Source organism: Ammodytes marinus, assembly GCF_949987685.1.
Source record: "Ammodytes marinus genome assembly, chromosome: 22".
In the NCBI taxonomy this organism is placed as follows: Eukaryota; Metazoa; Chordata; class Actinopteri; order Uranoscopiformes; family Ammodytidae; genus Ammodytes; species Ammodytes marinus.
This window is the reverse complement of record NC_137226.1, coordinates 16,173,017-16,456,323: the sequence shown is the minus strand read 5'-3', so window position 1 is coordinate 16,456,323 and position 283,307 is coordinate 16,173,017. Positions and strand designations below refer to the sequence as shown.

The 283,307-nt window shown below is 41.1% G+C and overlaps 8 protein-coding genes and 1 long non-coding RNA gene across 11 annotated transcripts; 4 read left to right on the top strand and 5 right to left on the bottom strand.

Annotated features, from left to right (window-relative positions):
- The first annotated feature begins 450 nt into the window (after nt 1-450).
- On the top strand, nt 451-10,605 carry hcfc2 (host cell factor C2). Its single transcript, XM_080050826.1, has 17 exons — nt 451-633; nt 1,366-1,514; nt 1,606-1,766; nt 1,986-2,188; nt 2,360-2,444; nt 2,531-2,634; nt 3,070-3,300; nt 6,308-6,517; nt 6,623-6,678; nt 7,010-7,112; nt 7,594-7,644; nt 7,730-7,785; nt 7,876-8,010; nt 8,137-8,322; nt 8,929-9,229; nt 9,593-9,665; nt 9,760-10,605. Exons 1-17 carry the CDS (start codon nt 468-470, stop codon nt 9,767-9,769), a joined length of 2,280 nt encoding a protein of 759 aa, XP_079906952.1. The 5' UTR covers nt 451-467; the 3' UTR covers nt 9,770-10,605.
- Nucleotides 10,606-10,972: 367 nt separating this feature from the next.
- On the top strand, nt 10,973-19,228 carry cep83 (centrosomal protein 83). The gene is made up of 16 exons (XM_080051213.1): nt 10,973-11,019; nt 12,010-12,216; nt 12,707-12,857; nt 13,010-13,102; nt 13,631-13,762; nt 13,865-14,116; nt 14,289-14,420; nt 14,606-14,720; nt 14,830-14,974; nt 15,059-15,208; nt 16,625-16,700; nt 16,821-16,978; nt 17,087-17,216; nt 17,476-17,579; nt 17,862-18,051; nt 18,373-19,228. Exons 2-16 carry the CDS (start codon nt 12,017-12,019, stop codon nt 18,511-18,513), a joined length of 2,169 nt encoding a protein of 722 aa, XP_079907339.1. The 5' UTR covers nt 10,973-11,019; nt 12,010-12,016; the 3' UTR covers nt 18,514-19,228.
- Nucleotides 19,229-19,264: 36 nt separating this feature from the next.
- On the bottom strand, nt 19,265-46,599 carry plxnc1 (plexin C1; the record flags this gene model as incomplete). Its single annotated transcript, XM_080051214.1, has 31 exons — nt 19,265-19,392; nt 20,795-20,869; nt 20,952-21,092; nt 21,773-21,920; nt 22,029-22,192; nt 22,992-23,087; nt 23,219-23,253; nt 23,590-23,665; nt 24,927-25,027; nt 27,803-27,971; nt 30,816-30,962; nt 32,352-32,550; nt 33,726-33,850; nt 33,938-33,979; nt 34,079-34,182; nt 36,646-36,747; nt 36,831-36,930; nt 37,057-37,224; nt 37,318-37,488; nt 37,979-38,084; nt 39,083-39,262; nt 39,813-39,946; nt 40,074-40,118; nt 41,012-41,087; nt 41,435-41,537; nt 41,674-41,839; nt 41,929-42,034; nt 42,108-42,205; nt 42,599-42,733; nt 44,552-44,674; nt 45,580-46,599. 31 exons carry the CDS (start codon nt 46,597-46,599, stop codon nt 19,288-19,290), a joined length of 4,560 nt encoding a protein of 1,519 aa, XP_079907340.1. The 3' UTR covers nt 19,265-19,287.
- Nucleotides 46,600-65,430: 18,831 nt separating this feature from the next.
- LOC307268539 (plexin-C1-like) lies at nt 65,431-84,457 on the bottom strand. The gene is made up of 18 exons (XM_080051212.1): nt 84,440-84,457; nt 83,179-84,310; nt 82,566-82,688; nt 80,539-80,673; nt 80,067-80,164; nt 79,888-79,993; nt 79,633-79,798; nt 79,390-79,492; nt 77,776-77,851; nt 75,677-75,721; nt 75,418-75,551; nt 74,725-74,904; nt 68,503-68,611; nt 66,565-66,735; nt 66,216-66,383; nt 65,997-66,096; nt 65,812-65,913; nt 65,431-65,552 (listed from the first exon to the last, which is right to left on the bottom strand). The coding sequence occupies exons 2-18, from the start codon at nt 84,202-84,204 to the stop codon at nt 65,494-65,496; spliced, it is 2,901 nt and encodes a 966-aa protein (XP_079907338.1). The 5' UTR covers nt 84,205-84,310; nt 84,440-84,457; the 3' UTR covers nt 65,431-65,493.
- Nucleotides 84,458-87,627: 3,170 nt separating this feature from the next.
- Nucleotides 87,628-132,089, top strand: rerg (RAS-like, estrogen-regulated, growth inhibitor). Of its 2 annotated transcripts, none has more exons than XM_080051400.1 (5): nt 87,628-88,498; nt 97,079-97,232; nt 121,340-121,396; nt 126,700-126,773; nt 130,613-132,089. In XM_080051400.1, the coding sequence occupies exons 2-5, from the start codon at nt 97,172-97,174 to the stop codon at nt 131,021-131,023; spliced, it is 603 nt and encodes a 200-aa protein (XP_079907526.1). In that variant the 5' UTR covers nt 87,628-88,498; nt 97,079-97,171; the 3' UTR covers nt 131,024-132,089. The 2 variants fall into 2 exon arrangements, with proteins under 2 accessions (XP_079907526.1, XP_079907525.1); XM_080051399.1 differs by having other exon boundaries at nt 87,628-88,613.
- Nucleotides 132,090-135,055: 2,966 nt separating this feature from the next.
- LOC307268669 lies at nt 135,056-137,289 on the bottom strand. Its single transcript, XR_013845470.1, has 3 exons — nt 137,254-137,289; nt 135,274-135,356; nt 135,056-135,166 (listed from the first exon to the last, which is right to left on the bottom strand). It is a non-coding gene; the product is annotated as an uncharacterized lncRNA (long non-coding RNA).
- Nucleotides 137,290-148,120: 10,831 nt separating this feature from the next.
- Nucleotides 148,121-243,056, bottom strand: syn3 (synapsin III; the record flags this gene model as incomplete). Its single annotated transcript, XM_080051261.1, has 13 exons — nt 148,121-148,258; nt 148,923-149,082; nt 149,194-149,212; nt 150,082-150,213; nt 155,689-155,791; nt 155,906-155,980; nt 156,884-157,026; nt 162,405-162,467; nt 201,896-201,985; nt 202,707-202,863; nt 214,665-214,756; nt 228,047-228,104; nt 242,590-243,056. The coding sequence occupies 13 exons, from the start codon at nt 243,054-243,056 to the stop codon at nt 148,135-148,137; spliced, it is 1,683 nt and encodes a 560-aa protein (XP_079907387.1). The 3' UTR covers nt 148,121-148,134.
- On the top strand, nt 183,604-201,092 carry LOC307268573 (metalloproteinase inhibitor 3). Its single transcript, XM_080051262.1, has 5 exons — nt 183,604-183,921; nt 192,758-192,840; nt 194,894-195,005; nt 197,190-197,311; nt 199,054-201,092. Exons 1-5 carry the CDS (start codon nt 183,792-183,794, stop codon nt 199,249-199,251), a joined length of 645 nt encoding a protein of 214 aa, XP_079907388.1. The 5' UTR covers nt 183,604-183,791; the 3' UTR covers nt 199,252-201,092.
- A 16,040-nt stretch (nt 243,057-259,096) lies between the features above and the next one.
- On the bottom strand, nt 259,097-278,340 carry LOC307268425 (protein mono-ADP-ribosyltransferase PARP12). 2 transcript variants are annotated; one of them, XM_080051054.1, is made up of 12 exons: nt 278,027-278,340; nt 275,880-276,015; nt 274,913-275,651; nt 274,767-274,817; nt 274,523-274,649; nt 270,930-271,095; nt 269,052-269,172; nt 268,860-268,956; nt 268,679-268,757; nt 266,728-266,858; nt 266,143-266,294; nt 259,097-260,994 (listed from the first exon to the last, which is right to left on the bottom strand). In XM_080051054.1, exons 1-12 carry the CDS (start codon nt 278,296-278,298, stop codon nt 260,414-260,416), a joined length of 2,652 nt encoding a protein of 883 aa, XP_079907180.1. In that variant the 5' UTR covers nt 278,299-278,340; the 3' UTR covers nt 259,097-260,413. The 2 variants fall into 2 exon arrangements, with proteins under 2 accessions (XP_079907180.1, XP_079907179.1); XM_080051053.1 differs by having other exon boundaries at nt 260,929-264,092.
- Between the last annotated feature and the right edge of the window lie 4,967 nt (nt 278,341-283,307).

Here is a 283,307-nt window from a genome sequence, read left to right as displayed (position 1 = left end):
TTTGTAAATGTCCTCTTGGCCTGTTTTTAACACAGCCTTACATTTGTAGGCTATTTCCAAATCTCAAACTGAGATAACCCTTGTTACATCATCAGAGATAATCCTTCAGAGCTGAGAGCCACATAAGACAGTAGACCTAAGTGTTTGAATGTAACCTATGTAAATTGATGTTCATGTGTGCCCCGTTGCTCTCTGACTGGTTTTATATATTTTCAAATGAATCATCAATAAAACAAAATCATACTAGTGGAACGACAATATCGTTTTCTCTTTTTCCTCTTTATTTATATAATGGCACACTATTATATCCTTAACTGTCCCGTAAATGTGATACCCGACAAACTAGGCGGAGTGAGACATCTTTTTTATTTCAACCTCTCTGGTTGAACTTCCGGCTGCTTCCTTAGCCCCGCCCCCTTCTTTGAAACGTCAACAGCGGCAATCTGGAGTCTCCCTGACGGGGGAAAATGACCACCAGCGCCGAAGAGCCGCAATGGAAGAAAGTCCATTCTCCTGCCGGAGTGATACCGCGGTCCAGACACGGACACCGAGCGGCTGCCATACGGGAGCTGGTTGTCGTGTTCGGTGGTGGAAACGAAGGCATAGCGGAGCACCTCCATGTTTACAACACGGGTAAGCTAAGGTTAGCTCGGCGCTAACTAGCAGGTTAGCGGCTAATGTTTTTAGCATCGAATAGTCAACTTCAGTCAGCTGCCCTTGTGTCATGGCCTTTTGTTTGTTTATTTTGATAGTCCTTGACGCTGTTAGCACTGTTTTGTCGCGGTATACTGCGTTTGTTATTGTAAGCTATCCTCTAAGTTTAGCTAGCTTCAGTTACTATTGTTTTCTGAATCCAACTAAGCGGTGCCGCTAATTGTTATCTCAACTGGTTCAATAGAAAGACAAGCTGCACGCGCATTATTTACAGGAACTGATTGGTAAGTGTAAGGTGAAAAAAAAAAAGTTTAATTATTTTATTTACTTTTACAGGACAACACAGTGTATGTAAGCTAGCTTTAATCATATGGTCTGTGTAGGGGTCAGGTTTTCAGAGCTATTGATGTTTGTATTCAGACATGATGAATGTGTAAATACGTTGCACTGATATAGCACTTAACACATTTTGGATGTGAAGTTATTGCTATTTATACTGTTTAAATGAAATGTCATGGATGGCATTGTGCTAAAAATGTTTTATGGTTTTTGTAATACAATTTAGTTTATTGGGTTAGGTAATATGTATCCAGCTACTGGAGGAAAGGAACTCTGTAAGAGTTGTTTTCTCATTTAAAATGTTTAAAAGGTCGCACTCACCAGGATGTTATGTCTAATGCAATGGCTGACCCCCTTGCACGTTGCTCCCAGTCTCAAAGCAGTGGTTTCTGCCCGCGGTGAGGGGCGACATCCCTCCCGGCTGCGCTGCCCATGGCTTCGTCTGTGAAGGCACCAGAATACTGGTGTTTGGAGGAATGGTTGAGTTTGGGAAATACACCAACAGCATCTATGAACTTCAGGTAACGCAGCTGTCCTGTTTCTCCTGTGGGGATTTTCTTTTTTTAACTCTGTTGCTGTGATGATAAATTATTCCCGTGCTGTGTCTCTCAGGCTAGTCGCTGGCTGTGGAAGAAGCTGAAGCCCAGACCACCGAGGAACGGCCCGCCTCCCTGTCCTCGGATTGGACACAGCTTCACTCTGGTGGGGAACAAGTGTTTCCTGTTTGGAGGGCTGGCCAATGATAGTGAAGACCCCAACGGCAATGTACCGAGGTGCTTTGCAAAAATACACGCAACGAACATAAGATTTGGTTAATGCACAGATGCATACAAACAACGCCGACTGGTTATTTTTGTGTCTATGTCTTGTGTTAATTGATGTGGAGTGCGAGCAATGTGAGGGCTTCTTACTGGCATATTTTGTATTTGTCATTTGTAACCTCTTATCTATGAGACGCATAGATAAATGAGTCTGACTTGTTCCCCTCTCAGATACATGGGTGACCTCTATGAGCTGGAGCTGCAGTCTCTGTCGGGGGCAAGAGGCTGGAGCATACCAGAGACAAAGGGTGGGGGTCCCTGTCCAAGGGAGTCCCACACCTCGGTTGCTTACAGCGGCCTCGGCTCCCCAAAGCTCTACATCTATGGAGGGATGGAAGGAAGACGACTAGACGACCTGTGGCAGCTCAACATCGGTAGGACGTCTGTTCTTGTCAGATCACATTGCCGATTTGATTTTAATTTGGAAAAGGAAAACTTTTTGCATGCAGACTTATTTGCATGTTTGTACTTCTTCTTAATAGTAATGTGAAAGAATTCTCCGGAATGTGTAAGCTTCCCCATCATATTCCTTTTCCTTTCTCCAGACACAATGGTTTGGTCCAAGCCTGAAACCAGGGGTTCCAGACCACTTCCCAGAAGCCTTCACTCTTCCACTCTCATTGGAAACAAGTAAGGAGGCCCTTCATAGTCTCTTAAAGGAGATGTCTGTACCAGAGCAGCCTTTGACAAACTACAGTGTGTCCCTCTGTCTGCAGGATGTATGTTTTCGGCGGCTGGATTCCTGTTCCTGAGTCAGAAAAACACAATGCTTCAGGAACTGAATGGATCTGCACTAACTCCTTAAATGTACTCAACCTAGGTCAGTGCATTCCTCTCTACACATATACCACATTCATAGCACAGTTTCCACACAGCCCTACAGAGTGTATTTTGTAGTTTTACAGCACTCCCGCGGATACTGTTAAAAGTATTCGAAGACATTGAATTAGTTAATCAAAAGATAAGACTTAAATTGGTATTAAAATGTACTTAATCAATCATTCTAAAGTCATAAAAATGCTGAGAAAGTGTAAGATCGAAGAAGACTTGAAGAAATATTTTTGTCTGATTTCATTCTAAGTGGCTTTAAAAAACGAAAGAATTGAAAAGTCTTAAATCTAACTTGCAGGAACCCACTGGTTTTAACACCCTGCTGTATTGGAAAACTTAAAGCTATGGTGCATCTTTTTTGAGCGTCTGCATTATTTTAGAGGCCAGCTATTTGACTGCTGCTCTGCCTGTTTCCATGTTCCAGACAGCATGACGTGGCAGAAGCTGGGCCCGGAGCAGCAGGAGGACATGGTGTCCCAGCAGCAGAGTGCGGGGCCTCCCAGTGAGGACCAGTACGCCTGCAGACCCAGAGCCAGGGCCGGACACTGTGCCGCTGCTGTGGGCTCCAGGCTTTACATCTGGAGCGGCCGAGACGCATACCGCAAGAACCGCAACTACCAGGTGTGCTGCAAGGACCTGTGGTACCTGGAGACAGGTGAGCACTGAGTCTGCAGGTGGATAGGTTAGAAATGGAGCATATTATAGATATCGTCATGACATCTTGCCAGTTGGTTGCTTACATTAAATCAACAATTTTTAGTTGGACAATTTTTTTTCAGAAATGTTTTAATAAATATGAACATGGCAATATAACGTATTACGTGTAAATTTGCACATCATTAACAACCAAAGTCTAGGATTTGGATAAAGCCAGACTGTTAAAATCTTTATTTAATTTTTTACAATATATTGGTGTCCAAAGTTCTTACAGAACATATTTGGGATACAGCCTATTTTCAAGTTATAAATCAAAAAATACTGTGTACAGCCCTTTTAAAATGCATTTTCTTTATGTTTTTAAGAACATGTATCATAAATGATATAATGAACAACATATGAACAAATACCTCTTCATAATGGTGCTCAGAGTGATTATTGTGGTGGCTGTGGTGAGGGTCAGAGGTTCGATCCCCCGTCTCCCCGCCACATGTCGAAGTGTCCCTGGACAAGACACTGAACCCCAGATCGCTCCAAACGGTTTAGCCAGCGTCTTGCATGGCAGCTACTGCCATCAGTGTATAACTGTGTTTGTGAATTGGTGAATGTGGCAAAACAATGTAAAGCGCTTAAGTAAAATAAACACCTTTTATGTACATTTTGGACACTTTTTATTTATACTAGTATGAAAGAAGACATGTTATGGAAGCATTATAGCCAAAACTCTGTCTCGCCATAACATGAATTTGAAGAGTCTGTTAGAGAAACATGTCCTTGCTAAAAAAAAAAAAAAAAAAAAAAAGCAAACCAATTAGTTACTCTAACCCTCGTAATGTACTCCCTACTGACTTACACCCACGGTCCTCTGGGGTCATTTTGACCCCAAACGGTTTGGTGTTTTTTTTAAAGGCTTAAAGATCTCCTATTATACTACTTTTCTGGTCTTAATTTCTTGTTAAAAACTGCTATAGAGCATCCTGACACGAATCACATCACAAAAAACCATGTAGATTTTCGGGACACTCTTCCTCTCACCCTAGCGCGCCCAGCAGTAACTCTCCACACTCTGCTTTGTGCTTCTCCGCCCCCCCCCCCTCCTGCAAACCCCACTCCGTTGTGATTGGTTACCTTCCTTCCGGAACAATTTCAGCAGCGTGCGGGCAGATTTGAGAGCAGGAAGGTGGGGGCATGGCCGGAGCTGGCCTGAGCAGCACGTTACCATATATGGAAAAATCTGGAATCGTGACGACACAATGGCAGAAAATTTGAACCGATTTGAACACGTGATTTCTCGACCGGCTGCCCTAGTGTTTAGTGCTCTGCACAGCCACCCCCAGACGGTCAGCAGGGAATACGTCTAAATGCATGTACGTCATTATTTGATACGCTAGTATGGTTAAACATGACTATAAATCATTATAACAACGTTTATAGGTCATAAAAATCGAAAAGTATAATAGGTCCACTTTAAGTATTAATTGTCAATACATTTTGTGTTACACCTTTAGTCTGACTTGAGTCCAATCCATTATCACAAATATTTCCCTTAGTTTTTGAATTCCAGGCCAACGGACCTTGTTTACATAAAAATATTAAAAAAAATCAATAACAAAAAAAAACAAACGTACATGATTTTGACTATATGACTTATTAGAGATTCACTTATGTCAAAGTTTAGTGAAGAAACAGTTTTTGAATCACTTTGATTTTTTTAATAGGAGCAAATACAAACGCCCTTGATCCTCTGGGGTCAAAATGACCCCGCCCGGTTCGGCTGTTTTTTAAAGCCTATAAAGTATAAAATATCAATTAATTTTGTGTTACACCTTTAGTCTGACTTGAGTCCAACCCATTACCACAAACATTTCCCTTAGTTTTTTAATTTAGGCCCAACAGACCTTGTTTATATAAAAGTATGCATTTTTTGATTTAGAAAGTCAAACCAGGCGGGGTCAGTTCTCGCCTGGTTTGACTGTATCTAAGGCAAAATGTATAAATAATCACTAACCTCAGTTTTTTACTCAACTTTATCCTAACTCTTTACCTGACATAATAAACATTACATTACAACACAACATTACAACACGTAAAACTTTACAAAAATGAACTTTTTAGAAGTGAGTCCCTCGATTTGTCCCTCATTTGCATGCGAGGCCGGTAGTTATGGAGTGATCTTTGCAGATTCACTTCATTGCATTTTGTTGAACTTGGTTCAAAATGAGCTCACAAGCCTCTAAGGTAAAGCCTGCTGCCTACTGATCATGCTGCCTGTCTCAGACTAAGGTTTGAAATGGTGCAGTCTGCGAGAAACGATCTGTTTATGTGTTTTGTTTTCTAAACCATTGCTTGACCCCACACATCAAAGGCACAGGGTTGTGTCTGTGTGTGTGTGTGTGTGTGTGTGTTTTTGGGGGGGAGTGCTCATGTGTGCGTGTGTGTGTGTTTTTGGGGGGGAGTGCGTGTGTGTGTGTGTGTGTGTGTGTGTCATTGTGTGTGGGTACCGTTAGAAGAAGGGGGGGCGGGTATTTCCACTGTTAGAAGCAGTATAGTGTGACATTTTGCCCCATTGTACCATTGTGTGCTGCGGGGTCATTTTGACCCCAGAGGACAACAGGTGTTATTAAATAAAATAAAAAGGGGGGCGCCTTTAGCTCAGTTGGTAAGGCGTCCCCCTCCCGGGCCGGGCCCAGCAGCAGACCCGGGTTCGATTCCCACCCGCGGTCGTTCTCTGCATGTCACTCCCCTCTCTGCCCCATTTCACCTCTGTCTCTCTGCCCTATCAATAAAGCATAAAAATGCCTAAATTAAATAAAAAACCCATAATTTGATCAAAACACTTCAAAGTTATATTAATCATCAAAAGCATAGTATTGAACAACCCCTATAATTTTCAGACCATTTGTTGGATGAAAAACATGTTTTCACGCAAAAAGAAATGTCTTGTGGGGTCAAATTGACCCCAGTACAATAGGAGTGCTAAATCCTGTCCTGTATTGTGTCCTCAGATCGCCCTGCCCCTCCAGAGGCAGTGCTGCTAATCAAGTCCACAGTGAGCCTTCTTCATGTGGCGTGGCGCCCCCTGGCTGCAGCAGACTGCTACATCCTTCAGATCCAGCCCGCGCTGCCTTCCAGCTCTGAAGCCAGTGATCCAACCGCCACACCACTCCATCCAACTACAACAGATGGACCGACAGGGAAGGACAAAGACTCTGCAGGTAAGGAGAGAGTGCACACATATCCACTTATCTCTAGCATGTTTAGAATTAGTTGGTGACATTTCTGGCTCTACAGTGACATTATGCTTAACTCTCTTCTCTCAGGTTTCCAGTCCCAAACCGAAGGAACTAGTAATAAAGAGGCTAAAGCATCAGTTCAGGTAGATCTCTCTTACTTAACCTGTTTAAATCTGTTTATATTAAATGATTACATGTTATAAGACACCTCTTCAAATATTTGAGTTACATACACTTCAGGCATTTATCTTCTCTAGAATGACACAAGAAAAGAAAAACCTGCTACTAAGCTGAAGAGATGTTGTGTAAAAAAATTCTTCAGCAAAGTTTCTAATATAGCCTTAGTGATACAGCATTGTTAAGAGCCCTGCCAAATGAGTATCTATTTACACACTGTTCGTCCTTACTCTAGAACTGCTTCCTTATGAGAACAAATGTATTTTAAGTTTACATTTTTCCCCCTCTGAATTTCAGGATGCTTCAGCGCAGCAGGACACAACAGTCAAATCATCCACCAGCTCAGCAGAGGGAGGGAGGAGTAGTGGGAGAGGGGAGGACTCTGACATAAAACGCTGCAGTAAGTAATTTTGTTTTTACCTTTATTTATACAGGTAAATCCCATTGAGACCGAAGACTCTTTTGCAAGGGAGACCTGTTTCCCTTTCCCACGTTACCATTCACACACACATTCATACACCGATAACAGGCTAACTATCGACATTCACACGAGGCAAGTTGGGTGAAGTGTCTTGCCCAAGGACACAACAACTATGACACAGGTGGCAGGGCGGGGATCAAACCTCCAACCCTTTGATCATCGGCCGACCAGCTCTACCAACTGAGCCACAGTCGCCCCAAAAGTGATCAAATGCAGAATTACACAAGAGACTTTTGTGCGTTTATATAAATGAAATGGATTGGAACAGTAGAAGATGCAGTAGGTATTGTTGAAGTAACAATGCCGTCAGTAAATGTGTTGTACATTCATCAGATAACATTTCAACAGTCTAGTTTCTCAGCTTTAAACCACTGACTCTCTAACTGTGTGCTGGTTGTAGGTGTTGGACAGGAGACATCAGCACCAGAGGTCAGCAGCTCAACTCAGCCAGGTAATGATGACGTGCTAGTAGTCAGTCATGAAGCAGACTGCAGCAGGTTGAAGCTCACTGTGGACATTTCCTTTTGCTTCCACAGAGAAACAGCCGGGGTCAGGTGACAAGACCACAGACTTTTACGCCGACACGGATCAGGTCAGAGACACTTCTGAACAGTATGTTTTAGCTCTTTCACTCAGCCAGGGCGTAACTAAAACTATACACTCTGACCTATGTGTCCAGCAGAATCCAGAGGAAAACGTGTGGTTTGACGTTGGTGTGTTTAAAACTCTCTTCTCGGAGGTCAACCACTACTATCTACCTGTCGACGGTGACCAGGCCACTGCAGCCATAAGCAGCCGGCCTGCATATGCAAAAGAGGTAACAAAAAAAACAAAACAAAAAAAAACATCATTCACCATCACACGCTATGATCACGGTTCTAGCTCATGCACACATTCACACACTTTGTTAATCCTTTGCTTCTCTTATCAAATCTTCCTGTAGAAAAAGCTGCCTGGGCCGAAGGACTATCAGGGCAGAGAGAAGCAGGAGCTGACTCCAGGTCAGTCCTACAGGTTCAGAGTGGCAGGCATCAACAGCTTCGGCCAGGGAGGCTTCAGCCCAGTCAGCGAGTTCAAGACCTGCCAGCCCGGCTTCCCTGGAGCGCCCTCTGCTGTCAAAATTACCAAGGTGACGCACCATGGATACCCAGACATAGAAACCGAAGAAGACATGACATTCATTCAATTCTGCTTTATTTCAAACAGAATAAAACATATCAAACCAAGTCTGGAACAGCATACAAAACAAAGCAAAACACTTAATATTTATAAGTTGCCATAATCAATATTTATAAAGAAATTAATCGTATGTGTACCAAAAGGAGCAGGAGGAATCCAAAACTTATTCATTCCCACCCCTTATTCAACTGCTGACAATTATCTATTCAAATTCAGCAGCTATAAACACCTATTTCCATATGTACAGTATACCGATTATTTACATTTATACACTAATCAAATATTTACAAAGCCATTCAAAAAAGCCTCAAATATTATACATTATCAACCTATAATCACCCTTCCCAATACAATCGGTATAATAACTATCCCAATCAAAAAGTTCCCCTCTCAATTTATACGCACCCTGTGTTCCCATAAACAGTTTTTGTATATTTCCCGGAAGTAGATTATGTGATGAATTGTCTGGAAAGTATGGGGGGAGAAATGAATTAGATTTCATTGTTTTTTCTGATTGAAAATGAACGAAGGTGGCTGCTGTGTTCTTCATGTTCAGGGCAGCGATTCTGTCCACATCACATGGGAGGCGCCCCCCTCTCCGTCGGGGCGCATCCTGGAGTATTCTATGTACATGGCGGTGAGGAAGAGCCGCTCCAGCAGCAGCTCGGGGGGTCCGGGTCAGATGGCCTTCATCAGGATCTACAGAGGCACCAAGATGTCCTGCTCCGTTAGCTCCACCCACCTGGACAACGCCCACATCGACTGCTCCGCCTCCAACAGACCCGCCGTCGTCTTCCGCATCGCCGCTAAGAACGAGCAGGGCTACGGGCCAGCCACGCAGATCCGCTGGATACAAGGTGGAGTTCAAATGATTGGATTAAATCACTTTTTGTCTAAATCACTTATATCTTATACTTATATATCCTCACAATCTGCTACCTCTCCATACTATGTGTGCACTGAAGAAAAAAAATATAGTGTTATTAATACACAGACTAGGCTCTGTTAACCGAAATGTAAACAAAGGGGAACCAACCCCAGCTAGCAATATGCCTGTTTTACAGATCCTAGGCTGTGTATTAACAGTGTATTTTCAGTGCACACACACAGTACGTACAAGTAGGTGAGGAGATATTCACTTATTTTGACATTCACCAGGACCAGACCTTTGAAACTAGTTTTTGCCAACTTTATTCAACCTCTGGTCTCTATCTTTTCAGATCCCACTAAATTGCGAGGATCTGCATCCAAAGCTGACAGCAGTGCTCAGGCCGAGCAGGATGCTGCTGACAGGTAACCAAGGGGACCTTTCATGATTCTGCTCATTTTTCATTTTCTGAATTGGATTTTGTTTTAAATTGTTCCTTGCGCTTCCTGTTTCTTGCAGCTCCAGCTAAAAAAATGTTATGGACGAATAACATCATGTTTTCGGAAAAGACACACATGTGTACTCACTACTCAGGAACTTGGGGATGTAATCCGCTGCCATTGTAAATATCTTTGATAGTTTTGTTAATTTATTTTTTTATGTATTTAATTATTCCCTTGTAAAAAATATGTTTTCATTGGAGATGTGACCACTGGACTGTTTTAGTTAAAGAAATATCTTGTAGTAGTAATAGGTTATAGACCAAACTACGTGTACTGGATGTGCCTTAGAACTGATGCTTCATACGTAATGGTTTTGAATGAAACACAGGTGGAAAGATGTGTTCAAGGACAGTGTGAATCAAGAGAATTAAAAAAAAAAAAAAATTCTGTACCACTATAACAATCCTACTCACAATGATGTTATGTAATACCAATAATCTCTATCGCTGAATGTTATTATTTTTAAATAATCAAATTGTTCAGTATGATTGAGCTTTGCTTTCTGATTTTTTTGTGTGTTTTGTCAAAGCACACAGCCATATGTTACTACAAACTGTTTGTGTATCCGTTACATTTCTGCAGCACATTTGTTAGTGTTGCATTTCCTTTTTTTATTATCATCATATTCTTCACATTGTGTACAAGTTTAAGTAAAGACAATATTTCAGTCCTAAATCCAAAACTTGTATGCACTACTAACGTTTGTGATTTGAAAGGTGTAATGAAAGGTGTCAAAATTGCCACAGATGACTGGATTTGTATGCCAGGACTATATTGTCTCACTTTTGAACAGGTCATTGTTTAGTATTATTCTCTTCCCTCTTCTCAGACATTCATTGCTATACAAAACTCAAATCATTGAGCCCAGCACAGCTTCTGTTCATTTTTTTTGAGAAATTGAGGTTTCAAAAATGTTCACTTCTCAATAAAAACACATTTAAAATGTATATGCTCACTTTGCCTTTAATTTAATTAATTTGTAATAATGTGGATAAATATATGAAGTAGGCTACCAGTATGGCAAACATATTCTAGTATTAACTTTCCATATGTGATATATCAGGTACATTGGTAATATGGTTGATATAGTTATAAACAGTTTTAGCATTAATATTTAAACAGCTTTTTCTATCGATCCAGTATAAAGTGTTTGTAAAAGGAGAGAAATGCACTTTGGGAAAAATTCCCATGATCCCTCAGTTTGTAGTTTACAGATTAGCTAGCTAGCGCTGGCTAGCACAACAAATCGAAAGCAGGAAAGAAAGTTCAACAAAAGGTAAGTGGTTTTGGGCTGTCAACTGCATATGTGTGGAAAGTCACTGATAATATAGTTTAACAATGCTTTTCAGTGTCGTACCTTGTTTTTTGAAACTCAAATGTGCGCTTGGTCTCACACAACTGTAGCAATGTTATCAAGCTAATCAGTTGTGCTAACGTTAAATTATTGGCTTGTCAAGCTGCTGCTAGCTCGCCGCGGTAAGTTGTTTTGTTTGCATTTTGTTAGCTATCATGTTGCTGCACTTTCGTTGAGAAACCCCGAATCGAGCTGACGGCTGCTCGTTAAGTCTGCTGCTGTACTGACTTTGTGAGGAAATAGTGAAGCAGAGTGTCCGATAACGGACGCGCTTAAGTAGCTAGCTAGCATCCAGCTGGCTAGTTGGCATATGAAGTCGCGGGACAGAGACCGCGACATTTAAAAACAACAATGCTTTTGACAGCAAGTCATGAATTATGTTTACTGGACATTATGAACCGTATTCACCACACAGGTTAGACTCCAGTAGACTACTTGGGTATATTTGAAAGGAGCCTTCCTCATATCAACTAATGCACAATGAAAAAGTATATTTATGGATTCTCGAGTCGACACACGCAACACATTTCTGCTGTGATTAAAGTATTTCGAAGTTATTTTTTGTGTTGATTTACTATGACTGAATGACATTAGTTTGGTAGTGTATCTCCAATCAGACTCAGACAGGGAACAGAGCGAACTAATCACTTGAGATTGATACAGAGCCTTGACTGCTGAGAGGTTGTGATTTTAACAAGTAGCTGGGGGACTCTCCTCAAAGCCACCATGGTAACTAAACTGACAACAGAGCCAGGACTGAGTGTGTGTGCCCTTTATAAAGCAGCTTACCACACTTGTGAGACATTGCAGGCAGGTTTTCTCACTGTTAACTGACGAAGGGCTTACTGACAAAGCTCTATTCCTTCATTTGGATTGTGACAGCGGTTCTTTTTGTGTGGCTCTTCTCTGCAGAGGTGAGATGACCTCCTCCGCCCTGGGCCACTCTGTCCCTCTCATCCCAAACATGGAGCCTGGGATGGGGCACTCTGCGGCCCTGCTGGGGCTGTCTGCCGGGCTGGGGGGAGCAGAGCTGGAGCTGCAGAAGATGCTCATCGATGAGAGGATGAAGTGTGAACACCACAGGACCAACTACCAGACACTGAAGGCTGAACACAACTGGTAATGGGCCAAATCTGATTTTAATAGAAACTTTTTAATCAGCCAATAATGTAATAACAAGTGATACTTAAGTAACTTAACAACAGCGTTATACAATTCCTGAACCAATAATGTAATAATGATTTTGCCCATAATGTAGAGGGGTGTTTGTGTCTGTGGTCCGGTGTTTGCAGGTTTTTGAAAGTAGCAACACTTTAATAAATTAAACATGAATATAGTGAAATAAGTATATTATAACATTTACGGCTTCAGTTATTACATTTAAAGGAATTTTTAAAAACCTGGCCAAAATGTGGGCTAAACTTATTACATTATGAGAAAGGTTTTTACTTTTTACTACAACATAAAACTGAAATAAGGGTACGTTATCAGCTGTTTTTACATAATTGTCTCTGCTACAGTGTCATATTGTGTATGCCGTGAGTTGTTACTTGACTTTGCTCAATCTCACAGCCCCTGTCTTTTCCCGTTTATTTTTTTTTAATTGCAGCTTGCAGGACGAGTTCACGCGGGCGCAGTGTGAGCTGAAGCGCCTGCTGAGCGACAGACAGGCTCAGCAGGAGAAACTGCAGCTGCTGCTGGCCGAGCTGAGAGGAGAACTGATGGACAAAACCAGGGAGCTGGAGGAGCTACGGCTGCAGGTAAACCAAGACAGAGAAGGAGGGGAACGGCTAGTGGGAAAAGATGGTCTGCTATTTGATTGACCAAGAGGGACGGGGGTAAGGGATGAATGTATTTGTTTCAAGTGTGGCTGAGATCATTTTTTTTTATATATATATTTTTAATTTACCAGGTGATGACCCCCCAGCGGTTGGAGTTGCTCAGGGCTCAGGTGCAGCAGGAGATGGAGGCTCCAGTCAGAGAGAGGTTCAATAAACTGGAGGAGGTCAGTGAAAAACTTTTTCCAAAGAATTTGAGTTTAAAAATGAATTAAATGTGGTGTGAATGTTGATGCTGAAAAACACAAGATAGACTGGATTGCTGAATGAGTATGAAGACCTGGAAAGGTTTGAAAATGTCTTGTATGAACTAGCAATGTTGTTCAGCTCCAAGCCCAGTAAAGGACTATTTCTCAGTTTTAAAGCATTTTTTATGTTTTTCAGCTCAGTCAATATTTTAGCTAGAAACTCCAAATATTCCACATATTTCATTCATCGTGGGTTTTATTCAACTTTTCAACCCCTTTCTTCCAAATTAGACCTCACTTTTTTCACAAAATCAAAATCAAGCCTCGCTTACAGCTGTGCGGTTTAATTCTACATCAACAGTCAAGTGATTAGAGTTGATTGCCTTTTGAAAATCATTTGAAAGTCTGTTTCAAGTGGATGGCAGCTCATTTCCACTTTGTCTGCCTGATTGCTCCCCCCCGCCCTACTGATTCTGGACTAATGTGTGTACTCATGGTTCTTCTTAGGAGGCAGAGAAGTACAGGTCTGAGTACAACAAGCTGCGCTACGACTTCACCTTTGTAAAGTCCCAGTTTGACCACCAGAGAGAAGAACACGCTAGAAACATGGAGGAGAGGAGGATCCGCTACGAAGCAGAGGTTGGTTTGACGTAGCATTTTACTGTCATTCATGCTTTCAAATGGAATTCTAGCGCGACATCAGTAGAGGCCAATTTAACCGCTCCTGTTACCTGTGGTCAGATCTCTCGTCTGGATAAAGACAGGGAGGACATGGTGGCTGAGTACCAGGGCTCAGACACACTGCGTGATGGCAAACGAGTGGAGGCTCTGCTGAGGGAGAAAGCCCAGTTCCACCTGCGTCTGAAAGGCCTGGAGGCAGAGGTGGCCGAGCTCCGCGCACAGAAAGAAAACTCTGGCCAGCAGGCGGAGAACGTCCAACGCATCCAGATCAGACAGCTGACCGAGTCTCAGTCTGCAGTGAAGGCAATGGAGGTGAGACAAGAAGCAGGCCTGTTGCTACCAGGGTTATTACTGGGCTTGTGATCAGATTGAAATGTCAGGCCTGTTGCTACCAGGGTTATGACTGGGCTTGTGATCAGATTGAAGCGTCAATGTTTTTCTGTTTATCTTTGTGGTGAATGTTGGATGTGACTTGTTTTGATAGGCGGAGCGTCAGTCGTTGCGTCTGCAGCTGGAGAGGATGGAGAGCGAGCTTCATCTGGGCCATGAGCAGAACAGCCAGCTGACTGGACGCCTGCACAGAGCTGAGAGAGAGGTCAACTCCCTCACCTGCCAGGTACACTGCTCTCTGACCTCTGACACCTTTCAACCAACCGCCAGAGAGAGGCTCATGAGCCATGTCTTCAAGTCCAAACTGTTCTTTTCAAAGCAACCATCTTGTTTTTACACTACCTGCACATGTGCTTAGAAACTTGGAAAAAGAAATAATGTTAAATTTGAATACATTTTTTTTTTTGTCAGGTCGAAAGCCTGAAGCATTCACACAAACTGGAGGTGGCCAGTGTCAAACTGGAGTGTGCCCGCTCTAAAGGGGAGTTGGAGAGGGAGAGAGACACACTGCAGGGGCAGACAGACGGTGTGGATAAAACACAAACACACACACGCCTCTGTAGTTGAAGAGTAGAACACAGTATTGTTGTAACCTTTCCAGCGTGCATCAACCTGTTTCCCCTGGTGTGTTTCAGGTCTGCAGGCTGACGTGGAGGTGCTGAAGGCCGCCATGGAGCGACAGAAGGAAATGTTGGTGGAGAAGGAGAGGGAGATGGTCAGGAAGGTGCAGTCTGCCCGCGACGAAGAGTTCCGCAAAACTGCAACGCTGCACGAGGAGAAGTGAGAATCCCCTTTGTTTAGGATAACAGCTGCCTTCTCTGTACATGTGAGTTTGATCTAACAGGGTTTTCTATTGATTGTCAGGTTGGATGTGGAGAACCGTCTTGCTGCTCTGGAACAGCAGAGGGCGCTACAGGATGCTGCAGACCAGGCTCAGAAGGAGGACTGGGAGGAGCGGCTCAATGCTGTCCAACAAGGAGAGGAGTCAGCCCGCAGGGAACTACACAACCTCAGGTCAGCCTTTCACTGAATGTTCATCTACACAGCTGCCTCAGTCAGAGGGAAAAACAGCCTAAAGCCAGCAACATGCTATTTGATTAATATCCCCCATTGTTATCTGCACAAGCTAAGTAGTGGCATTCTAGCTACTCATGCATAGGTTCCATTATCTTTGAAAATAGATGACTGATGGCCAGCACTGTGTGTGTGTGTGTGTGTGTGTGTGTGTGTGTGTATGGGTGTGTGGAGCGGAGCATGGACATGGAGTGACCATAGTGACTAACTATGATTGACGATGTTAACTCCTATCATATGAGCTTTGACGGTCATTTGGCCAATCAGAAACAGTGTTTGTCATTGAGGGGCGGTGACATCAGTCAGTCAGAGCGTCTGCAGGGAAGTTAAAAAAAAATTCTCTCCGAGTCATCGGAGCATTCAAGTAGCCGCAGCCGCAGTACTATTATTTTACCGTGTTAATATGCCTACTAGTGTTGCCACCCGTCCCGTTTTTCCCAGAATTGTTCTCTTTTTTCACCAGCTGTCCCGGGAAAAAATAAATCTCTCCCGGGACACAATTTGTCCCGTTTTTTGGGGGAAATGCCAAAACCTCATTTGATTTCCTTCGTTCAGTAGTTAAGGCCGTTTCACACGGGCCGAGGCGTTTGTTGCGCCAACTAATGCATTCTCAATGGAGAGGCGAGCGGGGCCGGGCAGAGAGAAAGCGCAGCGGGCAGGGGCGGTCTCAACGATCTCGGGGCCCGTTTCAAGACCCAGTGTGGGGCCCCCACTTTTTTTTTTTTTTTTTTTAATAAATAATGCTTGTGCATGCTCCCCGCGAAAATAGAAAAAAAGATTGTGGAAACCATCATGGTCAGTCTGAACTGGTAGCCTAATAATGGCCGAGCCCTCCGCCCCAAACATCAAGTGTCCCTTTTTTTCCTAAATCCAAGGTGGCAACCCTAGTGCCTACTCGGTTTATGTGAATCACTTTTTAAATAAATTCACAGTGTTTGCCAACCGTTGTTTTACAGCCATTTGCATTGATTTATGCGCATGCTGGTTAACGGCCGCGGTTGGCGGATTGTCACTGCAGATTAACATCCAGACCCCCCTACCGGTGTTTGTTTTCGGACTTCTCACCTTTTTCATGGCTTATGAGTTTGCATGCCTGAAAGTGGCAAAGCCTCTTAGTTTCTCTGCCAGACTCTTTGCCCCAGTTTCTGTTCTCATACAAACATGTTGTGGTCAAATACTCTAAATGAATGGTGACCTGGGAGGCCCGGCTTGTGAGGATGTTTCTGCTGCTGTATACCATTATTAAGTGATTTTCATTAAGAGAAAATGACAACACAGTCATTTGAGGAGTACGATCCCCATTTGAGCAAGTGACAGAAGGGAGAAATAATACAATGACTGTTTTGTGTCTTACAGAAGTAAACTGCAGCAGCAAAGCTCACAGCTTGAGGATATGGAGAGACAGAAAGCAGAGCTGGCTGACCTACAGCAGGTAGCAACCACCAACAAGTCATTCTTTGTCCTGCAGTCAGTATGCAACAAACAAAATAACAGTGGAGTACTGTATATATTCCTGGTAATAAATGTGATATGTGTTTGTGTGACCCAACAGCAGAATCAGGAGATGGGTGTCCAGCTGGTGTCAGTGTCTCACTCTGAAAGTGACCTGATGGAGACAAGCAAGCACCTGAAGGAAACACTGGAGCGGGTCAGGGAGGAACTGAGGACAGCCAGGAGCCAGGCTGAGAGGAGCCAACATGAGGCAGAGAGGTAGCACCATAAAGCAAGCACACTGAAAGAGCACTGAACAATACTTTCAATAGTATTATATAATACTCCCCCCCCCCCCCCTCTCTCTCTGGGTGGTTGTTCCTCCAGGCTGGTGGAGGACCGGCGGGTGGAGTGGCTGGAGGAGAAGCACAAGCTGCAGGAGCGAGAGGCTGAGCTGCAGCAGAAATACTCCCAGGTCAAAGAGAAGCTGCAGAGGGCTGCCGTGGCCCAGAAGAAGGTACTGATGCTCCCTACACTTTCTCTCATTACAGAAGTTTGTCTAAATGCATCACAATACTTTCTAAGAGCTCGCAGTTCGCGAATGTATCTATATAATACATGTCTGAGTTCAGACTATATATTGGTGTTATTTTGCTCTTTCCCATTAGTCATTTGTGGCTTTGTAACCACAGTTATTGTCTCGAGACTTGATTTTTTCTTTCCACATCCTGCAGATAACACTTATTTGTGTGTGTGTGTGTGTGTGTGTATGTCAGAGGAAAACGCTTACAGAGAACAAAGAGAAGAGACAGCAAGATAAGATCCAGCTGCTGGAGGCCAAACTAGAAGAGCTGGAACTGGAAGCTGTTTCAGCCAAGAAGTAAACTTGTTCCCTCATGTTATGAATGAATAATACTGCTTGTTTAAGCTGCCAGGTCAAAGTTACCCGTGCTCTTGTATATAAATGAGGTACTGTGTGAAATTACTCATCAAACCTTTTTTGTCTTTAGGTCCATAATAATATCAGATATTAAACACTCGTGCAAGATACGTTAAAGTACAAACGAGCCAATCAGGCGGGCATGCTATCTGATATGCCTTACAGTTAGGTTCAATAACTGTTTAATTTTAAACACTAAACTGACTTTATTTTCTCCTCCAGGCGTTCATCTTTCTCAGAGGAACAGGCTCAGCTCAGCAGACGGTTAAAGGAGCTGCAGCGACGACACAACGAATTTCGCCGCCTCCTATTGGGCGGACAGGGTCCCTACAGTGCTGGCCCCGCCTTCATGGCCCCGTCACCCAACCCGTTCCTCCTCCTCGGGTCTGAGGGGCCACTGTCCAACATACCAGTAAGCATATCCAACACTGATCACTACTTTATGCCTCAGCCTGTAACGAGATGGACAGTAATACTGTGTTAGTAGTTAAGACTTTAAAGACACGGTTACAGGTAATAAACCACAATGCAATGCAGCAACAACACAGGCTGAGTCAGGAAATCACCCACTCTCTCACGCTCCCTGGTTGACTGCAACAAGCTCACACGTTTCTCTTCTCCGTTGGTTGTTGAAAGGCCTTACAATGTCAAATCACTAACTGAAGGAAGCTGGTGTGTGTGTGTGTGTGGCATTAGTGTAGGTAATAATACACATTTGGTTTGTGTGCTGTAGGAGGAGCAGCATCAGAGGGAGCTGTCTCTGCTCCGGAGGAGGCTGGAGGAGCTGGAGAACGCCCAGCAGCAGCAGCTGGAGGAACTGGGATCTCTAGTGCACAGACACGGGGACCACTACACTCCCCAGCCTGACCTCTGACACCAGCACTGGACTAGCATTTACAATAGAGTGAGGTGCTGTCCTATTCATCACATAAAAGCCACCGTTCGTTATAAAAATAGCATTATTTATTTGTGTATTTCCATTAAAAACGGAGAGATGAGAAAGGAGTTTGTCAGCGTTAGCATGTCTCTCTAATGTTGTGACCCCGGGTCATTTAAAATGCTGCAGCACCTTTTTTTTAATGTACCATGAATTCCCTCAGGGTTGGATTTTGTATTGAGATGTTTGTTTACACACGTTTGCTCTTAAGCAAAAAAAGGTTTTTACACATATGACATGATACAATGGTTCTAAACCAGGCTGTGAATTGCACAATGTTTATACAGACTGTTGATGCCATTTCTACCATGGTGTGCTACAATTGTACTGTAACAATAATGATTTACAAATGAATTTCTTTTCTGATATTTCTGTGGTTTTAACTTTGTGTGTGTGGACTCTTCAGTGGTAACCATAACTGTTAGTATTTATACACAAAACAAAACTGTGTTCAACAAGTGTCCTTTAAAATGAGCGACTGAAAGGTAACAGCCTCACTTCAGTATCTTCAAGGTTTGCCATTTTCATGCCAAGAACTGCCAGGATCCGCTGAGTCAGTTACTGGTTGTGGTAAGGAGCTCCTCTGAAACAGTCAAGTCAGTACCTCATCTCCAGTGAGTGATACACGCTGGACAAAAGTCCTGTGAGCTTTGTAATAGTCTGCCTCTCAATGTCATTCATAGTCACTCCATGAGGGGAAAGTATGGTGGCTCAGTTCCACGAGCAGGTTTTTAGTCCATCGAAAGAGTTTTTTACGTGATGCAGTTGCTCCGTCAGCTCCGTAGGGGCTCCATTTTGGTCCAGTTTCTCCTTTATCTGTTGGCAAAGGCAAACGTACCCAGAATATCTCTCATAAGAACTTAAGCAGGCATATTAAAACTCACATTTTTCCTAGTGTGGTATATTAAAAGCACATCTTTTAATCCGTCTGCTTGTCATGAAAATGCAAAATAATGATATTAAGAAGAGGCCGTACTATGAGGCAAACCAGGCAATGGCCTGGAGCCCCCAAAATGCCCTCTTTATATTTTTCCCCCACTTCTGTCTCATCCGGCCTATGCGCGTCTGTTTTATGTTGGCGAGCCTGAGTAGGTAGCCTATATTTTAGAGACGTTTCACATCAGGCCAGCCTATTCTGTAGCCTAGTGATGCACAGCGTATTTTTTATTTATTTTTTGCCTCGCACCCGGCTGAGAGTCAAGCTGCTCCGCCAGAACAGTTTGTAACAGTCAGCTAATAATCAGGTTGAGTGGAGCAAGAACTATTGCCACTAACCTCTTCATGAGCATTAATTACTCTCTTGAAGTAACGTTACTTTAATAACATCCAAGCGAAACGTCAGTCCGCATTGTAAGTATAGTTTGTATGGAGTATCATCTCATTATGCGTACATTAGAGCGGTAGATGCAAGGGCCCCCAAATGACTGTTCGCCTGGAGCCCCCAAATGGCTAAGTTTGCCACTGATGATATTCACATAGAACTCAGGTGTACACTCCAAAGATATGGAACTGTGATGCTGCACTTTAAAATGTTTTAAGTTATAGATAACTGTTAGGATTATTTTAGCTGGATAATGCAGCTTGTTTATAAAGCTGTTGATTTGAAAAGAGTGCTGCTCTGTCACCACAACAGGAAGTCATAAGGTTTTAAATCTCATTTCCTCTCCACACAGTCCCCTGTCGGTAAGCCACTCTTGGCTGGAGCTGTCCCCGTCTCAGTTGCATCTTTTACTATGTGGGTAAGCTGCTGTAGCAGAAACCTCCAGTATGAATTGATACATTTCTAATGTCTCATAATAACCATAGACGTGACCACAAGCAGCATCATATTTTAGATATGATCCCCATAGGCCTAGCCGCCTAGACAGGTTGCATCTCTCCTTAGCATAGGGCGTGCTCACACATCTATGACTTCTGCTTTAGATAATCGCCCACACGACAAAGACTTTAATGTTGAATCAGTGTGAAAAGAGAAGTGTCAACCTTTTTTTCACTATATTGTCTGAATTGTGACAACATCATGGAACATTTATTTGGTGGTCAAAGAGACATTTTTGTCTGTCTCAGAAAGTTGGCAGTTTTGGTGAGTGCTGTTAACATGGAACAGAAATGCATTCAAAACAAACCAGACGTGGCCTCCAGCATAGTCAGTTCATAAAGGGGTTTCATTATGCATTAAAAATCATCTTAAACATCCTAATTGAAACGTGACACTGACCTCTGTGAAGTAGCGCTGAATGTATTTGTAGAGCTCTCTGAGGGCTGCAGCTTCATTGAACTCGTTTTCATGTTTCTGAAATGAATGAAAAATAACAGTCATCCACTCACTGCCTTCCTCACTGTTTTTAGAGACGTTGTCCTGCAGTGGACGTTACCTTTGACTCCTCCAGCAGGAAGTCCTTGAATTGGGATTCTGTGATCTGTGACTGGTCTCTGATCTGCTTGTAGAAGGTCTTCACTTCCTGTTTGAACTTGGGAATGTCTTTGGCATAAAGGAGCTTGTTGGTTGGTGCATGCTGGAACACAACAATATTCAAAGTTTAGTGTGAAACTTGTTTTGTTTCATTCATACTGTAGGTGCAAAACTCCTGTAGGTAGAGGCATGGTTATACTTTCATATTAGTCATCTCCATTATTACTTACTGTCTCAATGAAGAAAGGAAAAATGCACTTTTCCTGCAATTATACATTTTGGGTGCACTCACGCAAGGCACTTGTACAGTGCGCAAACACCATTGACGGCTATAGTCTAGTTCGTTTGAGCATGGTGCACTTCCTTAGCCTGGTGTGCTTTGGCACAGTACGGATTGTAATGTCCAAGCAGAGCCGTCACCAGCATGCACATTTACGGGGGTCCTGACGTCAATTTATATGAGACTGTTCCCCGCGACCCAATGCGTCCGTGCTCTGTTGCAGAAGGGTTGGCCTTGGTCTGATGTGGAAGTGGAATATTTGCTGCAAATTTGGCTGGATGTAAATATTCAACAACAATCGGATACAAATACGCTCCAAAACCCAAACCCGTGCGTATTAAGTCGTGGTGACATATTGGTAAGGCGCAATCTAGCCAAGGCATGAGTCTTTTGAAGCATTGTGAGTGCAGTCCTGGCCTGGCCAGCGGGGGAGAAAGGAGCACTGCACAGATCAACCGGGCCGAGTGTGAGTGTACCCATTGAGACATTGCTCTGTGCTTTACCTTCCCTAGTTGGGTGTCACTAAGAGAAAAGGAGTCCATGAAGGCCTGAGCGATGACAGACAGGCAGCCATCCAAATTTGGAGTCTTCTCCATGTCAAAGACAAACTGCGGGTTCTTCAGGATGTTGATCCAAAAACGCAGGGGCAAGCTAGTAACGAGACAACAGAAAACTCAGGTCACACACACTGCACTGCCTCTCCATGTACACATCTTATTGTTCCTCCTGTCCGCAGAGCTGCTGTTGACCCAGACTTACCTGTTGGTCTTCCAGATGTGCAGGACATCTGGGTCAGTGATCTTCATGTTGTCTGCCTGAGTGTCCAGGAAGTCGAAGAAGTATTTGACGGCGTGCGGGGCTTTGCCCTGCGGCATCCCCCAGATAGATCGGAACAGGTTCTCCACAAACGAATGCACCGCCACCTTGAAGAGGACGATCAGAACGTATTGTTCACATCTATAATAACAGCATTATTAATGTTAAAGAAAGTGATTGTAGAGAACAGCTTATTGAATCTTTCTAGTTTTTGAATGAGATGTTGCGACCCTTCTTTAGTAAAGTGTAAGTGCTCCCCCACTCTCACCTCAGCTATTAATATCCTGTCTAAAAGAAATGGAAGTTCAAAGCGCCTTCTACACTTATCACAGTGGAAAATGAAAACCCCTCCAAATTCAGTAAAGCTGCGATCACAGTAACGGTGCTTCTGATACAGGTTTACTGTAAAGGACACATTATGCTTATTATGCTTATTTTCAGGATCAAAGTTGTAATTTGGGTTCATACTAGAATAAGTTTCCATGTTGTAGTGTCCAAAAAACCCTTTATATTTCTCACAGTGCCATTGCTGAATCTCCTCTTTTCAGCCTCTGTCATAAGGGCCGTGAAATCTGACTGGGGTTTTTGAACACATGTTTTCAGGAAGGTGGAGGTGGAGAAAAAAAGACTATGGGAGTCTCAAACCAGGGACCCATATAAATGCTGAAAAGAAACATGAAAAAGTGCATTTTGCATACTAGGTGACCTTTGAACAATGCATCTCTCTGCACAGGCTGTATAACGGCTTGTGACAATGTTCTTCTTTTACACACGGAACTAAAGAGATTTTGTCAAACCCCTGGTGGCATTAACACTGCTGCAGGTGTCAAAAATAACCGTGAGAGAGACTTTCTGGTATGGCTTCTCTTAGTGTTGGTGTCTGAGTAGAGGAGGTGTTACTCTTGCCTTGGTGGAGAGCAGCTTGGTGAGGTGCACTTCTTTCAGTTTTAACTTCTTCCTCTCTGGGTTCTTTCTTTGGTCCTCGTCGACATCAGGATCAATCTGCAGGAAACAAGCATCAAACCACCATGAAATGAGTCAACAATATTCAGTGATGTGTACAATATTTACAGGGATTAAAAACTGATTCAATGATTCACCTCTGAAAACAGAAAACACAAAGTGCCTCTTACCAGGTGGAAGTATTTTCTAGAGAAGTTCTCATCATCTAAAGGAAAAACAATTAGCAGACACGATGAGCTTCCTCCTCTGCCATTAAAACATTTGTTTTGGTGCGTATGGATTAGTTGTAACATTTTGTAGTTCTAGGATATTTCTGAACTTTGGACTGAGCCAGGCTAGACATTTCTCCCTGCGTCCAGTCTTAATCGTCCTTAATGCTAAAATAAACTAATCCCCTCCTGGCTATATCCCCATATTTAGGGGACAGACATGAATGGCCTTGATCTTCTCATCCACCTCTTGCTTAAAAAGCTAATAGTTAAAAAAAATGTTTTATCAAAACTATTCCTTTAAGTTGTAAATACATAGTTTTCCTTCTTACCCTTTACACTTCCCTGAGGACTCAGAGGGGGATGAGTTTTCTTAGAAAGTACTTTGATTGTTGCTCCTTCAGGAACCTACAGGAGTACCAACACAGCCACACAGACAGGTAAATAAATGATCTTTCCTTTAACCTTGCTAGAACAGCATGGTATGAGAACAAACAATTGCAGAGTCTTTACATTTCAGAAAGCTTAAATGTATAAAAAAGACTACAGATTGTGCAATAAAACCCGTCATTTACATCCGGCACGCTTTCATTTTTACCATTCAAGTTTGTGTTATTGTATAGGAAACCACAGCCAGCCACAGAAAATCCCCACAGACATTTAGGTTAATAGTTTCCTACGGTGTTGCTGTTGCAAGATGTTCATTAACAGCAGCTTTTCAGGAACTTCATAAAAACAACTTAACTTACCATATGCTTTATTCTACTAGCAATACATTACAAAGCATTTATACCACAGTCCAGGCCACCGGGCAATCACACAACTCAGCAAATGTGTTGTAACGCAAAAGAGTCCATATTGGTCACGCTCTGACAGTATTCTGATAGGTTGAAATGTATGTAGCACAAAAAAGTCAATTTTCCCATTAAGAAGCCATTACAAAGCACTCTTCCTCCAGTTTTTCTCCCTCTTTCTGTGAACATTCTCTCCTCTTTAATGACTAATGAGATTGTTAAGAGCTTCCCATCTCGTCACACCAAAGCCATCTCATTTCTTTCCCCACATTCAATTAAGTTGTCAAAATGATTCATCTAAATTGAAACAGCAACTTTCTCAGTAATAAAGGTAAAAGAGTATGCAGGCAGGACTGATGATTTGCCTTTTTCTTTTAGCGCGCGTGTGTGTGTGTGTGTGTGTGTGTGTGTGTGTGTGTGTGTGTGTGTGTGTGTGTGTGTGTGTGTGAGAGAGAGAGAGAGATTACTAACTGTTGTGTCACTTTTTTCATGTTCTTCCTTTTCTCTGCCTCTTCCTGTTAGATCTAATCTGACGATGTTCAAAATATTACAGGCAGCCTTCACCACGAGGGCCTTGTTATTAACATTTTGAATCCAGTCCTGTCAAGCCGTCATGCAAATGTGATATGAGAGCCACTGAAAGTACTCGTATGTTTGCTCTTTTCCTGTAGGGCGAATACGGCTACAATAATACTCAAAGTGAGAGAAGGGGAGTGGTCGTGTTTTCACATTGCACCCTAAGCAGCATCTTCTATCCAACACCCAGACACTCAATAACAAGACACACAGTTCCCTCAACAGAGTATGTAAGTATGACAGAAACTGATAGCCCCCCTTAAACCAACACTGCTGTTTTTAATACTCCCATTCCCCACCTTGTAGTGCTTCAGTGTGTTGAGCATTGTCACCTCCCCGATAACCTCAGAGCTCGCGTCCACTTCTTCAAGAGGGACAAACGAACTATCCCTCTCATACTCTGGTGGGAAAAGGGAGCAAATGATGGTTAAACAGTATTGAAGCTTTAAAAACAGGTTATATGTTGTATATAGTTTTATTAATACTAGAGGCACAGTAATTTCACTAAAACCGCTAGGCACTGTAGTTTGTAAGGAACATGCTAACAGTGTTTTGTTTAAGCAGTTTCTTCACATGTCGACATAGGAACAAATCCAGGAAAGGATTGCGCTGCTTTTGCAACTAAACCTGTGCAAATGAGAGAAACAGATACCGTCCAATTCACAAAGCACGTGCAAAGGGGGGAAATGCACGCAAACTGCACTGCCACAGTGAGCACGGGTGCTATTTCTACTTAAATCGTGGTGCTATTAATGCGCACAATAGACTATAACTAGGGGGCAAAGTGATTTTTTGGACATGGGCTGTTGTAAAAGGTTGTTCACCTGAAATGATATCTAGGACCTTCAAGGATCACAACCTGGGTGGACAACCTGGTCAACTACCTGCTGGAAAGCTACAGCGGGCCGAAATAGAAAATCAGAACCATGGTTTAATGCGAGGGTAAAATTTAATTTTTTTAACTTATAGATATCATCATGAAACTTTACCAGTTGATTACTGGCATTAAAACAATGATTTTTTGTATTAAAGTTTTTTTTTTAATTTTTGGAATATGTACGCAAATTTAGCATATTTCACAAATTATGTACACATTTGCCGTAATGCATTTTTAAGACCTGTACATAGTATTTTTTGATTTATAAAATTAAAAAAGGCTGTGTAAAAAATCCTTCTTTAATAACATTCAGAATTGTGCTGAGAATGATTATGGAAAGTTTAGTTGATGTCAGTGACTTAGAAGTTGAGATTTTTGGGTGAGAGTAATGAAAAAAACTATCAAATCATGTCAATCTAACCACTATCAATTCAGAATTATCACAACATTTCTCACAGAGGAAGTTTATGTAGAAACTTAACAGACTTATATAATGTCAAAATGCAATAAAGATTTTAACTCTGGCTTTATCCAATATCTAGATTTTTGTTTTTTAAAGATGTGCAAATTTGTGCATAATTTGTGAAATATGCCAAATTTGCATATAGGGGAGAGTGGCCTAAGTTGTGCATTTTGGAAGTTGTGCCACCCCTTGTTTCTAGAAAACCGTGGAAGAAATTGGAAATGTGACCACATATTTAAGAAGAGCCATCCATTAAAGAACTCATCCTGTAAAGAAGGGAGACACAAGGAATAAGATATAAGCACATTTAAGCTCAAAAAACTGTGTTTTGCCTTTCAAAGTAAAATTTCCATGATCAAGGTTTTTTGATTATTGTGTCTGAACAATTATAGACAAGTTTGAAAACATTTGACACATGTTTTAGTGCTTTGGTATGCTACATTTTGAGTCTATACAGTTAGCACGATGTCAGCCCTAAATTGCTGCATCATGCTTATTATCCAAATTTCTGGGAGTGGGGTTATTTGTGCCAAAGGGCCTGGGTGAGTTATAAGTAAGTAAGTAAGTAAAATGTATTTATAAAAGCACATTTATGACAGTTTGCACTGTCCAAAGTGCTGTACATAGTGCATTCAGTAGGTAAACAATGAAGGTAAAATAACAATAACCTAAATAAAAGACGTAAAGCCCATACATCCACATAAACACAGATAGTAGTGCAGAGGTAAGATAGTTAATGGGGAGGAAACACCAGGGTGTACATATGGGTTTTGAGCCTTGATTTAAAGGCAGAAACGTAGGGGAATCACATTTGTCAGGTGGCAGTTGGTTCCACAAGCACGGAGCAACTAGTGCAAAGTACATTTCTGAGAGTTGTGCCAGTGGCATGGCTGTATACGCTGGTCACCAAAAGAAAGTGATTGTCTACAGTAGCTCAGAAGAGAGTGACATCTCAATTCCACTTAACGACACCACTGATGAGAGTTCAGATGGCCAGAAAGATGATGATGGTGACTTTGTCATTGTGAGCTTTGCAGGTAAAACCATTAGATCTGCTAGGCCTTGTTTAAGACAATTGTCCTTCAATCTTTGTCAACTATTTACTTTATTTACTTTAAATACACCTTAAATAAGTAATTGTCTTATGGATTTGTCTTGCATTACAGTTTATGAGATATATATCAATGGCACAATTCACCCCATTCTGGCACTATTCTCTCCAACCGCACAACTTACACCACACCGGGGGCAAGTTGTGCATCAAGACAACTTTTTTTCCCGAAAGCTATATTTCTTCAACAGTTTATTCCAGATCCAAAGTTTTTATTGCCAGGGATGCACAACACCCTGAAATATATGTACATATTTGAGTTGGAGACTTTACTGTCAAGGCCTTACTTTAAAGTCACTTTGAGTGAAAAGTTGCACAACTTAGGCCACTCTCCCCTATATTAAATTTTTTTGAAAAAAACTTCGATACAAAAAATCATTGTTTTAATGCCAGTAATCAACTGGCAAAGTTTCAAGATGATATCTATAAGTTAAAAAAAAAAAGTTTTACCCTTGCATTAAACCATGGTTCTGATTTTCTATTTCGGCCCCCTGTAGCTTTCCAGCAGGTAGTTGACCAGGTTGTCCACCCAGGTTGTGATCCTTGAAGGTCCTAGATATCATTTCAGGTGAACAGCCTTTTACAAATGCCCATGTCTGTTTTCAGAAAAAAGAGGGTTTTGCCCCCTGGGTACTAGACCTGTCTGTCGGATCATGTCCTGTGTTGGGTGGTTATGATATCAAGTGTAACTTTAATATTTAAAAGGCACTGGTCTGTCTCTTACCAAGACACACTTCCCTCAGGGCAGTATTGTAGGGGAAACCAAACTTGGCCTTGAAGGTGGACAGGATTTTCTCTTTGACCTGCTCCACTGTGTCACAGCTGAGAGCATTGACTTCCAGCGGCTCGCTGACCTCTCCGTCGCTGCCCACTGCAAACAGCACCTTCAGTTTCTGTGAACAGTACACACACACATGCACACTTGCAGCCATACTCAACAAACACCACCTAAATAACCACTAATGCTAATCTCAGTTTTCCCATCATGCAAACAGTAACTGAATCAAAGCCTCATGGAAACAGCAGCTGTTTCTTAGTACATTACATTAGGGATCTTTGAGGGAGGGTGTGGCTAATGTGTGGCTAAACACAGCAGTGTTGCAAGAGTTAATGTATCATCAGCCTCCATCTTATTTCCTTCCTGTCGGTTTGCGGCTAATGCACACATGCGGTCTAATGGACGGAGAATGAGTAGTAAAGTATGTGACGACCAAAGATGTGTCGTGTCAGATAAGATAAATGGAGATGGAAAGTGTAAAAGAGGAGGGAACACATGTACTGAAGATGTAACACAGTAAAGTGTCACACTAGGGGAGCGTATTGCTTAATTCAACAGGTTTTCAAACATGTGCCTTTCTGTGCAGGGTGTTAATGTGTCCACTGCTGCCCCTGTACATTGGATGTTCAAGAAAATCTTAATAACATCCAAGTGTTTGCAGGTTTGAATACCAGCCAGTGTGTTTGTCAAACGCATGTAGTCAACTTATTGTCGGACATTTCATAACAAGACAGTTAGCGTGATTTGAACATCTTTACTTCATCTTCATTTCCATAGAGCTTTAGATATTTGTCTTTAATTTGTTAAATATAATGTTTTTTATAATAGTTCAAATCAACATATACCGTACATCACCTCATATCATAATATGAAATCAAAATGAACAAGACTGCATGTAGTGCATGAAGCTCTCTATCTAGCTCTGAAGAGTAGGGTGTGTTCAAAGAAAGCTTGTTCGTACGGTGCGTGGGTTCATTGATGTGTTTAGTCTAAGAAATGCTAAGATGTTATATTTCCTTGAACTGGGTGTTTTTCGTCAAGAATCTGGCTGTAAGTAGCTGCTTCCTCGTACAGGTTCTGTCAGCTTGAAATTGGATGTATTTGAGGGTTTCTCTTCATCAGGATCAGCACATTAAAGTAAATGAAAGCACGTACGCAGTGTCTTCCTACTTTTAAATATGTCCTCTTGTAAAATATGATTGACTTTGACATGTAGGGTTTTTTTTTTATTTGACAAAACAATTTTCTTTCTGTTTAGGATACTAACAGATGAGCTGCAGTGGTTGAGCAAATATTCAGGAGAAAAACTCCTGTACTAAGAATAGGTTTTTGATCGACCCAAGCTTCTCTCAATATTTAGTTTCCAGTCAACACACTGAAAGCTCTCTCTCTCTCTCTCTCTCTCTCTCACTCTCTCTTTCACAGCTGTAACCAAACATCAAAAACTCTCATTCTAAGTGTCAAAGTTTGACAGCAAGTTATTTCCTGCCAGTAGGATGATGAGCTGAAACTTTTTTTTTGGTTTCACTTATGTTAGCGAGGTCCACTAATTCACCTCAACAAACCTCTGTTTAGTAAGCAATGGGTTTAGTAATCTGAGCTATATTTTTGTATCAGTATGTCTCAGAAACAATTTTGGAACTTCTGTTCTGTGGAACGTCCAGGAAATGAGATTGCTGCATATATAAAGTCATGTCAAGCTTACTAAAGCTGTATTGCTCTGCATGTTCAAAAGGATTTTTAAATAAATGGAGGAAGTGTTCAGGATCAACTGCAACAAGCTGTCTCCATTCTCTCATTGTGGCAAACAACTTTAGTATGAAGATGTTTTCCTATAAAGTAAAGTCCAGACCGAAAAAGAATCCAGATGGGTGAGAATTTAAAATCTGACCTACAATTTGTAAATATAATATTATAGCGTCATTTCTTAGAACAAAATGTCTGTATTGGAAGATTGGGGTACTGTAAGTAAGTAAGTACAGTTTTGTGCCTTTTAACATTCTTTTACACTGACTGAAAAAGTCAGGTTTTTCATAATATGCCCCCTGTAACATCAACATCAACATGTGACAAGTACTATATTAAAAACAAATCTGAGTAATTCGCAACATAAATAAATAGCTGCATGTATGTTTGTTGAGGCTTAGTTAGCTGTAGATTTTAAATAGAATTGGTTTAACACAGGGTTAAGTCATTTATCAACTATACAGCTTCCAGAATGTGTCACTGCTAGTCATGCAGCTTTGTGAAGCTGAACTTAGGCACATAACATGCAACATTCTGATGTTTAAAAATAAATGAGCAGAACAAGATACATTGAGCGTTAATAAACCCACATTCAGTGCCTTCCTAATAAGATGACTGGAATCTGACATTTATTTTTGTCAGTGTGTTTCAGAAACTAATTTGGAACTTCTCTTCTCCACATCCAGTAAATGAGATTGCTGCATACAGTATATGAAGTCATGTCAAGCTTACTGAAGCTGTATTGCTCTGCACGTTCAAAAGGACCTTAAAATATATGGAGGCTTCTGAGGACTGACATTTTTGATAACAAAATGTGTGTATTGGAAGATTGGAGTACTGTTAGTAAGTAAGTACAGCTTTGTGCCTAACAAACTAACAAACCAAAAACAGAACTGAGAAATGGGAAGCGTTGATGATCTCTTCCACATGTAAGAGCACAGTGTGTCTAAACTTGTGATTGACTGACAAAGAACACGCAGGTACAAGCCAATGCAACATTGCATAGTGTAGTAGTAATGCTGTGCAAATAGTGTGAAGTAAAACCACCACGCAAGAAATGACCTCTTGCCTGGTAAGTAATCCACTTACGTGTGTAAAAAACCCTTATATGCAAAATGTGTGTGTGTGTGTGTGTGTGTGTGTGTGTGTGTGTGTGTGTGTGTGTGTGTGTGTGTGTGTGTGTGTGTGTGTGTGTGTGTTTTTGTGTTTGTACCAGGGAGCTGAAGTCTTGAGCCTGCCACAGCAGCCAGTCCTCGCTGAGTGTGTACAGAGCTTTCTCTGTCACACTGTCCACAGGTCCTTTAGCGGTCTGCTGTGTGAGAGCGCTCACCAACAGGAACAGGTGCTGGCCCACACTTTCCTGTAGAAAAATCAGAATCAGGAACAAGGCTCAGAAGCTGTAGTGAGTCACTGCAGAGCTTTCTGAGTGGCACAGTTCAGTATGGGGCATTTTTGTATTTAATTCCCTCTGCTTTACACTGCCCAGTTACAAAAAAGGCAAGGCTTGTAAAACAAAACTCTCATCTCAAGAATGTATTACTGACAAACAAGTGTATGAAAAAGAATGAAACATGTATGCATGATTTTAACAGAGCTGAGTCAAATGTTAAACTGTATGTAGGTAAGGTCAATAACTCCTCTGGGTGCATGATAGCTGTACAGAAGCTAATGTGCGTAACCATGGTAATGTTTCCTTTAGACGTTATTGGGACTATGGCCAGATGAGGTGTAAAGTGGATGTGGTTTGTCAAAAGGCAGAAGTGACAACTCAGGTTTGGAGGGTATGAGACTCTAACCACACACACATGAAGTCTCATTACAGAGACATGCCTTAACAAGATGTGAATAATCAAAGGTAATAAATGCATATCATATTTAAAGGGCTTGCTTGTGCTCTGCCTAAAATGTGTATATTCAGACACAGTCCTGCCAGAGTGAGGACTTTGGTGTAATCACTTGTATTATGATGCATGGTCTGTATGTTGTAATTGTATGGTCTGTTTTTAACTTCACACAACAGGTTATTGTTTACCTCACAGTGTGTCAGGTTAATTACATATTTCTCCAATATTTTCACACGTTGATGAGTCAAAAGTGAAAACAAGAATAAAAGTCTGCAGCCTTGCTGGCAGCAGAGTGATGCTTTGGGCTGAATGCAAACAGCAGCATGCTAACATGCTCATAGTGACGATGTTAATACGGTGATGTTGAGCAGATCTAATGTTTACCGTTGAAGATAAGCATCTTAGCTTTGTAACATTTGCTCATTATCAAACACAAAGAACAATTGAGGCTGATGGGTATAAGATTACAATTTTGGTTTATGATAAAATACCTACAAAACTAGAGAAGATACATTTTTGACCTTATGTTGGCACTACATGAAAAGCCATGTGGTCACTAGAGTCGCTAACGTGGCTAAAACTTGCTGTGTGAACTTTGAACCTTTAAAGAGATCCCATTATACTACTTTTCTGGTCTTAATTTCTTGTTAAAAACTGCTATAGAGCAACCTGACACGAATCACATCACAAAAAACTATGTAGATTTTCGGGACACTCTTCCTCTTACCCTAGCGAGCACAGCAGTCTCTCTCTACACACTGCTTTGAGCTTCTAGCTCTAGTATGGTTAAACATGACTATAAATCATTATAACAACGTTTATAGGTTATAAAAGTCTAAAAGTATCATAGGTCCACTTTAAGCTTTATAGAACAGGAAAGCCTAAGAAATGTGAGAGCAACTGACCCGCAGGTGTCCATACAGGCAGATGGACATCCAGTTGGTGAGCAGTTTCTCCACAATGGACTCTGTGCGGCGTAGCAGCAGCTTGGGCTGGGTGTTGCTGTTCTGTTGCATCAGAGCCCTCAGCAGCTCCTCCATCACCTCCGTCAGGTAAGACAAGTTTTTATGGAGTGATACGGTCAGTAACGACGCCAACGCACACCTAGAGGACAGAAAAGGTAAGGAGACAGCATTAGGCAAGAACAGGATGCAGGCAGGGAGTTCAAGCCCAATACATAGCAGAGAAAGTGGAGCATAAAAAATATGCAATATGATAACTGAATGGCTAGACAGGTAAGATTGATTTGATTTTGATTTAATTTTATTCCAGACAGAGAAAAACGGTCCATAATACAATACAAAAACAGTAAAAAGACAAACAACAATAAAAAAGACTAAAAAAGACTCCAGCTGTCAGTTCCACACTACACAAAGAGTGTTCAGATATTAGCATATAGGCTAAAGCGCCAATGGTTCCATAATGTGGAAGTGAACCTAACCGCACTCATTGTAGGGTTCACTAGAGTTGTGATTATGCCATTACATGACTCCGATAGTCTACACATACATCTGTACATAAGATTCCTGAGCACAGCAGGACAGGTGGGCACATTAACACTGACAAACATTTGGCTTGCACTGCTCCAACGTGGCATATGAAGCAGCAGCCTCATGCCATCTCTCATGTAAGAGAGAAGAGATAGATAGATAGATAGATAGATAGATAGATAGATAGATAGATAGATAGATAGATAGATAGATAGATAGATAGATAGATAGATAGATAGATAGATAGATAGATAGATAGATAGATAGATAGATAGATAGATAGATAGATAGATAGATAGATAGATAGATAGATAGATAGATAGATAGATAGATAGATAGATAGATAGATAGATACGGAGCCTAAGGAAAGCAGGATAGCATAGACTAAAACCGTTGAACAGACTCAACTATCGGCTCGATTTGAAAATTATTGCAACTGTTTTGACTATTAAATGATTGCTTCAGTTATTTTCAAGCATAAATGCCAAACACTATCCAATTTCACTGTCTCAATGAGAAGATTAGAGGCACTTCTTTGTCACATGACAGTAAACTCATTATCTCTGGGTGTTGGACTGTTAGTCAGACAAAACAAGCCTGATTAGAGCCATACAAATGATCCAAGGACGAAAAGTGAGTGAAATAGGATTCACTTTAAGGGACCATGACTGTCAAGAATGGAACACGATTAATAAAAAAGCCAAATAAAAATCTGAAACTGAAGATAATAAAAAAAGATTTACAACTGTATATAATAGACACACACACAGTAGAAAACCATTCACTGACTTGTCTTTGAGGGTGAAGCTCTTCTGCTCCTCCAGAGCGTGGACCATAGTTGTGAGGAAGAGCTGGTCGTGGAGCAGCGTGAACAAGCTCTGGCAGCCTTCGTCAAGCTGAACCTTCACCGCATCCTGATTCCAGGTCAGATACAACAACACATCACTTGACACAGTTACAGAGTTTCACCAACATCAACCATCGTTGGTGTCAAACCTTACCTGACCAATGTCTCTGACACAAGATGTCATTAAAGATCCACTCTGAAAAAAAGAAAAAAAGAAAGGGAACTTTGGTGATGATGTATTTGTTATATTTCACGGTTTACAGCAAACTTTGCTTTTATTTCAGCTCCCCTGTACCTCAGGAAAGAAGATTCTGGAGGCAAAGTGCTTGTAATCCAGGAAAGGAATCGCTCCGACATTTTCCATCAGGTCAGCTTTCTCTGTCTGCAGATCCACAAACCCTGTGGAGGACAGTTAAGTGTATTATTATTATTATTATTATTATTATTATTATTATTATTATTGTTATTATTGTTATTATTATTATTATTGTTATTATTATTATTATTATTATTATTATTATTATTATTATTATTATTATTATTATTATTATTATTATTATTATTATTATTATTATTATTATTATAGTGACAAAGGGTGACCAGGGGGGTATACTACAAAGCAAACTCAACAGAGCCCGGCTCTCTTTCTTTGATCTGGTTCAACATAACACATACCCTCGCTCAGAGCTAACCGGTATCACGAAGGCAGTTATCAACCTCTTATGTTGAACGAGGGTTTCAGCTTCAGGCTCTGTGCGCGTCTCCATGAGAGGGGGCGTTTGACCGTCATTTGACTCTGCTTCCGCACAGACTGGACTGATCTTGTGCCGCTAACTTTACACTAACGGACTGATTGCCAGCAGCTGACTTCGCTGACTTCACTCAAGAGGAAGAGTTTGTCAGTCTGAATTATCACAGAACAGCAGAAAACAAAGAGCCGAAAAAAACTCTTACTGCAAATAAGGAGAGAGTGGAATGTTGTCTACTGAATTGATTAATTTATTTTACAGATCGTTCTCGTGCGTAACGTGACATTATAAAGCAATTAAAGGTTGAACTCGGATTTAAACAGTACACCATTTAGCCTAGTTGATAATCCTACACTTAAGAATCTGATTTAAGTCTGACACTGTCCCCTAATGAATAGCATAGCCTATGTGGAAAATCACGTTAGTTTTGGGCCACATCAAAATTAATAAAATTTTGATTTTGATTTAAGCTATTAGCCCTTTATTTGCATCTTATAAATACCATTAAAATAAATAGCCTAGATACAAAACCTGTAGGCTAGTCTGTATTTTCCGGACAAATATGAATCTACTGTGAGAAGCTTAACCTGCGAGTCTGCAGCGATGTCCGAACTGTGACAGCTGTCACCTGTTACGTCCCAACTGTAATCGCAACTGATGAAAAGAAAGAAGCCTACAGTGAAATAATGTTGCAACCTGTGATTTTATAGAACGCTTCATTAAGAGCCAGTGTGTGTAGATCGCCAGGTAAAACCATTTGAGGTGAGAGCATAGAGTAGCGCTGCATACAGTAGGTCTAGACTATTTAACATTTTCTGCATCAATAACTGTATGCATGTGGCAAAAAGCCACAGCGCGATGTTACAGTTCACTCTGCTGTAAGCCTTATGTCACGGCTTCGTTTTGTTCATTAACTTACTGATCAATAAGTTTACTGATTTAACTAGTTTACTCAGTGAGAAGTATCGCTCAGACAATATAGTCAGGTCTGCGGGATTTCAAAATGTGTAGTTTCCTTAAAGGGCAGCGCTCTAAGAGCCGAATTTAAGCTCAAACTCTGAAACAAAAACTGCTCTGAGCAGGTTAGCCGTGCAGCCTCTGTTACCACGGTGATCTAGCCAGGTAAAAAGAGAGCCACCTTTCGTGATACTGAAAATGCTGGCTTTAGACCGCTTTAGACTCAACAGACATCGCTCAGCCCTTAATCTCGCTTCGTAGTATACCCCCCAGGTGTGGACTGGCAGTGCAATTCACAAACTATTCTGATACCATTGCAGGCCCAAAGCAGATTACTACAAATTAGGTGAGTGTATGTGTGTATAACATTTTTCTTTAACAAAAAAGATCTCGCCTTTAACATCAACCGTATTCATGTGACGTGTAAGATATCAGAAAGAAGAACCAGTTCAGGGTAATTCACAACATATGAAATACTGTAGCTGCATGTGTGTTTGTTGAGGCCACGTTAACGGATTGTAAAGAGAAGTGGTTTAACACAAGGATGGAGGGGTGGAGTCATTTATCAAGTATATACAAAGCTTCCATAATTTGTAACTGCCATTCTAGCTGTTCTAAGGCCAAACTTAGGCACAGTAGCACAGAACGACACCGCTAGCATGGCTTCAATCCACTGCATCTGTCACAACCCGAAATGATCAGTCTCATTTAACAGGCCTTGATGTAAGAATGTAATGGTTTTCTTGTGATGGTGGCTCTGTGGTGGCCTACTATGGCTACAAGCACGACCTCCGCCTCAACCCACATGCAAATCAAAAACCATCAGGTGACTGCGTTGGTTTATAGCAGGTTCACCTTCCGCTTGAAGCAGCCATATTTCTGAAAAAATATAATGGTTTACAAATATAGCAGAAGATTATGTTGCAGTGTGGCTTGGGAGGTTTACATGTAAGTGTTCCGAGTTGTCCAAATTGGAGCCTTTTCCCCACTGTTTAAACGTTTCAGTCAATTGTAACCAAGTAACCCACATAGCCACTGAGCTGAATTCTGAGCTGATCACAGACAATGTTTTCCAGGAAAGATACAACTGAAGAGTACCTCAATACTCAACATGGGCTTTTAACGTACAGATGCATAGTGAATATTTGGGACTTACCTTGCCTGATGTCATTCCTGATGTCCATCTCCAGGTCTTCCATATGCTTGTTCATTTGATCAGTGAGCTTCTTCTGTTTGCTTCGATAGACAATCACCACCACTGGAAAACAAGCGGACAAGTTTAATCTCAAACTACAATAGAACACTATTATACAATCGATAAACCTTATGTTACATACTCACCAACAATAATACAAGGTATCAGCAGAAAGACAAGCAGAGAAAAGAGGGCCACATTCAAAGAAGAAGTAAGTAGTTCTACTTTCTTGTCTCCATACTGTATCTGTAAAAGAGCAGTAATCACACCAGTTGAAAGGAATTCACAAGGCACGAATGTAACTATTATCACAATAACATTTATTTAGCTATAGCATTTTCTAGCTTGTTGCAGCTTCACTGAAAGATTTACCATTAACCGCTGAAATGTAGCGTCGCCTGGGTTTCGAATTTCACAGATAAAGAAGTCAGTCTTGTTATCGGTTTCTTTGGCCTCCATGATGCAGGGGTATTGTTTTTCTTTATGAATGCCCCACACTGACAACTCTGCCATGGTCATCTCCAGTTTGTCTGCCTCTTTCTTAAACGACAACAGAAACAAAATGCTGACCTTGCTTGTATTCACGATGTCATAGATTTGTGCATGCGCTCTAAAAAAATAATGATGCATCACCTGTATGGTGATCTGGAAATCGTTCCCTGTCCTCGTGGACGTGAAGCTGGTGAACACGGGGTCTGGATAGTAGGTTATTGTTGTGGAGCAGGCCAAGGTTTCATTGGCTACTTTCAAAAACACACTGCTTGTAAAAGTGGTTTCAGCTGCAGGTGTGTCATAGGTGAGATTCTGTGGTGAATGTGAAAAATAAAATGATGTGTTAAATAAAGAATAATATGATATAATCTGTGTATGGCATATCATGCCATGGTGACACAGTAAACAAGGCAAGGTGATGCAACATGTGGAATATATTGCATAATACAAGGGAACTATATGACACTGGTTGTTATATTATTACAACATATGCTAATACAACTACAACATAACTAGCAAAAATGTGGTGTCAAAGAAGAAAACGTAGAATTAGAAGTAGTATGTCATATTGCAGAATAAAAATATATTATTATATAACATTTAATCTTAACATGGTGGGACATAATAAATGACATGATTCACTATGAATGTTTGTACATGTGTTTAAAATGCAAGTAGGGTAAGTATAATGTAATCAACATATTAACCATTACACAAGATAATGCTAAAGGATTACATGGGATGATGATCCTGTATTTTGACATTTAATACAGTTGGACACTGTGCGTGTCGACGAACCCACCTGATGTTTGTTTCTGGTAGGTCTGACTTCCTGATGGGTGTGGTTATGTACAACCCCTTCCACAAACTCCAGGTGAGATCCAATGAGTGTGATGTTCCTCTTGCCACTACAGGACACAGGGCAGCATCCAATCAGAGGAGAAGAAATTGAATACAGATTGGAATCTAGGAAAAGCGTTTTCTTACCATGATATCCTAAAATGATAAAAAAGACACACCTATATGTCTACCACATTTCTATATGTTAAGGATTTTTAAGGATGACCAACATATAAATCTTGTTGTGTCCCTCCAAAGCTTCAATGTTCACTACATTATGACTGTCAAACAAAGACATCGAAGTACATTCAAATAAGTGTATCTAACAAAGACAAACGTTTGGGAAATCTATAAAACATTGAAATGAGCCATTTTGGCCTGGGGCAGCAGTAAAAGATCATCCATTTAGTAAAGCTAAGAAGGTCTTAAAAAGCATTAGGATCATGAATATCCATAACAAGGTCATCGGCTCAATAAAGACCGCACATGTCTGTCTGTTGGTTGATACATTGACAAACTGCCATGCCTTAATGTTATCACAGAAAAAAGGGCTGAGTTTCTGTGCAATGGCAGGGTGTGTGCTGGATAAAACTATCAATACTCTATCTTGCTTTATTATACATAATGGTGGGAAATGAATGCTTCTGTCCCTGGCATTATGTTTTTCTTTGTGTAAGCTATGCACATAACTTGTCACAGTCACACAACTCTTAAGTATTGCTTGTGAAGATGCAAAAGCAAAGGCAGAAGTGACTCCTTCAGTTGCTGCAACTAAAAAGGGAAGTGTTCATATGGTGAAAGACATTACTTTGGGGAAGTGGTTTTCTTTCCCCATAAAATGACCCTTAACCTGCAACTGTTCCTCACTTATAACATTGTCATGTTTCCTGCACTGGGGGCAGTTCCCAAAATAACCTACTTAAGTTTTCACTGCTCTTTTAGTTTGTTATGGTAATGATTTATCGATGGCAGCATTCTACCAAAACATAATGTGAACCAGTTTTAGTTTGTTGAAACATTATTTCAGTTTGGGCAGTATAAAAATGGCAACATATCATAGTCATACCTGATCCACGTGCTGCTGGGCTCAATGTTAGTGCAAATTGGTGATGACTGGTAGGCGATTTTAGCGCTGCCATGGCAACTACCATCTCGTAGGAGAACACATACTTTGACCACGCCTTTATTATCAGTCTTGTTTATATGAAACGTCAGATTGACACCAGTGTTGTTCCATACAGGAGACCTGAGCAGAGCACACAGAATGTCACAGTGGGAGACAGCAACCAGTTAGTCTCACTGAGATCAATACTCACTTTATAGTATGCAGAACCTGTTAACCTGGTAGCAGCAAATCAACATGGTTTTATATTCAACCAGTTTATAATTCTACTGCAAACAAAACAAAAAGAACACAACTTAAATCACAACTTTTTTTCAAAGTCAGTGAATATCTCCTCCTATCCCATCCGCTACCCATCTGTACTGTATGTGCACTGAAAAATTATCCAGTGTTAATCCGCAGCCTAGGCTCTGTAAACGGGCATGTTGCTAGCTACGGGGGGCCACCTTTGAACATATCCATTGTTTACATACCATTTGCAGAGCCTAGGCTGTGTATTAACACCAGAATATTTTTTCTCAACACACAAAGTATGGACACGTAGCAGATCATGATGAGATATTCATTGATTCCACCTTCAAAATATGGGTGGCATTTCCCTGTAAATAATTGCTATCTTTGAATCGTTATTCATAGCATAGGCAAAATCTTAGTTCCTTGTAAAGTGACTCACTCTTGTGGATTGCAGTCCATGTCAGCCTGAATCCTCACTCTGGTCACGTCCCTGAGGTTATGACCGGACAACACAGCATGGTTTCTGCCGTAGAAAGACACCACACTGGGGCTGATGGAGGAGATCTCTGGTCTCTGACAGAACAACACACACACACAAAGGTCATCAGGTTTAATGCATTAACTTCTACTGAAAGTCATAAGCTCTGCTGAGTGCAAATTGGCATTAGCGGGAAGACTTTGTGTTAGAATTAAGACTCACAGAAAAGTTCCCCCATGACTCCATCATTTGGCAAACACTGTCCTGCTAGAGGAAGTGAGAGGAAGAACATTAAGCAGGTTTACATTACTTTAAATGTAAAGGGATTTTGGCTAACGATAGTTTAGCTAATAAAAACTGGAAACATTTTTAGCAATACCAGTTCCAAATTCCAAAAGGCTCAAGAGGTTCACACACTTTCAAGTAGCACTGTATATTCCAACTACTTTTTTGTAATAAAAATATAATGAAATATTTTGCTCTAACAAACATAGGGTGTAATTATTACTGATCAGCAACATCTAGGCCCAATGAGCCCAGTAGATCTCAATAGTGAAGTTTCTCTCTTTGCAATTGTCAACTCAACCAACAAGACACATGAAATGGTTACATGGTAACAGGTGAATAAAATGGTTTTGGTGTTGCAGAAAGGTATCACTTTATGTAAATTTGTATTGAAGCTAAGTGTTATGTTTCCTCTTTTCCAGGCTTTCACCAGGTTGGCTAAAGCTAGGCATGCAAATAAGTAAGCAAGTGGATGAACTAAAATGTATGACAATTTCTTTTACATATAGATTAATATAATAATACTAAATAGAAATTATAACAATGTATTAAGTTCTGAGCGCAAGAGACATTCCTACAAGCAAACTCAACTGAAAAAATGTGCATGACTAGAGCAAAACATTTTATGAGTCTAAGTGAAAATACAATGTTTTAGTCATCAGTTTATCTTGCATTCTTTTTAACTAGTAGTTACAAATATCTGAATCTTAGAGCCCTAGTTCTGGTGTTATTATCAATGTTGAACATATCTCAAATTGAATGCGGTGCTGTTGCATCTCAGAATGCAGAACTTGGAAACCTAGCATGAATGTACAATATGTATGAAGTCTGGAATCATATGTGTTAAGAAAAACACATAGAGCATGTATAATTACATTCCCCACTCCTTGAGATGCCCATGAACAGCTGTTTTTGCTCCATTCACACCCAGCCTCGATACACTGCCGACACCTGAAGAGAAAAAAAGCTTCATCACTTTTTTTTGTGGATAACACTTGAATACGAACATAACTCCAAATTGTACTGGGCTGCAAACATCTGTTGCTTGTCCAACTTGCATGCATTTTCATTTGGAATACTTCATTTCTAGTTTGGAGTTCTATGAAGGCCACTGTGTGCAGTCCAGTGTCATTACCTACCATTTTGAGTGCACCACTTACTCCTGCGGTATGATCAGTGAAAACAATCTAATCATTGATTTATCTGGCTTTTTATTCGTTTCAATTTTTTAAACTTTTCAGCTCTATCTTATGTTAGAAATTATATATTTCAAGTTCTTGAAACGGTAGTGGATTTACAGGAGAGAGGTTGGTGGTCCCCTGATGTCAGCACAGTTGGATAGCTTCAGTTGTTCTAACCATTTCTTCGAACCGACCGTAATACTGACTGTGACAGGCAGGCCTGTTGAGTGAAATGAATAGAGTCAATGTCAGAGTCTTGTTCATAATGTATTGAGAATCACACATGTTGTTCTTCATTGTAAATGTCCATGATTGTCAGATTCACTGGATTATTATATAAGTCAAAAGTCACTGACCTTCAGCAGAAAGTGTGCTATTTGTAAGGATGCAGGTGCATTGTGGGAACTGTGCAGGACTGCTTTTCCTGCTACAGAGCTCACGGGAGCTTGCAGAGAATTGACAGGTGAAGTTGGATTGTGCCCTCTGGCCCACAGTCAGATGTGTCTGGATGTGAAGTTTGATCTGAGAAATGTTGTGATGAGAGTGTCAAAGAGAAACAACTGACAGCCACAACAACCGACTATTGGTAAAAACTTGAACGTATTCTTTACCTGGCCACTACTGTCCTTTACAACATTGAAGGAAACCATTTTCTGTTGAGAATCACCAGGAATGGACAACCAGTCCGAACTTTGGCAGTCATCTTCAAATGTGCAACTAGGAGGAGAACATGCTTTTTTAACCAGGTTTACAAATATAAGACGTCAACTGCAAATGTTGTTTCTCTGACCTTCCAGTGCTGCACCAGACACAGTATGGATCCTGTGCTGACCAACACTCCTCCAAAGTTGTGTGTGTGCCACAATTTGACACAGGTAAACGCTTCATCTAAAACAAAACAAAAACGCATATTAACACGCATTAATACACATTAAAGGTGCTACGAGAAACTTTAAAATATTTTTTAAACAGTCTCATTTTTCCTCTGATGATCATAAATGACATGTAACAGCAAATCAGACAATCAGTGCAAAGAATGCTCATTTATATATGATTTCTTAATGCCTTTGTCATTGGTATACCCAGGAACAACATATGGCATTGTAAAATCACTAGCACTTCTGTCCAAAGGGGTCGCAAGAATTAATACAAACTGAAAGTTCCTCAGAGCACCTTTGACATGACATTATGTTAACAAAGAAAATCTGTACAATTTTAAACATTCAACGTCTCCAAGTATTCGCCGAAGCTTTACAAAGAAAACATGCACAATGCACCTACCTGGTTTCTAAATGGCACATACACGTGTTTACCATCCACTTGGTCCAGATGTATTTTGGGGAACACTTGGCGGTCGTCATTGGCCCTGTAGAGCACCCTGGGACAGGTGGTGTGATAGTTCTTGTCCACAGCAAGCTGACAACAAGAGTGAAGCAGTGTTATGTTTGTCATAGCTGCTCTGCTGATAGATATCAATCTTAACCAACAAATTGTATTTTTATCCATTTGTTTTGGAAGGGCAGCAGGCTTAACTTAACTTAAGTTGGGAACTTGCGCTGCTAATTTGAATTTTGAAGTTGCCTTGGCTCACATGAACACAGCTTTTATGACTAGATGCTAGGCTTCATAATTAACGTCATTGTTCGCATGCGTTTCACAGTGAGCTGCACTTTAGTGTTACGTGGCCAGCAAAATAATTTAAAAAAATTCCTTTAAGGACATAATTGGCATATAACTAACCCTAACTCTTTAAAATATAATGTAAGAGTGTTATGTACCTGTATATTATGACCGGTAAGGACAATGTAATGGGAATTGTTTTTGCTGCAGCAATCAATGGCTGTGGGGATTCTGTAGAGGTAGGGTTGCATTTCCTGGTATGTCTGTGGCAAGGCATCTCTTATAGGTCAAGCCACTAGCTAATGACTCCTGGAAAACCTTGGTCCACTGCTGACTTTCAGTCGTAATGGGGATGTTGTCCTCTGCTACATGTTCACACCAGATTCATGCTGATGTTGAGTTTCTGTCACTATTTCCACATCATGACAATTCCACTTTGATGAACTAACTCAATTCACCATTTACCAGAATGCAGGATATGATGCAACTGTATATTTATGTTCAAGCAGGAATGACATGATGTATACAGTGTCCGCTTCTTCAACCTCCGAGTCTGTTCTGGAATTTCTCTCCTCTGAAGATAACCTGACCATACACCTGACTTCTCCCCTGTCTGCACTGTTGAACCCAATGTCTTAAATCAGCCCCAGTGTATATGGACTGGAGGACAGCCTTAAGTAAGCCTTATTACTGTTGTATAATTGCAGCTGTGTTTGCCTTCTTGAGTCTGTTGTCTTTTCTATGTGTGTTTTACTTGCATCTTTCCTCAGTGCCTTCCCTTCTGCTCAGACCCTCATGGAACAGTTTGCTTATTCTGAGTGCCAACCTATTTATCGACCACTCCCTTTATTTAAAGTAAAACTGCCTTTTACTCTACCAGCCCTCTCAGAGTGAATGCATTGTGCCATGCTTCTGTTGAACTATGACAAGACAGTGCTAAGGTGGGTATGTTATTGGGATCAATAATTAGCTTTCTGACAAGTACATTTAGACGGAATGGTTAGACCTGCTCCACTCACAAGTTCCTGGTCCTTTTTGCAACATATGTATTTTCTACGAGCTATTACCTGTTCATCTGCAATGTGTTACATTTGCCAGTGAGTTCAGAGAAAAGCATTTTTTTTTGTTCTGTGTTAAGACCTCAGCAGCAGAGCTGTAAGGAATACACTTGTGAGAGTAAACTGGGGATGAAGGAGCCTATTGTGTCTAGCGGAGGGATACTGTGGCTTTTTCCAAGACTTTGGTTAAATTATTTTATCATGTGAGGGAGTGTGAATAAAGAGTGTGTGTAGAATATTTGTATAATTGTATCAAGGAGACGATAAGAAGACAGTGATGGGCATGGCAGAGGAAATAAAGACGGAGGTGACAGGAAGCTGGTCGGTAATACAGACTGGACTGTAGATTCGCTGTTGCCTGCCCTTCTGCACTTGTGAAAGTAAAAAAAAATCACATCGTGGTTCTAATTCAAAATTGGAATGAAGGATTTTGGAGCAGGTTTCTGCCTCTAGAATGTCATGCTTCATCGTTGAATAAACACTTGTTCAGGAGAAAGAAATGCTATTATTCTTTGACATTCTATTTTACAAGGTATATATCACTTCTTATACACACCTTAATAAGCTGACCATCTCCTGTCCCAATGAAGAAAACCATCCAGGCCTTCTGTTTCACTGCCAGCACAGAGGTCATGTAGTTCTGCCTGAACAGCACCGTCTTTGGCTTCAGTGTCTTTGGCTGAGAGACACAAACACAATGAGCATCAGATTAGCTTTGAAGCATTGAGGCTGGGTGATCAAGTGCACTTAAAGTCAGGCACATGATCGTGAGGTGCTTATGTTGTAGATAGTATCAGCTACATAAATTATCATTCATGTGGGCACACATCAGATTCAATATTATTCATTGTTTGAATCAAGTCTGTATCATACCCAATGACTTAAGCTACAGTAGGCTACACTTTGCTAGTAACAACATGATGAATTGAAGATTAAACACACACAACTATACTTGCTAATTTAACCCACTGGGTCCAGTGAAACTGTTAGCCTAAACACTGACACAGCTAACATTTCATTAAGAAGCCTTTAAACAGTGTGGCTAACTAAAATACTGATAATGAATTAAAAATATATGTGTGTGAAGCTTTTCCACCAGTACAAAAATACAATATGATGAAAACTTGGTCTTGCTAATAAAAATATTACCATGGTTAGTACAAATTAGGAGATAGTCATAATTAGGAGATAAGAAGTTGAAATCTCAAAATGTTTAATTTTGTATTTCATAATTATTGTTAATTTATAATGCATGTTGCATATAGGCTAATGCATATGTATGCCTTAATTACCAAGGCAAAGTTTAATCAATTTTATTTTATTTTATCTAGGCTATTGGAAGAACAGACTTCCATCAAAATCCATGAATGATAAACTATTGACTATAGTTGTGCCTTTATTGTGCAATAGAAGCTTCAGCATTACCCAGTTCCTCCCTCGAATATGCTGTCACTAGCAAAGTCGAAATAACTTATTACTTTTGGTTTCAAAGGCTAATTGTATAAATGTTTGAGAACAGGTAGGCTATGCGATATCTTAAAAACTATCCATAATAGGCCTACGCGGCCAACCCACCACCGTTAGTTGTTCTTGGTTACAGTCACTACTACAGAAATCTGGGTCCTTCTTCTTATCGGCCTCTACGGTGAGATCAGGGCTGATGTCAAACACGGCCAGCACGGTGTTCGTCTGTCCTCCGTCCAGACTAAACACGCCGCTCCAGAGAACCGGCAGGCCGCCCGGGATCACCGAGGAGGCCAGGAGTCTGCTGCGCCTGTCTGTAGCATCATCAGAGATACGGAGAGTCGCGCCCCGCAGCGACTCCAGAGTCTCCGATTTGCCATTTTTCCCTTCAAACCAAAGGAGACGGACTTTGTTGCTGTTGTCCTTCGAGGGCAGGTTGGAGAAAAGATAAATGGTTAAATTGATCTGAAATCCATCCACAAACTCCCTAAAGTCACCATTGTTTCTCATGTTGATTTTAGGTGTTTTGAATTGGTCATTAATGGAAAATATGCCTCCTTCTTGATTATTATTCGTATTATGAAGTTGCACAGTATCTGTTTCAGCGCAGATGGACTTGGACTTTATGGAATCGTTGTTTTGCTGTAGGCCTATGGCTGCCATAATGTAAGTCTCGGTCTGGGTCGGACTATTCTTCTCTACATTTACCCGGAAGCCGATTGACGCTTTGCTGTGGTTTAAGGGTCCCACCTGGACGTGTTCATAGTACCGCACATTGGAAATGTTCTTCAGGTCCAGCACCTCGCAGTAACCGCACTTGATCACCCCGCAGCTGATAAGAGCGTCATCCTCAACCAACGGCACCAATATGTTGACTCTGAAAGTTGCGTTTCTCTCATTGGTCTCAGAAACCCGGCGAAACTGGTCGCTATCGATCAGGATTCCCCTCTGGCTCAGACTATGGACAAGAGTCAGGTCGTGGCTCAGCTGGTACAGTATTTCTTCTGTAGCGATGTAAACAGTGCCGTTGGCCACGGCGTAGTGGCGGATGTCTCCATTCAATTTAAAGTCTCCATCGCTCGCCATGCACCGAGCAGGTTCTCCCATAAGAAAGAACAACAGACCAGGCAACAGGACCATCTTCTTGCAGCGGTGGCAGTAAACCGCTCATATGGCGAGGTTCTTCATGGCACTGTGCGTTCCTCCAAAGTGTCACTGAAGTCGCGCGTAAAAGCGCAGCACGCTTCTGTGGAAAGGAGAAGTACAGAAGGTGGGCGGAGGGCGCCCTGCGAAACCGAAAACGAACAGACATTTAAATAAACTCCGAGATATGTTTTGCATCAACACTGTTTACAATGAGCTGTATTCGTCTTACTTTTACAACGTTTTCAAAGTAGTTCTAGACCCCAGAACCAATGAAACCATATAACCTGCTGATGTAGTGCGATCTCTGGCAAATTCCAGACGATTACAGCCTCCAGCTGACTAGAAAGCGTTTTATAATTCCATTGTGAAAAATGCACGTGATGATATTCATCTCAATAAAGCCGTTTTGATTGGCCTGCTATGTGGCCAATGCGCATGTAATAATTAATCCGTGGGCCTTATTGAGAGGAATGATGCCCTGCATGGCACATTTGATGCTAAAACGGGACATTGGCCTAGCCTATAGTGTAAAAGGGTTGGTGAGCTGCATCCAGTTGAGTTCCATGACATAATTCTGGCATAAAATAATATCTTTGGGTTGATTCGATGATTTTGGAGGGTCTTTAGTGGAATGCACTGTTTTCCATTTCTCAGATATGCAAAGGGAATGTCCACTGAAACCTACAAGCCATTATCAGGTGACCGGCATTTCAACCCGCAACATGCAACTTTCTGCAAGTTCAAACTGTAGTATCCAGCAAAGATACAATAATGACATCTAGTGTCAGTCTCGGGGAAATCTTAATTCTTCTTCTTTTTGGCGTGCATCATTGCATGTCGCCGACAAATCAGGTGAATGTTTTACTGTGAACATGAGAGCTCAATGCACTCCAGAGAACACACGTTAATAGTCAAAACACAAGCAAATCAATCTACACCAATTTGACAAGAGTCCTATGTCACAACATAAGACACAATTGACCCTAAAGTGATTTTTCTCATTGATAAACAAGCTATGCATACCCCCTCTCATGCACAACATGGGTCAAAAATGACCCACATTCATTTCCTATATTAAACTTAGCTGCAGTCTATTTCTTTGCTATCTATTTTTTTAATTAAAAAAAAACTTTATCTAAAGTTCCTTTAAAACAATAAAGACATGCACACAATACAGTAACACCAATTAAAACAACAAGACAAAGAGAAAACATATCTTGAGGGTGGATTGTCTAAACATCAGTATTAAGGATTAAACAGTCTATACAGCGTTAACAGCAGCAGAGCACATTAATCAATGAGTTAAATAGGCCTATAATCCAACAATGTCAAAAATGGTTTTCTAAACCTGTAAGGCTACATACAGAAAAGACTGAAAAAGTCCATTTATAATAATAATAAAAAAACGTTATAGCATCATTATTATAATTTAGCTATAGTAGACTATGTGTGCTAGGACAGGCTATTGTAGGCTATTATTTCCCATAACCACAAAAAAACATAAATAGTATAGCCTAAAACAACATTATGTAGGACATATTATTTGGAAAATAGATACAAAATATTCTAATAATATTTTCTATATATCAATTTTATTTAACATTGTGTAGGCCTACCTCATCTTAGAAAGCCTGTTGTAGGCCTATGCTACATACCTTTTGTGGTTAAACTGAGACATTACCTTTAAATAGTCTACCGGCGACAATATAGCGGATGAAAAGAGTTATATTACAGTATCACTTCCTCCAGTCTATGCGTTCGTGTGGATAGAGTTTCAGAATTTGCATGGTATAATATCGGTTCAGCTTTTTATATGAATTTGTTGGAGTGTTTTCCATTCAATCTAATACATTTAGCTACTTAGGCAGATGTTTGCTAGCTCCGTCCTGTCGGCATCCTTTGATATTTTGCCGAGTGATGTGACGCATTTTATATTTCTTCATCCCGCTCCTTCTTTGCCCGTTTCTATTGTTTGTATTCCTGCTATTGCTTCATTGTAGCATCGACGATTTAAGGCTATTCCACAGGCCTATATTTGTTCCAATTTAATTTCAATGTGTGAGCCATAAACCCAGGATAATTCCAGTAGCCTATTTGTAATTTCAATGGATTTGTTCTCACTCAGTTGGCCTATATATTTCACCTATCTGCCGACTGCTGGACTAATAGGCCTATCTGTCTGACTGTGGAGTATAAAGTTTGCAACAGTGAAAATAAGCTGCATTAAGTAAAATGAATATTAGCATTGGCAACATGAATAGGCTACTTATGCTTTCATGATAGTTTAATTATTGAACAAAGTGTTTAGCAGGGGATTTTCATCGAAATAAGTAATAGAAAAAGATAGATTATAAAAAATGCTATTAACAATTTACAAAAGGTACACACAATTGTAATAACTATACATAGGTATGCATTACATACTACATAGCTTTGTTAGTAACTACAACATAGTTATGCATTAACTGCTAGGCCTACATAATGTTTTTTGGAACTACCACATAGTTACTCATTCTATTTCCATTTAACCTTTATTCATACTGGAGAGATCAATTGAGGGGTGACCCTAATTTGCAATGATCTCGAACAATACAAACACAATATACAATGCAAATACATCAAACAAGTAGTCAGGGAATATTATCAGATTTTTGGTCATTCTGGGAATACATTCCTAACCACTAGCTTTCTTCACCAATGTGTTTGTAAAGGTGTCTATTAACACATCCTAAAAAGCTGAAATTCAACTCCCATAGGAAAAGCTGTGAGAGCTGCTGAAATTGGGGTAGGCCTAGGCCATTGGCCATACCAGATATCGGTAACGTCTGGGTTGGCAAATTCTAGTCGTGATTGTATATATCCATCCCTAAAAAGAGGTTTTGATTTAGAATGGGCAAAATGAGTAACATCGCTCTGCAAAAATGTTTAGTTATTGAACAAGAAAGTATTTAGCCTTTGTGAATTTAATGTCAGGGCATTTCGTCTAAAAAGGTCATAGGCTGACGTACTTCAAGTGTATTTATAATCAGGTCCTAATAATAAGGTATGACTGTTTAAATTGGATGGTTGTCCCCTTTATAGGCTACACCCGGAGCTTGCGTTGCCGCTTCCTGCCACTGGAGGTCGCTGTCCTCCCTCGGTGTGGAGAGCAGCGGCATGCAGCAGCAGCCCCCGCTCACTATGCAAAGTGTCGGGAACTCCAGCAGCTCGGCTCCGTATATTTCCACGGACCCTCTGCTCGAGAGATTCATTCATCCCAGTGAGAGACTCTGCTTGGTCTGTACGTACGGGAGCTGTCTATCCAAACACCCGCCTGTCCATCCAGCTGTAGCATACGCCTACACATCTCTCCTCGCATCCAGCGGTTCGCTGCGTCGGCGTCTGCACCTGGGAGGGTCAGACACATTATTTTTGATCAGCGAATCCAGCAACTTTTCTTCTTTTTCTTTTGCTCTTTTCCTGATCAGCGTTTCTTAACCGGGAGATTATTGCTGCATTCAGCTGTCGCTGGTGAGTTTTTTCGCCGGTGTTTTCATGTGAGGTGTATCCCCTCAGGAGACAACACTGAGGTGTGAAAATGATCAAACAGGAGGCTGTTATTCATGACTAACAGAATGAAAACTTAAGGGAAGGTAATGGAGGCTAAACATGACCTGGTAGACTTGCTGTCTCTCATGACATCTAATCATGTCATGGTCATCTGAAGTGTTTTGGTTCCATTTGATGAACATTATTCTTACTTGATGTTCACTTATGTTACATTCTACTACAGTAATAAATCATACTTTCTTTTTCTTTTTTAGGATTAACAGTTAGTATTGTTACATTTAAAAAGTTGTACTAATATTTCCTGCAGATTTGGTAACAAATTCAAGATAGAGTGCAAAGTGTCAAAATAACAGAGAGCTCTGTAATACAATCACAAGAGTGTATCTCCAGTTCAATCATCAGGAATATGTTCTACAATCTTTCTTTCCTGCTTGATCTCCCTCTCCCTCGATGCCTATTGGGATGGGAGGACATAATTGGCATTCATTCAATAGCTAGTGTATTTAGCAAAATGTCTTAAAATATTTTTTTTTCTTTGATAACATGTATTATTGACTTTCTCTGGGAAAGAATACATGGCATGTTTGCCTATATAATGAATATTAGGTAGCCTTTTATATTAGATAATGTTCTGATTCTGTTGTGAGTGTATAAGAATCTCTGTGGCATCCTTTCCAGACTTTCTTCAAAACCCCCCGCATTACAGTCCATGTTGCAAAATTAAGGTTTACAGGTTTTAAAAAATGTTTTCTTATTTATTTTTTTTACAAATGGCACAGTTTGTTTGGTGTTTGTCTGATTTAGGGACTTTAACATTTCCGTGTGGCGGATTATTTTCTTGATTGTAAAACCTTTAATGGAGTGTGAGTCACTGACCTTCCGGGATGTTGTTTTTGTAATTTGTGATGAAGGCTGTTGCCGTGAAGATAAGATAAGATAAGATAAGATATCCTTTATTCGTCCCACAGTGGGGAAATTTCGAAGAGCGGGCTAACTATCATGTAGAGAATCAGCTAATGATGAACTTTGGGAGCCGTTTCATCATGAAGGCAGCTTGAACTATATTTTCTATTGGCATTTAAATGAGAGGTGTAATAAAGTGGTTTGGTTCTAGTAGACATGCTATCGGTGGATGTGCATATTAGGACAGCAGTTACAATTCCCAAATATTCAGCATCATAATTTACTGATGTTATGAAATCCACATTAAGGCAGTATATGCAGTAAAGCAAAATCCTCTTATTTCACATACATTCCACAAAATATTTTGATATAATGATGACGTGCTAGTAGTCAGTCATGAAGCAGACTGTAGCAGCTTGAAGCTCACTGTGGACATTTGCTGCACATGTGCTTAGAAACTTGGAAAAATAAATAATGTAATATTTTATTAATACATTTTTCTTTTGTCAGGTTGAAAGCCTGAAGCATTCACACAAACTGGAGGTGGCCAGTGTCAAACTAGAGTGTGCCCGCTCTAAAGGGGAGTTGGAGAGGGAGAGAGACACACTGCAGGGGCAGACAGATGGTGTGGATAAAACACAAACACACACACGCCTCTGTAGTTGAAGAGTAGAACACAGTATTGTTGTAACCTTTCCAGCGTGCATCAACCTGTTTCCCCTGTGTGTTTCAGGTCTGCAGGCTGACGTGGAGGTGCTGAAGGCCGCCATGGAGCGACAGAAGGAAATGTTGGTGGAGAAGGAGAGGGAGATGGTCAGGAAGGTGCAGTCTGCCCGCGACGAAGAGTTCCGCAAAACTGCAACGCTGCACGAGGAGAAGTGAGAATCCCCTTTGTTTAGGATAACAGCTGCCTTCTCTGTACATGTGAGTTTGATCTAACAGGGTTTTCTATTGATTGTTGTCAGGTTGGATGTGGAGAACCGTCTTGCTGCTCTGGAACAGCAGAGGGCGCTACAGGATGCTGCAGACCAGGCTCAGAAGGAGGACTGGGAGGAGCGGCTCCATGCTGTCCAACAAGGAGAGGAGTCAGCCCGCAGGGAACTACACAACCTCAGGTCAGCCTTTCACTGAATGTTCATCTACACAGCTGCCTCAGTCAGAGGGAAAAACAGCCTAAAGCCAGCAACATGCTATTTGATTAATATCCCCCATTGTTAGCTACACAAGCTAAGTAGTGGCTACTCATGCATAGGTTCCAATCAACTGTGTGCAGTTTGTTTGCGAAAACAAATCTAGATGAAGGGGGCGCCCTTAGCTCAGTTGGTAGGGCGTCCCCCCATGGGCCTCGGCCAGCAGCGGACCCGGGTTCGATTCCAGCCCGCGGTCGTTCTCTGCATGACACTCCCCTCTCTGCCCCATTTCAACTCTGTCTCTACACTATCAATAAAGCATATAAATGCCAAAAAATATCTTTAAAAAAAAATATCCAGATGAAAGGAAACTGGAGTTTGTGCGATCATGCATTGCACAGTGTGTGTTTGTTTGGCCGTGTCACAAAGTGGCAAAGCCTCTTAGTTTCTCTGTCAGACTCTTTGCCCCAGTTTCTGTTCTCATACAAACATGTTGTGGTCAAATACTCTAAATGAATGGTGACCTGGGAGGCCCGGCTTGTGAGGATGTTTCTGCTGCTATACCATTATTAAGTGATTTTCATTAAGAGAAAATGACAACACAGTCATTTGAGGAGTACGATCCCCATTTGTGCCAGTGACAGAAGGGAGAAATAATACAATGACTGTTTTGTGTCTTACAGAAGTAAACTGCAGCAGCAAAGCTCACAGCTTGAGGATATGGAGAGACAGAAAGCAGAGCTGGCTGACCTCCAGCAGGTAGCAACCACCAACAAGTCATTCTTTGTCCTGCAGTCTAGGTTAATAGTTTCCTACGGTGTTGCTGTTGCAAGATGTTCATTAACAGCAGCTTTTCAGGAACTTCATAAAAACAACTTAATTTACCATATGCTTTATTCTACTAGCAATACATTACAAAGCATTTATACCACAGTCCAGGCCACCGGGCAATCACACAACTCAGCAAATGTGTTGTTACGCAAAAGAGTCCATATTGGTCACGCTCTGACATTATTCTGATAGATGGTAGAACTGTATGTAGCACAAAAAAGTCAATTTTCCCATTAAGAAGCCATTACAAAGCACTCTTCCTCCAGTTTTTCTCCCTCTTTCTGTGAACATTCTCTCCTCTTTAATGAGATTGTTAAGAGCTTCCCATCTCGTCACACCAAAGCTATCTCATTTCTTTCCCCACATTCAATTGTGTTGTCAAAATGATTCATCTAAATTGAAACAGCAACTTTCTCAGTAATAAAGGTATTTTAGTGTGTGTGTGTGTGTGTGTGTGTGTGTGTGTGTGTGTGTGTGTGTGTGTTTGTGAGAGATTACTAACTGTTGTCACTTTTTTTATGTTCTTCCTTTTCTCTGCCTCTTCCTGTTAGATCTAATCTGACGATGTTCAAAATATTACAGGCAGCCTTCACCACGAGGGCCTTGTTATTAACATTTTGAATCCAGTCCTGTCAAGCCGTCAAGCAAATGTGATATGAAAGCCACTGAAAGTACTCGTATGTTTGCTCTATTCCTGTAGGGCGAATACGGCTACAATAATACTCAAAGTGAGAGAAGGGGAGTGGTCGTGTTTTCACATTGCACCCTAAGCAGCATCTTCTATCCAACACCCAGACACTCAATAACAAGACACAGAGTTCCCTCAACAGAGTATGTAAGTATGACAGAAACTGATAGCCCCCCCCTTAAACCAACACTGCTGTTTTTAATACTCCCATTCCCCACCTTGTAGTGCTTCAGTGTGTTGAGCATTGTCACCTCCCCGAGAACCTCCGAGCTCGCGTCCACTTCTTCAAGAGGGACAAACGAACTATCCCTCTCATACTCTGGTGGGAAAAGGGAGCAAATGATGGTTAAACAGTATTGAAGTTTTAAAAACAGGTTGCTTTTGCAACCACTAAACCTGTGCAAATGAGAGAAACAGATACCGTCCAATTCACAAAGCACGTGCAAAGGGGGGATGCACGCAAACTGCACTGCCACGCTGTGCACAGGTGCTATTTCTACTTAAATCGTGGTGCTATTAATGCGCACAATAGACTATACCTAGGGGGCAAAGTGATTTTTTGGACATGGGCTGTTGTAAAAGGTTGTTCACCTGAAATGATATCTAGGACCTTCAAGGATCACAACCTGGGTGGACAACCTGGTCAACTACCTGCTGGAAAGCTACAGCGGGCGGAAATAGAAAATCAGAACCATGGTTTAATGCGAGGGTAAAATGGATTTTTTTTAACTTATAGATATCATCATGAAACTTTACCAGTTGATTACTGGCATTAAAACAATGATTTTTTGTATTGAAGTTTTTTTGGATTTTTTTGGAATATGTATGCAAATTTAGCATATTTCACAAATTATGTACACATTTGCCGTAATGCATTTTTAAGACCTGTACATAGTATTTTTTTTAAATTTTATAAAATTTTTATAAAATTAAAAAAGGCTGTGTAAAAAATCCTTCTTTAATAACATTCAGAATTGTGCTGAGAATGATTATGGAAAGTTTAGTTGATGTAAGTGACTTAGAAGTTGAGATTATTTGGTCAGAGTAATGAAAAAAACTATCAAATCATGTCAATCTAACCACTATCAAACCAGAATTATCACACCATTTCTCACAGAGGAAGTTTGTTTTGTAGAAACTTAACAGACTTATATAATGTCAAAATGCAATAAAGATTTTAACTCTTGCTTTAGCCAATATCTAGATTTTTAGTTTTTAAAGATGTGCAAATTTGTGCATAAACATTTTTGAAAAAAACTTCAATACAAGAAATCATTGTTCTAATGCCAGTAATCAACTGGCAAAGTTTCAAGATGATATCTATAAAATTATCAACTGCCAGTATCAACTGCAACAAGCTGTCTCCATTCTCTCATTGTGGCAAACAACTTTAGTATGAAGATGTTTTCCTATAAAGTAAAGTCCAGACCGAAAAAGAATCCAGATGGGTGAGAATTTAAAATCGGACCTACAATTTGTACATATAATATTATAGCGTCATTTCTTAGAACAAAATGTCTGTATTGGAAGATGGGGGTACTGTAAGTAAGTAAGTACAGTTTTGTGCCTTTTAACATTCTTTTACACTGACTGAAAAAGTCAGGTTTTTCATAATATGCCCCCTGTAACATCAACATCAACATGTGACAAGTACTATATTAAAAAAAAATCTGAGTAATTCACAACATAAATAAATAGCTGCATGTATGTTTGTTGAGGCTTAGTTAGCTGTAGATTTTAAATAGAATTGGTTTAACACAGGGTCCAGGATTGAGTCATTTATCAACTATACAGCTTCCAGAATGTGTCACTGCTAATCATGCAGCTTTGTGAAGCTGAACTTAGGCACATAACATGCAACATTCTGATGTTTAAAAATAAATGAGCAGAACAAGATACATTGAGCATTAATAAACCCACATTCAGTGCCTTCCTAATAAGATGACTGGAATCTGACATTTATTTTTGTCAGTGTGTTTCAGAAACTAATTTGGAACTTCTCTTCTCCACATCCAGTAAATGAGATTGCTGCATACAGTATATGAAGTCATGTCAAGCTTACTGAAGCTGTATTGCTCTGCACGTTCAAAAGGACCTTAAAATATATGGAGGCTTCTGAGGACTGCCATTTTTGATAACACAATGTGTGTATTGGAAGATTGGAGTACTGTTAGTAAGTAAGTACAGCTTTGTGCCTAACAAACTAACAAACCAAAAACAGAACTGAGAAATGGGAAGCGTTGATGATCTCTTCCACATGTACGAGCACAGCGTGTCTAAACTTGTGATTGACTGACAAAGAACACGCAGGTACAAGCCAATGCAACATTGCAAAGTGTAGTAGTAATGCTGTGCAAATAGTGTGAAGTAAAACCACCACGCAAGAAATGACCTCTTGCCTGGTAAGTAATCCACTTACGTGTGCAAAAAACCCTTATATGCAAAATGTGTGTGTGTGTGTGGGTGTGTGTTTTTGTGTTTGTACCAGGGAGCTGAAGTCTTGAGCCTGCCACAGCAGCCAGTCCTCGCTGAGTGTGTACAGAGCTTTCTCTGTCACACTGTCCACAGGTCCTTTAGCGGTCTGCTGTGTGAGAGCGCTCACCAACAGGAACAGGTGCTGGCCCACACTTTCCTGTAGAAAAATCAGAATCAGGAACACACAGTTGGTCAAACAAGGCTCAGAAGCTGTAGTGAGTCACTGCAGAGCTTTCTGAGTGGCACAGTTCAGTATGGGGCATTTTTGTATTTAATTCCCTCTGCTTTACACTGCCCAGTTACAAAAAAGGCAAGGCTTGTAAAACAAAACTGTCTCATCTCAAGAATGTATTACTGACAAACAAGTGTATGAAAAAGAATGAAACATGTATGCATGATTTTAACAGAGCTGAGTCAAATGTTAAACTGTATGTAGGTAACGTCAATAACTCCTCTGGGTGCATGATAGCTGTACAGAAGCTAATGTGCGTAACCATGGTAATGTTTCCTTTAGACGTTATTGGGACTATGGCCAGATGAGATGTGGTTTGTCAAAAGGCAGAAGTGACAACTCAGGTTTGGAGGGTATGAGACTCTAACCACACACACACACACACACATGAAGTCTCATTACAGAGACATGCCTTAACAAGATGTGAATAATCAAAGGTAATCAATGCATATCATATTTAAAGGGCTTGCTTGTGCTCTGCCTAAAATGTGTATATTCAGACACAGTCCTGCCAGAGTGAGGACTTTGGTGTAATCACTTGTATTATGATGCATGGTCTGTAATGTTGTAATTGTATGGTCTGTTTTTAACTTCACACAACAGGTTATTGTTTACCTCACAGTGTGTCAGGTTAATTACATATTTCTCCAATATTTTCACACGTTGATGAGTCAAAAGTAAAGACAAGAATAAAAGTCTGCAGCCTTGCTGGCTGCAGACTTTTGCTGCTGCTGCTTTGGGCTAAATGCGAACAGCAGCATGCTAACATGCTCATAGTGACGATGTTAATACGGTGATGTTGAGCAGATCTAATGTTTACCGTTGAAGATAAGCATCTTAGCTTTGTAACATTTGCTCATTATCAAACACAAAGAACAATTGAGGCTGATGGGTATAAGATTACAATTTTGGTTTATGATAAAATACCTGCAAAACTAGAGAAGATACATTTTTGACGTTATGGTGGCACTACATGAAAAGCCATGTGGTCACTAGAGTCGCTAACGTGGCTAAAACTTGCTGTGTGAACTTTGAACCTTTAAAGAGATCCCATTATACTACTTTTCTGGTCTTAATTTCTTGTTAAAAACTGCTATAGAGCATCCTGACACGAATCACATCACAAAAAACTATGTAGATTTTCGGGACACTCTTCCTCTTACCCTAGCGAGCACAGCAGTCTCTCTCTACACACTGCTTTGAGCTTCTCCGCCCCTCCCCCCCCCTGCTGCAAACCCCACTCCGTTCTGATTGGTTACCTTCCTTCCAGCAGCGGGAAATTTTCAGGAAGGTGGGGGCATGCAGCCGGAGCTTGCCTGAGCAGCATTACCATACATGGAAACATGACAGAAACTACCCGAGCGTGACAGAAACTACCCTGAAATTTGAACAAGTTCGGCTCGACCGGCTGCCATAGTTTTTAGTGCTCTGCACAGCCACCCCAGACGGTCAGCAGGGAATACGTCGAAATGCATGTACGTAATTATTTGATACGCTAGTATGGTTAAACATGACTATAAATCATTATAACAACGTTTATAGGTCATAAAAATCGAAAAGTATAATAGGTCCACTTTAAGTATTAATTGTCAATACATTTTGTGTTACACCTTTAGTCTGACTTGAGTCCAACCCATTAGGCCGAGGAGGGAGAGCAGGTCGAGGAGGGAGAGGAGCAGGCCGAGGAGGGAGAGCAGGTCGAGGAGGGAGAGGAGCAGGCCGAGGAGGGAGAGCAGGTCGAGGAGGGAGAGGAGCAGGTCAAGGAGGGAGAGGAGCAGGTCAAGGAGGGAGAGGAGCAGGCCGAGGAGGGAGAGCAGGTCGAGGAGGGAGAGGAGCAGGCCGAGGAGGGAGAGCAGGTCGAGGAGGGAGAGGAGCAGGCCGAGGAGGGAGAGCAGGTCGAGGAGGGAGAGGAGCAGGCCGAGGAGGGAGAGCAGGTCGAGGAGGGAGAGGAGCAGGCCGAGGAGGGAGAGCAGGTCAAGGAGGGAGAGGAGCAGGCCGAGGAGGGAGAGCAGGTCGAGGAGGGAGAGGAGCAGGCCGAGGAGGGAGAGCAGGTCGAGGAGGGAGAGGAGCAGGCCGAGGAGGGAGAGCAGGTCAAGGAGGGAGAGGAGCAGGCCGAGGAGGGAGAGCAGGTCGAGGAGGGAGAGGAGCAGGTCGAGGAGGGAGAGGAGCAGGTCGAGGAGGGAGAGGAGCAGGCCGAGGAGGGAGAGCAGGTCGAGGAGGGAGAGGAGCAGGCCGAGGAGGGAGAGCAGGTCAAGGAGGGAGAGGAGCAGGCCGAGGAGGGAGAGCAGGTCGAGGAGGGAGAGGAGCAGGCCGAGGAGGGAGAGCAGGTCAAGGAGGGAGAGGAGCAGGCCGAGGAGGGAGAGCAGGTCGAGGAGGGAGAGGAGCAGGCCGAGGAGGGAGAGCAGGTCGAGGAGGGAGAGGAGCAGGCCGAGGAGGGAGAGCAGGTCAAGGAGGGAGAGGAGCAGGCCGAGGAGGGAGAGCAGGTCGAGGAGGGAGAGGAGCAGGTCGAGGAGGGAGAGGAGCAGGTCGAGGAGGGAGAGGAGCAGGCCGAGGAGGGAGAGGAGCAGGCCGAGGAGGGAGAGGAGCAGGTCGAGGAGGGAGAGGAGCGGGTCAAGGAGGGAGAGGAGCGGGCCGAGGAGTGGGCCAAAGAGGGCGAGAAGCAGTCCAAAGAGGAGCAGGCCAAGGAGGGAGAGGAGAAGGAGGGCGAGCAAGACAACGCATTTTCATTACAGATGAAATGAGAGCAACTGTCATTGACCATGTCATTGTCCACGGCATGACAATGACCGAAGCGGGACAACGAGTCCAACCAAACCTTCTCAGGGCTATGGACCTGGCCTGTGATGATGTGGCTGTGGAGGCGTTCCAAGGCTGGGTGCGGCATGCCAGGGCATTCTTCCCACGTTGTTTGGCTATGGACAATATTGCCTGTGATGTTGATGAGGTCCTGTGGCCCGACCCAGCCCGACGACATGATGCCGCCCAATGATTTCAGTGTCAACATACTGTACAACATACTGTGTCAATTTATATGTACAACATACTGTAATAAGATAAATCACACCCTGAACATTGTGTTTTCAATTGTTACTGTACTGTAGTATCTATTGTGTGTAATGGATCCTCCATGGAGTTTACAGTACTCATTTTTGCATTGAGTTGTGATATAACTGCATTTTCTGCATTATGTAACTATTCCCATGAAACGCACAAATCTATAGTAAATGCCCAATACATATTTGAGAATAAATAAGGGTTGCTCAAATGCATCCTGGCAGTTGTGAAACTGTAAAAAGAACAGTCTCACACTCTGAAAATTGTGTTTTAATTTTTTTTGGTAATGTGGTTAATAGGGGTGTGCGGAGACGTCATTATCTGTATCTGTATCTGTTCAACCAACAAAATTATCTGTATCTGTATCCGGATACACAACAGGAAGTGGGCGTGGCGTATACCGGAGGTTTATTTTACATTAGACTGCATTAAAGGAAGTCACACCTAAATTGATTTTCTAAACTAATATTCATTGCAATTGTTTTCCCTTCAAAGCATCACATTGATGTAATATTGACATATAAGTCAAAAAGTCAGATATATTTTACCCTTTCATCTCTCTCTCTCTTATTTGTTCTCAGAATACGTAGAAATTCAGGGAATGAAAATATTGATGAATAACAACCCAAATCTGTGCATAGGCTACTCACTGTAAATGAGGGCCAGTGTTTTACTTTTAACTAAACTAAGATCCCCCTTTAACTGGGGGAAATTGAACAATCTGAAACTGGAAAAAACATGTAGGCTACTGCTATATATTTTTTTTTATCTCTATCTCTCCCTATCCCTCTTTTTTTACATTTGCTTTACTAAACTAAGATTTAGGAACAATCTGTATCAACGTACAAATCTCATAAACCCTAAATAATATCTTAGCCTTTCCACAAAGCCATATGTGATTTTAATGTGTCAAGTTTGCAGTTTCCGATTTTATTGTATGGGTCCTGAAGAAGGCCTAAGCATATGCATTGATTGACAGCTGAAAAAGTACAGGTCCTTAGCATCAGTTTGATGGAAACGTTGTGGTGTTTGAAAGAGTTTAAGCAGTAGGCCTAGATAATGTAAATACATCGGGGAAGGGCTGACGGTGACTCAGGATGCAGCATACTCCATCGGTTCGTCTCTTCTCCGCCATATCAGCGGTTTACGAGGAAGCACAGATAAAAACAGCAGCGAATGCGACCAGTAGAACCCTCTATTCAAGTGATAGGACGAACGCGCTGCATTTATCAGTGGATAAAAAGAGAGAGACCCCGGGTCACGGGACGCGCCCGGTCCTTCTCGTGTACACCGCAGAACAGCTGTTAGTGTCATTCTACCTGTTGTGTCATTGAGGCGGAACGCGCTCCGTCAATTAAGCACATAATGTAAAAAAATCCCCGAATAATATACGGGACTATTCGGAAATGATCTGTTTCCGTATCTAACTCATTATCCGTGCTTATCCGAATACATATTCGGATTCGGGCTCATCCCTAGTGGTTAATGATGCTCAGTAGTGTTTACATTTTTGCAGGCCTTGAGCGGTATTGTGGTGTCAGAGTTTGCTTTTGAGCATATGAGCAACTGTTTTGGTGTGAAGGGTTGGTTTTGAAAAGAGACTGTGAGGCTGTGTGTAGGCTACGTAGCTTTAGAAAAGTGTTATGTGTTTAGACTAGAGTTTTGTGAAAAGTGAGGGCAGTATCGTGAAATGTGTTTAAGCAATAGAGAAAAACTGTATTCACTGTGTCCTTTAGTTTTGGGAGAATCAGTGCAGGCAGACATGACATGGTTGAGCCGATCACCTGCTCTAATATGTAACTTAAAATGGAAGTCTGTAATCCTGTGCCATCCGCCTGCTAATTAAGTGTCTGCATACCCCCCAGAATGTGGGTAGTTGCGCCCCTGATTGTGGCTATTGTATGTAGGCCTAATAAAACTGTTCCGTTCGTACATTTCATGTGTAAAATTGTTTTATTGTGAAGTCCGGATTGAGTAAGGTTGGTTTCCGGGTTTATTGTGAAAAACCAAAGGAAGTGTTTGTTATTTTTGTATGTTACGATAGTAGTGACAGGTAAGGGTGTAGTTACGTAGGGGAACCGAGGGGGTGATAAGGGGACATTTTCATGTGTTTTCTTGGTAGGCTCCTCCCATGAGTTTTCTCGGGATAGAGACCATGATAGAGACGCCTCCTCTTGTATTAAAATTCAGGGACTACGGAGGGAGAGCGGAGTTGGTTTCACAACTCGGTGACATAGGCTACAGGCGGAATGCAATAAGCACAAGCCTCTCTCTCTCTCTGTCTCTCTCTCTCTAGCCCCTTTTACACAGAGATTGCGGCATATTGACGGAACAACATCACTCCAATATGCCGGCTTTGCTTGCTTCTGTGTTATTTACACAGAACCAAGCAACGCCGGCCTGCTGGCGCATCAGTAGTCCCTTTTACACAGCGCTCCGGAATGAAAGAGGTGCTTGTAAACAGCGTCAGGTGTGACGTAAACATTTAGCGCCGCGCCGGTCAGCTGCTTTACAACAACAACAATGGCCGGTGAATTGAGAGCAGAAGTGCTGGAGCTTGCAGTAAGAGGGCCGTATTTTACTGTCCCCACGATGTGCCAGTTGATCTCGCTACGCGCTGAGTCCAACATCACTGGGACAGTTAACCAAACTGACTAAATCAATCCGACCGCTTCACCTCTGTGTGTGTGTGTGTGTGTGTGTGTGTGTGTGTGTGTGTGTGTGTGTGTGAGACAGGTTGGTTGTGAGCGAGTCTCTTTGTGAGGGCAGCGATCTGCCAATCAGACATACACACAGTGTGTGAAGTCACGTTACTGTAGACAGAAATAAAGTGTGGATATACGCTCAGACTTAGGATAATAATAGCGGCGGCGGAATGTGTTAGCAAAACAGTAGCTCTGTGGCTAACAGCTGAGCCGGAGCCTTCAGTCAGCTGAAGCAGACAGTCTAGCGGGGCGAGCAGACTATTCCCCCGTTACTAGGTCGACCTTCAAGCTGAACAAGAGCCCTCCGCTGCGCGTCGGGCTCCTGCTTCAGCTTGTCGGTCTTTATTTCTAGCAAGTGACCCGTTCGCTATACTTTATCCCTTACTTAGCCTAGCCTAGCTTTCCATTGTACAACTTCTCCTGGGCAGAAATAGACTCATACACTCTGCAAAATGAAGCGCGGGGGTTTGGATTGAGCAACGGGCCTTATGATCAGCTAGATTATACACCGTTCCTTTTATTTGGTGATTTTTACGGGACATCAGGCCGCCGTGGTTAATGTTAAACACACGTCCTTCAACTGCTAACATGGTCGCATGTTTAGAACGTAGACTATGGAACGTCAAACGCCCCCCTGTTCCGCAACAACAAGCTGGAGCATTTAAACAGAGAGGCGGAACTGATCGTGTCGGGAATCTTACTACCCCCCGAGGTAGTAAAATTCCCGGAACGATCACTCGCACCTTTCTTCCCTCGTTCCGCAACTGTCGCATTTACACAGCTGGGGGGAGGGCCGAAAGGCCGGCATATTCCCGGCTTTCACTGGCTGTGTAAAAGGGGCTTTTGTCTCTCTCTCTCTCTCTCTCTCTCTCTCTCTCTCTCTCTCTCTCTCTCTCTCTCTCTCTCTCTCTCTCTCTCTCTCTCTCTCTCTCTCTCTCTCTCTCTCTCTCTCTCTCTCTCTCTCTCTCTCTCTCTCTCTCTCTCTCTCTCTCTCTCTCTCTCTCTCTCTCTCTCTCTCTCTCCAAACACAGATGACTTGGTCAAATGGTAAACGACTAGAGGGGGAAAAATAAGAATAGGAAATATGATAGAAGTAGTGGATTATTTGTGTTCTCAATATAGTCCTCATCATTCTTAAAGATTTCGGGGAATTTAGATCAGAATAGGCAGAAGGAAGTCTGGCGATCATGAAAATCCCTTTCTTTTTCGAGCTTAAATAACTATTTTGGGATGGGGTAAAGCTTTAGACCAGGGGTTCTCAACCTTCTGCAAGCTGGGCCCCCCCAAAGCTGGGTCATTGCAGTTGGGCCCCCCCACCGACCCTGACAACCCCCCCCCCCCCCACACCACCCTACACAGACAGATAGATAGATAGATAGATAGATAGATAGATAGATAGATAGATAGATAGATAGATAGATAGATAGATAGATAGATAGATAGATAGATAGATAGATAGATAGATAGATAGATAGATAGATAGATAGATAGATAGATAGATAGATAGATAGATAGATAGATAGATAGATAGATAGATAGATAGATAGATAATCTATTATTGTTATTATCACAAGGGCTAGGCCAGTGGCGCACCTTTGAGTTGAACATTGGGTTTAGGGTTGGGGTCCGGAAATTTCTTATATTTTATCGTTAAATTCTGGTGCACTTTAAAAGCTAATTATGAGATAGTGAGTCTTGGATTTGGAAAGTGGCCAGATTTAGCTCAAAATGCTACCTGCGATTAATGTGCTGTGCAGCCTGAACGCGGAGTTGTGTGTGTCTCAGTGGCGATTCCAGGAAATTTTGACTGGGGGTGGCCAAGGTGGGCCACAGAGCTAGAGTGGGGTGGCCATCACACCCCTGAATGAATAGCATGTGATATGCTGTACAACCAATTCAAAGATGATTTATAATCCCAAATGCCCAAATCATGTTAGTATCCATTGTAATGTTTGTCAGAAAACTAAACCCATGAAGGGGGGTCTGGGGGCATCCCCCCCACAAGATTTCTTTGTGTTTTTAACATGTAATCTAAGCATTCTGGTGCATTCTGGCGAAGATAATAAAAGAAAAAGTCAATATTTATTTCAGTTCAGATGAATAGTAAAATTAGCAAGACAACATAACTTGCTAGCAGCCAGATGCCTAACAACTGGACAGAGGGACGGATGACCACTAGCTTTTGACCAAATATCTTGCTAAAAAAATAAACCTTTATTTATGAAATTCTGCCCTAAGAACATGTTACACTTGCTAACTACAAACTTTAATCTTTTTATTCAGATTTCAAAAATCTGCTGGGACACGTGCCTATACACATGCATGGGTGGCACGCATGTCACAAGCACACTTATGCTGTTTTCAAGACCTTTGCTGACCAGAGACCAGTTCTAGTGGCCACAGTCCTACCATTAATTCAGTACTTGAAAATTGCAAACTGATCTCACATCAGTGGATTGGAGTGTTTGTGTGATGAACTTGGCAACTACCTATCAAAAAAAGTTAAGAAAGAAAAAAAATACATATCATCTCTGAACTAGGCTACATATCAGGAAAAAAATTTAAATTACAATTTATTTATTTTTTTTTCCCCCATCCCCCTCGCGGGGGCGCGCCCCACCGGTTGAGAACCACTGCTTTAGACGATACTTATTGGGCATGCATGCATATACTCTTTTATCGTTTCAAGATTTACAAAAATTTAGAAAAGAGATCAAGTCAACAGATATAATGGGAAATAGAAATACTTCACTTGAGGAGTATGTAAGCACATAACCTAACTTCTGCCTTTTCTGTCTTTCTGTTATATGATGGTGTAATATCATGTAATTTGAATAAAAACCAGTAAAACGTTCCGCAAGTCTCCGTCACCGTAGTTTATGTTGAGAATCCAAGGACCTAGATAGAGTTTCTTTCAGCAGGACGAGTGTCGCCCCGTTGAGAACACAGCGTAAGTTTGGTAACCCTTGCACAGCCTACATAGCTGACAACACTACAATTACATAATCTCATACACCTAATCTTTAAAAATAAAATAGGTTATAATACCTTCCCACATTTAACGTGATGTTTGAATTCTGAAAATAGTATATCTGTTCTATTTATTAGGAAGGGTGGTTTACAAAACTAAGTTGCGTACAACTTAATAGCAATAACTTGTGAATTATATCTTCCGTGAAAAATGAGGAGGATTTTCTGAAGCATCATCATAAGGATGAAGGGGTTCTGATGAAGTAAAACGCTGAACACGGTGGTATATTTGAAATATTGTACTTTATTTAGAAGTAATCTCAGGTAGTCTTGAGGGTAAATCCTGCGCTTTTAACCGCAGAGGCCGGAGTTCGCATCTCTTGCAGGAGCCGTGGTGAGAGGAGAGACTTCTTTAGGAATAAATAATGTACAATTAAAGCATCGTGTTACAAGTTGGTTAATACGGGTTTAATAGGACATAACTAATAAACTTTGGATACTAGCTTTTCATTATAGATCAGACTTTGGTAGTCGAGATCGCTTCACCACTGAGCTGAATTCTGAGCTGATCACAGCCAATGTTTTCCAGGAAAGATACTACTAAAGAGTACCTCAATACTCAATATGGGCTTTAGACTTACAGATGCATAGTGAATGTTTGGGACTGACCTTGTCTAATGTCATTCCTGATGTCCATCTCCAGGTCTTCCATATGGTTGTTCATTTGATCAGTGAGCTTCTTCTGTTTGCTTCGATAGACAATCACCACCACTGGAAAACAAGCGGACAAGTTTAATCTCAAACTACAATAGAAAACTATTATACAATCGATAAACCTTATGTTACGTACTCACCAACAATAATGCAAGTTATCAGCAGAAAGACACGCAGAGAAAAGAGGGCCACATTCAAAGAAGAAGTAGGTAGTTCTACTTTCTTGTCTCCATACAGTATCTGTAAAAGAGCAGTAATCACGCCATTTGAAAGGAATTTACAAGGCACAAATGTAACTATTATCACAATAACATTTATTTCACTATAGCATTGTCTAGCTTGTTGCAGCTTATATTTACCATTAACCGCTGAAATGTAGCGTCGCCTGGGTTTTGAATTTCACAGATAAAGAAGTCAGTCTTGTTATCGGTTTCTTTGGCCTCCATGATGCAGGGGTATTGTTTTTCTTTATGAATGCCCCACACTGACAACTCTGCCATGGTCATCTCCAGTTTGTCTGCCTCTTTCTTAAACGACAACAGAAACAAAATGCTGACCTTTGCTTGTATTCATGATGTTAAGTTAAGTTAGGTTAGGTCTTTATTTTGTCAATTACACACACATGCAAGGTGAGTCACACACATGGAAATCGAAATGACATTGTCCTAGATTTGTGCATGCATTCTAAAAATTAATTATATGCATCACCTCTATGATGATCTGGAAATCGTTCCCTGTCCTCGTGGACGTGAAGCTGGTGAACACGGGGTCTGGATAGTAGGTTATTGTTGTGGAGCAGGCCAAGGTTTCGTTGGCTACTTTCAAAAACACACTGCTTGTAAAAGTGGTTTCAGCTGCAGGTGTGTCATAGGTGAGATTCTGTGGTGAATGTGAAAAATAAAATGATGTGTTAAATAAAGAATAATATGATATAACCTGCGTATGGCATATCATGCCATGGTGACATAGTAAACAAGGCAAGGTGATGCAACATGTGGAATATATTGCATAATACAAGGGAACTATATGACACTGGTTGTTATATTATTACAACATATGCTAATACAACTACAACATAACTAGCAAAAATGTGGTGTCAAAGAAGAAAACGTAGAATTAGAAGTAGTAGGGGAGAGTGGCCTAAGTTGTGCCGGTGGGGAAGTTGTGCCACCCCTTGTTTCTAGAAAACCATAGAAGAAATTGGTAATGTGACCACATATTTAAGAAGAGCCATCCATTTAACTCATCCTGTAAAGAAGGGAGAAACATAGAATAAGATATAAGCACATTTAAGCTAAAAATACTGTTTTTTGCCTTTCAAAGTAAAATTTCCATGATAAAGGTTTTTTGATTACTGTGTCTGAACAATTATAGACAAGTTTGAAAACATTTGACACATGTTTTAGTGCTTTAGTATGCTACACTTTGAGTCTATACAGTTATCACGATGTCAGCCCTAAACTGCTGCATCATACTTATTATCCAAAATTCTGGGGATGGGATGATTTGTGCCAGAGGACCTAGGTGAGTTATAAGTAAGTAAGTAAGTAAAATGTATTTATAAAAGCACATTTATAACAGTTTGCACTGTCCAAAGTGATTTACATAGTGCATTCAGTAGGTAAAAAATGAAGGTTAAATAACAATAACCAAAATAAAAGACATAAAGCCCAGACGTCCACATATAAACAAAGATAGTAGTGCCTAGCTATTTCCTCCCCATTAACTATTAAGATAGTTAATGGGGAGGAAAAACCAGGGTGTACAGATGGGTTTTGAGCCTTGATTTAAAGGCAGAAATGGAGGGGGAATCGCATATGCCAGGTGGCAGTTGGTTCTACAAGGGCGGAGCAGCTAGTGCAAAGTACATTTCTGAGAGTTGTGCCATTGGAATGGCTGTATACGCTGGTCACCAAAATAAAGTGATTGTCTACAGTAGCTCAGAAGAGACTGACATCTCCATTTCACTTAACGACACTACTGATGAGAGTTCAGATGGCCAGAAAGATGATGATGGTGACTTTGTCATTGTGAGCTTTGCAGGTAAAACCATTAGATCTGCTAGGCCTTGTTTAAGAAAATTGTCCTTCAATCTTTGTAAAATATTTACTTTAAATAAACCTTAAATAAGTGATTGTCTAATGGATTTGTCTTGCATTACAGTTTATGAGATATATATCATTGGCACAATTTACCCCATGGTATTCTCTCTTGTGGCACAACTTACACCACAAGACAACTTTTTTTCCCGAAAGCTATATTTCTTCAACAGTTTATTCCAGATCCAAAGTTTTTATTGCCAGGGATGCACAACACCCTGAAATATATGTACACATTTGAGTTGGAGACTTTACTGTCAAAGCCTCACTTTAAAGTCACTTTGAGTAAAAAGTGGCACAACTTAGGCCACTCATATAATATTATTATATAACATTTAATCTTAACATGGTGGGACATAATAAATGACATGCTTCACTCTGAATGTTTGTACATGTGTTTAAAATGCAAGTAGGGTAAGTATAATGTAATATAATGTAATCAACATATTAACCATTACACAAGATAATGCTAAAGGATTACATGGGATGATGATACTATATTTTGGCATTTAATACAGTTGGACACTGTGCGTGTCGATGAACCCACCTGATAGTGTTTGTTTCTGGGAGGTCTGACTTCCTGATGGGCGTGGTTATGTACAACCCCTTCCACAAACTCCAGGTGAGATCCAATGAGTGTGATGTTCCTCTTCCCACTACAGGACACAGGGCAGCATCCAATCAGAGGAGAAGAAATGGAATACAGATTGGAATCTAGGAAAAGCGTTTTCTTACAATGATATCCTAAAATGATGAAAAAGACACACCTATATGTCTACCACATTTCTATATGTTAAGGATTTTTAAGGATGACCAACATATAAATCTTGTTGTGTCCCTCCAAAGCTTTAATGTTCACTACATTATGACTGGCAGTGGCGTGCACAGGTAGACCTGAAGTGGTGCTGAAGCACCTGCCCTTTTCCCCTGGCCCAATCAAGTGCCCTTTTGAAAAAAAATAAAAATATATTTTTTTTTACAGTGTATGTGGCCCATGCCGACATTATCATCTATAAGTGCTCAACGATTAAAAACGTTTGACAATAATGCCCCAATAAATATGCCCCCCCTCCTCCTCCTCCGCACACACTTCCTGTGGACACAAACGGAGGCGCGTTGGCATTGCCGCAGCAGTTCACAGCTGCTGCTGCACACACACACCTACTCCCCGGCCTGCCCTGCCCCACCAGCGAGGTAACACATACATGAATGGAGTCAAGAGTGTATTGTGTGCCCCCTAAGCCTCAGTTGCCAAGCTATAACTTGCATTTATTTGTCTCTGTTATAAAGTAGCCTCTATCATGCAGCGCCACACAGCTGAGCATAAATTAGCCGACTGTCCTGCTTAACAAGCTAGCCCAAAACAATAATAGATATGACGTGATGAACACAACTAATGTCGGCGGAGTTTGTCATTGGTACAGCATGTGAATCGATCAGTACGATGAATATTTAGTGTTGTTTAGGTTTACTTTAGGCTATATAATTAACACTTCACTTGCAGTAATTTATTTGCTAAATGACAAACAGGCAATTCCCAATTGCCTGCAGAAAAAGTAGCCTTGTGCCTTGTTGTAATGTAACCAAGCAGTCTTATTCATATTGTAGCGGCTCCCCATTAGCCACTAGGCTGCATGTCGTTAGGTGTGTGACGCGTGCCTATAGCCTACAGTTGAAACTTTGAATGTCCACTCGTTCTTCAGCGTTTAAAAGCTTACTTTATTTACTTAAACAAATGAAGGTGCGACTTGTAGGCTACATACAACTATTATTCTGTAAAACTGAGATCCATGAGCATGGTCGAAAACATTTGCCTTTCGGCATGCAAGCCCCTGGCTAGTGTGAGTGTGCCTGATTAAAGGGACTCTTACCGATCCTGCAATTGAGAATTACAGCACTATACCATCCCGCCTCCCTCCAATGCCCCCACACCCTCGTTCCATGCTTGTATCACTGGTTTCACTTCAGAGTTGTCGGCCAGAATACCACTTATGGCCAAAGGCGTCAGACTATAATAAGCATGAGACTAGGAGAGGAGTAGGGTTTTATCCGCTCTTTATTTTCCTTCTTTCACAGGCACAGTCGCATATAGATCGCGGGAAAAGAACAAAGGTTTAAACTCCGCTCGTGAGGAGACGTTACAACAGCTGTTGCGACCCGCGAATCGCATGCAAACTATATTATAACAGCGATCGGGACTGCATGTAGGCCTACATACTCACACACGGGTGATTCACATTTAAACTCAGATAAACACGTTTCCATGTGGAATGATCGCTTACTGCGGCAACGCTCACACATCTGACCGAGGGAGAAGAGAACGGAAACTAAACAGGCTCTCTGGCCGACTGACGTCACGGCCCTAACTGACTGCTATCCACACTGAACAAAACACATTTTAACACACTGTAAGAAATAACAACACTGTAATTTATGAACGTTGGGGCCTTTTCTACAATGGTCGCTACTCGCTACTGTCTGCCGTGGAATCAAAACAAACCCTCTAGTTGAGAATGCGCAATACAGTCATGTTAACTGTTCAGGGCCTTTTAAAGCTCAGATTTGAATGTTGAGCTGTTCCTCAAATGTTATTGAAATATCTTAAAAGCTGTCCACACATTTTATTTTAACTACGCAAAGTAAGTGGGTTGGTGGTACTAAATCAGTCATGAAGCTATATAAGCTAATTATATTATTTTGTCCCAACCATAAGTTATTTCTATGTTACAAGACTTGCAGTAATCTTGTATTTACCTTAATAGGATATTATTAGTACGGAGATCAGGGGCCTAACGAAGACTTCAAAAACAGAATTCGGGATAAGGGATTATTTAAAAAAATCCGAAACTGACTGTTTTTTTTTCAAACATAATTTTTTTCTTTCTGCTTTTTGGTAATTCTGTGTCTCCAAATTATTCCAGAAAATAGTACTAAATAGCCCACATTGACATTGGTGATTTAGCCTTAGCTTTCTTCTCAAAGTGCACCAGATTGATGAATTTTACTTTAAAAGGTTCAAATCTTTCTTCCGGGGGAGCATCCGGACACCCCTAGAAGGTCCAGGGTCCCAAACACAGTCTCCCAGATTCCTTTGAGAAACACTCTATGGCCCTCATTTATCAATCTTGCGTAGACCAGAAAAATGGGTGTACGTACATCTCAACGCAAATCTCGGCATTTATCAATATGGACGTGAGCGTAGGGTACGCTCAAATCCCACGCTAGCTCTCAGCTCGTGTACGCAAATTTGAAAACAGCTTAGACTCGCAGTGCAGGCTGTGCCGGGTAGCCGATGACTTTGTTGGACAATTATTAGAAGATAATACAAAGGCAGTGCAAATAAGACCGAAATAAAGATATTAATCACTTAAAAATGAGCAGCTTATGGTGTGCAACTGAGTAGGAGAGCTGATTCAATAGTGCGCACACGTAAGGGCAGTTGTCTCCGTTTTGGAGCAGCTGGGGGGACACTGAGGCACGGGGGCTGCATTCATTCAAAATGTTAGCCTAAGTATTAAATATGTAGTAGGCCTACACTGCTCTTTATGATACAAAAAAATACACGGCACAACAATCAGCTTAACATTTTATTTATTTGACGCACTTTGTAGATGTTAGTTCCTCTTTTAATGTGTCATTGATGCTAAAGCGAGCGATTTATTTCCACCTTAACCGGCACGTTTTTCCGATCTGCTGGTGGAGCAGCTCAGCAGGACAGTGGGCGCTCTCACAGCTGATCGTTGCCATGTCGGCTTGTGCAGCTGACGGCCGGGCTGACCACTCGTGCCAAGCGCATGCTGTCATACAGTAAAACGCTAAATGTGTTATTTTTAGTTTTTAAAACCCTTTTGAGTAGTGCTATCTAAAAGGGCCAATACATTCTAATCATTCAAATCTCTGCAGACCTGTATTTATTTTATGGGGACCATTATCGGACAGTTGGTGCGTCTTTTTCTCCTCCACCACTTATATTATGCCCGCAGCCCCGCACCCCCAGTTGGTTGCATTTCAGAACAGCAACACGCTTTTTTTAGTGGCGATTTTGAGTCAACACCAACGCTGTTGACCGCAGCAGTTATTTCCTTCCTAACTGCTGCCTTCTGTCGTTATTTGATGCTGCTTGTAGGCTAATGCTCCGAAATGAAACTCTTTTTTTTCTACTTTCGCTGTTATTCTGTCAATTTCTACTTCAGGGAAGTGCCGTATTGCGCATATCCATGTCGCAAAACCTTTGGGCGAGGCCTCTAAACTGAGAAAATATAGGGGCGTGGTACGATTGTTTTCAGCCGCTGCATTTATCAATAATTGCGTGGCGTACGCCGAGATTGGCGAGATACGACTGTTTGATAAATCCCACGCGATACCTGGCGTAGGGAGGTATTTGCGCCAGAATCTGCACCAGTTTCCACGCAAGTTTGATAAATGAGGGCCTATGTGTGGCCGGGTATTAAAAGTCATTAGGCCAGGGGGGGTTTTGTACAAGTACCCTTAAAATGATTTGGTCATTCATCGATAGAATATATTGTGCCCTTTTTTTGCACTGAGCACCTGCCCCCCAAAATGTCTGTGCACGCCACTGATGACTGTCAAACTAAAGACATCGAAGTACATTCAAATAAGTGTATCTAACAAAGACAAACGTTTGGGAAATCTATAAAACATTGAAATAAGCCATTTTGGCCTGGGGCAGCAGTAAAAGATCATCCATTTAGTAAAGCTAAGAAGGTCTTAAAAAGCATCAGGAATGATCCTTCAGTTGCTGCAACTAAAAAGGGAAGTGTTTAGGGATGGGAATTGATAAGAATTTAACGATTCTGATTCCGATTCTGCTTATCGATTCTCTTATCGATTCTCATTGTGTGAGAAAATAAGTACAAATGTGTTTATTTGTATTAACCTGCTTAAATATCTGATCAGAAGTGTGTCTAGTGTGTGCAAAAATTATCAAGAGTACTTTAGGATTAGGAAATTGTCAATTTTCACATTAATTGGTCCGGACAAAAAAAAAAGTTTGCCTTTTTAAGCCCAAATGCCATTATGTTCCCTAAAAACTAAAAACACAGACTGAATTTAACAGTTAAGGAAGAGCTTGTGCCTTTTGTAATATTAACTGTGCTCATTTGCATTCAACTTGAAACAAAATTCAACTGACATAAAAAATACAAAGAAGTCTTCTGTAAAGATAAGACCAACTATCAACTTTGGCAAATTAACCATTTGTTTGCAGAAAAAATATCATGTATGCCCTCTCAGGAAGGATACGAGATATTTTATGTACATGCTGTTCTAATGTGAAGCTCGCTGTTTATTATTAATATAACGGCCCGTCATCAGACACATTTGCACATCGGTCGCTCCTCAAGTAATCCAAGTCTTTTTTTGGTAACACTTTACAATAAGGTACACAAAATTGTAGTAGCTACTACATACCTACTACATAGATATGTGTTACCTACTACATAGGGTTTTTTTTTGTGCTACCTAACACATAGGTTTTTTTTTTGTGTTACCTACTACATAGGGTTTTTTTTTGTGTTACCTACTACATAGGTTTTTTTTGTGCTACCTAACACATAGGGTTTTTTTTTGTGCTACCTAACACATAGGGTTTTTTTTGTGTTACCTACTACATAGGGGTTTTTTTTGTGCTAGCTAACACAGGTTTTTTTTTGTGCTACCTAACACATAGGTTTTTTTTGGTGCTACCTAACACATAGGGTTTTTTTTTGTGTTACCTACTACATAGGTTTTTTTTTGTGCTACCTAACACATAGGTTTTTTTTTGTGCTACCTAACACATAGGGTTTTTTTTTGTGTTACCTACTACATTGGGTTTTTTTTGTGTTACCTACTACATAGGGTTTTTTTGTGCTACCTAACACATAGGTAGCACAAAAAAAAACCTATGTAGTAGGTAGCACAAAAAAAACCCCTATGTGTTAGGTAGCACAAAAAAAAACCCTATGTAGTAGGTAACACAAAAAAAACCCTATGTGTTAGGTAGCACAAAAAAAAAACCTATGTGTTAGGTAGCACAAAATAAAACCTATGTAGTAGGTAACACAAAAAAAACCCCTATGTAGTAGGTAACACAAAAAAAACCCTATGTGTTAGGTAGCACAAAAAAAAACCTATGTGTTAGGTAGCACAAAAAAAAAACCTGTGTTAGCTAGCACAAAAAAAAACCCTATGTGTTAGGTAGCACAAAAAAAAACCCTATGTAGTAGGTAACACAAAAAAAAACCTGTGTTCGGTAGTTCACTTTTCAAGTGAAAAACAACCAACATTTAGAGAGATTCTGTCTCAACGCCATGTTTGCTGCGTTCTGAACCAAAACAAAGCAGCGCGAGTGTCAAGTCATGACATATTTGCAACAAGCGGAACCGATAAGCGCAATCGTTAAGCAGGCATGTTAACGATTCCAGGGAATTGGTTGACTCGGCACCGGTTCTGAAGAGGAACCGGGTCTCGATTCCCATCCCTAGAAGTGTTCATATGGTGAAAGACATTACTTTGGGGAAGTGGTTTTCTTTCCCCATAAAATGACCCTCAACCTGCAACTGTTCCTCACTTATAACATTGTCATGTTTCCTGCACTGGGGGCAGTTCCCAAAATAACCTACTTAAGTTTTCACTGCTCTTTTAGTTTGTTATGGTAATGATTTATCGATGGCAGCATTCTACCAAAACATAATGTGAACCAGTTTTAGTTTGTTGAAACATTATTTTCAGTTTAGGCAGTATAAAAATGGCAACATATCAGTCATACCTGATCCAAGTGCTGCTGGGCTCAATGTTAGTGCAAATTGGTGATGACTGGTAGGCGATTTTAGCGCTGCCATGGCAACTACCATCTCGTAGGAGAACACATACTTTGACCACGCCTTTATTATCAGTCTTGTTTATATGAAACGTCAGATTGACACCAGTGTTGTTCCATACAGGAGACCTGAGCAGAGCACACAGAATGTCACAGTGGGAGACAGCAACCAGTTAGTCTCACTGAGATCAATACTCACGTTATAGTATGCAGAACCTGTTAACCTGGTAGCAGCAAATCAACATGGTTTTATATTCGACCAGTTTATAATTCTACTGCAGTACTTTTTTTTCAAAGTCAGTGAATATCTTCTCCTATCCCATCCGCTACCCATCTGTACTGTATGTGCACTGAAAAATAATCCAGTGTTAATCCGCAGCCTAGGCTCCGTAAACGGGCATGTTGCTAGCTACTGGGGGCCACCTTTGAACATATCCATTGTTTACATACCATTTGCAGAGCCTAGGCTGTGTATTAACACCAGATTCATTTTTCAACGCACAAAGTATGGACACGTAGCAGATGACGAGCAGATATTTAATGATTCCACCTTCAAAATATGGGTGGCATTTCCCTGTAAATAATTGCTATCTTTGAATCGTTATTCAAGGCAAAATCTTAGTTCCTTGTAAAGTGACTCACTCTTGTGGATTGCAGTCCATGTCAGCCTGAATCCTCACTCTGGTCACGTCCCTGAGGTTATAACCGGACAACACAGCATGGTTTCTGCCGTAGAAAGACACCACACTGGGGCTGATGGAGGAGATCTCTGGTCTCTGACAGTACAACACACACACAAAGGTCATCAGGTTTAATGCATTAACTTCTACTGAAAGTCATAAGCTCTGCTGAGTGCAAATTGGCATCAGTGGGAAGACTTTGTGTTAGAATTAAGACTCACAGAAAAGTTCCCCCATGACTCCATCATTTGGCAAACACTGCCCTGCTAGAGGAAGTGAGAGGAAGAACATTAAGCAGGTTTACATGACTTTCACTGTAAAGGGATTTTGGCTAACGATAGTTTAGCTAATAAAAACTGGAAACAGTCAAAAAAAAAATATATATATCCCGAGATACAGTGCTGCTTGAAAGTATGTGAACCTCTTGAAACTTTTGGAATTTTATTTAGTTTAACCATTATAAATTCATTTTTAGCAATACCAGTTCCAAATTCCAAAAGGCTCAAGAGGTTCACACACTTTCAAGTAGCACTGTATATTCCAACTACTTTTTTGTAATAAAAATATAATGAAATATTTTGCTCTAACAAACACAGGGTGTAATTATTACTGATCAGCAACATCTAGGCCCAATGAGCCCAGGAGATCCCAATAGTGAAGTTTCTCTCTTTGCAATTGTCAACTCAACCAACAAGACACATGAAATGGTTACATGGTAACAGGTGAATAAAATGGTTTTGGTGTTGCAGAAAGGTATCACTTTCTGTAAATTTGTATTGAAGCTAAGTGTTATGTTTCCTCTTTTCCAGGCTTTCACCAGGTTGGCTAAAGCTAGGCATGCAAATAAGTAAGTAAGTGGATTAACTAAAATGTATGACAATTTATTTGACATATAGATTAATATAATAATACTAAATAGAAATTAGAACAATTTATTAAGTTCTGAGCGCAAGAGACATTCCTACAAGCAAACTCAACTGAAAAAATGTGCATGACTAGAGCAAAACATTTTATGAGTCTAAGTGAAAATTAGTGGTGGGCCGATAACGGCGTTAACGTGCTGCGTTAACGCCAGACTCTTATCGGCGATAAAAAAAATATCGCCGTTAATCTCTTGTTCCTCTTATTTTAGCGCGGATATACCTGGCCGAATTGCACTGTAGTGCACGAGTCAGAACGAGTCCGACTTCGCACCTGTGTAGCCTACCACATCAAACGTAACGTGCTGACATGGATGCAGCTAGGAAGCCGCCGGGTTTGCTTCAGGGAAAATGTATTTTTAAGAAGCTTCCCAATGGAAACCTCGACAAGACCAAGGTTGTTTGCACCTTGTGCAATGCGGAATTGGTTTACTGTAGGAGTTCTAACAGTCTGTGCTCTCGGAAGCGGCCGGGGCATGCGTGTGTGCAATGGGAGAGCTTTGTGTGGAGAGAAAAAAAAGAGGCAAGGGAAATCGCCAAAGCCAATGCATAGCCTCGACTCATTAAAGGTTGAAAATCACTGAATTACACAACATGTAGGCTAGCCTATGGCTTAAGGCTATGGAAATCATTATGGAAACAATTTTTTTTTTTATCAGTGATAGCTCAGCTGATCTCGTTGCTATAGAGACCACGTCCGTCCGCTTTGTTTGACAACTGACAGAGCTGCCAAGTCTCACCCTTTTGGCCGTGAGACACACTCATATCAACCAGCTCACACTCTCACACGCTAGCCAACAACTCAAATTTCTCACGCGGAGAAGTTAATCCCCAAAATAACGATTGTTTTGCGGGACTTTTATTTTGACAGTCTTATATTGAAAAGCTAACGGACATGAGTTCCGTGACATCCTCTTTCTGCACGCAAGTTAACTTGATGCATTAGGTGTGCACCTGCACAGGAGATGAGCCCCTGGTCTGATGCGCCACCTGGCTTGAGAAACACATTCTCAAAGACTTACTTTGAGTCATTATTTAGGGAGCACACACATATTATGAATGAATTCAAATGAGCCATTTTAATCTAGATTAATCTAGATTAATTCCAAAATTAATCTAGATTAATCTAGATTAAAAAAATTAATCTATGCCCACCTCTAGTGAAAATACAATGTTTTAGTCATCAGTTTATCTTGCATTCTTTTTAACTAGTAGTTACAAATATCTGAATCTTAGAGCCCTAGTTCTGGTGTTATTATCAATGTTGAACATATCTCAAATTGAATGCAGTGCTGTTGCATCTCAGAATGCAGAACTTGGAAACCTAGCATGAATGTACAACATGTATGAAGTCTGGAATCGTATGTTGTAAGAAAAACACATAGAGCATGTATAATTACATTCCCCACTCCTTGAGATGCCCATGAACAGCTGTTTTTGCTCCATTCACACCCAGCCTCGATACACTGCCGACACCTGAAGAGAAAAAAAATAACTTTTTTTTGTGGATAACACTTGAATACGAACATAACTCCAAATTGTACTGGGCTGCAAACATCTGTTGCTTGTCCAACTTGCATGCATTTTCATTTGGAATACTTCATTTCTAGTTTGGAGTTCTATGAAGGCCACTGTGTGCAGTCCAGTGTCATTACCTACCATTTTGAGTGCACCACTTACTCCTGCCCAAGAAAAAACAAAAGGCTTTTGTAAGTATTCCCTCACAGCAGCTGCTCTCTGTTGTCGGATTGCAACCATTTTGTTTTTCAACTATTAAAACTGCATGGGAACGGGACCTAGGGGAGAACGGGGTAATTTGTCACACGGGTTGGTTGTCACAATCGTTATATCTCGGAACCAGAAGGCGCTGTCTGTGAAATGTTGGTATGTAAATATCCAGAATTGGGATCAGAGGTCACCTACATAGTCTTCCTTGGAGTTAGACTGCTGAATTTGAGGTGAGACAACTGTTTGTGTTTTTCATGTCAAATTGAAAATATTTAGCACCTCAGTATTTTTCTTCTAGGCTTTTACACAATGGGTTTATAACAAAACACTTGTTACCCATACAAAGTGTGAAGGGTAAACTATAGTTTAGATTGTGGTTAGCAAGCTAATTAGTTGTCAGATGGTTGTTGGCCTTGATGCTAGCAAGAAATTCAAGTTGGGGTTGGTCGTCACATTTTTTGGGGGGTTGGTTGTCACATGTTATCTCAAGGCTGCAGCCAGAAAAGGAACCCAATAACGAAAGAAATTGTCAAGCTGTATCCTCACTGACACCCCAGAGAAGGAAAGAATAGAGCAGGAAAAGGCAGCTAGCATGCAAAAGAAAAAAGGGCAACACAATCAAAACAACCCAGTGCATCCCAAACTAGACCAGCTGCCAAGGCTACAGTAAGTTATGTAGGCCTATTTGTCAACTTGACAATGCAATTAAACTTTCAAATTTAGTTCTACTTGCTTGCCTTCTTTTTAAGATTATTCCCATTAAGATAACATTGTGACAAACAACCCCATAGTGTTTGACAACCGACCCCTTGATGGGGTTGGTTGTCACAATGTGTAAGGGTGTCTTTGATGATTAATTTCTTCTTTATTACAATAAGATAGAAAAAGTGAGGGGTACACATTTCAAGCCAACACCTTAAGCTTCAATGTAATGTAGGAATGACTATTGAAAGATGTTTAGGTGATAAGCAATTCTCACTAGAGTAAAAAGTGTGCCTACTTACCCCGTTCTCCCCTACTTGGTTTACATTTTTGATGCCATTTGGGACTTGGCTCTTAGCGAGATACACCCCACTTCTATATGCACACGGCACACACTTGTTCATCATACTCATATTTCCAAAACAAATTTAACTATGATTAAACCTGCGGTATATTATATCAGTGAAAACAATCTAATCATTGATTCATCTGGCTTTTTGTTAGTTTCAATTTTTTAAACTTTTCAGCTCTATCTTATGTTAGAAATGATCTATTTTGAATTCTTGAAACGGTAGTGGATTTACAGGAGAGAGGTTGGTGGTCCCCTGATGTCAGCACAGTTGGATAGCTTCAGTTGTTCTAACCATTTCTTCGAACCGACCGTAATACTGACTGTGACAGGCAGGCCTGTTGAGTGAAATGAATAGAGTCAATGTCAGAGTCTTAAAGTTCATAATGTATTTAGAATAACACATGTTGTTCTGTCATTGTAAATGTCCATGATTGTCAGATTCACTGGATTATTATATAAGTCAAAAGTCACTGACCTTCAGCAGGAAGTGTGCTATTTGTAAGGATGCAGGTGCATTGTGGGAACTGTGCAGGACTGCTTTTCCTGCTACAGAGCTCACGGGACCTTGCAGAGAATTGACAGGTGAAGTTGGATTGTGCCCTCTGGCCCACAGTCAGATGTGTCTGGATGTGAAGTTTGATCTGAGAAATGTTGTGATGAGAGTGTCAAAGAGAAACAACTGACAGCCACAACAACCGACTATTGGTAAAAACTTGAACGTATTCTTTACCTGGCCACTACTGTCCTTTACAACATTGAAGGAAACCATTTTCTGTTGAGAATCACCAGGAATGGACAACCAGTCCGAACTTTGGCAGTCATCTTCAAATGTGCAACTAGTAGGAGAAAATGCTTTTTTAACCAGGTTTACAAATATAAGACGTCAACTGCAAATGTTGTTTCTCTGACCTTCCAGTGCTGCACCAGACACAGTATGGATCCTGTGCTGACCAACACTCCTCCAAAGTTGTGTGTGTGCCACAATTTGACACAGGTAAACGCTTCATCTAAAACAAAACAAAAACGCATATTAACACGCATTAATACACATTAAAGGTGCTAAGGGGAACAGTCTCATTTTTCCTCTGATGATCATAAATGACATGTAACAGCAAATCAGACAATCAGTGCAAAGAATGCTCATTTATATATGATTTCTTAATGCCTTTGTCATTGGTATACCCAGGAACAACATATGGCATTGTAAAATCACTAGCACTTCTGTCCAAAGGGGTCGCAAGAATTAATACAAACTGAAAGTTCCTCAGAGCACCTTTGACATGACATTATGTTAACAAAGAAAATCTGTACAATTTTAAACATTCAACGTCTCCAAGTATTCGCCAAAGCTTTACAAAGAAAACATGCACAATGCACCTACCTGGTTTCTAAGTGGCACATACACGTGTTTACCATCCACTTGGTCCAGATGTATTTTGGGGAACACTTGGCGGTCGTCATTGGCCCTGTAGAGCACCCTGGGACAGGTGGTGTGATAGTTCTTGTCCACAGCAAGCTGACAACAAGAGTGAAGCAGTGTTATGTTTGTCAGAGACATAGCTGCTCTGCTGATAGATATCAATCTTAACCAACAAATTGTTTTTTTATCCATTTGTTTTGGAAGGGCAGCAGGCTTAACTTAACTTAAGTTGGGAACTTGCGCTGCTAATTTGAATTTTGAAGTTGCCTTGGCTCACATGAACAAAGCTTTTATGACTAGATGCTAGGCTTCATAATTAACGTCATCGATCGCATGCGTTTCACAGTGACCTGCACTTAAGTGTTACGTGGCCAGCAAAATAATTTAAAAATTCCTTTAAGGACATAATTGGCATATAACTAACCCTAACTCTTTAAAATATAATGTAAGAGTGTTATGTACCTGTATATTAGACATGACCGGTAAGGACAATGTAATGGGAATTGTTTTTGCTGCAGCAATCAATGGCTGTGGGGATTCTGTAGAGGTAGGGTTGCATTTCCTGGTATGTCTGTGGCAAGGCATCTCTTATAGGTCAAGCCACTAGCTAATGACTCCTACCATTAAGGTTTTGGAGGAAAACCTTGGTCCACTGCTGACTTTCAGTCGTAATGGGGATGTCGTCCTCTGCTACATGTTCACACCAGATTCATGCTGATGTTTTCTGTTGAGTTTCTGTCACTATTTCCACATCATGACAATTCCACTTTGATGAATCAATTCACCATTTACCAGAATGCAGGATATGATGCAACTGTATTTTGTGCTTCTCAAAATACAGTAAATGTTCAAGCAGGAATGACATGATGTATACAGTGTCCGCTTCTTCACCCTCCGAGTCTGTTCTGGAACTTCTCTCCTCTGAAGATAACCTGACCATACACCTGACTTCTCCCCTGTCTGCACTGTTGAACCCAATGTCTTAAATCAGCCCCAATGTATATGGAGGACAGCCTTAAGTCAGCCTTATTACTGTTGTATAATTGCAGCTGTGTTTGCCTTCTTGAGTCTGTTGTCTTTTCTATGTGTGTTTTACTTGCATCTTTCCTCAGTGCCTTCCCTTCTGCTCAGACCCTCATGGAACAGTTTGCTTATTCTGAGTGCCAACCTATTTATCGACCACTCCCTTTATTTAAAGTAAAACTGCCTTTTACTCTGCCAGCCCTCTCAGAGTGAATGCATTGTGCCATGCTTCTGTTGAACTATGACAAGAAAGTGCTAAGGTGGGTATGTTATTGGGATCAATAATTAGCTTTCTGACAAGTACATTTAGATGGAATGGTTAGACCTGCTCCACTCACAAGTTGCTGGTCCTTTTTGGAACATATGTATTTTCTACGAGCTATTACCTGTTCATCCGCAATGTGTTGCCAGTGAGTTCAGAGAAAAGCATTTATTTTTTGTTCTGTGTTAAGACCTCAGCAGCAGAGCTGTAAGGAATACACTTGTGAGAGTAAACTGGGCATGAAGGAGCCTATTGTGTCTAGCGGAGGGATACTGTGGCTTTTTCCAAGACTTTGGTTAAATTATTTTATCATGTGAGGGAGTGTGTGTAGAATATTTGTATAATTGTATCAAGGAGACGATAAGAAGACAGTGATGGGCATGGCAGAGGAAATAAAGACGGAGGTGACAGGAAGCTGGTCGGTAATAAACAAAAGTAGTGCAAAGAATTTGACATTGTTTTTCACAAGGAAAGTCCAGACTGGACTGTAGATTCGCTGTTGCCTGCCCTTCTGCACTTATGAAAGTAAAAAACAAAATCACATCGTGGTTCTAATTCAAAATTGGAATGAAGGATTTTGGAGCAGGTTTCCGCCTCTAGAATGGCATGCTTCATCATTGAATAAACACTTGTTCAGGAGAAAGAAATACTATTATTCTTTGACATTCTATTTTACAAGGTGTATATCACTTCTTATACACACCTTAATGAGCTGACCATCTCTTGTCCCAATGAAGAAAACCATCCAGGCCTTCTGTCTCACTGCCAGCACAGAGGTCATGTAGTTCTGCCTGAACAGCACCGTCTTTGGCTTCAGTGTCTTTGGCTGAGAGACACAAACACAATGAGCATCAGATTAGCTTTGAAGCATTGAGGCTGGGTGATCAAGTGCACTTAAAGTCAGGCACATGATTGTGAGGTGCTTATGTTGTAGATAGTATCAGCTACATACATTATCATTCATGTGGGCACACATCAGATTCAATATTATTCATTGTTTGAATCAAGTCTGTATCATACCCAATGACTTAAGCTACAGTAGGCTACACTTTGCTAGTAACAACATGATGAACTGAACCAGTGGGTTAAATTAGCAAGTATAGTGCAATATAAACACTATATACACAATATATAATATTATTGTGCAATAGAAGCTTCAGCATTACCCAGTTCCTCCCTCGAATATGCTGTCACTAGCAAAGTCGAAATAACTTATTACTTTTGGTTTCAAAGGCTAATTGTATAAATGTCTGAGAACAGGTAGGCTATGCGATATCTTAAAAACTATCCATAATAGGCCTACGCGGCCAACCCACCACCGTTAGTTGTTTTTGGTCACAGACACTACCACTACTACAGAAGTCTGGATCCTTATCGGCCTCTACGGTGAGATCAGGGCTGATGTCAAACACGGCCAGCACGGTGTTCGTCTGTCCTCCGTCCAGACTAAACACGCCGCTCCAGAGAACCGGCAGGCCGCCCGGGATCACCGAGGAGGCCAGGAGTCTGCTGCGCCTGTCTGTAGCATCATCAGAGATACGGAGAGTCGCGCCCCGCAGCGACTCCAGAGTCTGCAATTTGCCATATTTCCCTTCAAACCAAAGGAGACGGACTTTGTTGCTGTTGTCCTTCGAGGGCAGGTTGGAGAAAAGATAAATGGTTAAATTGATCTGAAATCCATCCACAAACTCCCTAAAGTCCCCATAGTTTCTCATGTCGATTTGAGGTGTTTTGTATTGGTCAATAATGGAAAATATGCCTCCTTCTTGATTATTATTCGTATCATAAAGTTGCACAGTATTTATTTCAGGGCAGATGGACTTGGACTTTATGGAATCGTTGTTTTGCTGTATGGCTGCCATAATGTAAGTCTCGGTCTGGGTCGGACTATTCTTCTCTACATTTACCCGGAAGCCGATTGACGCTTTGCTGTGGTTTAAGGGTCCCACCTGGACGTGTTCATAGTACCGCACATTGGAAATGTTCTTCAGGTCCAGCACCTCGCAGTAACCGCACTTGATCACCCCGCAGCTGATAAGAGCGTCATCCTCAACCAACGGCACCAATATGTTGACTCTGAAAGTTGCGTTTATCTCATTGGTCTCAGAAACCCGGCGAAACTTCGGGTCGCTATCGATCAGGATTCCCCTCTGGCTCAGACTATGGACAAGAGTCAGGTCGTGGCTCAGCTGGTACAGCATTTCTTCTGTTGCGATGTAAACAGTGCCGTTGGCCACGGCGTAGTGGCGGATGTCTCCATTCAATTTAAAGTCTCCATCGCTCGCCATGCACCGAGCAGGTTCTCCCATAAGAAAAAACAACAGACCAGGCAACAGGACCATCTTCTTGCAGCGGTGGCAGTAAACCGCTCATATGGCGAGGTTCTTCATGGTACTGTGCGCTCCTCCAAGGTGTCACTGAAGTCGCGCGTAAAAGCGCAGCACGCCTCTGTGGAAAGGAGAAGTACAGAAGGTGGGCGGAGGGCGCCCTGCGAAACCGAAAACGAACAGACATTTAAATAATCTCCGAGATATGTTTTGCATCAACACTGTTTACAATGAGCTGTATTCGTCTTACTTTTACAACGTTTTCAAAGTAGTTCTAGACCCCAGAACCAATGAAACCATATAACCTGCTGATGTAGTGCGATCTCTGGCAAATTCCAGACGATTACAGCCTCCAGATGACAAGAAAGCGTTTTATAATTCCATTGTGAAAAATGCACGTGATGATATTCATCTCAATAAAGCCGTTTTGATTGGCCTGCTATGTGGCCAATGCGCATGTAATAATTAATCCATGGGCCTTATTGAGAGGAATGATGCCCTGCATGGCACATTTGATGCTAAAACGGGACATTGGCCTAGCCTATGGTGTAAAAGGGTTGGTGAGCTGCATCCAGTTGAGTTCCATGACATAATTCTGGCATAAAAGAATATCTTTGGGTTGATTTGATGATTTCGGAGGGTCTTTAGTGGAATGCACTGTTTTCCATTTCCCAGATATGCAAAGGGCATGTCCACTGAAACCTACAAGCCATTATCAGGTGACCGGCATTTCAACCCGCAACATGCAACTTTCTGCAAGTTCAAACTGTAGTATCCAGCAAATATACAATAATGACATCTAGTGTCAGTCTCGGGGAAATCTTCATTCTTCTTCTTTTTGGCGTGCATCATTGCATGTCGCCGACAAATCAGGTGAATGTTTTACTGTGAACATGAGAGCTCAATGCACTCCAAAGAACACACGTTAATAGTCAAAACACAAGCAAATCAATCTACCCCAATTTGACAAGAGTCCTATGTCACAACATAACCCTAAAGTGATTTTTCTCATTGATAAACAAGCTATGCATACCCCCTCTCATGCACAACATGGGTCAAAAATGACCCACATTCATTTCATATATTAAACTTAGCTGCAGTCTATTTCTTTGCTATTTATTTTTTTAATTAAAAAAAACTTTATCTAAAGTTCCTTTAAAAAAATAAAGACATGCACACAATACAGTAACACCAATTAAAACAACAAGACAAAGAGAAAACATATCTTGAGGGTGGATTGTCTAAACATCAGTATTAAGGATTAAACAGTCTATACAGCGTTAACAGCAGCAGAGCACATTAATCAATGAGTTAAGCCTATAATCCAACAATGTCAAAAATGGTTTTCTAAACCTGTAAGGCTACATACAGAAAAGACTGAAAAAGTCCATTTATAATAATAATAAAAAAACGTTATAGCATCATTATTATAATTTAGCTATAGTAGACTATGTGTGCTATGACAGGCTATTGTAGGCTATTATTTCCCATAACCACAAAAAAACATAAATAGTATAGCCTAAAACAACATTATGTAGGACATATTATTTGGAAAATAGATACAAAATATTCTAATAATATTTTCTATATATCAATTTTATTTAACATTGTGTAGGCCTACCTCATCTTAGAAAGCCTGTTGTAGGCCTATGCTACATACCTTTTGTGGTTAAACTGAGACATTACCTTTATCTACCGGCGACAATATAGCGGATGAAAAGAGTTATATTACAGTATCACTTCCTCCAGATATGCGTTCGTGTGGATAGAGTTTCAGAATTTGCATGTTATAATATCGGTTCAGCTTTTTATATTAATTTGTTGGAGTGTTTTCCATTCAATCTAATACATTTAACTACTTAGGCAGTTGTTTGCTAGCTCCGTCCTGTCGGCATCCTTTGATATTTTGCCGAGTGATGTGACGCATTTTATATTTCTTCATCCCGCTCCTTCTTTGCCCGTTTCTATTGTTTGTATTCCTGCGTATTGCTTCATTGTAGCATCGACGATTTAAGTCTATTCCACAGGCCTATATTTGTTCCAAATTAATTTAAATGTGAGCCATAAACCCAGGATAATTCCAGTATTTGTAATTTCAATAGATTTGTTCTCACTCAGTTGGCCTATATACACTCAACACAAATATAAACACAACACTTTTGTTTTTGCTCCCATTTTTCATGAGATGGACTTAAAGATCTAAAATTCATTCCAGATACACAATTGTACCATTTCTCTCAAACATTGTTAACAAATCTGTCTAAATGTGTGATAGTGAGCACTTCTGCTTTGCTGAGATAATTCATCCCACCTCACAGGTGTGCCACATCAAGATGCTGATCTGACATCATGATTAGTGCACAGGTGTGCCTTAGACTGTCCACAATAAAAGGCCACCCTGAAATGTGCAGTTTTGTCTCACAGCAAAATGCCACAGATGCCACAAGCATTGAGGGAGCGTGCAATTGGCATGCTGACAGCAGGAATGTCAACCAGATCTGTTGCTCGTGCATTGAATGTTCATTTCTCCACCATAAGCCGTCTCCAGCAACTTCGCATAGCCATTGAAGAGGAGTGGACCAACATTCCACAGGCCACAATTGACAATCTGATCAACTCTATGCGAAGAAGATGTGTTGCACTGCATGAGGCAAATGGTGGTCACACCAGATACTGACTGGTTCTGAGTCCCCAGACCCCCAATAAAGCAAAAAAAATGCACATTTCAGAGTGGCCTTTTATTGTGGACAGTCTAAGGCACACCTGTGCACTAATCATGATGTCAGATCAGCATCTTGATGTGGCACACCTGTGAGGTGGGATGGATTATCTCAGCAAAGCAGAAGTGCTCACTATCACACATTTAGACAGATTTGTGAACAATGTTTGAGAGAAATGGTACAATTTTGTATCTGGAATTAATTTTAGATCTTTAAGTCCATCTCATGAAAAATGGGAGCAAAAACAAAAGTGTTGCGTTTATATTTTTGTTGAGTGTATTTCACCTATCTGCTGACTGCTGGACTAATAGGCCTATCTGTCTGACTGTGGAGTATAAAGTTTGCAACAGTGAAAATAAGCTGCATTAAGTAAAATAAATATTAGCATTGGCAACATGAATAGGCTACTTATGCTTTCATGATAGTTTAATTATTGAACAAAGTGTTTAGCATCAGGGAATTAAATGCTGGCAGGGGATTTTCATCGAAATAAGTAATAGAAAAAGATAGATTATAAATGCTATTAACAATTTACAAAAGGTACACACAATTGTAATAACTACTACATAGGTATGCATTAAATACTACATAGTTTTGTATTTGTTTTGTTAGTAACTATACATAGTTATGCATTAACTGCTAGGCCTACATAATGTTTTTTGGAACTACCACATAGTTACTCATTCTATTTCCATTTAACCTTTATTCATACTCGAGAGATCAATTGAGGGGTGACCCTAATTTGCAATGATCTCGAACAATACAAACACAATATACAATGCAAATACATCAAACAAGTAGTCAGGGAATATTATCAAATTTTTGGTTATTCTGGGAATAAATTCCTAACCACTATATATACTAGCTTTCTTCACCAATGTGTTTGTAAAGGTGTCTATTAACACATCCTAAAAAGATGAAATTCAACTCCCATAGGAAAAGCTGTGAGAGCTGCTGAAATTGGGGTAGGCCTAGGCCAAGGCCATTGGCCATACCAGATATTGGTAACGTCTGGGTTGGCAAATTCTAGTCGTGATTGTATATATCCATCCCTAAAAAGAGGTTTTGATTTAGAATGGGCAAAATGAGTAACATCGCTCTGCAAAAATGTTTAGTTATTGAACAAGAAAGTATTTAGCCTTTGTGAATTTAATGTCAGGGCATTTCGTCTAAAAAGGTCATAGGCTGACGTACTTCATGTTTATTTATAATCAGGTCCTAATAATAAGGTAGGCCTATGACTGTTTAAATTGGATGGTTGTCCCCTTTATAGGCTACACCCGGAGCTTGCGTTGCCGCTTCCTGCCACTGGAGGTCGCTGTCCTCCCTCGGTGTGGAGAGCAGCGGCATGCAGCAGCAGCCCCCGCTCACACTATGCAAAGTGTCGGGAACTCCAGAAGCTCCGCTCCGTATATTTCCACGGACCCTCTGCTCGAGAGATTCATTCATCCCAGTGAGAGACTCTGCTTGGTCTGTACGTACGGGAGCTGTCTATCCAAACACCCGCCTGTCCATCCAGCTGTAGCATACGCCTACACATCTCTCCTCGCATCCAGCGGTTCGCTGCGTCGGCGTCTGCACCTGGGAGGGTCAGACACATTATTTTTGATCAGCGAATCCAGCAACTTTTCTTCTTTTTCTTTTGCTCTTTTCCTGATCAGCGTTTCTTAACCGGGAGATTATTGCTGCATTCAGCTGTCGCTGGTGAGTTTTTTCGCCGGTGTTTTCATGTGAGGTGTATCCCCTCAGGAGACAACACTGAGGTGTGGAAATGATCAAACAGGAGGCTTTTATTCATGACTAACAGAATGAAAACTTAAGGGAAGGTAATGTAGGCTAAACATGACCTGGTAGACTTGCTGTCTCTCATGACATCTAATCATGTCATGGTCATCTGAAGTGTTTTGGTTCCATTTGATGAACATTATTCTTACTTGATGTTCACTTATGTTACATTCTACTACAGTAATAAATCATATTTATTTTTTTATTTTTAGGATTAACAGTTAGTATTGTTACATTTAAAAAGTTGTACTAATATTTCCTGCAGATTTGGTAACAAATTCAAGATAGAGTGCAAAGTGTCAAAATAACAGAGAGCTCTGTAATACAATCACAAGAGTGTATCTCCAGTTCAATCATCAGGAATATGTTCTACAATCTTTCTTTCCTGCTTGATCTCCCTCTCCCTCGACGCCTATTGGGATGGGAGGACATAATTGGCATTCATGGGCAGCTCCGAGGGTTGCATAATAGCTCACATCTCAATGGGATTTAGGGTCAGTCAGCACATCCTACACCCGTGCTTGCCAAACCGGGGCCCGTGGGACTCCTATGGGTTCCCGAAGGAGGTTGCAGCGTGTGATGCCAGCAAAAATAAAAGTTGCAGGGAGTGAGGGCTCGATATGATCGCAGAAACCTCAACATTCTTAAAACAACAAGTTACAGCAACTCTCAGTTGACATGCACATATCAAGATAAAGGTTATTTTGAAACATGAGTTCTGATGAAGCACAGTGGTGGAATGTAACCAAGTACATTGACTCAAGTACTGTAATTAGGCACAGCAATGAACGTTTATTTTAATAGCACAACTCAGACATATGGACAATCTGAGTGCATCACAGCAAAAGTATATTAAAAAATAAGGCTTAAGAAAATATTGAAATTGTATTTGAGATGATAAAAAGAGAAACACTTAAAGAGGACCTATGATGCTTGACTTTTATGACCTATAAACGTTGTTATGATGATTCATAGTCATGCTTAACCATACTAAATTATCAAATAATGACTTACATGCATTTCGACGTATTCCCTGCTGACCGTCTGGGGTGTCTGTGCAGAGCACTAAACACTATTCTAGCCAGTCGAGAAGTCACGTCTTCAAAGCGGTCTACCCTTTCATAATTCGTGACGTCGCATAAAAATTTGTGACGTGACCACGCGGATGTTTCCATGTATGGTAATGCTGTCACTTCCCTGTTCGCGTCTGCCTCGCGCCATTATAGGTCCATGCTCGCGCTTCCCGCCACTGAAAGTGTTCCGGAAGGAAGGTAACCAATCACAACGGAGTGGGGTTTGCAAGAGGGGGGGGGAGGGTAGCGGAGATGGCCGATGCACAGGCGGAGGGAGCGGAGATTGCCGAAGCACACACACTCAAGTGTTGACAGGACGTGCTGGATCGCCAAAATAAGAGAAAGAGCTTCCCGAAAATCTACATAGTTTTTTGTGATGTGATTCGTGTCAGGTTGCTCTATAGCAGTGTAAAACAAGAAATTAAGACCAGAAAAGTAGTATAATAGGTCCTCTTTAAGGTACAACTCTGAGTGGCTTGTACTTCGCATTTTATCTTGTACCAAATAGCTTGATGGTGTTTTGTGCCCCCAACGGAGCCTTCCAGGCAGCGCTGACTGGGAGGCCCCTAACCTTAACCAGCGCTGCCTTGAAGTTGGGGGCACAAGACACCAAACACCTACCAAATACTTTAACTCCACTTACTGGTTGATATGTAAATTAAGATTTTTCATAAAAAACAGACTTAAAAAATATGATGCAATTTTATACACAATAAATATTAAAACGATTGTGGCCAACTACAATATTAAAATGCTGTTAACACATAAATGTATGTATGGCTATACAATATGATAATATACAATTTCTCAAAAGGCGATTCTGCATGATAAATACCTTAACTTGTGATACTTTAAAGGAACCCTGTGGAGTTGAGCACTAGCACTATGGAGCACAATGTTTTTATGAGTGGGTCCTCGTTTGTTTGTTGACGAAAACTCCAAGGACACCTTTAAAACTTGTGTTCTTTAACTGTAAGTACATTTTTGAATAGAGGTCCTTTTGTAACCAAGTACATTTCCCATTGTAGTACTCCTGCTGTTACCTAGGCTAAGGAAAAGGATTTGAATGATTCCGCGGGTGATGACTCATGAACATGGAATAACTTGTTTTCTTCATTTCTCGGTTGAGAGAGACAAAATCTTTTAAGATTGGAGAGCTTACATAAAAGGTATGAGGGCTGTCTGACTGAGATCCTTTGCCACTGGATGAAAACACCAGCAGCTACAAAATCTAATTAAACAGTAAAAGCACTCTTGTCATTTAACAACCTGTGCAATCACAATTTAAATCGTTGTTTAGTGTACTTTTTGAGATTTAGAGACTCATTTTACTTATTTTGTTTTACTTTTTGTAGGTCTTTTAGTCCAGTACCTTGTGACTAAAACATCTCTTGTTCTGTGTAAATAGGACATTGTAGCATTTCCCTCCCTCCCTTACTGGTTTCACTGGTTTCCCACCCGAGGCAGTGCTCCAGTTCACTGGATGTATTTTGATGACAGGCCTGTGGTTGGCAGTCTTTCTATAGCCTGTGGTACTGCAGGTCTCCTCCCATGGTTTGGAGCTCAGAGGTCTGTAATCTCCGTGAACCACAGCACCACCACCCAAATTCATTTCTCAGGGTAAAAATTACTTAAAACCCAGCTGGGCATACAGCAGGGAAATAAAGTAAAACTACACGTGCCCATTTTTCCATTTTAGATGGAGTTCCTGTAGAGAAGAAGTCCATCACTTTTTGTGCATCATCTGCAACACTGTATTTACTACTTTCTAATGTGTTTATTTTAGAAATGTGTCTGTTCTATTTCTTTAAGTAAAGCTATCTTTATTATCCCTATATGTATCATTTTGATGATGTGTGCAGGTGTTCATGTGCATCTAAGTTTCTTGGTGGTCTATTGTTCATATTTGAATGTGTAGAGAGAGATGCAGACCCAGTCTGGGATAATAACGAGTAATCTCACTTGGACAATTCATTTGTCTGAGTTCTCATTGAGGCTTTCTTGAAGCTGCTAGGATCAATATTTTTGCATAATGAATGTACCATTAGTCGACGATCAAATGAAGGTTGTGTATTTAGCATCTTTTAGCTCATTGTTTTAGTTTGTATGGCCCTACATTTTACTGTGTTGGTTTAGGCTCACCACAGAACACAGCTTTTTTCACAAACAAAAAAAGCTCTTAACAGCCCAATGCACACTCCCTGCTCAACACCAAACAGCAGGCAGACAGCGAAGGAAAAGTGAACATAGTAGAGCATTTAGCAGCTAAAGAGACATGTATTTCCTTCAGAAGTTGGTAGAGATAAAAAACAGAGCCAAAATAAAGTTCAAGTGTCTAAGCTAATCTGGGTTTGAACCGTCTTCATGGCGCGTCTTATATCTGTACTGGATGCAGTTGACTTTAAGTCGATAATGACCATCTTGTCTGACCATGCAAAGATGGCAAAAAGGCATATCAGTGTTTTTTACAACATGTTTCGTTGTTGCTTTGAATGCACAACCTGTCGCTACTAGTGTACAGTGATTTGTATTTTACATCTTTGTTGCAGCAACATGTCGTTAAATATTCTTTCAACAATAAAGTTATCCTTTGTTCTTTGGTTGATACTGTAGCACTGTGGACAGTTATTTTTGTCTTGGACCAGTAGAGACAATATCGTCACAATGTAGTCACTTGTTGTTCTGTGTGTGTGTGATTAAGTAGAGCATTCTCTCCGTCTTCAGATACACCGTTCCTGATGTGTTGAGTTAAGTAGCCGCTTCAGCTTCACTGAAGCTGTTTATCCTGTGACTCCATTACATGACTCAGGTGTGTGAGAGTCAGGATGGTGGATGGAGTAGGAGGACGCCATAAATGGCAACATGTGAAGAAGAATGGCCGTGTCGGTGGGGAGACACTGCTGTGGGTTCCTCTTTCTCCTCTCTCACTAGTGTGTCCCCTGCTGCTGAGTGGGAGAGCGAGGGAACACTGCTATGGTGCGTCTAGGGATAACGTGTGTGGTTTAAAACAAGGCCGGAGGACAGCTGATCAAAGTCTATCGTAGTAGAAAAGAGCCAAGAGAGCTGTCCATGTGGGTTGCTACATTTCCGCTCAATGTATTTCAAAGAATGACTGAAGGCATTCCTCTCACACTTCTCTATCCTACATGGTGATTGGGTTTTCATGCTAAACTAAGCTAACTGGCTGCCGGTGGATTGTGGCTTGGTTTGGGTTGAATAAAGTATTTTAAGGTTGGCGTCCCTATATTGGTTTCAATAATAACTGCAGAAGACAAAACCTAATTGTTGTATATACTGTATGAGCACCTGGGCAGGTGGCGTTAATTAGGCCGAGGTCTTAAATAGGAACTGATCTATGCCAAGTCAGGTGTTTTCCACCTGGAAGACAAAAGGTCTATTGAGAGCTCCCGTGGGAGTGTGAGCAGATGAAGCTTGAAACTTACAAGTTTTGTTTTCTTGTATTGTTAGAAGTTAATTTAACATGTTTTGATTTGTGTTTTGCCACACGAAAAAAAAAGAATGATGAATGAGTAAATGAATGAATGAGTGTTCAAACGTACAAGGGTCTCCGGCTGTGTATGGAACATCTTTTGCAATACCATTAGCGGGTCATTAAAACTTAGTGGCTTCAAGAGTAGGCTTAGGCTCTACAATAACCATGTGGTTCAGAGTAGGGAATGATCGTGGTAATGCTTAAAAAAAATCAAAAGAGAAACCCAAACAACATTGACTGACGAACGCACAGTTTTTTCCAGGGTCTGATATTTTTCTGTCTGGTGGAGGGTTTTGTCCGTCCAACTTAAACACATTGTTTTGCCAAAATGAAAACAAATGAGGCACAGATTTAGCTTCAAACCTTTTGGCAGCCCTAATAATGGCTAAGCGAGCTTAAGTTGTGGCCTACAATGCACGGACGATAATTGATTCACCTCAGGACGAAGAAGACTTGAGCACATGAGTGCCTCAAACTAAACAAGGAAAAAGTGATACAGTTATGATTAATATTACCATTACAGCATCACTAGTATTTTGACTGTGGAGTCCACATTTATAATGCTGAAAAGACAAATATTTAAAGAGGCTGACGGCTGCCATGATGACCGTCACCGAGAGTTAGAGACACACACATAGATGGATTATCGTCCCCTACTTGAGCCACACCAAAGCGGCACCATATATGGACATGTGTGTGTTGGTTGGTACTAAAAGGAAAAAGGTTGGCTTACAGTGTTTGTGTGCTGCATTGGACGGGGAAGCAAAGCACTGGACGTTTGCCATGTCATAACTTCAACCAGTGTTAGGCTGGCTAACATGTTTCTGGCAATGCCGCACAAACACATTTTTCAGCCTTTTATTTATCCAGACAGAGTGTACTGAACGTCTGTTTTCAGTTTTCTCTCATTTTTCTTGCTATATCCCATTACAGCCATTAACAGAACGACGAAAGAGGAGAATTTCTTATTGCTGCCACTGATGACAGAGCATCCCATAAACATGGCTAACATACTTCAGCAGGCCTTATAGTGGTTCTCAGAAAGTGACAGAAAATGTTTGGAAGCCATTTTCCTGTCACATTTGGTCATTCATACAATGGGCAATACTGGAATTACTGAAAGCTGTTAATAGGTGGGTTCCAATTTTTGCCTACAGCATGTCAACAATCAGCTCTAGTACACAAAAGAATAACAAAAAGGAAAGGAAGCTAAACATGGTCGTAACAGGTCTTAAAGTCTTATGTGAAGAGGCTCAGTGACATGGTGGTACTTGCGTGGCTAGTTGGTAAACTGCTGTGGCTGGCGATTGAACTACTAACACACTAGTACTCGGCACCTAAATCCCTGTAAAACCACAACTTGTTTTTTCCTTTTTATTTTGTGGATTAAACAAGCAAAGGTCAAAACCTTATTTGCACACATTTGGAGTCAACCAATGGCAACACCAGGAATTGAATGTGCCCGGCCAATAAAACAAACAATTAGATGTAACGTATATTAATCAGTGAGCATTAGGAGTGCTGGTAACCAGGCTGTGTTTCTAAAAGATCCAGACTAGCTGCTTTCCAGTATTTATGCTAAGCTAACCGGATGCTGGCGGTAGCTTCGTATTAAGCATACAGAAACTAGATTGGCATTAATCTGCTCATGTAACTGTGTGCTAGAAAATAAATCAGTGTTTAGCCAAATGTCCAAATATGTCTGTGAATGTATGTGATATTTGGCTTTAGTATGGACAGTGACTGGCTGTGCAGTCCAAAACTTCGACAGGGTAGTGTTTTCCATTCGCAAGCAGCCAAGTGTGCTTTTGTTGAACTTTGAATAATAGTCGCTGAAATTTGATGCTTTGACTTGTGGTTTTCACTTTGTTCCAGATGCATCATGGGTCAGGTCGGCAAAGGATATCACGTGCGTATGCTGGATTTTATGTTGTTAAGACTGCAGCCAAAGCAGTGTTTCAAATCCACGAAACCAAACCTCTATCAGGCTGCTTCCACCGCTGCACACATTTATCAAAAACACTAGCCTCGGCTTTACACATTTGTTGTTGCGTTGTCTCAGTCGGTGTTACAGCTACTTGGAAATGGGTCATTATTCAGCGAGGTTTTCCCAGGGTTCCACTGGAGTCATTAAGATATAGATTTCAATTAGAAAATAGTTGTTGGCACTTTGTTTTTGGTTAAACGTTGGAAGAGCAGCCCCCGAGAAAAAGCATAGTGAGTTTGGGGCAGAAGTTAAGAATCAAATACCGTGTTGGATAACTTCACAGTGGGTTGTTTTCTCAACAAACAGACCTTTGCTTGGTTGTTTTAACAGGCTGCAGTTGTGTTTTCCTTTTGAACAGATGACTCCACCACTATACATGCTTTATTCTATGCTCCCCCGCTCTCTCTGTCTCTCTTTCTCATCTGCTCTCTTTTCATATCTCTTTGGATCTCTCACACACCTGCAGGACGAGGTCAACACCTCCCGAGAAACTGACGGTCACCATTGTCTCTGTGTTCTGTGCTGCTCAATTTGTTTTTAAGGCCGAAACCTTTGTTTACTTGCGATATTTTATTTCTCCTCTCTTGTGGACGGACAGTCAAAGGTGTGTCACCTTTCTTGGCAGCCAGCAGAAAACGGTAGAGTGTGTGTTTCATCTGATAGTTACGCTGTGCATTTCAAAGTGCTGCACAATTGCACCTGAATAACAACGCATGGGTGTAGATAAGTAGATCTGTGGTATTTTCACACCAGAATGGTGTATTGTTTTGGCAACAAACAAAAGAAAAAAATCCTAACTTTACTTACGGCTGAAATCCATATCAAGAATTTCTTATGTTATCACGCAGTACGCTACACTACAATACTGAAACAATACACTCTTTGTGTTCCACCGTCTTTGTAGGATAACATTGGTGCTCTCTGATTACCAAAAGTGCCGAAAATAGATAGGTCACACCAAATGTGTGCTTCTGTTTTAGTTGAAAACCATAATGCCTTATATTGTTTTTGGAACATGTGCACATAACACATCTGCACTAGCCTGGCACCGCCCGCCTACATACTTCCGCTCAATTGTCATTTCCCTTAAGTAGTCAGTCTGGGCCTGCAGTATATTAGTGGGTTTTCGCCGACAGATTTTTGGCGGTCCAATCAGCGAACAGAGGGAGTGGCTGAGAACAATGACATGCGATTGGTTGACAGATCCAGAGTGGCACTGGGCAGATCCCATAGTTTTAAACTTCAACAGACACCCGCCTTCAAGTCATCAATCAAACTTTATTTATACAGCACTTTTCATGCAATCACATGTAACACAAAGTGAGTTAACGTTTGTCAGTTGAGCGATTCCAGACCCTGAACAAATGAACAAATGAAATGAAGAACGATGGTCTGGTAGGACCAGGCTACATCTGCACCATATCCACTGAGAATGCTGTATATTTGTTGCCCAACAATATCAGCTATTGCAAAATCATTAAGAAATCAAAATAAACACGGTAATCAAACAGCCACCGAGGCAACAGGAGAACAAATCTTAAGCACAGAAGAAAATAGTCCATTTTCCAGCCAGGTGTTTGTGTTTCTGAAGGTTTATTTTTCCATTAATTGCAAGCCAACAGACAAATAAGCAACAATGGAAATTTGTAAAATGTGCAATTTGGAAATGCAAACTCTCAAATCAACATGAACTGATTATACAAATGATGAAATAAATGAACACAATTATCTAATTTAATACTAAACAAACAAAATAAATAAATAAATGTTTTATAATAAAATCTTTTTACTTAATAGCTCCGTCATCAACACTTAAACTTGTTTCCCTCAGACTCTGTTTCATCCTGCATGGACGAGAGGATGCATGGCTGACCTTGGAGCTCACTGATTGGTTTGCTGATCTTCGCTGGCCACGGCTGCAGTCATGGCCAAGAGCCCGGAGGTGAAACTGGCCGTATTCGGCAGAGCGGGAGTGGGCAAGTCAGGTAAAATGCTGTGTGAGTGTGTGTGTGTGTGTGTGTGTGTGTGTGTGTGTGTGTGTGTGTGTGTGTGTGTGTGTGTGTGTGTGTGTGTGTGTTTGTTTGGCTTATACCACATGCAGGTTCTTACAAGGGCTTCTCTCTGTCTGAGGCTTGATTAAGATTGAGCCTGTCATAATTTACAGTTTATTTAAAGTGACTATGAGTAACTTTTAAATGTTCATGAAACAGTCTCATTTTCCATCTGATGATCATAAATTACCTGTAATAGCAAATGAGGCGATCAGTGAAAATGATGCAAATTTGTATAGTTATTATTAGGGCTGTCAAATTAACGCGTTAATTTCGATTAATTAATCACAGAAAAATTAACGCGATTAAAAAAATTAACGCAGATTAATCGCACTTCTATAATGCCCTTTGATCCGGTGCAAAAGTGGTGCGGAGCTGCACCTGTAGCTTTTATATGTCCATGTTGCCGGGCCGGGCGCGCGGGTAAAAGGGAGAAATGTAAAGAGTGAAGCAGGGGAAAGGGGCCGACTCGAGGGCTCTATGGACGGTTTATGGGATGCTTCGGCAAATAAACATGAAGGTAGGAAGACATCTTACTTATTTCTCCGCAGTGTCCGTGCATTATTGATTTAGTGGGTGCAACAATGTAGCCTATAGGTTCAAAACAGTAGGTCTATCTCTCAATCTTCCTCCAATTTTGTTTGCAAGCTGTCTCGCACTTAAACGAGTGTGTGTGTGTGTGTGTGTGTGTGTGTGTGTGTGTGTGTGTGTGTATGTGTCAATATTTTAAGTAGGCTACGAAATGGTGGCAGTGCAGCGCTGTCTGTTGTGGGAGATGGAAAGTCGTCATTTGTCTGCTTGTTTTTTTGAGAAAATTCGGCGCTAGTTCATGTATAAAGCTGGCTGAGGGGAGGAGACAGAAGTTACGAGAGACGGAGAGCGAGTGCGCGCGAGAGAGAGAGAGAGAGAGAGAAAAAGAGAGAGAGAAACAAACTGTAGTAGGCTATACAGCTGTTTACAAACAGGTATAAAAGTGTCATATAAGTATGCGATTAATTTAGATTAATTAATCACAGAGCCTGTAATTAATTAGATGAATTTTTTTAATCGCTTGACAGCCCTAGTTATTATTAATGCCTTTGCAGACCAAAATATCCTGTGTTTATGAACAGTTCTAAAACAAAGTTTACTTTCACCGTAATCATATTACAATTATTAAATTTACATAAATAGTCAATCACATATAAATAAATTATCTCATTGCGATGTATCATGCATTCTCTCTTTAACTTGCTTCCTAAACTAATGTCATAAAAACACTACCGCATTTGTCAAAAGGGGGCGCAAGAATAAAAAAAACTCACTTGGATTTGTCTATTTTCATTGATCAGTTTAAGGCTTGAACTTGGCTGCTATAGGTCTCTGCAGGTTTCATGGATTGTGTTTCATCTCTTTCTAAATCACTTATGACGCCAATCTGTGCCTCCCCACGACCTTTACTCTCTGATGTTTTGTTCCATTATCCTGTCAGTATTTTTATACCCGCCATCATTTCTCAGTCAACATTACAGTAGGAGGTTGTTTTAGGTCTGGCCTTATTACTCTCACTCCCAGAAGATAAATCATTTGAGTCATGATCATTTGGTCTCAACTCTCCTCTATAAGCTGCAGCAGCTCTGCCTCAGCTGGCGCCCTGTATGTTTTCCCCAGTAGCTAACACAATAACACGGTCCATATGTTTCCCGGCGGCCGCAAATCAAGACGGATAGCTCCTGCACAACAATCAGCTGTTAGAAAACATGCTTCAGGATCTCTTCCATGTCGAAGGAGGCCATTAAAATGCCTGAGGAGGTCAGCTCAAGTACTGTACTTAGAAGAAGAATGGCTGAGGAGTTCATAACCTTGAGCTGAAAACCGTGCGGTTGCATAACTGACAGTGTTCGACATGGACATCTGAAACAATGTTCAGGAATATGAGAAACTTGAAGCTCCAGACATCTTTCCTTGAGCTAAGAAAGAGTACTGTAGGGCACTGCTCCTCTCCTTATCATGTAATGAAGTTTATTTTCTCTTTATCCCCCAGTTTGTCCCGTGACGTTCTGCTCTGTGGCTACTAACCTTGTGTTCTCCATTTATTCTACTAGAAATGGTTGATTAGGTTACTGTTCAGGCTTCGGGCATAACTGTACATCTCATCTTCTATAAGCATGGCCCTTCAGTGATCGTTATTGAATTTGAAAACTTGCATGTTTTACTCCTGTTTAGTTTCACAGCAGAAGAAAAGTCACTCAAACAATCACTGCTCATAATTTCACTGAAAACAGCGGCATAAAACCATTTGAGAGTGCACACCATTTTGTCTTACTTTGGAGGCATAGAGCTAGGTCAAGTATAAAAAGTAAAGGGATCCAAGTTATTACAGTAAAACCTATGGATGACATAAATAGGTGCACCAACAAAAGTGGTTGTGACATTCCACTCAATACCACAGTTGTGACATGGTGGCAGTAGAGAAAAAAGTCAGGGGATCACCAAAGTTGGTAGGCTTCATACTTTGGGGACATTGAGTGTTTGTACAACATTTCAGGGCAACCTGTTAATAGTTGCTGAGATGTTTCCATCTCATCCTCTCAACCAACCAACCAACCAACCAACCAACCGATTGACATTACCATAGATAGAGCCATGCCACAGCTTGCATAGGGAACATTATCTGACTTGATGTCTGGGCTGAAAGCAACCGTATGGAAGGACATAGAAAATGAGACAAGCCTCGAATCAAGTGAGGATGTCAATATAATAGGTGTTAACCTTTGCACGTGGACACTTCTTTTTCATGTGTAAACATGCGTCATGCAGCTCTGCAGTTGCTCGATCCTCTACCGTCATCCCTTTGCTGTTTTAAATGCACAAGAACAGACAACGGACACACACACAGCAGGATAGTATTCATCGTTGTCTCATCTTAGGCTACGTGCAGCCAAGTAGATGTCTTGAACAATGAACAGCTCTCATCTAAACATAGCCATATAATGGAAGCCCACAGGTGCTAATGAATCAGCCTTCTCCTCAACGGGCAAACATCAGAACTTGGCCAGTAAATTAAACCTCCCCTTCATGCTTACAGTTTTTTCCAATTGCTAAAGCACAGTGGGCACAACTAAAACCACATGTGAAAAACTCTTAACAGAGTGTGCACTACAGAAGTCTATGGGTTCCAAACTGTGTTTAATTTTTCATTCATTTCACACAAAATGCATTCAGTAACCACATTTACCAAAACTCAAGAGCTCTTCTCCCATTCATAGACAACAACCTGCAAAACACTGTGTATTTCTGTCAAAATGTTTAATTGCTAAGACACTGTTTTCAAAACGCTTCGGAACTCATTCAAAACAAAATATTGAATTCTACATTTACCTTATTGAAATTGTGGAAGAATATTACCAAGAATATAACTAATATGTCAAATAAGTATTATTGAATTTCAGCTAAAAGCACAAAACCTGAAAATAAAATAGTACAGTAATTTATTTTACGTAATTGTTCCGCTAGGATAGAAATCGAAGGGCAAGAAACTCTCCTGTTTTTGTAGTTGTCAGGGATAATGTGGCATTCCACTGAATCTCAGACTGGTTTGCTGCACTAAACATACCTCCATACAGAGAAAAAGAAAATACACGTAAGATACGATGTTTATAACTGTAAAATGTGAGGCTCAATCCTGAAGATAAGGGAGGAACCTAACAGTTCTCACCCGCTCTGTATAAGAGATTATACTCCATTACATTTTGTTTTTTTGTTTTTCGTATGTATTACAGCCCTGGAAAAAACGAAACTCTTGAAACCAAACCTAACAATCCCTTTTCAAAACAGTTTTTAGCATCAAGATGATACACACATGCACCATTTGAATTACTCTTTCAAAGCAGCAACAGATGTTTTTAGAACTTTGTAAGGTTTTTGAATTTAAAAATATCATACAGATTTCTTGAAATATTGATATACTAGCTTACTGTAAAGTTCATCTACACATGAAAAAAATTAGAAAAGCTTCAAAAAAGCACATTGCCTTATCCACATCACATGCAATGCCATCCTCTGACTAGCAAGTTGAAAAATATTGCCTGTCCAAATGTCCTAGTTATGGAGCTACTGTGTAGTGTGGTAGCCACAGTAGCAAGTCAGGTTGGACTCACTCATTGTTAGGTTGTTTTACCTAAACAATATGGTACGATCAAATGAAAATATGTTACTCTCACAGTATTTTCTAATGAAAGTGTTTTATTTGAAATCACTCAGATAATTTATACTTCAAAGATTTTAAATATCAAAAGTTCATCTTGTATGTTTTGCTGCTTGTTGTTAGTGTTTTGTAGGTCTGTGTGTTGTGTGTGTCAATGTGTGTTGTTCATTGTAACATGTTGCCAGTGTTTGCACCAGTGAGCTTGTTTTGAGACATGTATGAAGAGTTTTGTTGCTGTGAGTGACTTTTGGAGGCAAAATGAACTGAATTGCACAGGTGCATTTTAGTGATGCACACTGTGTTAAGAGTTTTGCACATGCGGTTTCAGTTGTGCCCACTGTGCTTTAGCAATCGAAAAAAAACTGTAATATGACAGAGAGGACAAAGGACGCAACGATCTTCACAGATTTGATATGTTTTGAACCTCTAAAAGGTGGTGATAATTGATAAAGCAATTTAAAAAATACTGCTCCAGCAAAGTGAGAATGAACTGCTTTTCACTATTTTGCAAACGTTTCAAAGACCTCTCCTTGTACTGTGGAAACTTTTGATGGAAGTCTACAGCCATGCGCAACCTGCTGGTGGCACTAGCTGAAAGTAATGATCAGCAGGACTATATTCACTTGGTTCTTCATCCACAAGTCTTTATAACTTGACTTGGGGCAGCAGTAGATGTGAATGAGTTTATTTTTTTCTTTGTTTTTAAAGATATTTTTTGGGGCATTTTTAAGCTTTATCTGATAGTACAAAGTTGAAATGGGGAGACAGAGAGAGAGGGGGTATGACATGCAATAAAGGTCCACAGGTCGGATTTGAACCGGAGACCACTGCAACTAGGCATGAGCCAATATGGTATGCGCATGCGCTATATCCACTTCGCCAACGGAGCGCCCCCTAATAAAGTATTTCTGTTTAAGTAGCAATTGTCATCATTCCTAACGAGCGGGAGCAGACCAGCTGGGTGACTTGGCGTGGTTGGGTGATGATAGCTGGGCACTTTGTCACAGTATGACCTGGACTCCTACAGAGCCATCCAGCCCATTAAAGAGCAGAGTGCATTAACTCCAGTGTGGCTGTTCTGGCACTTTGCAGCCTTTTGGTTTATTGACTCAGCGGAGGGAAACTAGGGTTAGGAAACAAGATACATTTGTCCAATTACAGTTCTCACTGGCCCGCTTTTGAAGAGGAAGTTAAGTAAATAATGGCATGTGCTGTTCTACATATAATATTTGAGAAACCTTTTCCCTTCTTTTTTTTATTCATGTACCTTGAGTATTTGAAAGTATAAAATGGTTATGTACATATTTAGTATAACAGAGTTTGTTTAACAATATTATGATGGAATAATGGTGTTCTGACTTTCAAAAAATTTGGATAATAGTGATTGATTAAAGCAAAACCAAAAGAGAATTGCAAAGATGTTCAGTGTCTTTGTCAAAGCTAAGTTCATGAAAAGCCGAAACCAAAATATAGTGGTGACTCTTACTTTCAGTTAAAATTTAATAAAGTGCAAACTAATTACTACTAATAAAAACTAACAGACAACTTAAGTCATTAAACGGTCAAATAATATGAATAAAACCTGACTGTTTATCGCTGTGGAAACACTGGCACACATACACATTAAATGAATAGTGTGTTTTCAAAAGATGGTTGGATGCTCTTTTGGGAAATTAACCTCATGGAGTGCGAAGCAGCCAGCTCGTAAAATTTCCGTCGCTCCTTAAACATTCCACCCTCCCTTCCTCCCCTTGGACTGTCTGCCAGCAAGAAAGTAGAACAATAACAAAGATCCAGGCCAACACATGTGTCTGCCTCAGAAATACTAGTGCTTACCATCGCCAACGTCTGCAAGGAACCATGAATCAGCCTTATGTACACGCTGCATCTGGTGAATGATGTAAACAGCCATTCAGGGGGCAGGCAGGCGAGACAAAGCCACATAGACAAACACAACGCTAGGCAGAGTCAGCTACTGTGTTCGACTGAGACATGTTTTTTCCTTCCCTCTTAGGTGTCGACCATTACTGTTGTTCTTCTTCAGTCCATTTCCGACTGATAACAAAAAGAAAGATCATATTCCTTCAACTCGAAAGCACTAAGTGATAGCACCAGCTGGATCTGCCTTTCCTTCCCCCGTTTATCACGTAAAAGGTTTTAGTCATGTCATTGTCTAATCCTTTGCTGCAGGGAAAAGGCCTTACTTTCACTTCGCCCCTGCCCTACTTATTTGCATTTTCTTCTGTTGATGAGTCACTATTGTGTCACAGCTGTTAGAAAGGAACAAGACATATATTAATATGAAAATGGCTTGGATAATTAGCCATGAGCCTTTTTTGGCTGAGGAGGCCAGAGTATGTGAGGTGACATTCTACTGCAGTCGAGTTTTGAGCATTTGCACTTTAATCTCTTCAGCACCCTAACCCCAATCCTGTAACGTGAAAGCATATTGCACAAGTCGCCAATGCTCTTGAGAGGGGTATACAGTGCAACTAGGGATGTCCATGGTTAACTGGTTAACCGTTAAGAAGATCTTTAACCGGTTAATACTAAAGGTTAAACGGTTAAAAAAAAAAAAATCACCTTAATTTCTCTCAAATCCAGACTCTTATTTTGATATCGCTAAACCGGATGTAAGAATGCCAACTGTCGGTAAAGAATGAAAAGAGTTGTGTAGGCTACTCTCAACTTTATAATAGGTCCATGGTACGCTCCCAGAAAGATAGCCAGTCACAACTTATGGTCACAACACTCCCCTGCCATGTGTTTGTATAATTGAATTAACAGCGTGGGCTCCCGCTAGCTTAATTTAGCCTTCTTGATGTGGATGCTGTCCTGCATTTATCACCGTCTCAGTGAGTGTGAGAGAGTGACAGACAGGCAGTGAGTGCCCCTGCACAGACACAGAGAGGTCTGCCATGCTTGGGTGCGAGGACCAATAGCGAAAATCCGTCATAAACAAAAGCGTAAAGTACCGTTATGCTGTACTGATAACGTTGGAGCTTATCAATACTACGGCCTTTCAAAATGTTGCCCCGTGCTCAGCACTACTTAGCACCGGGTTTCAGTAGGCTACCCATCCCCTAAGCCTGTGTGTGTGTGTAAATGTCCCTTTTCAGTCACTTATTTCACTTTCTGCTCCTACATTCGCATACTAGACCTCTTCTCACAACAGACAATGTGCCGTGTGAATGTCATGTTAAATTAATATGCAGGTCTTTGGAACAAAAAAAGGTCGGGAGCCCTGCTATAATGTTTCATGTATTTCACTATAAATAGGCTACATTCAATCTTAATGGTTAACCGGTTAACCGGTTAATAACCGTTAATTCTTGTGGTTAAAGAAAAAATTCTAAATGGCCATCCCTAAGTGCAACAAAGTTAAAGTTGGATGAAATTATGAATGAAAAATGTAATTAATAAATAGACATACTTACAGTTACTTTTCACAGAGACACAGACACACACACATACACACACACACAACTCAACTCCGCTATCGGAAACAACATTCAAATGAGGAAATTTTATCTCACTTGGAGTATAGAAAAATCACATTACGGACTAATCGTAAAGCGTTATAGCTATAGTGTTTGCTTTAGGAGCAGGGGTTCTGTCCTCTGAAAGTGCCAAAAAAATAAAGGTATTTGGATTGGCTTTTATTGATGTAAAGGTTAAAAGGTACATGTGTGAAAAGGCCCCAAGAGTCGCCTCAGAGAACTGTTAAGTAATCAAATATGACCTAGGATGGCTGGGCTAAGAGGACATTTTGGTAATTCAGGACTAATGTCAGGGTAGCCAAGCTTGTCATTTAAATACGGTACGCATTGAATTATTTGAAATTGTCTAAAATTGTATTGAATTATGGACCTCTAGTGCCCTTTCATTTAATAGTCTTTTAAAGAAGACAATGTACAAGAACACAGCGTGTCTAAATAAATTTGGCAGTATTACATTGTGAGCTCATGATAATGACTTTAAAATAGGCTTCCTGCTGACAGGTGGCATAGCTAACTTATTACGCTCAAATTACTGTTGCAGTAATCACACTGCTTCCAAAATCAACTTCCTATGATGCCTCCTGGAGGAAATCAAACTCCTGAAAAGTAATCAAATTACATCTGTCGGGTCACCTGTGCAATCGCAATGGATGCAGAGGCACAGCGGTTTGGCTTTCCAGACACATCTTTGGCCTTTGACTTCTGGGACAGCCCTGTAGCTTGGTAAGTGGCTGGCTGCTACAAATGTGAATCTCCAGACCAGAGGACTTTCATGTAGTTCAGTTACATTAGGCTTTTTCAAACTTCATGGCGTTATTCTTTCAAATTGTTTGTTCAGTGAGCAGCACTAATTACATCTTAAGCAAAGATGTAATTAGCCATATTTGAGTTAAGTTTCTAGTGGCCATAAATGTAATTGCAGGAACACAGTATCTGCTACCCAGAGCATCTTTTTCTCCTCAGAAAGAAACAGGATGTCACTGCCATTCACCTTATCTGTTTGAAGGCCATCTGCCCATTACAGTCGACCAACCTCCTGCCAGTGTTTCTATTCACTCTACACACACACACACACACACACACACACACACACACACACACACACACACACACACACACACACACACACACACACACACACACACACACACACACACACACACACACACACACACACACACACACACACACACACACACACACACACACACACACACACACACACACACACACACACACACACACACACACGAGAAGATGAATACTTTCTAGAGTTCCTTGAATAGCCAATGTACTGTGCTTTATTATTTTTCAGCATGAATAGCAAACAAATAAGTGTTCCCTTGACACACACACAAACATGCAGTGGATCCATAAAGGGAACTATTTGTGTCACAGGAAGGTGGGCTTGTGGAGTGGTTGTGCATATTGCTCCTGTTGGATTATATTTAGAGCTAACCTCTGACTGTCCTCCGCATCCACACATTGTCCATTCTCCATCCGTGTACTCATTGCCACGTCAAGTCCTTGGCCGGCATGTGAGTCATTCCCCCTCCTAACTTTTAACAACCATGAAACTCTGGAGATTATCAGAGTTTTTATAATTTCATGACAGATCCATTAGGTATTTTCTTCTCTGCTTCTATCTGCGCGTTATCAGCCAGGGTTCAGGTACATTTTTAACATTCAGGGCCGCTTAGTCATTTGATTTGTCCCAACGCCGTTTCCCCACGTCGCCAACCATTTATTGTCTTTCTTCAGATCCGTTATGCAACACTAGTATCTCTCCTGTTAATAATCTCCAAATTTAAATGTAAAACTTGTACTCTGCAAACATTTATTATGTCTTCCGAAAGGCATGAGAAGATCAAGGAGTTTTCGGATTCCCTAAAGTAACCTTTAGGTAACCGTGCGAGATGGCACTTGTGTCACTTTTGTGAAACCGAGCTGAGAGAACATAATCCGTCAGTTCCACTGTGGGGGATATACTATAGCTACAACAGGGTTCATCCATCCACTGACATGGTGCTGCTTTCAACAGGGGAAATCTGATCTGAAATCTTTTAACATAGCTCATTTTCAACCATGAACACCTCCTCACACCTTTTTCTTTAAATTCAAACCTAAAGCAGTAGTGTTTATCTGAAGCAAATCTCAACCATAATGGTGGCTGACAAAATACCTATTGTGTAATTTAATTTGGGAGAGTACTGGGATACATCACAGGCACTGACATATCCTTGTCTTGCTTATCATTGAACACTAATTTGGACGTTATTTGAATTTCAATCATGGCCTTGTTTATCCTGCTTACCAAACTTATGACTCTTGAACCACATTTAAACAGTTGCTACTAGGTATCAAGGTACAAGTAACACAATCTCCACAGTGATGATGTCACCGTTTCCTTTTAAATTCTGCATTGCTAGCTGCAGTTTGGACAAAAAGCGAATATACCAAGGTTGACAGTCTGAAAGATGAAAATAGATATTTCCCTTTTTCTGTAGCTGCTCTTTGTATGAAGCAGCTCACCTTTGTGTTTGTAATCACAGTGATCACATCGCTCTGGCTCAAGGTGTGGCTGCCCTCATCTCCCTCACAAACGGCTCTTGATGAATAGTGCTGTGGTGCTTTTGTTAGGGCCTAAATTAAAGACGAATGAATAGGATGTTAGGATCCTCCGGGACTCCATGTTCTAACCCCTCAACTGCGAGCTCCTGTCCTTTTGCATCTTCAGAGAATTGAAATTAAAGCCTCTCTGGTGTCCCTTTTTAAAGAGCCGCAGGCCCCCCCCCCCTCTCTCTCTGCCATTGTGTGTTCACGGAGCTCATCCAAAGTGGAGCGGAGGGGAGTTCTTCTGACCTTTACTGTCATTCAAAATTAACTTAATACATCCAGCGGCTTGTAATGTTCAAACAAAGACACTTCTATCTTCAAGTGCATACAAACAGAGGTGAATTGAAAAGACAAAGCATTATTTATAATATGCTTCTCAATGGGTGGATAAAACTTTCTGTAAACAACGTTGAGCTTGGAGTTCCTCAGCAATCCCAAAACTGGCTGCATGACAACTATCTATATTAGCCAAGCTTTTTCCATGCAGTGCAGTCTGTCTATGTTTGGCATTCATAGTCACGATTTTCTGGATTGTTTCTCTAAACTAACAATTTATCAACTTTCTAATAATTATAAATTTGGAAAATGTATTTTGGTATTTTTGGAGCTAAGGATCACAGTATTTGAGTAATTTGATAATTAAATCTGTTTCCATGATGTGATTACATTGTTATCTTCTAGACTACGGTCAAATAGCAATTTCCCAGAGAAGGAGCAGCTCTGAAGACAGAGACAAAAGCATTAGTTGAGTCAAATCTCGGTGGAACTTAGTGTAGTTATTGAAGAGAGTAGTTATACGTGAAGGCTCAGGGCACCAGACTCTGATTAGTTGAAGACCTGTTCAATTGAGGTAAATCTTAAATTTCTGAAAACGGATGTGGTTAGATTTTTAAAACATTATTTTGCGAGAGGGCAAGAAAGCTAGCAAATTATTATTCCACACATTCTTGCACATATACATTGCCCTAGGCACATTGATACTGTTGAGCGAACTGCAATGTGATTACACTTTTCATCAAACCCAACCAACACCGATTCAAGTGACATCACTTCAGTATATTTCTCAAATTTCATGCAACTTAGTCTTGAGATACAAAATGCTTTATGCAACGTTCATCACATAGTAGTAGACCGGCTTCGATGTGTAAAACTAGTGAAGTTCCCTATGAAATGCCATCCATGAAATGCTACATTTCTGAATAGAGGCGGGCCATGTACATTTGTTAAAGCCCTCTATCTCAATCTCAACCGTATTACCTGTTACATCCCCACTGTCGGAAGTAAGGGCTTTAAGGCCAGGACACACCAGTCCGACAAGTTCCGACTACCCAAAAACTGGAGTCGCCGTTTCAAGAAGCTCCAGTCTTTCCGTCGCGGTCAAAAAACACACCGAAACGACTGCTTATTTTCCGTACGCTCTGCGCTTGCGCGGGACGTAATGTCTCCACAACAGCAGGCGGCGCTAATCTGTATTGTGGCCCGAAAAAATACGAAAGCCGGAAATGATGGGACAGCTCTCTAGAGCATAAACATAGATAGAAATACGTATTTATATTTATGGACCATAAGAGCACAATTTTTAGCAGAGAGTGTCGAGCATGGTGTCGAGCAGTCAACAAGGGTTGATGCATGTGAGTACTCGCAAAACGAAACGAACAAACACATTAAAACGATGGCTAGCTGTTGTTAGCTGTTTGTGCTACCCGCCTCACTTCCGGGCTTCACTGATTCGCTAGCCCTCCACCAATCAAATTGCTCCAAATGAAAGACGGTCGGCCGCCGATTGAACATGTTCAATCGGCGCAAAACAAGCCCGACTCCCTCTACGTCGGCCGACGTCACGGCACACACCAAACACATTCGTGTCCCGACCCCCTACCGACACTACGACGGCGATTATCTGGCCGGTGTGTCCTGGCCTTTAGAGTCCAAGAAAGTGAAAAGGGAGGAATGTTTTTTTTGTTGCATTATTGGGGTAGCAAATAACTGCCTCTTTACATATCCAGCAGATAGCTGGAGTAACCTTAGTATCCATTTCATTTCATGTTTCTGGTGATCTTACGGATTTCAAAGTCTTATCTCTACTTTTATTAGCTATTTTTTGGTCTCCACCAATTCCTTAGAAATGTTGGAAGCAAAATGCTCCACTTCCCAAGCTAGTTGCCAACATTGACTGTCGACTTGTGTACAGCTTGTTTATTAGCGCTTTTTATTGCTACAAAGAGCTGTCTGCTCTGGATGGAAACAAGGATCATGAGAGCAGTAAGAGTGAGCCAAAACATTAAAAGGTGTGGGCTATCAAATCTAAACAATGAACTGGAAGACATTAAAACATCCAAAGAGCTGAGAGGAAAAGCAGAGTTGGTTAATATTTAATTTCTGTGGGAGTACAAGTATTTTTTTTTTAAATAATTATTTATATTTAATATTGAATGTCTACATAGAAGGCAATCTGAATTCCTATAAGCGGGATTTGTGAATTGTCTCATGTAAACATAGATATATAAAAAGTGTCTCTCTCTCGGTCGGACCAAAATTACCAATGTAATTACACTCATCATTGCAGCAAATCCCTCTGCATCACAGATTTATAGGGAGAACGATGTAATGGCTCTGAAGGGTAAAACACTGTGCATGATGCTTTAATTGCTGTTTGATTTATTATGAGAACTTGGCTTGAGGCGGCTAAACCAATCTAGCTTCCAAAATGCCATCGCGGGGGAAAGTGACGCAGGCAAAGTGTTCCCTGCACAACACATTTAAATAGTAGGCTCTCTGCCAGTCAATAAAGGCTGCTCACACTGATATCAAGAGTGATGGATTACCGTAATCTAATATGTTGTCATCTAATACAGCTCAACTAGTAATTAATTTTATCTTCTGTGCAGCTTGGGATACCAGATGAAAATCTACAAGAGGGGGATTAAAAGGGGTTCATACATACCCCTCAGCACTCGAGGGTTGTAAATTGAAAAAAATTAATTTTAACTATTGTTTTATTTGTCCAATTGATAATGAATAATTAGGCATGGCAAAAAAAATGGTAAACTGCAGCCCATTATTCTCAGAAGAACAGTCGCACTGATCATGCCCCACATCTCATTCATTTTAATGATGTATGATAAACAGGAATGTCCAACTGAATGTAACTAATGAGTTAACAGGCAGGGAGTACAAGAGTGAAAGAGAGATAATGAGATTTCCTGAAGTATTACTACTGGATACATATTTTGGAAAAAATATTCTCTCTCGTGTTACTCATATCTTATTTTTCTGATCAGTTAAAAAGGGCAAAGAGCTGGATCACGTTTCAAACCTTCAAATCTGAAATCACATGTATTCCTGAGACGTAGCTGAGTAGAATGAAAGGCAATGACTCACAACAAAGGAGAGCAAAGCAGGTAGCTCAATAGAACATTTGCTAGATTGCCCTTTGCCCTTTTGTCACTGCTGCCACGGCTGTCAAGCTTTCCATTCTCACGTTGTGTACTTGATTGATTTCAGACAGAGGCACACAAAAAGGCAGGGGGTCTCTCACTATTGCAGGTGTATCCAGCTGAATTGCTAAGCAATACAGTTGCTAAACTATTACAGTTCTAGGGGTGTAACGGTACACTAAAGTCACGGTTCGGTACGTACCTCGGTTTTGAAGTCACGGTACGGTACAGTACGGTACGGTTCATAGTTAAGGGAGAATGAACAGCTTTAGCTGTCAGTAACTAGCTGACAGTATGTAACATACAAATAAAATGCATAACAAATATAAAAATACTGCTGCAATTCTCCAATAAATAAAATACTTATTAAATACTAGTGAAGGTTCAGTATAAACTAAAATTGCAATGAAAAAATATACAGTAGGCTATTAATGAGTCTTTTTGACTTTAAAAAAAAGAAAATATTGATGCAGCTCTCTTAACCCATTGATGACTATGGCAATCTAGGATGCATGTCCTTAATGCCTGAGGGTTTTCTGAAAAAATAGTATGAATTGTCAAGTCTACCAAAACCTTAATATCTAAGCCTGCGTAGCACATAGAAACATGAAATAAAATACATTTAAAAGTTAAGGTTCACAGGTTTTATTTAAACATGCTCCCTTAGCGCTTACAGACCAACACATTTTTCTAAAAATCGTCAAAATTAGATGGGGGAGAAAATAAATAAATAAATAATATAAAATATTTAAAAATAATGTGCTAAATGAGGTTATATAATCCTGCTTCCTTTTAGCATGGATAGTAGTGACTGAGTGTGCAGTGGAGGGATAAAGATAGACAGATATAGGAAGGAGAAGATCGCTTTATTTTATCATTTAGTTCAGTTATCACTGGCACCATAAATCTGACTTCCCAGTACAACTGGAACGCAGACTGACTCCTGCTGTCGGGAGCCGATCATCTGGTCCAAACGGCTGTATACCACGGAGATGAAAACGAAACTGAAACTTAACTATCGCCTGGCTGGGCTGAATTTGAGTTGGAGCAGCAAAATATAGCCTAAATTCATAAATATTGTTAATAAATAGATGCAATGTGTTGTGTGATTTTCGTCAGTAGTCTATAGTAGACCTAGATTCTGCGCTCCGAACGCCACTAACTGTTCTGTAGCCTAATACACTATCGCCCCGTATTTTTTTTTTTATTATTTATTTATTTATTTTGGTGCCTTCTAACATGCATGTTCGACGTGTTGCGGCATAGGCGATCGCAGTGAAACAACCGACATTGTTCCAAACGTCTATCACTGTTTTCATAATTCACCTGGAATCTTAAATTATCTCTCAAACGGGATTTGAATAACAGGGGGGCGCCTGCAAGCTCCGGTTTCCTGTTGACTTTCGTCATGCAGTTCGCTCTCTGTTCGATAGCACTGTATAACATCTTTATTTGCACTACTGATAGACTGTAAACGAGGGTTACTATAACTGCTAATAGTGATGCAAACGGAACACTAGAGTGGAGAGCTGTTTATCTCTTGCTCTGACTGCTGCGTGAGAACTCGGCCGCCTGTCAGTGCTCTGGGACGGGGGGAGTGGCCGCGGAGTCACCCGCTGCTCGTTTAGAAGTTAAGAGCGATACATGCTTTAGCGACAGCCAGGATCTCCAAAAGTCGCCAATAACACCAGAAGAAGCGGCTAGATTGGTCGCTCATTTTGAAAAAAGAGTCGCCAGAGGGGTCTGAAAAGTCGCTAAATATAGCGACAAAGTTGCTAAGTTAGCAACACTGCCTGACCCTCATGCTCACCATGGAGATAAGAGACTCTCATTCGCTGGCTGCTACTGCGCACGTGCGAGCCGAGCCGGAGGCTAAATGGTCCGGGGGGAACTCCGACGACAAGTTTTAAGTTCCACACAGCAAAACAAGCCTGTACATTCGCCATATAACGCTATGTACGCCACAAACGGACCGCGGTCCACATCTGTAACACCAAATACGTGCCTGTACCGTCACGGTACGGTACAAATACATGTACCGTTACACCCCTATACAGTTCGCACAAGAACAAGCTGCAATCAAAATGCTCCAAGTAATTTTTCAATTCTAGCCTTTTGGTTAGTTTGAAAGGGATCCTAAAAGGTTTGTTACATGTCTGTGCTGCATCTCACCGATTGAAACCACTGTTTGAATGAAAAGCTAAACTACCTTGAACTCTAGCTTACACAAAGTGGAATATTTGTTCTTGAATAGCCGAGACAGTGACGCCATCACTCTATGAGATGACATGTTTACCGTTTGCCTTGTGTGTTATTGTTTCTCTGCCCACTTTAACTTTCCACATTCTTCTTTAAGGGTTTTGGTAAAATGCTAGAGTAAATAAGAATGGAGCCTGATTGGCGAGCTGTAATCTAATCTGGAAAGGGGCCGAGTTGATGAGATGTCGGACTAATTTATATTTGGCAGTAGACAGAGATTGAATATTTCCCCTGGTACTGTGGGGGCTCCCAGAAGTCCCTGTTCCACAAACAGACGTACATTTCCTTATAGTTAAAAGCTGATTATGTCAATCCAACAACTTGGTGTTGGTGGTTTGGGATGCAGATGTGTCCCCAGAGAGCAACTGGTGATGAAAGGAACTCTGGGAAAGCTCTGAGAATGGGAACAGTGGCCTGACCTCCTGCTCAGGAAGTGGTTTATGTGCTATTGTAGCTAATTTGTCTGTCCTTAGCATCAGGATTTTTTATTTATTTATTTATTTATTATTCTTTCGGACAATTCCACACAATACACAATTTTCTCTTGCAAATATTCATACATCATACTTTGTGTTGTCCGAAGGGAGACGGAAGAAGCCAAAGGCTTATCAGGTCCAGCCCCCAACTTTTTCACTTCTCTGTGTATCTTATTTCACATCATGATTATTTTCATTTTTTTAGATGTATTCCTGCATCACCTTATATGAATACAAATATTAAAAAACATTAAAAAGGCTTTAAAGACGCTCAAAGCGGCAGAACTACCTAATGATTCTCTAATGTTCTCGGTTTGTGCTGAGACGATTTGCAGAAAATCACAAATCAATAATCGCTGCACAAAGTGGGACAATCTATATGCCCACTCAAAACATATCTGCTAATAAGTGGTGAGGATATTGATTAGAGTTGAGGTTAGCTTCAAACGAATTGCATAGTCATTGAAGCTAGTAAAGAGTCTTACAATCTCAAACTTCTTGCCATGATTGGAAGAACATGTGGGATTTGTAGTGTTAAGGACAATGGCCCTCATTTATCAATTTTGCGTGGAAACTGGTGCAGATTCTGGCGCAAATACCTCCCTACGCCAGGTATCGCGTGGGATTTATCAAACAGGCGTATCTCGCCAATCTCAGCGTACGCCAGGCCATTATTGATAAATGCGGCGGATGAAAACTAGCGTATCACGCCCCTATATTTTCTCAGTTTAGAGGCCTCGCCCAGAGGTTTTACGACATGGATATGCGCAATACGGCACTTCCCTGAAGTAGAAATTGACAGAATAACAGCGAAAGTAGAAAAAAAAAGAGTTTCATTTCGGAGCATTAGCCTACAAGCAGCATCAAAGAACGACAGAAGGCAGCAGTTAGGAAGGAAATAACTGCTGCGGTCAACAGCGTTGGTGACTCAAAATCGCCACTAAAAAAAGCGTGTTGCTGTTCTGAAATGCAACCAACTGGGGGTGCGGGGCTGCGGGCATAATATAAGTGGTGGAGGAGAAAAAGACGCACCAACTGTCCGATAATGGTCCCCATAAAATAAATACACGTCTGCAGAGATTTGAATGATTAGAATGTATTGGCCCTTTTAGATAGCACTATTCAAAAGGGTTTTAAAAACTAAAAATAACACATTTAGCGTTTTACTGTATGACAGCATGCGCTTGGCACGAGTGGTCAGCCCGGCCGTCAGCTGCACAAGCCGACCCGGCAGCGATCAGCTGTGAGAGCGCCCACCGTCCTGCTCCACCAGCAGATAGGAACAACGTGCCGGTTAACGGTGGAAATAAATCGCTCGCTTTAGCATTAATGACACATTAAAAGAGGAACTAACATCTAAAAAGTGCGTCAAATAAATAAAATGTTAAGCTGAATGTTGTGCCGTGTATTTTTTTGTATCATAAAGAGCAGTGTATGTCTACTACATATGTAATACTTAGGCTAACATTTTGAATGAATGCAGCCCCCGTGCCTCAGTGTCCCCCCAGCTGCTCCAAGACGGAGACAACTGCCCTTTCGCAGTCCCATGCAGCCCTCCTAAGTGGCCGGTGTGCGCACTATTGAATCAGCTCTCCTACTCAGTTGCACACCATAAGCTGCTCATTTTTAAGTGATTAATATCTTTATTTCGGTCATATTTGCACTGCATTTGTATTATCTTCTAATAATTGTCCAACAAAGTCATCGGCTACCCGGCACAGCCTGCACTGCGAGTCCAAGCTGTTTTCAAATTTGCGTACACGAGCTGAGAGCTGGCGTGGGATTTGAGCGTACCCTACGCTCACGTCCATATTGATAAATGCCGAGATTTGCGTGGAAATGTACGTACACCCATTTTTCTGGTCTACGCAAGATTGATAAATGAGGGCCAGTGTGTCTAGGTCATATTCATGGCATAATGGTAAAAGATTCCTGCTAGCATCATATTTCTCAGTTCAAGCTTTTGGGGCCACACTGTGTGTAAATAGTTTCTTCTTATCCGCCAACACAGCAGCAGGTCAGCGTTAGTCTTAAAAAACTCTGGAAACAGATTGGTTGTTGATTCACTTCTCTTCAATACACGTAAATTTAAACCATGACAAAAACGGCATTACCTACCAGCAGAGGAGCACTTTTACAACAAGTCTGATAAAAACACTCAGCACAAGCAAACACCAGAAATCAGACTGAATGCGATGTACACTATTTTTAAATATGTATGTTATTGTGGTTAAGCTATAGCCAAAACAAATTACACTTATTCCACTGTTGGCAAGTTACATCAGCTTTAGCAGAAGTCAGTTCATCAAGATTGGTATTTTTCAACTACTGATAACAATAAGGTAAAAATCAATAAAAAGAAACATTAATACATTTCCCTTGATATAGCAAGTGGTTTGCTTTGCTGTCCACAGTTAGATGAAAGACAAGTTGTACAGTCACAGATGTGGGCAGCAACAGTGAAGTTTTGCTTGATTTTTTGTTTAGTTTTGTAACAACATTTAAATAAGGTATGTTTACTCAATAATAATACTCAATAATTTGTTGTTACCAAATAATTGTTGGTACCATTTGGCTTTTGCTTTCAGATTTTTAAGTCAGACCCAGTCTAACCATTGCCCCTCCAGTCTTATCTACACAGCTGTCCTATATGACATGAACGGACATGACATGAACACAATAGGTACCCAACTTGACTGCAGCTGCACAGCACAGAGCGTTCTACTTGTCAGCCAGTAAAGCAGTGTTTTTGTGGCTGAAGGGAACCAAAGACCCATGGGTGTCCGTCTGATGTCTGTGGGGAATCAATAGAAACTGTTCAATGAGTAACACAGTGTCGGCTCAGAACAGGGCATGGGTGCCACTAATTGCCCTGTCTTTGTTTGCAATTAGTCCAACATTCTGCTTCCAATGTGATTGGGTCATTGTGGACAAAGGCGGCTTTTGGCTTACACCTTCTGTGGGTGTTGTGTTTGATGTAAATATATAAACTCCTTTATCCATCCACTTAGAGAGCACCTGTGGAGTTTGGGATTAGGGATTTGGTGAAATCGAATCAGTTTTTATAACGCTGACTACGGCTGCAGTGTTTGTTTGGAAATATCAGGTTGTTTAAACCAACTTGGAACTTGAGAATTTGAGAAACACAATGGCTCAACTCTGGAAGGTGACACGGTATTGATATTGTCAGCATGCCAGATACCAGATATTAAATAGCAACAGCTCCAGTAAGCATGGCAGGGAGTAAAACAGGGTATAAACACCAACAGTGGCTCCTCCTCCAACCTGAGTTTTGCCCTAACACTGGACTTTTTGTCAGGGTTTTTGCAATAAACATGTCATTGCCACTGGTTGTGATGACGAGGCGAAAGGAGGGGTTATTGCATTAAAAAGAAAAATTGTATGCCAGTTGTGAAGTTTCAAATCAGGGATCATTCAAGATGCTACCAACAGTTGTTTAGTGATCCGTACAGATTTTGTCTGTTTTTGGAAAGCCCTACTAAAGTCCTACTCATACTAATTTTGAGTCATTTGTCAATTTGAGTATGCTGTGGATGAGTACTTACTTCCGGGAAGATTATTTTGTGTATGGATCCAGGGCTCTAGACTGCGACCAAATGCTCGACCATTTTTGGAGACAGAGCGAGTAGTTTTTAAAACTAGGGGCACGCGTGCGAACGGAAAATTCGCCAAAATTTGTATCATTATTATAAGTAGAGAGAGAAAGAGAGAGAGAGAGAGAGAGAGAGAGAGAGAGAGAGAGAGAGAGGTCCGCGAGTGATCAGTTAAACGATCAACAGCGCGGATCATGTAACCTACTCTCATCTCAGTGTCCCGCTGTCGTCACGTCTTTAACATGTTGCCAACTGGTGACTTTTTCCGCTATACCTGCCGACTTTCCGCCATAGCGATAAGGCTGTTATATTTATTTTTTAACCGCGCGCTCAAGAGCAGAGTAGCAACGGAGCTGTCTACTCCTCACCGCTGACAGCACTCAGTCACACGGGCAGTCTGATAGAAACCCCCCGCCACCTGTAGCAGCCAGCAGACAGCACCGTGTGTCAGGGGACGTTTGTGAACACGAAAATCGTTTGATATGTCCACATTCAATAGGCCACTGCATATCTATAAAAAGCTAACCTTGTAGTAATATGGCAACAAAAAAAGTGTGTAAAGTGAGTTTGTAAATATGTAAATAGGCCTAGTTAATTTGTAAACTACCTGGTCAGCATTTTCTGTTCATTTTGCCTCTTTCAGAATAGCATAGGCTATAATGCAAATTAGTTGATAATGTCACCTAGCTCCTACTAGTTACTTTTGGGCCAATAACTAGGCTATTTTCCTGGAGTCAGCAGAGATAGAGTAGGACAAATCAGAGGGCTTGGATGTAGAGGTGGTTGTGGTGAAAATGGGCACAAAAAAAAAATCCTTTTCCTAAAGGAATGTCTGAAGAATTTCACATGGTGATGCAAAATCGAAAACACAATGAACTGTATCATCTGTTGTCAGTGTGGTCCAAAACATGCTGGCAATACAATATCAATAGGCCTAATATTGTTAAAATTGGGAAACATTTTAATAGATGCGTTGCAGGTCTATTTAATGTTTGCCCCTAAATTTTCTGCTTGCACCCCTAAAAATTCTGAGTTAGGGGCGCCAGTGCTCCTAGTAAAATAGGTTAGTCTGGAGCCCTGGGATCGATAGGTTACTTTTCCTACTAATTTTTTTTTAAATTCTTTATTGATTCTGTATACTTCAGTGTAAACGTCTGAATGTTAAATGCATCAATCTGGTGCACTTTGAGAGAAAAAAATAAAGAGGCTAAATCTGATGATTTTTGTGGTCTGTAAACAGCTGTCGGTGTGTTCTGTCTAGAAGCCTATAATAATAATAATAATAATAATAATAATAAAAAAAAGACCCTTTCAAAAGGGGCATGTCAAGTTAGAGGCCAAAGGGGCAGGTGCTTGAGCACCACCAGGAGTCTATCTGTGCACGTGCCTGAGTCCCATAGTAGCAACTTGTGTCACTAGTCAACTATATTGCACGTCCAAATTTGTTATGACACATCTTAATGCACCCTTTTGAAATAATGAATATGTGCCGAATATACATAAATATAACTGTTCAATTAAAAAAGACCATAACTAGTAATATGAGGTTTTCCACACAAAACATAATTATTTGTTTTTACCAGCACTGTTATCAGCTTTCACTTATTGGATGGCCTGTGTTTGTGATCCGGTCAGCTTATTGATACAGTGCACGTTATTCCCTCTGCAAACCTTCAGTAAAATTTGGGCCACAACATCCATATTGACGCTCGTTAACAAAGGCTTCTCTCTTCCATGTGCACATTTCTTCTAATGGCTGTGAAAAGCAGGAGATACAGTTACCTCTATTAGCAGGAAAAGGTCTTCACACCCCATTGGTTGTTCTGTCTATCTGGAATTCAGGCCACTCAGGCAAGAAACCCTGCAAAATAACCTCAGTGGGCAATTCAGCCCATAACAAGAGAAGTTAATGTGCCTGTCAGACTGCCTTCTAAGTGGCATGACAAATGATCTGCTGCTGTTCTACTTTCACTGCATTCAGGAAATAATTGAAAGTTGCCTGAAACACATTGTGTGTGTTAGGAAAGAAATGGAAATGTGGTTAGCTAAGGAGAAATATCAACAAAACAAGGTTAACTTACAACAGACCACTTCAAAGAGGGAAAAAAATTTATTGACCTGTGTCATAAGTGTCACATAAGACCCATCTCTCTCTCTAAAATTGTATTGAGTTTTTTCACTGGGATCATTCTAAAGAAAAAACAAACTGATGTAACAGTGTGAGGTAAAAGGAAACTTTTGTCTCTTAAAAAAAGGACTATATTTAAGTTTTCTATAGCTACTTTGTTTGTGCGAATGACAAATTGAAAAACTTAGGCGCAATACTAAACGCTGCCCTGAGCTTGAGTTCTTTAAGAGCGTAATGAAACGTGGCAGCAACACTCTGGCCAACATAATAGGCTTTCTTTCCGATCCCTGTCGTGGCTAATTATGAAGAGAAAACAGGCCTGGTCGAGATGGATGTTTTTCCCTCCCCTCGGTTTAAAGGGAAAGCATTTTCCCTTTTGTTTATTTTCTACACGCAGCAGCCCACTAAGTTGACATGAGGACATAGATACAAGCTCTGTCTTAAGTGGACCACTCAGGCCCATTTGGAGTCACTCAGGCAAACAGAGAGAAGAGTACTGAAATTGTGAACACTTGGTTGTTGGTGTGTTAGAAAAGAAAGAAAGAGAAAAAGTCACTATAAATGGTCTGCAAAAGTCTAATTATTGTATTTATTTCACACAAAGTTTGAAACATGTGGGCACAATGGTGCACAAGATAAAGAAAGGATGTAATGATCAATCGTTTTCTTATCTTTACGTGCTTTTTGGAAGTTAGTGAGACCCTGTATCCTTTGAAAAACCTATTAAGGAATGTTTCCTCCTTAACAATTTAAAGTTGAATTCATGAATAATAAAAAACACCCTTGCCCAACTCACTTAAAGATTTTGTATGTAAATATGTAACAGGAATTTGTATTCTCTTTGTTAACTGCTTTGCCATTTCTAACTTATTAGCCAATAGTTACCCATGTGTTTTTGTTGCTACAGCCTGACTTGGTCTGACCAGTAGCTTTAAGGGCAGGTATGCTTCTTTAGAAGTGCTTAAGGGATGGTTGAATAGCTTCAATAGCTAGTGTATTTACCAAAATGTCTTAAAATATATTTTTTTCTTTGATAACATGTATTATTGACTTTCTCTGGGAAAGAATGCATGGCATGTTTGCCTATATAATGAATATTAGGTAGCCTTTTATATTAGATAATGTTCTGATTCTGTTGTGAGTGTATAAGAATCTCTGTGGCATCCTTTCCAGACTTTCTTCAAAACCCCCCGCATTACAGTCCATGTTGCAAAATTAAGGTTTACAGGTTTAAAAAAAAAAATCTTATTTTTTATTTTTTTCTTATTTATTTTTACAAATGGCACACAGTTTGTTTGGTGTTTGGCTCAGGTAATGGACTCCTTATTCTGTCTGATTTAGGGACTTTAACATTTCCGTGTGGCGGATTATTTTCTTGATTGTAAAACCTTTAATGTCACTGACCTTCCGGGGATGTTGTTTTTGTAATTTGTGATGAAGGCTGTTGCCGTAAAGAGCGGGCTAACTATCATGTAGAGAATCAGCTAATGATGAACTTTGGGAGCCGTTTCATCATGAAGGCAGCTTGAACTATATTTTCTATTGGCATTTAAATGAGAGGTGTAATAAAGTGGTTTGGTTCTAGTAGACATGCTATCGGTGGATGTGGATATTAGGACAGCAGTTACAATTCCCAAAAAATCAGCATCATAATTTACCGATGTTATGAAATCCACATTAAGGCAGTATATGCAGTAAAGCAAAATCCTCCTATTTCACATACATTCCACAATTTTTTTTCTGCAAACCATTAAGACTAAAATGCTAAGTTTGTCTTTTGCCAATTTCATATTCTGAATATGTTATTTTCTGTTGTTCTATTCAGCTTTGGTGGTGAGATTTCTGACCAGACGCTTCATTTGGGAGTACGACCCGACACTTGGTAAGAAAAACATACATCTGTTTCGTGCTGTTATTACAACCACATGTCACATGTTCATTACAGCATATTCCAAAAATGTCAAACCTACCTTTATGGATTTATATACAAACAAATTCTCTGAAGTGTTTTTTTTGCTATACCAGCCGTGTGTGTAAAATATATGAGAAAATCAACCATGCATTGAATTAAATGTATTTTGGCTATTACAAAAGCATAACTCAAAATGATGCAATTAGATTTGATGCCTTCATCAGTGCATAATACAGAATTTGCCATTTGAATACTGATGCAGATTGAGCCAATTCCTGACACTCTAATCATGGCTCACAAATGTATCACATCTCGTCTGTAAGGTGCTTTTCCTATACTGGCTGTACACGGCAGGTCAGACTCTCTGACATACTCACATGGTGCCCTTAACAACCATGTCTGTTTTTAGCAATACGACGTGCGGCAGCTCAGAAGAGTGCAATTACCAGCAAAAACAAGCCACACATATTCTCTATTATTTAATCAATCACCTCTGCATGCAACTACGAGATGATCGCAATTTGGTAAGCTAATATGCATCACATCACAATATATAGCTGGGATATTTTTTAGATACTTTCTGTAGGAGCAAAACAGGAGAAGTTTTTCTTACAGTTTATGTTCAGCATAGACGGAAGTTTAGTTCATAGCATGGGTACCTAGTTACTCCCATGTTTTTAGAAATAGATTCAGTCCTATCCTGAAAATATAGCACATCAGCAATATCCTACTAACCCCTAGCATTTTTGCAATGTAGTGTATTGTTATTATGTATACCATATTCATACACCATGTGTACTGCATAAATTCCACGTGTGAATTGTTTTGCACAAAAAGGGGAAAAAAAGCAGAAAAGAGCGATATCTGCATTCTTGGTTACCACAAGAGTCTGCCTCACAACCAAGAAAGCACAGCTTGAGGTGCATAATCGGCACCGTTGGAGGGTGTCTGTGACCAATCAGACTGCCCCGCTGAAATTACCCATGAAGTGGTTGACACGTGATTAAAATCCTATTATGGGCAAATCCCAAAGGTGTGTGCGTGTGTTGGGAGGTGGGCTTAGAAAAGCAAGATTACTGCAAGAACTTGTGCTGCACTTAATATTTCTCAATATGCCTTACAGTATCTACAGCTCACCATTCATCTCCATTTAGCTAACTACTTCTTATTTTGATCAAGGGTCATAAATAAGCTCAGATGTTCTTTCCTACAATGAGAAATTATTGGTGATCCCAGACAGTCCTTTCAATGGAGGGACAGGCAATCACGTGCCATGAAGGTTTTTTTGTTTTTGTAGGAATCCATTCCAACCAAACACCATGTCAGATTTAACCGATTAGCACATATTCATCTGTTCTCTGTAAGAATGCTCCAGCATGTCCTGGGTCTGCCCTAACAGAGTTGTCTCGCATGCCTCTAAAGGCTGGCACCCAATGCACATCAACTGGCTTAATAAAACATGAAGTTTCCTTTTTGACTGGTGAGCCCACAATCAGAAAACACAGAAAATGGACACAGTTGCTTTCTGGAAAAAAGTTTTAACAATTCTCAATGAAATATAGACCTCAAAGGGAAATTACTATGACATTTTGTCAGAGAGCATAAAGGCTGAATTGAGAAATAAAAGACAATTCACATTTAAAATCGTAATGATAAAACAAAGTCAGGTTTATTTATATTGTCTTACTTCTACTACTTGTAAAAGATAGAGTAGACAGTACACTATCTGACATTTTATACTATGTATTGGCAGCTGGAGAGGCTGTTCTTTAGTGACCCATCCCTACCAAGCGCTGTGAAATTCACTGATTAAAGCTAAACCAAATCCAAAAACAAATCCAGCCATCAAACGTTCTTTCAGGCGCATGTGGGTGACTTCACTCACTCACACTACGTCAGCAAAGGAGGAAGTGAATGTGGTGAACTGCGTGAGTCAACTCACTTGTTGGACTCATTTAGGGACTCACTCAATGTCTAACCCATCATCAAACTGTGGCATCCTGTGTTCCTGCATGGTAACAAGTGATGCAAAAAGACTGAAATATGTACAAGTAATAATTACACTTGTACTAAATCATCTGCTGGCTTTTTTTTGGCGGTACTAGCAGATTCTGCAAGTGTGCACACACTCCCAAGAAATGACAAGTTGGATCCCATTCCCTGTACAGTAAACAGTAGCTGTACCGAATGCAGATAGCCACAATGCTCCAATGATTGTTTCTGTTCCTGCAGTTAGTTAATCGAGTCTGCTTTGGTGCACAGGCCTTGACATTGAGCCTTGGCACTTAGCAATACCTGTACATGTAGGCCTATTATTTGATGCTTTGGCAATCTAGTCTCATTACATTCATGGCAATACATTGTGTTGAATTGAAACTGAGAAAGAAGCTAAAGAGAGAGAGAGAGAGCTTTATTTTATAATGTTGCTTTTCAGAGTGATCATCACTTTATTATGCTGACTATATTTGACCTACCCCCTTCAGAGACCGCGAGTGCTGGGTTTTACTCGTGCATATCACCGACATAAACGCTCTTGGTTAAATCAGCTGTTGGCTCTGAGTGGGCATAACTTGATCTGAAGCGAAAATTATACCTTAACTAACCGTGCTGATGAAAAAAAGCACTATCGTGTGAAATTGTTGATAAAGGTTTTCTTGACGCCGCAGAAAGACACAGCAACTGTATTTAATCACTCAAGAGTCTGTTATAATGCCCTTCACTAGCTTTACGTGCGACGGCCGAGACATACTCAAAACACACAGCCGGCAAAAAGCAAACTTGTTAAACTAAAGACTCAATTAAAACAACTATCTATGCATTGACCAAACATCATACTTTGATTGCTTCACGGTTTCGATTGGTGTGTATTGTGTGGTCCTTTGTGTGCCCGTCCGATGATGGGCCGTTATGTGCATCTTAATAATAAACAGCACATTACCCCTGGAACACACATCCTACCTCTACTGCGCGTCTACGTCTGACTTTTTATTCGGCGACCGTGTTAACACACTACAACCTCGGACCCGCTGCCTACAGCCGTCGGAGGCGCTTCTGCAGCAACGCTTCACTTTACCTCAGGAGGCTTGCCTATTTTCTCGACTCTCTGCTTTAACTGAGAGAAATACTCTGTTGAGTCCAGTATGTTTATTTTAAAGTAAAACTCCCCACAAGCAAAAATGTAAAAAAAAATTTAAAAAAAGGCAACGAGGTCTGAACTACTTCTACGGTGGCATCACAACAGCAAGACATAGCACAAACAAACTGGCTTCTGTTTGCAGTTTCGGAACTTTGAGACTGATGTGACACTTTCTCTTTCTACCTTCTGACAAACAGCCTGTGGGCAGTGAGGGCTTTTGACTAATGAGGGATGAATTGCTCGCTGCCGAGAAAATTACTGCTTTTGTTTCTCTCCTGAGACCTTTCGATGGGGAACTGGGTTGGATAAATCATCCCGGCCATGCCTTGTGTCAGTGTATTTAGCAACAAATACACAGAAGGGGTGGACATGGACAGATTGGGTGCTGTCTGCAGTTGACAGAGTGATGACTCCCGAATTAGGCTGTCCCATGGGTCGCTGTGTGATACTCTGGTTTCCCCTCCTAACAGATGCTCCTCATGCCTCCAGCCAATCTGCTATAAATTGCATTTTACTCCCGCCTTTGGCTCCGTGTGACATTTCATTTACGTCACAGGATGCCGTTTATCCCCCCAGAGAGGTGAGCACACCTGGGATACAGCGGTGTGGACGTGCAGAGACTGGAGCACCAAGAAGCTTTGAATCTGCCATTTTAAACTCTCTTTCAATAAGAACCTGAACCTCTTTTTGACCGATTTTTAATGTCATTCATTGTTTGTGGGTTTAAATTCTTGAACTTCTTACTGTGGCTGCTACTAATGTAGCCATTTAGTCATGAAGGAAAAATTGTAATTTGACAATTTTAGAAGAAATTCAGAGTCCACTGTAAGATAATTAGATTGGAAGAACACTGTTTTTGACTAATAGAAGTTCAGTTCGTAGTTCAGCACTGGCAGAAAACTGCCATATGTTCACACTTTAAAGCCTGACACTTATGTTATAACACTAACTGCCAGTCACATAAATGGATGCATCACAAACCTTAACACTAGATTTTTTTTCAGCGTGTGCACACACACAGTACAGACAGGTAGTAGATCATAAGGAGATATTCACTGACTGAAAAAGCGATTCTGAAAACAAGCATTCTCTACCTTTAATGATCGATATAACATATAACTGCCTTAACCCCCCCCCCCCCCCCCACACACACAATTTTTTCTCTTCCTTTACTTAATATTCCATTCGCCCCTCACAAAAGAACCATGCAGTAAGAAATTGCAGAGCAAACAGGACCCACAAGCTGAAAGCAATTGTAAGACTGTATTCGCAAAGTCAAAAAGCTTTGAGAAAGTGATGAAAAATCCAGCAAAATCTCTGTATTTGCAAGGCGCATTTCAGGGGCTTCAGTGCTCTATATCAGGTATTTACACAGATGGGGATTTTCACGAGGGGGCAATCCAGGCAGATCACTCCTATGCTGTCCAATGTGGAATGAAAGGTCACGGTCACAGTTCACACCTGTGTTCTTGTGCCAGGAATAAGAAGCTCTTATCCTGCCTTTCAAAGGAGCTGGAGGCGAAGCTCAGGCCGTGTCAGGTCACTGCAGGAGTCACCACGTAGCAGGAAATACTAAAGCTTTTGGCTTCAAAATAAAAGATTTAATGGGAAAACAGCCAAGGTAAATTGAAACGTGATGTCCTTTTTAAATAACGGAGTGTCTGCCTGAGCCAGGCAGAAGCCAACTAACTCCTTCTTTTGACCTCTAATATGCTCCCTGCCTTGAGGAGGAAAATGTTACATATACTAGAAGATCTATTTCTTGAGGCTTTTCTCGGTTCAATCAATTTACGAGGAAAACAAGCCGACATGAAGCAATGAGATGCATTGTGCATAGACATTAACACAATATTTTCATTTATGTAGCAGAGATTAGAAGCACACGTAAGCAAAGTTCTAGTAATCCTCACCGCATGTGTGATCCTCAACATCACCATAAAAAAATGCAAGGCAGATTTCTATTCACTTCATCAAATTTACTTTTTGTGAAACATTTTAAAATAGTATAGTGATATGTAATTTAGTAACTTAAACAGGCATTGCAATTATTTTTTACTGAGTTGGGAATCAGATGTCCCAATCATTAAAGGATTCTTCATCGGCTTAAATTCTAAAACACCTTCTTCTTGTCTAACAGAGTCAACGTATCGTCATCAAGCCAACATTGACGATGAGGTGGTCACCATGGAGATTTTGGACACAGCAGGGCAGGTGAGTCAAATTATGCCCTAACCCGACCTGTTGGCAAACATTCATATTTGAGTAATAAGACTCGAGTTCCCTACAACCAATTTCAACTCATCCCTACGATACTGTACACAGGAAAGGAATGATTCTCACAGGAGTGTACTCAAAGCAATAGGTAACTTTTCTACCTTAATGAAACATTTCAAAGTCAGTCTAATAGTCAAACTTGTGTAAACAGGGAGAATGGTGTCTGAACCATTCCCGGAGCGCCCCGGTTGCCTGCTTTAGGCACTAGTTGGGCTGCGGTACTCTCACCAGAATGCACAGTGCTTTACGGCACTAGCAACGTTAATTCACACACCAGCCTTAAGCTGTGTTGATCCAGCGTAGATCGGGTACAATGGAGACAGAGGAGAACAGTAACAGAGGAAGCCAGGGACAAAAACAGAGAAAGTGACCGAGCAAGAAGCCGGACTACGGTAACTGTTGGACAGGCTTTCACACGTTGGAGAGAGCTCATTCAACAGTGGGCTGCAACACCAACCTACAGTCTATGGTCCGACGCCGAGCTAGTTAGCAGCTGCAGCAGGTGCCTAAAGTCGTGTAATCAAATTTATGTATCAGGCATGCATACAAATGAATAAATCGACTTTACACCAAAAGTATCTTCTTTCTGTTCGATCTTATAGTTTTATAAGTTTGGAGCCTTACACAGCTATATCAACTAACATTAGCATTGTAAGCATCAGCGTTAGCCACTCGGCCACAGCCTAAAGACATCAGGGCAATAGCTGAATAATGTAACACATATAAACACAAGTTACTCTACATGCAAACAAAGGGCTATAGACCCTCAAGTTATATTTGTGTGTAAGGAAACATTGTTGAGACTGGAATTTTTAACCGCCGTTCCTTAATACAACACTCCCTTAAACAATGACTGAATGGGTACGTGCCTATGTTCCCACAGTCCTATGATCCCACAGCCCTATATTCCTACAGCCCTATGTTCCCACATTTCTAAGAGTTTATTCAAAATTAGGCCTTATGTTCCCACAGGAGTGTATCTATCTTCCCACAGCCCGATGGTCCCACATTTCAAGTTATCTAACATATAATAGAGAAAAGTATATCTGTGTGTGTCGTAATCACTCCTATTCTAACCTCTCCCTGTCCTTGTCCCTGTCCCCTCACCCTAAAGGCCAGGACACACCGGCCCGATAATCGGCCATCAGACATGGTCGGAGAGTCTGGAGGGGGCGGGGACACAAATCTGTTTGGTGTGTTCGGTGACTTCGGCCGTCATAGATGTCGTCGGGCTTCTTTTCAGCCGATTGAACATTGGCGTCATGCAGTCTTTCAGTCGGAGCAATTTGATTGGTGGAGGGCTAGCGAATCAGTGAAGCCCGGAAGTGAGGCGGGTAGCACAACAGCTGACAACAGTATCACATCGCTAGCCATTGTTTTAATGCGTTTGTTTGTTTCGTTCAGCGAGTACTCGCATGCATCAACACTTCTTGACTGCTCGACACCATGCTCGACACTGATAAAAATGGCGCTCTTTATGGTCCATAGATATAAATACGTATTTATATCTATGTTTATGGTCTAGAGAGCTGTCCCATCATTTCCGGCTTCCGTATTTTTTTGGGCCACAATACAGATTAGCGCCGCCTGCTGTTATGGAGACATTACGTCCCGCGCAAGCGCAGAGCGTACGGAAAGTCAGTAGTCGGCTCGGTGTGTTCTTGGCACTTTTTTGGCCGCGACGGGCAGACTGGAGCTGCCTGAATCGGCAGAGTCCATTTTCGGTCGACGGTCGGTAGTCGGACCAGTGTGTCCTGGCCTTAACCCTAACCACTCAGCTGTGATGCCTCAACCTAATCTCCATTTTCAGGACCATAGGGCTGTGGGAAGGGCCTAATTCTGAGGGGTGGACAGTCTTAGAAATGGTGCAACATAGGGCTGTTGGAATGTAGGGCCTGCTTTTCACATTTTTCAGTGAAAAATAATCCTTAGGAAATGTGGGAACATAGGGCTGTGGTAACATAGGGCTGTGGGAACACAGGGCTGACCCAGACTGAATATAAGACTTCCCTGTGCTGTATATCTGCGGGACTCGGGAGCGAGCGGCGTTAATAACTTCAAAACAGTAAAAGTTAAGTATGATTACATGCTTTAAATGCTTTAATTATATGCCGAATGTATAAACATTTACATTAACAATACATTCATTTATGTCCATTCCAGAGTTATGTATCTGGATAAATTAGTAAGAAAGCATTTAATTGACACATTTCTGAAGGGAGTTTTGTTCACGACAGTTGTATTTTGGCCTTAAGATGTCACCAAACCAAAACTCCTTCCTAGTTCAGCTTTAATAAGGGGTTCTAGTTAGACTGTTAGTAAACAAAGTTTAGGAACAATGTAAAATATCTATTGACACAAATATTCTGTGTACTTTCACTAACATATGTGTACATTTTAAAATAGATGGGATAGCAATAACAAAAAAAAGATAATACATGAATCTATCCTGATGACAGGCTTTTTACAATAGAAAACGAAAATTAATCCATTTCTAATATAATAATGTATACATGATTAAAGAAAATCAGAAGGCACAATGGAGGAAGAGTTACCTGGTTCTACCAGACCATCGTACTTCATTTCATTTGACAGAAGGTCTGGAATCGCTCAATTGACAAACGTTAACTCACTTAAAGGCGGGTGTCTGTTGAAGTTAAAAACTATTGGATCTGCTCAGTGCCACTCTGGATCTGCCAACCAATCGCATAACGTTTGGTGCTCCGGCTTCTGATTACAACTGAAACTGGCACACGTCATTGTTCTCAGCCACTCCCTCTGTACACTGATTGGACAGCCAAAAAATCTGGCTGATAAAACACACGAATATACCGCGGACCCAAACTGACTACTGAAGGGAAATGGGAAACTCAAGGGAAAAGCGGAAGTATGTAGGCGGGCGGGGCCAGGCTAGAGGAAGAGCTGCAAAACACCTCAAAACCACGGATATTTTCAACGCTTCAGACGAGTATAAAGAGTTAAAAAGTGGGTTGGCTTCACTTTTTTCCAATGCAAATCTAGTTGAATTGTGTTGGCCTTGCCGCCGTTTGTAGAATATATTTGAGCCTTATTTTGGAAAGACATTTGTTTGAAGAATTGTAGGAGAAGATATGAAACTGAATGGAAACTTAACATGGTGATTTCCTGCAGTCTGACAGAAGCATTGCGTGGTCCTGGCCATGAGGGAGAGCTTGCCGAAGTCCTCTGGCTAAAGATAAATATGCTGCAGTGCTGCGTAGGTGTTTCAGCTGGCGCTGATTTCTCCTGCCACACTTCAGCCAAGTCATCTCTCGCATTACATTGTAATTTTATTTTCTGCTGGCATTAGGATGAGGTCTGGCAGTTTCCAGACATGACTGTGTTGGATGTAAGGCCTCTGAATCAGACTGTATCAAAGCATTGTGCCAACTCCATCATGATTTGTGGAGGTGGAGTCTACTTCCAAGGTCATAAATACCAAGTTCGAAAGTCTGTAAAGTATACAAATGCTGTCTCAGTCCTTGCTGAGTGGTCTCGGGTTCAAGTACGACCCGGGGACCTTAACTGCATGTCATCCCCCTCCCTCTTCCTATTTCAACGCTTTACTCTCTCCTCTCAACTGTCATACAAAGGTTAAAATACCAAAAATAAAAGAAATATGTCGTATTGATCTTCCCGCCTAATTATCAGCAAGTGAATATTTCCGAAAATGGAGGTATTCCTTTGAGAATCTTCCAAAGTGAAGTTAGACAATTGAGAGCTCATCACTGAATTATGTGTCTTCATCTCCATCTCAGGAGGATATACAGCAGAAGGAGAGTCATATGCGTTGGGGTGATGGATTTATCATCGTGTATGACATCACAGACCGGGGAAGCTTCGAGGAGGTGGGGCCACTGCGAAGTCTCCTAGAGGAAGTGAAGAGGCCAAAAAACGTCCCCCTGGTCCTCGTTGGCAACAAGTCAGATCTTGACCACGTCCGGCAAGTCGGCACAGAAGAAGGGGAGCGGTTGGCAGCTGAAATGGCGTGTGCCTTTTACGAATGTTCAGCATGTGCCAACGAGGGCGGCTCTGTGGCTGAGGCATTCCACGAGCTGTGCCGTGAGGTGAGGCGTCGGAAGGCCGTGCAGGGCAAGGCCAGACGCCGCAGCTCAACCACACATGTCAAACAGGCCATCAACAAGATGCTGACCAAGATCAGCAGCTAGGGAAGAGCCACGCTATTGTCCGATAACAATCTCTCATGTATGTTTCAAGCATAAGCATTGGCTTGAAATGGACAAAATGTGACTGATATCATGTGGAATGTGTTTTTGCTTATGTTCATATGATCGTTTTCCATCAAAAAGGTCACAAGTGCAATATCTCGTTCCTTTGGAGGAGGTAAATGAAGCTGTCACTTCAACCTTAATAATTGATTTCACCTGAACTTTTGAGCTCATATTGATGGAAATAATCCTGAATAGTAGTGGGATATGAGATGTTTCATGATGAATCAATGTGGTGATGTTCTTTTTCCTCTATTTAAATAAAGTAAATAAACCAGATGGCCTTAGGCCTCTGAAAATCAAGCAAAAAGCAAGCAGTCCTATTAGCATGCAAAAAATCAAAGCATCTATTGGTATTGAAGGAGAAGAGTCATAGTTTCCTCTTTGTATCTTATCTGTAGGGGGATATTGGGACATGCTCCGGCCCACGTATTTAACTGTTCTGTGTCAGCAGTGGTTAAAAAAAAAAAGAAAAAAGAAAAAAAAAAAAAAAAAAAAAAAAAAAAAAGATTAAAGGACTATTATAACAGTAGATCCACTGTCCCTTATCCAAGTCAACCATTAAACAAATCCCCAGAGTTGTCAATGCCTGTTCTTCAAACAAACCTTGTAATAAAAACCAAACTGCTCTGTTGACATTCAATGTTTTGCAGTGTCCCCCTGTGTTTGCCCAGGACGTGTGTACTTCAAGATCCTTTACTCAAGGAACCAAAGCAAAGGTTTAAAGAATGTTTATGCTCACAAGAGAACAGTTTTACCATTCTTCTCTAAACTGATGAAGGGCCATCCCAACATGTCACATTCCAGGAATGTTCTTTATTGCTGTACTTTAATACTCTAAAGTTTAAACATATGGTAAATTGCCTTAAGCACTGCTGTCTTAGGTGTGTACAGAACCCAAAAGCATCTAGAAGATACTGTAATTGTTATAGTTTTTTTTTCATTATTTATGTGACTTGTAAGATGAAAGAAACCAGTTGTGCACTTGTAATTAAAAACTGAGATATATCCCACATCTTTTCTAACTGAGTCCATGTGTTGACATCAATGCGAGCGTTATCATTGGGCGCGTAATGTTCCACAGAAGCACTTAGCTGTGTTCAAAGTTTCAAATAATAACCATGGGGATTGATACAGAGGCCTTCAGCCTGACTATCAAATGTCACATTTACATAGAGACAATCTCCAGGCCGCACAGCAACGTATAATTTATATCCAACTTCTGAAAATAATTTGCCACCTATGGTTCAATTGGCATTCTAAGGAATATGCCATTATTTTGTGCCCAGGGTTATGTTTGATGTCAACCTTATTCCTTATGCATGTAAATTAGTCTCAAAAACAATAAAAAGAACAGGCTCAAATATCCTGTCTGGTTTTCAAGACTGTTGTAGCTGTAATCGGAGAGAAGGCACACTACACTTATTACCCATTAGTGAAAACTGTAACAACATCATTTAAAACAGATAGGAAATTGAATGTCATCCTTATTGTTATTGTTAAGTGCTATCAATGGTTGATACTGCACATAAACGTTTTGCACTGCAGATGTAAAGAGGTTTTGGAAATGTATCTGAAGCTTCCTGACACAGCAGATCCACACTGAAACTCCTCTTCGTCCCCTGGTAATTGTTTAGGAATATATGCAAAAGAAAACTTGTGATGCAGGTTATTCTTTGTGAAAGTACAGTAGAACAACTCAGCTGTCAAAGATATTCAAATTACTCTACTATTTAAAAGTAGGCTTTCTGAAGACGTACTGTAGTATGCCTTGTGCAGCTGTATTATTTATATATATATTTAAATTACAATGAAATAAATATCTCATCTTGAGCTCAACTTTAAAAGAAGATCAGTTTTAAAAGACCAGGAGCCAAAAACATGATCGGTACATCCATGTTTCTGGTTGAGCTCGTTCTCACAATCACTAAGAGAAGTTTATACTTAATGTAAATACAACAAATGGCAATAACAACATACTGTATATGCTAATCCATAAATTATCAATAAGGGTGCTTGATTTCATAAACAAGGACACCCTAGTGGCCAATGAACCCCGAAGATCTTTCTACAGTATTTGTAATTCCTAATCAAATCGATCCTTTTATGATGAAACAACATATCTATGTTGCAAAAAATATCCTGCACACATGTTCTATTTCTGTCTCTCACCTCATGGCTAAGTTTCATTATCATGTTAAAATTCCCTTTAACCCAGTTCTGACAGTACTGGATTCTTGGCGCTGTCGCAGCTCACTATTTCAGCAGTCAAGCAGCATTTTCAGGCCCAATTTGAATGAAAAACTAAAAGTGCACCTTTCAAATGTTCCCCTTTACAGCCTGAAAAAGAAAATGTAAAACCATCACACAGTTCTGACACAGTACTAGATAAGGACACCTCACACCGAGTAAAACCTGATAATATAAATAGATTGCTAACTCAGGGAGAAGACACAAAAACAAGGTGCTTTCTTTAGTTGGGGTGAAGCAGAAAGGAGTGGCCCAGCTATCAGGCAGATAATTACTAGAGGCTAGAATCCCATAATGACCAGGAAAAGGAGCCACAGCGCTACTCCTTACCCTAACCATTGGGAGACTGAAGGACAATCCCTGTTTTCCCAACACTGCAGTATGAATTCTGTCTGTTTAAAAAAGTTTTACAAACAGTGGTTCTCCCATTCAGTTATAAACTGAACAGAAAAAACTCAACTCAAAATGATTTACAGAAGGTGATTCAGCATTGTCAAAGATAAGCTGACAGTCTTGCTGTGACGCACGCATGCAAACACAAACACAAACACAAACACAAACACACAATAAAGCTGAGAGGATGTGGAGATAAGATTGCCTCACTCTAGTCTACAGTGTTTATGAATGCTGCTGGGGCTTTGACCTTTAATTGTGCCTGCAAAAGGGCCATACTCGCAATTTGATGCACCAGTTGGTCAATAGTCTATCTAGCCTTAAGTGTTTGCTGTGCAACAAATTCAAAGCTTGATTTGTTTGTCCACTTGGGGGCAGCATAAGAAACAGCTACAACACTAGGGGTGGGAATCTCTTGGCACCTCACGATTCGATTCGATTCCGATTCGGAGGTCAACGATTCGATTCAAAATCGATTTTCAATGCATCTCAATGCAAAACATTTTTTATGTACATACCCATGTGTGAATTTCAAAAATATATTTATATGCACATCTGAGTTTGCTACTCAGAGTTTGCTAATCACTTCCTACTTATGTGATGACCATTAAATACAATCAACAGATGAATTACCTTCTCTAATATTATATTAGAGAAAAAGCTTTTTGTCACAAATATGACTTTCTATGACCAGTGCAATAATCAATGCAGCTTTCATTTCAACACAATATGGAAGTATGTAAAAACTAAACCGATTCAGTTTTATTTTATTTCTAATCTCGTAAATCATGTTTATATAGGATTTATATTCTATTATCTATTATTTTCTATGTCATTTCAACACATTGTACAAAAAGTATGGCTTGGAATTCAGCTCTCATACAAAAACGTAAACAGAGATAAAGCCGGTGCAGGTCATGGGTTAGCTGCTCTCAGCCCTTTTGAAGCCACTTTGGAAACAACTCGCACATGTGTGGTGTGCATGCGCAATGGCGCAGGAAGTATTAGTATTTAAAAAAAAAAAAAAAAAAAAAAATTATAAAAAAAAAAAAATTATATAAAAAAAAAAAATCGATTATTAACTTTTCTGAATCGATTTAGAATCGTTCGAGAGAGAATCGATATTAATCGGAAAATCGATTTTTTTTCCCACCCCTATACAACACTGACATACAGGATCGTACCCTTATAAAGTTGACATGGAGAACATAAAATGATTCGATTTTTATAGTTCTGGTATGCGTGGACCCCTCGCCGGTCGAGGGTATGCAGCCCAAGATTTAATTATTTATGGCTGTGTTGAAAAACAACAGAGAAAAACACTACCTACCTGTATGGTAGGTAGAGTATGTTTCAGGGGCACGTCCATTTAAAAAGGATCTTCTGCGTGCAGCAAGGTCCTCTCCTTCAAGTTTATTTCTTATGTAATTTTTTAAAAATCTGAAATAGAAATAAACTTGTATTACCATATATAAATACAGCACAAGAAACATCTACAGAAAATCAGCACACTGTGTTCCCTTGCATGATGGCTTAAAATCACTTACTGTGTTAATTGCTGAGAAGTCTCTCTCACAATGCACAGTAGAGAGACATGGATGAACAGGGCCAGAAGACTTAAGGGTAATGTCTGTTGGTACACAAAAGTGTTGGTCATTTAAAGCTCTTTAACTTTTCCTTAGCTGTTTTCAGGGTGCTGCCGAAATGATCTAGGACTCATTATGGTATATAACATCTATTTATCTACCTATTTATTAATTTTTAAATATCTTACAAACTTTAAACATTACATTTCAATGCTCTTTGAGCAGCTTTCTCATCAGCTTGTAACATGACAAAATGAGGCTGCTCTCTAAATATAAACAGTATATAACATCATTATTTCTCTCCTCCTGCTCACTGATGCAAGCACACGTCAGGCTGAAGTTTATTCAACACATTTTCAGATACGTAGCTAATTAGACTGAATCGTTACATACAGTGAATATCCATTTATAGCTCGTTCATCACACTTCCATTCATTCTGTCCACTCTGTATGTAGCTCTGCGCCCCAAGATGAAGTCAGTAGTTACCTAGGCTACGTTTGGATTTTAAACAGCGTTTCAAAACAGAACCTATCCATCTCCGTACACGCTTCCTACACACGTGTTTTAATAACAATCTCCGTACATACATGCCTGAAGGCGCAGATTTCATGACCATTTACAGGCGTAAATATGAAGCAACTTGTAATGATGAGGATTGAAACATATTTAGCACATGTGTTCGTTTCAAATCCTGGACGTTGTCTTCTTTCACAGCAACCGGATCCGATGAAAACACAGAGGAAAGCAGTTTCAGGTTAAGTGACAATGCTAGCTTGTTTGTCCTCTCCCCAATTTCCTGCCATATTGTGAAGCTCTGAAAAGTTGCTGCAAAGTGGTTTCAGGGCATAGTAAAGAGGGTACTGGGCAAAGAGGGCCCACTTGTCTATTTCCATCGTATCGTGGCTTTGTTGGAAAGGGAAACTGCATTAGGTGAGTTCAGCGACCAAAAAGGCAACTCTATTCAGACAGTGGGGATGGATAAAGAAATCACTGTTTGGTATATAACAGCACATATGTTTGATCCCATACAGTTCTCATTGCCAGCAGGGTCTTTGCTCCTGGGTAGATGTGACACATGCACTACCAGGCAAAAAGATGTGTGACTGCAACTTGCCACGTGCCGAGTGGCTCCAACAGTTCTCATCTCCCTCATCAATAGAATGTAGATGGGGCAGTCATTGACAAAACCAGAGGAGCAGGAGGTCCTCTTGTACAGCAATTACATTCAAGATGTGTCGACTCTTACATAACAACAAATTGACGTTAGGACTCATGAATGGCTAGAGTGCAGACAGCCTGGTAAGTCTTTTCTCAACTCCAATTAAATTACTGAGCAACTACTATAGCCCTGTTCTATAACAAACAAAACACAGTCAAAATAGAAATTCACATTATGACAATAAACTCATAACAATAAGAGTTTTTCTGTACATCTATGGTACATTGTTACGTAATTTGGAGATCATTTGAATCCTTATTTAGATATCCTGTTACTCAGTTACTTGGTTACTCAGAAAGTGTTCACGTGCAGGAGCTTGGCTTCACTCGCTTCTTGCCAAGTCCTGGCCTGGCGCCCTCTACAGTTTCGTGGCAAAACACTATCCAGACACACACAAATGCTAAAACAAATGATAATAGTAATAATTACAATTTAAAAAAAGCATAAATGTCCACATGATAGTGATAGTAGTAGGCCTATACCATGGACATATAAAGAAGCCTATACACTCAACAATTCGGAAAGGAATGTTTTCCCTGCCAGTCTTTCTGATTTAAGCTAGCAACAGCTCACCTTCTGCTAAATGACAAGACAGAAAACTACTCTGCAAAGCTCACGTTGCTGTTTTACAAAATTACGAACACACCCCTTCTGACTTAAGTAACATACAGTTATTTAACGTCCTTTACCAACTAAACCCCATTTTTTACTTTAGGCCTACCTTCTTTCTTTTTCTTTCTTTCTTTTTCTTTCTTTCTTTTAGAATGTTCATCTGCCTGTTTCCGGTTCTCTTTGATCCCGCCCATGATCATCTAAGCACGCGCTAGATCTCTGGGTCAACACCTCACTAACCATTAATCAATACAGACCTAGAACATTACAGATTCAAAGACTGCTCTGAACGAGGACCTTCTATTTAATGCTTTATGAAACTATTAAATAGGCTTTCAAAGTAGAATTTTATTAGTTTAATAGCAAAAAAGTTATTAAAAACATTGTCCATTGACCATATCTATAACTATAGGCTAACTTTGTCAAGCGAAATGCATTTTGAAAAAAACAAAACAATTACGCTATACAAACGAAATTTGTTAAAGACGACAATAAGATTTTAATAGCTGGAGGAGATTTATTGTCCAACAGTAGCATACGTTTTCTGTTCTGTTATTCTTTTTCTTTTTGATATCCTTTAATAACGTTTGTACAAGATATTTAGTGACTTTCAGTGTTAATTTTTAATAAACCTAATGTTCGGGTTACATGATTTTCATTATCATCTGGATTTGCTCAGTGTCATGTGTCTTTCCGCTGTGGGTGCTTGAATTGTCTTCTGGACTTCTTGTCCAAACTGGTTCATTCTTTACCTTGGAAACAGAAGATGACAAAACAATCTAACTTTATCTGGAGATGAAGATCATGTGATGTGGTCAAAAAACTCCAGAAGAACCTTAAATGGACCTTCTAAGAAAAATATGTTTTTTTTATTCCATCTCACTGCTTCACTAGTTTGAATTGCCAGTGCAACAAGTTGCCAGCTGCAGCTATAAATAACTCGACTGTCCTTGAACTGAGAAGTGGCGTGTGTGTTTATACCCCACTATTTGACTTCAAGTATTGTTTAGCACTGTGCTCAGCTGGATGAAAATGCAGCAAACAGTCTTGGAAAAAGCACGTGACTCCTAACATCTCTGGAGGGACACAAACCATCGTCTCCAGAGTGAAAATAATTCCCATATTCTTGCAGAGGCTGATACCGATACATCCTGTTTAGATGTGCAACCATGTGGAAAATGAACTCTACACTGATCTCGGCACACTCCTGTAAATAGCCATGGTAGAGTATTTTGACTGACAGGCTGATGAAAACACAGCAGATGACAGAGATGAGATATTAAAGATAAAAACAAGTGAATTAGGAGATGGAACTTATTTGGAAGCGCATGTCCTTGAGACCCCTTTGATGAAATGTATGAGGCAAAGCAGGAGGGGGGAGAGAAGAAAGGAAAGCATCAGAGTTCCATAGAGGAAATGAAAGGCCTTGCACAGAGGGGTAACGTTCCTCTGTAAACAGGCCCACTCTCCAAGGCTCTTCTGTCCTCCTCAGCCCAATCTCTACAAACAACACATACTTCTTGCCTGAGTGGCCTGGCGATATACGCTGACAAGCTGTGTGAGTTGAATTCCAGCAGTTTATTTATATGCGATACAGTGCATCCGTTTTAGAAGAGGAAAATATAATTATCTGTCAGTTATGAAGTGCGCAGTCTGAAAGTGTTTGTATTCATAAGCTTTGTTCTTTTTTACTAACAGTACTTGTCATATTTTACTGAATGATATTTAATATATGAAAAATAAATTTTTTCAAAGCTTTTATACACTAATCAATGGGCAGATGAGAGCTCCACTTGTTTGAAAAATGGCAATATTTGAATGAAAACATCTATATTGTACCTTTTAATAAACCTGAATGGTTATGAAGCGGATATCTAGAAGACACAAATTAAAAAAACATTATCCAGGGTTATTCATGATCCAAAGAGGATGATTAGATAACTGGTTCCTTTATACAGTAGCCTATATTTGAATGTTTCCAAGTACCTGGAGAGAAAAAATACTCTGAGATTGCTTAAATCCGAATTTTGTTTTAAGAAAAGCTGAAACCCATGCAAATATTCGCCTACTATGTATAACTCGCCTGTATGTTTCAAACTTTACTCTTCATATGTGTTGAATTGAATGCGTGTCTGTAGCCAACATGTCACCACAAAATAAACCATACACACTTCACACTGTATGACCTTTTTATTTAAGTGACATCCCCAGGACACAATCTCAACTTTCCACACAAGTATCTGATAAAGCCCTTGGATTTGAAAAGAAATAGCTTGACATTTTGGCCAAACGCTTTCACACAGAGAATCAGCGACCTAGAAACTTAATATGTCACGGCTGGAGTGAGCTGGTCTAACAGGAATACAACCCAAATGCACATGACAGAGGCAGAACTGATAGGTTAAATGATTTATTAGCAAAAATAAGATAAAAAGCTTGCATGACGATTAGGCGGCCAAGGGTCAAAACCAGACAAGCAGTCCAAACATAGGCAAAATAAACCAAACAAGGACTGATTTGAGTACAGGGCAGATGGGAGTGGCAGGTGAAACAGAATGAGGAGGAATCCACACAATTGATTTCCTTAAAATGTGGAAATAATTAATCTATGCCTTTAATGACATACTGTATTTTGTGTACTTGTCGTTAATAATATAAAACATTATGGCATGATGATGGACTTTCCCAATATGCTATGGAATATAGTCCAATGGAAGTGTGTAGTGTAGTATACAAACCATTTATGGTCAGATACTGCGTTACACAAGCCATTCATTTTATAGAGAAGCAGCAGCTTGGAAATACATTACTTGTAAGGTATGTTACATGATCAACAAAAAATATGGAAATCTCCTTCCAAAGAGCCATGCAATGTGCTGTTAAAGGTCGTGTTTTTACAACAAATTCAAAACTCATGGTGGCACCTGGCCATGCACAGTTTAGGATTTATGTATAGTGACCTTTTAAGGCATCCACCTTTTGTCGAGCAAGTGCCAAGGATATTAATGGAAATCATATAAATAAATGAAACCAAAGCTACATACGACTACACAGTGAAAGTGAGAAAAAAAGTTTAAGGTGTGAGTGTGTGTGTGTGTGTGTGTGTGTGTGTGTGAGCGAGTGTGCGTCAGTGTGTTTCTGTTTGTGTCGACTGACTCTGTGTGTGTGTTTTTGAATGGGTGAATGAAAGTCATATAGTGTATTTATGTAGTTTACAGTTTGCTAGTCTCCTAATCTCTTACATACTTTGTACATGGAAACATGACAGCAGCAGACATATGACAAACTGTGGAGCTGTTGATTTCCATCTCCCCAACTCTCTCTTCTCTTATCGTGCTCTATGAAGCATTGCAGTTGCCATGACGACCAATGTCTTTCCTTGTTTTAAAAACACTCACTATGGTGACCAAGACGTAGTTGTACTGAGAGACGGTTTGAGAGAGGTGGGTTATCACACATACACGCGTTCGCGCAAGTATGCTAATGCAGTACACTATAGCCTACATGCACACAAAGCCACCCACGCACTGCTTGAATGAATGATACGATGAAACCTCTGATGCATGCTGAGACCTTCAGGGTCTGGCAAATAAATTAGGATGAATGCAATTGAGAAATAAATAAATAAAGAGACAACACTCCACTTTAAAATCAATGCTCCCTTTACAGAGGACTTTATTACTCATTCCAGCAGCATGGCAATGAAACATCAGCTTTTTTTAAGAAAATTGAATTTGTCGTCATCAGATGGAACTCCAACACTGTAAAACAATTCAGTCTGATTCCATTCTCCTATTCTAAAACTTATGTTGGCCTACTACTACACTACCCATAATCCACACAATGGAATTGTTTTTTTCCCTAAACTATGTCACTCAGGTGGTGGCCTTGTGCCTACAGCAGTGTCAGTGTATCACAGTAAATTATAACCTTGAGTGTGTTCTATTTTTAATTTTTCTTTTTCCATTTGGAAAAACATATTTCCTTGTTGCTAAGCAACATCTTGTTTCATCTTTACTGTTCACATTCACCTGGGCAAGGACCTCAAGACCAACTCTGAAATGGAAATCCTGATGAGGAAAATAGTTCAAGACACATTAAAGCCTTGTTTGCTGAATACACCAACCTGTTATTCTGCAAGTCAATTTCCTGGTAAAACACCAAACAGCAGGATTCCAGACAGACTGGCTGTTGGATTGACTATTATAGCAATGACTTCCTTTCCATTAAGTGTAATATGTGTAATTGGTCCCATACTGTTAACTGAAAAACGTTTTGAAGCCAACACATTACAGATAATGTCCACAGTTAATAGGTGGAAAGAGGATGGATAGGAAGAAGGATGGGCTTTCTTTATAGGAGGACAACGCCCCCTTCTGGTTCAACTAATTCACCAGGAATGTGTAAGCACCCAATATATTTTGAACTTCTACTCCAAACAGCTTCAAGGTGTGACGTATAAAGTAAAGACACAAAATGAGGATAAATGATTTCCCTTTTTCAGAGCAAATACACAATTCAGAGTGTTGTGAAGATGGACTATCAGTGTGTTTACAGTCTCCAGGCAGGCAGGGGCCTGTGGCAGATGAGCGATTTGGACATTCCACCTTAAGAATGCAAGAAATCACACCGGCAGATTACAATCGGGCAGCCAGTGGCTTGGTATGCAACATGGGTCTTAGAGTGGGAAACAAACGTGAAGCAGAGGGGAAAGTGTGAGGCTGTTTGAGGGTATCACAGTGGGTTAGAAGTCGACTGAGCTGGGGGTTTCGAATGACAATAACAAAACCTGAATACCAAAAACAGAGTTGCATCGCTAATAAAGGATAGCTGTAGTGTAAATACACTTTATGAGATTAATTCTAAGTGAGCATGATCGTAAAAGCATAATCGGCGGGTGAATCAGCTGCTGTTGAATGTAGTCAGGGTGGTCCACTCTGCAGCCCAAGCCTCCCATACTGTAAAGGCTCTGGTGGCTTTAGTCTTAACACAGTCTTTTATTAAACCTGTCGTCGCTGCCGCAGAGGCCAGCTTTAATTCACTGACTTGTTTACAGTTAAAAGCACTTCACTTCAGATTAACCGGAATGGTTTACAAAAACATTACGAGCATATCTTGTCTTCCCTTTGTATAACACCCTCCAACAATATCAGAACATGATATTCATATTGGGTAAATGACTTAGTATTTGGGCTTATTCATTTATTATTTCAGGGAGGCTTTGACTGAAGATAAGAGGCAGAAATGTGCAGTTGCTTGCCAAATCAGAACAGTTGGCCTAGTGTGGAGTTTTTGCACTTTGATTTAAAGAAAGGGCCTTTCATTGATTAAGTGCTTTGTATTTATCAATCATAGAATGCAGCATACACCTGTTTGGCATCATTAGGGTTTGTTCATTTTCTTATTAACAGAGGAATACAATTTTCTTTCAAGTCAAGTTTGTGTGCACTCTTACCGAATTCCCACAGCCATTGCTAATCTTATCAGCTACTCTAGATAAAATATTCAAGCCCACACAACATAGAAGTTTAATTGGGTTATCCACATGTAAGGCACAGACTGCGAAAGGCTCAGCATTGTAATTAAATGCTGGTTCATGAAGACAGGCTGGTGTCTATGGGAACACAGTACATACTGTAGATACACAGTGTATGTATTGGTTGAAAAGTGCATACTGTTAATGTGCTGTATCTCTTAGTTTAAGAATTTTGTGCTGATGTCCTGAGAAATTCAGCTAAAATGTATGATTTCTCAATATAAGAGAAATATTATTCCCAATAGCACTTTAATCCTTTAAAAATATGAAATCGAATGACCTACAGTATCCAATAATCTTTTAAAATAACCATTTATGTAAACATTCAATGCCATCAAATATATTAGGTGTTTCTAAGAAGATAAAGATATTAATTGTCAACTTTGTTTACCACCGAAAAGTCAGATTATTTCGGTTTGAAAACTATTGACAAATGATGATGTTTAAAGTTAATGATACCTGGTAGAAATCATCTACAATCACGAATTTATTGAAACAAACGAAAACATTTTCCCATAATACGGTGTAAACTAATTCTGTTTTACAACATTTTCAGTTTCAGTTTCTCAGGCACATTCAGACATGAAAGAAATCTCAGAAATACCAAGTTGATAAAGACATTGTTTGAGGGGTAATCATTTGTGAGTGTGTGTGCATATTGAGTCATATTCATGACTTAATATGTTTCATATTACCTCTTCAACAATAGTGCTTCACACAATTAATATAAAAAGCTTGACTTAAAGTGGGCAGCTGATGAAAGGCAGCACTGGACCGGTCCAGCATGTTTCCCTTTCTTTGGCCTCATTCTGCAGCGTTTAACAGCCGCAAGATTCATGCCAAGACGAATAAAATACAGTAGTAATCCAAGATGAAGGGCTTCGGGATTATCACCGCATATTCTGAAAGTTGCGTGTTTCGAACAGCACTTTCTAAAAGTCGAGAACCAGCCAGGACTTCTGCTACAGTGACCATAAATGGAGAAAAACATTCAAATCCTCGCATGTGGAGCTCGGCGGATGACTGTTAGAAACTGGAATGCACAGCCATAGGTATAATAAAAGTTGTAACCTTTAATAACAGAAATCTTGATTTTCAGACAAAAGAACAAATATACAGAAAGCAAAAAATAATCTTCACACTAATAAATTACAGGAACACATGAGATGCATCGCACTTCTCACAGATAGGCAGCCAGACATTAAGATCACATTAACGACCAAATTTACACACCTGAGGCACACAGGAGGGGTTGGTTTTTCATGCCACATGTACACCAATATACAGAACATTAATACAGTTAAAGTACCATACAATACCATTCACCATTCAGCAGAGAGGAACGGACACAGTGGACTGAAAGATCGGCAAATAAACCAGTGCAATGACATTACATCTCTCGTTTACAAACGGCACATTTATAGTGGACTTGAATCTCCTCGCAGTATTAGCTGTACTTAAAGTCTTGGTGGCTGCATATTCAGTTCGGTGTGAGGTTATGCATCAGTTCAGCACACCTCAAATTGAGCCTTTGACTCAAAATATATGTTAAAAACAGTATTGCCTTTTCTTCAAATTATATGTCATGTTTAACTGAAATCCCACGATCAAAGGAAAGATGAGGGGTGAAGTGACGTGAATGTGTCTCACAACAGTTTGGGAAATGAGCAAGAAAAACCCTGACACACTGTTGAAGAACGTGTATGCAGCATCTGTGACATCAACAACAGATTTTCAAAGATACCCTTTGATAGGAGTTCATTTCGGCAATGAAACATATCTTTCTTTAAGCCACATTATGTTCTCAATGCTAAACATTCCTTTCAAATGTGTTCATCTAATGTCAACTACACGCTGGCAACAACGAAGATAGGAAAAAGGGCTACCAAGGCAGGATCAAGTAGCCAAAGATACCTGGGGCCAAAATGAGCTTTTGGACCCAATTAGCCTCCTGTATGTATTATTAACCAGACGGGCATAGGTATAACATTAGCTCAAACTAATTTAAAAGCTAAATGAGTAAAAGAAAATGTAGACTATAGCTCAAGAAAATAATTGAATCGAATTGAGTTGAATTGAACCAAATCACCACAATCCAGACCGTGTTGCCAGGGGCCCTTTGGAGGCAGTTCCCTCCAGAAACACAAAGTTAATTATATTATAGTTCCCTTAAAGTATAGTGGTTTTACATGCAAGGCACACCACGTCTCCACCCAGCTGCATACAGTATGCTTAGCTGAGGCAGGAAATTGAGACTATGACTTTCCTCAGGTTGATGATGTCACAGGCACTACTTTGTTGTTTTTCCACAGTTTCAAAGTAGTTTGTCTGACTGAGGGGAAACACTGCTCATTTCACAAGGTCTGTTTTCAGTACTACCATTCTGTAGTACTCTATATAGAAAACTGCTGAACGTGAGGTAGTAAACACAACAGCTCAATTCAAAGTAGGCTTAAATAACTGAATGAGAGACTTGATATGGCCCACATATAAGAAGCAAAAAGCAAATAAGTATATATAAATATACTTACGGCATTTACCACAACTTCGCATCTTTAAACACAGATTGTGATAAACTGCTAAATATGACATCTTAGTTAATCTTTCATCATTTGACAGAATTCCTAATAGCACATAATGAATGGATTTCTCTTGATTTAAACTGAAACAATTGAAACCAGTGACTGCTCTGTGCGTCTGCAGGGCAGAACAGGCCTCCTAATGCCTTTAAAGTTAAAGGACACAGTGATTTAAGTTAAAGTCTGTTCATCAGTAACGGCACAGCCATTATTGCATGGCACATAAGGGATTATACATCCTCATGGTTCAGTTATGGCTTATCACACTCTGTAGTACATACTGAGTTTTAGGCTTATTACAATAAAGACATAACAACATGACCTTAACCTTCGAGAGGCTGCGCAATGAAATGCTAATTTGGTCCATTTTGACACAGTGCCAAAGGTTATTAAAAACAAAACACTATGAATTAGCTAACGAGTTGGATCTGATTGAATATCTTAGTGAAAGTGAAAGTGGGTATTTCATTGAAAAGCTTCTTTCTCCTTGTGTCTACATACAGTATGTTATTTATTGAGCACCGGAGAGCCTTTTATGACAAGCTGACACATATTGAACTTTTTCAGCACATTGAACAAACAACGGTGGTTTTTCATGTTCATAAAAAACATAAGCTCCTTTTAAATTTTCTTGCTTCATAGTGGAGCTGCAACGATTAATCGACAAATCGATTATTAATCGATTATTAAAATAATCGCCAACTATTTTGATAATCGATTAATCGTTTGAGTATTTTTTTAATAAAACATTTCCAAATTCTCTGATTTCAGCTTCTCAAATGTGAATATTTTTTGGTTTCTTTAATCCTATTATGACAGTAAACTAAAATATCTGTGTGTTTAGGATTTATCAACATTTTTCACCATTTTCTGACATTTTACGGACCAAAACACTAATCGATTAATCGAGAAAATAATCGACAGATTAATCGATTATCAAAATAATCGTTAGTTGCAGCCATACTTCATAGTATACAATTAAAATGGCGTAACACTTATCATGAAAAAAATTATGCAAAAAAGGGCAGTTATTTTTAGTGGTACCATAGTATCCTTCAAATCAAATTGACTTCACACACACATCCACACACCACTATACATGTTATACAGCATCATGCATTTGAGTGAATCTTATCTTAAAATGGGGGTCTTTAAAATTATTCTCATTATTATTATAATAATAATTATTATAATGATGATGATAAGAAAATGACACACCTTGGTATCATGACATGTCCATTTAAACTACACTGCATACTGCTCAAATGTCCTATTTGTAAAAACACACTGCAGTGACAGAACACAGGATGGAATATGGATTAGGATTTTCTTTTTTGTCCAGGTCCTTTTTAATTAATAAGTATCAAAAAGAGACAACTACAAGACGGTTTGATAATTTGAGCGATTTACAAATCATTTGATCGTGATTGAGCAAACAAGCTGTTGTAGCATGGATGCACGAAGGAATTATTATTTGAAATAAAATGTTCTAGGGAATAAAAGAAAATCTGGATCTTAATGCAAAGTTATACAACCAACCCTTTTCTGTCTCAGTGGAAATTTAAGCACATTAGAAGTCTCAAATCTATTACGTCCTCACTGTTTGCCTTTACACACATAGGAGTAGCAGTTATGATACAAAACCTCAACAGAAAAAAACAACACAGTGCTATTCACAAAGCACAAGAACAACATTAAGAAACAGAAAATTACAAGGGAAGATCTGGGCTGTGATGGAAGACCATTGCTGTAAGCCAGTACAGCATTTGCACCTTGTGAAATCACAAGCTGAAAAGTTGGTTTGCTGTGTGATTGTTCCCTATACCCAGTGCAGGGGGGATTTTTTTCATGTATATATATATATTTGATTAAAAAGCACTTTGGTAATGTTAGGTTGAGGAGTCTACGTAAGCCAATATGTGTCTACAGCACACGGATGTCTGAGAAATGTTGCTGCTGGCAAGATGCTGAAAATCGCTGGTGAACCATAAGGATTAAGTACATTTCTCAAGAGTTAACAGGAACAGTTTTCGGATAAGAATATTGCGGTAGACATCTGCAAGCTGTTTTGAAGCTGTGTGTCAATTGAAATAATGAAAGGAAATTTTGTTTAATAAATAAATGCATACATAAACCAATCAGACGTGACCCTATAAAGAACAGTTTGACTGGTTGGACAAACAGAATGCAGAATAACGACTATATACCAAGCAGTATGAGTTAGATAAGGATTATGTACTGTGACTATTTACCACTAGAAAAGGCCATTTGCCATCAGTTTACTGAGGCATTCAGATACTTTTCAACCATTTTAAGCACACGATTACAGCATCAAGACGCCTGAAAAGGTGTCAGTCCTCTTAACATTATTACTGCAGCGCTGTCAAACCCAAAGGATTATGGGTACAATGAGACAGTTGCAGTTGCATGTAAGGAAATATTGAAGAAGCTCATGGCAGGACTTACGATTACATAGACCTGTTTCTGGCATTAACAGCAACAAAGAAACCGACAACAGCCTAAAGCTGAGTTAAAGTTCTAGATATTTGAATGGGATTTGGTTTGATTCTGCGCCTGCACTGACACACTACATTCCTACAAATCTACTCTGAGGACGAAGAATGTAGATCAGTCAGCTTTTAAAATTTGTCATCTTCAGTGGCCTCGATCTATGAAGCCTATACCTTTCTATTGGCCTTTTCTAGTGATGAATACATGGTTGCAACAGGTGTTCACAAACAGTGAGAAGGAAAGAGAAGGAACAGGAAGCTGAGGTTTTAAGGAGGAGGGAAGGAGGCTCCATAAAGGATTTACCAGTCATGATTTTTTTGGGGGTAACCTGACAACTGACAGATGGGGAGGGAGGAGTGGGCTTTTAGTCAGAGAAGAGGCTGGCGAAGGACTGTCGGAGGCTGCGGATGGTCTCGGCTTTGGCCTCGTCATCATTCTGGTTTCCCCGTAACGTCTCTGTGAAGGTGTTGGTCAGCGACTGGGATTTGCTGTGAATCAGAGAAAAATGGCAGGTTAGCTAGCTACTTTTTCAGGTGTAAGGTCATATGCAAAGAAAAGCCATTGCAAAGTGTGACCTTCACACAAAGTATGAAAAAATCCACTTGGCCATGTCTCCACCAAACAGCAGTATGCCTCATATAGCCACACATGCAGTTCTATTTAAAGGTGGTTGACACAGCGATTCTGGTGTTAATGCATAGCCTACGCTCTGTAAACTGGTATGTAAACAAAGATTATTTAAACATAGGGCGGGGCACCATAGCTAGCAACAGGCCAGTTTACAAAGCCTAGGCTGTGTACTACAAATGGATTTTTATCTCTGCGCACACACAGTACTTACAGCAGGCCAGGAGGATATATTTTCTGATTTTGACAAAAGGTTATTTTGACAACAAGCTTTCTCCAGAAGTGCTGACTCCCCCTTAAAGTAACGCCTTATTTGTATGATTAATGACTATTAGTGCAACTATTAGGATTGAAAAATACTTTAAGGTGACAGTCTTACACCCTGACAAAAGAAAAGAGAAAACATGTATAACCCGAAATAGTCAAAATGTTAAATTATTATTATTATTTGGCACATTAATCTAATACTGATAGTATCATGGAACATATTGGTATGCTATTAGTGGAACCCCAATGTCGACGCACTTTAGCTGTGGTGACTGTTTCTGAGCTCCAGGCCCGGACGTAGCAGGGATGGGTCCGGGCTGGAAGGCCTGGCTGGGGGAGGTGCTGGCTGAGCGGGCTCTCTGAGGTGAACCCTGGGCCGACTGGGACGGGGAGGCCGAGGCAGAGCGGTGTCCTCCTGCTGTGGGGGAACGCACACATCTCTCATTGGTTAGTGGTCTTTCCTTCTACCAGAACACTGCTACAGTCAGTAACAAACAAACAAACAATGAAACCAAAAAGTGTCTCCTACCTCGTCTGGGCTGTGTGGTCTGAGGATGAAGAGACACAGGAGTCATTATTGTCGTGCACATACAGTACAAGTGCCCAATACACATCAAGAACACAGGGATGAAATATATAGTTGTACCATGAACTCATTACATTACATTGCAAACAGATACCTTGTTTTCTGTCCTGCGCTCTACAAAGAAAAAATAGGTTCCCTTGCTAAAGCACAGCTCAGGGTTTCTTAAAGTCATTCATCCAGGAGAACTAATCAGATACAGTGTAGCACACACACACACACACACACACACACACACACACACACACACACACACACACACACACACACACACACACACACACACACACCTTAAGACACAAAGCCAACAAAGTATTTTCTCTTCACCTTCTTGTTTTTGTAGCAAATGGTCATGTACCTGAACGCAACTTGACACGCAGAGAGCGTTAGTTCAGGTAACTAGACAAAATGGTACACTTTCATTTCTCCTTCCTTTGTGATAAAGCACACATTAACTTAAATAGTTCAACTTTTGTGGGGAGGCTGTTGCTGCATGCTCGACATCTGAGACGTCAGCTGTACCAGTAATAAAAGCAGTGACAATATAAGTAAAAATAGTAGTAGCAAAAAAAATGGTAATATCAGTGATGTATTCATAATGGTAGAAATAGAGCCAAATACATTTTTTGTATAGCAGTATAATAATGATTACCTTTTTATAAATTATGATAGCAGTTTTATTAGTATTTAAAAATACTAGTAATCACAACAGTAGTGTATTATCAATAGATAAGATAAGCAGTAGTAACAGTAGTACTACTATAAGCAGTCCTATATTAATGAACCATTAAAAAAGCCATGCGTCTGCGTCAGACATAACATATAGTGACGTACCTTGACAGAGGAAGGCTGAGGGGTGGTAATTCCCAGCAGCACGTTGGCCATCTTGTTGATGACCAGCTCTGTGATCAGCTGTCTATCTTCCTCCACATGCTCACCGATCAGAGGCATGGAGCTGTCCATCACCTACACAGTCAACAAACAAACAAAACACACACACAACAGCCAATCAGGTTCCAGCCTAAAGCCCCAACACCACAGATGTGAACATGTACAATTCCCCCACTAGATGGCAGTGCTATATCTCTTATCATCTCATGGAGATGTTCAGCTCTCCGAATGATGTCAGCGATGTGGGCTTTTGCCAGCAATCATGAGTCATTTTTATAGAGATCTCAAACAACATAAGCTATACAACACTCCGCTGGCCTTACATGCAAGTTTATTGCCGGATGCACTGAGCATGACACTGACTTTTGTGTGTGTTCCCATGCCCTATCATACTCCTCAGAAAGCCCCCTGTTTCTGGAGGCTCTAATAGAGCTGCAACACACCATTGTGTAGGGCACTTACAGCAGCCTTATCAGGCGTCTGACACCCTGCAGAAAGGGGGCAAAGTATTCCAACAGACACAATTTATTTATGTCTGATGTTATTTCTCTTTTCGTTAAAAACCCACCCAAGTCGTCAGCCCCTCTGCCCTTTCAGACAATGAATTACAAAAAACCAAAGTAGAAGTAGAGACTTGGAATAGTTCCCTGTGTATGTGCAGCTTGCTTGAGATGATGTATAGCTTCATTTTAAGAGCTCGAGAGAGAGAAAAATGTTGAGAGCTGCTGACCTGCTCTCCCTTTTAAACAGTAGATAAACTGGATAGGTATATTGGAATGCATAAATCCCATCGTTCAAACAAACTTGCCCTTTTCTCTGTGCCACCCTCCTTTGGGCCAAAAATGAACCCGAAATTAGAATGTTGAGCAGCAGATCAAATGTGACTTCATCTGTAAATATTATGTTGCTGCCCTGGGTATGACGACCACATCCACATCCATTGCCACACGCAAAACAATGAACCCTCAAAGGAAATACAAAAAACAACATCTCTCCCACCACATGAGCTCACATGCACACACACGTGTATTGTGGAACCGCAGAGCACATGGGGTCCCCTCGCCGTCCTCCTCCCTGAAGACCAAAACAAACTGGAGCAGAGGAGGGTGTCTGCTGCTGGCAGGGAGGCAAAGTGACCCGGTGTGGTGAATAAGGTTACTGCACCGCGCCCCTGCCACGGGCTTTAAACACAGTGCTGGTTAATGCATGCATGTGTGCCAGTCCTCTTGTACACAGTGTACAACAAGGAGCAAAGGCCCAGGCCATGTGCTACAGAGAGCGTGCAGGGGGATCCAGTTCCAAACAAACACTGCAGCAGCTTATTTCACTGCACAGACCTCCCCCCCTTCACTCTGGTTAAAGCTGTTGTTTTTATTAGGGGCATAAGTTCAGTTAAATTTGAAATACTTTATCCGTCCCTCAAGAGCTATTAGAGGCAAGTTAGTTTGGAAACAGATGAAGTGGTGTAGTTCAGCTAGATTGAAATAGCATTATCTTTGATGGTGCAAGACTTCGTAGAATCAGTAAGCGGTTGTTACACTTTAAAAAAATACCAAAATAGAAACTAAAACATTGCTCTTTATTCATCTACCGAATAACTATTTCTATCTATACTATAGATCTTTAAAGAACCATGCAGATCCTCACATGGCAAAAACTATCAATCACTTCTTTTTAATGATGTATCTGTTGATTGTCCAATCATAGCCTAGCAACCGTAACTTCATTGCAGGCCTGTTGAGTTTTGGATTCTTCTACATGTTGGAGCAGTCTGCATGGGACTGCAGTTAGAGTGTTCATGTCTCTTTTTAGCCCCTAATAAACTGTAATATTAATTATTCATATATAGTATTAATAAGTATTCATGCTAAGCAGCCCAATAGGGTTGGAGTTAAACAGCAATCCTCATTATGCTTATGATACTGGGACTGTCTCTACACTGCAGTAAAAGAACAATGCTGTCTCTTTATGACTGATGTGAGATTGCAGCCTCTTTTACGAGCAGCTTTAGCCTCGGTTCTTCTCAGACAATATTGTGTATGTGGCCATCAAGTGCATATCCAAGGCCCTGTATTTTATATACTCTGCAGAGTATATAAAAGTTCTATCCAATAAAACAAGACATAGATTTTGCAAAGACCCAGCCAAGCCGCGCTAGATCAGGTCTCAATCAGGTCCCTCTAGTTAAGCCCAGCCTGACGTTTAATCCTCTCCCAACATCCTGCTTCATGTGGAAAACCGTCAAACCACAAAATCAAATCTGCATCGCCTTTTTTTCAAATGCATTCTCGAATGTAACGAATCCAGGGTTATTGAAAAAACATTTGACACCAAAACTTTGTTTTTATGTGCCAAGGATCCTCACTTTTTCTCCCTTTGCTTTTCAGATGAGATCTTACCATGTGGCTTCATAGTGTTCTGCACAGAACCACTCTGCCCTTACCAGAGAAACCCTTTAAAGCCCTTCCCTTTTTTTCTGCGTGTGTGCACCCAGATTTTTTGGCTAGGGTTTTGGCGGTGAGGTGGATGGGGCGTGGCACGGTGTCTTTGGCCAGTTGAGTCATTACCACAGGGGACCGAGCAAAGGCCCTGGCAAGCCACCGCCAAGGCCCCACTTCAAACAAGTGTGTGGTGGGCAAGCAGAGCCGGGGATCCACCCTGCTGATTTATTAGGATACAGAGTCATCTAGCAGGAGACTGGAGCTGCCTGCCACTGGCCCTTTTCCTTTCTCAGCGCTGGAACACAGAGGTGTTATTCCGCACTTTTATTGAGCTGCACAGTGTTCTGTCTGGACAATATAGCACGCTGCATGGGAAAGCTCACGAGAGCGTAACATGTGATATGTGCTCGTTTAAAATGATGTCGCAGTACAAGGGATGGGCAGAGGGTTCGAGGTCTTGCTTTGGCCTTAAGATAGCAGAGTTTTTATTCCTCTCTCTCAATAGCTTCATTCTTTTTTAGGATTCATTCACAATTTAAAAAAATTACATGGATAAAAAAGGCTCATGGATAGTTTATCTTTATGAGCAAGCTGAGTATCCTTAAACCTTAATTTTATTGTATCTCCTCTCACCTCAGTATCTCTCTGTATCATTCAGAAAGCTCAGGTAATAATATGTCATTTCACTGAATCCTGATTGTCATGTTATGTCAAGAAAATGCTTAATGTAATACAAGCCAATATGCTCACAGTGACAACAATAAACATGTCCAGTTTAGCGACTATAAGGTTTACCATGTTCATTGTCTTAGTTTAGTGTGTCCACATGCTAAATGTAGCTAGAGTAGATAAGCGCTAAACTCAGCTGCGGCTTAAGGAATTGCTTTGATTTTGCAGATGGGCTAATGTATAAGCATCGGAAATACTGGACACATCCTTTGTGGACATGAACGTACCATTTGATGGCAATCCAGCCAAAAGTTGGATGGAAAAAGTCAGGAATCACCAAAGTCTTTCGGGAACCATGACTGTCCATAAAAATTCTAAAGTTTGTCAATTATCTAGTATATGTTGAGATATTACATAGGATACTCATTTTGATTTCCTACGGTGCTGGATAAAAAGACTGGGGACCGTGCATTTCAGTACAAATGGTTTGACAAAATAGGGGGACCCACCGAGAGACATTGCCATCACTAAATTGTGTACTATTGTTAGGTTGCATCATGTCATTTGGATTTTCTGCTGTCATTTTACATGTTATATCGATGTTCTGAATATTAAATGTCATGTAATCAACATTGTGACATTTAGCTATGCTCTGTCATGGTGTTGTGGGATATAATAATAATAATAATAATAATAATAATAATAATAATAATAATAATGGATTGGATATATGTGGCGCTTTTTTCTAGGAATTCAAAGCGCTTTACATATCATATACTGTATCATGTCATGCCACAGCATTCTCCATTGTCTGAACGCTTTTTCATTGAATTGACCCAAAGCTGGAGTTTAATTGGAGCTGCAGTGACGTGTTAACGAAGTGCCTCTGAGGAGCTCATTACTTTGCATTAGGGAGAGGTGTCATGGCTGATGTCTTTGTCTGGAACAAACAACAGATTCCCACCGCGATGGACCCGACAGCTCTTCCCATGTCGCAGTTAATTAAATTCCATCACGCTGAAAGGGTTGGAGTGAAACGACTAGATAGAACAGCCGGGGAGGAGGAAGTGTTGCCCCGGTGACACTGACAACACTTTCTCTGTTTCAAGACTACACATCTTTAGGGAGCTGCTGGATATTTCCTGACATAGTTTAAGTCCCGAAAATAAAAAACGATTATTTTTTTTCTCCCAGCTGACCTCACCCAGCGCATAGATAGTGAGAAGTGTGATGTCATGGTCCCTCAACCTTACTATGGGCCTATCAGACCAGTCCCCGGACAGGCCTGTTTCCTCCGATTTGAACACAAAGGAGACCGTTCTAAAAACAAAACTGATTACAACTCTTTGTCTCCCGCTTCCCTCCTGGGTAGAACCATTAAAGGACAAATCTCCCCAATATCATTTGTCATAGCATATTGTATATTGTTACTATTCGCCTCTCTACTGTTCTCTCAATCTGCCTCGTCTACTCCAGCTACTCATTTCCTGTTTTTGTATACGCACAAGTGGAGAGAGTTGCAACAATACTGATAGCAGACTGAAATATCCTCCAATTGAGAGAAAGCAAGTGATGCCACTTATTCAAATCTCAACCACGCTGTTGCTAAATTACTTCCAAGTCTTTCATCATGTGTAGCGGTATGATTGGATATTTGTGACTCTGCCAGCTGCACAAATTATATATAAATAAAGGGACAATAGCTTCATAACCGAAGAGAGATTCATAGCAAATTTGATGGCCTTCTAGCTAACAATCTGGAAGTTTCAAATGGGCTGTGTCAGGAAGGTCACCCAACAGCCATAGTATTGGTCTTCAAATCAAAAGCTGCATGTAGAAAGCAAGACTTTACCCGAGGTCTCCAAACACCAGACTGTGTTGGTGGACGCACGTGAGTCAACATGTTGTTTTCATTCTCCTGCCTGTGTTTGGTCTACGGACTAATCATTCTTTCAAGGCGCTAGTGATCACATACCATCAAGTCTGGCAACACCCTTCCCTGTTGACTTTCACCATGATGACACGAATAAATATTGTCAGTGGGGAAGAATCCAAGGTAACGGTTTAGTCTGGGTTGGTTTTTATCATGCAATACTGAGAACTATTAAGAACCGTTACGTAGACAACAAGTTAAGGTTGAGTTCTGGTAAATTGTCAAACATTAAGTACATTTTTGGACTTGGGCATATTTTCCATAAATCCACCGAGCTCTAACTTTCTTAAAAAAAGAAGAAAAAATAAAAACTATTGATGAAGTTTCAAGGCAATATTCAAGTAAATATGTAAGGTAGAGTTGGATGTTTATAGTTCCAAAATACACTCAAGGTGCAAAATACGAAGGTTTATCTTCCTGATAGCAGGATCCTTGAGACTCTCGGATTTCATTTTCCACTTTACGATCTCAGACTAAAGTCGCGGGTTACTCTGAAAACAAACTGACCTCGATGATATAGTCATTGCCGTCTTTTCCGTGGACGGCCTTCACTGCACAGATGTCTAGGCCGCCAAACATCTTAGAGCACGAGTCCACCCACAGCCGATATCTGGAACACAGTGACACCAATGACGAAAACATTTGTACAAATACAAAAAACAAATGGTCGTCAATTGTCTAAAATACGTCAACCTTCTCCCACTGTGTCTCTGAGTCAGCTCACCTGTCAGTCATCGCGATCTGTTCCAACATGGCGGAGCCCGTGTTGGCCTTCCAGTTCCCGGAGATGGATGTTCTCCTGTAAAATGACAGACAACAACAAATGAATCAACTTTTACTCCAGAGACAATAGCTCCAACGCTCCACCAAGACTTAGTCACTCTCAACCCTTGCCCGTGTAGCTGAATTGAAAAAGCTCATGGGAGATGCTATCGCCAGTTCATCAGTGATGCTGATTGCCATCCACACCTACATTATGTTTGTGTCAGTGCCATTTAAAGACATGCTTTCATGTGGAGTCCCGGGGAAAAAACAAGATGAGATAAGGCTTGGCTACACTGTTGACCTGCTTTTGGTCAAGTCATTTTTTTAAGATTCAGAGAGGGTGTTGACTCATTTTCTTTGTCGCTATATGCTCGGCTGAATTTACAGAAAAAGGTTCTCCTGCTTCCAAATGGGTGTGTGAGTTGGAAGGAGGAATGAGAGTGCAGACATCTCAGAATCTAGGAAAACTGTTAGTTTTAGAAAATGTAATACAAAAATGTCAATGTCTAATATTGCCTACTGTTTTATACACACACATACTGTATATATAGAGTATGTACACAGTAGCCAATTTTATTGTCACTTTCAGTCATGTAAGTGTCAGCCATGGCTCTTTTAACTTTAAGTGTGTCAAAACACTGACCTCCTGTTTCAGTTTGTTATCAGTTATCTTCATGGTTCTTCAAATGCCATGGCGATAGATATAAACAAAAATGTGCAAAAGACTTCTTGTTTACTTCCTGTGTGGTTTCCTGTGTCTCCATGGTTCCTGGAACTATTTACAATTTACTGTCTAATGAGGATTCTCCACTATGAAAGTTGAGTTTGATTGAATCTGAAAGTGGACAAAACCTAAGACAGTGTGGCCCTCAATATTAGCTTCACATTCGGTATCAACCATCAAATACATAAGGCTGGTGGTGCAGAAGTATCTTACATGTAGGCCTTGTAGTTGTTGCCGATCTTTTGGATGCGGATATCGTACTTTGACTGTACGAATGGCTCGGTAGTGGCGTAGGTCCCCGTCAGCCCTACCACACTGGTGATGTCCTGGAAGTCCTGTTGGTTTTCGACCTTGATCTGTTGGAAGAGACGCCACTTCGTTAGCGAGCGACTGCTTTTTAAAATTGCGTCAACAGAAGCTGGCAGCGGCCCGTTAGAATCCCACAGGAATGTCACACTTGTACACTAGTGGGATAATGAAGGGTCCCTGGATGGAAACATTGGCAGCCAAGGCTTTGAACTACGTCACCTCACTCCCATCAAGTGATTAGACAGTAGACTGTACACACACACACACACACACACACACACACACACTGAGGGGTAATGACGTAATGGGAACACAAAACATGGCTTTTATGTGAAACTCAAAGGGTCTTTTTTAAATAACTTTTAGATAATTGGGTAACAATGAGGTGTGACATCATAACACAGGAAGAAAACAACTAGTTGCCCCTCAGTCGAAGTCTGCATGACTCATTCTTTCCTATCTACACTATTACTTGGGTACAAAACTCTCATTGGCTTCTTCCCTACAGTTCCCAGGGATCACCTGTCATTTAAAAGACCTCACTATAATGTCCTCTTTTGATTTTCTGTGGATGATGTATTTGAAAGTGGTTCACCTTTCTTTGTCTTAAAAGGTAGAAAATCCAGGTGTTAATACTCAGTATATGCTCTGTAAATGGGCATGCTGTTAGCACCGGTGGGGCCCCCTTTAACGTACCCATTTACAGAGCCTAGGCAGTGTATTAAAAACAGATTTATTTTAAACGCACACACGGTACAGACAGGTAGAAGATCATGATGAGATATGCACTGATTTTGACATAAAAAGTGATTTTGTCAACAGACGTTCTCCAGAATCCCTGACTCCACCTTTAATTCACAGAAGTCTGAGGTGTTCTATCAGGTCATGGGAAATGGGGCATCTCTGCAGACAAACTCATTAATCAGTATCTTCAACTAATGGCAAACTGTCAGGGATCAGTGTCTACGTTGAAAAATGATTCAGACCAGAGCTTTCACTCAATCGTCAGCATCCTCTCTCACTGGTGTCATCCCAGTTCATCACGGTGGAAGTGGTGGGAACAGTGAGGTGCCATCTTGAAAAAAGACAAACCAGATAGAGAAACCAGGTAGCCTTTATATCTGCTTATTTTCTTAAAGGTTTCCGCTTGTCACTTTGTTTTGCTCTTCTGAAAGCGAAAATGTATGTGAAAGGTCATCGAATCACTCTAAAATGGCATGAACTTATTATTGCCGTTTTCTGTCGCTCTAAACTAGGCAACATGTCCTTCCTAGGGGTTTACCGGATAAGTCGAATGTATCTTACGCTGACATAAATGGAATAGGACAGTTTGTGAGGTTTTAGGAAACAGTTTAATGCAGTGTTTATAAGGTTTTATTAGGTCAGTGCACTTTCACGCAAAATAAATATAAATTGCCCGGGTGGAACAAAGAAAGCCAGAGGAGCTTTTAAAAATGATGCAACCCTCACAGAAAAAAATATTAAGAAGAGAGCCGACGTGAGAGTGGGGAAAACAAATAAAGTGAGCAAGAGGGAGAACCAGTACCAACAAGTTGAAAGAAGGTTTAAATGTTTAAATGAAGGGCAGGCAACTTTGATGGTTAATGTGGTCCAATAAACAGTGCTGTTACTTTGACGGGTAATGAAATAAAAAACGTTTGTAGAAACCCACATCTAGTGAAACCAAATGCATTAGTTAATCAAATGAGCTAAGAAGGCAGTCTGGCAAATATGTGTGTGTTAAATTGCTCATGAGTGAAATGTTTCATCTGCAATAGGAAGGATGTGCTATTTTTTTCTCCTTTAAAAAGGTCCACTATGTCACTTTTGGTGTGTCTGAAAAGGGAACATTTTCTAAGATGTATTTTCACAACTGACTAAACAAACTTTCCTCACAGGAAAATTGGATCCCTGGAACACTGGTTGAAGTTAGAAAGCTACCTTTAAAGATACTGTTTGACTGTTGTTGTTGACAGCAGCAGGGCCCACGGTTTGGTTTTGTTCACAGTTTGTTTTGAGTTATGATGATATAATTATATAAACCAAAGAATTACATGTAAAGAAAATATGTTTTGTAAACTGACTGCAGGCTGTACAAATGTATACAAACCCCCCTCCCCTGAAACTGCATAGTGCACCTTTAAAAGCCACTTGGTGTCGCTTTAATGTTGGATTGCAATTGTACTTTGATAAGGTCACTCAGACTGTCCAGATGGCTTCTGCTGTCTTTGAGTCAATAATATATAGTGTTTGTTTGCAGCAACACAGCAATCTTTTGTGACATTTAATCGTTTTCAGGACTTATTTCATTATTTGAGTGTTGCTAACAGAGTGACTGAAGCACAGAGGCTGGGTACTGGACCTTGCCCGTACACAGTAAGGTGACAGAAGTTGAAGATACAAAAACAACAACCGAATGAAGGGAAGTGACTCACAGTTCACATCATGGTTCCAGGGGTACAACCTGATGAAGCTAGTGGCAGGTCCAGCTCTGAGCCGTAAGCAAAGCTAATCCATCCAGGGAACTACGCAATTCCTCTGAGAAACTAAACAAACTGTGCTGATGCAAACAGAGAGTCAAAAAGGTAAGCCAGAGAAGGTGAAACACTGCTGGCCCGTAGAGATGGAGAACAGCGCCCAGTGGAAAAAGTCATGTCATACTGGTCCCAGTGTCCAGACTGAATGACACATACAAGGTAAAATACAGAGCAGGACTGGTCTTAAAATGCGTAATAGGAAAACTCTGCTACTGTTTTGTCAACTATGTTTGTCAAATGGTCAAATGGTTGCCTTTGCTCTGCATGAAAAGTGCTCTATAAATAAAGTTTGATTTGATTTGATTTGAAATGAAAGAGGCCCAATAAGTAGTCGCCTTAAGATGTGAGTATACAAACATTACCAGTGTCCGGTTAACATTTAAACCTTGCTCCAGCGGTACTGTTTGCCCTGCCAGCCTCAGGATCCAAGAAAATCGAAAGTATTATTTTAATTAACAACTCAAACAGAGTGTGCCAGATTTTTCCAGTAAGATAACCACATATAGTACATGGCCATGGTGCTTTCTTGTTGTTCACTCGAAATATGTTAGTTGAATATTGTGACTGAATCACAGGTGATGGATGAAGTCCTGACCTGACAGAGGGGGCTATTCTTTTCGGTTAAATAATCACCACATTCCCCCAAACCAAGACTTAACTGTAACTTTTGCTCAACAGTGGTAAGTGGTAATTACAGGATAATGGCACATTGAATTTCCCTTTAATTCACATAATGTTCTTGAGTCACTCGCCTTAAGACATCAGTTAGTGAATTGACTGAGATCACAGACAAGAAACAACAAACATGTCTCGAGGGGATGTTCTGTTTTCTCTTTTTTTTTTTTTTTTTATACATGTACGTATGTTTACTTTTGGATCAACCCAATGAAATGTAGATGTGTTACATGAAAACATTTTATGTAACGGCAACCCAAGAACAGAAAAGTCACTAAGTTAATGAACTGACTGTCTCTTTAAAGCTTGCAACATTAGCTAACATTACATACACTACTGGTCATACCAGACCATATAAGGCTGTAGCAGCAAAAAGCCCTGAATGTATCAAATGAGGGAGGGTGTGTCTCATTGCTTCTGAACTCAACTTTTTATTTTTGAAAGGAGTATTATGTTATATGTTGCTTCTTTCGTTTCAGAATAACCTTGCTGAAAGCAACTTTGCTTTGACAGACCAGTGCCTCCTTCCTGTTTTGCGCTATCAAGAATTTTTGCACATTTTTCATCCAAATTAAACATAGCGGCTTATGGTGGACAATGCTGAGTGGTGTATCAGAGTTCTCTCATTTATATTTACAGTAATAAAAGCAATAGCCCATAAAGAATGTTGTGATTTACAATGAAGTGCTACGTGTAGCACCTTTAAATGTTCATTCAACTTCTTTGATCCACTCACAAAAGCATGACAGGTTTCCGTCAAAACCAACAAAACGGCAGTGACCTGAACCGTTCTCAAAGCTCTGTGAGGTCTCAGGGGGTTAAAGGAGGTCATGCTCTACGAGGGCCTTCCGAGTTCCCCTCTAGCCTTATGGGAAATTCTATAGCATGTCTGGCTCCTGAACAGGAAACCAAGCCCATCCAGACAGACCAGGGCAATAGACATATGGGAAATATCTCCCCCTGTGAATCCAAATGACTGGCGGGAGAGAGAAAGAGAGAGAGAGACTGAGATGGATACACATGTGTGGGAGGATACGTGTGTGAACTTTCTTATTGCTGCGCCAATTGTGCAACTCCATGTCTGAGAGATGAGAGATGATAGACATCAGTCTATCGTTAGATCCATGCAGCGATCATCTTAGATCGTCTGAAATTGTTAGTTGGCCAGACTTTTGTTCTGTACTCAGACTTTATCAGTGGTTTGTCTGTCTGGGTGCTATTGCCACTGCCGTGTCTACTGCCATTGTGACAATCAGATATCCGCTCAGTGAGAGTAATCCAGTACACAGCCTGATTGTAACTGTGATTTGGCCTCCATGACTGGTTTGAAAGATCATGGAGAGCCAGCACTCGTGTGTGCAAATCAAGAACAGACGGGTGGGGGGGCGGGAGGGGGGGTTAGGTTACTGATCTCCTGTTTGATTTTGAGACTAGTCAAAGCTGTGGTGATCATATCACATGTTTGATTTGCATGACTGGAATCTAGACACATCAGAATATGGGCCTGACATCTGAGCAGGTGAAAGTGGAAATGTTGACCTGTCTGTTAAAGTCTGTTGTAAGTGTGACACAGTGTCTTTTCCCAATGAGTGAGGAATAATTCTATATTTTGGTGGTCACACTTAATCACCTTCTTGCCAAATGAGCAGACTGATACCGCTATCATAATTGTCAGCTAAATTTGAAGCTACGAAAAGACAAGTAGATTAATATAAAGATGGAAGCAGGGAGTAACGGCTGCCCAAAGGTTAAATAACTGTTTCCAACATCCAAAGCTTAAGCATGCATATTTTTTTAACCTTTGGACGGAGCCACGGTAGTTGTTCCCCTTGTTTCAGGATGTATTTTTTTTTGTTGCCTTTATTTATACAGGTAAATCCCATTGAGACCGGAGACTCTTTTTCAAGGGAGACCTGTTCACATTTACACGTTACCATTCACACACCGATAGCAGGCTAACTATCGATATTCACACGAGGCAAGGTGGGTGAAGTGTCTTGCCCAAGGACACAACAACCATGACACAGGTGGCAGGGCGGGAATCGAACAGCCAACCCTTCGATCATTGGCCGACCCGCTCTACCACCTGAGCCACCGCCTCTATAACATCTAGGTCAGGGTTAGGCCTAAAAGTTAAGGGTTGAATTAGTTTGAAAACATTTGATTTGGACAAAGATATGAGAAACAAATGATGGTAGTGTAAAGGAACTCACCTTTCCCATGCCAGCGTAGGCGTGACCCATCTTGACCACCACAGGGAAGGAAGGGGTTGTAACCTGCAGACAAGAGAAACATTAGGTTATTAGCTTTTGTGTTAGCATTGATCTTTGCATTGCAGGGTGGGGGTGTGGAGTTTATTTTCTTTCTTGGCATCTAAACAGCTCTCCTATACACAGTGAGAACAGCGTGATACTAAGTGAGATTGACATGGTAAAAGGTCATCTTTTAAATTTGCTTTTTAATTCAGTGAAGGGTGTTAAGTTGATTTTTAGACCTGCTTTATTAGATAGTTTTTTGCCACTTGATGGCAGCAGAAAGCTAGCTGTAACACAACACTGGTGAAATATCACCATATCACATGGGCTCGCTTGGTATGTTAGCAAAAAAGCTAGCATCTCTTAAACATCCAGCAGATATGGAGTAAAATTGTCATTTTTCGGCTACTAAATAAATAAGTCCATTATTCAGTCTCCGTTAAGTTCTGTTTCTGTCTGCACCAAGTCCTGAGGGAAATATATTGCTCCTAAGCAGCTAATGCTTAATGCTAACTATTTGGCTGTTTGTGTGTTTGGTGCTGGGCAGCTAGTGTTGATCAGTATTTCCACTAAAACTACTTTTTCTGAAAATACTATGCTAATGAGAGTATTTAGAGTGAACCGACAACAGTAAATGTGGACTCGCAGACCATAAACCAACACAATGTATAGATAAGTGCTAAACAATGCGCACTTGTCCTGAGTGGAACTGCATAGTTCTGTGATAATGCTCTCTGGGTAAGCCCTATCAACACCTTTTAAATGACACAAAATCCTTTTAATGGGTTTTTGATTTAAACATATTGAGTATAACAGCTTTAAATAGATTGCCAAAGCCTTAAAAAAGGGATTAAAATATGCTTTAAGCCTGCTTTTACTACTAAGATTAGAACCCTATGAGAACCCTAAAAGTTGGAAGCTAAGGGTATGATGGTGTCAACCGTTTGGAAAAGAATATCAAACATGGAAGGAACATTCAGAACTGTACTTGGTGTTCTAAATATACAGTTAGACAGACATGTGGTAAACACCACATTGAGAGACAACCAAAAAGCTAAAATACTATTTCCTTTGCAACTGAGTTGGATGTGAACATGAAGTGTCCAGAACCGTGGCCTTGTAAAGAAATGCATTTGGCTCTCATGCCATACCGCTGAACCTAAAGCTGCCCAGTTTAGGAAGCATGAGGTGTAGTCGGAAGAATGTTGGTTTATTACACAAAAGAGTGAGGTTCTGGGAAGCTGGGTGGAAGACCACAACTCATTGGGATGGGTTTGGATAAACCAGACGGACTGCAAACATGCTATTTCTCATAGTTTGTACAATTGAAGTGGGTGAAACATAAACAGATTACTTCAAACCTCCCTGTGGTTTAAACGCCCCTTGATAAATCCACTGATATGATTGTAAATGGGATGTAATCTTAGAGGGACTTTTCCAGTTTTCAAAAGCACTTTCCCCACTCTTGTGTAATAGCTCAGCAAGGCAGCAATGCCAGGTTAAGATGATGATTTTTTTAAGGTTTAAAAACAGATATTGCACATGCACTATGCACAATGATCCAATATTTGAATGGAGCTTGGCACTCAGTATGGGGGTTTGGTATTATTTTAGATAGTTGTGATCATTCCTGAAGGTACATTTTCCCCCATGTTTATGAAATTCAGAATGCTTTGATGTATGTTGCACTTTCACAAAGGTATGTCTAAACTTTCACACAAAGTTTACACTGATTATTTGTGCGGGCACCTCCAAACGATAGCCTACATTTAAACAAACCTAGTAACACAACATGTTCAGGCCAGAGGAACACGACCAGATCATGCCTGGAGATCTAAGTTCAAACCTTCGAGGAGGAAGGGGAACGCCTAAACAGCTGCTATCACTTCATGCAAACCGTTGCAAACAGTTGACAGGACTGCACATCCTAATGTGGCTGTCAGCTAGTTTTATGCAGAGCCTTGAGCAGACATGGAGCTTCTAGAGGGTGTGAGCACCGCTTCTGTCGACAGCTTTTGACAGTACAGGCCTGGCCGACACGCTGCCAAGATAAAGTGTACTCTAATTGTATCCATTATCACTTCACAAGTGCCAGAATACAGAAGGGAGGTGAGGTTGTCTCAAGAAGTCCACTTCATTATCCACTGTCAAGTGATGTACTCTATGTGTGTTAAGCACAACATAAAAAAGGCCAAGTGGAATAATCAGTATGATACATGAATAAAAACCAAATCCTTATTAAGATATTTGTATTGTGTGTGTTTACTTATACTGTTTTTTTTGTCCGTATGTAAAAAACTGAAAAACCAAAAAAAAAAAAGTAAAAAAAAAAAAACACTAAAAAAAACAAAAAAAAAACAAAAAAAAAGTAAAAAAAAAAAAAAAAAAGATATGGGCTATATATATATTTGGAGTCAAAGTGTGACATTTACTCTAGTTATCACTCATTACTCTGGATTGAAATGAAACAAGGACAACAAGTTTAAAGTTATAATACTATTTGTTTAACTGTTAAGTGCTGACTTTCACTTAATGGATATACTACCGAACAGGCAAAGTTGGCAACTTCCCTGGGGCCCCAGATGTCCAAAAGCTCCAGAAAAGCTTCAGGGTTTAGGGCAAATTGGGTTTGATTTAAATTGGCAATGGTGTGTGATGTTAACATCCATACAGTTTTAACAGTGTAGAACTGATAACAGTTTTAATCTACACACAATTATTGATCAATTTAACATCAGGATTATGCTCATAGACACACACATGGGAAACCAATGAAGTTTTTGAGGACAAACAGGGAGATGTTCTAAACTGGCACAGTCTATTATCTGGCCTCAACCTAAGTGACCATGTTCATTACGGCAGAAGACCAGAATTCAGTCATATAGTCCATGAAGAAAGGACTTTTTGTTTGAGGTCATAAACTTCAAACAAATATTGACAAAGAAGGGTCTACAACTAAATAATAAAGTATTGAATAGTCTAAGCACGGACATTAAAGAGACCTTTTTTAAGGAATGAAGTTGGTTTGATGGCTAACAGCGACATTAGATCATAATCCATGCATGCATAATGTTTACAAACAGCAGGCCATATGGGAGAAGTCAGAAGTTCAAAACTTGTAGCAGTTGCGAGTGTGCATCACATGACGAATGATGACATGCCTGAGGTTTAGCGAGTATCTGCGAGGAGCACATAACAGTGTATGGACGTCTGTTTGTGTGCTGGAGTGCGTCGGCTGTTGGGCTGTAGCCTCCCACTCTGTCTGGACATGCTCTTTTCCCGTCATTCCCACCAGTGTGGCAAAGAAGGCAGACGCTGAACATGTTGGGGGGGGGGGGTTGAGGGGGGAGACAACCACTTCCTCTGCCCCTGGTGAAACCTGAGCGTCAGACGGAGACGTGCGCTCACTGCTGTTCTTCTGATGGACTCACAGACCACACAAAATGTGATATCGCTGATAGTACAATATCAGGGAATGAGCAGATAAACGCTAGATTTCCCTTATAGTTCAACAATATTTACATGACTTACATCACATTCAAGCCGTTATGTAATACTTGTTTTTTTCAGAGTCTGCATATTGCCTGCATGTTTATAAGCCTGGTCAGACAGTATTAAATTCATCATTCAGAAATGTATGGTTCTAGAAGCTCGGTGACATATAGAGTACTTGCAGGGGTAGCATGCTAACGGCTTACACCCTAGCAAGCCAGGAACGCGCTAGTAACAACATCTCTCTGAGCTTCTTTCTATTTTGTCTATACTGTCCCATTTACTCCTCAATTTTATGCTTATGGTAGCACATCATTTCACTTATTAAAGAGTCAATGTAGGGGTAAAAAATGCTAAGTGACAGCTAGCAGCAATAATCTATTTTGATTTATGTAAGCGTATGTGTTTCATCCATTCAGAAACTTTTATGTAGAATTTGCAATATGAATAATGTATACTTTAACAAACTTTGTATTCTTGTCTGTTGGCGCTTCCAAAATAAAGTAAGAAAAACGATCTGTGTTACTGGTGTGAACTGTGGCTGGAACCTTTGCCTCAGACATAAAGGGGGGGCTATTTTATGGGAATAGTCTTCATTTTGCAGTGAGGGAAATTTACGAGATTGTTTAACAAAACAAGTTTCCGTCTTTAAAAACAGTATTGGTGGCCATTAGTGTGACCTCTAATATGTGGAAATTCTCTTCAACTGTCTGTTTCAAGCACACCACTTGGTCTTTTGTTCCCGGCAGAAATCTGTAAAAGGCATCCACTGTGGTAAAGAAGTTTTAAAAGTCACATGCTGAATAAGCAAATTACATGGTGGGTGATTTCACCAGTCTAGGTTTTTATTTTGTTATACACAGGCTCCCTTCATTTACAGTAAAAGTGCCAGACGACCGGGCCTGGCACACCATGGAAATACTTCAGGGAAGCCCCATCAACCCCCACACACATCTCCTCCCTCTGTCTGTACATGCAATGCTTGACGTGTGAGTGAGTCATACGGTATTGTCGCTCAGGTCAGTGTCTGAAAGTGACTTCAAAACACCTCCATGTGACATTCCAATCCCAAACACTTTCCTCAGCACTCCACTGGAAGTTTCCAGATCCCACTTACCCCGTTTAAAACCATGATAAAATATGTGTAACCATTATTGATGTATTTGTAGCTCCAGACATTTGCGTTTCTTTCACACCAATTCAGACTGATCACAACTACAGCTGATATCCCTCAAGCTGAAAAAACAATTACCACAAGTTAAATTCAGAAGCCGTTCTTCCTCTGATGATCTTTCTCTGACCAACCATAGGAGTGGACCTTAAAGTACTCAGGAACATTTGAACATTTACGATTGCATGAAAACTTGGACGAAGTGCGTCTGCAGAGGAAGAATGTGTCTTATAATCAAAATCTCACAGCTACTAAATGGATATTGTAGTAAGATGTGTCTGTCACCTGCTAGGTGAAACCGTAGCTTTCCCTTATCAAATCTCTACTATTATAAATTGGGATCAAACTAGATCACATTTTGATTTAATAAGGGGTTTGGGATTATATTTAAAATGAGCTAAAACTCCCTAGATGATTTAAGATGCTAAAATGCCAAAACAAAGCACTATGGGAACATTCAGCATGTTTTGGCTTTAAGTGCTTAAAACGTCTCTAATCCCAACAACATTAGAAAAGATTAGGATTCAAATAACTATGCCTTTACAGCAACATTCATTTATTTTTTGGCTGCTTGGGTCCAGCAGAACGACCTCTGTCCACAGCTTTGGATAGTATCATGGTATGAAGTCGGCCACAAATTTGCCTATTTACACATCCAGCTGACATGGAGCATTATAAGTTTTCATTTGGAGTCATATTTCTGGCCAATCTTCAGTCTCCTTTAAGCTTTGTTTTGGTCTCTCCACACCAACTCCTGAGTTAAAGGTGCAGTGTGTAATATGACATCATCAAGAAAGTTCTACAAAGTTCTAGAATGCAACGCTCCCTGGGTAACCCCACCCCTTTAGAATAATAACAGAAGCTACAGTGGCCTTCAAGGACAAGAACAATTCTACATTTTAAACAATGCACCTGATGACATTCCAACTATGACACTTTCAAGATGGCGGCACTAGGCCTTGGTCCAAAATATGCAGAAATATGGACATATATGAGACCCTTTCTAAGGGGAAAAAATAATAATTAAAAAAAAAATTCAGCTATTATGCACTAAATTAAATGTACTTATGGATATTATAATTACTTTCTACAAAATCTGCTAGGAAATAAAACCCAAAATTCTACACACTGCAGGTTTAAATATCTGACTCTTTAGCAAATAAATAAAGATCTTTGTTCACCAGCTTTGTAACTATGCTAGCTAGCTGAGTAACTATGTTCATATAAAATATGTATAAGAGCATGTGTAAAAGAACAAGCGAAAAATGGATGTCACACACACAGACACACGCGCGTAGAGAGCAGTGCGGTGCTTCAGCTGCTGAGCAGAATCAATCCATGGGGGCACATGCATTATCCAACAAAACACATGGTGCATCCATCCTGCATTTATGATCCTTTAATTTTTATTATGGCCACTCAAACCTGCCACATCAAGGAGAAGACATGAAGCGCAATGGGCTTGGGCAGACGACGGGAGCAGGGGACCCCGACCCAGAATCCCTTTCAAGAGCCCGACCACAGCGGGACCAAAGACAGTCTGCCCACATCAAACCCTTCATGTGGATTAAGTGGGCCTCAAGAGACTAATAATCTTAATTGTGCGAGTCCCAACGAAGTCACCGACTGAATTCATACACCTGACAGGAGTGGATCCAGCTCTCTTGTATTGCATGTAAATGTGTCAGTCGTTCCACATGAAGGCAGAGGTGTAACCTTTCACTTTGAACCAATATAAATTTGATAGGTGGGCATTGGAATTAAACTTTTATTATACTGCAAATCCTTACTTTATACTGCGATGATGGGAAAAGCAGCTCAATATGAAGTGCAGATGAGCGCTTCAAACACATTAACCAGGAGTGGTGTAGCGTTTCAACTGTCTGAACGTATATAGAGCAATAAAACTGGAGAATCAAGGGGACGGTTGTTACCCGCACCAGTTATTGCCATCAGTAAGCTGTCATTGGAGGAACTTCGTTTTACTATTTCAAAGATTTTATCAATTTGTTAATGGCTCTTCCCAAAAACCTGGTTCTTCATGCTAAGCGATAGGCACCTTAATGTAATCAAATAGTTTACAGAATATTTGTACGTAGGTAGTATTCAAAAGGTACTTGCACATATGCATGTATTCAAACAATATCTACTGTAATAATAGTTCAACATTTTCTATTTGTACATATGACTAACTGAAATTAGTTTCAAGTGAACAAAACAGAAAGTAAAATAACCTCAGACTTCCAAAGACATTCTTCACATGTCGCCTACTATCAGTGACATAAGCATGACACATACAGTAGTTCCTGGATACGCAACCATATAACAGACATTTTCCATTTGCCATGGCAACCCCCCCTGTGCTAACATCCGCCCAAAATTGCAACAAACAGTAGACATCCATGGTGTTAAAGTGTACGCAGTAAAAGCCGCCTAATGGGGCATGGTAATTATTGTCGTGGAATGCAAAGCTCATCTGGCTTACATTAGGGTCCGTCGTGGTGTATTTCCATGAGGGAGACAGCTGTGTGGGAAACACAACTTATTCCCGAGGATGGAAGTTTCCAGGGTGGGCTCTTCCTAACAACACCGAGGTGCTGATGGAGAAGTGACGGAGACGGTTGCTGGTGTCTTCCGGCGGTCCAGCCACCTGCTTTGTCATCACAACTCGCTAAGTGACTGGGAGTGGCAGAAATGTACAGTTGACCATAACGCTTCATCTGCGAAACTTTATGAGTCAGTGTCAAATCAAAGCAACAGCTGTACCAAAAGTGTCAACATATTCTGGATGGAACTCGTTTGTTAAGCGGAAGTTGCAACGACTGTTTGTCTCATTCCTATGGAAGAGGGCCACAGGATAGGCCGTAATACAGGGCTATTATGCATTTCGGAAAATACTCTTTAGTTAAAAAAACTCATAAGTGAGACGCTATTAAAACACAAACAATGCATCATTGCCATAGTCGTATTTCTCAAATCTTTTTGTGTCCCGTGACCCTTATTCTTATCGCGTATTTTGGAGGTTCATCCCAGTGCAGACTGATAAAAAAAAAATACTGGCTGGAACCTACTTATTAGATAAAAAAACTAAATCAACAAATAGCAGCACCTTCTGCCAAGCACCTTAGTATACTGCATCATTACTGAATATCAGTTCAGTTCTGTGCCCACAAAGACTTCCTTAGCTATTGTCCCTCATCTCATCTGCATTTAATAAAGCCATTAATTAAGTCAGGCTAATAATGTGGCTCTAGGGATGGCGATGTAGGTCAGTAGGCTGGTCCAACACTTGACTCCAGACTGAAATATGTCGACTACCTTTAAAGGGATTGTCCTCAAAGAGTGTGCACACATTCATGGTCACGAGAGGTTACGTCTCACTCACTTCAGTCGTCCCTTTGACTTTTCCTCTCCCATAGTCCTAATTTGGAGTCCTCTGTGGCCTGTAGCCTAGCTATTGTAGCTATGTACTGTATGTAGACTCTGAGCTACACCATAATCCCTAAATGCACAACTAGAAATCCTCCTGTATGCAGAAAATGCTGACCAAATCTGCTCTTATTGGAGTTTCTTTTAATGTCTCAGTGATCTCACAGGTGGTTAATATTACAGATGGTGAACCGATATCATTTAATAACAGAACATAGCCACTACTTGGGTCCAGTCTATTCATTTTTAAATAAACTGATTTGTTTGAAAGTCGGTGTTAAGTAAATGTCCAGACTGTCCTCAAGCAGAGCTTTATTCAGTCCATCTTCTCTGCGGTCGTTCTGTAATCGGGACCTGGACAGGCCTTATTAGCACTAATCAATTCACTAACCTACATTCCTGCTTGAGAAGGAAAAGGACAGACGGGCCTCAGGCGAGCCAATCCTGCAAAAACCATCAACGCTGTGCCACATTCCTCCCAGTCTAAAGGAAAAGTGATGTTTCTTTCCCATTTTCCAGGGGCTCCTGCAGTATTAGGTCTCGGAAAAGCCTCGGGAGAAATGAAGTGACTGTTTGCAGTATTGGCTAACCCTGTCCCGTGATCCAAGGGGCGGAATGGAATCGTTCACTCAATCCCTCCAGCTCAGTGATGCTGGCGAAAACAATCGTGGTTGCACACGTGCATCCGTGAGCAACGTGACAGATAAAAAGGTGCGCAAACATGAGGAACTTTGACTTACTATGAGGTCAAATGTATTTTCTGCGACACTTCTCATTCTCATTTCCCCACACAGTGAGGTCAGAGGTCAGGGTCACACATTGCTGGCAGTTTTTGTCCTACACGACAGCCGCTCAGCTGCCGTACAACTATCCAGTCGACTCTCCGTCACCACCTGGTTTCCACGAAAAACTTCTATGAAGTATTTCCTTGAATGAGTCCTTCCTGCACCATGTCCTGCTCCAATATCCTGTTTCCACAGGAAACACATTAAATAAAGAAAGCCGGATGATCTAAATATGCAGCTTCATTGTAACAATCAGGATACAAATCAGATGTTGGAGTTGTGATGGAGCGTTGCTTTAACTACTATGACACGAGGCTTTATTCAGTGGTTTGCCTCATTCTCATGCAACATTATCAAGACATTTATAGCTCACCACAAACAGGAATTGAATCCGGCAAAGTTATCAAGTTACTTTCTTTCAGTGCACACACAGGACGTACAGGTAACGGATCGTGAGGAAATATTCACTGATTTTGACAAAGAGTGATTTTGACAACAAGCATTCTCCAAAATCGTCTACCTTTAATAATATATTTTTTTTCATGTTCCACTATAAATATTTTTGTATTCATTAGAGTGGAAAGAGCGTGTAGGGGGATGCTGTGTCAAGATTATGATTATACTCACTGCAATCTCACAACATGACAGGTACTTCAGGACATATCTGCTGCTGATAAGGCCATAGGGACACTTGAGGCGTCAGCAACTTTTTGACAGCGGAGGAAGGAAAGGCGGGCTTCTACAGAGTACATACCAGGGCTCAGCCCAAATGTCAGCACCGCCACTGTTTCCAATTAAGTCACGGTACATAGGGAGGAGAGAGGAGAAACATCAAGAAGGAAGATGTTTTGGAACAGCTGGATGTGGCAAACCTAGTCTGTATTTATACTAGCTGTGCAAGCAGCAGGAATGGGTGGTACTCTGTAATGAATACACTACAGCACTACTAAGGCGATGACTATGATACACTTAGATATCATAAATATCTAGATTGCAATCAGGCTGTTCAATTCTTTAAATGTGCAGTCATTTATAATCCTCATCTGGATTTGCATCAAAATACACAGTTTGATAATCACAGTGATTGGCTGATGGCACTGATACAAGGAAGAAGAGAAGCAGAATATTAATCACAGTGTTATGTTCATCTAAATGTAATATTTTGCAGTGGTGCAATACAATGCTAAAAGTTTATCAGAGTTTGCAGGGTTGCTTGTAAGTAAGTGCCCCAGTGGGACAATAAAATGTGGCACTTACAGAAAAATGCTAATGAGTTTCAAAAAACAAGATTGAGATTTGAGAGTGTTCATGTTTGTTTGATTTGCAAAAATGAGGCTTCTATTTGACAACCAAGAAATGTTCGTATATGGAAAGAATTTTCTCCAAACAAAGAACCTAGACCATTTCTGACACTTTGGGGTTTAGTTTCGAGCTGTAATGTAAGCACACACTTTTAAAGCTTTTTTTAAATACACTATAATTAGAAATAGATTATTGCTCCATGGCCTATCCCATGATCAATCAGATTTTTTCAGGAATATGTTAATTAGATTTACATAATAGGCTAATAATTCACTTCAAGTCACTTTCGGAATATCAATGCAGAGTGTAGACATAATTCAGGTAATAGCTTAGGGCAGTGCCCCCATACCTTTGCTGCTTATAATTCCTTTAATCAAAATATGTCACAGATTTGATGACAATGATTTTAACAAAAGAACATTTCTATCCAAAATGTTTTATTTGTAAAGTAAAAGTCTAGTTTCCTTAAGGAGTCATACAACGTGGGACCCCTCAGTGCTATCTTGTGAGTTATTCTGGGTGTCCTGACCCTCAAGTTGGGAACCATTGCTGATATAACCACTACATTACACAACTGATTTTGGGGGGCATTTTAATAAGTTCCACAAAGACACATAAGAAACCAACACAACAGAGGGTTGAGTGTTTGTGATATGACTCAGATCCCCACCACAAAGACACTGTTATTGAAAGCTATCTAAACACCATTATGAATTTCTTAACAGCTAGAAAAATAATTGCATCATTCGACTGTGTTCCCATGCTGGTTATAAATGTTTGTGTAGTGTCTCCTGTAATGGGGGGATTCCAGCATAAAAATAAGTGTGGGATGACTTACCTCCTGCTGTGGTTTCTTCAGCTAATCATGATCAACTATGGTCAAAGCCCACACCCTCTGGTCTCAACCAGTTCATCACTAGCCACAGAAACACTGAGCTGTCTCAACGATGAGGTATAAAAGTAAAAACTCCCAACAACACTTTATCATAAACTAAACATAACGTAGGCCTACATGGGATCTCTCCATTGAGATTATATTTTTCTTCTTACGGACAACTCAGACCTCGCAATATCATGCCCAGATATGTATTTGGCACAAGATGTTCCAGTGATCTTTAACATGGTTCCCAGCCAAGGGTCCCAAGACAAGGGACATGATAAATAAAATAATTGGAAGAAAAACAAGTCTATTTTTTATTTTTTTTAAGATATTTTTTTGGCATTTTTTATGCTTTATTGATAGTGTAGAGACAGAGCTGAAATGGGGCAGAGAGGGGAGTGACATGCAGAGAACGACCGCGGGCTGGAATCGAACCCGGGTCCGCTGCTGGCCCGAGGCCCATGGGGGGGACGCCCTACCAACTGAGCTAAGGGCACCCCCAAAACAAGTCTATTTCTAATGCAAAAAAATTAAAAATCTCCTCCAAGTTTTCTTGTTCGTTTCTTGCAAGTTAGAAAATGACTAACCCTCTCATTGCCGTTAAAAGTTAAGTCAGCAATTCTGGAGAAAGCTTTTTGTCAAAATCAGTGAACATCTCCTCTCGATCCACTACCTAAAAATATCCGGTTTTAATACACAGCCTAGGCTCTGTAAACTGGTATGTAAACAAAGGGGGCCCACCATAGCTAGCAACATGTCCATCCAGCAAGAAGGGTGTCTGTAACCATAACCTACGGCTGAATGAATATACTTTAGAGGACACATATTGTGCAAATGTTCAGGTTAAAAATTGTAATTTGGGTTACTACTAAAACAGTTTTCATGGTTTAATGTCTGTCTGAAACGCTCCGTTTTAGAGCTTGTCGCTCTAATACCTTGTTTCCACCGAGTAGAGCGGGTCGGATCAGAGCGGTTCGGTCCGGGTAGTTTGGCTTTTCATTTGCCAAAAATTGGGTAGGGTACGGTTTAAGCGCACCTAACCGCTCAAAGCTGCTCCTAATTTAGGTACTCCTCCGTTGGGGTACCAGCCGCCTGAAAGGGTGCCGAAAAGGCGGAGCTACACATGCCGTCCGTTTATTGGTCGAAAGAATCATTTCCGCCGTGTGTAGTCACCTCGGCAAGAGTAAAGAGACTCTTGTGTTTTGGCGAAAATGTGGGCGCAGCACTGTTTATTGTGTGGTGTTTTTCCTCGTCATTAAATTAATCAGTTGGCTACACTGTGTCCCACTGCTACAATGTCACGTAGCTGCTGCAGCCAGCGCTGTTCGCTCACTGTCTCTATAGGTGCCAACACACTGCACACCGCCGCGCGGCGAGTTAGAAAGTCAATGTATTTCGAGCGCCGCCGCGCGAATGGGCGGCCAGCGGCGAGCGGCGAGCGCGGCTAGGGCCGCAGAAGTTGAAAATATTGAACTTTTTGCCGCCGGCCGCGCCGCGATAGCCAATCAGCGTTGAGCTCCTTCCGACGTCACTCGCTTCGGGACGACTGACAGAGGAAATTAAGATGGATGAAAACATAATAGTCACAGTTTGCTCCCATAAGTTCTGTGAATAGCCTCTGTGTCTATTGCCTGCTGTGTACAGCTATCAGTCTTTCTTTATGAACCAAGTTAGCACCGGTTAGCTTGGGTAAAGCACCATCAGTACAGCAGACTGGTGCTCTCAGCACCGGTTAGCACCAGCGCCACATATCCGGGCGGCGGACACAATATAACCCAATATGATCACGCGGCGCGGAACCTGCGATTCGCGCGGCCAACCGCCGCGCCGCGGTGTGCAGTGTGTTGGCACCTTATCAGTTGCACCGAGCCGTCTCTGTGCGTTTACGCTCACAACAACACAGGAGGAATAAATAAAGAAGCGGCTGGTTTGACCAAGCAAAAACGAGAGACCGCTGGCTTGACCACAGTTGTTCCACAGCCCGATAGTTTGACCCATATTCTGGCGGCGGCTATCGCAGTCCAGCCTAAACCCCGCCCTACCAGTAAGGGTAGGCGGTGGAAACGCCACCACCGAGGTTCTTAAAAGTGAGCTGTCCCGCTCTGAGCCGCTCCGCTCCGACCCGCTCTACTCGGTGGAAACGAGGCATAAGACCCCCTTTCCAAAAGCCCAGTCTACTCTGATTGCCCCAGAATCTGACTGCTAGTTTGACACTGCCAGTTAGCTTCAGAGGTATTCCAGAGGTGTGCTTATCACAAGTGGAAGTAGTGATAATTTAGGTTGGAAACAAGGGAGCGAGGAAAAATCAGACTGGGGCTTTTGAACACAGGTTGTCAATAAGGGGGAGGTGTTTTTTCTCATACTTTGTGAGTCTTGTCACACTCATAATTATGTTGAAAAATAGCATTTGTGCATAATAGGTGACCTGTAAATAGTTTAATTAGAATATGGCTCACAAATACTGCTTGAAATAAGTGATAGTCCAAAGGTCTTGCAGGATCCTTTTGGTTTTTGTTGAAAAGTCCAATGATAAACCATAATGTCTGCTGCATTCTCCACTTCCCACAGAGACACTGAAATGAAACTATTCTTAAAATATTAGCTCTTCTCCGAGCAAAGGTCAGATGACGCATTCTTAAACTCATTAATTTCCTCAACTTCCTGCCAACCATCATGAGTAGATAACATAGCAATGAAACTCTACATCTGCTAAAACAAGAGGAAAAAAACTGACAGAGGGGAGTCCTGACAGTGTGATGTGATTTTCTAAATTTAAACCTGCTCCCTCCCACTCTGTGACGTCAGCACCCTGTGGACCCCGTTGACACCCTGGACCCCTGACCCAATGGTGACTCACTGGCTCTCCCTCGACCATCTTCCCTAAATTAACTTTCCCTCTCCGCCTCCCACATGGACCTTCTCTGCTCTGCTCAGGTTTCTGGTAAACGTTGGCTTTAAAAAAAAACGCTTCAGAGCAGAAGACACACCGGTATGATTTACTTGTGTCTCCCACATAAACTCTGCTCCAGGCAAATTAATTGGGCACACTGCGGTACTGAGAAGGAATAACACAGTGGTTTATGGAAGAGGGGAACGGGTAAACACACTTCTTAGTTTGTGTTCCTTTCTCAAAACATTTTAAGTGGTTATTTAAGAAACGGGTTTCGCCTTCAGCCTCAATCTCTCCCACAGCCCATCAGTGTGCTTCTACTGCATTCCCAGTATGAGCTGATGAGAAATTTCCCATAGTCATTAAACCCGATGTTTACAGATTCTGATCAGTCCAGCTTTAAGTCATTCAAATGATGTGTTCTAAATGTATCGTACTGAATTATGTACCTTACCTAAATATACTGTATATACCTTTTTCATGATTGTTGTACTTATTGACATGAAAAGGTCACATGTTATTGCTATGGTGACCTAGTTTGGAAATGCAGAATAGAATGATTCTGGGACTTAAGCGAACAGCCATCAATTGGTTTTCACCGTGCTCAGCATCAAACCCAGTTTAGGCATTCCCTCAACCTTAAGGAATTCCTCAAAGCTATTTCCATGCTGTCATGTGTTTATGGTTAGGCCTGGTGTCTCATGCCATATTACAACATAGTCATTTTGTGGGGTTTCCTGACCGCCTGCACACCAAATATGTACAGTAGAATGCAACAGGGGACCCTGCGTCTGAGCAGCGAGCGCCGTGGTTGCTTTTGGCCATCCTGAGCAGGAAGTCACTGAGCGTTCATCATATTTTATTGCAGGGGGAGTCCCATTGTGAACGGGATCATGGGTCAGGGCCATGTTTGTGTTTTTCCTTCTCTGATGTCTTAACTGCACATCACATGACAGACGTGCTGGAGTAGGAAACCCTGGGAGCATCTGTTGAAATGCTCAGTGACTGAACGTCTAACTAAAGCCACACCAGGCCTCTGTATCTCTTCCTAGTCCACTGGGAGGGTGGAGATGGCAAAGCAACTCAAACAACCGATATCTAACGGTCCTGACAGCTCTCAGATACTGAGCTTTGAGCTCATTCCAACAATCCAGCTCCTCCATTGTTCAGATACAAGCAACAATGATAGTTTAGTAATGATAGTAAATAACATCGCTTCACTCCGAAAACGAGGAAGTCTGACAGGTCTTGTGTCCGTTTTGTCCTAATTAGGTGTTTGTGGATGGAACCACCAACCCTGTGTAAGTGAACATTCACCATAATAACTATAAAAGGTGATAATGTGTCAGTGTTGTGTTTAGAGATTGTGGTGCTGCCCTCAAGTGGCTGAATTTCTTTTTTTATATATAACAATCAATGTTTTCACTTATAAAATGTTGAAGTATAAAGTAGTTTTTTTGGTTAATATACCAAAATGGAACCTTTATTGTACATACGCTGATAACTAAACTTCTTTAACAAGATTCAACCTCTTCCAATGATCTGGGAATACCATGTAATGGCCATATTATGTAATATTACCACTCTATCACAATCACATTAAATAGCACCTATTAATAGAAGTAATCAGTATTCAAGTGGGCTACAAGTGTTTCCTCTCTGTCAAAGCAGCCACCCAAGAAGTTGGAGAAGGATCCATCGCCCACACCCAACATCCCAAATCCTCCTTGCGACCTGAGAACTGAGGTCAACTCTCTCTGCAACTACCAAACATCCGCTCACTGTTTCCCTCCGGTGACACCACTTGTACCAGTGCTGCTCACAGCGCAGCGCTCCAGAGCAGGGGTCGTCTCTGGCCTGTCCCACTTAACTGGAATGGCATGTGGGCTGTGCAACAGTGCTGCGTGAGTCAGGCCTGGACTCTCTCCCTTGGCGACCGTCGCTCCCAGCGGTGCAATCTTTTCAAGTCTCTCCTCTTCCTGTGTCTCTTTAGCGGCTTGTCAGTCGGATGAAAGGTATTTCCTCTGAGTCATCGCTCTGTTTCTCTTTTGTCAGGCCATAACCGCGCAGGACTCAAAGACCTCCGGTACACAATACTGTTGTCTGCTCCCCCGGCGGCAGGACAGCCTCAAAACAGGCCTTTTTCTATAATTGGACTTATTCAGATGAAATGCACTTTGCTCTGCGTTATGCTTACAGTATGTTGGCCTAGTTTGGAGACATCATTTCCACAGGGTTCCACATTTTCTTTTTTCTTTGTTTGTTTTTCTCAGTTGCTTTGACCGAGTCATAGTCACAAGCTATGAGTCTATGACGGACACACATAACCAGAATATTCAGGACACTGTTTTTTTCTTTTTATCTTTTCATCCCATTTCTGACAGCAAAGTTAAAGTAGAGCATACAGAGTGGCGTGTAAGTAGCCCATGCTTTTATTGGTCTAGCTACAAAAGTCAAACATGGTGACCTTGTTATTGGGTTGAAGGCTTCACCTATCTTATTGTAACCTCAACAATGTGAGGACAGCTGTGTGGCAAGAAGACAAGCTGATTTAAGAACAAACAAGTAAGCAAGTGGGCCTTGAGTCTGTTCAGCTGATTACTGCTCCTGTACTCATTCGTAGCTCAGGTTTTTCTGACAAATCGACTCAGCTTTCACCTATTCAGGAAAGAATCCGATTATAATATATTCCATTAAAAAATATATAGAGTTTAATAAAGGTCTTTCTAAGAAGCGCTTGTTTTTTGCAGTTTTTTTTTCGAATGAGAAAGTTCATTTTTGTTTGTCTGTTTACACAAGGCTGTCCCTGATGCTAACATAACAGATAATGCTATAACCACAGGATAAAGTACGCAAAAAGGAAAGAAAACAAGTCACGGCAAGCCAAAGGAATTCCAGCAAAAGATCACAACTTTGCTGCAGTTGACTGTAACTGTTAATACATGGGATTTTAATATGTAATTGTCAAAACTAGCCAATCATTGAGTCACTAGTGTGAAACCATACAAAGTTGTTGAAATCCGGTGCAAAAGATGATCATTACTGGTGCAGGTCCCTCTTGGAAATCTTTTCCGTGTCAATGAGTTTGATACAGTTAGATCTTTGCATAGCCATAATTCTATAAGTTTGTGTTAAGGTAAAAAACAAATTATAATAATAGAGCTGCCCTAGATGCCCCTACTGTAGATAACACCTGATAAAGTGCCCTAAGGCTGCCACTCCAGCATTAATGTGATGAAGAGGCCTCTAGTGTTCCCTTCCATTGGAGAAAACGAGATGGATTATACCAATAGGTGTCCTTGAAATGTTGAAAACATGATGCAGGGCCCTCTCAGGTGGAGAAAACTCTAAAATGCTTTGCAATGCTATAAAGGCTGCCCTAAATCTTAGAAAATAAGTTGGACTCCTACGTGCATCTACGGTTAGATAGTTTTAGTTCTTTACTATTTGAATCTTAATCTTAACTATTACACATAATTAATATTTTTTTGATACTCGCTACATTCCAAGTGTTGCACTTTTATTTGGCTTAATTTAAAAGAAACTTTCTGTCAACCTGCCTCTCAAACTACCTACTTCATTTTGCGGCTCTCTACATTTTTACGAAGGCCCTTTATCAGGAACCTGAGGATGAGGTTGATCTTGTTTCTTTCTGTCCATATCATAGGGAGTAAAGACGGAGAGAATATCAAGAGGAATTTGGTGCAAGTTCAGGTCCATATATCACTCTTTGTCAGAGGCGAGTCTGCAGGACTTGAACACGTAACGAACAATCAATCACAAAACAATATGAGGTGATATCGTCTCCAAACACACAACTTACAATGATTTGTAGCTCCATTGGCTTATGGCCTATTTTCTACACTTTTGAATGTACATATCGGTCTATGTCATGATGGATTTCTCTCTGTATGATAAGTGACCATCTGTGAAAAATGGAGTCTCAAAACACCAGCCTTTGCGGTTTGAATGTTTTATATCGCTGATTCTATATGTGACTACAATACCCCACTGGATGTTTAAGCAGAATTTGCATAGTCTAAAATGTAGGCAATAACTAAATGGAAGAAACATGCCAGTGCACTAGACCAATACACTCACCCAATATAAAGCACCATTTTGACATTTTGGGAAATACGCATTCACACTCTTTCTATTCAGTTTGATACAAATTGTCGGTACGATAAATTTGAGGCTATCACTGGTAGGTTGTTTGCTTGAACTGGAAACGGTCAAAGTGATAACAAACTCCAGGAAATCAAACTAAATGAAAGAATTCTATAATGTTTTATTTTTGCTCCATCAGTTATTTTACATATTGAACAAATGCCAATGCCAAATAACACTTCATAATGTTTACATTTTGCAGTATTGAAATGATAAGAAGGTAGTACTGATATTCTCAACCAAATCTTGGCAAGAAATCTAACATGTGATTTTCCGAAAAGTCCATCTCTTTATCTTTAACTTTAACTTTAGTAGTGATGAGTGATCAAAGGGTGAGCTTCCCCCTTACGGCTTATGATGCTATAATGTAATTCCTTATAAGGTCGGTTTCCTTTTCTTGGCCTTATTCAGGATGTTATCTTTGGGATGTATGTTAGGAATGCAGAGGCTGGTCTGCCCTCTTAATGTACGAGTGAAGTCACATGTCATATTGCTTGAGTGAATCACTCCTTTCCTCAGCCTCCAAGTGACTTCCGTTGAGTCCAAACCTTCCTGTTTTTCATCTAGTCATTTGGGAGAACAAAATGTCAAATCGAAACTTTCACACATTCCGATCCAGTGTCTAACTAATGTGTTGGTTCAGACAACAGGTCAGAGGCTGAAATAATACCTGACCGGCCATTATCAATGGTTAACGGCAGCTGTCCTGTTTCCTCTTATGTCTGACGGAGCCGTTGGATCATTCCAACCTGCTCCGGAACCTGAAGTACCTCTGATAAAACATGACTTTCACGATGGTGATGTTGAATTTCCACACATGGGTAAATGTCTCGTTGTTCCTTTCTGCTATGTGTTGATGCACTGTACCTGAACGCACCGGCGAACAAACACATGGCTTATTTTCCGAGGTTATAGTGAAAGGACAAAAAACATAGTGGATGACGTATTCTTGATGTGAGACACGGGTGAAGGGTGAATGGGAACGGTTAAAGCATTCAGGGCAGTTCCTGTGTATTTTCGGAGTCTAAAATAAAATATCCTGTCGGTTTTATTATAAGCCTGTTCTTTCTGCGGAGCGAGGACAAAATAATGTCGCATTGAGCAGATAAATAAACAACTCCAGTCACCTTCTCCAAATTCATTTAAAAAATGTAACTCCCTTTAAAAAAAAAGAAGAACAGGCTCATTGGTGCAATGCTAAGTACAAATTAAAGGCTATATCTGGCCTTGCAGGTTCTTTGAACGTGAGATAACTGCTAATGAAGGCTCATTGAGGGTCAGAGTTCTCTGCCCTGATTATTTCTGGCTTGGTTATATAACGTCAACCCTTAACATAGCTCCCTCAGTCCGTGCAGATAAGCCTCAGCGGCGATAACGTAACTCAACTTAGGTCCATGAAAAACAGTCAGGAAAAGAGAGAAAAGAGGCTTTAATTGGCTCATTTGACTGATCGTGCCCTGCCACGAACTTGAGTGAATTCATTTCAGAATAATAATCAGACTTAATGAGGCCGTGAGTGCCACAGAAGCAGCTACAGGTAGCACATAAACGTCAAGAAATGTAAAAGTGAAACCGGTTCAAACGTGGTTATCCTCCACAGCTCCTGTTTTTTTTCCTATCTGTTTGTAGATAAACAGCCATCTGGTTACCTCCGATTGCTGCCACAGACTGAAGGAATCTGGCTGCACTCTGTATTCAATATACTGTGAGTATAACTAATTAAGGGGGCGTCCGGGGGTGGGCTGGATGACTAAGTGAGACGTGAGCGAAGACACAATGCTTTTAACAAAATGAAAGAATGGAGCAGCCAATCTGCTTGTGCCTACAGTACGAAGGACACATGTGTTTCCAGGGATCAAGGTATATTAGAACTGACACGATAAGTCAATTAACTACTTAGCACATTAACCAAATCAATTTATGCTAATAACAAGCTAAACATGACCCAATGACCACTTTGTGAATTGTGACAGTCCTTTTTTTGTTTAAATTGCATACCTTAGAGTTCTAGATCTATCTATCTATCTATCTATCTATCTATCTATCTATCTATCTATCTATCTATCTATCTATCTATCTATCTATCTATCTATCAGACCTTTTTTAATAATATACTGTAAGTTGAATGTCCATATTAATATCTGTCTAGTTGACAGGTTTATGTACTTTAAAATATTAAAGGTGCAGTGTGTAATATGACATCATCAAGAAAGTTCTAGAAAATTCTAGAAAGTTCTAGAATGCAACACTCCCTGGGTAACCCCACCCCTTTTGAATAATAACAGAAGCTACTGTGGCCTTCAAGGACAAAAACAATTCTAAATTATAAACAATGCACCTGATGACATTCCAACATGGCGGCGCCAAGGCCTTGGTCCAAGGTATGGAGAAATATGGACATATATGAGACCCTTTCTAAGGGGGAAACAATTATTCAAAAAAATGTTTTCAGCTATTATGCAATACATTAAACGTACTTATGGATATTATAATTATTTTCTACAAAGTCTGCTAGGAAATAAAACCCAAAATTATACACATTGCAGGTTTAAATAATGAAATATGTTATAATATCCTGCATGGGAAAAATAACAATCAACAGCAAACACATGCATTATTTCTCCAGACAACATTCTTCCATACATCTTTTACTATTGCTGTTATGCATCTCACATCACTCATAATTACCATATTTCAGTCTCACTGTCACTGCGTGGAAAAAAGGACCATGCATGGTGTGTATCCAAATGTGCCTAAAGCTTTTTCAGCCAGTCTGTTATTCTGAACACCTTTGAAACATGCTGTCTCGCTCTCTTCCCTTTCCTTTTTTTTTTACTTTGTATTTTTGTCAGTCTGGGAAAATAAGACGAAGCAGGGTAAAAGTTCCAATATGTCATCGTGTCTGTGATTCTTAATGGCATCACCGGCCGCTGATTGGCTGGCACCGCCCGCGCGCAGCAGAGGTGGAGGGGGGCGTGTACGCAGCTCCGGCGCGCTATATGTACGGGCTGTGCGCCTCTCCGGGATCAGGGAGAGACGCTCAAGCGAGGCGAGAGCACCAGCGAGAAAAAATAAAGCAGAGCATAGACTTGGACATTACGCACGCACGCACACACGCAGCCTACTACTACTACTACTCCTAATACTACAACATCAACAGCAGCGGATCCAGACGGACTCCATACAGTTTATTCCGGCAGTAGAGACGAGTGGGGAAAAGTTTGGAGCAATGCAGTCTGTGTACCAGCACCTGATCAGCCTGCTGTTTGTCTTCAGCAGCCTGCAGGTTCACCAGCTGACCGAGGGCTGCTCGTGCGCTGTGACGCACCCGCAAGACGCCTTCTGCAACTCCGACATAGGTAAGGATTATATTGAGCTGTGTAATGCTGTTAACCAGCGCTTTCATTTTATTTTTATTTTTAAACTGAGGGCTAATTTGTTTGATAGTGCTGCCTGTCAGTGAATACGGGAAAGAGGAGAGATCTGCAATCGGTTGGCTGTGCGCACGTCATTTACTGAAGCTTGTTTACAGCTGAATCTCTCCTTTTCGAGCATGTTCGAAACATAATAAGTTGAAATTCTGCTCTATTTCTATCAACCACGTTTAACTTTCAATACATGTTCACACCAGAACTAGGTTACTTCTTCTGTTTGTGCAATGTTCATAATAGTATCATATCTCAAGCTTAGAAAAATGTGTTTTTGTCACTTTTTATTTGAAGTATTTTGTAATATGAGACAATTTTGCAACATAAGACTTTCTGTCAGCAAAGGACAACAGAGATGCTATTAGGTGGTGGCTGTTACACTGAGGCATGGGTACCCAAAATGACACAAAGTTTGTATTTCTATCATATATTTACTTTTAAAATTTTGTTTAAACAGGGGTGTTTTTTTGTGTTGCTCAGAGTTAGTATAAGTGGTGTGAATTGGCATCCGTTGATAACAGGATCATCAGTCAGCTCACATGTTTCAAATGCTGCTTATTTATCTGCACAGTGTGGTATTTCTCTGTCAGACGGCCACCTAAGTCAGATATGCCCGGACTCTGGTTCACAAACAGAGGCGGGGTTTACACATAGCTTGTTTAACTGCCTGGTTATGCTTTCTCTGACTCCCCGGAATAATATGAATTGAGGAGCTGGCTTAACCTGGAATGCCATTCCAACCTGCCGTCTGTTTTTAGATAACACTGGGAAAGACTGGGATTATCTGATCTGCCTTGTAGTAGGATGAGAGGGTGTTGATAGTTCGAGGGGTGGCGGGAGGGCAGCTGATTTGTTGTGGGGAAGGAGCTGTGTGTGGAATTTCTTTGAATAATAACCTGTCACTTTAAGCCACAACCATGCTATCACATTCACATTTGAAGAAAGCTGACCGGCTTTCTGAGTGCAGCTGATAGTTTGCTTCAATATCATTTGATATATTGAGCACACACACACACACTCACACACACACACTCACACACACACACACACACACACACACACACACACACACACACACACACACACACACACACACACACACACACACACACACACACACACACACACACACACACACACACACACACACACACACACACACACACACACACACACACACACACACACACACACACACACACACACACACACACACACAGCAGCCATGTGTGTAGCCCATGTGTTTGCATATCGTCTAGGGTCGACTAACGCGCTACAAGGGAAGTCCTAGTTTCTGCAGTGACGCCCCTGTGCACACACATACGCACTGAGATGTCACTTTTAATTATGTTGCACTTACTACTGGTCACCAGTAGAGGCCGATACTGATCATTTGTAGGCTACATTTCTTATTGATGCTGTAACATCACAGTGAAAGGTAATAACCAATAGTCCCCCATTACTCTTCTCTTGAGATAAAACACCCTTGCTCTCCTTAACTGATCTCCTGCTGGGTTACACTGAATGAATCCACATCAGCATCAAGTGATACTTCATACTATGGATATAATGTGACTTTAATAAGCTATTTCATTAGCTGTGTCTTATTCACTCAATACATCATCACAGCACCACAAGGCTTTCCTTCTCCAAAGCCACCTCCAATGAGAGCCAAGAACATTAGGCTCCTTATCCCAAATCTGGAGGACACAACCAGTGAAATTCTTTTGGCGCTTCTCTCAGTTCTGACGTGGGCGATAACACAGGAAGATGCTTTAGTGAATCCTCTTTAGAGGATCACTCGATAGGAATAAGAGGAGGTGCTGGTTTAGCCTACTAGCTTTCTGAGGACCCTAACCCCTTTAATAAAGAAATAAAGAAGACTGAAATAGGACACAGATGTTGGTAACTCCAAAATTGTCACTCTGGGTCTCTTGCTCTTACGTAAAGCTTGACCACCAGGCCTCTGGGAGCGTCTTCAGTCAAGTGACCTGGATGTTGGAGTGAGTAAAAATGGCGCTTCCACAAACACTCATGCGATGCCTGTCACAGTCCTACAGACCTTCAGATTGCTCATGGTGTTGGCACCCGCTGAGACTTGCCAGTGTAGAATGTGGGACTGACTTCAATGGGTGCAGTGATCACTTGGGAGCCCCCTTGTGAAATCCAATTTCCAAGATCTTAGCTTAGCTCGAGGTGTGCTTTGAATGCTCACGGCCCTTCTTATACCTCAGTCCTCTGAAACACCAGCTGGATGCGGAGCACAAGGGTCACAGCTCGTAACATTCATTAATCAGGGTCAAATGTACTGATACTGTCAAGAGTCCAGACTTAAGAAGCTTGAATGGTTGAAGTGATCCTACCTTCGCTTTTAGAGCACATTTCCCTTATATTGCTTAAAATACAGGCTACATCATAAAGCAATCATGTCCAAATTTTCTGAAACTCACAACCCATTCAGCACCACATTATCAATTTTGAGGTATTATGTCAATGTGAACAGAACTGGTTCTCAAAAATCCAATGTGATCTTAATCCAATGTTCTTTAACATCTATTCCTATAACCTTAAAACAAAAGCTGCACTTCTGCTTGCTCCACCAAGCCTTTAGTTTAAACAAGGTGACTTGGAAAATAAAAAGAAGTATGGGGTTTAAACGCTAATGTGGCGAGGGAGAAACCCTGTAATTCTCACCGTCGGCATCAAAGGCAACGGGGCTTGAATCTTCCCACTTTAAGACCCGTGATTAAGTTCAAAGTGTTTTGCTCTGTTTTCTTGGCCCTGACCCATAATCACCCGCAGGCACTCCACTGGATGGATCACAATTAGGTCAAAAAGGGTTGGAAATTGGGTTATTGAAGCCTGTCCTTCTTGACAAATTCAAATCAAAATATTTAAGAGCTGGAAGGAGCTCTGAGAACCAACGTCTTTCGAGTTTACCTTTCAATTTGATGGTGATATGTTCAATGGATTTGGAATGCATTTGAGGTCACTTGCTTTGCTACAATTTGAGTTCTTGCTATTTTCTTGGAGGGGGGTGTATTTTAGAACTGTGTGGGGAATCCTCCACAGTGGGTTTGGCCAGCAAGGCTCTGTTCTGAGACAGCCTGTTAGTCTACCCCGACTAACATACCTGGGCACCAGGCAATGAATGACCTGGCTGCTTTCTTGTGCAGAGACCTATTTGGCTTCTATTGGGTTGCTGGGTTGAAGCAGCCCATTCAAAAGGGGAAATGAGCAGTGCTTGTTTATCCAAAGCCTCTTCGAAAGAAAGATTAGAGGCCCAGTAGTAAACTTTGACCCTCAGATTTAATATTGCCCTGGTTCCCAAACGCTTAGGGTGACAGGAGCAAACCTTTACATGCTCGCACCCTGAACCAGGTCAAATTTGCAGGATTATCGCAATGTGTGTGTATGCTGGATCTGGGATACAGGATCAGGCCATTGAGAGAAACGGATCCCCGCCCTGCCGTGTGTATTTAGTTGCCCATAAAGGAGCTTTGTCAAACAAGTGCAGCATAGCAGGTTTAGAGTGATGCGTGGCCTGAGGCTTTGTGATGGTGCTCTCCTGGTACCACTACGTACATCCTCCTTCTTTTACTAATGAGTTATGTAGCATTTAGTTAAATCACTACTCCCTATGTCAGCTGCACCCTCCCTCTTCATCATCTGCAGGTCAGCAGGTGACTGCTGATAACCTGAGCGAACCCAGTACTCCTGTTATGATAAGCATTATGTAAGCTTGGATCAGATATCTGCGGTTTTCCCAAAAGTGAGTTTAAATACGATGAGATGTCAAAGGTTCTGGATTCCTCACAAGCTTGGGATATTCGTCCCCTGAGCCAGGCGTATCGAATCTCATCCAGTCCCTCCCTGCACTAATGATCACACAGCCGTTCCATGGTTCACTGTTTTTAAACAGGAGGCCAGCATTGGGGGCAATGGACATCAACCCAGTGCACACGAATGAAGACTATTACACCACAGGCCAATTGAGTAATTTGAATCTTTAGAACTAAGGTGGCCAGTAATTGTTATTAGAACATTGAGTTAAATATACAAACCAAAGGGTGGAGGCACAAACAGGAATTTAATTAAATAGCTTTGACATTTAAACAACAGTTACGAAAACATCTGAACCAACAAGTCTAGAAAGAACAATGAGAGGCAACCAGCATGAAAGAGGCAAGGCAAGTGAGTGAACTACAAATAGAAAAAGAGAGATATGAAAAGCAGGCACTAAGGTAGGAGGGATACATGGTAACTCCAGGTCAACTGACAAGGCTTCAAGTGTTGTCTGCCTAGTGGAGGCTTTTTTTCTTTTTTTACAGAGCACTCAAATAATACTCACTAGTTTGGAGACGAAGCCTTGTTGTGAAGAAATTTATTTTAAATACTCTGGCAAAAATGACTAAAGACACCAATTTTAAGCATAAATGACTAGTGTTTTTGAGGTCAGCTACGACATTGTTTGAATTTATTGACTAGTTCCTTAAGGGTTCCCATGCTTCCAATCTAACTGAAACATCCATTTAAAAATACTGAAAAGTCCAGCTGCTCTGAAAGATTTAACACTCAAATAACTACTGAGCCCTCGATCAGTTTTGACCAATTTTTATGTGGTGTGGTATGACCAGTATCGTATGATTACGAGTACTTATACTGCGGCTAAACCTGCTAGATATTTTAATACTTTTTGCTTCTTGTGTTACACTACAATATGTTCATCAAAACCTGCAAAGTCACTTCAAATTTAAAGGCGATTTGTTAGCAGCGAAAAATCAGTTCATATGACATAGGCCGTGGTTGCATTTTGGCATCCAGTAAGAGGACGTTCCAGGCTTGATGCTCCAGCGTTTCGGCAGATTCAGTTTCAGTGTTTATTTTTGAGCGTGGCAGTGTGTCGTCCTGAGAATTCTTCTTCCTCCCACTCGCCTCCTCAAACTTGGACCACTTTCCGCATACTAAAAGCACTGTCACCCGCCCTGCGCCTGGCTTTCTTTCTATTTCTCGCATGCATGCACACACACACACACACACCAACGAGAAACCTTATTCTTGTCATGTCTTGCAGTGTGCCACATTCTACGTAGGCTGAAATACATTTTTAACTAAATTACACGCTCACCTTAAAATTTAGCATTTGCATAAAGGCTTGTGTAATCCCCTCCACTTTAGGAAAGAGATATTGAGTAAAAACTGGATTCACTTCTCTATTATATTTTGTCAGATCCTGGTTACCTCTCTTATCATGAAAATCCACCCACTCTTGAAAATGTATGTCAGATCCTCTGCAGAAGATGAATACTTTTGCGTCAAAGAACTAGCTGTAATTCTTCATATTTCGTGAGAAGGATTCTTGCGATATGAAGTAGTTCATAGATACTTCAGCTTGACTTTGACTACTGACCTTTAAGGTGCTTTCGGACAGAGAGCGGTTGGCGCCGCCACCTCTATTGTTTTCAATGCAAACACAATGTCAGCACCGAGGAAAGGAAGGACAGCTGTCATTCTAGTGAGCATGCACGGCTCTTTGCCGCTGCATTCAGAGTTTATGATGGCTCAACATGCTGCCACAGCTCGACGTGTCACCATTTCAACCACAGAAACCACACCAATAAAATTCAAAATAGAGAACATTGACACTGCTGGGTGTCAGCCATGGTGGCGGCTGTGGCAGCAACCCCTAATTGTCTGAGAGCACCCTAAGCCAGGTCATTTAAGTCTTTAAGTTGAACTCTATTAAATATTGTCTGCATTGGTATTGAAATTCATGCAGCAAGATGCCACACAATTTGATCAGATTATCATCTCTGTAGGGGGACAGTATGAGGTCGATAAAAGTAGAAATTGATGAATATATGCTGTGTTTACTGACATATGTACATATGCAGGTGGTTTAAGTACAAGTGGTCATAAAGACTTTTATCCACACAGTATTCCCATAGTTTCCAGTTGAACCAGATATGACATCACACTATGAAACTGGGTTAAATAAACCTTTTGACGTGAGAAGGCAGCCCTGCGCTTCTACGAAAATATAACTGCTGAACTGAGAGGAGGTCAAGGGGTCAATGTGGGGGAGTGACACAAACCTTCTGTCTCCGGAGCAGCTGAGGCCCTTGACACATTCCTTTTGGTGATGGCACAACCACCACTGGCCAATTAGTGGCTGCCGTCCAACAAGAGGGGTCCTATCTGGATGTACTTTAGGAAAATCAGCTGAACTGTGGCCCCTCCAAACAGGAACATTTGCTTATCCTGAGGGGTTGGTTTTTGAGGCAGGGGCAGTGGAGGAAACTAGGTTTTGGGGTCACACTTCAAATAACTACAGCAGGGTATTTTACAGGGGCAAAAGTATCCTGTTAAATCTGCACATTCCTCTGTAATTGTGCCCTGGTTCCTCTGTAATTGGAGCAGCAAACGTCTTGTCAAACAGCATTTGGGTACATTAAGCAGAGGTCCATCAGGCAATAATGCTCCTTGGTTCATATTCAATTGGTTGACAGATTAATGGATCAAAATGTTCTGCAGAATTTTGTTGTGAAAGGTCAAAAAGCAGAGGGAAGGCGTGGGATAGGTACAGTCATACCAAAAGGTCTGACATTACATGCATTTGCCTATTCAGGTGGTGAAAAAGTCAACTATGTGCTCGGCTGAAGAGGCAGTGTTACCTCACATGCAGTTTGAATTTTGCAGCATGTTTAATAGATGGATGACACTCTATAGCCCCATTTACCATAGGCTTAGTTCAAAGAATGAAACATACCACAGTATGTTTGAGTATATGCACACAAAACCCATGTTGCCCAATCCTGAACTACTTTGTGGCATTGATTCTCCCTTCACTGCCTTATTTGACAAGCTAACAGGTGGAGTCATGAGTTAACATAGGATTATTAGCCAAACTATTGATTTGTTTGGTCATCCGCTTTGCTACAGACTCATGTCTTGATAAGTAATGTATGGATTGCCATTGAATTTAGTACAGATATTCATGGTCCCCAGAGAATACATTTCAGTAACTTTGGTGACTTTAAGTTCAGCATAATCATAAGGTCAGAATTGTACTTTGTTCAATACTTGGCTATACGTTAATTTTAAGTGCTAATTAGCAATAATGTTTGCATCTAAATACGTCTAAACTAAGATGGTGACCATGGCCAACATTGATTTTAAACATTTTACAATTGTCATTGTAACTATGTTAGCATTGGCATGTTAGCATTGAGGTCAAAGCACCTCACTACAGCCTCACAGAGCCTTAATGTCCTATCTGTAATTTTGTTATAAATATATTGCAAAGGACTGTCCTTTTATATATGTCCCACTTTCATTAATGGTCAGAAACATTATTCAAATACACCAAGTTAAATTGAAATGAAGATGAATGGACAACGCTGTATTTCTATTGGTGAGCTGCTGGATGGCCAGATTTCTTTGATTTGTTCATACTGGCTAAGAATAAGATTCTGGGGTTGTTAAAATAAACGTTTGGTTCAAATCGGGGTCTTCATGTCCTGAATAAAATTGTGGTCGCCACTTTTTGGGTGGCCGTGCCGTAAATGCTTCCTGTTTGAGTTTTATTTTCATGCCCATTCCCAATGGCCTGGAAGTACAGCTGGACAAATACAGACCAAACAGAAAGATGCCACATGCCTCATTTCTTTCTCCAGTCAAGAAAGAACGAAAGGCTTCTAATTTCTTTCCATTCTGGGGAACGCGAGACCCTGAAAGAATGTGTGATGGAAATTCCACCGGGAGAAGATAACAAACATGGCTTGTGTTAGTTGTGTCTGCGGCTGGTCTGCTGTGGGCAGCAGGTGAACTCAGAGGATTGATTGACTTATGCAGGGCCCGCAGCTCTGCTTAGACTCTTTTCACCGGCTCAAATGATCACTCATTCCTACACTCCTGGCTCACTAGCCTTCCACAATAAGCCCCCTTACTCCAACATGAGTGAAAGCAAACAAATCAAAGTCGCCACGAGGGATTTTTTCACCTTGCCGACGTTTACATCGGGGTCCTGCACACAGATAGGATCTTTTTTAAGCCTTGATCCCAATATAGAAGGGAACCTGTTTAAACAGGAGACACAGCAGCACCTTTTGCATTCAGAGTACTTTGCTGTGGTGTTTTTAATCAGTTTAGGGCCGATTGGTGTAACATTTGGTCAAATCTGATCTGGATTACATATCTACAAAATGAACGTGGACAGTGCTTCCTTTCTTCTAATTTCTGTATCAAACTCAAATGTCCCTGTAGTGTTTTTCACAAATGCCTACCTTGGCAAACCGCAGCAATGCAGAAAATCGGATAAACGGATTAACTGTGGTGCCAACCCTAGTCATGAAAAGGTATTTATGATGGAGTTGCTAATGCCTCCTACTGGCCGAGGCAGTTTGTGACTTGGTGGGTTGGAGAGGAAAGCTCAAAGTTAAACAATAAAGCTGGGGTATATATATGATCTCTGATTGGTCAAAGTTAACATGAGCTGTACACTTTGACCAATCAGAGCGAGGCCCTCTTTGGCTGTTGGAACTTTCCATTCACTTTGGCAAGACATTGTTGGTGTAGAGCGTGTCAGTGAGGGACCATAGGGGAGGGACCAAAGAGAACAAGTGGAGCGGTTGAGGTATTTGAATTCGAATCTCTATTCGAACTGCCATTTTCTCCCCAAATCCTCCACCCCAGCTTTAAGGTGTGACAGTTTGTTGTGATCTTTTCAAAGTCGTTGACAAGTCCGTTCTCTCTCTTCTCTTCACAGTGATTCGAGCTAAAGTGGTGGGCAAGAAGCTCCTGAGAGATGGACCTTTTGGAACCATGCGCTACACGGTCAAGCAGATGAAGGTGAGAGCGTCAATCCTCTGGTTGAAGAGATTTAAAGCAATAGTGAGACATATTGGCTAACACGCTTACTCCCATTCTTGCCATGAGATTGATACAAAGAACTACAAAGATACAAGCTAAATGTGACGATGGATCAAGTATGATTCAGAATTGAAGAGGGGGAGGGGGAACATTTGGCCCTGGTCATGAATTGACCCAGGTAATTTAAGGTTGCCTTATTTTTTACTTTGGACAAAGCCACACTAGTGGTTTCTCTCCTGCTTTCAGTTAGTTGTAATTATAAACTTTATGATAACCTTAGCTAAGAGTTCCTTCTGTGACCTCGTATTTAGTTAAAAGAGCTTAGTCTAACGGCAGAGGAGCAAGGAAAACAGCTAGCCAAACGAGACCTCTAAATCTTAGTAATTAGCGGACTGAATCTCATAAAAAGGTGTCTCAGGCTAGGGTAAGGGTTGGGTTAAGGAGCCAGGCTAGCTGCTTCAAGTCTTTATCTAAGCTAAGCTAATCACCCTCTGTCTCTAGCTTCATACCCGGCACTCATACACATGCAGGTTTTTTTTAATCTTTTCATCAAGTTTTTAAAGATATATTTTTTTTGGCATTTTTATGCTTTATTGATGGTGTAGAGACAGAGTTGAAATGGGGCAGAGAGGGGAGTGACATGCAGAGAACGACCGCGGGCTGGAATCGAACCCGGGTCCGCTGCTGGCCTAGGCCCATGGGGGGGACGCCCTACCAACTGAGTTAAGGGCGCCCCCTTCATCAAGTTTTTGACTTTTACTTTTGCTATAATGCAAATAAGGGAGGAAGGTCAGAGAAGTTAGTGTGTTTTATTGGACGTACCACATCCTTCACATTCACAGCCTAGGTTTCATTGTCGTACTAGACACTCATTTGTTGATGAAATTAAGTTTGAACTTTTTGTGACAACTTTTTGCTATTCTGGGACGATGAATCAATGGGCCAACACCCCCACAACGAATTCTGTGCTTTTTGTGTAACCCGTGATTTTGATTGTAACCAAGAGGCTATTGCACATGAAATAAGTAACAAACCTGTTCACATTTCTTAGGTATACTCTTTCATCTCCTATTTAAAAAAGCTTAGGTAAACATGATTTCATTCACTGGATGTGGCAGGACTTCATTAGTAGTGGGACTGCCTCTCCGCCCACTCAGCTGCGTTCTTTACTTCCTCTTTATTCTTACATAACGCTGCATATTTCTGACAGATGCTGACACTGGCCTGCTGCTCAGACAGGAGCCAGGCAGGAGGATTAACAGGCTTACAGGCATTACGGCTCAACAAAACTCCTAGCTCAGAGTGTAAACATTTCAACAGAGTCATGTGCTGCATCTGTACAATCAGAGTGTGTACAAAAGCATCAAGTGACGTCTTGCAAGTGAAGCTCACCAATCGTCACTGTACGGATTATCCGCAGGAATTAGAAGTGACCCTTGCACCTCTTGGGTTATTTATTTGTGTTAGCGTCTGCTGGTTTGTACTGCAAACAGTGGTTTCCCTTGTGGGCTTTAATAAAATACATTTCCCTCCAAATTTCAACAAATCCTACGAGACAAATGCCTTTGGCTTTCCGAAACCTCGGCAGTTTGGGACCTAAGTAACAGTTTGTTCTGATTTTCTGGGAGTCTAAACAGGGATTTCCTGTTGTTCCCAGACAAACAAATTACACAGAGGAAAACACAACAGTTCTCAGGGCAACCACTGACCATTGGTTCTGCATACCTGAGATTAATAGAAGGAGCTGAGGTCCACGGTTTAGCAATGACCTTGCCCAAGCGGCATCAAAGTCGAACCACATTACACAACCTAATCATGTTATCTATGATTTAGTTAAGGGCAGGGCCTAATACTCCTTCTCCCGCGAGGCAGTCCTTTAGGAATGTCATCTGATAAAGCCGGCATACTGTTTTCATTCCTGATTATTTATGTGAGGAGGTAGAGGAGTCAGGGGTGTAGTGCCAGGGCGAGGGGTACAACATTGCACTTTCTATTCAAGTTTCTAACTAACTTGTTTTCTCATGTCTTGCAGATGTACAAAGGATTCGAAAAAGTCCAGCATGTGCAGTACATTTACACGGACGCCTCAGAGAGTTTGTGCGGCGTTAAGTTCGACATCAACAAATATCAGTACCTGATCACAGGTAAGCTGAGCGTCTGGCTCTGTTTCAAGTTAATTAACACATATCCTTAAGTGTTACTTTTTGCTAATAAGTGGCTTTTCGGTTCTTTATGAACTTCACAGGTTTAAAGTCACTCTACCAAGGACGGTATAACTCAGCCTGCAGAAACAGTTGTATACCACTATCAAGTCTTTCTAAAAGTATCTCTGTGAAAAATGGCTTCTTTGACCACAAGTAACAATAACAGGATAATGGGAACAGATAAATCGTAGTCACATCAGTTACTGTAGGTCAGTCTGTTACAGTACAAAGCCACATCTATCTAAACATAAGCTAAGATTGGTTGCCATAAACCTCTGGTCAGACCAGACCAAGTAGGCAGCAAAACCGCAGTGTATTGATTTCCACTTTTAGGGGAAAAGGTCACATGGTCTGGATTGAAGTATCATTACTTGAGCAAGGTTGGGTAAGGCTTGCTTTAAGCCCGCAAAACGAAAACTGTTTTAACCAGAGAGATGCGGAAACATTTCAGTTTACTGTTGCCAATAAACGCTTGTACCTCCTGAGAGGCCTTCCTGAGTTTGGCTAGCAGCAATGCAAGTTTGTTTGGCCTAATGTGCTCCCTCACTCCTTTCCTCTCCAAGGGCTTCTTCATTTGTCCTGTGACACAATCTTTCCCACTATTTATAACTTGCTATTTGCTGCTATGGAAGTAGACAAAACAGCCCCTCCTCCATTTTTATTTCATTTTTTACATTTTACTCTCATTTGCCTCTACTTCCAAGGCCAGAAACAGCAGTAGGCAAATTTCTCTCTCAAACAACTTGCAATTAACAGCTAGCAGGAAGCGACTGGCGTTTTTCAGCAGAAGCATTTTATGAGTTGCTATTTCCAAGAGAGGTGCAGTTTACTTTGGACCCTGCTGTGCTTGACGTATATAACGGTCGCTAAGTCCCGACCTGTAAATACTGTAACTACACCCTACGGTGCAAGTGAACGAGCCAGCGTTGCCAGGCGTTGGATGCTATGTTTACCCAGTCTTGGTGCGTGTGACATCACTGACGTCTTTCACTGCTCTCAGGGCGTCTATAATAAGTCCTGCATATGATCAAGACCGCATTACGGGCAATTTCAACGCACCATGGGCCCATGAGGCGGGCTGCTCAGCTTTCCTTTGATCAAGTCCTGAGTGCTCCTGCCCTGATTAGTATTTTAGGAGCATGTCACACACTCAACACCATGTAATAAGCCCGCAAGTGGCTCCACTAATCCAGTGCGGGGATGGAGGCAGAGCAGGCGGTTCACGGGGGTCGAAGAAGCACATATTTGTGAGCTGTCAAATTCCCACGTGGTGACAACACGCCGAAGGAGACATATGGTGTCATATATGACAAATCATGATGTTCCTGAGAGCTTGCAGACCGCCAAGGTGCACCTGTCTCAAGAGACGGTGAGCTGCAAATGGTCCAGCACTAAAAATAGACATCTACTGACCTTTAGGATATTCAGAAATAGGGGTTGGTTTAATATGGGCTTACTGTTTGAGCTTGTCTTACCATAGGTAAACAAGTTGGATTGATTGAGTAGTTTGTTTTTGTTATCCTATTTTACATGCGGAGGATTACGTAATTAGACAAATTACAGAATTGCATGAGTGCATTCATGGCCTCATGGTAAAAAAACAAGCAATGATTGTTTTCCCAAAATGAGGTACTAGCTAAATGATGCCGAAGAGATTAAGATTTGTCAAGTTATTGGCTTTCTTAAATCTTCTGAAAACACAACAGATCTGGTAGATTCTTACATGCTGCATAGAGAACGTAGATCTTTTCACCACTTTGGTGCAAATTTAAATATCTCAACAATTATTGTATGCATTTGGGTTTCATGATGAGTAATCCCAATGATTTTGGTGATCACCAGTTTTTGTTGTCCTCTCACATCAATATAAACAGAGATCATCAGATCTTTATCAAATCTAATTATTTTCAATTCTCAATGTCAAGAAAGGCTACACTTGTGTTGGCAAAAGAGAGAAGATTTCTATCCACACTAAGTTACAATCTGAAATCAGGTGTTGACACTTCATTTAAGAATGTAATCCCAAAAGTCTCCAAAACAGCAGAAAGCTGCCAAGTGGCACTTAAAACATTTATTTTTTCTGAATCATTGTGTTAACAATTTCCTTTTTTTCTCCTTCCCCAGGTCGTGTGTATGATGGAAAGGTCTACACAGGGCTGTGCAACTTCAACGAGCGGTGGGAGCGCCTGTCATTGGCCCAGAAGAAAGGCATCAACCATCGCTACCAGCTGGGCTGCAACTGCAGGGTGAGTGGAAACCAGCACTGTCCGCCCAGCAAGAACAAGAAAGTTGAGGGAATAGGGGGCACGGGGAACATCAAGAGAAGGAGGAGCTATGGCTTACCACTCTGGCATTTTACAACTAAAACTAAATGTAAAAATAGTTAACTGCTTATTAAAAGTCAACCAAAGGGCCTTTTAATGATTACAGTTGGACGGAAATACTTCTAAAAGGAAGTGACTTTGTATGTGAGGGGTCAAACCAAATCAGACTCATTAGTGCTACTGTTTGACTTCTATGTGACAAGTCAACAAATAGACAGAGAGCAAGTGAGCAATAATTTACTTACACTCAAAACGACCTTCATGCTAACATGGCTGTTGTGCTGTATTGTTATTGAAACTGAATTTATAGGCCAAATTTCCACTATTCTACACCATGGATGTTCAGCCAAAACAGAAAAATAGACAACAAGTTTCATTGGGAGTTATTAAATAACTATGGAATCCGCTCAAGTCTTCCTTCCCAGTTTTGTGACTCCAACACGTAGCCTGTCACAGTGCAGCTGCTGTAGCGCGTCGTAAACGTCCTACTGTACGGCAGTGTCCTGGACATCTGCTAACGCCATCAGCCCCTATCAGTATAAGTGGATTAGCAGAGAGACCTGTTTGTTCCTAGGGCTGGCCAGCGCCTGTAAACAGTGTTCGGCGTGTACATGGCAGCAGCCCAGAGGCATCCAGAGAAGGCCATCGATCAACTGAGGCCTCGGCCCGAGAGTCAGCGAGCGCTGGCAGGCGTAAACATCATCACACTTATTAAACGCACTCCGCCGCCATCCGCATTCTTCCACAAATGATGATTTACTGCACTGGAAAGCAGGAAGCTGCTCGTACCAGTTAGAAAATGATTTACCCCGCGTCATTAAATCCACTCGAACCAGGAAGTTATGGCTCGCGTCTCTGAACCGTTGAGGACAGACTCTTCAAGCCTGAAAAACAAAAACGACCAAAAATGGAAAGTGTGCGCTCGAACTTTGCTGATTGAATTTGTCGGCTCATTCAGATCTATGTAAGTGCAGCTCTATGCAGCGGATGACTCCGTTTTTGCTGTCACTAAACACGGCGTTTCCGTTCATCACCTCTCTAAATAGCTATGTGAATCTTTTATGTCAATTCATGCTGTATGCCTTATATCCATCTATGGAGCTGCTTTTTCTGTGCAAGCACCTGGATGTGTGACGCACCAGATGCTCAGTGATTTTGAATTGAGTCTTTAAGAAACTACAAACATATCACCGCTTCAGGATGATGGCTGATGTTAATTAAGCATTCCCCTGCACAAAGCACACAAATGACAGGGTGTGTTAACTGGTTTTGCGCAGTCATTTAAAGAGCTGCCTTTTAACACCTTGTCTATTATTGTGCTATAGTCAATGACTGAAAACAGAAGCTGGAAAGCAGTAGAGCGAAGATGGGATTGCATGCTCTGTATGTTTTCACCAAGCACATGTTCACCCATTTTCATTATACAAACCAATCACATACTCACTTCCTTTCTTTGGTGATACAAGCTTATTTCTGGTGTACATATGTGAGATTCTGTTTTCATATGCTTATGGTTCATTCAGCTAATTCTACTCTGGTCCTGGCACAAACGCCTATACTCTAGACTCACTGTTGTTGAAGTTGCATGGTTTTAACGATTAGCCCAAAACGTTGCTCAGCAATGTTAAAGAAATCAAGTCAATTTCCACTTTCTCTCTCTGTAGATTAAGCCGTGCCACTACCTGCCCTGCTTCGTGACCTCAAAGAACGAGTGCCTATGGACGGACATGCTGTCTCACTTTGGCTATCCGGGCTACCAGTCCCGGCACTACGCCTGCATCCAGCAGAAAGAAGGCTACTGCAGCTGGTACCGGGGCATGACCGCACGCGACAAAACCACCATCAATGCCACTGACCCCTGAACCCCAATGCACCCGGGCCCCAAAATCCACTGCCGCCTCCCTGACTCCGTCCCATCCCGATCACTTCTAGATTATTACAGGACTCTTTGAGCTCACTGGCCTGGATTGATAGCCTCTTTAAAAAGGGGGCGAAAAAAGATATCAAGAGAACAAATCCATTACAGTGCCTGTTTTGTAGCACTTCTGATAGAAAACAATACCTTTTTTTTGTTGTGCAGATCGCCCTGTTAAATTTATTATCATTTTCCGAAACCATAAACGAAACGGTCTTTGTACCAACTGCCTCTTAAGGCTTCAATGACATTAAGTCAGTGACAAAGGCAACAATAAAAAAATGCAAAGGCTTTGGTCAACCACTATTGAGACCTTCAAAACTGAAGAACTAATCTCCGAGATCACTTGTTTTAATAAGCGACCTGCAATTAGCCTACTGCTAGTTTAGCATATGGTCCTGGTGTGCATTGAGGCAGTTTATCTTGTGAAAAGACAAGGACTCTTTAAACTAAATGTAAAGAAGTATGTGATGAATTTCAGTAAAGGACTAAAGTACAAACGATGCAATATAAATTTGAGATGTAAAGGTGTTGCATTGTTGCTACCAAACTGAGCTTGCAAGCATCACACTCAGTTCTGCACATCAGCAATACAGCGGAGGCAAGATTATTTTTCTGATATCAATAAAAAAATCCAGTGCCAATGTAGGGGATTATCTCTGAGAGTTAGGCTTCAAAATAAATCTTTAAAAACGGTATTGTTTTACAGTGAAGTATACATCGATTATGTTCAGTATTTTGCTGTAACGTGTCTTTATGGATGGTAGTGTCTCTGCTTACCTGAATGTTTGCCATGTAACTCGTTGTGCAGTTATGTCACAAACAACGCTCTTCTGTTGAGCACTGACGAGTATACATTTCTCTTGTTACAGTGCCAATGCAGGGAAGAGCTCACTTCTTGCAGAGATGGTGATATTTTATTTTTTTGCTGTATATAACATAAGCTACAGAAATGAACTATCAAATCAGCTGAAACCTCTGTAATACATTTATTTATAATATTATTGGATTACACAGTAACCATGTTGTATTTCTGCAAAGAAAACAAAAAAACGTAGGTTATAACTACATTGCGACAACCATTGCAGCCTGTGCAACTGTACAGAATGAAGGACCAGCATCGCCAATGATATGGTACATATGGTACTTTTTATGTTAGCTCGATCATAGTTCCCCTGGTACTCTTCACAGAAGACAGTATAAGCAGAGGTTTCAGACAGCGAGATATTTTGTAAGTACAGTATATATTCAATCTTTTTGTATTTAACTATTGAAATGAACATATATATATATATATATATGAAAGTAACAATATTGTCACAAAATTCATTCTCCATCACCTGTTCCCGCCGGGGTTTTCTTTTTCAGTGCTGTACCTTCAGTCCATTCCATTACCAGACACAGATTTGCCTCAAAGAGGGTAAAAAGCCCCTTCATCACTGATGCTCAAATAATAGTGCATAGCTAACACTTTGTCTTTGACCAAGTTGGTTGTATTCAAAAGAATAGTTTGACATTTTGGGAAAACATTTATTTGGTTTCTTTCTTTGAGTTTGCTGAAAAGATTGATACCACTAGAATGTCTCTAGAGCTATCAGTCTGTTAACTTAGTTTGCAATAGCATAAAGACAGGACATATCTAACTATACTCAATGGTAATATCTGCCTAGCTGCTAAGGCTCACTAATTGTCACGCTGTAACTCCTTAGTTTAATCTGTACCCTTACTATAGTGTAAAGACAACTTGGTGGAGGTCTGACCTCCTAGAGTCGTTTGGTTTTAAAGTATTTCAAAGGATTGAACAAAACAAAATAACGTGTTAATAAATGTGCTCTTGGAGTTGCGGGTAGGCCAACTTTTTCAACCTTTAGACAGAGCCAAGCTAACAATCCATCCTTTAGTCTTTGTGCTGGGATAAGCTAAACATATCATTGCTGTAGCTTCATGTTCAACAGATGGACATGACAAGGGTACCAACAATTCCAATCCTTATCAAGAAATATATCAATCTAAATTCCCGAAATGTCAAACAATCCATCTCCAACAAAGACAACATAGTTATGCACCAATATGTTTAAATAATGACTTACCTTCGAGGGGGGCAAATCTTAATGTAAGGCAAACAGAGACATTACATCTCCTTATCTTTAGAAGTCATGAAGAGGCTCTTTGTCGTCCAGTTTAGGCATTTCTGTGTCACTATTTCTGTGGTTCATGTTCGTGTAAATATACTGTCTGCTTAACACAGAAACACTTGGTCAAGTCTGATCCTTAAAAATAAGAGAAATCCAATCAAGGAAGCTGTGTACAGTCTGTGTGTAAACAGGGATTCCTGAAGTTTGTGTGTGTGGGAGGGGGGGGGGGTTGTTTCCTTGTAGGGGTTATAGAAATGTTTGACTTAATTTCTGTGTTTTATATTTTTATAATAAAGATTTAATGAAAAACTGTCCACGAGATGTCCATGGAGATGTTTCTGTGTGTGTGTGTGTGCGTGCGTGTGTACGTGTTTGTGCGTGTGCATGTGTGTGTGCTTGCTTGCGTGTGTTTCTCTGGATTGTTTAAATGAAGAATAATATCTTGGAGGCACTCACCATCTGCGCGTGGTTGGGAAAGAAGGTTTGTTCATTCAGGGGGAATTTCTCAGCACCAAGGGAGTGGTAGAGCTTAATCATCTGGGAAAACTGCAAGTAGAAATAAACAAGACGGTCTGACGTTACAGTCATACAATCAGTGGAGGACAAGAGAGGCTGGATGGAAGCTTTTTACAAGTTCCACCTGTGTTGATAGCACAACATGCATAACCAGAGGACATTTCAAATGATTTGTCACCTAGGACTCAACAACATTGGATTGGGATGGCATGTAAGTGGCTTGCCCTACCAGATGCTCATAAAAAAACAGCCAGATATTGGAAATTCATAGGAAATAGTCTTGAAAAGAAACAACTTTTGATATAAGCTTCCCCAATATTGTTACTGGTTGATAACATATTGTGGGCTTCCAAACAGTAAAGTATCATTCAATAATGATGAACAGTGATGGACCATCTCTAAAATTTACTTTTGGGTCTGCCATTTGATTTTCACTATGCACCATAAAGAATGTTGGCTTTCAGAAATCTTACGGTATGCTGTTTAAAATAGGTAACAATGTAAATATGTGGTGGGGGCCTTTTTTCCCCAAATTATGGAAGTATGCCTGTTGCCCTTTCCCACTGCTGTTTTCTGTGAGTAATAATGTGTGGTGGTGGTGGAGGCCCCTCTGCCGACTCCAGAGACAGGTGTTACGGTTCCCTTTAATGGCCCAAATAAATCAGGCTGAGGCGGCCGCCCAGGGAGGCACTCATGCCTCCTTGGTGTGGGTTAAGGTAAGAGCAAGGAGAGCAGTTAACAGATCACTTACCACCCAAGGTTTGCTGCAGAAGTTGTAGATGGAGAAGAGAGAGTTCACGCTCGGGACGCCACCGAAATGAAGGCCGATCACAAGGTTCCTGAAGTCCTCACCGGGGATCATGCTGTAGGCGTGCTGGCGAATCAGGACAAAGTCTGGCTTGAAGGACCTGCAGCAGGACGGACATGGGAGTTAACACCATCAAATTGTGGAGTGGGGTGGAACCAGTGACCCCCACTCAAATGGTATACTTGCAATCCCAGAGGACAGCAGGAAGGAATTTACATGCAACACAATGTTCTTAACATCATTTTTAAGTATGTCTTAAAAGAATGGCCTCTCTGTTTAACACCTGTAACCTGACTGTTCTCAGGTCAGTCTCTCCACCACATTGGGTCCGACAGCTCTGTCAGCACGTTAACACACTGTATCTGGCCCTTATGTTTACGGTCAAGTGCTCCATTATTCAGCCGAGCGTGTCCTGCTGAAGGGGTGAAGCAACGCTCCCGGGTGCACCTAATCTTTTTGGACCATCTATCCAATTAACACAGCCTAATCCTTCCTTTACAAACTGTTCTGGGAGCACGGCCAAGCCACCCATCAGGCACCTGGAGGCCTCATTTACAGAGGCCCACAAGTCCTATTCAAACAGGAAATTCACTTTGAGTCCTGTGATGTCTGACCTATTAATGTTTTTCGGTTTTGATTGAGGTATTGTTATTCTTCTCTTTTTAAAGGTCACATATTATGCCAATTTCGAGGTTCAAAATGAGTCATTTGGGGTTCTAATAGAAACTGTTCTCATGGTGTAATGTCCAAAAAAACCTTTATATTTCTCACAGTGCTTTGCTAAATCTCTTTAATCCCCGCCTTCCAAAAAGAGTCTGCTCTTAATAGCTCTGGATCTAACTACTACCGGTGTGATTCTAACTGCCTGTTGGATTCAGGGGGATCTGGTGGTTTCCTTACCACAGGGTGAGGTAGTGCTAGGTTGGTTTAGTAATGAAGCGGTTGAAAGTTACAATGTATTTACGGGTGAACAGATACAGTATGTGACAGCAAGCTTCACAAAGTCCTACCTAGATTATCGCTGCTAACTCACGGACAGGTGCACAATAAAAATATGTGATCATGTTTGCACAGGTATACAAACACACGGAAGTTGAAGGGCTGCAGGTTTGCATGGTGAAATTACAGCCAGGCCCTCAGACAGGCTTTGGGTCCTCAAGTGTTGCTTACGTTACGCAGCATGGACAGGACTGGCAGGAGTGATCTGGTCTCGGCGACAGAGGGACTACAGCTGTTCCTCCCCGCTTGCTGCACTCAGCCGCAGTGGCAGCACACCAAAGGCTCTGCTATTTATACTGGATGGAGCTGTTTATTGAGGCTCCAGAACCAAACCAGACTCAACGGGCTGATTTGTGCAACGTGCTGTTTCTAGCAAACACCCGAAAGTTAAAGGGGACCGACGTTTTGCCTGAGGGAGTTTAACCCTGCACGAGCAAAGACATTGACCTACCATTCACCTGTCCTCGTGGCTTAAAACAAAATGCAGAAGGGAGCAATCCACCTTCCAATTGGAGAACCATGCAATTAGGATTAGCTGCTTTCAATGCAGGTAAGGAAGCAAGAAAATGACTATTATTTTCCTTCTTGATTCATTTGCCAATTATTTTATCAGTTAGTGAGTTGGTCCATAAAATTGTAGAAAGTAGCAAATAATTGCAAGGTGTTATCTTATAATTGGAAGAAACCAGCAAGTATTCAAATTTGAGATGCTGGAACCAGTGAATTTTTAGCTTTTATTTTAAACATAATTTTATGATTTTATGACTAACACATTGTTGCCTGGGCTTTCTGTTAGACTAGAGTTTTGAAAAGCTAACAATGTTATCCCTTCCTCACATCTCTCAACTGCCCACTATGAGATAAATCCAAAATGCAGCCCAAAAAACATTTGCAGATAGATTTACTTTCTAAACAATTTAGTAGACAACTCACACCAATATTAAATGTTTCCTCACAGGACACTAACAGTGACATTTTCCATGTGACTGACATATTCCAAATGCAGATTCACATTTGTAGAGCCCTTCTTTTTTACATATGTACACCTCTACAAGCTGTACTGTTGGACAGTACAGGAAATCTGTTTTCGCTACGCATTGCTAAGCGCATGCATGCACAAAACCTGATAGACTACACCTTTGTGCTACCTCATTAGCACAGAAAGGCCAGATGCAGAAGACATTCAGCTCCATGGTGGGATGGCTTTCAGCAGGGTTGCGGTTAATGGAGCCAGTGCCCTATAGCAGCAGAGCATTACTGAGGTTTGTCACCCATTAACTTTGTTTTTCTGTCTCTTCACTCGGACTCGTTCGGCCGAAGCAGGGCTCCCCGCGGGTCGTGGATTACACCAAAGCGGCCAATCTATGCTTTATGATCCGCATAGCTCGGGAACCACAGTCATCACTTCATGGGCGATATGCTAATGTGCCCTTTGAATGGGTTATCAGCGGTGCAATAAAGGCTGATATTAGGCAGTTATCTGGGGGGATAGCAGGGTTATAGTTTAGAACACCGGGAGGAGAATGGATCCACGTGGAATCATGAGCCCACTCAACATTGAATAGTGTATTAAGCAAGGTAGGTACAGACCACATTCGTCCTAAGAAGTCATTCATAAAGTCAAGTGAAATACACCCGCGTATAAGACAAAATCCTATAAATTAGTACATTTTACCTGAGGTGTTGTAATACTAGTAAATCTGTGAAATCTGACATGAATAGTGAAACTTTCCGAATAAAATGTTGAAATATTTAACACTAAATACTGATTTTTTTTTACTACAACTAACAATTCTTAAGTAATATTGAATGATGTATGCGTGAGTCATGGGCTGTTTATAGGGAACTGTAGCAAGCCTGAAAACATAATTATACCCGCTACGATCCAAATTGTTATATTAACAAAGGATTTCACATACATGTTTAAGAGACATGTACAGTCATATGAAAAAGTTTGGGAACCCCTCTCAGCCGGCATTATAATTGACTCTGCTTTCACAAAAAAAAGGTAAAAGTGGTATGTCTTTAATTTACCAGGAACAGCTAAGTACTGGGATGTTTTCCAAACAAAGATTTTTTGAAAAGCAGTATTTGGTTGTGTGAAATAAAATAAAATGTGAAAAACTGGCTGTGCAAAAATATGGGTACCCTTGTGGTTTTGTTGATTTTAATGCCTGTAACAGCATGTAAAACTGATGACTTTAAACACAAAGTTGGTTGGATTATGTTGTTAAGCCTTGAACCTCATAGAAATGTCTGTTTAATCATGAGAAAATGTATTTTAGGTGCCTAAATGCAAGTTGCACTTCTCTTTGACTCTCTGCTGAAGTGAGACAGAATGGGACCATCAAAACTGCTCCCAAAAGATCTTAAAAACAAAGATTATTCATTATCATGGTTTAGGGGAAGGCTACAAGAAGCTTTCCCAAAGGTTTCAATTGTCAATTTCTACTGTAAGGAACGTTGTCAGGGAATGGAAGGACACAGGCACAGTTGCAGTTAAACCCAGGTCTAGCAGACCAAGAAAAGTACAAGAGCGGCATATGCGGTGGATTGTGAGAATGGTTGCACACAACCCAAAGATCACCTCCAAAGACCTGCAAGAACATCTGGCTGCAGATTGTGTATCTGTACATGGTTCAACAAATCAGTGCAATGTTGCCGGCTGAGAGGGGTTCCCAAACTTTTTCATATGACTGTATGTGAAAGTGAATGCTTATAGTGATGAGCCCACAGAGAAATATGACCATACTCATGCAGTCCTCCTCAGTTCAACAGCACATTTTAGCATCTTTCAGCTCATTATTTTGGTTAAAATCTTTTGGTTGAGTCTCACAGCTCTCAAAGCGTCATTTCTCATGTAAACATCAAAAGGAGGGCAAACTAGCTGCCAAACGGTGTAGCCTTGTGAGCGCCTGCATATAGTGCAAATACTTTTGAGGATCATGCAAATCACGTAGCTATTAGCGCGTGCAATCCATTCTCAGTGGATCTGGCCCTTTCTGGCAGTCTTTTTATGAATCCACAATATACAGTAGCACAGTGCCAACAGGATGATTTCATCAGCCTTCTTAGAGCAAAAAAAAACGATTCAAACCCAGGACAATACGCTGCCATTTAGTTCTCTGGACTATTTATCATACATAATCTCTGACCTTCTAATAGGCTCCACAGGGGTTTGTGACTTGCGGGTAACATTTGTCTTGGTAACGGCCCTGTGCCTGGCTCAAAGGCTGGTAAGGGCCTTATCTTCCTCCCATCAGTCTGTCTCTCGATGATAAGGATAATCGGGTTAGAACTCAGCGCGAATGCCACAAATGTCCAACAGCACATACCGAGGATCAGCGCAGCCCTTGCACACAATGGTGCATTGTGTTGAACTGGCACTCCGTCATCAGAGTGATATGCACCTTCCAGAAGAAAATCTGTGCGTTCCTGTTTTCGAGGACAGACACTGTAGCAAAAAAAAAATCGACATAGTGCCACGTCGTTGTTATGTAAACTGAAATCTAATGCACAATTGTTGTTGTGATGGTGTTTCCATTTTGTGAAATACGCCTATTTGCTTTGTTCATGCTGCATAGAATCATGCCATGTTCACATGAAATCATTGAGACAAAAATTATAGGGAACTGAATGGAAAAAGTTGTTAATTTCAGGATCCGTCATGTAATTACAAGTTAGAAATATGGGGAATTTTGTTGTTGTTTTGCTTTTCTTTTAAACGAAACCACTTCCAATACATAACACTGTCAAAGTAACGAGCTAATGCTATTTGAATGAAATGATTACAAGGCTCTTAAGTCGCATCAATCTTGTAATAATGTATGCACACCGTGAGGTCATAATAACGAGAGGTGTCCCTGTTCTTTTGTTCTACTACCACTAGTGCTAAACGCAGCATAACATTGCAGATAGATTAGCTGCTTTGTCAAGACGATAGACCACGCAAGCCACCAGAAATCAAATGAACAGATTTCCCAAAATGTCAAACTATTTTAAAGTGGTATTAAGTTCAGGTTATTTAAGGGATAACAGTTTGAGAAGTACTTCAATGGTCTGAACTTCTAGAGTATGACATCAGCAAACTGCCCCAGAGACTGGACTTTAGTGGGTCTAGATTTATATCAATGCATTTCTTGCTCAGCCTCAACCTAATTTTTTCATTCAAGACCCACAAAGCTGCTCTATTATTACATCAAAATCTTGACTTGCTCAACCTCATATAGGATATAATAACTGTTGCACATCAAAAGCAATTACATTTATCATTAAACGAATGAGAAGGATTGCCTTGTCATTGCTTTTGGCAGCACTGTAGCAGACCACTCCCACTTTAATGTCACAAAATGTTAAGTCCCGTCAAACATTGAACAAAGATATTAGCTTTGGGGTTTTACTCTAATACTTACTTTGGCGATGTGCTAATGAAAACTTTTTATGCTTTTGTCAAATGATGATTTTTCCGAAAGCCCCTATGTCCACAAAAAAAAAATCGACATTGTTGTTCATTTTAATTGGTTGATTTAGATTCACTCGGCTGTCTGTAGGGAACACATTGAAATGTTTGAGCAGAGTTTGAGCAAAGGTGATAGTCTTGAGAGAGCACTTTGACTAGAACAGCAAATTAAAGGTACACTAAGTAACTTTGGATGTCTCAAAGAAATAAACATTTTCTAAGGTATATTCTCATTAGGGGTGTGAATGTTTACAAAAATGCCTAACCGTGTACACGACAAATTTTTTTTCGTGTACACGGTTAACCGTTACGTCATTGTCCTCGTGCCCCCGCCGTCTTGTAGGTGCGCGCGCGCGCACACACACACACACATACACGTTTGTTCGCTTGTAAACACACAATTGACATGAACTACGCTCGTTTACACACCTCTTATAATAGGTCCATGGTACACACACACACACGCACGTTCGCCGTCATAATCGCGCTTCATTCATTTCCTGATTAATATAGCCTATCACTTTCTACATGTCCACGTTAAATGCATGTTGAACAGGTGTTATAAAGTTCGGGCTACTTACAAGCGTAGTTCACGTCAACCGGGTAACTTTAATCTTTAGGTTATCTTTCATCACTCTTCAATGGCTGTGAGTCGAGTCCCAGCACGGCGACTCCCCGTGTGTGTGTGCGCGCCGATACACACACTCACTCACACACACTCGCCGAGGGACAGACATATTCTCGGCAGACTAGCTTTTATCCTCCCCAATTAGTTTATTAGTGATGTAAAATCAATAAACGCGTGTCTCCAGAACATATTTAAAAACTTTGAAATTTGAAGAAAAAAAAAAAAAAAAAAAAAACGGTTTTCGTTTATTGATTTTTCCTAAACGGTTATGATTTACTAAACGGTTACACGTGTACACGTGTACACGTGCACACCCCTAATTCTCATTGCTGAATAAACAAACTTTCCTCACTGGAAAATTGGATCCCTGGAACACTGTATGAAGTTAGAAAGGTACCCGAAAATAAAAATGTACCGCTGTTGTTGTTTACATCAGCAGGGTCCACAGTTTTGTTTACAAACATGTTCTAGTCTTACGGTTGGTCAAAATAAGTTTGTTTTGATTCACGATTATATAATTATCCAATACTAAGAATGACATGTAGAGTAAGGATGTTTTGTAAACTAACTGCAGGCTAGGCAAATGTAAACAAATCCCCCTCCTCTGAAACTGCTTAGTGCACCTTTAAGTTAGAAATGTATAACATATGTAAACAGACACGGCAAAATAAACTCTAGTTACAGTAATAAAGAAGTTGTGCGTGACGTTTTTAAAATTATTGTCCTTCAGTTTATTAAGGTGATTAAGTTTAACTCAAACATTTGGAAAGTCCTCTGCTAGTATTCTTATCTAGAACTGTGCACACAAAATCTCCAAAGAACCCTGAATGATCTTCCATTCTGTGTATGTGTACAGTGACTCCCTGTAGGCTAACATCATGTTGTGGGTCCCCTGGCCTGCATCTAGGGCTGCCTGCGGGTTGTGGCTGTGGCTTGGGGCCCGATGGCACCAGAGCGACCTGGCAGTGGCTTTAGATCCTGGGCGGTGGCCCTGTCAGGGTTGCCAAAGCTTTGGATGGCCTCCAGCTGTGAACGCACTCCAGGGCTCATCTCCACGCCGCAGTCAACCAGAGAAGGTCACGTAGAAAAACACACGAGGACGCACGCCAACAGCTAAGAACAACAAAGAGATGCAGGTCCATTTGAATTCCAAATCCGGAATGAATAACAGCAGAGGGTGTGACGTCTAACAAAAGCAATGATAGAATCTTTAGTGGCCTCGCAATGATTGCGTTGAGGATTTGGAGGAGAGTCCCACGGGAGGGCAGATGTAATGAGGAAAAGGGGCTGCAAGAGATTGGAACAGCAAATGACCTCTGGCAGAAGGGGAAATGAGCGTTGTTGGGAGTTTGAGTGAATTAGCAGGGCCATTTGTATTCATGGCTATATTACAAAAGCAAGGGGCTGTTGGAGTGGGCCCTCACGGACGCTGTACGCTTTCATTACAGCCACAGCGCTCCTAAAGGAAAGCGCCCCTCAGGCCCTCCTAAAGCCATGTCTGAACTCAGCGCTCGGATTTATTTGCTCGGTAATAAGATGAACCTGTCTGAGGTATTAGGTGTTGAGGCAGACTCCTGGGTGGACAGTTCCTTCACTGATTAAAATGGGCTTTCACCAGGGTAAAGGGAAGGAGGGTTAAGGGTTTGGGGGGGGGGATAAGACTCGGTTTTGTGCATTGTGAGTGTGTGTGTGTGTGTGTGTGTGTGTGTGTGTATTTCTTGTCTCTGTGTGGTCTAAGCGGTAAATCGTCACCTGAGGTAACTGAAGGAGGAGAGTTCTGTTATGTGTTCTGTAGGGATTTGGAAAGGAAAAGAGAGAGGGGGGGGCTGTCTGTCTGAGAACGGTAGCCTTCAGGACAGAAAATTAAATAGAAGGAGAGGGGCGAAAAAGTAATCAGACAAGGATCTGCTAATGTAATCTGGCCGCCTCCCTCCCTTCATCTAATGGGGCCGACAACGGCGAGGAATGTGACAAGGCTGTTCTGCCATGGCTAGGTCAGGAAACCACACACACACACACACACACTGCAAAGAGCGCCCATCTGAACATGAAATGTGGCGTATTAATGAACAAGCTTAAATTGCGACTGCTTTGTTTGCAATGATGCCGCAAAACCAGAGCTATAGCCCTGTCACAAATCTGTGTAGCCCCAGCTCAGCCCCTTCAGGTGTCTTTCTGACTATACAAGTATAGAGGGGGACAATAGTTCCATGGATTAAGTAGCCCAACTGAAGTCATGACACTCGACTATTGTCTTATCCAGTTATTGTTTAAGCCCCTCCTTAGTGAGAGGATAGAAACATCTTGGGGCGGTGCATGGACGGATGCAAAATGAGCAATGTTTCTCACTAAATGTTTGTTTATTTGTGGTGAGAGTACAGCACTGATGGAAAGCATCATGTAGCTTAGCCATGTATCTAATCTGTCACACTGCGACCCCAAACTAATTCCAGTTTGTGCAACAGTAAAACAAGCTCAATTAACTCCTCCAGTCACCAACGCTTAACACACCCAGCATTAATCACCACTAATTAATCAGCGGGGTTTTATCAACCAAAGCTGGAGCGATGTGGGGATAGTGGAGGAGGGAGACATTGCTCTGTGGCTTATCACACCGCTGACATCCGTCCCTCAGCCAGACCAGCGATCCCACTTGGAGCCGAGCGGCCCGCTGGAGGGTTTGGCAGCGGAGAGTGGAGAAGCCAAAGGGCTGACGACAGCAGTGCAGCAGGGAACCAAACGCCATAACTACTGTAACTTGTGGCGCGTCGCCCTGCTGCACTGTAGCCTACGTGCTAGGCGCCACGTTGCAGAATGGAATCCATCACTATCCTGCCAAGAATCATGACCGAGAGTTGTACAAAACCAAAACAAGAAAATCAAGAACCTGATTCCACTCACAATGGAACATGTCTTCCTCGTTTGGCTTATTCTTAAAGTTATCAAGTGAGATCCATTGTGTCCGTTCCATTGCATATGTGCAAGGGTGCAGTAGATACCAATTTCACACAAGTGAGAGAAACCGCAGTGCATAACCAAGCCTGAAACCACAGTGAAAAAGTGTGCTGCAGTGGAAGAGTGGTGTTCGAATGGCACGTCCGTGTACAGAGCACAGAGGTCATAGGTCGGAGCGCTGCCAAAGCAACTGCCAGCAGACACGTGGGAAAGCAGGAACCTGCTTTAAATGTACAATGCAGTGTAAACGTGCCTGTATGCATGTGAGCTGCCCTCGCGTGTGAACAAACACACAAACACAAACACACACAAACACAAACACACACACACACACACACACACACACACACACACACACACACACACACACACACACACACACACACACACACACACACACACACACACACACACACACACACACACACACACACACACACACACACACACACACACACACACACACACACACACACACACACACACACACACAGCAAAATGTAATCAGAGTGCATTTAGTTTGTGCATGGGAAACTAGTGTTTTGTCTGTCTTATGTCTATCTGTGGAAGTGTGACAACATTCTTCTGGCAGAGAATGAAACCCATTGCTATCACTGAAATAATGAGCTTAAGGTATGAATAATGTTGATATCAATTCCCACTCTGGGGTCTTCAGTAGATGTTTCATCCAGAGAACTTTCATTGTCTAACCCGATGAAACATATCAATGTTTAGGTGGTATAAACTTGTGACTTTGAGTACTGGATTAGAAACAACCATTGGACTGTTTGTTCAGAGTCATAAACGACCATCTCAACCACAACAGTTTGGCAGTGAATGTCAGTGTTGTGTGAACAAGGCAGACCATCTGCAGCCAATTGGCCTTCTCTATCATTACAGCAATATCGCCGCAGAATATCCAGGCCACACAATGACCTCTGTGTCTGTTCTGACAACAGGCTGCATTGTGACACCAGCCCGCCGTACTGCCATTACTCACCGCTCAATTTCACACTGCACTTCACTGCACGGTGAGGCCATTTCCGTTACAAATGCTGCTTTCAACGCCGACAGGAGGAAGTCATTTTCAACAGAAAAAACTGAGTGGAGTTGAGGCCAAAACGCAGATTAGCTGATTATTCCTCAGGAAAGGCTGTATGACGCTGGATGGCATGCGTTTAGTTAGCTGATCCAATGGACCAATCAGGATGCAGAAAGTCAGAAGGATGGAGAATCTAAGCAGCGGGCTATTGAGGGTTTGCACATATGGTGAACATGATCACTCTTTAACGGTGTCAGTTGATGCCATAGTTTACTTTGTTCCCATTCCAGAAGATATGATTCATCTGATTCTATTATTGAAAACAGGAATCAGCTGGTTGCAGTAGAAACAAGCTGTAAACACAACATTATCACATGTTCACATTTTTAGTGAACTTGTTAGCAGTTATTATTTGTCATTAAAGTTTCACAACGCTGCTATAGTAATATTGATATTGTACTTGATGACGCAATATTATACATAACATATTTCTGATTTCAAAATTTGTACAATATTTATATTACATATTGCATATACTTTTGTCATTTCCAGTGCTTACATTGTGTGCATATTGTAGTACAATGTTCAGATTTATTTACTTCTCATTCTTAAATAACTATGGTTGGATTTTTATTGTTAGGATTTATACTGTCTGTAAGCTATATTATTAGATTACTGTATATATATAGTGGCATACATTTTTTTTTACACCAACATACTTCGTTCTTTCCAATATATTTTCATTATAAATTGGGGCAACTGTAACAAAAAAAATGTCCGCCCCAGGGATCAATAAAGTATTTCTGATTCTGATTACTCATTCACACTTCGAGGGCCATTTTCTGTCCATATGCAGCTTTTCTGTACACCAAACATAGGTACATTATTGACTTTTTTTTTAAGGAGAGAGTGAGCAAAAAGTTACTAAAGGGTGCTGTAGGGCTGAGGGGTCCTGCAGATTCTATTATTCATAGTGCAGATGATGTCATCTTTGCCGACTCAGATCATCTGATCGTCGGTGATCTCCTTGAGCGCCAACTTGACATAACAGAGCAGTCTATTTAAACGCCCGGCTTCACGTGCTGCTGCTACAGGAGCTACTTACTGGCCAGCAGCCACCTCTGCCACTGCAAGAAGAAAAGTCTATCTAGGATGCACCCAAATAACCCAAATGCTAAGCAGCTAGCAAAAAATATCACAATGTTTTTTTTCTTTTTGCATCAGGTCGGATGCAAACGTTCGTAGCTGAAATGATTTCTACACAGTGATTAGAAGTTCCTGTCCACAGACTAGTTTCCAACTAGTTTTTTCTGATGTGATAACCATAAGATTTGGTCCAATGGGGATTATCAGTATTTTCAGGGCGCAGGAGATCAGACTGCTTAACTGAAAAAACCCACAGTTGTGTAACGCGCATTTTGCAAATATTGCACAGCATTGCGGTGACATTGTGCGAACGGGAGCTGAAACAGTGATCAAAGCCACATGAAAGGAGTGGAACAGGTGACAAGATTCAATATTTGGAATCCATCTTTTTTTAACATCGTCACACACATTTCCCACAAAGGTTGAAATAGGGTAAGACGACTTTTTTCCTTCTTTCTTGTCTTTTTTAAGGTTTTTTTCCCTTGGCATAATCACATTACAGCCTTGATTTCTCTAAGTGCAAGCAGTGTTATATATACACAGTCATGCTCGATGCCACGGAGAGAAAAGAACTGGGCTCTTTGTGCAGGCTCACTGAGGCAGATCACGGATTGCGTGGGCGAATGCGTCAAAAGGACTCTCGAGCTCTTTCTTGGTCCTGGAGCCTCTCACCTGACCACTTTGGTTCCACCTTTGTTGACCTGCATGTCCACCATACATCCAGACATGACATAGGAGGCCAGGTTGATCTCTGAGAAGTCCGCCTGAGGGGGCACATAGAGAAAAGGATGCATTCAGATCAAAAGGTTCATCCTACAACAACCTACCAAATACAGTCATGTTTGTGTACACACTAATTGATCCCGCTGATTAAGATACTTGGATTGACAAAAGATCGTTCAGAAATAAGTATGTTAATTTAAAAAGTGAAAGTAAAAAGGTTTAATTGCATCATGCCTCCTGAAAGTCACGTGATGCAAGCTCAAGCACTTTAACATTGCATCTTTCATATAAAGAAGAAATGAAAATAAAGACAGGACAAGTATCTCAGACCACCAGTTTGACATTTGGCATGTCTGTAATTGCACAGCAGACAGAAAAAGACAAACGTCAGAGCAACAGAGAGAGAGAGAGAGTGCTGGTGAGAGGAGGCAAATTGAGTTATCCCCCAGTCTTTGGCCTCTGAGACAGTGAGAGCCTTGTGAAAGGCCGTAGCCTGGCTACCTAATGACTCAGACAAACTCCCAAAAATACTCCAAAAGGAGGGGTGACAGTCGACTTCTGGGAATGGACTTTCTCGATAGACAAGGACAAGAGAGCGACGATTCTAATTTCCTGCAGATGATTGCCATCGAAGTCGAGAAAGCTATTAATGTAAATTCTCCTGACCAAATTTAGAATCCTTTAAATGAACTTTCCTGCTCTGATGCTGGTGCCGCAAAAGAGTTTATTATTCAGTGTGAGAAATAAGCATTTGTTGCCTGTTCTTTTTTAGTAATATTATTTAAAGCATTGTTACAGCACAGCTGAAACATGACCTATTAGTGTACCTATACAGGGTGTGTCAGTACACCATGACATCATTGTTGGGTGTGGTTAGTTGCACCACAGAACCCTGCAACTTTTTTCTAATTAGTGCAATAACAAATATTGGACTGTTTGTGTGAGATTTTATGTGATCTTCTTCTATCTTATTTTCTTTTCATGTTGCTTTAGTCACTTACTGAAGGCAAATGTATGTCACTTTGTGAGGCACAATTAAGTTTTTTTTTTATTTAAATAACCCATCAGCCTCAGTATTTGTCCTTAGGGCTAACATGCAAGATGGTGAACATGGTAAACATTAAACCTGCTATACAACAGCACGTCAACATTGTTATTGTTAGCATGAACAAAAGGAATGAACCGGCTGTGAACCGTGAACATTCCCCATAAGTGAAGTGTGTAATGTAAGAATTATTACTTATTGTGTGACATTGATGGCTAAATTGTTTTAATTTGTTTTACGAGGAAGACCTACTGAGATCAAACATCTATTTTACAAGAGAGACTTGGGCCGAGTTAGCAACACGTGTATTGTATCTACACAGAGGGGCTTATGATTGATTGCCTCATGAAGGGCAACCTGTAGTCCCACTGCGAGCAGGCTACATGTGCAGTGAACCTGTCTTTACAGCACACTCATAAACCACAGCTACTGAATGCTTTAGAATATGTTCTTGACTGTCGTCGTGACCCGAAGGAGACGGCTAGAAACAGCAACAAGATCAAACTTTAGCCTTTTGCCAGATACCCTGCTTCACTCTGACCATGTGTTCCCTCAGAGGGGAAGTAGAGAAGGGTTTTAAGTCAACTAACTAACCCACCGTTGGGTCACATATAATCCCATGTTCCGTGACAGGGGCCGAGCTCGAGGCTGCATCATCGTAAACGTCAGGCAAAGAAAGCCCTGGAGGGATGCCAAACAGCAGCCAGCTGACCTCAAACATGAAACGCCGCCATTTGTTAAGTCCTCACATTCCTTTTAAGTATGAGGAGTGACACTGATGTAGTGGACTTAATGGGCCCTAAACAAGCAGCCTGCTGACTCTCTGTGGAAAAATAAGAATTCAATTTGAGATGGCGTGGTGGACTACCTAATAATACAGCGCTACAAAAAGGAACACGGCTGCACTTCATCCGTCTTGAGTCAGCAATGTACCAGATCCAATCATTCACTCCCTCTTAACACTGAATAAAAGGAATGCTGTGTTTACCAAACTCAAATTTTACTCAAAGCAAAAGCGTAATCAAATGAAAATATCATCTATGTATGTGCCATCATGTTCAACATACTACATCTGAAGAGGTTGTGATAATATCACATCTACAGCATAATTTAATGTATATCTGGATAGACAGACTACAGATGTTCATGCTAAATATATGATAGTAGTGAAAGCCATCTTCAGAGGTTTAGTTTATATTGCATTTTCAGAATGATTTCTGCTATTACAAATAATTCTCATTAGACACTCGGGACCAAATCTCTTCTCAGGAGGAGGATATAATGCATTTTGGAGTGAAGCCCTGCACACATGTACAGCACATGGCTAATAGCATTTGGCAATGAGCTAATTTAACAAATAGGTGTGTGACTGGAGGGTGGATGGATTAAGTCATGGACTGACTAAATAAATAAGTAAAAGCCTTTGACATTTCCAATAAATTCTCTCCTAATTGCTCACTATCACAGTTTATTTATCCTCTGTCCAATCTGACCAATAGGGCATTGTGACAGATGATTGGTGGATCAGTGAAGAGCTCTGCAGCTGCTTAAATCAATATTTAAATCAATATATTATATGAGCCATGAGTCAATGGCAATGTGAAACGTGTCACTCGTAGTGACAAAACCACACAAAAAGGGTCTACAGCTACACAACTATATCTACAGCCTCGCTCGCTGCTCTCATTAACCTCGTAGCAGCAGACAGCTATTACAAAGGATCGAATGACGACATGTATTGGTAAATCAATGTACATCAATTCAATATATGCTACTTTCCATACTGTAACCAGCAAACTTAGTTAGTGACTAACTGGTGAACAGCTAAATATTTACCTTACATAAAGTGTAAAGCTATAGTGCGTAAATATTTCATGTTTATGAATGTCTGTTACATTCAAGCCATTTCCAAATGAGTTGACAAAGTTGATTAAGCCTATCAGCTCCACAAAACTCTCTCTGTATTCCCAGTATGGTAGCGTTTACAAACTGGCGTCACCCCCTGACGCTCAAGAAGCGACAACGAAATATTTTAGTTGTTGATGCAACTGCTTAAAATACCTGGACGTACAGCAGAAGGTATCAAATCCATGCGCAATCATCGAAGGCTTACCTCATGCAAATGCACAGACAGTGTTGTTGTAATTACTCAGAATTCCTCATGGGGCGACATAAGTAAAGCACTGTAGCTTTAAAGGATAGTGAATATTGGACTTACATTCAACTTGTAAATAGGGAGTTGTTAGCTAACATATCAACTTGTCAACTTTAAAAAGGTACAAGTTTGTCAATGTCGTGTTTAAAGCATGTGGTGCTGCCCCAAAGTTGCCAGAAAAAGGAAAAGAATGCAGGTATAGAGCAAAAGCCAGCTGTGCCACTGTCTTAAAGTAACACAAGAAGTACTTAAAACTACACAATAAACTTCAAGATTGTTTTTTTTAATGAACATTTTGTGATAGCACATTAAAGAGCAGCTGTTTAAACGTGATACAGTTGATGCAGTGAAAGCCTCAAAACAACACAAACCTGCAGTACTTAAACAGACAGGCTGTGCAAACATGCCTCTCGTAGATCAATGCCAACATGGATGGGGATAGAAGCAAGTCCTCCAGCTGACCCTGCACTCAACCAGCCCCCTGCCAATTTCTATTGTAAGTTAAGTCAATTGCTATCTGCACATTCTCACTGTGAATCTGTGATCATCGTTTCAGACTTTAAGCCTGCTTTGCCAAGCTTTAACGGGGCTTTCATTTACATAAAAAAGGAAATATGATCAGCAATATTCTCTGAGAGATACATTTCCCTTTCATCCAGCGCTATGGCCCATGTCAACTCAGTATGGGGGAGTGAGATGGTTTTGAAAAGAATGCACCAACGTAACGAAACTGGGGGGGTCCTGCCAAGAGAAGAGAAAGAAACACCCACCACCTCTTTTATTTATTGTGTTGCACTCTCAGAGGGAGAGCAGGGGGCGAGTAAATGCCGTAATCGTATTTAGGGGACAACGAGGCACCATTCACACTCAGTGTGCCTCAAGGACATGCACTTGGCTCTCGTCCTTTTCTCAGCTCTTCTGTACTGATACCCGCCTCTGAAAGAAACATCTGTGTGCTCAGCAGTGCATTCCTTTGCTAAATAGGACCCTTAAAGGCACAACACACCCTATTGCACACGCAGACACTCACATGCACATGTACACATCCATCCTCCATCATCGCATCTCCAAAACAAATCCCCTCCTAAACACAGGGGCCTACGTTGACTTTTGTTGGGACCAGATGAAACCAGAGAGTGGGCAGCAAATTGGCAAGAGCTACACATTCCACACCATCTCTGATTGGCTGGTTCTGGGCAAGAGGAGTGCTAGCAACCACTCTCATTGGTTAGTAATGGATGAAGTGGCTGGTGCAGGGCACAGGCCCAGAAGCCAGGACAGGAGGCTTTTCACAGCACCATGGTTACCATCACGGTAACACATTCAGACACTTGTCTTGGAGCAGCTCTTGCCCTGGGAAAGGAAAACAGGAAGTGATACATGGGACAACTGCCTCCAGAGCTGATTCTTCTCATCTGTTGACCTGCATTCAGGCTGAATTAAGAATAGCTTTCAGCCAACCTGTTAGGAGCAACGGAATGGTGTGGTTGTCATTTGCTCCAACCATGTCTCAGGCTGACTTTTTCTCTTTGCTGAGCTTGTCCTTCTGTTGTTTATACAGTTTTACAGTTCACAATAATCCAAGCAAACTATAAATGACAAACATTTCTTTCCCTCTACCACAGAAAAACAACTGATTGATCACTGTTGAGTCAAACACAGGAGCTCCACGTACATACGAGATGCCTATTTATATGAAACTCCACACAATCTTCAACTTGGATTAGCAATCTCATACCCACCAAGTTCTGTTGTGGGAGGCACTGATTTAGCTTAGCCACAGCAATTTACAGACGAGCTTCATTTATCCCTACAGTGCTGCGTGCACTCTGTCCTGAGTGCCAAGCCAAGCCATGTGAACCTGTGGACATAGTACAGTAAACACCACTTGACAGAAGCTCATCTGGAATCTTTGCGAGTATTTTTAGATTTGGAATAACCCGTGTCACCGAGGTTCAGGTGGTTAAGGTGCCTTTCGCTCGGTCACGTGTCAAATTGTAAACAGGATATTTTGCCCTTTGGCAAAAACAACTTGGAAGGACATGCCAAGCAGCTCCGCCCAAGTACAATCTGCAGTTGTAAAAGGGTTATGTGTTTAGTGTGTGTTAGATTAATGAAGTGGTATGTCATGAGAAAACTGTTTGTCAACAGTCAGAAGAGAACTATTTCGGCGTCATGGTCATCATTCTGGACTCCAATGATCTGAGTTCAAATCTGTCTGGGACCCGTTTTAAAAGTAACAGCGCTAAGAAGCAAAGGGTGAATAACTTCTGCCTGCTGCCCTATTATTTGTAGACAGTAAACTGCAGTAAACAGATCATAGGTGTTAGTGGACAAGTGTATTTATACTACTTTCAGACATACACAGTTAATGTAGTAGCAAGTCCCTGGCCTCTCGTGAACCTGCACTGACATTGTGCTGCGGATGGTATTTATATACTGTGCTACGACTGGACAATTGTTTTGTTACAAAGCAGCTGTATTACGCACAACGTAGTATTTCCTGTGGCACAGTTTGTTTCCCAGATTAGAGAACAGCCTTGTTTGCTGCTTTTTTAGCCTTTCCTCTGTAGTGTTGCTGCTGCTGCAACAGTCAATCCCATTCAGAATGAATAGCAGTCCATCCGCTGTCCCGGCTTTGGACTACTGTGTGTGGATGGTAGAGGCTTATCCATGTGGTTCCATGGTGTAATGGTTAGCACTCTGGACTCTGAATCCAGCGATCCGAGTTCAAATCTCGGTGGAACCTGACTTTAAGCATCACAACAGGTAAGGTATTCAGGGACCATACATTTGAAGGGGGTTGACAGGAAAGTGTTAAGTATGTTGAAATAGATGCAATGGCTGCCATCCAATACCCATACTTTCTGCTATTTAGTATGGCAGAAAAAAGATTTGGATTTCCCAGTACTTGTGGTCAGATTTAGTATGCTTAAAAATACTCAAGGATGCAACAGATTTCAAAGCAAGAGGCAAGATCAAGGCGCAATGTTATGATGAAATAAATAAATACTGCATGCTAACTCTAGATTATTGTTATGGTCAGATGTAGTATGTAGAATAGAAAAAAAGAAAGAGTATGCAATTTGGAACACAGGGAATATTACTGTTGTTCTACATAACTATCGGCCCGGTCATTCGTAATAACCCAGAATAAGACGATAAACATAGAGGAAGGCTTTTTGTAGAGGTTCCATGGTGTAATGGTCAGCACACTGGACTTTGAATCCAGTGATCCGAGTTCAAGTCTCGGTGGAACCTAATTTAAGTAATAAAGTACTAGTCCCAAGAGTATTCTTGCATTAAAGTAGCCTGGAAATCCAGACCCACATCTAAAACGATATAGGGTCTGGCCACGATCAACAGACCTTCCAAACAAAAGGGGAGGCACCTAAGTGTGCATTTCAAATACCGCTGCTCGCAATTGGATAGCACTACGAACAAGAGCAATGAACAAGGTGACGTTTTAAGCCCCAATTGTTCAGCGAACAGCGGGGTTAACTTTTGCCGTGGTAGGCAAAGCAGAACATTCATCTTTCTTGCTGATGGAAGATTTTAGTGGCGTCTTCCAAGTCATGTTATGTGTCGAGGCCGAAGCCGTTTCAAACTCAAACAACGTATATCTGCATCCATCTTTGCCCAGCACTGTCATCCGGTTACGTCCGCCCCAGAGCACCATACATAGGGCTCTGGCCCGCCTATATCAGATAGAACGATTTCATTGGTCAGAATTTTCCGACATAAAGTTAACTTAATATTTAATTGGAAAGGTTGCAAGCTATGAAGTAAAAATAAAATGTTGATGTTACAAACGTGCCACCTTACTGGATGTTTAGGTTAGTCTTCCCTGGAGGTATGGGTTCAAATCACACCTCTGATAATAAGCTGGTTTTCGCTGAAACACTTTCCTATAATGTAATATTTGCAAAGAAACGTCAACACATGTTTTGAATGTTACTGTACAAGGATATGAGAAAACACAGCGATAGCAGTTCGGCTAAAGCATTTGTTTAAAGATATTTTTTAGGCATTTTTATGCTTTATTGACAGTGCAGAGAGACAGAGGTGAAATGGGGCAGAGAAGGGAGAGACATGCAGAGAACGACCGCGGGTGGGAATCGAACCCGGGTCTGCTGCTGGGCCCGGCCCGGGAGGGGAGGGGGACGCCTTACCAACTGAGCTAAAGGCACCCCCGGCTAAAGCATTTGTAACACTGCGTGCAGACACATAGAGATATACAAAAGGGAGAGCCTGGCCTCACATGAACCTGCACTGATGTTGTGCCGGGCATGGCATTCATACACTATGCAACGTCTCAACAATTGTTTTGTGACTAAGTCACCGTAGTATGCACAATGTAGTTCATGTCCTGTTGCACAGTTTGTTCACAAGGTACAGAATAGCCTTGTTTGCTTTGAGTCTTTCTCAACTTTCCCCTGTAGTGTTGCTGCTACCACAGTCAGTCCCATTTGGCATAAATAGCAGTCCATCACTGTCCCAGCGTTTGAGTCCATGCTACAATGTGTTTGTATACACTAGTAGGCATACTTGTTGCTGGATTGTTTGTAGGAAGACTTTACATCCTTGGAATAAGTTGCCATTTTCCAGTTTATTAAGTTAGCCAGTAAAGGTTGCCGATCTTTGTTGTCGTAGGAGTTGTTGTCCATTACTCCGCATTATCGCTTATAGACTATCTGTTAAGTAAATAACTATTGGACAACAATTTTGAGCAGCTGTATACAGGTTCCATGGTGTAATGGTTAGCACTCTGGACTCTGAATCCAGCGATCCGAGTTCAAATCTCGGTGGAACCTGATTGTAAGCATCACAACAGGTAACAGGATACAATTCGTACATCAGTGGAAAATTAGAGGACATCCAACTCATCTTGCTTGTAGAATTTTGTGTTTTGAAAAACTGGTTTCGCTTAGAGTTAAATTGGCTTCTAGAAATAGTAATATAGTATGTTCACTAAAATTGTATACATAAATCAAGCAATTGCAGAAAGCATGAACATAATCCATCTAAGGATCAGTAATGAGAACAATTCGTACTCTATTGTGATGGTCATCATGAAGATAATTTCAATACAATGCATTTCATTATTATTGGGATTTCTAGCTTTAGAAAAAGGTATTACAAGTAGCCAATGAGGTCAAAGAACCAAAAGAGATGTCCCAAAACTGTTTACGCAGGTGAAAGCTACGATTAATCTAACTGAACATTTCTCCCGACTTCCTTAAAAGTGGTCTCCTTTTTCCAATTGGGTCCCACGTGGAATACCAAACTGGAAAAGCTGTTGATAAAATGGTTCCAGCCCAGCTGGAGCCTCTTATTGTGAGGTTTCCTTTCATCTGAAAATAAGATGCTTTTCTGTGACAAAAAGTGCTTCTTCTATTGCTTCACCTCTTTAGTTTCAATGACAAAAACCTTGACAAAAACCAAGACCTGGATGAAATACAACTTTTCTATAGAAATGTTGCATAGACCCATCTGTTACTGTTATGGCTTGCTTACTTGTGAATGAGAAATGTGCAACAAAAAAAACTGTCTGCAAGGAGGTTAGTTGACAAATGAGGGTTATATAAGGTAAAGCTATTCAGTTTTGAGTACACATGCTAAGAAAGAACTGATTATGGCGATTTCATTACATGGCAGATACTTTCATGTTGACTACCTCTACATTTTAAGTAACTCGCGATAAGCTCAGTTGAATCACATACTGATTCAATTGAGAGGTCTGAAGTACAGTGGACCATTCATGTGCGCCACAGAGGAGTATTTGCCCCTAATCACTACCACCTTGTACAACAGTGAAATAATCCATTGAGGCACTCAAATGCTGAAATCTAAGACAGATGCTAAACAGAAGGCATGAGGGCAGCTGGATCAGGCAAATGTCTGCTGCATGTACCAAACTGTATTGAGCAGGTTCTACCCAGATGCCCTATGTGCAAATACCAGCCAAATAAGGGTACGGATAACATACAGCCAACTGCCTATGAGCTGCCATGCCTTAAGCAGAGAGGTGTGGACAGCACTGAGGTCATTTGCCTGCTGAGCAGATGTTGCCCTGTGAAACCTAAGCCACACACGGTCCGGCAAATCCTGAAGAATTGCCCCTTGTTCTTTGGAAAACAATAGACCCTCTCAAATTGAAATGCCTAATTTGTCCAATTGTGCAGATTGCTGTGCTTGTGTGGCAGCCTTTTGTTAATGTCATGGTGTCTGTGGCCGACATTGATTAAAGCTGGTGAAGAACACTCATTTTGACACTTTTTCTCATCACTTTCAAAGCTTTGAAACAGCACAAGCAGGGTGGGGATGACAGTGCACAAGAACACAAACATTTCCCCACTGTGGGACTAATAAAGGATGTTGTTATCTTATCTTAAGAACTCATCTTGATACTGCTACCATAAGGATCCGAGGCATTGTAGGCGATACCTAATCCCATGAGATCCAAAGGTCTCCTGAATGCAGCAATATTCAGAAAAAAGCACCAAATCCTTGGTTTCAAGTGGTAAGTGTGATTTGTTATGTGTCAAGATAACAAATCGGTTGAGTCAGTGTGAAGATAATCTTCATCCACCTAGAGATATATCTCCCTGAGGAAATATAAATGAAGAAAATAAGTCACACAAAAGCTATATCCCAGTTTCTGACCAACACGTGGGAATTTGGGTCTGACTTTAAATTGAGACTATATTTCTTTTCAAAGGACAAACAATTACTCTTACAAATAAAAAGTTTAACTATCAAAACAATGAAATGCCCACTTCAATGAACTCAAAGGTTTTGATGTCACACCTTCTGGTGTCTAATGTAACTGTTAGCTATTGATTACAATCTTGAACATTTAAAACAGACATTACTGACTTTACAAGTCACTTTCTTTGTAACGCTTTCCCGTTGCAGTAGCTTTTCAGCATTATGGCAGCGCAATTTAAGAAGTCTCACACTAAAGGTCCTAATCTTTATTTTTCTGATCAAATCAGTTTGGGTTAAGTTTATAGTAGGGCTTTCAAAATTAACGCAGGGTGATTCATTTCTGGAATAAATGCGTTCATTGTCTTAACGCAGTTGTGGCTGACTTAAGATCATTAGCTGTGCGCGGCCAAACATAACAGCAAGTTAGCCACTGCCATGTTTTGAACTGCTAACGGCCACGCCTGTGTCGCGGGCTGCAGTTGCTGTCGGTAGCAACAGGAGGAGAAACATTGTCCACTCTGTTCAGAGCCCGTAAGGACACAAACGTCTGCCGTTTTCAGAGGTGTGTGTGATTAGACATCAACATTACGTCGGCTTTCTGGCACAAATGAACATATAATTCAATTAATATATCTGCTTTACTGTATACGTAGTGTGTATCAAGGTTTGGTTTTAACTTTTACTAGGATTATGACTGGAGGTGGTGTACATTCAAAGAGAAAACTATCTGACATTTCTATTGTTGATTTTTGTGGTCATTTTCCAGATCCCATGATATGAGTGAGTCACAGGTTCATGATATATGAGCACTGACCTGATTTAACTTCACATTAACTCTTCTTTCAAACCACAAGGGATTAATGGACGGAGTGAGAGAGCGCAAGACGTTAACGTACAACTCCCAGCTCTATTCATGTAAAGCGTAATAGAGACCTTTTGGTATTTGGCTCTGAAGTTACGTGTCAGTGAAGGCCTCTTTACATTTCTGGCTATGTTTTTAAGTTGGAATCAAAACAGCCATGCTGTTACACTAATCTGACTGTAAGGAAAGCTTGGCATATTGTTGGACCGCTCAGAGCACCAAGAACTACTGCTGAACATATTTCATCATTTTGCAATCATTTTGCAAAAAAAGCAATGGCTTCAAGCCTGCTTTTATTAGTCATTTAGGAGCTTCAGAACCACTACCGGCGCTCCCATGAGCATCTGTTTAGTGGATAAAAAGAGTTACCCAGTGGACACAGGATGTCAGGCGCCTGCCAAATGTAACTTCAAAGTGGGTCATGTAAATGAGAGGTAATGATCCGAAACAATAGGCCCGCAAATTTGTTGTGGGGCACGGGATGGCCGAGGTACAGGTGGCAGGGAAGCCTTAATGATAGATGTTACGTTGAGGAATCAAAGCTGTTCTCTCTTTCTCTTTAATACAGATTGGCATCATGCCTCCCCACTGCAGCATCACATGCTGTGGTGAGTGTGTGCTGGAGTCTAGTGGAGATGGTACCTTATATGGCAGAAAGCAAGCCAGTGAAGAGTTGTGTGAGTTAAGGGCTTGTGAGCACTAGTTCGAAAGGCTTCAACAGCACACCCATGATAGATGGCAGCTAGCATATTTTTGGGAAGGACCATCGAACGGGGATACAAATGATCACAATATATAATTTTATGTATATACAAAAACATGTGGAAAAACAGTTTCCAAGCCTCGTTTCCACTGAAAAGTCAAGTTTGTTTTGGTACAGTATGGTATGGTTTGGTACGGTAACCCTAGATCTGGCTTGCGTTTCCACTCCCGAATGTACCCTTACGTGGTAGGCAGGGTATATGTCGGATGCAATAGCTGTGGCAGTCTGTAACTATTGTGACTGGCGGGACACAGTCTCCGTCAAAAATGGTACCCCAACGAAAGGGTGACAAAAATATACTGTATACGGCACAGTTCACTTATTTTGGTACCCTACGCAACTTTTGACAGTGGAAACTCATATAATTGCATGCTGTACCGTTCCAAAACAAACTGTACCGCTCAGTGGAAACAAGGTTTTATAGAAATTTGTGCAGGCCATTGAAAACAAGTCTATTCAATGTCAAACTCTCTACTGGGTAGAGATGTGAAAAGCCAACAAGGAAGTGGGATTGCAGAGAGTGGGGGAAAGTGCAGTGCTGCTTTTATTGTCATCCCCTTAAAGGGTTCATCTCAGCATGTCGCTGACTTTTCACACAGAGATTGGGTTTCCATCGTCCTAAGGCTCTCAGCAAGGTGCACACACAGCCTATGAAGAGTCTGGCTGCTGAAGGCAATTAGCAACTGACTTGTTATCGTCAACAATGAGGACTTCTTGGGGTGAGAGTGGAGGGTCCAACAACATCGAAGTAGGCCAGTTGGAGCTATAGCTGGGTTTTTGGACTGTTCTTATGGTCCCCCATAATATCAACTTAAGGGGGCCTCATTAACTCCGCCACATTTTTATTGGGATTCAATACGTGTGACACCGCAAGATAAAAAAAAGAGAAATCTATGCGAGTTCACATTTCATGAGAAAATCTTGACTAATATTCCAACCTCACCTCGTCCCAGAAAGATGTGACCACAACAGTAAGAGAGTCGAGCAAAACGGCTATAAAACCACCGGTCCGGTCTTTTGCGGTTCCGTTTTCCTTCTCTCATAAAAGCCCACCACTCCATTTCAAAGACAGCTCCGGTCTCAACAATGGCTTGCAGATGTATAGCTGAACAGTTATTTGAGGTAAATTAGATGTTATCTAAACACAGTAAATACTGCATGTCTAGACTTACATGCATATTTATGTGCATACTGTGAATAATATTGGCACGACCATGTTGATTTAAAATCAGGCTACTGCCATGGAATGGTTCAACAATTGGGTTGTTTCTATGCTACTTTAGCAGAGCGTAAATGAGAGGGTTGATGCATGTCTGTTAAGTATGGAGCCAGAGCTTGGAAGTAATTAGCTTAACCTAGTTTAGCATAAAAACTGGGAGCAGGGGGGTGGGGGGATTGATTTTACACTTTTTTTGTACAGATTTAACAATTGTGACTTGAAGGTTATTAATTGTTTTCTTTAGGAGGTGCTACTAGGCAGATTTAAACTTTGGGTTCGGCCAGTTAGCTTATTCCCCCTGCATTGAGTCTACAGTATATGCTGAGCTAAACTAATCTCCTCTAAGGTATTAGCTCCATACTGAACACACAGACTGGTAATCTAATGCTTGGCAAGAAGGTCAACAAGCATATTTTCCGGAATTTCAAACTAGGTTGGCCATAATTCAAATTCCCAACAGTAGTCCTAGTTTTATAATGTGTATAATAACTAGACTGCACTCTGCAGCGTTGTGATGTAGAACAATAATGCACCATTATGTTTTTAATCAAAATATTAATAATAATTGCTACATACCTGCTCCACTCTGATCTCATACTCTCCGTTCAGCTTCTTCCCTCGAAAATACTTTGCCCTGTGAAGCAACAAAAGACAAACTGTCAAGGTATTTACAAAAGGTATGCTTCTTATATACAGTTAGAGCTCAATGAACAATCTGCAGATATGAGCTTTCAATCATAAAGACAAATCAAATTGTACAAAAACTAGGAAGGTCAAAATTAGAGAGTTAACGCAGGATGATTCATTTATGGAATTCATTTTTGTAACGCACGCGCAGAATGACCGGCACCGTAGCCTATATCCCACCTGCTCTGCAATATAGTCGTTTTAACATTGTGGCTGACCCAGGATCTGCACTGTGCATGATAGTGGTGCGCCACGCATAGACTGTAAAAAATAGGCGCAGAGTTGTCGCTCTAACATTATGGCTGAGGCTGACTCAGGATCAGCACTGGATATGAAAGCAATGTGTGCCCAACGTGCCCTTATGTTTGCACTGCCAAACATAAGGGCACGCTATGTTCGGACTGCAATCAAGTTGTATTCAGAATACAACATCCTACTAGAAATTATTGAAATGAATGTCATTCACATTTGGGATGAAAACACACATTTATCCATTGAACACCAAATAAATGCCATTCTTTTTGCCCAGACGCATAGCAAAGAGACAGCCAATTTGAATTATGGTGTGGTAGGCCTATGTTTTAGTTTGCCATGATTATAAAAACTAATTTTAAATGTATATATCCACCTTATGGCATTTATCTTTCTGTTCCTACAACAATATACAGAGCATATTTCGAATGGTAGAATCAATCGTGATTAATCGTGATTAATCCACAGCTACCATAATTAATCTGATTAAAAATTGTAATGGTTTGACAGCCCTAACAAAAACAATAGTGCAAGGAGAGATTTGTCCGTCTGTACGTCATCCGTGCACTTCTCCAACAGCGTATGTGCTCCAAACACTCCTACCAGTCAAAACAACCTTAAAATACCCTTTGTTTATTTGATTGAAGGAGAGCCGAATTTTCAACAGACCTTCCAAAATACCTTGTGAGTGGGCAAAATAATGACTCATATTTTCCATAATTACAGAATCTGACCTTGCTGGGCTTCAAGTAAACACAATTGTTGTGTCTTTCTTGCTAAGAGTATCTAGGGAAAAACAGTGCTTTAGATGAAAGAAGGATGGCCCCAGACTGTGTGTGTGTGTGTGTGTGTGTGTGTGTGTGTGTGTGTGTGTGTGTGTGTGTGTGTGTGTGTGTGTGTGTTATCATGGAAAAATAACCTTGGAGGTTAAACTGGGTTCTCCTACTAGCCAATACCCTTTGAGACAGCTCTTGCCATTTGAGTACCGATATGACATATTCAACCAAGAACTGCAGACTTAGGATCGAGCCAACACTTCTATTTTTTACAGAAATCTACCAGGTTGTATTTGGAGAGAAATCTACTGCTTTTACATCGGAGGGATTTACAGTGGGGATTTCCAATTTTTTTTTGCAACACAGATAATTTTGTATTGAAAATGTTTCCATACCTCCTTCAAAAGAAACCCATTGGTCTTTAATAACTCTCAAAGTTTCTGCTAGTTTTGACTCATGTTAGCTGCACGTCCATCTGTCCTGGGAGACAGATCCCTCCTCTGTTGCTCTCCATGAGATTTCTTAATTTTTTCCCCTGTTAAAAGGTTTGTTTTGAGGGGGGGTAGGGGGGAGGGGGTGTTGTTCCAAATCGTGAATCTAAGGACAGAGAAGGCTGTATTGCTAGCCAATACAGATTGTTAAGCCCACTGAGGCAAATGGATATTTGTGATATTGGGCTACATAAATAAAAATGATTTGATATCATTTTAGTTACAGGAGTACTAAGAACACAGACCATGAGTAGCTACTGTAAGTGGGTGATGCAGACTAATGACCGTGTATACTGACGGATTTAGCTCCAAATTGATTTCCTGCTGTCGGAGCTGTGTTGGGGAGTGCCAAGATCATGATCATTACTACAAAAATCAGCGAAAGTGTGGCGTCCTAACAGCAAATGATGAAATACAGAGTCTGACCATGCAGCAGGGTTTTTAGGAGAAGAGGCCTTCATTTGGAGAAAATTACATCTTAACAAACGTTCTTGCTCTTATTTAACAAAATTGTTAATTGACATTGATAGAATAACTTGAAAATCCCTTTCACCGTGTGGATTTAGAATTCTCCAACGCACGTTTTCAGCCATTTTATTATTTAACTGCATGGCATCATGGGTCTCTGCTTCGAACTCTCACCCCTTGCAGGCTTGGGACAGCTAACAATCTGTCGAGGGCTGCAGGCTGAAACTGTGTATAGCGGAGGATCTAGGCTACATGCTGGAGGCCTTCTGTTACTGGGACAGGCTGCCTGGGATTTAGAGTGTGTCTCAACCTACTCGCAACCAAAACACATTTTAATTTTTGCAGCGTTTTTCCTCTGAGCCTCTAACCATACAAGCCTCTTCATCCTCCACTTGTCTTCTCCATGTCCGCCTCTTTGCCTTTAATGTCCCTTCATCTGTCCTTTTAGGTCCATTCATTACCGTTCATTACGACCACTGTGGGGGTTCGGGTTCTTAACGTCTCCCAGCTGTTGTAAAGTTTTGGGTCTCTCTAGCTGTCTCATTCTCTGTAATTTTGAAAGCTGTGAATCCTCGGCATAACTGACCTACATACCATGACAGGCAATGCCCCCTGTCACCCTGTACCACCACTACAGAGCGTGAGGCGGGACGCGCAGGCTCACTGCCTAAAAATGACTGGAATGCACTTCAAAGTATTGCAAAACATGTCGTCACTCAAGAGTGATCAATTTAATTCACAGGCCGCTGGGCTCTCTCTGGTTTGAACAACTCACTGCTTTGTCTGTGTTCAAACGTAAACATTGAGCTCCGCAAAGACGTCTGGGCTTTCCGTCTCCCAATGGTACACACACCCACATACACACCCACTACATAAACACAATGGAGATGATAATTCTATTTTTTCACCATGAGAATATGTTGCTTCTTTTGTTTTACTCCAAGAGGAAATGTATGAGTCATGTATGTGGACAAAACCAATTGGCCCTCCGGGGTGTTTTTACAGTTCTATTTGTATCCACCCCGATAAACCTGATGTTGCACTAATACTGCCGAGTTAACAAAGGATACATTCTATGCTAGACACATGATTTTACACGATGATGACATTTCCAGTGTGTTGGTTTAGCTCATGTTTTCTCCTATAAAGCAAGATTCCCAGTATTAAGAAAACATATGATTTCATCAAAGCTATTGCCCGTCAAGGCCTTTGCCAATGACAGTGGAGTCAACTGTGATATGGGACACAGTACAGGGGATTTGGCCATTCCAAACTGGAAAGATACATTTTAAAAACTGTGGGAAAATGTTGTCATTTGCAAGAATAGCTCATTGTCTTTGGGCACATTTTGTCTCTTTGTCTAGCACAGCACCTGTCAATCAACAAATCTATCTGCACCTTCCTATCAGTTTTTTTTGGTCAAAATCTATGCCGATTTGAGCTGAATACTTTGACATTCAATTACAGGATCCCTATGAGGCCAAGACAATTATTTTTAACATGCTTTTTAACAGTGTGAAGATGTCCCACTCCTCTCAGTTTCATAAAATTATCCGATCGGACATGAATGAGATGTCGGAATGGACCTTCAAAAACTGAAATCCAATCAAAAGACATGGACTTAGACAAAACTTAGTTGTCCTGATTTAGTACAATAATGTCTTTACCTTTCTTTTCTTTTTTAAACTAGATGTGGTACTTTGAAATGTCCGACTGCCCTGTTCATAATGGATTGATACATGCAACAAGATACCTGCCTCTTAGATAAACATGAAATGAAAACCTTCTTCATATGGCTTAGGATCTCATAGTACTCTGCCAGGTTCATGAACGGGTAAACACTTTGCCAGAGCGGGTCTGAATTGAGCAATCAGATGCTCATATCATTCAGAACACAGTGCAAACAGACCTGACAGCTTTTTGGCAAGACTGAGAGGGAGAGGGAGAGGGAGAGGGAGAGGGAGAGGGAGAGGGAGAGGGAGAGGGAGAGGGAGAGGGAGAGAGAGACATCGAGGCAGAGAAAAGGAGGGATTGACGTCGGTGGCCGTGATGCTCTCGGAGACTTTGCCTCAGTGCTGTGAACTGCTATTGTGCATCAGTCATTGCTGGAGGCCAAAGCCTGTCAGGACAGAGCAGCGTTTCCCGGGAGACCTCAGCCTCTCTGCTGGAATGCCCAAGAGGAAGTTCAACCCCGATGCAGGGAGCGATGGATGGACGGACAACCTCGCCCTCCGCTGTGATACCTTCACCGGGCCTTTTCAATTCACAAGGAACTGCCCTGTCCAACACCCAGCCTCAAGTCTTTCCACAATATCGAGTGATGAGGTGAAGATGTATTTAGTTACATTGGTATTTATTCTATAGTACTTCTTTAGCTTCCAACAGGTGCATTTCCAGCGGACACCCACTATATTAAAAGAATGCATAAGGCTGTAAGTTTGTCCGTTCTGTGCTAATGTAGAAAAAATGACCACCTCACTCATATCATATAGATATAAAAAGGCTCAGTCCTAAGGTATTAAAAGAACCATCCTTTATTTTCAAGTGATTACACACTAATTCAAACCTACATATATGAATATTATTACATTTCTACCAAGTCTGTTCTGAAAAACAGCCAATTCCCTTAACACACCACACTTTTAATGCCATAGGACATAAGAGATTTTGAGTTTATTTTTCATTTCCTTTCATAAGTTCCCTGCTATTACCATAATATTTCTTAAGAACAATATTGAGTCAAGCCATTTGCATCACACCAGCTGGACCGGTGTGTGTACATTGGATGCTGGGAGACAATATGTGGTCACAGTTTATTGTGATAACTTATCTGGTGGGCATTTGCCAACACAATACAGTTCAGTTGTGCTGTTGCTTCAGCTGTCTATCAGGGGGTTTTCCTCCAGATAAAACAGCTTTGTTGGCTTCTGTGGCTCCAGTCAAAGCGGTGACCACTGATGGGATAAGATCAATGTTGATTTATGGAAATGCATGAAAAACACAACACATCTGTTCAAAAGGCTGACTGCTGGAAGACTGGCGGAACACCACATGGTGGCTTTAGAATGTAAAAAAACAAGATTATATATTTTTGGGATGACTACAGGGCCGTCAAGTCAAATAGAAATTTGGCCAGTGGGGTTGAAACTTTTTATCTTGACAGCACAGTGATTTCAACAGCCAAGCAGCACACAGACAGACAGTATACCTATTTCCTCATGTTCTACGAATGAACAGGATGCCTAAAAGCAGGTTTTACGTTGACCATGAAGCAAACACTGTGATTGGAAAAGCCAACACCCTGGCAGAGACACGTTGCCAAAGCAGCAGCCAAATATTTTGTCTTCTATTTATTTATTTTTAAGAGCTGTGCTTGTCACAGGGAGGGCGGAGCTTTCACAAGCTGCTTCTACCTGTACCTTTGAAAGTGGCCCCTGACATTCCCATGTACAGTAACTCTCCAATTAACGTTTGGAGAAAGGTCTTGGATTTTAGAGTTACTTTTTGAGCTCTTGGAAATGATCTTGAGGGCAGGCTTTAAGAAGTTTCACCTCGGTGTTATCTTTAACAAAGGCAAACATCACAGACCCTCTCAAAGCTAACATCTGTGATCTCTCGCATACAAAAAAGCCCACAGAAAGGGCGGACTTGGAGATAAAACAAAGTGCACAATCTGCTGCAGGCTGAGTAGCTTGGATCATTGTAGAGAAGCATTACTGTTTTCTTCTTCTGTTTATACCAAACCAATTTAAATGTCTTTGTGTTCCAGAAGAGAGCATCTAGACAGAGTGTAAGGACCACAGTGCAGCAAACAAGCTCTATTACTGGAGTCAATATGAACTGGCCCAATGATGCTATAGCCACTAGATACCGGCTCTCACTGCATTGAAGTGATTGGGGAACACCCCAGATTCTCAAACTTTATGTTCAATCAATGATATACCTTTTTGCTTGATTACAGTCTTGTAACGGTGCACACCTGTCTCTTCAAGCTCATGCAGTATATTTGCCTCACAGCTCAATACAACCCCTTTTAAAACTCCCCAGTACCTCTCGGGGGTGGGTGGGTGGGGGGGGGGTCAAAGTAATGGCGTCACAGAAGTCTATGTAGTTCTGGAGTAAACAACACCAAAGTGAGTGCAGCTTTCTTTGGTGGAAGACAAGAGAGCCAGTCTGAGTTATATGTTCTATTCCAGTATGAAGAATGAAGTTTGGGTAGGTCGGGTTGTAGGATGGCCTAGAGGAAGCGGGGCCTCCCAGTAACCATGAGGTCTCTGGTTGGATCCCCGGCACCGGACAGGAGGGTGTTAGTAGTAAAACTAGTGGTGGCTGCTATTACATCTACAGTGGCCACCATCTCTACCATTGTGTCCTTGAGCAAGGCACTTTACCCCAAACTGCTCCAGGAGCGCTGTACTATGGCTGACCCTGCGCAAGCGAAAAAGACAAATTTGATGTACCTTGTATAAATTGACTTATAAAGAAACTTAACTTAAGATGATAAGGGAGAAACACTGTGACTGTAGGCAGAGATGAGATTACCTGCCCTGTCACAGTCAGCTTCAAGATCAATCCTAAAAAGGCGCCTTAATGCAGCTTATACATTTATATAAGAATGACTTTAGTGTGAGGTTGACTATTTCAGTCTGTGTCTGTGGCTGCTGCTGATTTCAGGACATCTGTAAGCTCAAACACAGCAAGTGCTGGTTGTTACAACCACATAAAATGAGCATTTCATACAAACATCAGAGGCTGTCAAACATCACCACCTGCTGGCCACTACCCTTCACTTCTACACAGATATAAAGCCTCAAGAGAACTAACAAGCATTTCACCTATAGCTGAAGTTGACCTACAATGCCACTCTGTGGCAAGAAAAGGAACACGCTGATTTACAAATAACAAATCAAATCAATTTCATCTAACCTACACAATTTAAGATAAATTCAAATACTATTGGACCATCAGAGGTCCATACCACAAAACAATGCATGGGTTTTTTCAGCCATGTTTCATGGGAACCCGCAGCATGACATACACCAGGTAACAACTTCCCTCACTTCTCATGTCTATTGTTTATGCTCCTTCAGAGATGCACCACTTTTAAAAGGGGCGCATAACAAATGTATCAAATAAAGAAAAGAATAAAGAAACTAGGGCTATTTTTCTTTTGTCATCTTGGAATGAGACAGAAAGCATGATTTATACTAGAGCTTTGGAGTGTCAAGTCCACCAATAGGAAAATAAATCTATTAAAGGTGCAGTGTGTAATATGACATCATCAAGGAAGTTCTACAAAGTTCTAGAATGCAACACTCCCTGGGTAACCCCACCCCTTTAGAATAATAACAGAAGCTACAGTGGCCTTCAAGGACAAGAACAATTCTGAATTTTAAACAATGCACCTGATGACATTCCAACTATGACACTTTCAAGATGGCGGCACTAGGCCTTGGTCCAAAATATGCAGAAATATGGACATATATGAGACCCTTTCTAAGGGAAAAAATTATAATTCAAAACTTTTTTTTCAGCTATTATGCACTAAATTAAATGTACTTATGGATATTATAATTACTTTCTACAAAATCTGCTAGGAAATAAAACCCAAAATTCTACACACTGCAGGTTTAAAAAGGAAAAAAAATAGTAAATGGTAAATGGACTCCACTTACAGTCAAGTGCGAAAGTTTGTGAACCCCTTGAGCCTTTTGGAATTTTATTTATTTTAACCATTATTAATTCATTTTTATCAATACCAGTATTTTTTATATGAAATAACAGATGTTTGTTTATCAATTCAACATTTTTATTTTCCAGAAATCAATTGTTAAAACAGATAAAACAAATTATTTGACGAATGTTGTATGTGCAAAAGTTTGTGAACCCTGAGCTGCATTGCTTAAATCGAGCAAGGTAAACACAATCAGGTTGGCCAAATTGGTTGATGAAATAGACCAATGTAATGAGAGATCTTTAGGAAAGAAATTGGGCGGCACTAGATAAAACAGAGATAAAACCAGGTCAGTTTAGGCTCACCAAAGTGAACCCATACAGGTCAGACATGCTAAAAGGGAAACAAATCTCAGAGGATCTCAGGAATAGAGTTTTGATGTTACACATTTGTCTGGGGACAGTTATAAATTCATAAAAAAAAATTTGAGCTCAATCGGTCCACCGTGAGGCAAATCATCTACAAATGGAGAGCTTTAAGAGTGACTTAACATCTGCCTAGAAGTGGACTTCCTTCAAAAATATCCTCAAGCGCCACAAGAAAAGTGATTTTTCAGGTAAAAGCCAACCCAAACATTACACCTGGAGATTTGCAGACAATTTGAAACCACCATTATTCACTTGGGAGAAGGTTCTCTAGGTGGTAGGCAGAATTGCGTTTTTGCCCAAACATGGCGGTTTTGGTTATGACCAAACAGTTCAATTTTTGACTAATCTGTCCACAGAATAAGACTTCAGGTATCTCCAGGTGCTCTCTGGCAAAGTTGTGACAAGCAGTTTTGTTCTTTTTTGAGAGCAGAGGCTTCTTCAGCAACCATCCCATGAAAGCCATGTTGACTGAGTTTTCTTCTTATTGTGGAACCATGCACATCTGTCCCAGATGCTGCAAGAGAGGTCTGCAAATCACCAGATGTAATGTTTGGGTTGGCTTTTAACTGAAAAATCACTTATCTTGTGGCGCTTGTGGATATTTTTGAAGGAAGTCCACTTCTAGGCAGATGTTCAGTCACTCTTAAAGCTCTTCATTTGTAGATGATTTGCCTCACGGTGGACCGATGGAGCTCAAACTTTTTTTAAAATAATTTATAGCTGTCCCCAGACAAATGTGCAGCATCACAACTCTATTCCTGAGATCCTCTGAGATTGTTTCCCCTTTTAGCATGTCTGACCTGTATGGGTTCACTTTGGTGAGCCTAAACTGACCTGGTTTTATCTCTGTTGTATCTAGTGCCGCCCAATTTCTTCCCTAAAGATCTCTCACTACATTGGTCCATTTCATGACTCAATTTGGCCCATCTGATTGTGTTTACCTGCTCCATTTAAGCAATGCAGCTCAGGGTTCACAAACTTTTGCACATACAACATTCGTCAAATAATTTGTTTTATCTGTTTTAACAATTGATTTCTGGAAAAGAAAAATGTTGAATTGATAAACAAACATCTGTTATTTCATATAAAAAATACTGGTATTGATAAAAATGAATTAATGATGGTTACAATAAATAAAATTCCAAAATGTTCAAGGGGTTCACAAACTTTCGCACTTGACTGTATATAGCGCTTTTCCCTGGTTTTTCACAGACTCAAAGCGCTTTACATTGTTTTGTACACATTCACCCAATCACACACACATTCATACACCGATAGCAGCAGCTACCACGCAGGGTGCAAGCTAACTATCGGGAGCAATTCGGGGTTCAATGTCTTGCCCAAGGACACTTCGACATGTGGCAGGTAGGCGGGGGATCAAACCTCCGACCCTGCACACCAGAGGCAAACTCCCTACCCACTTCGCCACTGCCGCCCCAGTAAGGCTCAGTCAATGTAGACTTACAATATAATGCACTTCAATATATAACATATTACATTATATCCAATAATATTACATTACCACAAATTATGACCTAATACTACTTTCGCTTTGATTCATGTTCTGAAACAGCATCCGATGCTTCCTTTACTCTCTCTTTATAAAGTGACTGAGCTTCTTTAGGTGTTCTTGAGCGATGACGGTCCCTTAGTGTATGTATGATCCTCTGATGGCTCATTGCAGACACACACCAGGATGGGAAGATGAACGGGCCCTTGAGGGATTTCAGCCAGCTGGATTAAAGAAAGGAGGCTGAGAGCAATGTTGGTGCTTTTGAGGCGGCTGTCAGCGGGGCGCTTTAATTGAGTGATAATTTTAAGACCCCGTCCTCATCTCCCTGCTGAGCCTCGGAGACAGGCATACGGTTACACAATGATCCAGGATAATTGCGTAGATAAATTCAAAGGGTTGGAAATGGCGAATAACAGCTTCAATGAGGTCGATTTACCAGCAAATGTCAGGCAACAGAAAAAACAATTTATGAAATGGGAGAGCGGTGTATTGATTCAGGGAGACAAATAGGATAATCTGGCTGCCGCATGTCTTGCCCTCCAACTCTGGGAATCAATTCCTCCACAGTGTGCAGCGAAAAGACGTGCCGAAAACAGCCGCCAACAGGCATGTGTGTGCTGACCCCATCTCATCTCATTAGGGTTCATTTATTCTTCTGTCATTTCCAGAGCAAAGGACATTCCAGGTGTTACCATGACAATTTGTGTTCAAGCAGAGATCTATTGTCTAAGCCTGCACTAGCCAAGGATGCACCAACCTGTCATAACAATAACCAATCCGTCATAACAATAACTGATTCCTTTCAAAACCAAAGCAAATGGAATGCTTTTGATTTAGCAGGCGTTAAAAGAACCCTCAAGGGAAGCAATGTAAGAAGTGTGAAAACTGAATGTTTCACACCTAGGCCGCAACATTTCTTAATGTGCTAACTGGTTTTGACGGCTAATTAGCTTACCAACACTAATAAGATGCCTCAGAGGCCACATGTTAACAGAATATTTACAATACCAGATGCATTTAAATGCCTTCTTGCCAGGATTTAGATGAGAAGATTGATACCCCTCTCTCATGTCTGTGCATTAAGTATAGTGTTTGAGCAGGAAGGTGGTTAGCCTAACTAAGCATTAAGGCTAAACAGGGGGAAAATCCCCTTTTTCAGTCTTTATGCTAAGCTAACAGCTTCCTGAGGCAAGGTCCATACTTAACACACAGACATGAGAGTAGTATCAGTCTTCTTGTGTATTTCTCAGTAAGACTGGGCCTACACTCCAAAAGATATAAACGTGTTCATTTAATGACTTACAACATATAGGCTAGGGCATGTAATGCAAATAGGTTGAGCCCATGGACGTCGATTTGGCTAAACAAGTGGGGGGGACAAACAGGCATTCTGGAGTGCATTTTCAAAAGTGGGGGGGACAATTGATGATAATGATATTATATAGTACTGTTTATGCCTAGACTGCTTTGTTTTTTGTGGGCGGGCTTTCCGCACCGAGCAGGTAGGCCTGAGGGGTATACTACGAAGCGAGATTAAGGGCTGAGCGAGGTCTGTTGAGTCTAAAGCCAGAGTTTTCAGTATCACGAAAGGTGGCTCTCTTTTTACCTGGCTAGATCACCGTGGTAACAGAGGCTGCAGGGCTAACCTGCTCAGACCAGTTTTTGTTTCAGAGTTTGAGCTTAAATTCGGCTCTTAGAGCGCTGCCATTTAAGGAAACTACACATTTTGAAATCCCGCGGACCTGACTTTATTGTCTGAGCGATACTTCTTACTGAGTAAACTGGTTAAATCAGTAAACTTATTGATCAGTAAGTTAATGAACGAAACGAAGCCGTGACATAAGGCTTACAGCAGAGTGAACTGTAACATCGCGCTGCGGCTTTTTGCCACATGCATACAGTTATTGATGCAGAAAATGTTAAATAGCCTAGACTGTATGCAGCGCTACTCTGCTCTCATCTCAAATGGTTTTACCTGGCGATCTACACACACTGGCTCTTAATAAAGCGTTCTATAAAATCACAGTTTGCAACATTATTTCACTGTAGGCTTCTTTCTTTTCATCAGTAGCGATTACAGTTGGGACGTGACAGGTGACAGCTGTCACAGTTCGGACATCGCTGCAGACTCACAGGTTAAGCTTCTCACAGTAGATTCATATTTGTCCGGAAAATCCAGACTACATGTTTTTTAATGTAGGCCTATTGGTATTTGTAAGATTCAAATAAAGGGCTAATAGTCTAAATCATTATGATGTGGACCAAAACTAAAGTGATTTTCCATAGGCTATTCATTTGGGGACAGTGTCAGACTCAAATTACATTCTTAAGTGTGGGACTATAGGCGTAGTGCTATAAATATAGCAACGTAGCCTATATATATTAGGCTAAATGTTATAGTGTTTAAATCCGAGTTCAACGTTTCATTGTTTTATAATGTCACGTTACGCACTGCGAGAACGATCGGCAAGATAAATAAATCATGTCCATGCTGGCAGCATTCCACTCTCCTTAGCCTATTTGCAGTAAGAGTTTTTTTCGGCTCTCTGATTTCTGCTGTAATAATTCAGACTGACAAACTCTTCCTCTTGAGTGAAGTTGGCGACACACTTTTGTTTTACTCAGCTGCTCACAATCAGTCCGTTTGTGTAAAGTTAGCGGCACAAGATCAGTCCATTGTGTGCGGAAGCAGAGTCAAATGACGGTCAAACGCCCCCTCTCATGGGGACGCGCACAGAGCCTGAAGCCGAAACCCTCGTTCAACATAAGAGGTTGATAACTTCCTTCGTGATACCGGTTAGCTCTGAGCGAGGGTAGGCCTATGTGTTATGTTGAACCAGATCAAAAAAAGAGAGCCGGGCTCTGTTGAGTTTGTTTCGTAATATACCCCTCTGGTGTGTGTTTGTCATGATGAAAACTAAATGTCAAGGGAAAGAGGCGGTGGTTTAAAAAAGTATTTCGACCGCTTATTAAGTTCACTCGTTGCTTAAAATGGTTTATTCGTTTCCCAGTATATTTTACTTTATTTATAAGACAGTTTTGTTCTTTTTTGAGTTGTTAAGTAAAGGCAATCATTTTTTGAAGTCGCGAGTGCTTGGAGATTTTTGGAAGCTATTCGAGCTGACCTCGCCTTCTTTACCCACGGCTGTACCCAAACAAAGAACAGCCGAGACGATGATACTGTCATACTTCAGAATGTATAACAGGTTTCAACATGTGAAAATAAAGTGACAGCTGCGCTAACTTGATCAAGTAGCCTAAGGTCAATATTTTTACAGTTGTGAATGATGATGCTGTATTATTCTACTTGTTAAACATGAAGGCTATTGCACCCAGATTACCCGCGCGCAAAAGTAAAGCTGCGTGTGCGTGTGTGTGTGTGTGTGTGTGTGTGTGTGTCCTTGATTAATGCGCGTGCACCCCCCCCCCCCCCCCCACACACACACACACACACACACACACCTGCCACGGACCTTCGCCGAAAGGAAGGAGAGAGAGAGAGAGAGTTAGGACCGTTACTTTGTGTATTTTCTAAGAGTTTTTATGCTATCTGAGTAATTAGTGTAGACGTGTCAGATGAATCGACACATTTATTGTGATGTTTTATTATTCTTCTGCAGCTGCAGTTGGTGCTGAACATAAATTGCAAACTGCGCGCTTACAGATGCACCGCAGGCTTAATATTCACCATTTACTTAGCTCTAATGATAAAGAGAAGCTTTATTTAAACACTGTCCATGTGACGGTGGTGATTGATTCATTGTAACTTTGTTTGCTAGATAGAATCTCAGCGGCTGTCTCCCCTCACATTAAGGCTACATTTTCTCTATAGGCACGCAGTCAGTCTTGCGACACAGTGCTGTGTTCTAATTAAACCCCGACAGGAATAAGTTGGCTACAATTGCCCCGCACGGCCACCGAATAGTCGAATCTCTGGACTGAAAAGCATAGCTGAAAAGACAGATCTGGCGGGGGGCGGCCGCTCGTAGATTCGCTCGGTCGAGAGCGGTCGAGAGGGCGACTGCGCGCCGGGCATCACTGGAGCTTCTCCCCGCTGGGAGAGCCAGCGAGTCGGGCAGGGCTGGAGCGGCTCTGCCCCCAGCTACGGCGCATGAACCACCGAAACAAGGATAGGCGGCGGCCAATCACGGTCGCGCGTGCGTGCACAGAGAGAGAGAGAGAGAGAGAGAGAGAGAGAGAGAGAGAGAGAGAGAGAGAGAGAGAGAGAGAGAGAGAGAGAGAGAGAGAGAGAGAGAGAGAGAGAGAGACCTTGACGCTGTGTTTTAATACGGCTGGACGCACTCCATGTCCGGTTTAAAAAGTGGGGGGGACAAAATGAGTCTTGACGAAAAGTGGGGGGTACATGTACCCCCCATACCCCCCGTAATCGACGTCTATGGTTGAGCCAAAGAACGCAAAGGGATAAAGTTTTTTAGAGAGTTCTCACTTATTCAGTTTAAATACTTACTTCAAACAAAGGTTAAGCTGTCATCTTCTATTTCCCTGATACTACTTTGCTTCATGGAGCAGAACTGTAGGGATGTACTTTCATTCAGCAATGATAGCAAGTGAGCTGAGATGTTCAGTGGCTTCTGGGATCCATTGTGGATTTTTCAAGGGAGCTAAACTTTAAACAAGCTAATCTTTAAACTAATGAACAAATTTGGCACTGGGAGACTATTGACTCAAAGTTCAGTTAGTTATTGGTTGAACCCGGAACTAGTTTGAGACACGTCTAGGTTGTTCTAATGCAGAAAGGTTCAAATGAAAAACTAACATTTTAAATGTTTTGTTTAACAACCCACCAACCCATATGCTACCACCACTCACCAGTCTGTGTGCTGATCGTCGATGACCAGGAGGATCTTGGGCTTGCGTATGACAGGTTTAGGTGGCTGGCTGCTTCCCGCCGAGGCTCCTTCAGCCGTCGCCGCTGCCGACTTGGCGTGTGCAGCGGCAGCGACGTTCTGGGCCATCTGAGCACTCTTCACCACGCTGGAGAAGGAGCTCAGGAAGCCCCCAGCACCCGCAGCCGGAGCTGGGCCTTTAGAAGGAGCTGGGCCTTTAGAAGGAGCTGGGCCTGTAGCCGGAGCAGGGCCTGAGGCTGGGCCTGAGGCAGGGCCTGAGTTCTGGCTCTGAACGGGGAAGCCTGGGGGCAGCCGCCTCTCTGTGGCCGGGGAGGCTGGAACGGAGGTGGATGAACCTGGAGGGGTCGGCCGCTGCATATCCATCATGTAGCCATTGGGGAGGTTGGCCACGAAGCTGCTGTCCGACAGGCGCCGACGGAGGTAGTTCATGGTGATGGGCTGGTGGGTCAGTCAGGCCAGAAAAGAGGAGGTGCGGGGGTAGAATGCCTGAAATCCTGCACAGGAGAGAAAAGAAAGGAGGGAAGATCTGTTCATTTGTTTTGTCTCACACAAAGAACATATTTTAATGAAAAATATTAAAGCCGAAGCTGTGCTAATCAATTTTTCTATCAACAATCGAAAAAATCATTACATGTAATTGGAAAGGTGTCACACGTAGGGATAAGCCAACAGAAAATCATTGCCAGCTCCCTTCATCTCTATGGAGGGTTTTAGCATCTTTGGGCTCATTGTTATGATTTTTACGACCACAACTTCACTGTTTTGGTTCAGTCTCAAAACTCTCATCAACCTTTATTCCAGAAGCAGCAGGCTTTCTGTGACTAAAACTCTAGTAAACTCCCTATACTCAACTGTAGCACTGAACAAAAGACAGAAAAAGTTAGCAACTAGCTTGGAAACGCATTGAGCAGCTAACGTGCCTGATATTGGTGGTGGAGACCAGCACAGAGTTAAAAGGAGAGTGAATGTGACACTTACAGACAGTACATCTTTAGGAGTAATAAGAACCATATCAGACAGAATGCTAAAGTTGCTCTGTTTTGCTAGATGTTTCAACAGGCAACATGTCTGCTGCTTGTTTGCTATCCCACTTGTCATATCAACTTTTGAATATCTTCAAGCAAGAATAAAGACCAACCATGAGGTGCAACAGTGTGTTCCCCATAACACGATTTCCAAATAGCCGTTAAACAAGATGACCAAGAACCTCTCTGCCTCATTTCAACTCTGTCTCTCTGCACTATCAATAAAAACATTGAAAATGCCATAGAAATTATAAAAAAAGATCACATATTATAATTGGCAAACATCAGATCTGAGGTGAAGACTCAGGCTTATTAACGCGCCAAACTAAAGCCTATGTTCTGTTATATTGAAATGTTGTAGCCTACGACAGCGATACAGCTGCAGTATGAATCTGCTTAACCTTATTAGCATGAGATTAAGTTAACCACGCAGAGTGAGACAGAACCTCGCTGGCAAATAAAGTCTGTGACACAGCAAGTAGCAGAGCAGTGACTCACAGCTTGTTCCTTTATGAAGCTCATATGGGAGAAAGGAAACAGTGAGTTATATAACACAGGGCACCCAACGTGGCAGAGGAGAGACATTCATACAGATCAACTATCAAACTGCAACTAAGAAAGCATGCTAGCGGAGGGGTAAAGCAACCCTTAAAGCTGATTAGAACTAGGCCTCTCTTATAGTAAATGGAGCATTGGTGAGATGAAAGTGCATTTCCTATCGCCTTACGTCTCAGGAGGATGTGTGCGGTGTTTTTTCGGCTGTGTTCTTTTAGTTAAAGAGGGAGGAGGCAGAGGTTGTAACAAGCCCCACAGCAGGAGGGATGTGGGGCAAATGTTTCATCTTGACAAGTTAATGCAGTTGGGACGACGATAGTCATCAGGAAAGCCTTTATATGCAGGGTGAAAGTAGTAGCTTCTGCCTGAGCATCTAGTAGGCAAGAGGCTCAACTCAGATCAGTGGATCTGACCACCATAGAGGCCGGAAGGTATTATTAGCTGAAGGAGCACTACTGATCATTGCTGTTGTAGCAGCAGCAGTGGTTCCATTTCTAACACTGCAATGATTACCAACAGAAAATATCTCATTTGTCTTGCCACCCTCCATCCACTGATTCAGAGCTCATCACCTACATTGTATGCGTGAGGGTTGACATAATATTAGAAACAACTTTGAGTGTAACGCAATCAAATAACTAGTGCCACAAATGCAATATCCAAAATAACCAGACAGCTCAAATAAACACATCTCCAAAACAGTTTCAACAAAAATGAACACAATTAATGTAATGATATGTAATTATTATATTATTGTTGCTTGTCACTAATAAACTGGACCTAGTGTAACCACCCTTTAAAGTTGTTTTGACTTTACTTTTGACTGTTTTTGGTCTCAACCAACTCCTGAGGAAAATATCTCTGCTGAATGCTCCACTTTGTTCGCCAACTGGCTCCTAACTTTGCCTGTCTGTTTGCTGCTGCTGCATAGGTGGTGGTGTACAATCGATTTATCCGAGCTCTTCTTCTCTGCCTAAAATAGCTGCCTGCTGCTGAAATAAGGATCATGAGGGCAGTGAGACTCAATCGAAACAGTCACTTCACAGGTCATAACAGCAAAACAATAACCCGAAAGCTACTTGAACACAGAGCCAAATGGAACTCATTCTGGTTATAATTATCAAAGGAAGTGAGTTATACCATTGCTCATACAAATGTATTCAGCTTTAGAATCAGTTTACAGTTAAAATTTGGATTAATAGAAGCTATACTTGTTAGTATGATGAAATAATTTTTTGTTTCCTTCTTTTCATGGTGATTTGATGAAAATTATAAGAAAAATATTGAATGTCATCAGAATAATCCTTTGATAAACTTTCATATTGTTGCTCTGGGGATCCTGTGTTTGGCTCAAGGGCATTTCATCGATGCAGATGCTTGTTGTTGTGAGGACTAAAATGAACATGGGAGATTGCCTGCTTACAGTCGGTCTAAACAACTGGAGGGAAGGGGCTTCCCTCTGGGGATTATGCTTAGACGTCAACCACCACAGGAAAACTAGCAGAGCATAAGTAAATTGATAGAAACAGACAAAACAAAGACGAGCAACAAGCAGTGGCAATTACTGCCACAGGGCCAGCTCAGCCTCTCGGTAATGGCTTGATCCCATTGGACAGATAAAGAGCTGTCTGCAGAAAGGGTGAAAATCACTATCTTTACACCACTGACGTAATTCTCCACTTTTCTCAACAACCGTAAGCTGCTTTCTCTGTCAGCGCCTGAGCACATCGGAAGCTATTTCATCCTTAACAGCTTTGGCTCCTACACATGAGGGGAACTGAGGAGACCCCATTCTCTGTTGCTGCCTGACCATGGTGGCAAACAGTAGAATTGAGAGTTTGTGAAGTAAGGGCAAAAGAGCTGTAATACAAATGGCAGCGGGCAAATAGAATACCTTGAATTATCCTATAGACTGTAACCATGTATTTATGACTTTCCCATAATCCTTCAGGGCTCACTATAAAAAGACACAGTACAGATACAGCTGTTTTGACAGATAATATTTGAAGATCAACATTCACAGACTGTAATGTACCCTGATAGAAACCCTATAATTAAAAGCCAATGAGTGCCGCAGTAAGAATTGTCTAAAGGAAATATCTAAAGAGAGATCCTTGTACTCTTAATCACAGGCCTTGCAGTGTAATAATGGAATTATGCTTGAACACACTCTGGGACCCCTGCTGGTGCACACTGTGGGTTGGAGCATGCTTGTCACTTGTGCTATATTTAAACGTTAACTTGTCATAAACAAAGACATAGCTTCAGGCAGACAACAGTCCCTTCCTGCTGGTCTCAAACTGTTTTATTTTCCACTCTTGGTTTTTCATCACGATCGGGAAACTGTTGAATCTCTCACATATTCTCAATGGCTGTTCTGTGATGTGACACATCAAATCCTGAGAGAAATGTTGACTAATTAGATGAGGACATGCAGTACTGTCATTCCAGTTAACTATTCCCACATTACATTTTAACAAATGATGCAACACTGATGAGTAAGGTGTGCTTTTTTTAAACAATTTTCTTAATGATGATGTGAAATAAATGATGTGTTGTGTGAATAGTAATGAAGTGTTCCTAAGTAATGCTTTCAAATGCCAGCCTCTTGTAAGGCTTGGATAAAAATGTTGACTATGTATTTATGTATTTTAGGAAGCGTGGAAAGTTGGCCCTCCAGGGATGGGATGCCCTTGGTGACCACGGCTTTTTGTTTTGCTTATCGCAGTCCAAGCTACATCAGTTTAGCATTGCTCATTGAGATAGCTGCATCCACAGCTACTGTTTGGTGATACAGTTAACACTTACTTTTAATTCAAGTTGATTTTTAAGTTATGTGTTACTTTAATACAGTTTAATTTAACAACCAACACTGTTTGGTTTTGCATCTAGACTAGGCCTATACAAATTCTTTGAGCTGGGTAATTTCTAAAATTAATTTCACTATTTTATTTCACATTCTTTGATAGTTAACTAAAAAAATCTATTTGATATTAAGACATGTCAACGTAGGGTCTGGGAAACTGTGATGGGCATTTTTCACTAGTTTCTGACATGTCCAAACCTTTAAATGAGAAATGGAGAAAACCACTTTGTTGATTAACCGATAATGAAAGCAATCATTACTTGCAACGTTCTGGATCAATCAATCCATTATTTGTCTAAAAAAATGGAGGCAGGGAAGAGACAAAAATGCCCTGGAACTTAGCAGCATAGCAAATGTGAATGACAATACACATTAAAACAAAACTTCATGAGCAAAAATGTTCATCTAAAATGATGAGAACCCTCCTCCAACCCCACGCCGAGGCACTAACTCACAGTCTTTGTCCCAACTACCAACCACTGTAACGAGCTTAAAGGGATCAGTGTTCATCTCCCTGCTGTGCAGCGTGTCACCACGAGCAGTGGAACATGGTCTTCATTATTCATGACAGTCTGAGCTGGCTGGCTGTGACACCAGTCAGAGCAGAGGGTGGCTCCACTCCAGTCAAAGAGAGGAGATGGAAAATGAATAGGAGGGGTGGGGGGGGGGACAGCAGAGGGATGAAATGCTGGGGTTGGGAGGTGGTGCTAAACCCGCCCCAAGGCATTCTGGGGGATTATAAATACATGTGCTGGACTCGCCAAATGGATGTTCATCACATACCCTCTCCTGTAGTTTTACAAAATAAAAATCCTTGCAGTCAGAGCCCTTGTCATAGTTACCATACTCTGCTTGATGCCAATATTAATTTTTGAAATGTTAAAACAGCCTCTGGTTACTTTATCAGTGACCATAGTGTTTGGCCCTAGCCTGGCTCCGCCCGCCTAACTACTTCCGCTCAAATTTAATTTCCCCTTCAGAAGTCAGTCTGGGGCTGCGGTGAATTTCTCATTTTTAGCTCAGGAAAATCTCCGGCCGTCCAATCAGCGAACAGAGCGAGTGGCTAAGAACGATGACGTCGAAGTCGCGCTCCAGTTTCAGTTGAATGCTGCGTTCCTTTATACTCGGAACTCGGAGATTTCCGACTTGGTAGTTCCGAGTTCCGACCCGTCTGTGCTCGTGAAAGAATGGACGCCTACAACCTCTCTCATCCAAATAACTAAACGTTAGGCTCTAGCAAGTTACCGTTGCCAGGTACCGGTAGATCCATAGACTACAATATGTAGTGAAGTCGGAAATTTCCGAGTTCCCAGTACAACTGGAACGCACCGTCAGAAGCCGGCTCATGACATAGGTCACGACCAAACCATATGCGATTGGTTGGCTGATCCAGAGTGGCACTGGGCAGATCCAATAGTTTTAAACTTCAACAGACACCCGCCTCCAAGTGAGTGAACGTTTGCCAAATAGAGCAGTTCCAGACCTTCTGTACAAATGAAATGAAGTACGATGGTCTGGTTGGACCAGGCTAGTTTGGCCATGGATTGGTTGAAAACGTTACACTATAAAAGTGCCCTCTTCAGTGGAAATAATGAGGAAGTGCCGAACTGGCTGCACTTCACATGGGAAAACTTAGCAAGTAAATGTGATAATGTGTCTTAATGAGTGCTCTGTTAGTGGATCAAATGTGATGCAGTACCCTATTGCTGGACATTCCCTATGGTTGGCCTTCCAAAGGTAAACGGTCCGCTGATAAATTGCCCTCTATGCTGCCACTACAGTTTTCCAAAGGGTGCCCTTTCCAGTAGACAACATGTGGTGCAGTGCTATATGCGTGAGAATGTTGGAAGGTTTTCTAATAGATATGAAAATGTGATGTAATGCAGCGTAGATGCCCTTACAATATGATAAACATGAGGTAGCCTTTATTACATTATTAAACATTACATGTAATGCAATGCAATTCAAAATCATTTAGTAGGCTTCCCTCTTAGCTGCCCTTCCAAATGAGGGGAGCAAAAAATGGAGAAAAAAGTAAATAGTGCCCTCTGTGCCCTTTCATGCAATGCATTATTATGATGTGCCCTATAGAGCAAGGACATTCGATAATGTGTTTCTAATGAGTGCCCTTCTAGTGGAGAATATGTGATGCAGCGCCCTGTAAGTTTCCCAATGCAATAGTCAAAACTTGCCCTTAGAATGGAAATGAAGAAAGACATTTCCAGTGAAGAAAATTTGATGCAGTGCGTGTCCCCATATTTACTAGGGCAGGGTTTTCCAAAGTGAGTGCAAACACAGTCAATAGTCGAACACTGCTTATAGTAAAACATTTCAAAGGGTAAAGAAGGCAATCAACAAATATTTTCTGCTTTTTTTCCAAAGGGTTAATGGGCTACCAGCGAAACCTACAGAACATTTTGATATTTTTTCCATCTGCACTGTCCCTATTTTTGGCTGGAACACAGAAGCAGGGTTCTAAAAACATTGCTGAGTGAGTGAGTTAGGAAGCCAAAAATTCTAGGATTTGGTGTGTGGGTTGCCAAGGGGGCGGGTCCAGCCCTATAAACAAACTATGGGCCAACCATACACAAGGCATTCACCTAGTACATAGCACTGCATGCAGTCATTTGGATTGCATAGCCTACAATGTTAATCAAAGATGAAGACTATTTCACCATACTGTACATGACAGATTTTTGCACGCTAATGTTTTACTGTTGCTTTCTCCCGTTATTCATATCCCATAGATTGAAGCATCTCCTTCCTACTAATTCCATTTCCCATTCAATGAACTTTACAAGTGAAATAATTCAGAGTGTAGCAATTCAACAACCAGTTTTAACAGCATCAGACAAGCTACAGTACAGTGTTCCTACAATGGCTGAGCATCAAGCTCCATATTTTACTCACAATCCTTCATGTGGTGCAGAAGCCAAACTACAAGTAGGCCAATCGCTCTGACTTTCAGGGAATAACAGTGATGGTAACGTTATGACTCATTCCTTAGTGTTTCTAGGAATACACAAGAGGCTTCACTTCCTAACACAATTTCAGGCAATTTCTGTGATTTATCTAGAAAAATAGTCAATAGTTGATATTCAGTTATGATCAATAATCTTTTACATTGTCCAATCTACTGTGCTTGTAGGTGTGGAATTCACTTCAAAGTTAGATCAACTACTTTAAAAAACGTGGCGGTCCATTTCGTGGCAATATTCCACAACTTTTAAATCCTAAAAACGTTTAAATATTCCTCCAAACGTGAATCCTTTACGCAATCAAGAGCACCATGGGGACTATAACGAGTCACTGAATCCCATCCTAATTGCATTCTTCACGCTTGGGCCACTCTTTAAGGCTGATTAACACACCACACCTGCTCAGTGATCAGGGAGGTACAGTAGTACAAATTGCAAGAAAACTAGGAAGTCATAGAATAAATCTTATTATCCATTTATAGCTAATATAGGTGGGAATCTATGCGTTGTCACCTCTGCTGTGGAGGTTGTGTGAAAGCTTGCTGCTTATTCTAATCAGACAACACTTGCCAGCTTGTGAAAACACTATTAGGCTTAGGCTGCTTATTTTAGCGCTAGAACATGCACACATGCTGTGAAAAATGCTTTCCGCGCAATGTGTCAGTTTCATACCAACTTTATAAACAGGTACAACCGGAAAAGACACAAATAGAGAATGGGGACATACACTTATAAATACTATACCTTTGCCACACACAGATTGAGTTATAAATGAGAAATCCACAGAGCTTAAAAAAACCCAATGTGAGCATTTCTTTCAGCATTTTGCACAGCTATCCAGCAGGAATGAGAAAGTCTTGATACTCGATGTGTGAACCTGGACGACTGCAGTGACAGAGTGTGCTGGGAGGTCACACGGTCTGGGCTCAGAGCGAGAGTGTCTGCGCCGAGCTGGTGAGCCAAGAAGTCACAGCCCAGTCAACACACAGTGACCTCACCGCTCTTCACACTGCAGACGCCCACACAGATCCACACACACACACACACTTTTGCAATGACGCAGGAGGTAGGTCTTGTGTTTTCCGCCTAAATTGGACTGCTCCAGGGATTACATAGGTTCCCTTCCAGGCAATTTCGAGAGAACCTTCAAGTTATAAGAGTCAAGTTCTCTCAGACGTTATTGTATCAGTTGAGGTTAAATGTCTTAAACAAGATTACATTTGATCCTTCAATTCTGAAGACACTGAAACACCAAATGGTTGTCTTTCAGTACTTCAAAACATATCTATTAAAACAATAAAACATCCACTCCATTTCATATTTAAGTTATGACCTACAGGCTGCTGATGCATCGTTTCCATGCAAACACAATGGGCAGCATATTGATTCAAAGCTCCATTCAGAACAGACTACTAGCCCTTGCATCACCACAACTTGTTTTCCACATCAAAGTCTCCGGCTCCCGTCACAAACCGGACGCTTCTCTTAATGAAGCCTGGCCCCTCACAGAGAAGCACCGGACCAGCTGATTGAGGACGAAAAAAGGTCAATGTTATTTTGTAACTTATCATCTCACTTGGAAAACAAAGGGGGCTCATTAGTTGCTACAGCCAGCCGTTCACACTGAGAGAGCATCTGCTGGGAGACAGAAGAGATAACTAGTTATAGAGGGTACACCGGTGTCCGCCTGATAAATATTTCATGCTGTTTATTTAGCAGTATGGCGTCATTATCATCAATATTCAGAGCTGAGCTGCAATACTGCATCCGCTGTATACGGGGGTGGAGTAATTTTCCAGCTAAAATCGTAAAGTTCCAATACAACTGTATGTTTGTGTACAATGCTTAAAGCCCCCATAAATCATGTGTCATGTTTTTCTCTACAGGATTAAATATCTGTAACAAAATAAGCAACAATCAAAGTGAAAGATTAAAAAAAAAGTCCGTATGTATAACTAAATCTGCTCCATCAGGACTGAGTGATCAAGAGATGAGGTGAAGTATAAAGTATATTAAAATAGGCTACTTCTTCGTCTTCCAACAGGTGCATTTCCGGCGCACATCCACTATAGGCCTATATAAAACACAAAAACGTGTAAGGTCGTTAAGTTTGTCTGTTCTGTGCTAGGCCTAGTAGAAACATGGCAGTTCAACATGGCGGTGCGCCCTGCTCCTATGTAGATATAAAAGGCTATTTTCAAGCGACTAAACACTTATTAAAACACAATGTTCTAGTTCTTCGAAGACTGTTCTAAAAAATGCCAACTAATTCTGTATACTGTAACCTTTAAAGCTCATTGTTTTGGTTTCCCTACTATCAACTTTAAAATGTTACGTTAAGATATTTTTCAAAGGAACTGGCTAAGCAAAGCAGAGCTAAAAGGGGAGTGAATATTTGACTTACATGACCATGTGGCTGGGGGGAACACAACTTCAAATGAATGCTAATGTTGCTCCGTACCTACACACCATGTAGGGGAGAACGGGGTAATTTGTCACATGGGTTGGATGTCACATTCGTTATATCTCGCCACCAGAGCGCGCTAGCTCTGAAATGTTGATATAAAAAAGGTCCAGAATTGGGATCAGAGGTCACATACATAGACTTCCTTGGAGTTCGACTGCTGCATTTCAGGTGAGAGGATGTTTTGTGTTTTTCATGTCAAATTCCAAATATTTTGCTTCTCAGTATTTTTCTTCTAGGCTTTTACACAATGGGTTTATAACAAAACACTTGTTACCCTCAGAAAGTGTGAAGGGTAAACTATAGTTTAGATTGTGGTTAGCAAGCTAATTAGTTGTCAGATGGTTGTTGGCCTTGATGCTAGCAAGAAATTCAAGTTGGGGTTGGTCGTCAAATTTTTTGGGGGGTTGGTTGTCACATGTTATCTCAAGGCTGCAGCCAGAAAAGGAACCCAATAACGAAAGAAATTGTCAAGCTGTATCCTCACTGACACCCCAGAGAAGGAAATAATAGAGCAGGAAAAGGCAGCTAGCAAGCAAAAGAAAAAAGGGCAACAAAATCAAAACAACCCAGTGCATCCCAAACTAGACCAGCTGCCAAGGCTACAGAACGTTATGTAGGCCTATTTGTCAACTTGACAATGCAATTAAACATTCAAATTTGGTCCTGCCTCCTTGCCTTCTTTTTAAGAATTTTCCCATTAAGATAACATTGTGACAAACAACCCCATAGTGTGTGACAACCGACCCCTTGATGGGGTTGGTTGTCACAATGTGTCAGAGTGTCTTTGATGGTAAATTACTTCTTCATTACAATAAGTTGGAAAAAAAGAGAGACACACATTTCTAGCCAACACCTTAAGCTTCAATTTAATGTAGGAATGGCTATTGACAGATGTTTTGGTGATGAGCAATTCTCACTAGAGTAAAAAGTGTGCCTACTTACCCCGTTCTCCCCTACTAGTCAACTGTTTGCTAACATTATCTACTCCAATGGTTGTGTCCATAGCTTATGGTTATTCAATTAAAACGACGGCAGTGATCATTTGCAGAGATTGTTTACTTTTTTTTAGGAATAGGGTTATGATTTTGAATATTTAATGTGATTGTTGTTCTGTTTGTGTGCAGTCTGCAAACTAGGGGCAATGCATTTAAAAGCCCAGGCCAATTATCTTGAGGCAAAGCAATCACAGCAAGAGTTCAGAGAAAATATCTTATTAGCTTAATTAGCTGGACAGGGCTTTCCTATTGGGATGCATGCACACTGTCAAATGTCAAAGAGCAGGTTAACTGACTTAACCAACCGATCCACCAACACCAACCCCTCCTTCCAGCCCACATCATGATCATGAAAGGAACCCCCCCTCCCCCTTACTGAAACGCTCGGCAGAGGGGTGACTGGACTGTAAGCTACAGAGACTATATGGCTGAGGGAACCCCTGCCTGCAAACACACACACACACACAAATCCCACTGTGGTAGGCTATCACCGAGCTGTCACCCCATTCGAAACAGTACCACATAGCAAAACACCGCAATTGCAGGTCAACCCCCCTCCACCTTACCTTATCCGTAGGGGAACAACAACAGTCCACAATAGATTACAAAAATATATATAGCTTATATTTATATATTGTGCTAAGCAGCTGATATCTCCACAGACCTGCAGCAGGAAACACGCGCGCGCCGAACAAACGCTGGAGACAGGAACGTCGGAATGATGATGATGATGATGAAGAAGCTATTTACCTGAGCGACTGTAGAGATGAGCAAGTGTCGGCTGATGATGACCCTTCTTCCTTCTTCTTCTGCTGCCTCTGCGATCAGCTTCACGGTCCTCCTCAGCCTCCCAGCCAAGCCCCCAACGTTCTCTCTCTATCTCTCTCTTTCCCTCTCTCTCTCTCTCTCTCTCTCTATCCACAATGCATGCCGGGAACGCGAGGGGTGTAGTGTAGATTCATTACCATTACCGCAGTCGGTCCATGATTGGCCAACCGGGGGGAAATTGAGGGAGCATCTCACAGTAGTAGACGGAGGAAAAGGGGACGAAATGAAATGTGAAGCATGAATAGATTCAAGATCAAATAAAAAAATATATATATCCAAAAATGTAAAATGGATTTTTATTGAAAAATACAATAGAAATATTGTTTACAGATAATGTAGACATGTAGGCCCAATTTGTAGGATAATACTGTATATGTCTAATCTAGGCCTGATGTGTAGACAGTATGTGGTATTTTTTCTTGTTTATGATGTCAGAGTTGCAACAGCTGGACCACCTGTCATTGATAATTTTAGTTGAAAATCAATATGAACATTTAAAAAAAAAATCACTTACTCTAAGTCACATTGTTCCAAAAGCTCCAGCTAACGTAGCCTAATGTAGGCTACCCTAACATAATGTGATCAGGTTTCTTTTCTTCAGGATTTTCTTTAAGGGTATAGGTTATCTGGTGAAGGACCCACAGGGAATTATCACACAACAAAGCTGACAGATAAAGTTAACAATTAGCTTTTGAACACAGAGCATTTGGCAGATAAGATCCAGATATTTCCTTGAGAACTCATGGCGAAGACACAGCCAAAAATGACCCCACAATCATGCTGACGTCGCTCTTTCTGTTTGCTAACACCATCACAATATCCATTGTAGCCTAAAACTCAAAGTATGCCAATGTTCCCAATTTGTTGTGTCGCCCCTGCCCTGCGTGACCAGAAAACCATTTTCTTTTGCCGTTTTAAAGCTGTAGTATGTAACTTTGTAACATGAATTTGTGGAGTAAATTATTAGTCGAATAGTTATCCAAAGTCTGTTTTGTTTTTTATTTATTTCGCTAGCTATAGGCTACATTTCCGATTTCACGTAACTTCCAATTCTGATTCTGGCACGAGACAGTAGAGACTCAAAATATTATTTAGAGAAGTTTAGTCTAGTCACAGTCAAATTTAAGTGGAAAGGTCATTGTGTAGCCTAGCCTACAACATATGTGGAGAAAATATTAGCAGATTACAAAAATCTTCAAGAATATATTTTCCTCCAGGAGCTGGTGGAGAGCTAAAGGCGAGTGAATATTGGACTTGCATTAATCAGGTGGACACAAACACGGCTCCGAACGAATGCTAATGTTTATGTGTGTCTACTGGACATGTGTAATAGGCAACCGTTTGCTAATACATTAGCCATAACGAACGTCACATTGTTTTTCCCAGGTTTTCCCGCCGCTGCCTAAGTGGTCAATAAATCAATTGCACAGCTTGAAAGGGTCCATTAGGGTGCCCTCCCTGTGTTTGCCGTACAACGTGACCACCTTTTTGAGAAAATGATACATGGATACAACATTACAGCATGGACCTATAGCATTACAGGGACGTTAAATGATTGAGATATTTGTCAGAGGTAAATATTTGATGACGGCATTCAGGCTGATGTAACAGAGTGTAATAACCACATCATTCATCTTTTAATCCACAGCAGCCATGACGCCAATGAGCGGATGATGTCAGATCGCTGCCAAAATCCATTGTCAATGTCTACATCTTAGCCAAATTCTTTAAACTGTTTGATCATGTGTTTATTTCAGAGGTTTACTTCATTTTGACACTGCAGTCCCTAAAGTCAAAGCATTACACAGCATGATCTTGAGCACAAAGCTGAATTAAAGGAAACTTTTAATTAAACCGTGGATAACGGTGTGAATGAGTGTACACATCCTGAGGATTGTTTTGGAGCTAATTACATTTTAATGACAAGCTATAGTCCAGCGTTCAGCTCTCTGGTGGCAACCGCAGCTCTTTCACAGATGCTGTGATAGCAACTAATTCATTCCATATTGAATGTCACCCTGTATATGTAGTGCAAACCCTTCATCAGCATTAAAGGTGGAGTCAGTGATGAGGACGCTTATTGTCAAAATACATTTTTTTCTCAATCAGTTAATATCTTCCAATGATCTGTTACCTGTCCATACTGGTTGTTTGTGCGTATGTGTGTGTGTGTGTGTGTGTGTGTGTGTGTGTGTGTGTGTGTGTGTGTGTGTGTGTGTGTGTGTGTGTGTGTGTGTGTGTGTGGGGCTGTGTGCTGAAAAAAGATTGTGTTAATACCAAGCCCCAACCTCAGCGATTTTTACCAGCATCCAATAAAGAAGTGACCAAAACTGTAGTAGACCGAAAGGGCCACTGGGGGTGGTACCAGGACTGAGCAATTTTTCCTTGACTCACTTGTTAGACAGGCCGTTTTCACAGTCTTATTAAACCTATTTACAGCCTGGTCCACAAAACCATTTTAGTCTGTATGTTTAGGTCATATCTCCATGACAACACTGAGGGGGGTGAATTTTTTTCTAGCAGGCTTGTTTTTATTCTTTTGGAGGTTAAAATGTATTGGCGCGATCTCATGAGTGACATCTCTCCGCCCATTGTCCCTCACTTTGCCTCGGAGGTATACGTCAGCTATCTACCTCCCCACGACGTGAGGTGGAGTAAAAATCTCACAAAATGGCGACGCACACAAACTAGTATTATTGGATGCCGTGTGAATAACTGAGGTCAGCCCGGATGCTACATCCATATTATTTACTATCTATGGTTAATACACAGCCAAGGCTGTGTAAACTGAATGTAAACAAAGACGGCCCATAGTATCTAGCAACCAGTTTACAGAGCCTATGTTGTGTATTAGCATTGGATTTTTACAGCGCACAAAGTACAGACAGGCAGTAAATCGTGAGGAGATAAATGTTGACAACAACTTTAAAACTACATTCCCTCACATCCTAGCTACTACTTTGTCCTCAGTCAATTATACTTAAGTACCACATGTTATTACAATGGTATAAGTAAGTAAATAAAATAGTAAAATAATGTGCTGTGAAAACTATTTTTCCTCGTAGAACTTTGTCCTCCAGTTTCATGCCATAAAACTGTACAGCAAATTCCCCTCTTGCATCCCAAAATAAAATTAGCGACTGAGATGACATGTTGCATGTAAGGACAGGCACATGTAGTCTAGCACCTAGTACCTACTAGCAGCATTACAGGGAGACAGATTTATCAAAATGCAGCCCCTACCATACATACACCTTTAATATTTGTTCGATCAACAGGCGCGTTATTGTTCTAAGGAGGCTGCACATTAGACAGTTGATGTGCTGAACGCAGCTGTTACTGAAAATCACCAAAAAAAAAAAAAAAACTATCAGCCAAATAAAGATGTGACTCACTTCCACTCACTTGCCCCATGGGGGGTTTTGCCACCATGGCATTCTTCCATCAGCCAGAAACAAACCCACCATGACTCAGCAGAAACACATAACACCAGGATGCAAACAAAGGAAAAAGGGATTCATATTTAATTCATAAGCCCCTCGCAATGAAGTAGAGGCCAGACTTTTGTTTCCGTTATGCTGAAGGCCGGGAAGCCCCCACACAGCCAGCTCTGGAAGAACCTGCTCATCTGCCAGGAAAAAGACATCCAGGGCAAGACACAGCAGCCAGGAAGTAGCTGCTTAGGCTGGTTAATGTTAGTGGATATTTACTGTCACTGGGTGGGATGCTGCCACTGCGTCCAGGGCACAGCTGCATCTCCCACAGGACAGCTTCTTCTTAATGGGCAGCAAAGGCATAATGACACTGGGGGGGTGGGGGGGGGTTGCAGAGAAATGGATGCAGTGGGTGTGACAGACTAATCCATTTACACCCTGGGAATGGTCTCTCTCTCTGTAATCTACTGCACTGCCCGAGCCGTTTGTCTAAAGCTGCTATATGTTTTGAAACCGATGGGGAATATTTGTTCCACATTAGTGCTCTTAACAATAACTATATAGTGTATAAAGCAGGGACCCCTTGAAAGCAAAACCTGTTAATCCTCTCATTCATCATCAACACAAATGATCCAAATCTAAAATAACTTTTTTTCTTTTTTAGTTTGAAAGGTTTGCATAATTATGGGGTTGATGTTCAACTAGCTGGGACAAGGTTTTACAAATGTTTAAAGGAATTAGTTTCAAACCTCATCATCCCAGCCACACCCATTACTGTCTGATGTCCATTTTGCATCTGATAGTCAGTTCCTGTACATTCAAGAAACCACATATTGAGCAGCTAGCTACAGCTCAACAAACCGTACACATAACACTGACACATTATCACTAATGTCGGTATGGCTAATGTAGCCTGGTGACACCAGCCATTTGTTTCTCGACTGCAGATCATTCTAGCCTTTTTTTCCAATTTCCTTTTTCCTTGATATGGCTGGTCTCCTAAGCTAGCTTGACAACGAAACAAACCAATCAGAAGCTGCCTCCACTATAAGGGACGAATGTTGGGTTTGTACACAGCCCGATTGGCTCAGGCATTTTTTTGGCGGGCTCCTACCCACAGAGATTGGAGAAAGTCCAGACAGATCTGCAGGAGAGTTCCCATTTGCACTGTTTGTACTAAATCCAGACCAGGGTTTTGGTGATCTTGTAATTTAATAAATGGCCAGCATATTAACTAAGCACTTCAACGTGAAATGGAAAAATTACTTCTGGTTCAGAAAAAATTAATATCTTTATTTTGATACAGAAATACAAATCACTGAAAAAAGTCAAAACATCTGAGGCGTAGTGTAACTAATCATTGATATTGCACAGAGTATTAGTGTAGGTAAAGTATGTGTGTATGATGTGGTGGTGGTGGGGTGGCTAATGTGTAGGCCTAATGTATAATGTCAGAGGAAGCAACGCCAGCCATATTGATCATTATTCATGCCTTGCCTCATTTCACTAAGAGGCACAACAACCTGACAGTTGGTGGCGTTTTCAATTCACTTATAAAGACAAGACCGAGAAAGACCAAGAGAGAAACGCTGCTCTAACTGAAACGAACAAGGCCATGTAAAAATGATCAATAATAGTGCTAGCAAACAGTGCAATAATTTGGGAAAGGCTTTTCCGTTTTAAGTTGCAGTTGAATAGTGATATGAAGCAAAATAACTGATATGCAAAATCTGAAAGTGATGATAATGATCAAAAGCGGTGCATCATAAACATTGTGCGAAACAAAAAAAACTGGTCGATGAAGTCGTTAAGAAATTACTATATGTGACGCGTCCTTTACAGTTATTGAACAAAAGTATTTAAATGGCATTGTGGTGTCTTAAATGTCCTCAGCAAAGCTGTGACTGATATACTAAAAACTGTCATAACCATAGAAGCAAATCGCAACAGAGAAGCAATGGAAACAAGCTTAGTGAATCAATCTGGACCTATATACAGTATGTGACAAACGTTAACAAAAACACTAAAACTAACGGCAGACAAAATGGTCCTACATGCGTGTGATTAGAATGCTATAATTTCTCTAAATTATTACACGAAACAAACAAATGCCATATTCTCCTTATTGTTTTTTCAAAATTTGGACTCTGACAGGTGCAAATTTAATCTTGTCATTTCGCTAAGCCATCTTCCTATGCAGAGTTTCAATGACAACCGACGGGAGACTTAAGCTTCACCAGCTGTTTATCTTCACGCACTAACTCCTAATATTCATATAATGGTAGTGGCTAGAAAGAAGTGGCTTTGTTGTTGTTTCTTTCTACAAGATTTCTGGAAACATGTCTGAAATTGATACATCTGGATGGAAACTTCTCTACCATGAAGTCGGCAGCTATTCATTTTTCTTTTATTACTTTGTTTTTGTGTTTAGGTTTTTCACATGAAAAATCACTTTAAGTTTGTGTCATCATGTGTTGCATAATAGTCGCTCTACTTATTGCATACTTTACTTATTTATTAGCTATATATTTATCTATACACTAAATGCACCCAACGCATTCTGCATAGGCTTCATCATGTGTTATTATCAACTCATCCAGAAAAAGAAGCAACACTTGCCCTCACTTCACCTATGTCACTAACAGATGATACATTTATCAGGCTTTGCTTTTGGGCTTGGGCTTGGGCGGAAAGGTGGAGTTAATGGCCTGGGTGGGCTAACTGTTGTGGTGTTTGGGTATTGGTTCGAGACTGTACTATAAGGTACTGTGCTGGGTAAGAATGAGGTCGTACTGGGTTGGTACGAGGCTCTTGTTGAGTTGTAAGACGATGTGCTGGGTTGGTAAGAGGCTGTGCTGGGTTGGTTTATTGACAGACGGGATTGGGGGGCCGGTCTCGGTGCTGGGGCCGGTGCCGGTTTTCGTGCTGGTACTGATGCGGTAAATGAGTTGGGTAGCCCAGAGGTTTTGTACTGCAGCAGGTACTCAGGGTAGATCTGGTGCTTCTCAAACACAACAAAGATGGAGGGGTCTAAAACTTTGTCTACGCAGCTGTCGTAGAAGTTGATGTCCCCGCCGTCCTTGCAAGGAGGTCTGACAAAGTCAGGGGACCCTTTGGTGTAGTGTCCTGCCAGCACCCTTGCGATGAACATGGATTGGACAGAGTCAGAGTAACCAGTGTAGTTGTGGGAATATTTGGCATCCCGGGCAAAGTAACTACCTGGGTTTGGACAAAGAACAAGATTGAAATTATATACACTATGTGGAACCATGCAAGGGACTGCCATGAACAAATTGTTTCATTATCTATCATCAGACAATTGTTAAATTTAAAAAAAAAAGGTATAAATCCGACCAACAGTATCAGTTTCATACAAACATTTTCATGAAAGTACCACAGAAATAATCCCTCCCAATGATCACTTCTGCCTCACTACACTGTCTGCACAATTATTAGGCAAGTTGTATTTTTGAGGATTTATTTTATTATTGAACAACTACAGTGCTCTCGGTCAATCCAAAATGTAAATGAACCTAAACCTGAATGTTTAAGAAAGTAAAAGTGAGGTTTTGACTTTTTTAAGAGAATAAATATATGTACAGAATTATTAGGCAACTATTAGTGTGCAGAATTATTATGCAACTAAATGAAAAAACAAGCATTTTCCCATCTCACTTATTTATCTTCATCTGTTAAAGTGAGAATGATAAAACCACTCAACATTTACAAATAAACATTTCTGACATGTAAAAAAAATCAGTGACCAATATAGCCACCCTTCTTTTCAATAACTGTCACAACTGTCATTCATGGAGTTTGTCAGTTTCTTGATCTGTTGACGATCAACTTTTTGTGCAGCAGCCACCACAGCCACCCAGACACTGTTCCGAGAGCTGTACTGATTTCCTTCACTGTAAGTCTCCTGTTTAAGCAGGGCCCACAGGTTCTCAATAGGGTTTAGGTCAGGTGAGGAAGGGGGCCATGTCATAATTTTTCATCCTTAAGGCCTTTACGGGCTAGCCATGCAGTTGAGTACTTTGATGTATGCGATGGAGCATTGTCCTGCATACAAATCATGGTCTTCTTGAAAGATGCAGACTTTTTCCTGTACCACTGCTTGAAGAAAGTGTCTTCTAAAAACTGTCTGTAGGTTTGGGAGTTGATTTTGAGGCCATCTTCAACCCAAAAAGGTCCAACTAGCTCATATTTAATAATACCAGCCCATACCAGTACCCCACCTCAACCTTGCTGGCGTCTGAGTCGAAGTGGAGCTCTGTGTCCGTTACTGATCCAGCCACGGGCACATCCATCTGGTCCATCAAGAGTCACTCTCATCTCATCAGTCCATAACACCTTTGAAAAATCTGTCTTCAGATATTTCTTGGCCCTGTCTTGACGTTTCAAATTGTGTGTTTTGTTCAGTGGTGGTCGGGTTTCAGCCTTCCTTACCTTGGCCATGCCTCTTAGCATTGGACACCTTGTACTTCTGAGCACTCCAGGTAGGTTGCAGTTCTGGAATATGGCAGCACTGGAGGATAATGGATTCCTGGTAGCTTTACGTTTGATTCTTCTCAAATCTTTGGCAGTTAATTTGCGTATTTTTTTCTCAATACGTTTCTTGCGACCCTGTTGGCTATTTGCAACAAAACGTTTCATGGTTCTGTGGTCACGCCCCAATATCTTAGCAATTTCAAGAGTGCTCCATCCCTCTAAAAGACTTTATGCAATTTTTGATTTTTCAGAGTCGGTTAAACCTCTTTTTTGGCCCATTTTGCCTGAGAAAGAGAAACTGCCTAATAACTATGCACACCTTGATATAGAGTGTTGAACTCCTTAGGCCACACCTTAACTCATTACGCAAATACACATCACTTGGTATGCTTAAATCGAATAAGCACTCAACTGTATACACAGCTTAAAGTTGGAAAATATGCATACAAATTATGATATGGCCAAAATACTCACTTGCCCAATAATTGTGCACACAGTGTAGAATGAGTGTATGTGTGTTTATCTAAGCTCCGTCAGGGGGCTTCTGGGCGTCAACCAATTGAGCAGGTAGAGGGTGTTGAACCCTCAACCAATAACAGCAAGGGGGCACTCACCAAGGTGAGGTTTGGTATTGGTACGAGGCTATTCTTGAGTTGTAAGAAAATGTGTGTGTGTGGGGGGCTAGAAGGGGTGACGACGCAATGGTATAGGGGGGGGACATAGGCTGGGGGCCGGGGGCGAGGCTGTTCTCGAGTTGTAAGATAATGTGCTGGGCTGGTAGGAGGCTGTGCTGGGTTGAAACATTGACACACTGGGTTGAGCGGCTGGCCTCGGTGCCTGGGCTGCTCTTGATACTAGTACTGACGGCTTGGGGAGAGTGGCGGGGCGAGGCCTGGGGGCAAAGCTTGTCATTGCTACAAGGCTGTTCTTGAGTTCTGAAATCAATTCCGGGGACGGGGTGGGGCGGGCAGTTGCCGCCAACATGGCACGCGGGGCAGGAGTGGGTGGGGATAATGTGCTGTGTGGGTGTGAAGTTGTGTTGGATGGGTATGAGGTTGTACTGGTTTGGCATGAGGCTGTTATCGAGTTGTAAGACGCTGTGCTAGGTTGGTAAAGGGATGTGCTGGGTTGAAACAATGACACACTGGGTCGGGGTGCTAGTCTCGGTGCCGGGGCCGTTGCAAGGCTTGGGTCTGGTCTCGGTGCCAAGGCTGCTCTTGGTGCTGGTACTGACGGCTTGGGGAGAGTGGCAGGGCGAGGCCTGGGGGAAAAGCTTGGCATTGCTTCAAGGCTGTTCTCAAGTTCTAAGATAGATAGATCTAAGAAGTTTTCAGACGATGTGCTGGGTTGGTAAGATGCTTTTCTGGGTTGAAACATTGACACACTGGGTTGGGAGGCAGGTCTTGGTGCAGGGGCCAATGCCAGGGCCAGCCTTGGGGCTGGTATCAATGCCGGTGCCAGTATTGGGGCTGATCTTGGTGCCACGGTCGGCATTGGGGCTGGTCTCGGTGCCAGGGCCAGTCTTGATGCTGGTACTGACACGGCACCAATCGATAAGACAGGCAGATCTGAGGTTTTGTAGTGCAGCAGGTATTCTGGGTAGATCTGGTGCTTCTCAAACACAACAAAGATGGAGGGGTCTAAAACGTTGTCTACGCAGCTGTCGTAGAAGTTTATTTCCCCGCTGTCCTTGGAAGGAGGTCGGACGAGGTCTGAAGACCCTCTGGTGTACTGTCCCACCAGAACCCATGCAATGAACATGGATCGGACATCAGAGTTACCGGTGTAGCTGTGGGAGTATTTGGCGTCCTGGGCAAAGTAACTACCTGGGTTTGGACACAGAACGAGATTAGAATTTTTATATACACTAGGTGGAACCATGTCAGGGACTGCAACAAACAATTTGTTTAATTAATTGATCATATGTAATATGTTTTCTACCATACTACATAGGAGAAAGTATGGTTATTGGATTGCAAAGAGAGTGTTAGGAGGTAAAGGAGAAAAAAAAGTGTCAAAATAAGAGAATAGGAATCTTTACAAGAGCCGTACCCAAATTTCTAGTGAGAAATATGATAAAAGATCAAACCATATAATATCCTTGGCAGGAGATGGGTCAGCTTTCCTACAGGCCAAATTGCTCTTTGAAGCCGGAAGTCAATGTTCATCACAATGGAGTTTAACTATAGATCTGGTTTGTCCAGTTGCCATACAGTATGTGTCATGTCTAAGTAATGCTGGGTAGGATTTGGAGAAGTTTTTCCAAAAGTGATCCGTCAATAATCTGTGAATGTCTCCAACATTGTCGGCTGACGCGAGTGGTAGGCCATATTTGGAATAATTGGTTTCGCAATCCTCCTCTGGCCTGAAGCACATCTGCGCTGATGGCTGCATACAACTTCTCTTCCTCTCAAAATGTATTTCGGCAAAAAGTCTTTCAGAACCAGTGTGATGGAGTTTCTCATCATAGCCATGAATGAGCAGTTTTGTCACCTTGTGAGCAGGATCTAGTACAATTGGATGGTTGACTCCCATTTGAGCTGATCAATGTGCTGCAACGGACCTCCAACGCTCCAGTGGAACTGCACATTTCTTCAGATAAATAGAACCGGCTTTGGGGATTGCAGACATGTCCACACCAAAGCTGTTCATCTTTGCTTGTTTTAGTATTTTTTTATGAGCGATAAAGTGAATTTAATCTGAAACATATGAGCAGCAGTGGTGGAGGGTAATGGAATGCCTTGTAGATGCCTTTACTTCTTTTGAAGAGATAGCACAGGATAAGTGTGATAAGTGCTAACTGGCTAGCAGTAAAGGCATGATAGATGGTGAAAGTTTGTTAGGGCATGTGACAGATGTGACAAGATACAGTGTTTTACAGCAGGACCAGCAAGACAGTGGGATCCTTGATTGACTTCACACTGTATTTGCAGATGTCTTCTTTTGCAGGTGACACAATCTTATCAGGTCACACTTGTCACACCTTAATGTGACCCAGCGCAGCGCCAACAACTTTGGTTTTCTTTAATCCAGGTAATCATTCGACCTTTGTGAGGTTAATACATCCAAGACATAAAGTGCAATATGCAGAGGGACGGTGGTTTTGACTTTGTGAATAAAGATGGAAGATGGAACGGATCCTCTTGGGTTATTTGCGACATGTAGAATTGTCGGCAGAGCAGGTAAGGACTTAAGAGGGGCCACACTGAAGTCCTTCTTCTTGTACGTAGGTGCTTGTACACAAAGCACCTATCACACAGGTTTCATCTGATGTCTGTATCAATGACAATAGCCTAGCTCTGGCTCAAAATACCATGTTAAATAGAGGAGGTTCAGAAAGGATGGTTTGCCATTTCATGGGCATCGGTCAGAATGCAATGCAGTGAAGAAAACTTGAATTTTAACAATGATTTATTCATCCAGTTCAAACAATTGAGAGAAAACCCAGATGGGTTGGCAATGAATCTTGCCGCCTCGTGTGATGATCTACAAAAGAGTGACTGAAAGGGTGAGCCATGTTTATATAGGGAGAGAACAGGTGCACTTTATCAGGTCAATGAGCAGTGAACATATTGTGAGGATCACTACCAATCAGTGCTAATAATCAGGACGTGAGGTGAGTGGGTAAGAGAGAAAAAGGAATTGTCAAAATAAGAGAATGGGAATCTTTACTACACTATACTTTAAAGAGAAGCAGCAAATCCTCACAATTGTGAAGCTGAACCTCGCAAATGTTTGGCACCACATTTAAAACTGCTATCTATTGAATTCAGGGAAGCTATGACCAAGGTCATGGGCCGAAACATATCACTCTCAGACAATACAGCTTCAAAGTCGGATAGGAGTAAGACTAAGTAGTATATGTCTTCAACTGACCTTTGCCAAAAGCGGTTCCATGAGTTCCACAGAGTCTCCAGTCGAAGTTAGTGTGGCAGATGACGTCCACGTGTTTAGAGTCAGTACCATGAAAAAGCTTTTTTTCTGTCACATTACTTGCAGCATTGTTTCCCTTCATCTGATTCTTCTGCCTTCATGTAGGAAAAATAAATCAAGGCTACATTTAGGAATGGGTGCTAATGTAAAATGAGAACATGCACATTTTGCTCAACAGATACTGACATGGACTTTAGAAGATAATGGTAAACGCTCAATGGTTAACAGGAAAACAAGTATACAACAGTTAAAAATAATGTAATCTGTCTCAATATTATCAATTTAAAAAGGTGGAGACAGCAATTCTGGAGATTGTTATCAATATCACTTAGTCAAAATCTGAGATTAATAATAATAAACGTCTATTGGTGTTTCCTGGTGCCCAGGATGGACCAGGCAGTGGTTATCATAGCTGATACTATGATAACCCAGTAAAGAAGATGTCAAACAAAGGTTTGGAATAAGGATGTGAAACAAATGTTTTTTTGGAATTAAGTTTCCAGACTGAACACATAACCTAATACTTACCACTGAAAGACTTCCCAGAGAGCTTTGTTCTGAATCCTCTCGATTTTGACTATGTCAAAGCCTCTCATGGTTTTACAGAAAAGAGTTTCAATCTCATTAAATTCATCTGAGGAGCGCTGCAGGGGGATTCGCTGGAAAAAACATATAGAAGAGAAAAGGGAGTTTATTTTTTAAAGGTGGATATGGCCAATTTTCTAGCAATTTCTGAGGTTGTTTCTGAGGTTGCGAGTTGTCTGCCAACAGGATAATAAAAGCTGGGTAGGGGCGCTCGTGGTGTAGTGGTTAGAGCGTCCCCCCCAGAAGGCTCAATTCTTGCAGAAGACCCGGTTCGAATCCGAATTTGAATCAGTTCTCTGCATGTAATTCCCCTCTCTGCCCCATATGATGTCTCTCTGCACTATAAATAAACCATTGAAAATGCCAAAAAATATCTTAAAAAAAAAAAAAGTCTGGTTGAGCTACAACCCCAAATGATCAAAGGAAAAAAAAATATGCAGAAATTGTGAGATAAAACACACCCTTCTGAAGTAATTAGCAAAACTAGAAGGTCACAACTTTGCTTGCCTGTTTTAAGTCAGTTACTCTTTTGCGGTTACCAACAATTTTTCAAAGCAATCCATGTTTTTTTTTGTTTTTCTTGTAGCACGGCACTTCACTTGACCGTTGTCACTACAACTCTCATTCTGCAGGGTATCTACAAGAGGGAGTTGCCTCAGTTTGAACTACTTGTGTAACATGCGGTCATTGAGTGTATGTGTGAATGCTTTGCTTTTATTATAGCTGGTAGCAGTATTGCAGTATTTATTGCCTTCCCTGCCTGGGACAGTCCACGTCAGCACATCTAGATATCAAAACTGCTGCTGCAGTTACTATTTTCTTTTCCTGCTGGAAATGCAGGTTGGATCAGAACTGCTCTTTGGCTCAGCAGGTGGATGTCATTGGCCTAGTTTTGCGTGCTTGACGTCCCTGAAACTGGGTGTGTCCTTGAGAGATTTCTCTCACAAGTGGTTTTCATTCCTCCCAGGCAGTTGTTTTTCTCAACATCCGGATAAAGCCGGCGCTACTTAAATTTTTCAGATATAGGTTAGCACTATAGCTTTTATCCAACATTACTCTAACAGTCCAGCAACGGATCAATACACATTAATGTGGAACTGACTGCAAATAAATAACAGTGACATGTGTTGAAGCAACAGGTCACCCAGTTTAACTCTCCTCACTACTCTTTTAACATGCTTTATCCACAATAGGAAAAGTATAGATGAAGGCCAACAATGTGATATTTTCTAAAGCTTTGTTATTGTTCATTGAATGCATATTAAAACGGTAGCTCTGGCGCCTTTGCATATAATATAGTCATTTCTGAGTTTGTAGTGCATGCATAGTGGGAAGATGACAAAAAAGCTTGCTGATGGTGGACACAATCTTCCAACAATACAATGCATAACTTAATTTAAGGACCTATCAAATGCTAATTCATTAAAGAAAAAAAATTGAAAAAAAGTCAGATGATGGTCCAGCAACAGCTTAGAAAAATATTGAAGTCCTTGACACCTTTAAATGGACTTTGCCAAAGTATGTGGCTGTGGTTTTTCAAAGTCACTTTTTTAGTCCATGTTAGTAGTACAGGACAGATCACTAACTTATTACCACGACGCTTATTTAGGCTGTACAAATTATGATGACCATAAACAGTATGTAGCTGGGACTAAAATGTCTGCACGTCATCATTTCGATGTTCATAGTTTTTATGTTATGTTTAGATTTCCAGGTTGCGGCCAAACAACACTTCACTGACTTTTCCCCCTTTCCATCAGGAAAAAAACATTCAGACACAAACAATTATAAACTTGTTTTTCTAATGTATTAAATATTACATACATTGAAATACTTCCGAAGGCTGGGCACAAACGGTATCATGCCGTTTGAATGTGTGGTGTATTCACAATACCTTGTATCCTGTTTGAGGAATCTGCGTCTTGTCCCAGTGGTCTGGCACAGTGGTGAAACTGGCTTGACCAACAGGTCTTCTGTGGTCAGAAAGAAAACTAAGATTAGTTTTACTGTGAGGTGGTTTCGGGGAAATGCTTTCATCAAGCGAGATCAACACGGTGTATTTGTGGATGTGGTACCTCACTCTCGCTGTTCGGACATCGGCTGCGGAGACAAACTTGGGAAGTCTTTTCACAAGTCGCTTAGTGCCATAACGCTTGTTTGTTTGTATCATGTCTGAATGGGTGAAAAAAGACGACTCGGGTATAACACTGTGTGAACACCTTGAATTGCACAGAACTACACACACATAGATCAGCTACTACGTTTACCCGGGAAACTGAGTGAATAGGCCTGTGAGCCGGCCGTGAACTCCACCACATCTTGGTCATTTTCCAGAAACTTCTGCTCCAGCTGATCGCTGGACATGTCTGCTTGTTTGTGTTCAGCAGCCTGCAAGTAAGTTCAGAGTTGGATGAGAAAAGTGGACAGCAATGTTCTGTCTAACCATGTACGCTAAATATGAATACTACTTAGTTTAGCTTAGCATGTGTCAAATTTGTGAACATGCAGTAGGTTCCAAGATTAAATTCTGGTGGAGATCTGCAGATTTTAATCAGAATTTTAATATTCTGAACTTTTTCACTTAATTTTGTTTAGAAAAGTGTAAACCTGGAGGATAAATGATATATTGTTAGGAAGTGCTCGACTTTGATCAGCTTCAGCTGAAGGGGCCCCACCAAATGCTTTTAAAACTTAATTTCCTAGTGCATCAGGCCAACTTGAGCATGGCAAATTTAAATTCATGCAATCTGGATACAATCTCCGCTCCTGCTCATCTCTGCCTCTGTTATTTGCATGTAGACCTATACAAAAGAAGATTAAAACTGAAATGCTATGTGCATGTGAATAAGCTTAAGCAAGAAAACATAGCAGGGTTAAAAGAAAGTTTACTATAACATATACGAGATAAAACCGGATATAGGAGTCCCGGAGGTATGTAACCAAATGTACTTCAGTTGTCAGTTCAGAAAAGGTTTAGTAGACCGCGAGTGGAAGAGAAACTCCTGGAGTAAATTGACTTTTTTCCATTCCTGTCCCTCTAAAAAGTTTGAATGTGACACTGCTCCAACGATTGTCAGACTTGCATCCGAAGACTAAAAAAGTTAATGACATAAACATGTTCACATCAAAACAAAGATTGGACAGCATCACTTCTTTCTCAGATGTGAAAATGTCTTCGCGTTCACAGGTTGCTGCAGTGAGGTGTTTTCACTCTAGGATGGCATCTAGAGATGTGGCGTCCTTAAAAAAAAATTCCCTGAAACCAAGTGACCATCTTTGGCCAACATCAGCTCCACTATAGCTACGCCTTTCACGGCACCAGCTCAGTGCAAGTTTAACTTACAATTAAACTGTTGGCTGCTGCTGTGCTTTCATGCTGCTCTGCTGTTTGCCAAGTCACTCCTAGGGACCGATTCAGTGTTTCAACAAGGGATAATTGCAATGTTATTATTATGAGGCGTTATTGGAGAGTAACAAATGGGATCGGCCAATACACGCCTCGATCGGTTGCAGATTGTGGATACTGGGACAACCCTATTTCAGAATATTTACCGTATATACTGAAGCCTAACATAACTAATATCTCCCAACGTAGGGAAAAAACAGCTATCATCACAACCTTCAAAATGCAAAACACGAACATGTCAGCAAACATTTAGACTATTTAAACATCCAGCAGTTAGCAACAATAGCATGTATTTGGAGTTGTGATGTGTCCACATGATGCATGTAAGTCCAACACTCACTCTATTTTAGCTCTGTACCATCCTATGAGGAAAATATCTAATTGTTAAAGATCTCCTATTATACTACTTTTCTGGTCTTAATTTCTCATTAATGACCACTATAGAGCAACCTGACACGAATCACAGCACTAAAAACTATGTAGATTTTCGGGAAACTCTTCCTCTCATGGGCGCTCTCAGCATTCTCTGTCAACACTCGGTTTTGTCCTTCTCCGCCCCCTCGCCCCCCTCCTGCAAACTTTAGTATGGTTAAACATGACTATAAATCATTATAACAACGTTTATAGGTCATAAAAGTTGAAAAAGCATAATAGGTGCTCTTTAAGCCACCACTAAGCCACAACTTAGGAAAGTAGAAAAACAAAACCAAACCAAGTACCGATGCAGACAGTTACTCACAGTTGCTGCGTAAATGTTCCACTTTCCGAACTCATCCTCCCAGTACCAGAGCCACTGGGTGGTGTGGATGAAGTCTGGCTGAAGCAGAGCGTTAATGGTAGAGAGTCGCCGTACTTTGTTCACACCACGGGTCATCGTGTCAAAATGTATCCGTTCGACGTTTCCACTATGGGCAGCAAAATGAATTAGAAAACTGTTAATTCATATTATTCAGACCAGTTTGAAAGCAAGACATCTGTTGCACTACACATTACCAATGCTAAAACAACCGATCAATATTGGCCTTTCCATAGCTGATATGTCATTGATTGGTAGGGGAGAACGGGGTAATTTGTCACACGGGTTGGTTGTCACAATCGTTATATCTCGGAACCAGAAGGCGCTGTCTGTGAAATTTTGGTATGTAAATATCCAGAATTGGGATAAGAGGTCACCTACATAGTCTTCCTTGGAGTTAGACTGCTGAATTTGAGGTGAGAGGACTGTTTGTGTTTTTCATTTCAAATTGAAAATATTTAGCTCCTCAGTATTTTTCTTCTAGGCTTTTACAGAATGGGTTTATAACAAAACACTTGTTACCCATAAAAAGTGTGAAGGGTAAACTATAGTTTAGATTGTGGTTAGCAAGCTAATCAGTTGTCAGATGGTTGTTGGCATTGATGATGCTAGCAAAAAATTCAAGTTGGGGTTGGTCGTCACATTTTTGGGGGGGTTGGTTGTCACAAGTTATCCAAAGGCTACAGCCAGAAAAGGAACCCAATAACGAAATACATTGTCAAGCTGTATCCTCACTGACACCCCAGAGAAGGAAAGAATAGAGCAGGAAAAGGCAGCTAGCATGCAAAGGAAAAAAGGGCAACAAAATCAAAACAACCCAGTGCATCCCAAACTAGACAATCTGCCAAGGCTACAGTAAGTTATATAGGCCTATTTGTCAACTTGACAATGCAATTGCATTTTCAAATTTAGTTCAACTTTCTTTCCTTCTGTTCAAGATTATTCCCATTAAGATAACATTGTGACAAACAACCCAATAGTGTATGACAACCGACCCCTTGATGGGGTTGATTGTCACAATGTATTAGGGTGTCTTTGATGATTAATTTCTTCTTTATTACAATAAGATAGAAAAAGTGAGGGGTACACATTTCAAGCCAACACTTTAAGCTTCAATGTAATGTAGGACTGACTATCGAAAGATGTTTAGGTGATGAGCAATTCTCAGTAGAGTAAAAAGTGTGCCTACTTACCCCGTTCTCCCCTACTGAATGATTTATGTCTATTAAATTGTGTTTTTCTTAGAAATTGGATCTAATATTAAAAGCTAAGGGCTCTGTCAGATTTGATTAAAAAGTGTTTGGTGTGTAATTCTAAAGCCTCCAGTAAAGTTTGACTCATCTTGCGTTGTTCCACATATTTTTGAGTAATCCTTTTACAGGGTTCTCAACCCTCACGCAATGAGAGTGAGACACACGCATTTCAGGCAATTCACACGCTCCACGCCACACCTTGCATTTCTCACGCAAATTATAACTCTGCCAAACAATTTTTTTTATATAGCCTATAGCTTCGATAAATCCTGGCCTTCACCACCATCACCTAGTGTTGCCACCTTATTTATAGCCTACTATCAATGGTTGCCACCCGTCCCGTTTTTCCCGAAATTGTTCTCTTTTTTCACCAGCTGTCCCGAGGAAAGAAAAATCTCTCCCGGGACACAATTTGTCCCGTTTTTTGGGGAAAAACTCATTCGTTTTTTGGGGGAAAAACTAATTTGATTTCCTTCGTTCAGTAGTTAAGGCCGTTTCACACGGGCCGTGGCGTTTGTTGCGCCCACTAATGCATTCTGCGAGAGCCGAGCGGGCAGAGAGAAGGCGCAGCGTTTCGTCAGGCTACACGACAAGCGTGCAGGGGCGGTCCTAACGATCTCGGGGCCCGTTTCAAGACCCTGTGTGGGGCCCCCCACATTTATTTTTTTCTATGAATAATGCTTGTGCATGCTCCCCGCAAAAATAAAAAAGATTGTGGAAACTAGTTGGTTCATAGACGGATTATGAGATAATAGGCCCAGACTCTTAAAGCCTCCCCGCCCCCCTCCCTATCCAGTCAGTTACATTGACTTTTCCGCAAAGATACATACGTTTACTGGCATAAACATATTAAGGGAGTCAGTGTTTCCCACAGGATTTTGGGATACTGTGGGAGATATCCTGTACCTTGTTGGGGGGTCCGGGGGCATGCCCCCCTGGAAGAAAATTGATACAGTTTTAAAGTAAAATGCATCAATCTGAAAAATCAATCTGGAAAATTTAGATTTAAATCAAATCTTGAGCTGCAGAAGGAACATTATTTTTCTTAAACAGGCAGCACTCTTTACTCTGCAACTGTAAAAACATTTCAGAAGATTGGTCTGCAGACCCATGTTATATGATGGAGGGGCCCATTGCAACAGATACAGGGTGGAAAGCTACTTTTTATGAACAGTATATAATTTACATGTATAAAGTTTATTCCTGTATGTGTGTGGGGGCCTTAGAGGCCCCTCATGAAGCCCATAAGACATAGCTAATAATGCTTTTGTTTTGCACTTGCTTTTCGATTTTTCACCTGCTAGTTGAGGGGCTAAGTTGGTTTTAGTGCTCCCACATTCAAATGCGGATGCCAAAAGAGTCTTCTCCATGGTTGGTCTTCACCAGCACCAGAAACAGACTAGCCCTAGAAGGAACATTGTCCTCCATTATGATGGTCTAAATGGCTGGTGTGGAGCCACAGTGCTTCAAGTGGGAGCCAGAAAACCCCTATCCTGAAGGCCTCAAAATCTGCCACTCGAAGCTACAACAGCGAGCATCAGTAATATCCAGTATCCATATTTGCTGAACTGAACTAAGAGTTTTACTGAAATAACTACCCCGAAGAACTACCCTAGGCCTACACCCATCTCACTAGTCTGGCATTTGGTATTAATCCAGTTATACTTTCATCATAAAATTACTACAATAGGCTATATTTTAACTAAAACAAAGAAATTATATTGAACTGAACTTGTGTTAAAAACCATTATTATGCTTTAAATTAATAAATAAACACACAATAAAATGTCGCTCGAGCGCTTCGCGCGCTCGCATGGGAAATCCGCTTCTGTCTCACTCTAAACAATTTCCAAAAGTTGAGAACCCTGCTTTTAATCACATTTATTGCAGTTAGATAAAACCACACTCGACACCACCACAAACATGTAGAAGCAGTTAGCAGCAGTCGGGTTAGCTTAGGGCCACTAGCCATTTCAGATCATTGTAGGTTTTTATGCTACGCTAAGCTAACTGGCTTTTGTGTGTGTACAGTAGCTTCCTATTAACTGTACATACATGAGTGGTATCCATTGTCTTATCTACCAGTGAATAAGCGCATTCCTTAAAACATCCTATACTTTTTAAAAGAGCTATATTAATTTATGTTGCTTTTCGAATATTGCATGAAAACTTTCCCATTTAAAAGTTCACACCGAAATGATTGGAAATAGAATACACCTGGAAATAATTGACTTTAAAATCAACATCTTCCCACAACTACAACGCCGCAATCCCATTAAGCACCTGTATGTTATTGTAGGGTCACAGTAGTCCTTCTCGATCGTCTCATTATCTGGCAAGGCGGTCCATTTATCCTCCTCTCTGACCTCCCACATGTACGGCATCTTGTGATGAGCTTTGAAACATCGCTCTAAGAACACATCGGTCGTAAAGCAAGATCAAATGTCAACAGATCAATCTGAAGAACACAAAAACATAAGTGTAATTATTGCTGTTTTGATTGATGATCTATCATTGGATTACTCACCCTCATGTATACAGTGTCCTTTGATGAAGTACATGCATATCTCAGTTTTATCTAAACAGACAAAAGAGTGCATTATAAAATTATTTTTTGAACACTTCACTCAGAATACCATTGTATTGAAAGCGTTTGCAGCTGACGTAGTGTACCTCTGGTAGGCCTTTGCCTTTCCCTTCTGGTCGGCCCATCATCACTGTTAAGATCGTCGCCGACGGCAGCAAAGAAGTTGTTACTCGTTGTCCGTGGCAGCTGTTGATGGTTGCCCCTGTCGCCACGGTTGCCACCTCTCCCTCTGTGGTCCGTGGAAGCTTGAGAAGGACTTTGTGTTTGTTCCCGGCTAGGACCGCCGTCACTGCCTGAGTGAGAGTCAAATTTGGCGGCAGCAGCAGAGGTATCGTTGGTGGAGGAGGTCAGGTCGCTGCCCCCGTCGGTGTACAGATCCAGGTCATCGCAGCCATCAGAGGGATCAGAGGAGTCACTGTTGCAAGAGGTTTGTCTCTGCTGTTGAGGGTTGCCCTGGTTGCCTTGGTTTCCTCTATTGCCTCTATTTCCCCTGTTGCCCCTGTTGCCTCTGCCGCCCCTGTTGCCGCCTCTCCCCCTCCCTCTCCCTCTTGCTTCAGTGTTGTTGGCCGCAGCAGAGTTGCCTCCTCTGTCATGGAACCTCAAAGCCGATTTGTTTGCGTAAACGGGCTTCAGAGAGAAAATGAGGGTGTCTGGCATGCCTTTTTTCCGCAAGAGGTTTAAAGGCTGTGGCGCGGAAAAATCATGAACCCTGAAGCAGCTGCAGTCGGAGTTCAGGTGCCTCTCACAGATATGCAGCCTCTCGCAACCATGACCCGCCTGACACCGGCCGAACTCCCCGTCACCATTGTTGTAATCATAACACACCTGGTAGATGGTGTTTAGGAAAGAAGGGAAGATGGTAAAAATCAAGCAAAGCAGAAATCGAATGTAAGAAAACAGCTAACGAGACATTGTCGTGGTGATGTGTAACATCTCCTTTAAGATGATTACTATAAAGTGTGTATTATGTACGGTGTAATCAAATCAGAGTATGGAATATTACAAAAACACTGTTAGTTTTGGTCCCATGTGAGCGACGATGTGTAGACTCACGGGAGGCAGGAGTGTGTAGTCACACTGCAACAGCAGGGTGCACAGCTCAGTCCTGCTCAGGGTCTCCAGCTCGTGCAACCTCAGGGTCTCTTCATTACGAGCAGAGTGCAGCTCATGGGAGAAGATGCATCCTCTCCTATCGTTGAAGAACACAATTCACAAGTTTCAGTCATCAGTTTAATGTTTCGTAACTACAATACATTCAATTTAGCTGAAGGGAGAAAGTATTGAACGATTAAGAACGTAAATCATGAAAAGGCCAACTTCAAAGTGTGAAGGAAGTTCTTTTAAGGTTGGAGGTCAACTCAGGTGGAAGAATATTTCAGGAGACTTGGATGAATTATGAAGCAATATTTATTACAGGCTTGGCCAAGGAGAACCGGACTGCAACTCGGGTGACTTGCACTTCAATTCTGACAAACCCTTCCTGAGAGCTGTGTATTAACCTTGTGCTATCTCTAACACCTCCCCGCCTCGGGCACCAAGCGTACCAATGTTTTGGTTCAGAGCTGAACACAGTGAACCATAACATTCTGGAATAGAAGGAGATGAGGCTTTATCTATACAGCTGACCTAAGTGTCTTCTAACAGGCTCCAAGGCTGACCTAGAGTCTGAGAGACAAACACACAAGACCATAGGCCAAAGTAGTGTTCATATTCTAAAACACAATGGACATACAAAAAGCGAAAACAAACCCTAGTGGCAACTCCAAACAGGTAGAAATCCACATGTTTGAGGGTTTCCCACTTGACTGGTACAAAACTATATTATTTAGCTTCTAACATAGGCTGCTGAGAGGGCTAAAGGTCATCATTGTACCAGAATACATGCTACGACATATCTGACTAGTTAGGCCAGTGCTTCTCAAATGGTGGGGCGCGCCCCCCGTGAGTTGTCAGGGGGGGCGCCAAAACTGACTTTCCAACTGACCAAAAAAAATTGTTTTGCTAGCAAGCACGATGTGTGCTTGTGTATGGACATATCCGCGCGAAAGGCCGCGATTTACAGTAAATAAATGTATACATGTGTCTCCAAGTGTCTCTGTAGGCTATTTAAAAAGAAATCAAGCAAATAGACTAATAATAACATTAATGGTTATTGGTTATCTCATCACAGAAGGCATATTGGCCTATAATAATAAAAAAAACACCACCTTAACTATGTTTACAGTTTAAAAATGTTTTGAATGAAATGCAAACCTCAGTGAATCATTTGCTCTAGTTTCTCTGTCCTGAGATTCACACAGACTGAGTAGTCTTGTTTAAATGTTACAAATTGAGCTAATAAACTGAACTTTGAATTTTTTTGCTGCAGAAGTTATCTCAGCTAATTTTTGTTATCTAATTTGATAATAAGGTGATTGTATGCAGAATGCTCGTGCCAGAAACTCATACAATCGTTTTGTACAGATAAATAAATATTAGCAGGTTCTCAATAGTATTTCAATTTAGGGGAGGGGGGGGGGGGGCGAAAAAATTTCGGTCCCCTAGGGGGGGCATGACAGAAAATAATTGAGAACCACTGAGTTAGGCTACACTTCGAATAATAATCTTTATTAAGGACTCAGATGGTCCACTCACATCCAACATACACACACACATAGAACACATTAAAATACATTACTCAATAAAATACTGTACTAAAATAGGTGCAAGTCATGCCAATGCTGTGAACCTATAGCCCATCATAGGGTTATATATCCCCCCAAGATTGACTGTTCTATCTTTGAAGCTACTTTAAAGTGTGACGGACCATTACTCTTCAGCTGTTTATCTTTGTAAATTAGTCTTTAAAGCTACACGGTGTTAATGTTTGTTTTAATGACGGGGCCGCAGTTGTCTGAAGGCCTATAACAATGTAAGGCTACAGCAAATGTTATGCAACACATTAAATTACACTACAACGCCCAAACAAACCCGCATCAGTGTTATCCTCAATTGAATAGCTTTACTTTGGCCTACATATAGAAAATTACTGTAAAGTTTTGAATTTCATAAATAAATGTGCCCTTTTAAAACAAATGAGATATCTCTGAAGGAGACGTCCCCTCTAAACCCGCCTACCAAGCAACCATTGCATCAGGCCAAAAGGCCTATTTATTGTTAAAAAAATGTTCCCGCATTCATTATTAAACAAACATATTTACCTCGTCTGGGTGTAAGGACATGATCCGGTGAAGAGGAAGTTTTTACACAGGTGCAGCCGCTGGCAGGCTCTTTGACAGTCTTTGACTCGGCACAGTTGCAGTTTGGTCCTGGCCACCACCTTCGGCTGCCCGAAAGGACAACACAGAGCAAATTTCTCTTGATTTTTGACGATTTCATTTGTCGATTCGCCCAAACCGAGATTATACGTCAAGAAATCCGTCTCAACCGATCCTTGGCTGGCACAGATGGCCTTTAAAACTTCAGCCGCCATTACAAAGCGCTCTTTCCCTCGTTACCTGAGTGAAGTGAAGCAGCAGCCAGACAGGGACTGCTGCTGGCTTCACTGGTGTTGTTAGAACAGTTCCCTTTCATTTCCCATTTCAGAAGATTGGAAACCGAAACTTAACTATTTTTAGAGTTATTGTTGTAACGCAGCTCTCCAACGCTTGAGGGCGCCCCTGTGTTACATGACCTCAGACAGTATTCACAAGCTTTACAAAGAGTAGGCCTAATCATGTTGAACCTAGTGGGAATATTTCTAATATATATTCTAAGTCTGTCCTATTAAAGATGTTATAGACGTTCAAATTCATCTCTTCACTGAACATTAAAGGTCACATATTATGCTAAATGCACTTTTTAAATGTGTTCTAACATATCCATGGGTCCACGGTGTGCCTAGAGACTGCCAAAATATTTAAAAAAATAACACTCTCCTTTTCTCACTCTCCCCCTTTCTGAAACCACCACCCCTCCCCCACCCAATATACTCCAGTCAGAATTCTCCCCTTTTCTGACCTCACAAACTGGAAAGCCAGAAGCTTCCACTGTGCAGCCCACACCCCTATTTCTTATTGGTCCACGGCCCTGACAGACAGAGGGCGAGGCGTATCTGGCTTCGCTTCCGGACAGGGGGCGGGGGGAGCTCAAAGATTGTATATTTACGAGGGGAGCTGCAACTCTTTTTAAAAAATAGGCCATTGTGAGATTAGCTGAACATCAGCATAGTGCAATAAATTATCTGAAAGTTTTTTTCAGCAAACAATTAAAGAAAAACGTATTAGGGACAACTAAGACCATATAATATGGTGTATAATAGAACCGAAAAGTGTATAATATGGGAGCTTTAATACACTGAAAATGTCTAGGCCTACATAAATAATCACATAGGCCTACATAGAGACAGGCTACATTATGGCATTGTAGGCTTTTAAACTAGTAGTTAAACTAGGCCTACATACAGTAGCTTGCTGGTTATTCAACTTAATTTATTTAATTCTAAATTTTTGGATTATGTATGGCCTGTGAAGAACAAATTTGACCGTTGTAGTTTTTGCAATAAACTTAGTGGAATTTTTGCCAGCATGAGACTTTCATGTAGCCTATTAGTGACCTACTTTGATAATTTTTTAACAAAGTAGTTTGAACTACTTTCATTCCTTCCTAGGATAACTTTGCAGTAGTACAACTTCTTCCAGTTTGAAGTAATTGGTAGTTTTCAAAGCTAATGTATGCTTGCAAAGTAGCTCTCCCAACACCCCACCTGTTCAATTGGTTGTTAAAAACAAATAGCTAATCAGTCAATCTCATGGCAGCAACTCAATGCATTTAGGCATGTAGACATGGTCAAGACAATGTGCTGAAGTCCAAACCGAGCGTCAGATTGGGGAACAAAGGGGGTTTAAGTGACTTTGAACGTGTCCTGGTTGTTGGTGCACGGCAGGATCGATCCATGTTTTCATGTTGTTTACGCCAAATTCTGACGCTCTGCGGTGTTTTGTGCCCCCAATGGAGCCTTCAAGGCAGCGCTGCCTGAAAGGCCCTAACCCTAACTGTTGTGCTCCCAATGGTAAGGCACTGCCTTGAAGGCTCCGTTGGGGGCACAAAACACCAAGCACCAATTCTGACCCTACCATCTGAACTTGGCAACTGAAATCGAGACTCATCAGACCAGGCAAGATTTTTCCAATCTTCTATTGTCCAATTTTGGTGAGAATGTTCGGATTGTTGCCTCAGTTTCCTGTTCTTCTGTGGTCTTCTTCCCATCTGCTTCAAGGTTGGACGTGCGTTCAGAGATGGTAGTCTGCATATCTTGGTTGTAACGAGTGGCTATCTGAGTTACTGTTGCCTTTCTATCATCTCGAACCAGTCTACCCATTCTCCTCTGACCTCTGATATCAACAAGGCATTTTTGTCCAAACAACTGCCTCTCACTGGATTGTTTTCCTTTATCGGACCATTCTCTGTAAACCCTGGAGATGGTTGGACGTGAAAATCCCAGTAGATCAGCAGTTTATGAAATACTCAGACCAGCCATTATGCCACGTTCAAAATCACTTAAACCCCCTTTCTTCCCCATTCTGTTGCTCGGTTTGAACTTCAACAAGTTGTCCTGTCCAGGTCTACATTCCTAAATGCTTTGAGTTGCTGCCATGAGATTGGCTGATTAGTAATATGTCTTAACAAGAAATTAAACCGGTGTACCTAATAAAGTGGCCGGCGAGTGATACATATGGAGTTTATATATTTTAAGTACACATTTCCTTACATAATTCTGAAATAACATGCTTAAGGCGGAATGAAACTACGTTTCTCTCGCCTTTCTTTCAAAGTGTCTGTGATCTGATTACTGTGTTTTTGCAGGTGTCTGAGATTAGGTTAGCCGCCTTTTTAATCCGATCACTGTAATCCCATTAATGTAATCTTCTTATTCCACCATCTAAACGCCTTCCGTACACAATGTCTATCCCCCACACTTCCTTGGATATTTGTGAAAACACTGAAATTGAATGTTGTTTGATTGTCACAATTACGTTGACAGATGGCCCCATCGCAAGGACAGAACTACACAAATCATACTCATTATTTTATCCCACTTTCCAGCCTTAAACTAAAGAGCAAATTGGTTAATAATACTTTAACATGTAAATATATATGCCCATAAAAAAATCTTCTGTACAACATAGATCATATGATTCAGCAGGCTTCAGTCTGCAACATCAGAATGAATGTCCCCAAGCTTCGCTCATCTGCATTTATCTCATCAACTAGCAGCACATTTCCCATCATCCATTTTGCTTCCTGCCCCCTCCCTCTGTCTAAAGAGAATATACAGTATATGATGGAAGTGATTTTTCCATGATTTGTCTCTTTTCTCTTCTAACGCCATCTGCCACCAACATAAACTCCAAAGCTTTAGATTTCATTGGTCCAGAAGATCATCAGAGCTTTCGTCCTCTTGTTCGGTTTTGTTTTACAAAATAGTGCTAGACCCCCCCCCCCCCACGGATCTGACCTGGATGCTCACAGTGGCTAAATACAAATGAATGGGGAACCCTTGTGCTCCAATGATCTTGGATACAAACCATGTTATCAAGGAGGTCCCAGTTTGTGTCCACATCTGGGGGCTTTTGTCATATGTCAGCCGCTTCCATTTAGGCCATGAGGAGGTACTGGGTGAATTGATGTGCAGGTAAATTATGTAAAGTCACATGTATCTCAACTAAGTCAAACCGGTACATATGAAAATGGACTGCTTGAGTACCAATTAGGTCTATTTAAAGGTGTATTACCAGATATTTTCGCCACTTGGGGGCAGCAGAACAGGCCATAAATACAACATTGGCTTATCAACCAATTAAGTTATAAACTTCATAAGAAGCAAACAATTGCAAATGTGTATTTATAAATCCAGCAGAGAACAATATTAGCATTCATCTGGATTCATGTTTTGTAAGTCTAATATTCACTCTCCTAGGTGCAACTTTTGTCTGCTGTTTACTACACTGTTTAACTGCAATGGGTTTGACAACAGCCTTCAATGGCAAAGAAAAACAAGGTCGTTAAGAGCAGCGAGAGTGAACCAGAACAGTAAAGTCGCAGGCCGTAAAACCAAAACAAGTCCAAAGACGTTACAAGCTCTGCTGACGGGAACTACAGGGTTGGGTGATAATTATCTGTATCACAATAATACACACAACCTTTTAAATTCAACATCGTAGATAGGCCTAATTTTTTGGAATTCGGAAACAACGACTGTATCAACTCTTTATCCTTCAGGAATACTCGACTAAGCTTAAGGACCCCAATAGGGCCCCTAACCTAAGTTTGACAACCACTAAAAAAAAAAATCTATCTATCTATCTATCTATCTATCTATCTATCTATCTATCTATCTATCTATCTATCTATCTATCTATCTATCTATCTATCTATCTATCTATCATCCATCCATTCATGCATCTATCTCTGATTAGTAAAATGTAAATACAAATGCTCCCTTTAAAAAGTAATTAGTATAATATTTATATTTTTAGACCTTTGTGAACAAATAAGAAAAAAATCTGCCAATATAAGAAAAAAAAAGGTACCTTTGAATTTCCCAGGACAACTTGACTTGATGTAGGCCTAATATTGGTAATCACAATAAAAACAAATCAGGTTGGAAGTCAACGATTATCTCAAGGCCTATTATATGTTAATGCTAATTCTAGGTTAAAAACGTCCTGTTAGCCTACTTACCATACTTATCCTAGGCATAGGCCTACATTATAAACTTTGTTACGAATTAATTACAATTGCCTGAGATGACCAATATGGCTATATTTTTTAGTAGTTAAGATAGTGGTAACACTTTACAATAAGGGTACGGGAGAGTGGCCTAAGTTGTGCCGGTGGGGAAGTTGTGCCACCCCTTGTTTCTAGAAAACCATAGAAGAATTTGGAAATGTGACCACATATTTAAGAAGAGCCATCCATTTAACCCATCCTGTAAAGAAGGGAGAAACATGGAATAAGATATAAGAACATTTAAGCTCAAAAAACAGTTTTTTGCCTTTCAAAGTAAAATTTCCATGATCAAGGTTTTTTGATTATTGTGTCTGAACAATTATAAACAGTTTGAAAACATTTGACACATGTTTTAGTGCTTTAGTATGCTACACTTTGTGTCTATATAGTGAGCACAATGTCAGCCCTAAACTGCTGCATCATGCTTATTATCCAACATTCTGGGGTTGGGGTGATTTGTGCCCGAGGGCCTGGGGTGAGTTATAAGTAAGTAAGTAAGTAAAATGTATTTATAAAAGCACATTTATAACAGTTTGCACTGTCCAAAGTGCTGAACATAGTGCATTCAGTAGGTAAAAAATGAAGGTAAAATAACAATAACCAAAATAAAAGTCATAAAGCCCAGACATCCACATATAAACAAAGATAGTAGTGCAGAGGTAAGATAGTTAATGGGGAGGAAAAACCAGGGTGTACAGATGGGTTTTGAGC

What these genes read in the sequence shown, in the direction of transcription:
- hcfc2 (XM_080050826.1), top strand. Translation starts at nt 468, where the DNA reads ATGACCACCAGCGCCGAAGAGCCGCAATGGAAGAAAGTCCATTCTCCT. An exon ending in ACAGCATCTATGAACTTCAG is followed by an intron (nt 1,515 to 1,605) that starts GTAACGCAGCTG and finishes TGTGTCTCTCAG; the next exon opens with GCTAGTCGCTGGCTGTGGAA. An exon ending in TCCACTCTCATTGGAAACAA is followed by an intron (nt 2,445 to 2,530) that starts GTAAGGAGGCCC and finishes CTCTGTCTGCAG; the next exon opens with GATGTATGTTTTCGGCGGCT.
- cep83 (XM_080051213.1), top strand. Translation starts at nt 12,017, where the DNA reads ATGACCTCCTCCGCCCTGGGCCACTCTGTCCCTCTCATCCCAAACATG. An exon ending in TGGAGGAGCTACGGCTGCAG is followed by an intron (nt 12,858 to 13,009) that starts GTAAACCAAGAC and finishes TTAATTTACCAG; the next exon opens with GTGATGACCCCCCAGCGGTT. An exon ending in GCAACGCTGCACGAGGAGAA is followed by an intron (nt 14,975 to 15,058) that starts GTGAGAATCCCC and finishes ATTGATTGTCAG; the next exon opens with GTTGGATGTGGAGAACCGTC.
- LOC307268539 (XM_080051212.1), bottom strand. Translation starts at nt 84,204, where the DNA reads ATGGTCCTGTTGCCTGGTCTGTTGTTTTTTCTTATGGGAGAACCTGCT. An exon ending in GGACCACCAACCTCTCTCCT is followed by an intron (nt 77,852 to 79,389) that starts GTAAATCCACTA and finishes TTTTCTCTTCAG; the next exon opens with GTGTCGGCAGTGTATCGAGG. An exon ending in CCAGAAACAAACACTATCAG is followed by an intron (nt 66,736 to 68,502) that starts GTGGGTTCATCG and finishes CATTCACCACAG; the next exon opens with AATCTCACCTATGACACACC.
- rerg (XM_080051400.1), top strand. Translation starts at nt 97,172, where the DNA reads ATGGCCAAGAGCCCGGAGGTGAAACTGGCCGTATTCGGCAGAGCGGGA. An exon ending in AGCGGGAGTGGGCAAGTCAG is followed by an intron (nt 97,233 to 121,339) that starts GTAAAATGCTGT and finishes TGTTCTATTCAG; the next exon opens with CTTTGGTGGTGAGATTTCTG. An exon ending in TTTTGGACACAGCAGGGCAG is followed by an intron (nt 126,774 to 130,612) that starts GTGAGTCAAATT and finishes TCTCCATCTCAG; the next exon opens with GAGGATATACAGCAGAAGGA.
- LOC307268573 (XM_080051262.1), top strand. Translation starts at nt 183,792, where the DNA reads ATGCAGTCTGTGTACCAGCACCTGATCAGCCTGCTGTTTGTCTTCAGC. An exon ending in ACACGGTCAAGCAGATGAAG is followed by an intron (nt 192,841 to 194,893) that starts GTGAGAGCGTCA and finishes CATGTCTTGCAG; the next exon opens with ATGTACAAAGGATTCGAAAA. An exon ending in AGCTGGGCTGCAACTGCAGG is followed by an intron (nt 197,312 to 199,053) that starts GTGAGTGGAAAC and finishes CTCTCTCTGTAG; the next exon opens with ATTAAGCCGTGCCACTACCT.
- LOC307268425 (XM_080051053.1), bottom strand. Translation starts at nt 278,298, where the DNA reads ATGGCGGCTGAAGTTTTAAAGGCCATCTGTGCCAGCCAAGGATCGGTT. An exon ending in GGAACATTTACGCAGCAACT is followed by an intron (nt 269,173 to 270,929) that starts GTGAGTAACTGT and finishes ACTTACTTGCAG; the next exon opens with GCTGCTGAACACAAACAAGC. An exon ending in TGGAACCGCTTTTGGCAAAG is followed by an intron (nt 264,093 to 266,142) that starts GTCAGTTGAAGA and finishes GTCCAAACCCAG; the next exon opens with GTAGTTACTTTGCCCAGGAC.